Source organism: Rousettus aegyptiacus, unplaced genomic scaffold (assembly GCF_014176215.1).
Source record: "Rousettus aegyptiacus isolate mRouAeg1 unplaced genomic scaffold, mRouAeg1.p scaffold_m13_p_1, whole genome shotgun sequence".
NCBI classification, from domain to species: domain Eukaryota; kingdom Metazoa; phylum Chordata; class Mammalia; order Chiroptera; family Pteropodidae; genus Rousettus; species Rousettus aegyptiacus.
In genome coordinates, this window is record NW_023416284.1 from 65,510,836 (window position 1) to 65,799,193 (window position 288,358).

General features: G+C 42.5%; 3 protein-coding genes, 3 long non-coding RNA genes and 1 other non-coding gene across 15 annotated transcripts; 4 read left to right on the plus strand and 3 right to left on the minus strand.

The window, feature by feature from the left end:
- Positions 1-9,518: 9,518 nt before the first annotated feature.
- On the minus strand, positions 9,519-193,590 carry BCAR3 (BCAR3 adaptor protein, NSP family member). Of its 8 annotated transcripts, none has more exons than XM_036236555.1 (13): positions 193,379-193,590; positions 115,106-115,174; positions 102,218-102,545; positions 83,609-83,648; positions 38,454-38,582; positions 35,660-36,102; positions 32,403-32,506; positions 30,532-31,187; positions 25,468-25,583; positions 20,915-21,086; positions 17,815-17,926; positions 12,669-12,881; positions 9,519-10,146 (listed from the first exon to the last, which is right to left on the minus strand). In XM_036236555.1, the coding sequence occupies exons 2-13, from the start codon at positions 115,113-115,115 to the stop codon at positions 9,968-9,970; spliced, it is 2,502 nt and encodes an 833-aa protein (XP_036092448.1). In that variant the 5' UTR covers positions 115,116-115,174; positions 193,379-193,590; the 3' UTR covers positions 9,519-9,967. The 8 variants fall into 8 exon arrangements, with proteins under 8 accessions (XP_036092448.1, XP_036092455.1, XP_015989715.2 ...); XM_036236562.1 differs by lacking the exon at positions 115,106-115,174 and adding an exon at positions 132,039-132,089; XM_016134229.2 differs by lacking the exon at positions 115,106-115,174.
- Positions 43,523-50,199, plus strand: LOC107504764. Its single transcript, XR_001595531.2, has 3 exons — positions 43,523-43,908; positions 44,706-44,939; positions 47,919-50,199. It is a non-coding gene; the product is annotated as an uncharacterized LOC107504764 (long non-coding RNA).
- A 6,052-nt stretch (positions 193,591-199,642) lies between the features above and the next one.
- Positions 199,643-205,518, plus strand: LOC118602964. Its single transcript, XR_004951054.1, has 4 exons — positions 199,643-199,735; positions 200,170-200,225; positions 202,561-202,677; positions 204,996-205,518. It is a non-coding gene; the product is annotated as an uncharacterized LOC118602964 (long non-coding RNA).
- Positions 205,519-235,966: 30,448 nt separating this feature from the next.
- Positions 235,967-237,592, plus strand: LOC118613660. Its single transcript, XR_004955631.1, has 2 exons — positions 235,967-236,368; positions 236,528-237,592. It is a non-coding gene; the product is annotated as an uncharacterized LOC118613660 (long non-coding RNA).
- On the plus strand, positions 236,709-236,793 carry TRNAR-UCU. The gene is given in 2 exon segments: positions 236,709-236,745; positions 236,758-236,793. It is a non-coding gene; the product is annotated as a tRNA-Arg (tRNA).
- An 8,993-nt stretch (positions 237,593-246,585) lies between the features above and the next one.
- On the minus strand, positions 246,586-261,062 carry DNTTIP2 (deoxynucleotidyltransferase terminal interacting protein 2). 2 transcript variants are annotated; one of them, XM_036236592.1, is made up of 7 exons: positions 260,943-261,062; positions 258,278-259,914; positions 256,746-256,902; positions 253,979-254,074; positions 252,588-252,752; positions 250,908-251,017; positions 246,586-248,173 (listed from the first exon to the last, which is right to left on the minus strand). In XM_036236592.1, the coding sequence occupies exons 1-7, from the start codon at positions 261,012-261,014 to the stop codon at positions 248,080-248,082; spliced, it is 2,331 nt and encodes a 776-aa protein (XP_036092485.1). In that variant the 5' UTR covers positions 261,015-261,062; the 3' UTR covers positions 246,586-248,079. The 2 variants fall into 2 exon arrangements, with proteins under 2 accessions (XP_036092485.1, XP_015989711.2); XM_016134225.2 differs by having other exon boundaries at positions 247,764-248,173; positions 256,746-256,884.
- Positions 261,063-265,782: 4,720 nt separating this feature from the next.
- Positions 265,783-284,132, minus strand: GCLM (glutamate-cysteine ligase modifier subunit). The gene is made up of 7 exons (XM_016134223.2): positions 283,566-284,132; positions 279,626-279,691; positions 278,261-278,345; positions 276,391-276,450; positions 275,121-275,323; positions 273,853-273,967; positions 265,783-269,569 (listed from the first exon to the last, which is right to left on the minus strand). Exons 1-7 carry the CDS (start codon positions 283,689-283,691, stop codon positions 269,400-269,402), a joined length of 825 nt encoding a protein of 274 aa, XP_015989709.1. The 5' UTR covers positions 283,692-284,132; the 3' UTR covers positions 265,783-269,399.
- Between the last annotated feature and the right edge of the window lie 4,226 nt (positions 284,133-288,358).

The window sequence follows — 288,358 nt, forward strand, 5'->3', positions numbered from 1 at the left end:
AATGTCAACCCTGAGGAGAACTTACTGTGTTAAGAACAATAATAAAATAAACAAATGTATCACCTAACTTAAGAAATAGAAAATTACCATCTCCTCTTTCAAGGATAACCACTAACCTGGATTTTATCTTTATTTTCCTTTTCTTAGTTTTATCATGTGAGTATTTTTTCCTAAACCTGATTAACATTACGTGTTAAATATTTGAGCTCTGTAAAGATGGTCTTACACTCTGTATGAGCAGGGCTTGTATTCTGACATAGCCATAGTTTATGCTAAATATTAGAAATATTTCCACAGTGGTTGTTAAAAAGAAATACTGAAAAGTCGTAAACTGGTCAGTTGTATAAGTTCAGGTAAAAATGGTTTATCTCAGAAACCATACATGACACCCTGTTTCTTGTTTGAGCACTGTGGACAAAGATGAAGATTTATTATTACAGGTGTCAGAGAATCTTCTCTGGTTTCCTAAGTTCTTGAGTGGGAGAGGGACATGAGCAACCAAGCTGAGGAAAACCTCTGTTTATCCTCCAAAGAAATGCCTCATCCTGCTCAGACACGTCTAAGCTCTGATAACAGTTGGGAAACTGGAAGGGAGTGTGGGCTAGTGTTTGGGGACACAGCTCCTTGCAGCATAGTAATGGCCCTTTAGCTGTTTTTTTTTTAATGTTTGTTTAGCAAACATTGGTGAAGGTGGGCTGTCTTGTGCATTAAAGAGGTGTGAGGAGAGGGACTCTATCAGGATCCAGAAGAGTGTGCTTTCTAGAAAGTAATGGGATGACAACTGCTTTGTTGTATCCCATCTTCCCTTGGCTGGTCTCCAGATGAGAGTATCTGATTTGTCCTCTCCACCTCCACAAGTCCATCTGTCCCCTCACTTGCCTGGGCAAACCAGGGTGCTCTTTCTCAGGACCAGCAGAAGCTCTGGTAGACTTGACCAGTTCTTATTCTTCTCACTTTCCCATTCTGTCTTTGTCCTACATCATAACTGGCATTCAGCTAGTCATTGGTTGTTTCCTGGTTGGCTGATGTGGGGGGACACAGTCTTGGATGTGGAATAAGAAAGATTTAAAGCACAAGCTTCCAGTTCCCAATTTGCTACCCCCGCCCCACCCCCTTTATACACTTTTTCTTTTAGCTGGAAGCTTCCACCACTGGCTCTGGACTTATAGCCAACACCCAGATATCCTGTTTAGTGAGGTGAGATGGAGATGAGATGCATGTGTCCTCTTTTCAGGTGCCAGACAGCATATTAGTAAATTAACGACCATCAGCGGAATGGGGGTAAGTCACTGGAAGACTGTACAGTCCTATGTCAAATCATGATGCCATCATTTAACTGGTGACAGCCATATCAAAAAATTGTGCCAAACCCAACTATTTAAACAAATGGTTTGGAAGTTGTATTTGATGAATTATTTGTGCTACTTTCATCACTTGATAGTTCTATGTAGTTTATTTAAAAGGGTTTTTTTGATTTGTAAATTTACCTATTAATAGTTCATATGTGATTTATATATTAACATTAATGTTCCACTTGTTAAAAATTTTTGATATTACGTGGTGTCTTCTGAGACTCACTTTTTCACTCAACATTGTTCTAAGATTTATCCATGTTTATGCATAATTTATTTTACTGTGTTTAGTATCCATTATATAAATACATACAATTTCTCCTCCTATTGGACATTTTAGTTATTTCCTGAATTTTGCTAGCATAGTTGATTCTTGAACAATGGGCTTTAACTGCCTGGATCTATTTATACTTGGATTATTTTCATTAACTATACTGGAAAATATCTGGAGATGTGCTACAATTTGAAAAACTTGCAGATAAACTGCATAGTCTAGAACTATCAAAAGTTAAGAAAAATGTGGGTCATGAATACATAAAATATATGTAGATACTAGTCTATTTTATCATTTACTACCATAAAATGTACACAAATCTATTATGAAAAGTTAAAATTTATCAAAACATACGCATGCAAATACTGACTGCATGTCACTATGTGCAGTCAAGAGTAATGAAACAAATGTAAAGATGTATTAAACCGTAACTACATAAAGTTAACTACAATATATATTATATACTACTGTAATAATTTCATAGCCACCTCTTGCTTTTGTGGTGAGCTCACATATATCTGCTTAGGATGCCATGAGACACTAATCCATCTCCACATGAGCAGTTCATCTCCAGGAAATTTTGTTTCTCAGTAAAAAATGATCTCACAGTTCTCGTGTGTGTATTTCATGTTTAATGCACTAATTGTGTGTGTGTGTGTGTGTGTGTGTGTGTATTTCATCATGTTTAATGCAATAATGTAAACCTTGACTAACAGCTCCATGGGACTTATATAAAGTGCTACTAGTGATACTGGAAGTCCTCCCAAGAAGCAGAGAAAAGTCATGACATTACAAGAAAAAGTTGAGTTGCTTGATATGTACTGTTGATTGAGGTTTGCAGCCATGGTTGCCTGCCATTTCAGGATAGAAGAGTCCAGCATTAGGACTATCATAAAGAGAAGGAAATCCATAAAGTCATCACTGCAGCTTTACCATCAGAAGTGAAAGCCTTGCACTTTTTACAAAATAGTTTATGTTATATTGAAAATGCAGCTTTTATGTGGGTACAGGATTACTAAAAGGCATACCTATAGACACTAATATATATTAGGAAAAAAATGGTCACAAAAGACAACTTGAAGCTTAAGGAAGGTGATGGATCTAAGACTGAAGAATTTAATGCCAGCAAAGGATGGTTTGATCATTTTGGAAAGAGGTTTGGCCTTAAAAATGTCAAGATAACAGGAGAAACAACTTTTGTTGGTGAAGAGGCAGCAAAGTTCCCAGATGCCATTAAGAAAATTATTAAGGACAAAGGATATCTGCCTGAACAGATTTTTAATGCCGATGAAAGTGCCATATTCAGGGGGAAAAGACCACAAAGGACATTTATTAGTAAGTAAGAGAAGCAAGCACCAGGATTTAAGAGCAGGAAGGGTTAGGCTAACTGGTTTTGTGCAAATGCAGTTGGTTTATGATCAGGACTACCCTTATCTATAAAGCTGGTAAACCCTGAACTTGGAAGGGAAAAGTTAAGTACCGGCTGCCAATCTTTTGATTGGGCAACAAGAAGGCCTGGACGAGAACCCTTTTTCTGAATTGGTTCCATCAATGCTTTGTCCCTTCCTATCAAGGGACTGCCTTTTAAAGTTCTCTTGATGTTGGACAGTGCACCTGCCAATCAGAACTCCATGAATTCAACACCAAAGGTGTCAAAATGGTATATTGGCCCCTAAACACAAAGTCTCTGTTCAGCCTACAGATCAGGGAGTCAGAAGGACCTTTAAGGTTCATTATACATGGTACTCTATGGAAAGGATTGTCAATGTTATGGAAGAGAACCCTGATAGAACATGAAAGTGTGGAAAGATTACACCTTTGACAATGTCATCAGTTACAGAGAAAGCTGTGAAAGCCATCAAGCCCAAAATAAATCCCTGCTGGAGAAAACTCCAGATGTGCATGACCACAGGATTTACGACAGAGCCAATTAAGGAAACCATGAAGGAGATTGTAGATATGCCCTCCTCCCCCCAAAAAGTGTGTGTGGATAGGAGTTCAAGATAAGGATCTTGGCAAAATTCAAGAACTAATAGATACCACGACAGAGAAATTAACAGAAGACAACTTGACGGAGATGAGTGCTTCCTGTTCAGTGCTGATGATGAGGAAGAAGACATAGAAGCAGCAGCGCCAGAAAACAAAGTGACATTGGACAATCTGGCAAAGGGTTTCTTCCAATTATCCAAGACTACTTTTGACTTCTCTTATGACATGGACCCTTCCATGACATGGGCACTGAAACTAAAACAAATGGTGGAAAAAGGATTGGTACCGTACAGAAACGTTGCTGGAGAAATAAAAAAGCAAAAAGTAAATTACAATGTATTTCCATAAAGCTACACCGAGTGGGCTTCCCCTTCCATCTCCTCCACCTTTTCCCTTTGTACCGCTGAGACAGCAAGATCAACCCTTCCTCTTTTCTTCAGCCTACTCAGTGTGAAGATGAGGATGAAGATCTTTATGATGACCCACTTCCACTTAATGAATAGTAGATAATCATGCAGTACATTAATAAACTTTGTTGGGTGTGTTCTTGTGAAAATCTAATAACTACTGCAAGAAATGTATGTTTTTGTGTCATCATCATTGCCCAAGTATTCCTTGTGTAGAACATCATGTGCAATACATTTATGGAAATGGGTATCTTATCCTTAAGCATAAGGTGAGTGATATTTAATATAGAATGAATAATTTATTATATTTCTTGCTGTTTTATGAGTTTGCTTTTAAAGAATTACCGTATGCTTCTCTCATAATTGGAGATACTGCCTATCATCACAGGTAAGTGTTTTTAAAATAAAGTAATGGTGTTTCTAATACTGTATTATGAATATGACTGTAATACTATATACCATGAAAATTTTATAATGACTTGTTCATTAGTGTATAGGCTAGTGCTGCTCTGTACAACCATGTTCATGTTTATAGATACAGAGTTTCTCTAGATCTCTATACAGGAATGGGATTGCTAGGTTGTGGGGTATGTTCATTTTCAATCTAAAAAGATAATGCCACATTTTCCCTTCAAAGTGATTGTAACATTTTTCCATACCTACAAGTCAAGTAAGGGTTACTTAGGCTCCATATCTTGGCCAACATTTAAGATGAGATCTTTCAGGTTTTGTCAATTCAGTGGATATAAAATAGCATTTCACCGTGGTCTTATTTGCTTTTCCCTGATTGATGAAATTGAACATCTTTTCATGTATACCATTTGTGATTCCTCTTCTGTAAAAAGCCTGTATCTTTTGCCCATGTTTTCCCTTTGGTTGGTTTTTCCAGTTTACTTATGAAAGTTCTTTATTTATTGGGGATGCTAATTGTATCCATTACCTCTTGCTGTGTAACATAGCTGGTGACTCTGACTCGGAGTTTCTTCGGAGGTTGTAATCAAGATGTTGGCCAAGGTTTCAGTTGTCTCAAGGCTTTGACTAGAGCTGTAGAGTCCCCTTTCAAGATCATTCACATGATTGTTGGAAAGCCTGTTTCTTGTCATATGTACTTCTTCATTGGGATACTCTCACAACGTTTTAGGGAAAGCTTATCGAGCTAGCTTGAAAAATCCCATTGGATTTTGATTTGAACTGCACTGAGCTTATATATCATTTTAAAAACTAACATCTCTGATACTGAATTTCTAATCATTGAATATGGTGCCTACTTTTGTTTCCTTTTCTCCAGTGTTTTTCAGACAGATTTTTAAAGTTTAAAAATTTCTTCAAGTTCTTGTACATCTTTTGTTAGGGATATTTTGTAGAATCACATTTAAAAAAATGTTTTAGCATGTTATTATAAAATATACATTCAAAATGCATAAAAGTAATGTACAGGTTATTAAAAATTCCACATTTTCTAGTCAGGAAATAAAGCATTACCAGTATCCCAGTAATCTACCACATCCTCCTTACATAGTATACACTGTACCCTCTTACATAATTATTCTGACCTTTTTAATGGATGTTCTATTTTTATGCGACTTTATGCTTTGTTTCTTATAAACAGCAAAGGATTTTATTTTAAACCTAGTTGTCCATCTCTTTTAACTGGCAGGTTCAGTCATTTTACATTTATAATGATTATTGCTAAATTTCGACTAATTTCTGCCATCTTTGTGCCTGCTATTCATCTTAATTTTCTGTCTCTTTATATTTAATAATTACATAATTTTACATTTATATATATTTTTAAAACTATAGTTGGCATATGATATTAGTTTCAGGTGTACAATATAGTGATTAGACATTTCTATAACAAAGTGATCACACTGATAAATCTAGTATCCATCTGACACCGTACATAGTTATTACAGTATTACTGGCTACATTCCCTATGCTGTACTTTACATACCCATCACTATTTTGTAACTACCAATTTGTATGTCTTAATCCATTCCCCTTTTTCACCCACTCCTTTTACTCCCCTCCCTTCTGGCAACCATCAGAATGATCTTTGTATCTATGAGTTTCTGTTTTGTTTATTTTGTTCTTTAGATTCTACCTGTAAATGAAATCATATGACATTTGTTTTTCTCTGCCTGACTTTACTCAGTACAATATGCTCTAGGTTAATCCATGGTTTTGCAGATGGCAAGATTTCATTCTTTTCTATGGCCCAGTAATATTCCACTATGTACATACCACCTCTTCTTTATCCATATGTCCAGTAATGGACATCCAGGTAGCCTCCATATCTTGACTATTGTAAATAATGCTGTAATGAACATATGGATGCACATGTTCCTTTGAAGTAGTTTTTTTGGTTTCTTTGAATAAATACCTAGGAGAGGGATAACTGAGCCCCTCTTTGACTATCGTTATAGCCTTTATTTTAAAGTCTATTTTGTCTGGTATAAGCATTGCTACCTCAGCTTTTTGTTTGTTTCCAAATCAAAAAAGATGAAAAATCTTTTTCTATTCCTTTACTTTAAGTCTCTCTTTCAATCTGAAGTGAGTCTCTTGTCGGCAGCATATGTAAGGGTCTTGTTTTCTTATCCATTCAGCCACCCTATCTTTTGACTGGAACATTTAACCCATTTACATTTAAAATAATAGGTAGATATGTAATTAATTGCCATTTGATTATTCATATTTTTAATATTTTCTTAAAGAAGTTGCTGCAATGTTTCCTATAATGCTGATTTGGTGTTGATTACTTTTTTAAAGCTTTTTCTTGTCTGGGAAGATCTTTATTTTTCCTTCAATTCTAGATTTAGCTTTGCTGGGTAGAGTAATCTTGGTCGTTGGTCCTTGTTTTCATCGTTTAAATATTTCATGCCAACCCCTTCGGGCCTGCAAAGTTTCTGTTGAGAAATCGGCTGACACTCTTATGGGAGCTCTCTTGTAGGTAACTAATTGCTTTTCTCTTGCTGCTTTTAAGATTCTCTTTGCCTTTAACCTTTGACATTTTAATTATGATATATCTTTGTATGGACCTGTTTAGGTTCATCTTGTTTGGAACTCTGTGCTTCCTGGGCTCATGTGTCTATTTCTTTAACCAGGTTAGGAGAAAGTTTTCTGACATTATTTCTTGAAATAGGTTTTCAATTCATTGCTCTTTCTTTTTTTCTGGTATCCCTATATTGTGAATGTTGGTACACTTGATGTTGTCCTAGAATATCCTTAAACTATTCTCATTGTTTTTAATCCATTTATCTTGTTGCTGGTCTGATTGGATGTTTTCTGCTACCTTATCTTCCAAGTCACTGATTCAATCCTTTCCTTCATCTAATCTATTGATTCCTCCTAAGGTATTCTTCATTCGTTATTGTAGTCTTCATTTCTGAGTGGTTCTTTGTTTACTCTCCATTTTCATGTTTTTCATCCCTTTCTTAAGTTCTCACAGAGGTCATCTGCTCTTCCCTTAAATTCATTGAGTATCCCTGTAACCAGTGTTTTGAACCCTGTATTTGGTAGATTGCTTGTCTCCATTTTGTTCTTTTTCTGGAGCTTTGTTCTGTTTTTTTTTTTTTTTTTCATTTGGGACTTGTTTCTTTGACTCCCCACTTTGGCTGACTCCCTATGTTTGTTTCTATATATTAAGTAGAGTTGCTATGTCTCCCCATCTTAGTGCAGTGGCCTTATATAGTAAGTTTATTAAAGCTTCAGGTGGATCTAATTTTCTGTTTAATGTTAGCATCTATTGAGGTTTTAGTTTCATTATACATTTCTAAAGGTTCTATTTAGTTGCTTTTAAAACATAATTATTTTTTAATATTCATTTCCTGTTTATTTTTTTCTTTATATATATCCGTATATGATTTCTTTGCATTCATAATAGAATTCCAGTATCTAAAGGTATTTGGGTTCTAAATTTTTCCCCAGCATTTATAATGGCATTGCCTCTGCTTGTGTTTATGTGTGTGTGTGTGTGTGTGTGTGTGTGTGTGTGTGTGTATTATATGTATATATGTATGTATATACACATACACATATATACTATATATTGAATTGAATATGTATGTGTGTGGGAATACTGGATGCTTTCCTTCTGAGAGAATGGGTTTATGTCTGCCAGGTCCAAGGGATGCTACCACCCTGGACCATTGTAAATCAATTTCTTGATTTTGGGTTTTTTAAATTTTACTCTAGACCTATTTGAAGACAGGCTTGTAGTTGCTAATCTTTACCAAAGACCATCATTACAATTATTTTTCTTCTTGTAGTTATGTGTTAAAGAGAAGTCTGGTTCCTGGTAACCTCTCTTTGCTGGCAGTTGGATATTTTTCCAGCTTATTAACAGGGACCCTGTAAAGATCTCTACTAATGGAGGCAGTTCATGTTTAGCTCCTCCAAGACACTTTCTCCCATTTGCTGAGTTGATGTTAGATTTACTTCTAAGGCCACTCAGGTTTTTAAGTTCTCTTACAGAGTTGATTTAAATTTGCTGTTTCTCTTGGTGGGTGAAGTAGGAGGGAAGAATTGTTCTTTGGAGATTTCCCTTTCATTCTGTCAAGATTAACAGAGCATTCAAAGATATGTTTAGTAAAACTTATTGATTTAATTAGAGAGGGCTTTCTAAAGGCATCTAAACCCCATATTGCCAGAAGTAGAAGTGTGCTTCCCCCACGCCCCCAGCAAATAAACAGTGTGATTGTTGCCTTCTTTTTAAAAAATGGGAGAGGGGCTTCATGATTTTAGACCACATGAATGAAAACAGTCTAGGATTTCAAACTAATATTTCCATTGACTATAATGAGAGGCTCATACTTAGATCTAGTAGGTAATTTAAGATGACCATTAACAGGGTAATGATTAAGTTATAGTGTAACTTCTGTAACAAATTAACTATATTTTTCAAAGGCTATTTAGCATAATGGAGAAGTCCACAACTTGTTTAAGAAAAGTTGGATATAAAGCTATTTTCTATGGTCCCAAAATTTTGAAGAGAGAAAACGCAAATTGGTAAGTGTTTGACAATTGGTGGCAGAATGATGTAAAATTTATTTTATTTTAAAATCTTGTATTCCAAAATTTCTACAATAGAAAATACCAAGAGGGCTACTGATAAACTAGAAAGTATCCTCTTAGTAAAGTCAAAAACTCATACTCATTGGCTAAAGGAAAAGACAGAAGTTGATTATTTTGAAACATGTGATGTCATGAACTATACTAATATCTGGGTGCTCACTTTGCACCATGCACGAGACTTGATGAGATTAACTTGTCCCAAGTCACACAGCTTGACTTGAACCTAACTATTCTAGAGCCAGCTCTACTTTGTATCACTATTCACTCAGTCTCTTAAGACAGAAACCTTAAATTTTCCATTCCACTCTTCTTAATTTTTGTTTATCATCAGGATATAGCAGCTATGATAGAGGGAGCCCCAGAAATGTAGGAGGTAGAATTTATTGCACTATCATAGTTGTTCAATAGTAAAGAGACTGGATGCAATTGTTTCACAAAAAGATGTATTTTCATATGACTATTTACATTTTTCATTTATAAAGAATATCATACAACTGATACCTTCTGAGATGTTTCATGCTTTTAAGCTCTTTTCTATTTACACTTTTCTGACATGGAATTAAAACTAAAATGGTCAAATACCTTGGTAATAGAAAGCAACGGGTCAACAGAGCTAGGTCTTTTCTTAAATCTGCTGATCAATATTAGCAACAGTTACCTTAATAATAAATTATTCATTTAAAAATCAGTAGTAATTTTAAACAATTCATAAATACATGTGCTCTGTGCAATTTACATGTTTAATATCCTATGGATACTAAAAGTTTGTATGTTATCAGATTCACACATTATTACTTTATCAAATGATAAGCTTTCCCAAAGAAGAAACTGAAGAAGCTTGAAATAATACCCTAAGGACCTCTGGAGAGAGATCAAAGCTCTGCCTGCTTCACAGGAGGAGGTTCCAATTTACGTGAGAGCGCAGTAAGAATCTGGTTGAATTTCTCATATCTCTCTGTCTGATTGACTTGTGCACCTTTGCTGCCCCACAGCAACCGCATTTGAAATTCGGTCTTGAAGATTTCACTCATTTCTTCATCTGGTTGAAAACCTAATAGAAACAAAACAAAAACATTATTTCAGTTCTGCTTAAAACATAGTGTTGGAAAGAGACTAAAAACTTGCTTGTTTCAAGTAGGATCCAAATAAAATTCATTTCTATCAGTACTTAAAAAAAAAATGCCCCTGAGGAAAAATGTAGGATCTGCTCTATATAAGGAAGGGCAGAGTTCCACTCTCAAGGACCCGAGCACCTTCAGAAAAGGAATAACAAGCTCACCAAAACATGATAGAATAAAATTTATGAGCATAAGCCACTGTGGGTTGTGGTGCTGTAAGGAGTGTTCAAAGTACGTTGGTTTTTTTTTTTTACACAACTTTACTGATATATGACTTACATGCCATGATTCACCCAGTTTAGCCACACAACTTGATTTATAATAGCAAATTTATAGCTGCACAACATTCACCAGCAGTTTTAGAACACTTCCGTCACCCTAGAAAGTTCTCTAGTATCCCTTTGTAGTCAATCCTTTTCCTACCCCAGCCAACCACTTATCTGCTGTTGCTGTTTTGCCTTTTCTAGAAATTCAAAATAAATGGAATTACATATGGACTTTTTTGTGTTGGGCTTCTTTCACTTAGCATGATGTTTTATAGATTATTCCATATTGTTGCATGTTGTCAATAATTCCTTTTTATTGCTGAGTAGAATTCAGTTAGATGGACATTTGTGTTTTTCTAATTTCTGGCTAGTATGAATGTTGTGAACATTTGTGTATATACATCTTTGTGTGGACACACATTTTCATTTCTTTAGGAGTGGAATTACTGGACTGGACCATTAATTGTATGTTTAATTTTAAAGAAACTATCAAACTTTTCTGAAATGGCTCAACCATTTTATATTCTTATCAATAACATGAAGATTCTATTTTTTTCACATGTTGCTAACTCAGTATCGTCATTCTAGGTAGTGTGTGGTAGTATGTCGTAGCTTAAATTTACATTTTCATAATGACTAATATTTGAACATCTTTCCACATAGTTATTTGTCATTACTATGTCTTCACTTGTGTGGTGTCTATTCAAATCTCACTGAGTTCTAACAGTTCTTTATACATTCAAGATAGAAGTCCTTCATCAGATATATATTTGCAAATATTTACTTTTAGTCTGTGCCTTGCCTTTTCACTTTCTTAGTGGTGGTGTTTGAAGAGCAAAATTTCACCAATGTTTTCTGTTATGATTCATGCTTTTTGTTCTAAGAAATCTTCGCCTAAACCCAGGGCACAAATCTCTCCTATGTTTTCTTATAGTAGCTTTATATTTATTCTTTTCTTTTGGTTCTGTGATCCACTTTGCATTATTGTGTATGGTATAAGATTATTTTTTGCATATGATATTCAGTAGTTCCAGCACCATTTGCTGAAAGGGAGAGTATACTTCATCCAATGAATTACCTTGACACTTTTGTCAAAAATCAACTGATGGCCCTTTGTGTGGGCCTGCTTCTCAACGCTTGTATAAGAGAATATCTGGTCTACTTAAGGCCAAGGATGCTCTTTCAAACTCTATTAAAAAGGGGAGAACCTCTAGACAGAGTCATACAGGCATGTGGTTCTAATCTACAAGCAGGCACTCTAATATCTGATGAATTAACTGCTTTTATTGTTTGAGTTCTACATTGCTAACCTTGGAGAACTTTCTGAAAGGAAAAAAAATGAAGCAGGTATGTGATGCTTACACCTGCAGGAGATGCAGTGCCAACTGTTAGGTCCTAAATTCTGGTTCTGAAGCAACAGCTTTGCTTTGGGAGGAAATAATAGGCCTCTCCTGCTCCATATAGTTCTTAACCTTGTGGATCAAACGGTGTGCCCTTGAAGAATTTTAAAAATTGTTTTGTGAGGAAAACATTCATTCCTGATAACTGCCTTGGTAAAGAAAGTCCTCATTCTTTCACTTGCTTCCTAACTGGTCTTTCTGCCTACAAACCTTCACCCATCCACCCTTTCTCCACAGAGATGCCAGATTTAAAATATAAATCTGACCATGTGATGACACCCACTCATGTTTAAAACCCTTCACTGGCTCTCAGCCACAGTCCTACGTGGCAAGGCCTTCCCATGTATATCCACCTCCTTCGGCTAGTTGGCTATTCCTTAAGACATACTGATCCAAAGTACTTGTGGTTTGTAATTTCCTCCAAGCTCTTTCAGTGCCTTTGCTTGTGTTGGACCCTCTGATGCTAAGAGCAGGAGAGCTCATTTCTCAGAGTGACTGGGAATAGGAATGCTGATCAAGTCAAATAGTACTCCAACTCCTCATGTTGGCCCATAATGTTTTCTAATAGCGACTGTTAGAAGTACTAATGCAAGACATCCATACCAATGACACAACAGAGCGAAACAGGATACTTGAGTCATTCAGGAATTAAGAGGAAGTAATGACAATTATAAGAAATTCCCATTGATCTTTCCTATTGGTCTTTTTCTAATTGAGAACAGCCATGCTATTTCATTCCTTCATTCCAATTACTATGTAGACAGCAGCTTACAAAAAAACAGCTCTTACCTTCCAGGATCCTCTCAGCGTTCATCCGGTAACTGTCTGCAGATTCTGCCATGAGTCGGGCTTTTACCAAATGGTTCATCATAATCTCACAGCTTTCATCATTTTTTTCCCACATGTCAGTTCCTTCAAAAGTGACAGCCTGGCGCTCCATTAAGGTTACAAGAGGCATCAGCAGTGGGACTGATACGTTGTTTGGGGGAACACACGTGGACTCTGAAAAACAAGGAGTAAAGTTTTCCATATGTTTTTTCAAAGTTAAGCACAAGGAGTTCCAGTTCGAGATGGCAATGTAGCAACATCCTAGGCTCACCTCTTCCCGTGGGCACACTGAATCTGCAGCTAAATATGGAACAAATTCCTCTGAAAAACCTGAAAGCTGTCTCAGCAACTGCTATGCATTGGGCCAATGACAGAAGGTTCACATCAAAGCAGGTAGGCGAGGCTGAGATACAGTTTCACCATAAACTCCAGTCCCAGTGCAGCAACCGACAGTCTGGATGGAACTCAAAATCAAGAGCTGCTCCCTGAGGAGAAAAGGGTTTGAACTCCAACTGCTGAGACCTGTGCCCAAGAGACAAGCCCCCAAAGCAACTAGCTTTAAAAAACCAACGAGGCTCAAGTCCACAAGATCTTCAAGGCTATAATGATTAAGAAACAGCTCAAAGGGTTCACATGCTTGGATTCACCTGCCCCAGAACTCAGTGAAGATTGATATGTTCCCATACTTCATGTGAATGAGGCTAAGATGCTAATCTTAAAGTATTGGCCTGCGGGGTAGTTATCTAGTTTAGCACACATCTAGGAGCATGCTAACTAGCTGGCACCGTTCTCTCTCTCTCTCTCTCTCTCTCTCTCTCTCTCTCTCTCTCTCTCTCTCTCTCACACACACACACACACACACACACACACACACACACACACACACACACACACTCTTACTTTAGCTGGTGGGTGCTCTCTTTCTGTTTGATGCTAGGCTTCCCTGCCATTTATTCTTTTTTTCTGTGGGCACCACCTATATACTCTCCCTCTGCCTTTCTCCAGCTCACTGGTATCTTCTAGAAAGGAGCTTAAGCCGTTGTGTGGTAACCCCAATTTTTGTGGCTGCTGACAGAGGACACTTCTACATTGCCTGATGCTGGTGGCCAGTAGGGCTTATTATGCCCATGGGCCCCACAGGACTATAACCAATAGAGAAAGAGCTTAAATGGCTACCCCCGCCCCCCCGGCCCCCGGCCAGGACACAGCAAGAGGCAAATAGTTGCCTTTATTAGCTTATCATAACTGCAGCCTGAGAGGTAGGTTTCTAATTAAATATACATCTAAGGGTTTACTATAATCCTTTGCAGAGACTTCAGAGGGGGGGCACTACCTTTGTTCTCTCCCCCAGCTGTGGTCCAGAGGAAAGGATCAAGGAACCTGAGGACTGGGCAATGGAACTCACATAATAAGAGCAGCAAGAAGAAAGAAAAAAAGAGAAGAGTTTAAGGGACTTACGGGACAACACCAAGCAACTAACATTTGCATTATAGGGGTCCCAGAAGAAAAAGAGCAGAAAAATTTTTGAAGAAATAATGGGCAAAAACTTCCATAACTTGGGCAAAGAAACATACATCCAGATACAGGAAGCCTAGATACTTCCAAAAAAGGTGAATCCAAAAAGACCACCAAGACACATAATTGAAATGTCATAAGTTAAAGACAGGAAAGAATCTTAAAAGCAGCAAGAGAAAAACGACATATCTGTATTTCAACTAAAATAATATTGTATGTCAGCTGTAATTGAAAAATAAAAAAATATAAGGTGGTAAAATGCAGAATAAATAAATCTAACATTCTGAAAAAGAAAAGCTTATAGCATACATGGGAACCCCCATAAGACTATCAGTAGATTCTTAGCAGAAATTTTGCAGGCCAGAGGGAGTGGCATGATATATTCAAAGTGCTAAAGCTTCCAACCAAGAAAACTCTATCCATCCAAGTTATTCAGAATTGGAGAGCCAGTTTTCTAGACAGACAAAAGCTAAAAAAGTTCACCACTAAACTGATCTTACAATAAATGTTATGGGAGTTCTTTAAGCTGAAAAGAAAGGGCACTAATTAGTAATAAGAAAACATAAAAGTATAAATCTCACTGATAAAGGTAAATATAAAGGCAGTTGGTTAATTGCTTTTATAATGTGATTAACGAAGAAATAGAAAATCTGAACAGACCAGTTACAAGTAAGGAGATTGAATCTGTAATCAAAAACAGTCTAGGAACACATGGTTTCACTGGTGAATTCTATCAACCATTCAAAGAAAAATTAATACCAATCCTTTTCAAACTCTTCTAAAAAAAAATAAGAGGGAACACTTTCAAATACATTTTATGAGGCCAGGATTACCCTGATACCAAAGCCAGACGGATGCCTCAAGAAAAGAAAATTACAAGCTAATATCCCTGATGAACACAGATGCAAAAATCCTCAAAATACTAGCAATCAACATAATACGTTAAAAAGATCCTCTGCCACGATGAAGTGGGATTTATTCCAGGGGCGCAAGGATGGTTTAGCACCTGCAAATCAATTGATATGATATCCCACCTTAACAAAATGAAGAATAAAATGATTATCTCAATAAATGTAAAAAAGGCATTTGACAAAATTCAACATTTATTTATGATAAAAACGCTCAACAATGTGGGCATAGAGGGAAAGTACCTCAACATAATAAATGCCATATACAAGCCCACAACTTAATGGCGAAAAATTGAAAGTTTTTCCTTTAAGATAAGGAAAGATAAGGAAAAGGACAAGATGCCTACTCTTGCCACTTTTATTCAACATAATATTGGAAGTTGTAGCCAGAACAATTAGCCAGAAAAAGAAACAAAATGTACCCAAATAGGAAAGGATGAAGTAAAACTGACTATTTGCAGATGACAGATTACTACATATAGTAAATCCTAGACACTCCACCAGAAAACTATTGAAACAAATAAATGAATTCAGTAAAGTTGCAGGATATAAAATTAACATTCAGAAATTGGTTGCATTTTTATACATTAATAATGAAGTGTCAGAGAAATTAAGTAAGTGATCCCATTTATAATTGCCTCAAAAATAGTAAAATGCCTAGGAATAAATTTAACCAAAGAGGTGAAAGACATATACTCTGAAAACTATATGACATTGATGCAAGAAACTGAAGACACAAATAAATGGAAAAGATTACATGCTTATAGATTAGAAGAATTAATATTGCTAAAATGTCCCTACTACCCAAAGTAAACTACATATTCAATGTAATCCTTATAAAATTCCCAATTGTACTTTTTACAGAAATAGAACAAACAATCCTAAAATTTGTATGAAACCACAAAAAAACCCCAAAGAGCCAAAGTAAAGATGGAAGCATCACACTCCCTGATTTCAAACTATATTACAAAGCTATAGTAGTCATAATAATAATAAAAGTATGGCATTGGCATTCAAAACAGGCACATAGATTAATGGAACAGAAAGAGAGCCCAGAAATTAAGGCATATATGATCAATCAATTTATGACAAATGAGCCAATATATATGAAATAGGAAAAGGGCAGTCTTCGATAACAGTGTTAGGAAAACTGGACAGTGACATATAAAAGAACGGAATGGAACCTATACCATACCACTCATACCATACACGAATTAATTCAAACTGGATTAAAGACTTGAATATAAGACCTGAAACCATAAAACTCCTAGAAAAAAACACAGGTGATAAGTAAGCTCCTTGACATTGGTCTTGGTGATGATTTTTTTTGAATATGACACCAAAAGCACAAGCGACGAAAGCAAAAATAAACGGGACTATAGCAAACTAAAAAGGTTCTGCACAGCAAAGAAAACTATCAATGCAATGAAAAGTCAAAGTACTGAATGAGAGGAAGTATTTGCAAATCATATTTGATGAGGGGTTAATATCCAAAAAATACAACTCATAGAACTCAATAGCAAAGAAAAACAATCTGATTAAAAAATGGGCAGAGGATATGAATAGACATTTTTCCACAGAAGACATACAGATGACCATCAGGTACATGAAAAGATGCTTAAAATCAGTAGTCTTCATGGAAATGCTAGTTAAAACCACAAGAGATATCACCTCACACCTGTTAAAATGGTTCTTATCGAAAAGATAAATAACATGTGTCAGTGAAGATGTGGAGAAAATGGAACCTTTGTGCACTGTTGGTAGGAATGTAAATTGGTGCAGCCACTATGGAAAACAATATGGGGGTTTCTTGAAAAACTAAAAACAAAACTACCACATGATCTAGCAATTCCACTCCTGGGTATTTATCCAAAGAAAACAAAAACACTAGCTCGAAAAGATATATGCACCTCCATGTTCACGGCAGCCAAAACATGGAAACAACCTAAATGTCTATCAGTAGATGAATGGATAAAGATGTATGTATACACAATGGAAAATTATTTAACTATAAGAAAGAATGATATCTGCCATTTGTGATAACGTGGATGGACCTTGAGGGCATTATGCTAAGTGAAACAAGTCAGACAGTCATGTACGCTTTCACTTACATGTGGAATCCAGATAAAAACAAAACAAAACCCCTGAACTCATTGACACAGAGAAGAAGATTGGTTGTTGTCTGAGGTGGGGGTGAAGGGGGATCAAAAGGTACAAAATTCCAGTGATAAAATGAATAAATCATGGGATGTAATATACAGCATGGTGACTATAATTAATATTTCTGCATATTTGAAAGTAGCTAGGGGAGTGGATCTTGAAAGTCTCATAATTTTTTTTGTAACTATGCATGGTGACTGATGTTAACTAGACTTACTGTAGTGATATTTGCAATACATACAATTATCAAATTGTACACTGTACACCTGAAACTAATATAATATCAATTATACCTCGATTAAAAAAAAAAGTTAACCACAGAATGAGGTGGCTGGCAGCTTGTGTCTTTTAGCGACTTCAGACCTCCTACAAGCGATGGTGTCGTCTGATAAAAACCTTGATTGACCCATCAACAATCCTGCAGATAACTCAGGGCCTCATAATATGCCCTGCTAAATGCTTTAATCAAACCAGCAGATACAACAGGGCAACCACCAGGCTGGCTTTGCTGACCCTGCACTCACCTCTGCCTTCATGCAAGATTTTGCTGAATGGCTTTAGCTGTTTCTCGTAGAGGATGGCCGTTTGGGTGTACTGGTGCCGCAGGGCAGTCCACGTTTTTTCTAACCTTGAAATCTGGAAGAAAGAAAGGTGTTGTCATTTTGGAAAAGGCTTGTGTTAAAATTACTTTTGCTTAAGTTTTGAAATAGATGTTAGATGCACGTGGTGAAAAAGTCAAAGCAATTGAAAGGAGCGTACAGAGAAAAGGCAATCCGTCACCTGCACTTTATTCGACACTGCTGTACTGGCCTATCCAGGAACACACACACACACACAGACACACTCCCCTTGTAATAAATGCATGTCATATGACACGTGTTTTTCTATTTCTTGCTTGGAAATCATTCTTAAATAGATACTTATAAAACAGGATAGAACAGCCTTATTTTATTAAACGTCTGAATAATATTCCACTTTAAAGATAAACCATACTTTAGCCAGTCTTCTATATATAAGAATGTTAGTCTATGGCCATGCTACCCTGAATAAGCCTGATCCCATCTGCTCTCGGAAGCTAAGTACCTGGTTAGTACTTGAAAATGGGAGCCCACCTAGGAAAAACAGGTGCCGTAGGTGTAAAAAAGAAAATAAGGGAATGTAAGCTGACAAGGTTCTTGCAATCTGTAAGGTCAACCAAGGGTTGCCTTGCCTAAAAAATAAAAATAAAATAAAATAGATAAGACTATTAAATATACTTTTTTATTCCAAAATTAGCTTGTAAAGATTTTGCAAATGTGTACATGTGTGAAAATATCTGGAGAATAAATTTCCTCAGAAGTGGAACAAATGAGTCAAAGAGTACATATGTTTTAAGTTTTGAGAGGAGTTGCCAGCTGTCCTCCATGGAGGTTATTCTGATGAAAGGATGTAGGAGTATGAGGTATAACTTTTTATCTTACTCGTAAGTAGTAATGTCTGAGACACACGGAAGATTGCCCAGGTCGTATGATGCCACAACTCATTTCTTTCTTTCTTTTGGAATACTTTAGTCAACATATGCCACTGACTCTGCCCTAAGATAAATAGTCTCCCACTCACACCATAAAACCAGCAAGCCTAATTATCGGAGGTTTTCTACATGAAACAAAGAAGGGAGGAAGGGCACTAAACGAGAGCCAACTCTGTGTCAGGGATTTGAAGAATTTCATTTAATCCTCATGGTGCCCTAGGAGGTAGGTATTGGCCTCGTTTTACAGACTAGGAAACAGAAGTGATGAGGTAACTTGCTCAAGGTTTCACAGCTGGTAAATGGCAGAGCTGAGATCCATTTCACTGGCCTCCAGGAGCTCTCTGTGTATCCCATGTGAAAGGTGAGAAGGGATCAGCACCAACAGGTTCACTGGGAAGGAAAGGCTGTGGGCTCGGCTCCCTCTGGCCACCCACCGTGCCGCCCTCTCTTCTCACATTCCTCCTCCTTTTCTTCCCCCTCCTTGAAGCACCCACTTTTCTGAAAGAAGCCCTTTCTCTTGGTTAAACCCATCTCCTGGATGCTCTCTCGATACGAGAGATGAGAGGCTGAGAAGAGAAAGCGGTATGTGTGGCTGTAGTATACAGGCAGGTTTGGGTGGCGACACACAGAAATGACGTGACTCCTCAGGGGTTTTCCCTGGGTCTGCCACTTCCTTCCCTAAACAGTCCCCTGGCTCACCCCAGGGCTCTGAACACCCTGGAGGACTGTGTCCTCTCATTGCTGAGGCGCTCTAGAAGGGAAGAGTCTGACGGTGCCGGAGGGGAGAGAGCTGCCTACAAGGACATGTTAGCATATTTTGGGGTAAATCCCCAACCGCTGAGTTTGATGTCATGGACCATAACCACAGAATGCCAGAAAACATCCCCTTTACCACTCTCAGAGGAAGCTCTGGGCTGAAGGCCTACACCCGCAGCCCAGCTGCTTGACTCAGCCCTCAAAATTACAGGCAGTTTTGGATAAGAGGAAATAAATCTAATGCAAATTAAAAACACTTGAGTGAAAAATGTACAGAAGGCAGTACATCATGAAAATATGGCCGAATTCACTTATTTCAAGTATTGGTCCTACTCAATTCCAGTGCATCTAAAGAATTTTGAAAACTCTTGGAATGTTGTAATTAGAATTGACCACCTCCCACCCCAAATGTTCCTGGTGAAGGAATTAAGGTGTTCGACCTCTTGTTTTTAAGGTGACCTTACTTTAATGCAAGAAAATTATGTTCCTAACATACCCTGACTTGCAGGACATGTGACTGTAGCTCTCTTTCCCAGTGGCAAGGTTGGATTTTCAGTGAGCACTCGGCAGGATTTCCGAGACAGTCTCTGGCTACGAAAAAGCCAAACTTGATGACGGGTGGTTCTGATATTACTGGTTACAGATCAGGTTTGCAGAACTGTAATGAAAACCAGCACCTGGGGGCCAGCAGAACAGAAGTGGGAAAACTGCATCCGAGCAATGAAGCAAACAGGGCCACTTTCCTCTATGAGGTCCATCTGATCTCAAGTACAGGTTTTCAGTGTTGACATTGAAAGTGGGAAAACAGCCTGTCGAAGCAGATATATTCAAAGTGCCCGATTTCAGAAACTCTAATTGGGGGTTATATGGCTGATGCTTCAGGAATCTGAATTATCTGAATTTTTTAAATAGGAGGGGTTGTTTTAGGTGACCCGAGGAACATTCTTTGAGATAAACCACTCTAGGAATTCTCAGAAGTGAGCTCTACAAATGGCTTAGTTTCCCAGGCAATACCCCAAACTGCCCGTACACCTCAAACGGAAGCAGTGTCTTATACCACATGTATATCATCCTTACTGGTTCTTTGGGAACATTGTTTTGAGGATGACCCTTATTGTACATCAAAGAGAAAGTGCAGGCTGTCAGCAATGACCTATTGTTTTTTAAAACAGCCAAAATACGTTGTATACTTCTCTTGGTTGCCCACTAAGGTCAACGCAGCTTTCGCTAAGATTCAATGTACCTTTAGAGATTGACTAAGACAGTCCATGACTTGCTAAGCATAGGTGTGCAGACCACTTTGAGAGCATAAAGTACACACAGGCCCACACCACCGCACAGAGCAAGTGGAGGTTTACCTGTGGCATTTCCAGGGCTTTCATGATGGCTGAGAACGCATAGAGGTCCCCCATGGAGTCTTTCAGTTCTACTGCCACCTGGATGATCCTATTGAGGGTGGCCGCTCGGTCCTCCAAAGTGCCCGTGCAGCCCAGAATGTCCACTGCAATGCCGATGGCCATTGTGCTGTGTCTGAGAGAGAAGAGATCAGTGGTCAGGCCCAGGGCCAACAGGACTAGGAGGAAATGAAACCAAACAGGCCAGGGAAAGGACTGGCTTTGCCCCATTTGCTGCTCTTGCCCTGAGATGTGCTGGTAGATCAGTTTGGTTGCCCTGTGAACAGAGAGAATACTCCGACCAGGCTGAGTACAGCAGGGCCTGGGCAAGGCCTCAGTGAGTGCACTATGCAGAGTAAAAAGTAACGGATGTCCCAGGGCCGTGTGCAGCCCTAGGCCTGGGGGCGTGAAGAGGACCTCCTCAGAAGTGCATGTGGCTCTTTGCACCTTCCTTCCACCATGAGATGTCCAAGCAGACACTAGGTCCCCCTAACACACTGGGGAATCCCTTCCTTGGGGAAGCCCTGGGCTGCCTTCACTGAGCCCCCTGCACTGGGAATGGAAGGGACAGAAAAATGAAAGAATATGTTTGATCCAGGAAGACGACCGGGGTATCGGAACAAAGCAGGGAATGAGGAGCTAAGAATGGCGCGTCTGCAGCTTGGTCAAGAGGCCAGAAAGTGAATGGAGACGTAGACAAAGACTGAATAGCCGACTGGCAGGATGTCCCTGTAAGGTCAGACTCTAACAAAATGGAAACCTTGTGTCTGCCAACAATCCTCCTTTTTCTCGTCCTAAACTACATGGGTCAACCTCACAGACCCAGGACAGGAAACAGAGTGATCTTTTCTCCGCATGACAATGGGACTGATATGAATGAGGTCGCAGAGCAGCCTCCTTCACCGGCGGCAGGCAGCACGCACGGCCATCCCTCCCCTTCCCTCGGAATATCGGGACTGTGGAGTTGGCTGCTTTGGGCCAGAGTGGCCTGAACTGCATTCCTTCCAGGCTGGGGTACAAGTGCTGGAAGTGAAGCCCTGATTCATAGTAACAGCGACTAAAATACATGTCTTTGAAACTCTGGGGCCACCTTGTCCTGAAAGTTCTCAGCAAAAGATGTCACTCTGTGGCCACGCTTTTCTGTGTGCCCACATGTCAGTCTCCCTCTCCCTCCCGTGGCCAAAGCGTGGCAGGATTCGTCCAGCGCCTAGCAATACCAGTTTCTCTTGTTGTGGAAGAATATCCGGCCTAAGAAAAAGTCTTATAAGAGTTTGAGCCAAACTGACAACAATTGCTGGGAAGCAAAATCTCAACAGATTGAGAAAATGCTGTCGAGAATGGCAGTTCTGCAGCTTATGTTATACACTGGAATCAAAGGGGGGGTGGGTGGGTTACATGAAATTCATTAGTGGTAGATTAGGGAGGCGTGCGAAAGCAAAGTGGACAAATTGCCGAGATTGGATAAAAAGCAAAACAGAGAGATGTGTACTTTTATGTCGACGGGTACAGGACAGTAAACATCACGGCACATGGGGTGGTACGTGGGCAACAAGACAGCAGTGTGGTCTTGTGCTCTGGTGCCAGCAGTTGCGCCTTGGAGGGGACAAGTAATTTTCAATTACTCTGACATTTCCGAGGTATGTTATCTCAGATGCAGGCACGAAACAACAGACAAGTTCAAAGGTAAAGACTTTGTCGAGGAAGCTGCAGGCCTAGAACGTGACTACCCACCATGACCTGCTTTTAGTTAGGAATGTTTATGTTCAGACCACCCTGTGTGGTTACTTTCGGTCTCTGGGTTTGTAAGGCCCACCATGTGGGCCTCCCCTGAGATTAGCAGGTGTAATATGTGGCCCCTTTTCAGTCCACACTCTAATGTTTGTTAAATAAGTAATGAGCTCTGCTGTCTCTGAGTGTGTTTGTACATATCTGCATGTAAGATCTTAGGTGTTATCTGGCTGCTCTACTCCTCGATTTCTTCATCTGTAAAATGGGAACAAGGGTAGTTGTGAGAAACAGAGACTGTGGTGCGTATAAAGATGATAATGTGCCGGGCACTGGCAGACACCTAGCAAATAGCGGTTATTACTAAAATTGTCTCTATGTACACGCCTCTCCCTCTGTATCTTGGTTGTTTCCGCCTCTTTGTCTATTTATCCCCTTTTTCCGATTTCTTATCTTTCTTAATGGATCCTAAGATAAACTTAAAGTCTATTTTTATCATCTGTTGTTTTTTGAAGAGCTCTGTTACCCATTGGCAAAGTGTTAGCTAAGGTTGAGCTGAACATGTAGGTGTTTAATAGTAGACTAACTTCTCGTGTTGCATTCAATCTAATTTTTTTTTGGCCAAAGAAATGCCACATATTTTATTATAATCCTTCTTCCTAGATAACTTATATTTTTTGCTATTTTACATTGCATTACTGAAACTTAAGAGACATTAATTTATCTCGTGTTATAATTTATAAAAATGAATACGGTTTTAATGGCCCTTAATAAAAGACATAGTTTCTATTTCTTTACAACTTTGCATTATATCAGCCATTAATTGGGCAATTCTAACCATTCGTTCAACCAGCATTTGCCTAAAACCCCCTGCGTATACCAAGTGGGACAGACAAACAGACAACTAGGCCTGGCATCCGTAGCAGAAGCTGCAGTGGTTGGCAGCAGGAGGCACTAACTATTATATGAAGGACATCTCTATTCAGTAGGCCTGGAATGGGTGAGGTGGTAAATTAAAATATAAAGGGTAGTTTTGTATTTGATTCTCAAACACAAGACAATGGTGTCTTTTGGCCCTTCAGGACCTCTATACCCTTGACCTTTCTTTAATGAAAACCACTCCCGAAGCTCTGACAGGTAGACCCGCAGGTCAGTCCTGGACAGGAAGCAAGACAAGGAGAGAGATCCCAGGCAAATGGCAATCAGGAAAAAGAGGAAATACATGTAGTCAAGAGTGGAAGTCGGAACATAGCCTAGACAGAATCCCTGAGCCTGCCGACCTCAGCCTGTGTCACGTGCCCAACGCACCTGACAACACTGGTAAAACGTGATCTGGAACTTGGGGAGTTTTCGGGCTCACGTGTAGAACATGAGAAATGGGGAAGCTGGTGGTACAGCTCATCTCTGTTGACACGGTGACCACTGGGCCCAGACGACAAAAGAGGGGAAGTTAGTGGAACTGAGAAGCCAGGTCCCTGGGTCTTGGAGAGGGAAGAGGAAACCTGGAGACAGGCTAGAATCTAGAAAAGGCTGATCAGGAAGAGTAGGAAAAGTCAGAAGTTGGACCTATAATTGCTCAAAGGCTTTAAACAATCAGGATGCCTGACCATGGTCAGCTCGGACTACATCCTAACCTCATGCCCCCAGACGTTTTCCACTCAGCATTCTGGCATTTTACGTGCGACGCAACAGTGTGGCATTGGAGCCGTTTTATCTACTTTATAGCCAAGTAACCTTGAAAGCAGTGATGTCGATCCCCAGGCTACCTGAAAGGCAGGTTTACTTTCTAGGGGCTGAAATCCTAGGACGACACTGTCCACTGGGCATCCAGTGTGGCTGTTAAAATAGTAAACAGTAAAATAAAACATTTCATCCCTCGACAGCCATGTGTGGCTAGTGGGTTCCATTACTTTCAGCCATCATGGAAAGTCGCACTGGACGGTGCTATGACCTAGAACATCTTGGAAAGACACGGGCAGGGGAAGACTCGGGACCCTGGACGCTGAAGCATCACGGCCCTCTTCTCATGACAAGCCAGGGCCCTTGGCTGTCCATTCAAACCCACATGTGTGTCATGGCGACTGGGAAATTGGTTGGAAAAACAGAAAACTTAACAAGATAGTGTTGCCCAAATTAATTGTCTTTTCTGTGTGTGTCAGAGAGGCCAACTTCTACGGTAATGAGAGAATCAAGTCTAGCGATTTCTTAAAAATGTGCCTTGCTATTATTTCTGTCTTTCTAATTTCTGAACATCCAGTGTTCATGAGTATGGGTTTTAATAGACAGCTAGGGCGAGTGCCATCATCCTCTGACCTCTGATCCTCCATCTGTCCACCCCTCAAAGAAAATGTTCAGACTCTGTTCTTTCTAAACTTTCCCACAAACTCCCACTTAATTCCTAAAGCAATCTTGAACTCCAAAAGACAAAGGAGCCACAGCGCGATGAGGCAAGGTTTTCTGTGGCAAGATGCTCGAATGCTCTGCCTGCCTACAGCAACGCCCCCTGCTCTGACCCCAGGTGGGCAAGATGGGCGACTTCTGCTCACACAGGCCAATCATCTGTTCTTCCCTCCAGCCCCTTCCTGGAGCAGAGGCAGGACCGTGTTCTTTGTTCCCTGACTTCCTCTGTGCTGTCTCTCTGTGCATCTCCACAAATTCTCTGGCTAAGCCTTTTGGGGCAAGTTGGCCCAGGGCCACACACCCTTGGGGCGGTTGGTGCTGTGCCTCTCTCTGCTCTGAAACCTGCTGTTCTGACAGCCCAGGAGGAGTTGAAAGGGCTGGAAACTGCTCACCTTTCGATTATGTCCAGGCGCAGCTGGTGGCCATAAGGCAAGGTAATGAGTTCCAGGCCTGAGCTCACGCCCATGTTCCTCCTCATCTCTTCGGAGACTTCAAGTATCCTGGCGACCTGTCAAGAACACAAGTTGAAGTACACTGGATCCGGAAGTGGGCTTGCTGTGAACATGAATTTAGCATGTGAAAGGAAATACCCCGAACTGGGACAGTGTGGATGGACTTTACTTGCTGCAGTTCTTTTTGAGCAGCAGCATCCAAAGAAAAAAAATAATAATAATACAGTTTTTATATGATATTTGGAGGATTTTAATATACACACTGGAAAATTAAACCTGGGAGGAAAGCAGCGAAACTGGTCTGCAGAATCTGCAGATTTGGTGTTCCCGCCCAGCCAGAGAACTACAGCTCCTCGAGCTTCTGTCTAACACGGGCTGGATCCTGCTGCCAGCAGCAGGGCCGTGGGAGCGCGGAGCCCACCGATTGCCTGCAGCGGAAAAGCCAAATTGCGTTCAAGAGCTCCTCTGCTGCGTGCTTCGCCATTCAAGTGCTCGCTTCATGGCAGGGCTGGCTGCTGTCTCCTCTAATTAGGCCTCTCTGGGGCTCAGTAAATGCACCATACGTCTGGAAACCATTAGAAACGTGAACAGCGATGTGAAACCCCAGGTCTCAAACACACCCACTTCTCCCCCAGAGGGCTTTCCCTTAAAGAAAATCTTTGTCCTCGCCAGCTCTCCTTCTGGTGTGTAATCGCAGTTTATTAGTTGACCATTTATAGTTATTACACGTTACCTCGAAATGTTACAATGGCGTCAGTGCATATTTAAAACGGGGCTAATGATGCCTCACAGCTCACTGATGCACTGACAGTGCTACCAGCGAATACGACGGGTCTCGCCAAGCCTGGACACGTGGCAGGCACGGGCCAATTCTTCTCCTCGATCTGTGGAGCTGTCCTCGACTACAATTATTCTGGGCATAGGAACTGTCCAGATGTCTTCATAACAGGCCTCCAAAACATCTGGAGGCTGATATCATTAACCCTGACCCTTAACTTCTGTGGTTGAGGAAAGACCTGCTCTCAGCCCTGGGGAAACGAGCCTGTGGAAATGAGCCATCCAGGGGCCAGACCCCAGAATAGGATGCAGAATCCACACTGTGCCCTCTGGCCCTCAGTTTCCCCTTCGGTAACACAACTGCTAAGTTCACCTTTCTTTAGGACTTTGCAAAGGATCGAAGGACCTTAAAATTCCAAAAAGCTATTTGAAAATACAAGTTGTGAATCAATGGCCAAGTACAAGGGGGAAGAATTCTGACCTGATCTCTGGAAAGAGATTTATACCTGGCCCATGGTGAGGCAGCCCAGATGTGCACCACAGCCACACACACTTTGCTTGCTTGTTTAGACAGCTGCCCTGTCAGAGGCTCCAAACCCAGCACAGCTGTGGAGCACCCTCCAGTCCACACACACTGTGTGTAACAAGACTCAAAGTCTTATCATGGATTCAGTTTTGTTCTGGAAGATCTAGCATCCAGAGTGAGCTCTGCTTTGAGAGAAAAGCCTCCAGTATGTTTTCCTTCAGTGTAAATGGGGTTTCACACAAAGACGCTGATGCCTACTTGCCCTAAGGCTGAGCTAAGGGACCAGGTGGTCCTAAGCTCACCTGCAGGCCTGGGCTGGGTCCTCTGGGAACACCCAGGGCTGCACAGCTCACAGATACAGAGGAGGGATGAACACTCCCTGAGCATTTACTGTGAGCTGTGCCTGGCAGAACACGGTGACATTAGTGCCTCATGATGAGGCATTCTAGCCTCCCTCTGCTCTTCTAATCTTAGCTGTCCTGGCCCTGCAGGATCTCTAAACTCTGCCTGCTCCTCATCCCACTGTTTCCGGAGCTGCTGCAGTGATGCGGGGGAGCCCTCACGGGGGGCCTGGCCTGGCGCTCCTCTAGCTGCCAAGGGACTTTCTAAACTGTGATGAGTTTCCCGGGATCCGCTCGCCGTCTCCGTTGCTCTCAGTGGAGGATTCTGATCTGCACTATGTCCTTGTCTTCCTCACTGAGCTGCAAACTGCTTTGAAGGCAGCAACCTAGCATGAGCCCGGAGACAGAGACTAAAAAATATCGGAGACCTGCAGGCCCTCCCCCACCCCACCCTCACTGCCCACACAGAGTGAATCTTCCATAAGCCAACCCCTCCCCTCCACGGTTTTTGACATCTGAGTCTCTGCGTGTGTGTGCTTTCTGCCACCGAAAAGATGCTTTTTGCATTCTTCATCTGGCCAACTCCTATTCAGCCTTCAAAACTCATCTCAGATGTCCCCACCCAGATTGCCTAGCTGCCCCAGATTCCAGACCCTGCTTCAGAGGCCCCACAGCTCCTGTGCCTAACCCTACAGAGCATTTCCCACCCGGGTTGTGGTCTAAATTCCTGTGTCACTGTCCTTCCCTGCCTCCTCCACCATGAACTGGCCTGGCTGGGCTCTCAGTAGGTGCTCAATCAAGGCTGAATACCTAATACTAATAAACATTTACTTAGCCTCACCCTGGGCCAGGCAATGGTATAGAGGGTAGTTGGTATTATTTTCCTCCTTTTATAGGGAGAGAAAGACCAGGGGAGGCAAGTAGAGGTGGGGTTCGACTTAGGTGGGTCATCAACAGAGGCTGCACTCTTAACTACCAGCCCTTACTTCTAGCCACTGTGAAGACAAGTGGGTGGGAGGGAGAGTGGCCGCACTCTGGGTGAGTGAGGACAGGGTGGTGCCCATTTGCAGGATGGGAATGCTTCAGTGGATGTCCGCCTCAGCCCTGGCCCCGGGACTAGAGCCAGGCACTGCTGGGCAGGTAACCTTGAGACAGATGCTCGGGATCACCCACTGTTCTGATGGCCTTCTGGGTGTCAGCCCTGGGCTCAGTGTACGGGGTGGCAGATGCTGCCCAGTGCCCATTCTTAACTTTGGGGTGGCTCTGTCTGGCTGCCACTGTATTTCGAGTGGGTAACAACAGCCCTTGTTTTATTTCCCTCTCAGACTCACTGGTTGGGCCTGGTCTGTTGGCAAAGACCTGAAGTCAGTGGTTCCAGGAAGATAAGGAAATGGCAGTGGACTTGGGAGGGAGGAAGAATAACAGCTCTGCCCTTCGGGCCTGGGGGCAGGCAGAGGCCGGCTGGTTCCTGCTCCAGTCTTTGCCCTGGGGCCTCTGTCCAGCCCCTCTTCCAGGGGTGCCTAAAACCAAATGGGAGTGGGGCCCCACCAGGAGGACAAAATGCAGAGAGAAAGAGAACGAGAAAGAGGGCAGGCTGCATGCTCCTTCTGCTGAGAACAGACTCGGTCGGGCTCTAGTATCAAGGCTGCCAAGGCAGTGTGCGAAGGTTCCAGATCCTCCTGCGAAGAGTGCTCAGGCATCTCACCTCCTACACTACCACCAAGCCCGGCCAGAGGCCACAAGGAAGAAGGGTTCATGGCCCCTGGGGAACTAGGCTGTTCTGTGAATCCAGAGCCATGTTCCCACAAGGAGCTTCCTCTACGGAGAACCCAGACAGGCTCATGCCAGGCTCCGGGCCCGGAGGCATGGTTCTGCTCTCAGATCTAGCGCCGGGCATGAGTTACTTACTAGAAGAGGAATCCTAAATCCTCATACTGCCCAAACCAGTTTACCTGGAGGTAAAGTGAGTTAGAGTTTAACACGACAAATTGTCTGACCACTTGGGAGCACTGCCCAAAGACACTCAGCCGGCCACGGGAACAGCCCTGCTCTTCCGGGGCAGCCCCCTTCCTGGCTGTCTTCTCGGGGCCGACCCAGTGTCCCTCCCTGCCTCCCCCCACACCCAAGGACCACTTTCTGCTCTATCAATGAGGTCATCTGCGTGACCCCTCAGTCGTGTTTTCAGGAAGGTTCCCTCCCCCTCAGAACAGTCAACAATGACTAATGTTCCTTAGGACTGTCTGGGAGGCTTCCTGCCCCTACGTGAGCCCTTGATCAACTGGAGAACTCCCTGCGGGGTGCTCAGAGACTAGATTTCCTACCATGATTCATGACCCAGGAAATTCATTTAGGAAAACTCAGTTCCTAAGTAAGCCCTGACCTTTGAAGCTAATTGACTTCACAGAGCTACCAATGAAAAAGAGCTTTAAACCTCACAACGGCCTCAGCTGTGGCTAAACGCAGGGCTCTGCCTCTAATGCTGAGGAGTGGGCTGGGCTCGCCCCAGCCTGAGGCACCTGCCTTTTAGAAATCTCTTTCTGAAGAATGAGGCTGCCTATGAACAGAAGAAGCCACCCCTAACTAAAGGAAACACTTCCTATCAGAAATGATGATGATATAAACATATATTTAGTCACATGACTAGTCATGATATGTTGTTTGATGACAGATTCAGGGTTTGGAATAGTGTGTGCAGATGGTGCCATTTTCGTGTTAAACAGATCTGCATGCAATCATTTACATGCCTCTATATGCAGAGGAAATGTTAGCAATGGTGATTACCAGGAAACCCGATTTTGTGTGATCTAAATTTTTTTCTCTTAATCTGTATTTTACAATTTTTCTAAATTGAGCCAGTAGTATAAGAAATCAAGTTAATTTTTAACATGTTTATCTTAAATACCATTCAATAATAATAATAAATATATACTGTGTATATGTGTGTGTGTGCATGTCATATACACATGCACACATTACCAAGGCTCTGCTACTCCAGAAACTACATTTTCATCTACAATCTACTTTCCTTTCAACTTGACTTTACCGGTTCTGACAGAGTTGAGGCCAGGGGAGAATTTTAAAATCAGCGGGAGTGGGGTGGTGGGGAGGGCGGCATGGCCCTCGGGGCAGCAGCCTGCCATCCCTCTGTTCAAGGTGAACTTTACAAGCTTCCTCCCTAGGCAAAGGTTGTCCCGGCCTAGGGTTCCCACCCCTTAAATCAATCCCCAAGCTCGGGTTAACTTCTGACTTTTCCTATGAGCAAAGCACTCAAAGGGCAAGGCACAGTGAGGTGCAGCCTGATCCCTCTCTCCCAAACTTCCGAAAGCCACAGCACAAAGCCCCGCCCACCCAGGCACCTACCTTGCAGTCCACGCTCAGCATGTGCTGGGCGATGACCTTGGGGTCGTTGCTGGTGAAGAGTTCTTTGGCACGCTTTAGCATTGCTGTTTCCAGGGGCTTGTTCTCAGGAGGAAGGAGCTTCGACTCGAAGTCGTTGGGCCTGAACGAGGAGGTCGTCTCCAGAAGGGGCATCACAAATTTGACCTCGTCCTCCTGCCCCTTGTCCACCTGCGCTGCGCCCGGTGGCTCCCAAGGCCTTGCCCTGTCATCATCTTCAAGAATCAAATAGTTGGTGCCAGAGTTCCGGGGGCCCGGCGCCCTGTTCTGCTTGGCTGTCAGCAGCTCCACGTAGCTGTCCTGAGCACAGAAGGGCAGCCTTGCTCCCCTGTCACAGCCTGTGGCAAAGGCTGGGTTCAGTTCGCAGTAGTTGGCCTCCGAGTTGAGACAGGTGGGTGGATATGGTGGAGCCTTGAGGAGGGGTGCCTTGCAGGGCTTGGGGGGTGGCTTGGGGCACAACTGGCTGTCGGAGCCCCGAAGTGCCTCCCCTGCCCTAGTGTCTGAGGAGACTCTCCGAACCACCGCTGGGCTCAGGGTGGGCTCACTGCCCGTCCTGAAAACGGGTGAGTTTGGGCAGGGGCCTATGTCTGCACCCGGGGATTGTGGGGCCAGTTTACAGCCTGTGGAGAATGAGAAAGTCAGAAAAAGCTCAGCTGAGTGGAGACCACAAAACAAGAAAAACTAGGTGACAGCACCCTACCCCTTAACTCATGCCCTTGGATTTCAATTTTTACCCTCAAAAGATAATTTAGTGTGTCTGCCCCATGCCCAATCTAAAAAAGAATAGAGCATTTTGAAGGCTAAATTGGCCCCACCCCACAGTTCTGGGGGAATTTAAATCCCAGGAACTTCTGACGGCTGGGCTGCAATGTCATTTTATGGCCACAGAAGGTGAGGACAGTCAGAACGGAGGAATACACTAAATGTAGAGGGCAGTGAGTGACCTAATCTTGCCCTAAGAAACAGAAATCTTTAGCCACATCACATAAAGGTCCCCGAGTCACTCTCTAAGCCAGGGTGGATCCCAGCCAGCTTTAAGGAAGAGCTAGAGACACATTAGGGAGGGAGAGAAAGATGCTGAGATAGCCCTTAGCAGTGAGTGACCTAATCTTGCCCTAAGAAACAGAAATCTTTAGCCACATCACATAAAGGTCCCCGAGTCACTCTCTAAGCCAGGGTGGATCCCAGCCAGCTTTAAGGAAGAGCTAGAGACACATTAGGGAGGGAGAGAAAGATGCTGAGATAGCCCTTAGAGAAGTAGTTTAAGGGGCATCAGGAAAATCACATTGTAGTGCCGAGGAGGGTCAGCTGTAAACAATAATAAATAACATTCCCACGGGAACCAATGGAATCGCCTACTTGGTTTCTCTATATCCCACAGGAGAATGGAGAGGAAGAGGGGTCTCTGGACAGCTGTTTCACCGGGAGCTCAAGGATCCCCCTACCCACCTTCTGCCTTGGGAGCGGACTACGGGGGTACATTCATTTGTCATGAAGACCACTAGTTAGCAAATGGGCTTAGAATCAGAAAACCTGAGTTCAAATGCTGGCTTAGCCGCTTACCTGATAGATGACTCTGGACAAGTTACTTAACCTCTGTGCCTCAGTTTCCTCAGCCTCGAAAAGAGAATAATCATGCCCATCTTGAAAGCTCGTTAAGAGGCTTAAATCTAGCATAAAGTGCCCAGCTCAGAGGTTCGCATCTGGGTATAGTCCTACAAACCTGCACACATGGAGCATTATGTCGTTCCCAAATTAGGTGACCAGGACAAACAGCCTGAAGGAAATCAGGGTCATGCCATCCCCCTTGTCCCTGAGAACTCCCAATGACCTACCAATCGGCAGGTAGCTCTCCGACTGGTGGGCTTTCAGGGATAAGGCTCTTCTGTCCTGCATGTGATCCAGGCAGGCAGGCTGGCTGCCACTCTTCTCTTTATTTCTGATGCAAAAGACAAATGGGGTAGAAATGTGTCATTAAATCATAAAATCTTTAGGTAGCGTCATGGAAAGTTTCTTTAAAAAAAAAAAAAAGATTGCTCAGAATAAGAGTGCTACGGCATAACCAAACAGTTCAGGAATTTCTGCTAAAGGAAGAAATTGCTGATGGGGGCGATTAGTACATAATTGTGCCATGGGCTCTATCCCCACATCCCCGTGACCAATCCAGTTAGGTCCTAGGACGCCTCCTCTGAGCCTTTCCATCCCATTGAGCAAAGCAAGGTAAAGGTTTCATAATACTCTCAGGAAAAGCTGATGAACGCTAGTGTGTACTTTTAACACAGCCTGAAATTACTTACACACCCGGGAGGAATAACTCATTTAACTAACATGCGATTGATTCCATCATGACATAACAGTATCACAGTTAGGAAGGAAGCTGTAGGGCAGTTTCTACTTCAGTTAAACTCCCCAGTGTCCCAAATAATCCACATGATCACCTAGGGAGGCTGTCCTACCCATCCTTCTGGATGCGTGGGAGGTGGGAGGGGACACCACAGCCAGCCTCGCTCCCGCTGAGTTGGGAAAAGGGAGGAGCCTGGTCACCTGGGGTCAGGGTCTGGCAGCTGGAAGGCACAGAGCACAGCCACACAGCAAAAAGGTGGAACATAACTTTCGACACAATTAGCTAGCGTTCCTCTGTCCCTTGCCAATTCAGACTGGGGATTTTTCTAATTAGCACTGAGGAACAAAATCTCTTTTGCTAGAAGAGAAAGCACCACCGTACCAGCCAAGTTGTAACGAACTTTAATCGGCCCTCCCACAAGCTTATGTCACCGAAATCACAAAGTTCTTTCCTACCTTTGCAAGCACCAAAGACAAAAACCAAACACTGTATCCCCCTCAAAAACGAACAAACAAACAACAACAAAAAACCAAACTCCCAGCAACAGAGAAATTCCAGCAACCCCTCAGAGATAAGGCAGGGCAGAGGTCAAATTCCAAAAGGCATTGGCTTCTGCGGAGAGAGATTTAAGCAATGATCACCGGGAGCAGTCAGACTCCACTGGCCAGAATGTGGACTTGGAATGCAACCTGGCTGAGAGCTCACACCTTTGCCTGGGTGGCTGCCTGCCAGCCAACCAGCGGGCCCCACGTCAGTGAAGGTGCAAGAGCTGCTGAAGGGGTGGGGGCAGGGCGTTGAGCCATCTCTCCCCTTGATCCCACCCCACCCCCACGGTGAGACATTTCTGGGCCTGCTGCCTGTGCCCGGAGGTGACAAAGCTTAGGGAGCTCTGCTTTCAAAGGGCAATCAGGAGAGTGGCTCTGTTAGGCCTATTTCCTTAACTTAGAGATGTTCTCAGCCTTTCTTTCATTACATATCTTAAAAAAAATAGTTATATTTTAAATTCAAGTCTCTGAGGGCAGACCAGGACGCCTTCCTCCCAGTACCGTACTACTGGGCAGGGGTTCTCTGTGAGGACAACTACACTGGCTCTGTTCATGACACTGAATCCCTGTTCATCGGTTGAGAAGCCAACCCCAACTCCCAAAAGAAACAGAAGGAAAGGATACCCCTTTAATATTTTAAGGGATTTCAAGCCCAATGTTATTACTATGTAAAGGATAATTTCTAAATATCTTAGATAAAAGTTCTTCCTCCCTCCCTGCACTGCCCTAAGTCTTACATTCTACTGCCCCCTAGAAAATAATAATTGTTATGATTAATAACACTTAGCTAGCACTTATTATGTGCTGGCACTATTCTAAGCACTTTGCATATTTAAATCATTTAACCCTCACAAGGCTGCTTTTTCCAGATGAAGAAAGGCCTGGAGCAGCCAAGTAGCTTGCCCAGGGCTGACCAGGTGAACAGTGGGCCAGCACTTGTGCCCAGGTGGGTGGGGTCCATAGCCAGACACTGATAAGCATCTCCCGGAATTTCCTAGTAGTGTGGCCTTAATTTGTGTGATTCAGAGTCCTGTATTTACGGCCTAGAAATTACAGTTTATGACATTTCTTCCTGGTCCAGAAAGAAAACCAGTAAGTGGAATAAAACACGTTGGCTTAAGTGTGTAAGCTTGAGGAGCTGGGGGCTGGTCTTCGCCCACCATGCCTACCTCTTCCCTACTTGCCTTTCCTAGCACAGTTTCGATAATATGCACAATGTGCACGTGGACTCTTAGCTGCACAAGAGACAGGTCCTACGTAAATACAGGCACGTCACTGCCAGTTGACAAGTAGGGTCTTGCCTTGATTCCCAGTTCTCTGAACTCTCCCCTATTCCCCAAGGTCCAGATTGCAGACCCAGGCTCTTGTCTTCTTGTCTGAGAAATCTCTTTTCTTCTGAGTCGACCACCCTTTCCACATGGACCAAACCCTAATCTAAGCCTTCAGGCCTAACTCTCCCACTGAACCCCAGAACTGTTGCTGAGCACTGGGACTCAGCAAGCGCACAATCATATCTCAGATGGAGCAACCAGTTTTTCCTCCAAAGTCTACCTAATCTGGTCCCTCCTGTGGTATTCGGCTGCCCTTCTCCACTGTCCCCAAATGCAGAAGAGCCCTGGAACCTCCACAACTCACTAAATTGGTCTTGTGGCTCCTCTCTCTCTCCTTGCCCCTCTTGCATATCACTGTCTAGTTCTATTCCTAGGACACCCCATTCGCCATGTTGAGTCTTTGAGGGTCCCCTGAACTCCGTAGCCTGGCATCAAGGCCTCTGAGATCTGGCTGGGGTCACCCTTAAGCCTACTCCTGCCAGCCCCACTGTTTACTCACTCCAAGCCACTCTTGCCCTTTTCTATCTCTACCCGCATGCTCAGGCTGAACCCCACCTGGAATACCCTCTTGTGCAGCATCTATCCAAATTTCCCCTTGTCTTCAGACCAGCCAGAATCCTACCTCTTCACAAAATCTCTCCTGGCTAACCCACCTTCCGCAGCAACTACGCCATATATTTTTGGCAGCAACTCGATTGGGATCAAATCATGCACAGCCTTGTGACAGCTATCCCAGTAACACCTGGCATCTCATTAACATCTTTTATTGTTCCTCTCTTCCAGAGTGAGCTCCTCATCTGCCTGACTAAGCACGGGTGCATCCAGAGTGCCCCCTCACGGTCCCGACGCCACCTGAGGCGGCCCTGACCTACCTGAGGAGGTTTCCTCTGGTCAGGCTCGGCTCTCGGGCCTGGACGCTGCCCATGGTGAGGCTCAGCCTCTTGGCCACATCTGGCCTTCCCTCACCAAGGCTGCCCTCCTGGGCCCGGCCCGGAGAGGTGCCATAGCGCTCCTCCAGACACCGCAGGGGCACCGTCCTGTTGATGGGCTGGAAGATGATGGCTCCGCTCTGCTGGGAGATGGGCCGGCGGTTGCCCACGTAGCAGCGCACCAGGCCGGGGATGGAGTCGAAGCTCTCCATCTCAAACTGGTACTGCACGCGGCTGTAAGCCTCGCTGAGCCGCAGGACCGTCCGGCGAATCTTGAAGTGCTGAGCGAGGTTCTTCCACTGACAGGTCAGGACAAAATTTCCAGGGCTGGACAGAGAGTCTCTAACTAGGAAGTCGCCATCTCGCTGCACAAGTTTTTCTGACACCTTGGGGACAAAATGGTGAGTGATGAGTAGCAAAGGCAAGTGAACATTCCTTCTAAAAGCCGCATTTCTCCCCCACTTCTTTGGGCCAACAGAAGACAATGCCATTATGTCTCTTCTTCCTCAGTTGGCTCTGGATTTTTTTCAAATGTCAAGTTCTTAGAAGACCCATTCATTCATTTAAGAACTACTTGCTGACCACTTACTATGTGCCAAGCACTTCTGTAGGCACCGGGTTTATAGCAGTGAATGAAGCAGACTCCCCATTGTCCCCACTGTCCTGGAGCTTCGATTTTGAGTAGAGAGATTCTATTTTAGTGAGGATAAATAAGCAACAGGTATGATAGAGGAGATGTTGTAAGTTAAGGAAAAAGTAAACTGCGAAGGGAGAAGTGCTTGGGAGGGACTCAGAGCTGTTCTTGTAAACAGGTTGGGCAGGAGGGTGTCATGAGAAGCTGACATACTTGAAGGATATAAAGCGACAGGAAATAAGAAAATTAGTGTCTAGTGGGTCTGATCTTCCCTGCCAACAAATCTGAACATACTGATACTGGAGGGCCTGGTCCCTCATCTCATAGAGTTAGTGGAAGGATTATACATTTGCATACATAATATATGTAAAGCACTAGGACAGTGCCTGGAACACAGTAGCTGCTCAAAAATTGCTAACTAGAGGATGCTGACATTTATAGCAAAAGGTGCAATGTGCTCATTCCTGCAGCCAGACTGCCTGGGTTTGCACTCTGACTCTGCTGTGTATCTATGGACAAGTTACATACTCTCTCTGTGGTTCAGTTATGTGATCTGTAAAACAGGGATGATGTTATCTATAGAACAGCTATAACGATTTAAAAGCGTAAAATGTTAGCTACCATATTATTTTGTTACCATGTTCACTGATGATCTGGAATAATGTATAGCTGACCATTTACACCCATGGCAAGTGGAAAACAGATTTTATGATCACAATAAGGAGAAAAATGGTGGGGACAGTCATTGGTTCTACAAACTCTGACAATTTTCCCAGGCCATTCCAACATTTGATCAGTAAGCTTAGAATAGCATGCTACCATGGTTACTTTAAAATTGCATCTTTGCCTTAAAAATATTTTTCCACATGGAAATTCCATTTCTTGAAATTGAGCCTGAAGAAATAATTATAGTTATGAACATAGTAGTTATCTTAAAGGATGTTTGTCAGAGTGCCCAATAAATAATGGTGCATGTGTACGATGGACATACATACAATGTAGAATGGTGTAGAAGAAATTTTATAGCTGGAGAAAATTCCCAGGATATATCATTAAGTGGAGAAAGTGGGCTACCAAAAACTATATGCAGTATGATCTCATCCTTGATTTAGACAAGTCTGGGAGGGTTTATGTAAACTGTTCACAGTGGCTCTCTCCAGGAGGGGGAATTATGGGTGAGAGTTTAATTTTCTTCTTTTTTTGTTCCCTGTGTTTTCTGCAATCAATTTTAAACTTAAAAGAGAGAGAGAAAAAAGAAGTTAGAATAAAGATTATTTCTTTTATAGTGCTAAGAAATCTGCTACATTAAAAAAATAATTCGCAACATGATGCCCTTCCTCCTACCCACCCCTTTCCTGTCATGTTATCCTGGGTGAATGACCGGCCAGAACAGGTTACAATAAAAACCCAAAGAAAATTCTGTACCTCAATTCTGTACTTATTTTATTTTTCAATTTCTATACTATTAAATGAAATAACATTATTCATGGCTATCACTCAAACGACAATCACACGAAGTACATTCTAGCCCATGAGTCTGTGGTCACTGGTATAATTATTATTCTTCCCCATCTCTGGGCCAGGGGGTGGAGTGGGGGAGGGATGGAGAGTGAAGAATTGCCGGCCACTCTAGGGCACAGGAGGCCTTGTTGCTCGGTGCCACCGGCCCCCGGGATACCCTTCTTTTCCCCTGAAATTAAGCCATTGCCTTAGAAAGGACACACACTCCAAAGGGTGTGAGGCCGCCGGCGGCTGGCCGAGAGTTCAATCATCTGAACCACAGCCTGGCCTTGCACTTCTTAGGTACCGCACTGTGACTGCTGCCTCCTGCCCACTCTGTGCTTACCGCCCACAGAGATACCTGCTTTTGCGTCACTCGCTCGCTGGGTGTGTGGGATGCCCTTTGCTTTTCTGATCTTAGCTCTTCCTAAGGCGTCCTTAGAGATAGGCCTCAGTTAGTCAATCGGGCCACTTTGTAGTATTTGTTTTTGGCCAAACTGGGGCTCACTCCCACGTGGCCTTGATGCGTGACCCTACAGGGTCATCGATCTGGGCGTCGTCTGAGAACAGCCGCGCATGCGCCGGCGGGGAGCTGGCCGGTACCTGTCGGGGGATGCGGCCGTGGTACCAGGCGTGGCTGCGCAGGTCCTCACTGCTCAGCAGCAGCTCCTCCTCTAGCTCCTTCCTCAGCCTCTCCGGGGTTCCGTCCATGACGTGCCTCTCCTTGGAGAACTGCAACACAGGGTGGACAGAGACTTCCCACCATGTCCAGGCCAGCCAGGCCAGCTGAAGATGACCACCCGCCTTGCGGTTGGCCGCTTCGCCAATCACACCGGTGTGTGCCCAAAGCCCAGTTCAGGTAGGGGAGCCTGGATAATGATTACAATTAGCTGTGACCTTTCATTTCTCTGGCTGTAAGTGTGTGGTAAAACTTTCACCTGCCCAGGGGACTGTGATAAGAGAGTCAGCCAGGCCGTTCCTTTTATTGGTCTACTCAGGTAGCAGTTAAAAACATAGGGAGCTGGAGAGGGGTGCCAGAGAGAAAGACATATGTGGATAGGAGGCACGGGGAGGCCACAGAGGAGCTTCCTCACTCTCCGTCAGAACTGCTCTGGGAACTGAACACGGAGCCGGGAAAGACAGCGGTCCCCAACTGGCCCACGGTCCTGGGCCTGTAGTACAGTCCTGCCCAGAGTGTGGCCCTGGGCCCATAGTGGTGGCTTGATGTCTCTGCAAATTCCAGTTCAGGAACTGAATCAGGCTTTGGGAACTTTTAGAGCAATTGGATAGAATAATTTTGTGGCTCTTGAACCCATTAACAGAAGTCTACATTTATATTTTGTACGTCTTCAATTTCATTTTTCTAGTATTTCATTTTTATGACAGATTGGAAATCGAAACTTTAAATCCAAACAAACAACTGGTCTTTCACCTCAGATAGTTTGGGAATCACTGATCTAGGTCATCGCACAGCAGCCAGGACAGCAGGTCTGGGTGGGCAACACTGGCTCTCGGTTCGGTTTCAAACCCACGCTCACTTACAGCATGTGAACTTGGACACCTGCCCAGCTCCCAGCACAACCAGGCTCAGGGACAGCTGACTGAAGGTCATGGAAGCAGAAAAAGGCCATGTCCTTGTGTTTTCCCAAGTTCCCCAGCCTGTCCTCAAAAGCCCTTCGGAACCACAAAACTACCCTCACCACACTGCTCAGCACCTTAGCAGGGAAAGAACCTCAAATCCCTCTTCGCCAAAGAAAAGGAAAACAGATTTGGGATTTTACAGGAGGATTCTTATCCTTGAGTCTTTCTGGGCATGTTGGCCCATGAAAGCGCTGGCAGCAGAATAACTCAGGGGCCACTTTCAAGGCGAGGCTCTGGCTTACTAATTGTTTGCTTTCCCCTGCTGCTCTTCCCCACCATTGTTCTTCTCAGTGCAGGCAGGAGTGTCTGATAAGCTGACTTCGTGTCAGAGAGGCTGGTGTCAGCTGCCCAAGATGCCTGCAGGCAGTGATGTCTGACACTGCTTTGATCATTAATTACATACAGGTGCTTCTGAACACAGCTCACTGGAAAGACTTGAGTGTAGAATGTAGACTGTCAACCGGGCCACATTTACTGATAGTTTACTGTCTGTCTTGCCTCCCACTCAATTATAAGTTTCCCAAGAGCAGAAACCCATTTGCCTTCTTCCCAGCAGCCCTCAAGCAGTGCCTAAATATATTAGGCACTCTATTCACTGAATGAACAAAAATACCCCAAGATGAGGAACATCTATGGTTTTTTCTTAGTTATTGAGATTCGCCTCTTTACTGTCAAATTATTTGAACCCCTATTTTATCTAAGCATGTTCCCACACAGCTAAAGCAGACCTCCCTGTCTCATGTGGCCACGTGACAAAGTTCTGGCCAATGAGGGGTAAACCACAGTGCTGGTGAAACTCTGAGATGTGATGCCAGGAGCTGCAACACTGTCCCGGACCATGGGGAGGAAGCCACACCCTAGGAGTGGGGAGCAGAAGGCAAGAACCGGACCCGGTCCCTCACAGCTGCGGGGTCAACACGCCAGCCCCAGACTGCCTGCCTGCAGTTCTTCCACGTGATAGTCTGTCTTGTTTAAGCCTGTTATTTTGAGTGTTCCTGTCAGTGGCAGCTGAACCAAATCCCAAGGATACTGTGACCCTGGCCCCTTTTTAGGTACTCTGATGGTCCGTATGCCCAGCCTAAATCCTCGTGCTATGTCCTGGGCCCACCTCTTCTTGGTCTGAGCTCTGAAAATGTAGAGATCCGCAGGACCTATCCTCTGTGAGCCTCCTCTGAAAGTGTACCCTCTTGCATGTCTCTCTGGATTCTTCTTTCTCTCCAATGGCTACTGCCCCCCACCCCCACCCACTCTCTCTTTCTCAGCATCTCTCAAAAACATCAGATGTTTTACCATTTTATACGCAACAATCTTTCACTCCGGCTTTTAAGATATACTGTTTTATACTTGTTAACAAAAAAATAAAATCAGCTGTCTTGTTACTTCTGTCCTAACTCCTTAGAGGAAAGTCCATAACTATAGTTCTCCCGCTGGAGACTCTGGAGATAGGGCATTCTAGGGAAGTATCTAGAGAGGAGAGAAAAGAAGCTTAGTAAGACTGACCCAAATATTTGGGACGGAAGACCAAACGTCAAAAAATATGCCCTTAAGCTCTCGAATAAATTGTGAGAAGTTAGGAGGTTATGCAATTGCCTAAACCTGTATTTTAAAGGGGGAGGAGAAAAGAGACAGGGAGGGAGATGAAAAGGGACAGGGGGTAGAGGATGGAGTTGTAAGGAGGGAGGGAGGGAAGGAGATCCAGAGCAAGCGAGCAATTGCAGAGAACTCTTCATTTCGAGCCAGTGAGGGCTGGTTCTACTACACTAAAACTAGGGTTGGCTGCTGGGAGCTGCTGCCTCAGAAGACGATGCATGCCATGTCTCTCAAACAAATGAAGAAGGTAATTCAAAACTCACCCACATACGGTCACCCTCATCATTGAAGAGTGGTTATTTTGGGGGTGGATGCCTTCTAGAACTTTCACTTACTGTTTTAAGCACATATATAAATGCAACTTTGATTATTCTTTCCAAGTTCCTATATTTTGAGACCTTGACCTTGGCGACTATGATTTTGCTGCTATAGATAAGTACTTTGCTGGGCTGTCAACCCCGTGGTTGATGGATGACCGTATAAGAAAATTTGACAAAATGTACCCATTTGTATTTCTGAGAGCATTGTGATTGACATTAGAGCTCCCTGGGGATCAGGGATGCGACTCCTGCTTCATGGGACAGGTCACAAATGTCTGTGACCAAACTTCTGCTAACAGTGCCCCCTTCCACTTACTCATTGCCTTCTGGGAGGAATTTTAATTCTTCCCATTTCGGTCATGGCCTAGGCTAGTTGTAGGGTATTTTGAGTCTATAAAGTAACTTAGAGCGATTTAAGGTAACACAATAGTACTTCTGCCCTTGACAATGATTTTATCCCATCTGTGTGGTAATCTGCATCCTCCGAAAGTCTAGTTCTACTCTTGCCCTTCTTTAGACTACATTCCAAGGAAAGCATAGGAGAGAAGTTTTTACTGACGCTATGTCCACATGCATTATTTCACACATAGCCCAGAATTAAGCATGCGAGGGGACAGAAGAAGGGGCAGGTCTCAGCACTCCAACAGCTTCCAATCTTGGGGAACTAAAGAGGACACGAGCATATTATGCAAATCATGTCCCGTTCTTACAGCCTTTTTCTTCTGGTTCGTATTTTCCCACTCTTTCACACTGGTATCTGCAGCCACCTTCTGAACTCGACGTGTCCCAGAGAAAGCATAGCACAGCTGTGCTCCCCCAGAAAGTGTACACTGAATAGACATGCGGCACCCACTGGCCCTTTGGATTTTGAATTTTTCAACTGCCAGAGAGAGACGGACAGACAGCAAGAAAACTCACAAATTATCAATCTTTCACAGAAATGCTACACGTGTTACTAATGGCCATATTATAATAATACTTTTTCTTCAAGGTCAAATTCTCTAACTTATTTGCCCCTGAATTTGAACATCATTCCTAGAAGGCAAGTCAGACTCCTTGTTTCGGAGCTTCGTATCTTGAGGGAGATGGTGGCAGTGAGGGGGAGGCCAGGGACAGAGGGGACTTGCTGCCCAGGCCCAGGCCCTGGCCATCCTGAGCTCTGCCCCACACGGCAGCTGGGGTGCAACTTCCGGGGGAAGGGAAGTTGCTGGGCCTTTGATCAAGGACATTCTGCCCACGGGTCTCAACAGGTCCACTCCAGGGACCGAATGCACCCACAGCCACCATGAGAGAGAGAGATGCAGGTAAGACCCACATCTTCAACTCTAAGGCTTGCCCTGACTTTGATCCGCCAGAAATTTGGGAGCAGTTCTTTTGGGGTGGGGTGTAAGAAAAGGTGCTATGTACATAAATTAAGTAATAAGCATACCTTGATCAGGAAAGAAAAACAAAGGAAGAATGGGGGAGGGGAAGAGGGAGGGTGAGTAACTACTACATCATAGTTACGCACTTAACTGGTTCCCACTAACTTCGGGGTCTGAGATGAGAGGTAGGTAAACTGATAACTAGGGCAAATGCGAGCGTAGATGAAGCCCACACTTGCCACATCGAAATGAAGGTCAGTTAGGAAATTCATAAGTTACTACCATTGTTGCTTTCCACGGAAATCTGAGTTTGGCTACATCTTTCCTATCACCAGCGTTTTAACAACCCTCATGGCAGCAGACGTCACGGCACGGTGTTTAAGAGTATGGCCAGCCTGTCCTCTCCATCCACAGGCTACTGTGCCACTGGCCGGCTGAGTGACTTTGGACAGGTGGCTTTACCTTTCTATAGAGCATCACGCTCCTGGTCTGCAAAATGGGGATAATATGTGCTGAGATGTTAATAAGGACGAAATGGACCACTATCTGCAAAGCACTTAGGCCATACGCTGGCACACAGTCAGCGTTAACTGTTAACTGTTAACCAGGCTGCTACTCATCTGGTCATATAAACAAACAGTTCATGTTTGAGGTGGTTAAGGTCTGATGCGTGGTGGCATAGAGAGTCCTGTTTGGGAGGAAGCAGTTAAGGAAAGCAGCCTGGCATTTGTCTCAGTGCCTGCTGGCTGCCTCAGTCCTCTCGCCTGCCCCAGCACCTCTGGTCCGGTTACAGGGCCAGGACTGGTCCTAGCTTGCTCAGGCCGGCTCAGAAAATCATGCATATCACTCTGAAAATGGAATGAACATCTCTGCAGCCCCGCACGGCCCCCGGCAAGTCTGGTCTTGACAGGCTGAAATAGCCAGAGCCCAGGAGATGGCTGGGAAACACATTCTGGAGGCTCAGAGCCAGCTCCACGAACGTGCCGGGAACTTCGATTAACGCGGAAGCCCACATTTCGACAGTTCTCCCGGGAAGGAAAAGCTATTTCTGCTGGGGAGGAATGGAGAGCGAGGTCTCATCTTGCAAGGGCTGCATGACATTAGAGCCTGCATTTGAAATCCGGCACAACAATGGGACCCGAGGTTTGTGTTCCTCAGTGCTGGGATAAGGGAGGGTGTGCACACCAGCGTCTGTGGGAAAGCCCCAGAGGAGGCTTCTGACACTCATTTGCATGTGGGAGACAGTTGAGAGGATTAAAAAAAGATGGCATCTGCATTATAATTAATATTGATTTTACTCTGTCCCTTCAGTAAGAAAAGCTGCCCAGTTCCCACAGAATTTTAAATTGTGCAAATCACCAGCAAAGACCCAGTCCCCCGGCCAGGGAGCTGAGGGCGGAAAGAGAAAAGTCTGCAGAGGCGCCATTTCAGGGCCATCAAGAATCATGATTAAGCAATCTGCCAACCATCCGGCTGCCCTGGTCCCTATCCTCACGAAGGACAGTCTGGGGAGACCACACACGGAGAAACAGTTTAATAGTCCATGAGCACTGGAAACACGCTGCCTGGATCTTACCCCTGCCCCTCCTGCTCTGTGTCCTGAGCAAGTCACTCCACCTCTTTGCCCTTTCGTTTTCTCCTGTGTCAGAATGAGAAAAGTCACCTTGGCCCCATGTGGGGTGAGGAGGAGGAAGGAGGGGACGGGGAATCAGGGTTGGCCCCTGAGGATAAAACTTGAAAACAGGAGGGGTATTTTGGGGCATTTGAGCTAAGAGTAGTTGGGCTTAGGTGGATGGAGGTTGTAGCTGGGGAGGAGAGGGGTCGAAGCACACAGAAGTACCCCAGCAGGAGCGTAATATGTGTGTGTGTGTGTGCGTGTGCGTGTGTGTGTGTGTGTGTGTGTGTGTGTGGCATATGTGTATCACCCTTCTTCCTGCCAGGGGAGCTCCGTTTTTTTCTCCAAGCCTGTGGTTCAGACTGTACCTTCCTGGCCATCGCTGGTTGACCCGGGTAAGGGCCCCTGGCCCCAGCTGGCCCGATCAGAGTTCTTTCTGGGATTTTTCGAAGTGGAGCTAAGTAACGAAGATGCTCTACCCACTCTGCTGACAACATCATGCATGATACTCTGAAGTATGGAGGTTGCTTCACCTCATGTTTCCTGCCAGGTGGATCAGGTGAGTGCACTGAGAATGAAACCAACACACAGAGGGACGGAAGGTGTCCAGTGGCACCCACAGCCCCAAGCCCCAGCTGATTACACTGACCCGTAAATTCCCCCTGTGACCTAAGTCCTGATCCAGGAAAACAAGGATTGAATGAAGGGGAGCCTGGCACTGCAGGCTGAGGAGTCACATGTTCACACTCCAGATACTGAAGGGTATTGAAAATCTCTGCCCAGTTAGTGGGGTCATCACTTCCTAAGTTATATAGACATCTAATCACTGTGTTGTACACCTGAAACGCATATCGTATGTCAACCGTAATGGAAAAAAAATTAAAATTAAAAATTTAAGAAAAGGAAAGAAAATCTCTGTCCAGGAAGGCCGCAGGCAAAACAACAACAACAAGAACAACACTCCCCGCCCCCCCCCTCCCCCGCCTACTTTTAGCGAGATCAATCTGGCTACAGTGAGAACAGAATAGAGGGGGCTGGAGGCACAAGGCTAGTCTCGTTCGAAATGAGCTGCTGGTGAAATTTCCATCTCTAGCCCTTAAGGTTGGTGCCAAGGTAGGATTTAGCAGAATCTACTTCAGAGCTCAGATGTCATCAATACCGATGGATGGGACTCATCTTTTCTGCAAAGCACGGTCCTCCCCCTTTCCTGCTTATTGACACCACCTCTGCCCTCATTACCCAAACTAGAACCCTCAGAATGGCTTCCACTGGTCAAGAAATTCCTCATTCTACCTCTTACCAATGCTCATTCTAATGTCCACTGAGGTTACTCTGTTCTAGTATCCCTGAACTTCTGTAATAGCACCCTGACAATTTTCCTCCCCTGTCTCTGGTCATATAACCTACCTACAATGTCACAGACTTGGCCTATCACTCCTGGCTAAGAGACTTTAGTCAAGGGGTGCCCCAGCTAGGGCTGACAAGAGATCCAGAGTCTCTTCTAGACTCCGCACACACACACAAAAAAAAAAAAAAAAAAAAAAAGATGGGCTTCTTATGCTTAGTTTCCACTCACCCAGGGCTCGGACCTGGTCCATGGGGGACACACACCCCCATCCTGCCCTATCCTCCCAGATCTCCGAGCTTTGAACATATTCCTTGCAGCCCGGTGAGCTGAACCACCACCACTGCTATATATTGACATACATACAGGAATCTAGGTCTGAATTTGCTAAGAGGCCCAGATCAGGAGAAAGCTGTGGAAGCCTAAGTGAAGCATCCTTGTGGACCCCCAGAAATAACTGGGAGATGCTTGATTGGTAGGGAAGACAGGCAAGGGTACTGTCATTACGCAGTGGGGCCCATGAGTCATCAGATAGAGGGCTTTAAAGTTTTTAGATCTTTATTTGAGTCCATGGGTTGCTGAACCCTGGGGAAATATTTGTTATGTTCTGAAGGGCTCATAGTCACATACAAATGAAACCCAAAGCCTTCATAAGGCAGGTGATACCCTCCTCCATCTGGCCCTGAGCCCTCTTCCTTACACGCACTGATACAGGCGTGCTGGTGGCAGGGACCTTCCATGGCTCTCTGAATAGATTGTCCCTTATTTTCCTCTTCCTTGCTTCTGTCACATGTCCAGCAGACACACACGCCTGTAGAAGTGCCAACTGTGCAGCTTCGTTGGAGCTCAGGCTGGGGATTGGGGAGAGGATAGAGGGGAGGATGAGGTGGGTAGGGGCCTTGAAGGCCGCACTAAATTAGTCTGATTTTATCTATGGGGGCAGGGAATACACCAACAGACCCTACACAGTGGGGCAATGCTGTCTGCTGGGCACATGCTCTTTGGGGACAGAGGCCATGTCTTATTTGCCTTTGGCTCCCAGAGCCTAGCCTGGTGCCTGTCACACAGCAGGTAACCAGTAAACACTAAATGACCAGACTAAGCTTGGCTTCTTGCCCTCCTTGTGACAGCTTCCTTGTCACTGGGTGGGGAGGAAAGGAGAGAGTTTGGAGGTTGGTCAAAGATAGGCAACAATGGCCACCCTTCTAGACTTCTCATTTCTTTATGCACCTTTATGTCACAGGACTATCTGACCGAATGCACAAGCTGGTTCTGTGCCCGATGCACAGTAGGTGCTCACTTGGAACAATGTAGAACTTGAACCTCCTTTCTAATTCTAGCCATAAGAATTAACTTCACTAAAGATTTTTTTTTTTAAGATTATAAAATCCATCAAAAGGTTTTAGAGATATCTTGCCCTAGAGAATTTAGTTCTAATGAAATAAAAAAGCTACAAGTTGGAACAACCAATTTCTACTTAGGCATAGGTTTGTTTACTGTTCATTTGAGTTCAAAGTCAATAGTTCTTGGGATTCTGAGTAGTGTTAAAATGTTCCATCTGTGCAGAGTGACGCTGACCACCTGTGAGAAGGCACTTTCTCTTGGTGGCAAGCACTTTGCATGCATACATCTCAAAATTAACAAGTACGTGAAGTTATTGATGGCTCCGGCTGGCTCCCAGGTCTGCAGAACACAGGTGTGGGAGTGGCAGTGTGCGAGTGCAAGAAGGTTTCGTGTTTTGCACAAGGCTGAGACGGCCTGGTACCTGGAGTATATATCCGTCGGGGCCTTGGATGCTCAGTTGGTAAATTTTTTTTGTTGAATTTTCAAAATGAAAAAAAAAAAAGAGGAAGAGAATGTGTGCATGAAAACAGGAGAAGGAGGGGAGGGGAGGGGAGGGAAGAGAGAATGAAGAAGGGGAGAGCAAGCTCCTGGGCTGTTCTCTCCTAGTTAGGAGTGTCAGGTCACAACACCCAGAATGCCACCAGCTTTCAAACAAAAGCTTCTTTCTTCTGCCCTGAGCCAGCTTATCAGTTGAGGGGGAGGTCAACAACAGTCAGGCCTCTCATCAAGTTGTACCAAACAACAAACACCACAGGTCAGGTTTCTAGAATCTCATCCAGAAATTATGATCACAAAGTTATAAGTCTGACTTGCATTCTGGGTCATCATGTAAAATTGGTCTAATTTCAGAGGGAAGACTCTGCCCTCCGATGAGCTGGTGGGAAACCCCTCAGGGTCGTGCTGTGAACCATCACCAGGTGGCCCAAACTCAGGCGATGCAAGAATCCAGAAAGACAGACACGCATCTCAACTCACTGAACTCTGACAAGACCTGAGATGACACAACGCCCGAGTCATTGCAGCCCCTAATAATTGTTGTAAACATATGAGGAGATTAAGCTCTCCCCTCTGAGAAAAGCACTCTCTCAAAAACCAGTACACAAAGCATTCTGAAGTCTCGCTAAGGTTGCCACATCTAGGCTTGTCTTGCAAGTAAATCTGCCTAAAAATGAGATTCTTTGGAGATTTCAGAAACTCGGCCCCTTTGAAGCCCTGCCTTCTGTTGAATTTCAAGCAGTGGACCAGTTCATAACCAAATTCCAAAGTATATCAAAAGCTTTTAGAGATCCGATTGGTATTTTTACCATTGAAAACCTGCATACATTGATCATGAACCCACAGAACGAATAAATTTCAACTGCGTCTTAACCCTGCCACTGGCCAAAAAAAATAAAAATCCAGTTCTTCATGAGTTTCAAGTACAGCAACTTCAAGTACAAGCTCTTGAATGTTTTAATCTGAAGTAGAAGGAAAGGAAAGGGGATGGCATTTTTGGCAATCCTAAGGCCTTGAAATGAAACAATTCATATATTGGATTCTGTTTCACCTTTTGGATTATGACTTGCCTAAAAGTATTTTATTACAATCCAAAGATAAATGAAGAAATGCTTGAATTTACTAATTCAACTTTTCCCACTGTGGTGCGAGGCTAGAAATACAGTTTCTCATGCTAAGAACTGTGATTAAAGTCAAAGCCTTAACTTAAGCAAACAATTAACTTTGTAAATAAATGTCCAAAGAGGAAAAAATATCAAATTCACATCTTCCATCTCCTGTTTGGTAGGCAAAAGCCGAGGGTGGCATGAGCAATTGGGCATTTCGGCCTGGCCCTGCCTAGTATGTTAACATGTCGTGACTTGGCCACTGGCTCCGGGATATGTACAGCATAGTGGCACTAACTCTAAGGGGGTGTTTTTCATACATATAATCAATATACAAATTTTTGATGGCTAACAGTTGCCTGGCAGATGACAATAAAGTGTCTTGAGGAAAGGGTGCCTTATTCAAATTCACACAAAGACGCTCTATGGGCTAGCAGGGACAGGCTCGGAGGGTGTCCCTTGCCTTTTAGATGTTTGTCCCTTGACAAATGGAGACCTCTGTCTTCTGTGGGCCTCTTGCCTCTGAGCCTGCTCCTTCCAGTCCTTGCCATGAAGCAGGCTTTGCAGACAGCTTCCTAACCCACGCTTACTGCACCCTGTTGGCCAAAGTTCTGCAGAAACGATCAGGAGGTCAATTTTAATCAAGAGATTTAGAGTCATGGGAACGCTGTGCTTCCGATTAAACTCAAGGACTTACCAGGAACCCGCTGTGCCATTCTGAGGGGTGACACAGATGTGGGTAAGACAGACTCATGGCCTGACAGGGTGAAAGCCTCTTTGAGGAGACAAGACATCTGAAGAGAACGTGCAGCAATCAACCACGAGTGGTGCTGCTGGTGTTCTCGGCGCTCTTTCTCTCCCTTATCTGAGGTCCGAGAGGGATTCTGGCCCCTTTGGAGAAAGGAATCAGTAGCAAAGAGATTTCACAAAATCTCAATAAGTTTCAGCTTTCTGAACCACTTTGATTAATTTGCTATTAATGTTTAAGCACCTTAACGATATGAATTTCTCTTTTCTAAATCCTAGAAAGAAGCTGTCTTCAGCGAAGATTCTGCAGATGGTTTCCTATGTCATTTTACCACATGTTAATTAAACCTGTGTAATTTATCACACTTTACACCAGATTCTCACTTCAGTGCCACTAAAAACTGATTTGCAATTTGCTGTTAAGATGCTTCATTTTCCTACTACATGTGATTTTTCTCTTCATAGACAAATAATGATACAGGGGCCATTACACACCGGCACACACAGGGCAATGCCTTCAAAATCACGGAGAGCCCAAATCCGAGACATTTCATTTTATTCATTATCAAGCCTTATCAAAGGCTTATCAAAAGAGTCGCAGAACCTTTGAATAGGAACTGTGAAGAGGATATTTGTGAAACACCTACTTATCAAGGTTCTGAGAAATTCCCATTAAAATTCTGTTTTCCGTGTTTGAAAATGAAAAAGTCCAATTTAATTTTGATTTGTGCAGACTGGAGTCTGAAAGAGTACACCCTCTAAGCAGGCAGCAGTAACTTAACTCTCCATCCCAAACTAATTACATTAGAATCACTCTGACCATTCCCACGGCTCCCTTTGATGTTAAACTCCCGTTGCCTTTTATCCCCAGTCATTCTCCAGGCAAGGTCTCCTCCACGCCTTCCCATCCTGTAGCATCTTGAAGCTATTGCCTTTGAAGCTTGGTTTTATTTTAATGGAACACCAAGGGACTGAAAATTATTTTTCACTGGAGGAGACTGATTTCAGTCCGAAAACTACAGGAGGAATTGTAAGTTTGACAGGATGCAGCACACCGAGCACCAAAATGGCTTCTTTCCTTCACAAAGGTTTCCTACACGTGAGGGCCTTCCTTGCTCAGTGCACCGGTGACGCCAGATCTCCTTCCTCAACCAGTAGGCTTGCCCATCGTGTTTCTTACCATCTTGACAAAGTATTAGTTATCCATGGGCTTACTCATTGATTGGCTCTAAGGGGGTCTCTCACCTTTCCCTGGTAATGGATAAGCTAAAACACGATGACGTTTCCAACAGGCCGTTTGTTAACATTGTGCCATGCTGAGAGCTGAGGCAGGTGCCTTCCCCTCTAGATCAAATTTAGATGATGACTTTTCAGGAGCAGCCCTCAGAGGAGCAGACATCCAAATCACCCCCATGAGGCAGCCCTGTATCCTGATTCCTCCCAGCAAGAAATCGGATGTGCCACAGTTCAGACGAAGGCTGCAGGTCACTGGTCACACTGAAAGGTTTATTGGGCCGGCGAAACAAAGGGCTCCAAGTGAAAGCTAAGTACAAGTCTGACCTATGAAAACCCCTTCTGAACTGTTTTTCTCCCTTTACCCCTACCCTCAAGCGACTTCCAATAATACCTCTCCCTCGCGCAGGGTTGGCACACAGGCTAAATGAGACAATGCAAGTGAAATATTAATCGCCGGGTCTGGCAATAAGATTCTATTTAGCAATAGTCGTGCTTTGTTAACATCTATAGTGGATGAGAAAACACAGACTGCCATGAGTAAGGCAGAGCCCAACACGGGTTAGAACACCCACTGACCAAAGTTTACAAAACAAGGAGAACCAAACTAGAAGTCTTTACCATGGGTAATTTAACCTTGTTAATTCTACATCTTAATTCAAATTATGAGTGATTTGATACTCAGCTGTTCACCAAAATAGATGCCCTAGTTCCTCTTCAATAGGAATATCGGGAAATCAAAATCAACTTAATTCATCCTTTTTGTAATTCGCCTCGTACAAATGAGGCACTTCTGAATAAACAAAATGCATGTGGTCGAAAGACAGGAGATGCAACTGGAAGGAAAATTGAGACATGCCGAACATAGAGAAAAATCCAAAGATTCAGAAGGCCTTCCAGCGTGGGGTGTGGAATAAATGACTTTCCAAATTCTCTCTCTCCAAAATAGTACTGTGACTAACAACTGTCTCAGAAATCTGCTCTGGGACAAAGTGCATCATACGTCAGGGATAAGAACATAGTAGGTTCTCAGTAAAAAAAAAAAAAAAAAAAGATTCATCGGAAGATGGGTTTCAACCAAGCATCAACTCCACCACTTCCAATATACAACTCACACGTCACTTTAAAGGTATATTTCTCCCAGAGGAGTTCAAAGCTTTTGCATTCACGTATCTCATTCAACAAGCTTTTTTAAAACCACAAATACCATGCTAGATGTCATAGGCAGAAACACAGAAAAAGCAACCGGACAAGACACCCGACATAATACAACTCACACGTCATGGATTCATACGCTAACCCTGGAGTTAAACAGGTAGCAAGAATATTCATATCTCAAGAGAAAACATGACCAAGGCGCTGAATTTTCATGATTTTTCAGACTTATGGAGTAAAGGATTGACTGAAATCTAGAATCTGTCTCCCAAATTATAGAAAAACTGGAAATGTTTACTTGGTACAGAAAAGACTTGAGGGGAATATGAGGACTGTGTTAAGATATCTGAAGGCTTGGGCTGTTATTGTCCCAAGACGACGGGTCAGGTATTCCTGGTTCAGCTCCCTAGGGAAACAAATACAGAATTCCCACTGGTCTTATTTGTAGGTACCCACTCATATCGACTAATTTGGTATGCTGAAAATAGACATGCTCACAATAGAGAGGGGGGAAATATGCATCTGAAGGGCTGTCACATCCTTTTAACTGCAGGATAAGGTGGACATTGCAGGTGCATAGATTTTGACTCAGTACAAGGAGGGACCTTCTAGCAATTAGAGTTGTTTAAATGTGGAAATGTATTGCCATAAGGGCACAGTAGAAATAGAAAAGTAATAAAATGACCTTTATCAAAGGGTGAAGGCAGGATAACTAATTAGGAAGCCACTAAAGAATTCCAAGCAAAAGTAGGTGAGGCTAGAACTAGTATAGTACTTGTGGTAGAGATAAGGAGAAAGAGGCAGATGAGAGAAATGTTTAGGACTAACATCATGAAGACTTGGTAACTGATTAGACATGGAAAATGAGTAAGGTGAAGATGCATAGGAGCTCCTGGAAGATGACTGAGCCACCAACACTTGATACAGAAGCACAAGGGGAAAGCAGGTTTGTGGAGGAAGACGTAGGGCCCAAGGTGCTTGTGGGCCACCTGCATGGAGTATCTTGCCAGGCTATAGGATCCAGGTGCCATGGAGAAGGGTTGGACAGGAGACACAGCTTGAGAATCCTCAGTGTAGAGGGGATATCCTATGTCAACGGTCACCTAGAAGGTGGGTATAAAGGGTATAGGAGAAGAGGGCTAAGGTCTGCTGGGTTTTAAGAGGTAGGCTAGAAAGAGAAACTGAAGAAGACAGGCATTCTTAATCCAGGGGTTTCCAACCCCCAAGGCATGGCCACTACCTATCAGTGGCCTGTTAGGAATTGGGTCACACAGTGGGAGATGAGTGGCGGGTGAGCAAGGGAAGCTTCATCTGTATTTGTATTTGCAGTTGCTCCCCAGTGCTAGCATCATCGCCTCAGCTCTACCTCAGATCATCAGGCATTAGATTCTCATAGGAGCACCAGTCCCTGGTGCCCAAAAGGTTGGGGACTGCTGTCTTAGTCCATTCAGGCTGCAATAACAAAAATATCATAGACTGGGTGGCTTAAACAACAATCATTTCTCACCATTCCAGAGGCTGGGGCTTTTAAGATCAAGGTGCTGGTGGATTCAGTGTCAGGTGAGAGCCTGCTTCCATGTTCATAGATAGATCTCTTCTTCTTGTGTCCTTACAGAGCAGAAAGGGCCAGAGAGCATTCTGGGGTCTCATTTATGAGGACACTAATTCCATTCGCGAGGGCTGCACCCTCATGACCTAATCACCTCCCAAAGGGCCCATCTCCTAATACCATCACATTTGGAGGTTAGGGCTTCAACAGGAATTTTGGGAGGACACAAACATTCTGTCCCTAACAGCAGCACAGGACTGGCCAGGAAAGATTCTAGAGAATAGAGTGTGATGTCCTAGAGGATGAGCGAACAGACTCTCAGGAAGGAATAGACAACAACGTCAAGTGCAGTACAGTTCCAATACAATTGGAATTGGACAGCACCCACTGGGCTTGGCAAGGTCACTGGTGGGGTAAAGGAGGCTGAATGTACAATGGGAAGTCAGTAAGCAGAGGCTGTGTTAACCAGCTTCAGGGGGAGGCAGCCAGGGACCAGGAAGGAAGACATGGAAATGGGGATTATTTTTAGAATGGGAAAGATTGGAGCATGTTTATAAGTTAAGAGGAAGTGTTACTGGAGAGGAACAGACTGAAGATCCCTGAGGAATCTTTGAGGAGGGCTGGTCATGGGCACCGGTGGCAGGACTGGCCTTGCTGAGGGAGAGGGACACTCCATCCTCGGAGGCTGGAGGAAGGAAGTGAGGATTATGGATAAGAATATGGATATACTGTGGCTCGTGGGGCAGGGATGGGGATAGAAAAATATGCCTGATGGTCTTAACTGCTGCTGTGAAGTAAGAAACATGATCTTATTTATGAGTGTTAAAAAAAGGCTTCAAGAGAAGGTGGAGGGAGCAAAACAGGAGTGAGCTGAGCAAGGACAGGCGGAGCTGATGGGAGGCTTAAAGGACATGGCATAAGCTAGGGGACATGCTGTTTATGCTCCTCAAACTCATCCCACACACAAAAGGACCAACGCTCGAACCCTCACCCCATGTCCCATCCGAACTGTTCTCTGTCCAGCGCACAGCCCTGCACACCCCTGAAACCCCTCTCTGGTTCCATCTCCTTCCACTCCTCAACTTCGGCCCGAGTCCTTTTCTCTCCCCCTTACCTCTCCTACCTACGTCTCTTTTAGGTGTTGCTCAGTGTTACTTCCTCCAGGAAGTTCCCTGGCCCAGGGCTGGGGTAAATACCTCTGCCCAGGGTCTCGCAACATGCTGTGTATTCTTCCTGCCTTTGCCTTGGAGATTGCTGGTTGCTTGTCCATCACACCCGCTGGACACGGAATTGCTCCTTCAGGGCAGGAATTTTCACTCTGTTTCCCCAGCACCCAGTAGGCCCTCAACATACATGCTGGGAGTGGGGTGGGGGTGGAGAATGAGCAGATGAATTCTGAGTGGGAGACTGGCTCAGTGGTCCCTCCATTCTCATCTTACTTAGAATCTAGGATTCTAGCTTATTGATTCTTTGTGCATAACTGCTTTTGTAAAAGCACTCATGTTTTAGAGTGGACACTGGGGAGAGTTGTTCTCTGCACAAACCGAAAGATTGATCATAGCTCTTTCATAAGCCAGAAAAATAAGCCGTGACATTCTCATGGCCAGAGCCAGATTCCAACAGTCGCTCCCAGGGCTATGGACATGCACTGGAAATGCAGATGAGGACAGAGATGCCACAGTGGTGTCCAACCCCACGGGGCACTCCTCTCCCCTCCTCCCCAACCAGGACAGCCTGCATCTCTGCAGTCCTGGGGACATCCGGAAGATGCATCAGCTGTCTGTCCTTCACAACATCTTTAAACCCAGAGATAGAGGCCCGGGCCCTGCGTCCTGCTGACCTCTCACATGGCAGTGCAGGAAGACCTCCACAGCCTGAGCGCCCCTATTCTCCAGTGTCCTCACTAGTGTTTGGCACGGGCCTACCTCTCTGCAGTCCTGGAGGTGCTGATCCCTCTAACAGAATTTTCCCAGGATCCCAGCCTCGTCTCTGCTTCCCACCCACATCTCTCCAACAAAAACAGGGTCTCGGCCGGGGTCCAAACTCCTGGGTGTGTGGGGAGGGGGCGCTGGGACACAGCCCCAGTCCCTCCCCTGATGCTGAAACCAGATCTCCGAGGCTCCCCGATGCCAATGGAATGCATTTAGGTCTCTAAAAAAAATCTGTGCTGGGCTTTTGTTTAGAGGGCAGGACAGATAAATGAGCAACTAGCGGCCACCAAGGGGAGGGGCTGAGTCACTTGGAAAGACATTTCCCAAGAGGTTTTTTCCTACCTTGCATAGCTTGTGATGATGGTGCATCAGCCCTACTGACAAAGACAACTTAGGCCGCTGTGTCACTAGGACCCAAGCTGTCACAATAGCAGAGGGACCAGCCACAGGGAAGTGGGACCTTTGCTCCACCACATTCGCTCCAACACAGAAAGACAGTTTCCAATAAAAATAAGTTTCAGGGACCCAACCCTCTGGAGAGGGGCAGATGGGACACCTCGGGCTGACATCATATCCAAATATTTGGGGGGTTGGGGCGGGGCAAGGAAAACGATTCAAGGCTAAACAAAACACAACAGCAATAGCATGATTTAAGTAAGCTCTTCCCACTATACAGCATTTCATGGCTGCAAAGGACAGTCAAATCTACGTATATATAGGATAGCAGATGCTGCAAATCCGCAGCCGCCAATCTGTGACTTCTTGTTGACAAGACCACTACCACTGGACTTAATGACTGGTTAGTCAAGACTCACTGATTCATTTATCCACAGACTCCACACTCCAACCTCTCTGCTTATGTTCTTTCAGAAAAGTGGCTACTCTGCACTTGCCAGATAATGCATGTCTCTGAGGTTCCCCTGAATTTCCTGACATAATCACACTGACTTTTCTCAGGAGCAGCCATTGATAAGGAGGCAAATTTCAGCTCCTTTTCCCCTCACCCACAGAAGAAACATCAGAGACATGAGGAACCAGAAGAAGTGGGGGTTTTTCCCATCGCCGGGTCCAGAAATGTCATCTGTTGTGCCTCTCACCAAATTCCTTCCGTAGGTTACTAGGGAGCTGACGGCGGTCCTGCCACGGCTTGGAGGATTACCCAGCCTGAGAAAACCCGAGTCCAGCAGCTGTCCCCAAGCCTCACCTGGAAAAAGGTCCACACTATCCTTTCGTGATGGAATTGCAAGCCAAAGTATTAATCTATCATCTCATTTCAGGTTTCTATGGTCTTAATATGGTATCGTCGGGAGAACACTGGGCATGAAGCCAGAAAACCTAATTTCTACTCCTGGTTCCCCACTAATTGATCCTGGCCAGGTAGTTCCTTGAAAGCTCAGTTTCTCTTCTGTGGAAAGGGGTAAACGATTGCCCTGCCCAACCCGGAGAGCTTGTTTTGAGGCTCCCGTGAGACAACTTGGGAAGAGACTCAGACATTGGAAAGCCTTTTGCAAATGTAACGACATGGCACTAGGACCAACTGCTCTAGTGGTTAAGTCCTTTAAAAGCAGGAACCACATTCAATTGTCTTTTATCACCCCCCACCCAACAGAGTCCTTACACATGGATGGAGCCACTACATTCGACATTCTGGGACTTTTGGACTTGAACGTGCTCTGCTAACGCTATGGATCTAGAACATCTTCGTTCCAAACTCTTTTCCATTGGGCACAAGCACTATATCTTTCCCTTTCTCACCCAAGATCCAGTAGTCTTTTGTGAAATGACTGCCTCCCACGAACCCCTCCTGGGGTGCTAATGTCACACCCCTTGATGTGGCTGGAGCATCTCATCTCTGGCTCGACTCCCTGAGGGCCAGTGACCATTGCATGTGATGACCCTCCTCTCCATCCTTGGCCTCCCATTTAATTCCTTTCTAGGGCCTTTGTACACACGTCCACATGAGGCTAAATCTCTGCAAATAAGATCTTGTTGCTGAAAGTGCCAGAGTGACTGGTCTCCTATGTAGCAAAGCAGCTTTTATATTTTTAGTTTTCTTCCCATACAACAAACACTATTAATAACATTCGACTTTCTCCAGAGATGATATGGATTAGACCAAATGGAAAGTTACCATGGCGACTGCAGCGTTATTTTTGGTATGAGAAATTCATGCCAAGGGAAGCAGCATACATGGTCAAGAATTGGAGCTTTATTTCCGCTTTGCTGTCAGGCAATCGATCCCAATTTAGTTTTGAAATCCTAATTGCAACAGAAACTAATTATGAGTGGCAAGACCTGAAACCCCCAATACAGAGATGCAGTGCTGTCCTTGGGGCAACACTGGGATGCAGTGTGAGAGATTTAAGCAAGATGGATTTTCTTTCCCAGGTAACTACTCATGCAAAACAAGATGGGGAGAACTATCTTGAGGGTCAGTGGAAGACCCTAGGTGGGGTCTGAAGGCTTTAGTTTCTGGTGATGAAGCAGGTCAGGCCCTCTCTCTATGCTATGAAGATGCAACAGACTAGGGGTCAACTAGGAACCCCAGGTGGAAAGGAGGGTGTTTCTGCCAACAGTCAGCCACTGAGACTGGCCATGGTGGGAGGCTGGGAAGAGCCCAAACTGAAGGAGGCTTGTCCAGACTCACCCCATATGTTCACTGTGCCTTTCTGTGCAGGCCCTGGGGGACATAACCCCAAAGGAGCTGGGGTATCTAAACAGAATCTCATCACTAAGATCCAGATATTTATGGACTGTTTCCACACATACCAGATGCTGAGTCTCACTCTTCTGAATTAGCAGAAGTGGGTTTATGAAAGGACTTCTATTAGAATGAAAACCTACTGCCAACCCCTGAAGTGCATGCTACCCTCTGGGACCTTCTGGTCTATCTTTGACAGCTTTAAAACACTGCTCATGTCATGACTTCATCTGTCCCACACTAGAACGATCCATATTTAGCCCAGAAACCTCATGGTCCTTACATCACCCACACTGGGCTCCAAGAGAGAAAGGGGCTCTTAAATCATGGAGGGAACACTTTTAACCAGTGATGAATTATCCTCTTCCAAACTCCTTGACAAAGAGGCACAAGTGAACTTTACTAAATAGTTAGAAAACTGCTCTGAACAATACAACAGGGCGGTAAAACCAGAAGAAGCCTATTTTCTTCTCATTCAGTATGCATTTTTCCACAAAGGGGTCTTTCTCCTTTTGATGAGCTTTCCTTTTTTTTTTTTTTTTTTAAAGCATTATTGAGAAGAAAGAAGCATCATAACCCTGCTGCAGTTTTTTCAATGGCACTCAAAAAGTCCCTCAGGAGAGAGAACCCTGCTGTCGGGGTGGAAAGAATTCCTTGAGAGCTTTCAGACTCTTATTTCTCATGAATAAATGAGGTCTGCTGTTATGCTGGGACCGACAGGATTTTTCCAAGGCAGACAAATTCCAGATCAACAAGAGCCTGTATCAATCTTAATTCTTCGTGTTGTCACAGGCGGGTGACACAGAACACAGGCCTCGTCTTGGGTTACTCAAATAAGGTTCTCTGAATATTTTCATCAAAATACATAATGTATTGACATACGCAAAACCTTCGACATTGGTCTTGTAACAAAGGTTAAAAAATGAGAGCGGCGGAAAAAAAAAAAAAGGCAGTTCTTAATACTGAAATGTTTAGGAACCTGGCTGTGATCGGAAAGGAGAGATAGTTGGTGGTTTCTGTACATATGTATGTTATTGGCATAATGGACCAGCAGGTTAAGTGGAGAGAGGGGCTCAGCCACCTCACATTCATTATGAATGAGGGAAGAGAGAAAGAGGAGAGAGAGAGAGAGAGAGAGGGAAAGAAGAATAGCTCTGTCTTATTGAGCTATTTTGGTATAAAATTTCAGCCCAAGGGGACTGAAAATGACCTGAGAAAAACAGAGCTTCATCCCAAAACAGAGATAAGGAGCCCCAGTCTGTGGGGCTGGATTCTGCCCCCAGGGGAGACACTACCGACTTACAAAGGTCCATCAGTCAAAGCAAGTGCCTCTGTTTTTACAGGCAGCAGACCGCAAACTTTGTCTAGTGCCTTTTAGAAAACTAATGCTTGCAAGGCCCCCCCCCCCAAAGAATTTTACATGTACCTTATCTCAAAACCACACCTACCTTGACTCCGAGGAAAGACTTGCGGTGATAGAAGCAGCACAGAGCTGCCGACATGGTGTGGAAAGCATTGCATTCCTTGGGCATATTTCAGTCTTCAATTCCTGGACACTTTCTTTAGGGTTCAAAGAAAGGGGGTTCGGGGCACTAGAGCCCCAGTCCCTCCGCAGCAGCTGCGCTGCCCCCGCCCGCAGTCCAGTGGCCCAGGGAGTGAGCCGGCTCCTTCTCCCAGGCCAGGCTGGGACTTTTCCCCTCCGCTGAAGCCAATACGATCCACTCGCTCAATTCTGGTAGGCTGGTGTCCAGCCTGCCATGCACACAGTGCCAGAAATTCTCATGTGACCGGACTTGCTCTCTGATGAAATTCTAACCTCTCCTAGAAGAGGCTTTGGGCTTTAGCTGTCCCCTCAACTTAGAGACCCTGTAGAGATCGTTATCCTCTCAGGCAGCCTTTCTTTCCCAGGGCTGAAGGCACCAGGCATTCTGTTCCTAGAGGCTTTGTCTGTCTGCTTGTCGACCTAGAACCTAGGGGTTGAGGGAAGCACAAATCACACCACCTTGTGTTGAGACAGAGGCTCCTCTGAGAAAAGGACCTAATGGTGACCAGGGTGTGATTTTCCCCTAGAAGTCCTAAGGAACCCAGGCAGGATCCCTGTCCCCGCCCTCTCAAACCATCCTGGAACTGTTTATTTTTAATTAGGATGCTCCTGGCAGCCAGCTTACAGCTGATAGCATTGGCACAGCCATCACTACTGGGAAAGCAATATTGCCTTTTGGTGTTTAATTAGCAAGTCTGTCAGCAAACACCCTGAGTGCCCCATGCCCACCCCACCTGGCTGTGCAGTCTGTTTGGAGGATGGGGGCCAGGCTGTGTCGCCTCCTCTGACCCTACTGTTTGTCTCACTCCCCTCCTTCGCCTTAAATACTTCACTCTAATTCCCATCTTCACTTTAATTATCCACTCTGCCTAACCCAGATCCAGCACACAAACCTTGCATCTGATGTAGCCAAGTGATTCTTCTGCACTCAGAGGCCTTCACCCCTACCAAGAGCCTCCTAAAGCCTTTAGGGGAAAATAATTGCTTTTCTTCTTTCATTCCAGTGAGAGTAGATGCTCAATGATTCGGGGGGGTGGGGTGTGTGTGTGTGTGTGTGTGTGTGTGTGTGTGCATGCGCGTGCATGTTTTAATCAAACCCAGGTTTCTGCCTGTAGCTCTTCCTTTCCTACTGTTCCAAATATTAGCTTTCCGTGGCTCTGGCCACTCAAAAATGGAATGCGTCCTGAAACTTTCTAAAACTTCACACAGGCAGAAACTTGCAACAAGGAAGAACAGAACCTATTCAGTCCAGGAAGGAACAACACTGGATGAGGCATGAGGGAAGTATGAGAAATATCCAATGGGATTAGTGTCGATCCTCAGGAGGCCTTGGCCTTTGGACTAGGTCAAGTCAGGCTGTAAAAATGGGAAATTGTTTGTTCAATGCCTAGTAAGCAGCTTCAGTGCTTGAGTGAGGGCTGTGGGGACAGACGGGGCAGAGGCTCAGCCGAATAAACACATCCAGCGAGGGGCTAGACACACAAAGGCTCTGTCGCCACAGGACCCGGGGTGCTGACTTCCTTTCTGCTCCATCAACTGGCTTCCTCCCTTACTCTTTCTCCTTCATGGTTCTGGAGATCAGATGCGCAGTTCTGGGAACTCCTGGGTCCTGGGAAGCCCACCTGAGAACTGGAAGCAAGCACCAAAGGTGGTAGAACTCAGGGATTTGGGATTTGGGTTTTTTTTTTTTTGAGATAGAGGGGCCCTTGGAGATAGTCTAGTTGATGGGTCAATACTGTCCTCCACCTTCCATGTATCGTACCCAGGAGGAAGTGTTTCTCTGTTTGCCTTCATTTCTATTAGATGGGGTTCAAAGGGTAAGTCTCCATGAGCAGCTGGGGCTCATGGCCCCAGCAGTGTTGTGGGGATGACTCATCCATCAGGCCAACAGCTACCAGGTAAGGGGGGGCGGTCAGTTGTCATTGGCTATCCTCTTCTCCTCAGGCTAAGAACCTACCCCCCGCCCCCCAAAAGGCTAAAAAAGCACCATCCCAGCCTCTGAAGAGAGAGAGAAGCAGCTCCTTAAATCCTGCACAGAGATTCAGTGAGATTAGTCAGCCAAAGCCTCTGCATTCAGATACCCTACCCCTGAAAGCATGAGTAAAGTGCATTCCTGAAAGAAAACATACAAATAACTCAGACATATAAACTACGTAGAATTATGCAGTCCAGGGTGAGGGTAAAAGCAAAACCTAAGACACTCAGGTTACAGTAGAACCCTAACTATTGTCACCTGAGGCTTTCCCTGTTTACTCTAAGAATTATCTCCAAAATGCCCCCCAAATTGGTCCCATTAGAATTAAAGAATTAATGGGCTAATCTTATTAGGTAACTGTTTCCTAAACACTTTTTTTTTTTTTTGTTCTACACCAAAACCAATTTCTGAAGTAGTGCTCAAAGGTTTTAATCAATATTCTGCCAAAATGGTCAAGGAGAGAGACTAAAATAAAGTGTTGTTATTTTAACTAAAGATGTTATTGCAACTAATTGCATGAATTTGCAAAGTGCTCTTCACTGACTTGTTATGCTGTTAAATGTCTCCCATCCACACTGATCAATCTTACCGCATTCTCCCACAATGATTATTCTATTCTAGTTACAAAGAAACAGGACCAGAATTGCATGTCACTCTGCAGAGAACAGACAAAGGACCAGGGACTCCAGCCTATGATTGCAGAACTGGGTATCTGATCGCATGGAAACACAAGTAAGAGATTTTTTAAGGTCTTATAATGAAACCTCTTATTTGCACAGCCCCATGAAAAGGCCGTGATCCGGTGCACTAAGACAGCGGGTCACTCTCTGATAATTTGGTACAGATGATTTAGGATCAGTCAAATTTGAATTCAGGGTTTTCTAAATACCATTTCCTTCTGGGGGCAGGGTTCAGTGTCACTAATATAACCCCAGGGACTGAGGGACAGAAGGGCTGGCCCACAGCAGAGGGCTCTGAGAGCTCCGTGCTCTCCAGCACCCTGCTCTGGACACCTGGGAGGCTTGCTTCTCTGCACCAAGGAAAACACCTGTGCAAATAGCCAGGTCTGGGCAGCCAGGTGGACTCTGGAAGGAAATCCCCATCATCTCAGGTCAAATGTTGCCCACCCCATCTGGAAAGAGGGTTAAAGTAGGCCAGAAGAAATCCCCTGTGCAAACGTTGCCCTTGATGTCATTTCTTCCTTGGGTAGCCCTAATACTAACCTGCCCTAGTCACCATGGAAACAGGAGCTGCCTGCCAGCCATATTTCACAGATGCATGCTTCCCCTTGGCAGCATGAGAGAGAGGCTTGAAAGCCTTTCGCAAAGTGCCACAGTCCCTACCAGAAAATCACTCTCTCAGTGAGACCCGCTTCTGACATAACATCAGGGGAGAGGTCTATGGGGAGAAAGATGTGTCAACCAGGTATCTGCTTTTCCATGTTTCAGGGCAACCAGAAAAACAGTGCTGCCCATGTCCCCCATTCCCCTTCCCAAAGCCAGCCTGGAATTAAGGCATTATACCTTACATGTATACTGAGGTGCTCTTGGTCATTATCAAGCAGCCCTGTGGACAGTGAAACTGTCCATGGTGGGTGTCGGGCTGTGATTGGAGGATGCTGTTTCAAGGCTGCAAGGCCTGGCTTGTCCTTGGAACTCACTCAGACCACTAGTTATTCAGTCATTGTGGTCAAACAGCTCAATTTCCTGTGGCGACCACTGAGATGCTTCACCTCTCCAGAAAGATCGATCCTTCTTGGCTTTCTGTCTTCACTAAACTCCAGTGATCAGGCTCTCAGGGGACAAAGACAACTTTAATGAAATAGGAAGCAGAGAAGATTCACCTGGACGGGCCCAGTCCTGAATCTCTGAGGATGCCTTCTGCAGGATTGGCACCTACTGGGGAAGCCCTGGCCTAGAGAAAGAGCATGTTTATCAGCAACCCTGTTTCCCAAAGCTTCCCAGGTGTGACTCTGCACATAGTAAAACCAGGAGGTGAGGTGGTAGGGGATGAGCTCATGTATCTCAGAACACACAACATCAAATAACAAGCTAGAGGAACAGGGCTGGAAACCAAGAGAATGAGGAGAGGCTGTTAGGGAAGAAGCCACCTCCTCCTCATGCCAAGCTCAGCAGCCACATAAGCTGTCAGACAGCTCAACACATTTTCCTATATGCAAGTGTGATTTATTTCTTGCTCCAAACTGGATTGAGGGGGGAAGGTGGGAAATGCTGGCCCAGCTCTCTGGGCCACTGCTTGCATTACTGTGGACAAGACGATCACCGGCACTGACGAACACAGAGGGTGCATTTATAAGCCTTTGCTGTACACATCTCAGTCCCACAGCTCCCCCAGATTCCTCAAGGGGAGGAAAGAGTATGGCTGTTAAATGGTCTCTGTCTGGAAGCGGTATTGATCTGCTGAGCACATACACAAAGAGACTGAGGACAGTAGTTCCCAGATTTCTCTCTACTGAGCCTTATGTCCTCCCACAAATTTCTGTCTCTCCAACTGGCTATTAAAATTGCATAACTGATAATGTGAAGCAAAATGAGGTGAGCACCCAGTCCTGACTCCGTTCTCTTGCACCATCACATACAATTCCATCCCATACATCCCTCCACCACTATTTCCTGGTATCACCTCAGAAATCTTACATTATACCAGCTCGATTTTCTGTTTTTAGCATTAAGGTGAAATGAAAAGAACATGCATGGGGCATAATTCCAAACTCTCACAACAGTAGACAGACTTTCTGGCAGTCTCAGCCTTCTTTGAGAGTCTATGAAAAGCATGGACCCTCCTCCCAGAATGAAAGGCACACACTTGTAACGTTTTACCTATAATATCCAGGAATCCTCTGTCTCCTAAAGCCAATCCAAACACCCCTGGGAGTCTTACCCTCCCAAGATGATCTGCCACCCACTTCCCAACTTCCTTCCATTCTAAACTCACTCTGCAGGCATGACCTTAAGCAGCCATTTGTTCCTCTTGTCATTGTAGTTCCTACATTTTCTTTGCTTACATGTGTTTCTCTTTTCCCTTTCTTCCACTTTTAGTAAGTGTGAGCTGTATAAGGAACTAATAACAGTGACCAAACGAGCCCCTCAGAGGCCGCTCTCGTGCAGAGTGCTGCGGAAATGGTCTGAGGGACACCTGCAAGGCAAGAATGACAAAGGCTCGCCAGCCAGAACCAGCCGTGCTGTCTCCCACCTCCACTGCCACTAGCTCTCTCATCTCACAAGCACTTCTGCAAAATGACATCTTCCAAAACTGAGCCGCAAGACACATATTTGCTTATCTCAAAAGTGGTGCTGGGAGGTAGCAGGGTAGAGGGAGAACCAGGGTGGGTTTGAGTCTTCATTGCACCACTAGCAAGCTGGGTGACCCTGGGAAATTTTTAACCCTCTCTGAGCCGTGGTTTCCTCCTCTAACTTACTAGGTTTTTATAAGAATCAAGTGAGATAACATGTAAAGAAACTGGTACCCAACACGTCCGAGGCACTTAGCAAATGTGAGCTTCTCTTCCCTTTCAAAGGAATGGACAAGCCCCATCTCCCGTCTTCCTTCTGCAGGACACGCACTCAACTGTACCCTAAATTTCACCCAAATGCCAGGCTACAGGAGCCACAACCCAAAAGAAGAGTATAGACAGCCCCATCCTGAGCCACTGACCGACCCCAGCTGGTACTATAGTGACTCTTGAACTTTGAAAGCCAGAGAACAAAGAAAGAATAGAAGTTTAAGAGTGTTTTTAGCCTAAAAATATTTTACAGGCTTTACATTTTAAGATCACATATTAAAATTGCACATATGGGTTTAATCACACTTGCTCAGATGTTTCAGATGATTTTCTCCTCCAGAATCTTTGTCATTTGGGGAGCTGTTTGTTTTAACAGGCAGCATGTGTATCCACAGCATCCGCGCGCATGGCCCACGCCCAGGAGTCTTCTGGGTGATTTGGTACACTGGGACAGCAGGTACCATTCATAACTACCTGGGTCCATTCACAACTACAGAGCTCTCAATGTCCCGCCCCTGTCCCAGCCGGTCTGACTGGGGATCCTGTGCCCCACCCCCGGATCTGGGTCGCACCCCTCCCTTATCACTGCTCCCACACCAAGTTGGCTGCAGAGCTGGGCTTCCGCCCATGTCCTGCCTGATGGTCCTGCCACCTCACCCCTGTCCCCTGCCTAGCCTTCCAGTTTCTTGCCCCAAAACTAGATCTTCTACGTGCATCTAGAGTCCCCAGAAGACCACCTCCCGTGTGCCTGACTCCTTCATACTTCACTGGCCCATGTTATGGATACCGACATCAATCATTCCTAGAATTAGAATGGGGCCTCGTATGGCCCCTTGGATGCCACACTGTCTCTGCCCAGCTCCCCTCTCTAGACTTTCCATGTCCTCCTAGATTCTGCCTTCCGCCTGCACCTCCTCCTCTCTAGTCCCTAGGGGCTGGAATTGCCAGAGTTACAGTGCATTCTTCCAATGCCACTCCATGCCTATCACCCACCTAGAAAGGCTACCAAATGTCTGAGTGGATGAAGCAGGCACCAAGGAATGCCTAAGAGAAGCAGGAATCCTGGGGCACGGGACAGGACTGGCACCAGGGGAGAGGTGGAGTCAGGACTAACTCCACTTGTTTACTTAGGCAAGGCTTGAAAGCTTGCCTAAGAACAACAGAAAATGATCGTATCAATCCCTTCTTCTTTGTTTTCAAGCAAATTCCAGCCATCTGAGTGAGATATTTCAGTAGGAAAATATCCTTCTTTCATGGTCATGAATCAATCACGAGCGTTAACATCTGAGTGACATACCAGTTAATTCTTCATCCCGTCCAAATGGCTATGAGACTCAGTCCAGACGAAGAGTTTTTAACATGGGCATGTGGCAGGGCATTCATGAGCCACTGGAAATTACATATAAACTGTTGGATGAGGGGTCCATGGGTTTTGTGCAGTTCTCAAAGAGTCATCAGACCTAAAAATCCCCACTGATGTAGAAAAACTTCCAGTGGCTCTTAAAGATGTAGCTTCTGACAGTTTTGCTAAATCTTCCTTCTAGCAGAGAGGGGAAGTGAATATCCTGGTTATCATGGACATGAGCCAAGGCAGATAAAGCTTCCTGGCTGCCTTGGACATAGTCAGGTTAGCAGGGCTGTGGTTAGTAAAAGGAGATTGGGAGACAGACCCTGAAGACAGCAGTGTCACTTTCTTTCCGTCTGTTGGAGTAGCTTTAAACACCTGTGAGAGGAAGGGACCCCCCCCCACCTTTACCTAGGTGGTAGAAGGGCCCTGTTTGCACACAATACCTAATATTACCACCAACTGCGAACAGCTACAAATTCGACTCAGCAACCTCTCCCCGGCACATTCCCAGAAGACTGTGACAGTCACAGACACCTCTCCATCCTTCAGCTGGGGCTCCTCAAAGGAGCCCTCACTCACCCCACATGAAAGGGCCCCCAAGAGCCTGCATTTATACAGAGAGCTTTTACCGTAGTGCCTTACTTAATGCTCACATTAGGAGATAAGTATTATTATCTACATTTCACATGTGAGATCAAGCACTTCTTAAGAGTTAATAATTAAAACAACTATGACTCAGAATGGCTGGATCTATCGATTGTGATAATGGAAGCGTGGACTCCACCTGGTTGCCTGGAGTACCTTATCTTGTGCAAATCCAGAAGGGAGGACTGTGGCTGCTGCAAAACCCCCTCTCTCCAATCAAACGATGGATACTCTTGGCAACACAGACAGCAGGTCTCATCTGAAACATCCGCAGTCAGAGATCCTAGCAGCAAAGCCCCATAGCACAGGTGATGGTCGGAGGGCAAAGGGATCATCTTTTTGTATATAGAGACATCAACTGGACTCATTTCTCCACTGGAAAAGGCAGAGGGTATGTCACATGGGAATAATCATATTGATTACCAGTCAGCTGCCAAGTACAATGCCACCTACAAAAGTGACGTCGGGATGGTCAACACTCCTGGTGTTGGCACAGACAATGGGTTCCTTTTGTCAGTGGTTCAAAGGACAATGCGATCCCTCACAGTGTGTGCCCAGAGGAGTGGGAGGGCAGGGTAGAGGAAGGGAGAGTTACCGGCAAGTGCAGCAGCAACTCACCTGGACTAATCTCTAGGCACACCACACCAGCCTCAGGGTTGGGCTACTCAGGACAGACAGCAGATGTGGGAATTTTTCCAAGGCCAAACTATAAGAGGAACTCACAGCCTCTCTGCCCTGCCACCCTACAACTTCTCTGGAACAATGTGGATCTGACAAACTGGGAGGCAATGGGAATCCGGCACATAAATAAACCAAGAGAGAGATATACTAGAGGAAGATGAGTCTAGGACTTGAAAAGTTCAAAAACATCTCTGCAAAAATGAGTATTCATATGCCAAACATTTTACAAATGTTCACTAAGTAGACAGAGACGATTAGAAAATATAGCCTAATATACTTCTGATTCCAAGAATTTGGAGGGGATATAATTATAATAGCAGATAATGGTTATTACATTTAAGAGCTTTATCCCAATGTATGAGTATTCATATTTGCAGCGGATGTGTGAGCCAATTAGAATCTGAACAAGAATGATCCAAGAGTAGACATGTGACCTAAGTGAGACCAGAGTAATTCCCTGGGATTTTTCAACCCAGAGCAGAGGAAAAGATCCCTTTTTTCTCTTGGACAATAAGCTTCAAGATTAACTAGAATAGCCTATGGCCATATGTTCCCCATACATGGAGAAGTTGATCTGAGAGAATGCAGCCAGTGTGCTGAGAGAGGAAGACGCAAAGATTGAGTCCAGAGATGTTTTCCTTCCTCAGAACAGTCATCCACCCAGGACGCTCCACCCTCTTCCCTTCCCAGTCATAAATTTCCTCACTCACATCAGTTTGAGAGTTTATAGGTTCACCTTACCATTGTGAGATTAAGTAAAACTTGAGATCAAGATGTAATTCATTGTTTGGGGCTCTACCGGGGTTCACATGTATGTGATCCCTATATCTAAAACGCTAAAAAGGTGACATAAACTGAGGTTATATGAAAACATGTATAACATATACCTATTAATAATAGGGTTGTATATTCCTGTTTCAGTGATGGGTGGAAATTAATGATGTTTCACAGCCTGCTCCAAGGACATTTCATTAAAGAACTGCATTGTCTTGAGTTTTCAAGGATAAAGCAGACATGAATATGCCTCTAGAAAAAGGGAGGATTCATGGAGTTGGAATGTTCTGTGCCACTGAATGTAGGTGTGAGTTTTGCTCCCACACCCAGTGCCCCTCCCAGGCTGGGGGAAGCCAGTGACGAATGACTCCCTCGGTCCTGCTCATGCAGGCAACAGCAACATCTTAAGTTCCTGGAGGGCAGGCTATTCTGTTTTGCAGAAAGACAGAAGGAAAACCCGATTCAGAGGTACTGACTGAGACATTCCCTTACAAGGCCAGGTGGATTTTACCAGGCCCAATTAATAACCTGGGAGGGCAACTCTCATGACTTTTTTCTAGGTCAAAGAAAACGAAATTTGTATCATCCCCAAATTACATTTGGATCTTCCCAAATTTGCTCCGATGTAGGTGGACACGGCCTGGAAGTAGCCTCAGAGCCCTGATTCTCAGTCTGCACGGCCCGATGGGGCTTTCTTTGCCCATCTCTATTGCTCTATTTACCGGCCCCCCACCCCCCCGTAAGGAGCCCTAGCTCTAGGCGTCTTCCAGCATCCAGCCATTGAAGCGCTCATCGAAGTGAGCTCTGTCCTAGCTTGTTGGCCTCAGGACCTATGTCTTATTCATCGTCATCACTCCAATGGCCAGAATGATGCCTGAACAGGACAGGGGCCAGTGAACGTTTGGAGACAGCACAGGGATTCTCAACAAACACTTGGAAGTAAGACACACAGCAAGTGTGCTTACATATTTCTAGACAAAGTATTCTTATTCACCACATTTGCAAAAGGACAGCTCCACCCCGCCCCCCCCCACCCCCGCCCAATCCCCACCTCAAAAAAAGCCACAGAGGCATAAGACATGACTTGCCACACGAGGGTCATGGTCCTCATCAGGTGAACTAGCCTTGCCATCCCGGTGGCTGGATTAGGGCTGGCTCCCCATCCAGCCCTCAGAAGCACATCACTTTCTTGACTACGAACTATCTGTATTCCCAAATGGGAAGAGGATTCCAGAACACAGCGATTCCTAGCCCCTACCACCTGTGCTCTGCACAAGCAATCCTTGAATGCTCTGCAAACCAGGGGATGTGAGGACACAACCCTGTTCTGCTGAGGCTCCTTCCAGTAAAAACCAGTGGAGGACAGAGGAGAGGAGGAGGATGGGCCATAATGGACTCATCTGGACCACTCAGACCCTTTGAAAAATACCCACCTGGGCCTGGGAAAAAATAAGAATGCAATTGGAGACTGGTGGTCACAGGAAACAGTCCTCCAGCTCTATCGTTGCTTCTGTACAAAAAGCTCTTTTGAGAGTGTGAATGGGGGCTTTATGCAGTAAGTTCTTATCCACAGGCTAATAAATGTGTGAAATGGCCTCTCAGACCAGGTTCCTGTGGCCTGGACACTGAGGTCATTCAAGAAACAATTAGATGCCATCTGGTGAGAGCTGGGACTCAAAAAGGAAATTGCCTCGAAGGGCCAAACAGCATGTTCTCCTTGTTCCCAGGGTCTGACACATCCTTATCTTCACTGACATAAAAGACGGGTGGAGCTCAGCCAGCTAATCCACTCTGGGAGTATGAACTGTGCAAATGCGGTGGCAATTAATAAAAGCTTAAGGATCGGGAGAATGTTCATTTTCAGCCTGGCCCAAATAAATTCATCCCTCGCCTGCACTTTCGCATCCAAGCAGAGCATCCTTGCCATACACCAGGCCTTGGCCTCACCAAGCTCTGGGTTTTCATGGTTTTAATAGAAAGCAATTAGAAAAGAACAGTAACTGCTCTGGCCCAGCTCTTCACAGCATATAGTGAGCAAAGACTGGATCGTATGAAACAGTACTTACCGAGGCTTCACAACCCTATCGATTATAAAGAGCAGGTCCAGAACTGAGGACTCTTATTTCTAGGATAGAGTCTCGATTTTTTTTCTTATATTTAAATGAAAATTTAATGTCTCTTCTCTATTTATAATCAGTATCTTTAGATGCAAACACAATTGTTTAAGCCAGGTTAAAAAAAAACTTAGCTAGAGGAAAAAAATATGGATTTAGATAAACAGGAGGTGATGATTTGTGTTCTGTTTCTGCAGCTTTGTGACAGCTCTTAAGTGTCAGGAGACCCTCTAGGATGGCAGTGCTCAGAGTGGGTTGGTGGGCCCGAGGGGGCCTTTCAGGGAGTCTATGAGTTCAATCCTGTTTTCATAATAATACTCAGCCATTTTTTTGCCTTTTTCACTGGGTTGACATTTATGCTGATAGGGCAAAAGCGACGATGGGCGAAACTGCTGGGAGCCGACCACCGAGCAAGGGAGAGGCACCGAAATGCATAAGTAGTCATCGCATCTCTTGACCACCAATTTTTAAAATTAACTTTTTAAATATTAAGAAAATTAAAAAACACGTTTCTTTAGAAAGTAGCTGGTTCCACTTCAGAAGTCCTTGGTGAAGCAGTAAGAATTATTACGTCCTGGCCCCTGAGTCCATGGCTCTTTAATCTTCTGTGTGATGAGACAGGAAGCACACGCAGCCCTTCTCCCGCATACCCAGGCACATGCTTTTCTTGAGGAAAAGCAACTGCACCACTAAATCATGAGCTAACTAGCTGCCTTTTCACGGAGCACCATTTTTACTTCAAAGAACGTCTGACAGACTACGGTTATTCAGTCGTAGGTATTTATTTGGCAGACATTTCCTAAACAATGAACAAAGTGAACTTGTCAGTTTAAGCGAAACAACTGACAGCATTGATTGTCAACGATAAACCTTGTGCTTAAAACTGAAAATTAGAATTTTGGGAAACGTATTCACTACCATGAGTTTGACAGCTTCTCAATAATGATTTTTCTCATAAATGGTGATATTAATAAATGTGAATCTTGGATATTGTATAGTGAAATGTTAACATCTGAAAGATCTGTATAACTCAGTAAACCAGTATTTTTCAAATGACCAATGCACAATGGCACAAAATCATGCATGGGTAAAGATCCTTTCAAATTAGCAGACAGACCAAGGGGTTTTAAAGAAACAGAGTTAAAAAAAAGTTCATTGATATGGTTTTAGATTCAACATTACAATTAACCTTTATGAAACTACAACTTTTTAGCATAACATTAAAAAAGAAAATCTCTATCTGAATAGGCTATTAAAATCCTGTGGGTCGGTGAAATGGGTGAAGGAGGTCGAAAGGTATAAATTTCCAGTTATAAAACAAATACATCATGGGGATGTAATGTGTAGCATGATGACTATAGTTCATCATATTGTATTGCATATTCAAAAGTAGGTAGGAAAGCAGATCTTGAAAGTTCTCGTCACAAGAAAAAAGTTTATGTAACTATATATGGTGACGGATGTTAACTGGACTTACTGTGGCGATCATTTTGCAATATATCAGATATTGGATCATTATATTGTACACCTGAGACAAATATCATGTTCTGCCAATTATACCTCAATAAAAAAATACTCTTCTCTTCTTGAACTATATATCTGTGCAAAGCCAGATTTTTTTCAGACTTCAAATAAAACAACAAAGCCGACAGACTGAAGGCTGAAGCGGATGTGAGAATCAAACTATGTTCGATTAGACCAGACGCTAAAGAGAGTTACAAAAATGTACAACAATGCCATTCTTCTCACTAAATTTTGTTTTGTAAAATTACAAGTTTTTATAAAATATGCTATTTATATTCATATAATAAGTTATTTTAAAATGAATTATGTAAACCCTTAAAAATTCCTATATTTCCATTTCTAATGCAATAAACCAATAGCTAAAACTCAAATAACAAAAGCTCTTTGAGGCCCTTAATAATTTTTAAGAGTGCAAAGAAATCTCAAGACCAAAGAATTTGAGAACTTTTGCTCTAATTCATCTAATCTACTTGTTTTACAAAATTTCGATTGAGCCACAGTTCTTATCAGCATATCTATGGAGCAGACTAAGGTGTATAAATAGAAGAGTGTTTTTATTTTTATAAGTAACTGTATAAAAGTATTAATGCTTATTAGAGAAAATTTGGAAACAGAAATGTGAAAAACAAAATAAAAACTCCTTAGTTGCCAGGAAGTTAATTTCAACCCATTACCCAACACTCAATTATTCTACTCATAGGTTTTTATCCTACGGTAATTCCCACATAAAGGCACACCAAGCTATCTTAGTTGATAGCAACACCATCTTTTTAGTATTGCGCTTCTTTCTTTTCTTTTACCTCACATCCACTCCATCGGAAAATCCTGATGACTCTGTCTTTTTCACCACCTCTTCTGCTATCACAGGCCCAAATTATGGTCATCTCATTTGCACAGCCAGGATGGCCTCCCTACCGGTCTCTCAGCTCCTGCCAAAGTGATCCTTAGATGGCTCTACATCTCGTTCTGTAAAAGTTAACTCGATTCAGACATACAGATCCCTTGCAATCTGCCCTGGCCCCCTTCATCATTTTTACACTGGCTTTCCTCTCTCTTGCTGGAGTTGACCTCCTCTAGCCCCTTTTCCACTGTTCCTCAGTGGACAAGGTGAGCTCTGGCTTCACGGCCTTGCCCCTGCTGTGTCCTCTTCTCTTTAGATACCACGCTTGACTTGCTTCTCCACTCGAATGTCATCTTCTGGAAAGGCCTTCCCTTGGCCACCCTATTTAAAATTTAATGCTTCCTTCCCCCAACATTTTATAGCTCCTTTCTCTGATGAATCTTTCCTGCTTAGCACTCATCGCCACCTGACGTGGTTTACCTGGTTGTCTTCCTTGTCTTCTTCCTCACTCCTCCACCCCCTACACATAAGCTCCCTAGAGGGAGGGACATTGTTTTGTTCACTGCTGTGTGCTCAGCCCCTAGAACAGTGACCGGCAGATGGCAGATCCTCAATAAATATTTGTTAAATTACTATGACACATAAAACAAATACAACTATATTTGTTAAATAACTGCAAAACTGTTTATAACAAGAAAACAGTAAAAAGAATCCATATGTCAGTAGAGAATTGGTTCAATATAATTGTATTTTATACCAGGGAATTCTGGATAGCCATTCAAAAGAGGAGGCAGACCCATTCATTCAACATGGAATGATGTCCAATGAAAAAAATCAATTGCAGAGGAACATGTAGTTAGATACTACTTTGTGCATTGAATAATCAATACAATTTCCCCCCAACTCAGCCTTATTGATCACTTAACAGTTTGACCATCTCAGATTTCCCAAGAACACTTGAAGCTTCCACACTCTCTTCCCATTCAAGAAATATGAGAATACGTACGTACTCTTTCCAGAAGACTCCTCCTGCTACTCTGCCCCACCCCAGTCAGCCGGGTGAACACTGTCCTACAGGCATGGGTTCTTCCCTATCAATCTCTAACATGCTGATATCTGTCTTCTGCCTCACCTAATACCAGTTTCCTTCCTGACAAGCTACCATTTTTTTTCAGCTGTCAAAGTACAACTGAAATACAATTTTTTTCCAAGGAAACTTCTTGGTTACCAGAAGAAACACTTCAGATCAACGTCAATCTCCCTACAAAATATTCATACAGTGTTGCAGCATTGTAGAATTTTTTGTCCAAGAATGTTAGATAATTCCACTAATAAAGTAGCTTGACAATTATACTGTCTTATATGAAGCCAATGGAAACCGCTTGCCTTTTTATATACTTTAAACACAGCCCTTAGTTCTGAAGTTGTAAATATAATGTACTTATATTTACAAAAATGTAAAACACACTATTACGTTTTATATTAAAAGCTCTCAGAATGTTTAGAAACTGGTTAAATGCTGCACTGTTGTGACACTTGATTACCACTAGAGGGCAGAGCTTAACAGCATATGATTCCAGGGCTAAAAGGCGGGGCTTCCCATTTGGAAAAGTTACTGGGACCTCATGACAAAATGATGACAAGATCTCCGGAGGAATTCATAGGTCTGAGACATAGAGGTTGCCATAACTACACTTTTAAAAAGTGCATATCTCTACCTAAATATGTGTGTATTTACGGTGACAACAGGGACCCTACAGTTTTTATCCTATACTAGGTTGGCAAGAGAAGGCAGATTGAGGTTAGGTGTGGGAATCTCCTTGCTATCATGAAATAACTGAAGAATTTCTGGAAAACTTTTAGAGATGTAATACTTTCTCTTCTCTCAATTTAAGTACCCTTCACACCTGGTCGTACATGGTCATCAGTTGGCCAGTCCATCACTAAATATTTATTAGTTGGACAAGAAAAGGTCCTTGCCCTCAGAACTCACATTCTAATGAGTTTTTTTTTTTAAGTAAACAAATAGAATTTGGGGCAAGTGCTATAATGATAATATACAGAGTAATGAGATAGTGAGTTGGGAGGCTGTTTTTAGCAGGGGGTAAGGAGTGTGGGGCTGGGAAGGTCTCTCTGAGGCAATAATATCTTATACTCTCTGAGTATAAGAGTATGTATGGGTGTATGAGTCAAGGTGGACCAGCCACATAGAGAACTAGAGTGATAATTACTAAACTAGTATTTATGGAGTGTTACCGACATGCCAGGCTCTGTGCTAACAAGTGTATGTGCGTTAACGCATTTAATCCCTACATTCTACCATTTACTGTGAAGGAAGAAATCAAGCTCCAGAGAATTTCAGAAACTTGCTCAATGTCACACAACCAAGAAATGGCTAAGATGGGGCTTTACATCTGTATTAGTTTCCAAGGGCTGCTGTAACGAATTACCACAACTTGGTGGCTTTAAAATAGAAGTTCATTCTCTCATAGCTCTAAAGGTTAGGAGTCCAAAATCAAGGTGTCGGCAGGGTTATGCTCGCTCTGAAGGCTCCAGGGGAGGACACATCCTTGCCTCTTCCTAGCTGGTGGTGATCACTGGCAATCTGCACCATTCCTTGGTTTGTGTATGCATCAACCCTAATATCTGCCTCCTTTGTCACATGGCATTCTCTCTGTGTGTCTGTGTCTCTGTGTCCCAATTCTTCTCTTTTTAAAAGGACACTAGTCCTTATTAGGCCCACCCTAATCCACTAGGACCTCATCTTAATTCCATCATATCTGCGAAGACCTTATTTCCAAATAAAATCACATGCACAGGTATTGAGGGGTTTAGGACTTCAATATATCTTTTTGAGGGGACACAATTCAACCCACAACATCTCAGCACCCCCTTCAAACCACTCAGCTGTTCCACCTCCAAAGAACCTTCCAGGCTGAGGGAAAGGCAAAGACCCAGGGGCAACAGGAAAAGTCAGCATGCAGGAGTATAGTGACTAAGGTAGTTGGCAAGAGATGAGGTTTTATGGGTAGACAGGCTACATTTTTCAGGGGATGAGGGGCTCTGAAGTCCAATTATAAAGCTGATTCTGGTCAGAAGCCATAGATTCAATTCTTGCTTGCATTGTAGTTTTCCAGTCTCTTCACCACCTTTCATTCTGTTTGGGACCTCAGAAGAATCCTCTTCCTTCAGCCAACAATGAAGACTACAGCACAGATTACAAATGTGAATCTAGCCTCATTCCACTCATAGGGCAGAGCAGGCTCCATTGAGCACCCCCAGAGGGCAGCTGCAGGGTCTGACCTTGATTCAAACCATCAAGTTCAAGAGGTCCAGGGAGAATTCACTTTTGACACCAAGAAAACTCATCTCTGACTGTATAAGCAGAACAATATCTGGCCTGAGGGGTTATCCAGACAAGCCCCAGGCAAGAGCAGTCAGGATTCAAACACCTGTGCTGGCTCTAAACACTTGTTCAACCAGCAGAGCTGAAGATGCTAGATATGATGGGTACTACAGAGAGATGCTACTCAGAGCAGACAGGTCTACTTCACGAGACACTGAGATACGTCTAGATGTGTTTAAACAGCATTGCCTCTGTAACTGTGCAAGATCTCACAGCTCGCACAAGGACTCACTGCTGTGTCATCAGGCAAGATAAAGGTGATATCAGTGATGCAAGGTTGTGTCATGGAAATTTCAGCATGAAAAGATGACATTTTTGTGGAAAGCCTACTTCGCCTCATTGGGAGGCAAAGCAGGGACAGTGTATATGCATGCTGTCCAGAGCAGGGTTTAGTAAACCTTTCCTACAGTAAATATTTCAGGCTTGGCCACCCATTCTGTTGCACCTACTCAACTCTACCATTATAAAGGTGATATGTAAATGAATGGGTGTGAGTGCATTTCAATCAAACTTTAGGTACAATGAAATGTGAATTTTATCATTTGAATTTTTATAATTTTCACAATTTTCTTTTGATTTAAAAACATAAAATCCATTTTTGGCTTGTAGGCCATACAATAATAGGCAGCAGGCCAGATCTGGTCTTGGGCCACTGTTTGCTGACGATTCCTCGACCCCAGTCTAATAATATCCCCCAAATGCTCATGAAGTAACTTAATGTCATTGTGGTAACAAGGTCTACAATTGGAAATCTCTTTTCCTCCCCTGAAATTGTTTACTGGCTTCTGGCAAGACGCCAGACACTCATGTGAACTCTGGAATTGCCCCGGCTTCCTCTCCCTCACCTCCTGCATTTAAGCCCAGGCAGAAACTGCCAACTCGTCTAATAAAAGGGCTCTTAATTCTGTCTCTACAAGGCCTCCAGCACCTGCCCTGACTTTCCATTCCTGCTGCCACTATCTTAGGTTAGGCTCCCGATCATCCTCTCCTACCTGCCTGCCTGACCGCGCTGACCAAGCACTGACACACAGCATGGGCAGAGAACTCTGTTGGGTAAAGTGTCCACAAACACAGTGCCTTCTCTGTCTCGCCAGCAGTCTGATGTGGCCCATCTCGAAATCAAAAATTTCCCTTACTGAGGAGGCAACACTTAAGGACTAAAATATATAAGAAGTCAGGCTCACTAAGGTATAATTTGCATATAGCAAGATTCACTCTTTTTAGCACAGCTCTATAAACTTTGAAACAACTACAATCAAGATATTTCTATCATCGCCAAAAGTTCCCCATTTCCTTTTGCAGTCGACCTCTCTCCTTCCCTCTTTTTAACTACTGATCTGTCACTATAGGTTGTTGTTTGTACCCAATAGTCCATTCCTTTTCGTGGCTGAATAGTATGTCATTGTATACTATTGGATGTACTACAGTTTACCCATTCACCGGTTGAGGACATTTGAGTTATTCACAGTTTTTGTCAATTATAAATAATGTCACTATAAACATTCACATATGGATTTTTAAATGGGCAGGTGTTTTTAGGATAAGGTTTTACTTTTTATAAATAGCCACAGATTCATAGACCCGTAAGATAAGTTTCCACCGATTCAGGGTCTCATTCAGTGAATGTCCTCCACCCAATTCCGTCTTCCCATCCTGCCTCAGCAATTTTTTAAAAATTGTAGTACTATTAAACCTTCCAAGAACATTTGCAGAGAATGTTTTTGGGGTGAAGTTCGTTCCTCTGAATGCAGGCCCCAGAGCAGGCCAGGGCTGTTTCATATCCTCCGCTGGCAGCATTTGATCTGGTCCCACAGGGGACGATGCTGGCTCTGTGGATGTGCACACTCAGGCAAAAACCTGCAGAGCCAGCCAACTGGGCCATTATTTGGTTCATATAACTTGTTTAAATCTCACGGAATGTACAGCGTGCTATTGTTTTTGTAAGTCCCTTTCATGACTTTGTTAGCTGGCTAATTCAGAGCAGACCGGCTGGCCTGTTTTCCCTGCTGGAAGAAAAGGCTTTCCTCAAAGACAGCTATTTAACCGTGACCATGGCTGCGGCCATCTTGCGCACAAAGGGGGAGCTGAAGTCATGCCGCCCCCCTCTCCCACGGAGGTCTCCCACAACCAGGGCACTTATTCTTGGCACTGGAATTCGCATAATTACTCCTCTTTTAACGTGCAGGGTGACCTAATGCAGCCCCAGCCAAATGCAGGAAGCGGCCTTGCTGAGATCTGAGCCCTGAGAAGTCTGTCACGTCGTCTATAAGACCCTCTTGGAAAGAACATTTGCAGAGTGTTAACCCCATAAAGCACTGATTTCTAAGTGGCCCTGGGCTCCTGAGCTGCTAGGGCACACTCTGGAGGAAGGAGGTGTCGAAGGGTGCTGATCCCCACTGAGGATACTGGCTCCAGTCTTGTCCCTTCCCCTAATCTGAAAAGTAGCTCGGAAACTGCAAATCATTTTATAAAAGCTCACAAGTGGTTCTAGCAAGAACCCACCAAGGCTGACTACAAAAGAAAGGATATTCGTTCCCTAGGAAGCCAGCCAGGAACAAAAGGCTGGATTCCATCTCACACTTGCTAACTGCAGTCCCCTAGAGAGCAGGCCCTTGTCCACAGGTGGGCATTGTGCTGTTGACAGCCAGGCCAAGAAAATGGGCTTGTCTACATCTTGGCTAATTTGAAAGAAGAATCATTCCAGTTTCCTTTTCTATTTTGCAACATCTTCCAATTTATCTTTCTAAAAGGACGTTTTAAAATTAAAAAAAAAAAATCTATAATAAACATTTCTTCTAGAAGAAAATCATCCAGTCAATCACCCTAGCTCTGCCATAGTCAATCACCTCCTCCTCCAAAACATGTACCTTTAAACCACTCCCAGAAAAGAGACTCTGTTAAAAGGACTATAAGGCTTGCGTGTGAAGAAGCTATAAAGAATTAGAATCTTCAGTCTAAAAGGAAGATAGCTATAAAGGTGAAGAAGACAGAAAATAACATAAATATATAAAATTTAGTGTGGGGGTGAGTGGGAGGGTGATTCCTGAAGCTTAAAGAAGTAGTCCCAGGAAAACAGTAAAAAGAATGATAACCAGCGGAAATGAAAGTAGCTTTCATAGGTTCAGAAAGGGATTACGGAAGTGAAAAGCATGATGATCGCAATAGCAAATGGAGGCATGTTGGGATAAACCTCCAAGCTTTTGAGGTAATATAATGGGTGGGCAATTATCTGTCACATCTTTGGTCTTAATGTCTGAGACATAACATGAAATGCCGCCCTTGTTCCACTCAATATGGCACTTTTATGATCAAGAGTGACGGATTAGGAATCCTGCTCACTTGCTAAAGAGCCTTCCTCTCCAGCCTTTCACAGGCAGAGAAGATCTGAAAAATGTTAAACCAATAGGAACATTGGCCCACCGCCTTGTTTCTAGCTGTGGGGAAGATGGAAGTCATAGAGAGAAGGTGGTTGGTCCCAGGTCACACTGCTATTAGAATAGAGTGTGGACTGGGCTCCCCTCCCTGTGGATTCTTAGGGGTGGTACAACTTGGAGTCTCCTACTGAAATGCCATCTGGAAGGTTAACACACTGAGCTAGTACCATTTATTCACATTTTAGGACAATTATTTTAGCAAGTGTTCTAAGAAGTTACCTGACATAGGTTTAAGAAACTGGACACTGAATAAATACATTTTTATGAGGGTAAAAATATGGCAAAAACCTAATTACGGGGGAGGGCAATAAGCAGGTAAAGCAGGCCAGAAGATAAACTCTACTAGTTTAAAAAAAAAAAAAAAAGGTTGGTTTAAAAAAAAAGAAGGTTGGTTTTATCTAGGATAAGGTATGCTAGGTACGCAGAGGAAAATTCCAGAGCTGCATGCTGCTAACCAGTCACTAACAACTAAAAGAGCAGGAAGAGGTGGAATCACTGTGGAGATTTCTGCATTCCAATCTGGAAGAAGTAGTTTCTTTCAGATACAGGAAAAGAGAATCAATTATATTTGGTTACAGAGAAGGACCTCATGATTATACAAAACTGCTAAAATCAGACCTTTGAGATGATCGTGTTTTCAGCTACTCTGATTTTAAAAACGTGGAAAAAGAAGGCGAGGAAAACAAAAAAGTAGGTGAAGAACAAACAAAACTCCCTCTAACGATCGGAATTAAAGAGACAGAAATAGTGAAGAATGTGATTTTTAAATCTCCAGCTACAGTGGACTGACTCTAATTTTCTTATCATATCCAAACATGTAATTCAGCCAGGAGGGTCTCTAAGTGCTGTTGTGAGGCCCCGGCTGTAGGTGAACCTGCCAGCTGAGGTGAAAAAACCTCCAAACAGCGCTAGGGCTTCCTAGCCATGCACATTTCCCTCCATTCCACCCACACAGGGGAGCTACTTGTAGCCTAGTTCGTAGCCTAGCAACCAGAGACGGGTCCTTTCACGCGGTATTATGTGCTACAATACAAACTGCGCTGAGCGCTGGGAGGACACAGAATACAAACTGCACGGAATTGAATTTTGGATTCATTCCCTACCCAGCTTTCTCCTGCCACAACCTGTGGCCCCATCGCCCAAGTTGTCACTCTTTGGAATCAGCGCTTCTGGCTCTCCCAGACCCAAGGAGGTGGAGGCACTCCCAGGCCTCTCTCTTTCTCTCTCTCTCTCATGTCTGGGGCACTAGGAAAACAAGGTGAAGATGGTTTGCAAGTCTCTGATGGAAAGGAGAGGGGCACCTAAAGACACAGAGAGCCAACCTACCCTCGATGGGAGCAACCAACAGGAGGGGAACTACTATATGTTGGCTACACCTGGGTGCTTCATTGTAGAGAGGGGACTCACAATCAGACCATCCACCATCCTGAGGTCACAATGAGTCTCTAAAACTTTAGTATCTTGACCCTTGTCCATTCAGCTGATAAATTTGACTCCAACAGGTGGGCCCTACACAACATAACATATTTTACATGGAATCTCTACTTCTCTCCATGCCCAGGAGGCATTAAGAGCACAAGGGGATTGCAGGGAAGAAAGAGCTCAGTCAGGAAGGCCAAACTGCATCCCATTGTACCTACAACTCTCTCGCTGCACTCCATCATCTTCAGCCACCCTCCGGTCACTAGGCACCAGCAGGCACATCTTACGAGGTCTTCACATCATGGACTCCCAGCCGCTAGGTTCAAGAGGGCAGCTCAGCCTGAGAAATGGTAAGATGGGCGTGTGCTGGCCCAAGAAGACTGACACGCGGATCCACTCAGGCCTTGAGGTCAAAGGCCTCTATGAAGGTGCTCGCAGAGCTTTAGTGCCCATAGAGGCAAATGGAAATACCCCACACTCGCCCGACACATCCCTGAGCCACCCCTCCAGCCAAGGGCAAAGTTAGAAAGAAAGAAAGAAGCCTGTGCTGCATCCTGGAAGGACACAGACTTCATTTATCTGACCAGACTCGGACATGGTTAGGAGTGAAGAACAATCTTCAGAACATCTCAGCAAATCCTGAAGAGGAGTGCCCCTTAAGCCACCAAGAGCAGATCCATCACATCTCACTGCTGGGGAAGGCAGGAAGAGCCCAGCTAGACAGAAGCCACCGGCAACCCCAATATCTCCTTAGTCAGCACGACTCAATTTACAAAGACCAACATTCATGAATGAGAGGCAGCAGCTTCAGTCATACTAAAACGGGTCACTCTAAAAATCTACATTTCGCTTTAGCATTCATCATTGGACTGTCTTAAAAGATTTGGACTTTTGAGAAAGAAAAAACTGAGTTACTGGAATAAGGGAGGGGCAGTGGGAGACAGCCAATTCTTAAAACATGGCAGGGAGTGAGTTTTAAAGGGCTGCTGTGCACACTGCCTAATTCTAGGGCATAGTTTTCATGTTACGATCAAGTCAAATCATAGTCTATCTGAATAGTGTTTCCTAAGGCTTTGCCGTGCACAACCTGCACAGAAACACACGTGATGCATCCAGGATGCAGACACACCATTTGCAGAGCTCTGGCCAGATTCTGACAGGGCGGCCCTGCTGGTCTAGGATTACACATTTGCTCCAGTGAAACTAGAGTTCAGACATAGCCGGGGTATGAGAGAGGGGAAAAAAAAAAAATGCCTACCTCCATCTCAGCAAACTTTATGATAACTGCTTGAAGTAACTGAGTGGGCCTACCAGAGCTTTCTCCTACACCTACCATCCTCTGGTCTAAAGGAAAGACAGGCGGAAACCCTGGGGCAGGTGCGGCCACACACAGAAGCAGCAGGCCCGGACGCTGCCCCAGGAACAACGAACACGGCATGTGGCTCCTCAGAAGCAAGCACCTTACATCCTAACCCAGGCCATGGGTTCTCCTGAAAATTAACAATATGTGTTGTCATAAATTCAAGAACCTAGGTGTGACCAGTCATGATTCTCTTTCCTATGGTAGGTACCAGATTTATAGTTTAAAAAAATATTAAAATAAAGCCAACACACACCCCCGAAAAATGGTGTGCGTGGGGGGGAGGGGGGGCGGAGCGGCAGAGGGAAGAAGTGAAAAGCATCTTTTCTTTCTGTTCAGAAGGAAAACATTGTTTAGAAGTGTTGACTATTCAGGACTTTTCAGCCCCACTGGAAAGTAAGGTGCCACCACAGCACATGGTTCCAGATTAGCCACTGAACAAGGGGTGGTTGTTGGAAAGAAAAGGATGGCTCAGAAAACCTCAGGGAGTCTTCTTCAGTCCTCTGCTGAAGATAAACACAGGTTCACAATTCCTCACCCGCCATTCCAAAATCCAAAACACTCTGAAAATTGGCATTTTTAAAATGACTCATTTGTCTGCAAAATAAACCCGATCTCATTTGGTGGCAAAACATGACTTGAACTACATAAAATCATTTTTGGTCTATTTATCCTATTTAGGATGAATATTCTTACATGTCACTGCTGAAATAATGAGCTTAATTATGGGATGCTAACCCAACGCCCCTTTGGAAGACACACACACACACATTACGTTTTTAAATAATTCTGAATTTTAAAACACATCTGGCACAAGGGTTTCAGATAAGGGAAAAAGACTGTAGAGCTATATACTAGGTAGGATCCCTACAAAGTTTACTGAAGCCTAAAGCAGTCGAATCACCTCCTGGTTGTTTCAATATGTCCAGCTTCCTACACAAGCCAGACTATAGCATTATTTGGCAACATCGTGTTAAAATGGGAAATCCATTACATAGGGTCCTGATTACATGTTAAATTCTGGTTTCCTACCTTCACATATTCCAGAGTTGGGTCCAGAAGATGCTGATCCCTGAAAAGAGAAAATATAAAAATATGAGAACATTCTCGCAATGAGTAAAATGTATCCAACATTATTTCGCCCAACTCATTCAAATTATTAAGATGGGCCTACCTCCCAGACAGCACTCACAGCAGACAGATGAGGAAGTAAGAACAGACAGATTCCTTTGAGGGTATGTGTTGCAAGGGGGGTGGGGGGGGGGGCGGAGGGATATCACCATGACCTCAGTCTAGAAGCGCCACATGCTTTCCTGTCACGTTCGGGCTCCAAAAATTAAGACTATTTACATGTGGTAATTCTAGATTCACTCGAGCATAAAAATTGCCCTAAAAGTCTGAAGCAAAGAGCTGTGAGGAGGACAGAGGTGGGGGTAAAGGAGGACTAGGTACTCAAACTTGCAGCACTTTGGCCCACGCAGCTGTGTTACATCCACTTTGACAGAAGTAAATGGAGGCTCAGGTGGGCAGAGCAGCTGCCCAAGGTCACCCAGCGGAGTGAGAGAAAGGAGTCGTGTTATCCGCCCACTCCTGGTGTCAAGCTGAGCAATTCATCCTAATTTTCTTTGGGGCCTAAGTATTGTTTCTCTCCCTATCTAGTGTCTGCTCATGTCTATCATAATGATACCCTAGATTAACCAGACAATTAAAAGTAAACAGCAGCAGAGGCATTTAGGATGCTGACTTATTATGGAGAATGGAGGAGGATCTGATTAAGGCAAAGGAGGGGAGGGGGAGACACGAGAGCTGATGTTTTCAGTGCTTGCTGAGTTAGTTATAGTAAGGTGGCCCCCTCGGTAGAGGATGTGAAAAGACAGCTGCCTTCAGAGACTTAAACCAAAAAAACCAACTCATCCCTGCACAGATGTGATCATTTTGAAAGGACAGAATGGCTTTGAAGCCTGAGACTAGTCTTCTTGAGGGGAAGTCTTAGTGTATCTACAGCAAGAATGTGTCCATCAGAAGGCAGGGGACTCCCACAACAAGCAGCCACCTGTGGAAGGGTGACTCGACCCCGAAACCTGGGGTTTTGGGCTGTGCAGAGATCCCAGGAGACTGCAGCACTGCTTCCCTGAATAGGAGCAGCTTAGGGACACGATGATCTTCTGGTGGAAGCGGATCCAACCCCAAAAGCCATTCCTGGCCGGGTCTGACCGTCCAGTTAGGGCTGCGCACATGGCACGCACGCGGAGGCAGGCTGTCCCTGGAGATGCTCCTCTCCATGCAGACAGATCCGGCTCTGAAAGGAGGCTCTTCGTAGAACCAAAGGATCTGAGAAGAGCTTAAACTCACGGTCCTTGGGTGCATTCCCATTAACAAGGGCTATAAGTCAGTCTTTCAGAGGCTTACAACCGGGTGCATTCTTTGCCTTCAAGCTGGTATTCCTTTATTAGGCATCTCTCCCCAAAGCAGCCGAGTCTGTCTGCTGTGCCTGGCCACCACCTCCCTGCTGCACGTTCGACATCGCTTCGATGTCATCAGGCCTCACATCTGTGACACCACCGTCTAGTGACTAAAGCCTTGCTTAGCACTTTGGCTATGGTGCTCCCCTTCAATTCCTGAAACCCTGGTTTTCTACTGAATTAACATTTTAGGCTTATAGGCATTCAGTCTTATGCTCATTATCTGGCCCTGTGTGTGCAAAAAGACATTAGGACCACTGAAAAGCTGTTTTTCATCTTCAATTTCTATTTTTATGTATCTTAAAAAATGTACATTGCATACATTCACACATGCCTGTCCTAATGCATAGATAAGTGTATAGGTGGGTGCTGCTTAAGTCAAGGGTTCTCCTTTGGACCTCAGAATCTTTTCACATTCTAAATTACTGAGGACCCCAAGGAGCTTTTGGTCAGGTGAATTATATCTACTGATTATTGATAATAGAAATTAAAATGGAACTTTTCAACTTTTAATTTATCAATTCATATTTTAATAAACTCATTATTTTATACTAAATATTTAAATAAAAATTTAAAAATAGGTATGTTTTTCAAAACAAATTCAGTAATGAGAATGATACTCTTACATTTTTGCAAATCTTTTTAATGTCTGGCTTAGTAGACGACAGCTGAGTTCTCATATCTACTTCTACATTCAATATGTTGTGCTGTTGTATTTGAAATAAATGAAGAAAATCCATCCTTACGCAGATACATAATTGGAAAATGGAGGAGCATTATAATAGACTTTTTCAGATAATTATGAATATTCTTCGATACCATAATAAAACACGACAAGTGGCAGTTTCTTAAAGGTGAGTGGCAATGTGGGATCTGAAACCATCTCTCTGACTCTTTTGCATTGTCTTGCACTTTGAACGGATCTTTTATCCATATGTGATTCTGTAACCACTATTCTAGCAAATACTGGTTCACCGAGTTATGTAGAGCTTCTAAATTTTGACCCATTTCATTATAACATAAAAAAGGGATCACGTTTGTTAACATCTTCACTGATCTCACCAGAGTAATTAAGTATTGGTAAGTGCCGAGCTCATGGCAGAAGATCGAAGTTTTTCAAAATTCTAATTTTCACTTAGCTTGAGTTTTTCATTGGCAGCTAACACTGTTGAATATTTCCCTTGAGCTTCATTTTACTCAGTTTGGGAAAAAATATCTGCCAAATACCAAGACCACATAGTCATAATTAGCAATTTCAACTCATTTTAGGTGCTCAAATGTCATTCTTTCAGTAAATAAAATTTTTAGAATTTTGTTCAGGGTCTTTTCTTCTCACCAGATTTAGCTGTAAAATCCTTTTTCTTTCACACTTGAAAGCTGAAACATTCTTCTCTCCCCTTCTCTAGAGATGTACCTGAAAACTCTATGAGCTAGTTCTCTCAGACAAAACCCCTCAACCTCTCTTGGGAAGGGGCTGGGATAACCAACATGGCCCAGGCCGGGCGCTGTACCTGGGTGGTTCCTGAGGCAGTACCTGCTGTTAGCAGGGTCCTCACTCAGAGATGGGATCTCCTCAAGGCAGGGTGGCCTGTGCTCTCCCCACTACCTTGCTCTCCTGTCCAGAGACCCCAGTGCACCCAGGAGCCTGGTGTTCTCCCAAATGCACCCGCCCTTGGATGAATTACCATGATCCTGTTTGATCCTCCACCCCACACTTCTCTTGGCAGAAAAGAAGGAAACCAGGAGGTGCTGGTTAGGGATAAAACTGAATTCCCCTCTTGACCCCTCCCCAAATGAACTCTGCTAAGGAAACCTTGTTCATTATTTTGGGGGCAGAGGGCAATCCAAGTGTTTTAAAGCTCTATCTAATTCAGGACTCCAAAAGTACCCTAGTGGATCTTCATATTCTTCACCTCGTCCTTTTTAGAGATGCAAGGGAGGGAATATAAGGAGAGTCAATAAAACCGAGTGACTATATTACAATTCCTGAGGCTTTGTAAATCATTGCCTTGAACCAAATTAAAATTATATTTAAATACAGAAGTGCTGTGTCTCCTTTCTCAGCCAGCCGCCCAAACCCAGCTAACCAGAAATACATGAGCTAGAAAACATAGCAGTTGGCCCTGTAGCCCCAGCTTCTAATTTGAAATAGAATCTCCAATTATTCATACAAGACTGTGTAGCAAACACTCCTTGAACCACAGATTTACATTCTCCAACAGAAATCACTGGAAAACAAACAGAGGAACTTGGCAACATAAATGAAAAGCGTTTGTGTGTGTGCATGTGTGTGTGTGTGTATGAATCTCCACCCCTGTGAACCTATGATGTTGTGTGCATCTCTCTTTACAACTGGAGTCTAGAAGGCGCCTGCAGCCTCAATGTCAGGCTGCTGCCCCTCAGCACACAGTCCACAGACTGCAGGAAGGCAGCAGAGTGAAACCGGACTCTCCTGTTATTTTGTTCTTAAGTTTATTAAGTTTTAAATAACATCACTGTGTTTACCCCAGTTATATCATTCTTTCCAGTACCCTACTTTCTTAAGTTACTGAAGGATGTCTAGCTGGAAGTCACGGAAATGACATATTTACTATTTTAGTTTGTTTCTCATAAGTAATCAGTTTAATAATTTCCTCCCTCTTAAAAGGACACTTGATCTATAAGAATTTGCTGTTTCGAGCTAAGAGGTTCTCTACCTTGAATACATGAGCAAAATTTCACTAACACAGATCTTCTCTTGCAAATAGTTGGAATACAGCTGGGGAAGGACGTGCCCTGTCTGTCTTAAATTACAGAATGTTTTGAATAAATGAATGTTTACTTCTTTAAATAGTATACAATAAATTAATGGCTAATAGTGTTGCCAAACAAATGTTCTTTTGGATAAAACATAAAAAGGGATCACTTGTAATAATATGATTATTTCATGCAATGGAGGAATGTGAGAAAAGAGATCCAACTATTCCAGACTGAGTAGGATAAAAGATCTCCCTAAAACCCACACACACTAGGAATTCAGAGTTGGCACACCTCCTTTGTGCACAGGGCATAGTGTCTGCATTCCAGTTCATTGTATTGTGCATTTATTTATATATAGGTTCTCCCTTCACAAGGTGAACTCCCCAAGAGTACTGACGTGTCTACTTCATGCCCAGTATCCCCCACAGTTCTTACATTCATCCCAAAAACATCTACAGTAAGCCATACACTAAGCCAGACAATGGAAACACAGGAACCCAAGACAAGAGCTCTGCTCCCAGAGAGGGTGCAGGCCAGTGGGGAAGACAGAGCAAAAGATCTAAACAACTCAAGTTGGTGGAAGAGTGTCAGTGGAAGGGAAGCACCAGGGAGGGGCCTAACATCTGAGCTAAATTTTGAGGGCTGAGTAGAGACTTGTCCAGGTGAAGATGCTGTGGGGTAGGTGGTAATGATGACATATCACACAATGAGTGAAGCATGTGAAAACACACAGGGCATGAGACAATATGGTATATTTGGGGAACCGCAAGCATTCAGGAGTTAACTCTGCTTTAGTCCAGGCCACCATCATCTCTCACTTGGACCCCTGCAATACCTTCCCTAGCTCCACTCCTGCTCCACAATCTCCATGCAGCAGTCAGACTGATCCTTGCTCAGATCATCTCCCCACTCAAAATACTCTAATTGCTCACATTTATCTAGAACAAAACCCTGAAGCCCTTGCCACAGCCTTTGACGCCCTGACTGGTGTGACCCCAGCCAGTTTGCCAACCTCATTTTTTAGGCAGAATTCTTAAAATGCCCCCTTCCAAGATTTCCATTCCCTGAAAAATCAAACATTAATATAAGTACTGCTGTGAGGGGATTTTGCAGATATCGTCAAAGTCCAAAGACAGCTGGCATTAAGATATAGCAATTATGCAGTGAACCTGAAGAGTGAGGGAGAATTCGACATAAGAGATTCTGTTGTTGGTGTGATGTTATGAGAGGATCTGTGACAAGGCCCATGGCATGAAACTTTAAGAGGCTGTCAGGAAACGAGGACTTCAGTCCTACAACCAAAAGGAATTCAATTTTGCCAACAACTTGAATGAGCCTGGAAGTAGATTCTTCCTCAGGGCCTCAGAAATGAAAAAGGGGCATAATCGTAGATGCAAGAGAGCAATATGCTGATATGAACATCGGTGTGCAAATATCTTTTCGAATATAAGTTTTCAAATCTTTGGGGTAAATACCCAGTAGAAGGATTGCTGGATCATATGGTAGACCAATTTAGTTTTTTTGAGGAACCTCCATACTGTTTTCCATAATGGCTGTACCAATCTGCAGTCCCACCAGCAGTGTATGAGGGTTCCTATTCCTCCACATCCTCTCCAACATTTGTTATTGCTTGTCTTGTTGATTATAGCCATTCTAACAGGTGTGAGGTGGTATCTCATTGTGGTTTTGACTTGCATTTCCCTAACAGCTAGCAATGTTGAGCATCTTTTCATATATTTGTTGGCCATTTGTATGTCCTCCGAAGAGAAGTGTCTGTTCAGGTCCTCTGCCCATTTTTTGATAGGATCGTTTGTTTTTTTGTTGTTATTGAGTCGTACGAGTTCTTTGTATATTTTGGATGTTGGGCCTTTATCACACCGATGTTCATAGCAGCATTATTCACTGTGGCCAGGACATGGAAGCAACTGAAGTGTCCTACAATAGATGATTGTATAAAGAAGCTATGGTACATATATACAATGGAATATTACTCAGCCATGAGAAGAGATGAAATATTGCCATTTGCAACAACATGGATGTATCTTGAGATAATTATGCTAAGCAAAATAAGCCAGACAGAAATAGTAGAAAATCACATGATATCACTTATATGTGGGATATAAACCTAAAAGCAACAAATGAACAGGACAAACAGAGACTCATGAACATGGACTATAGACTAGTGGTTTCCAGAGGGAAGGGGGGATAGGGGCGGAAGATAGGGTAAAAGAGGTAAAATATGTGGTGACAGAAAGAAATCTAACTATGGGAGGTGAACACACAGTGTAAATATACTTGCCTTACTGTTAAAATGTACAGCTGAAACTTACTGAATTTCATTAACCAATGTCATCATAAAAAAATAAATTAAAAAAAAAAAAAAGGCAAGATGAGTGTGACCAGTCGCCTCAGGGTCTACTGATTTACCATTCTTAACCAACCCATGCCCCAGGGCATGTCACACAATCAGGAAAGGAGAACCCAACAACCAGGAGAAAGTTTGCTCTCCATCAACAACCTTGTGGCTGCAGCCCTTTGTGCATGTGGATAGGCCTCCGAATCTACAGCCTTCATCCTTTGCTCTCCAGCATGAAGCTCCAACATCTCAAAATATTAGCTACAGAGAAGTGGGGATGGAGGGATGGGGGAAGGAAGAGACAGTGATAGGCTTTAAGTCTACTAGGAGTTTGTGTCTACTGGACTATATTCCCTTCGAGACTGTGTATTTTATAGGTAAGAGCAACATGAGGGACAGTCTGACAGTCAGTTTATATTTTATTGGATGATATTTATGATTCCAAGGCCTTGCCCATCACATCAGCTCCTTATCTCACCTTGTTCTTTACACTCCAACAAATGCAAACTATTTGAAATTCCCTGAACCAAGAAACCTGGAATCCCTGTCCCCTCATTCATTCCTACCTTCTCTGACCATAATTTCCTCTGCATTGCCTCCCAACTTACAGAAGGAATAACATCTCAGCACTTCTATTTATTATAAAACTTTATAACAAATAATTATAATTCAATACTATTTGTAAACTCCTGTCTATCTCCCATGCTGGACTATTAGCTCCTTGAGAAAAGAGACCATATTTTATTTTATTCACCTTTGTATCCCCAGGGCGCAGTTCAATAAATGTTGATTTGAATGAATGAATGTATGTTTGTGTGTGTCCTCTCCACTGTGCAGATGACCTAGACCCCAAACCTTCCCTCCTACCACACTCCATGGATTCACCGAAAGAATAACGGAGGGAGAGAAGGAACCAGAGAGAAGTGTACTTCTTAAACTGATAGATTCTTTACTAAGGAGATAGTTCAGCCACAGGTCTGTGACTGAACCGTGATAGCCTCAGACAGAACTCCCTTAGCAACGGCGCATCACTGCTGTCAGGGCAGTGCCTGGCTCCCCATGGAGACCAGATGTTTTCAAAGTGGCATCGGAAGCTGGCTTCTCTTGCTGAAAATGACTCTGGATATATTTGAAATGCCAGGGAGGAGGTTAATCATGGAGATAAGCAGGAGAATAGAGAGAGTGTACCGCAAGGCCATGTCCACGTGTTTATGAGAAGATGAGAAAAAATAGATGCTTAAAATAGATCTGGCCTGGTGAGCAGAGAGATGACATCTCTTGGAAAAGTTATCAGCTAGTGTGTGATTAGACGAACAGGTTCTTTACAGATATTTCTTGTCCTAGGTGGGGGCGTATTATGTGGATAGACTTTGCTAATTTAAAAAGGAATGTAGCTTTACAAACAAAACTGTAACACTTCTAGATGTACGCTTAAAATATATTTTGTTTCATCACCTGCAAAATAGGTGAGAAGAGATTCACTCTCCCATCTCTCACAACATATTTACTGACCCTATTTGTTAAAGCAGGCTTTTCTCGCAGTTGGAATAGTTGATTGGTGCTTATTATACATACATTCCCCTTCCAGTGTTAACACATGACATGAGAAGTTTCTTTTCACTAATACAATGAACTTTAGGGATGTTTCTTAATGATTAAACCGACAAATCTGTTTTAGAGCAGAGGAGTGGTCTAGACAGAAGCTCACTGCTCTGTGGTGGGAGAATTCATCCATTTCTGGTGTCTAGAGCTGAAAACAATTCACCAGATGTGATCTGGGCAGCCAAGTGTGACCACTTCCCTTGGTCTCATTATTAAACTTCAATTAATGCTCCTACAATCACATTAGCTTTTTCAACAACCATAGCATACTGCTGACTCATTCTGAGGCTGCAGTGATCCAAATTCTGGGATATTTTTCACATGTTGCCATTAAGACAAACCCCATACTCTCATTCTTTTTGAGCTCTAGAGAAAGTCTTTTGTCTCTCCTTATCCCAGTTAGATTTCGTCTGTTGGTTCACAACGTCAAGATCTTTTTTGGATCTCCTATCTGTCATTTGGACACATTAGTTATTCCTCCAAGATTCATGTCCTCCACCAATTGATCTGTATGTCAATATCATTGTCTAAATAATTTTTTAAATTGGCTAGAATGGGGGTGAAGACAGCCTCCAGCATTCTTATCATTGTGTAGATTAATTGCATCTCCCTATTTCTTTTTTGAAAATTGAAACATTTCTCCGCCTCTTTCCTGTAGCTCTCGGTATGACAATATTTCTCCAGTGTCACACTGCTGGTTTGATGGTCTCAATCAAACCAGCAGTGTGAAGGTCTCTCAGTCTTCTTGGACCTTAGGGCTTCACCTCATTTGTCATGGCCTCTTCTCTTCCTTCACCTTTACCCTACCCTTTCCAATCAGAGAAGTCATTTCCTTAACCCTCTCCCCTCCCCCGCCCCCAAAAAAAGCTGAACAGAAGCTCAGCAGTTTGGTTTCTCTCACATCCCCCCTCTCTTTGGTCTTATTGTTCCAAACATAATTTCTGAAAGCACTTTTTGTTACCCTTAGCATTTTTCACAATCCTCTGCTCACTCTGCATTCTGTTTCTCATACAACCAGTGCCACCCTCCGATGTGCAAGCACGGCACAGAGGAAGTGGCGGCACTAGGAGGCGGGCCCCAAGGGAAGGGTTATCCAGAGTGGCCAACGTGCAATCGCCTGGTCAGTGAGGAAAAGTAACGTGATACCTGGAAAGATGTTAAGGGCAGAGGTCGAAAAAGCAGAATCCTTATCAAACTAGCGGAGTGATACAAACGGCTGCTCTGCAGACGGGACGTTAGGTCAGCAGCAAAGCTGGAGAGGACAGGTGTTAGTGAGTTTGGATGGTTCAGAACAAGCATGTCCTTATCCGAGGGGCACGGACTCCTCAAATGGACAAAGCCCCAAGCCCCAGGCTTGTCTTTAAATCACTAGCACCTCACACAAAGCCTGGCACACAGAAGTTCAACGAACTCATAAATAAAGTCATCAGAATGCGCCTGGCTCATCACACCACACTGGGGGGCCCTGCACACAAGTCAGTTCAGGCTGGAGACGGTCCTTCATGCACATCCTTAAAACACGGGGCGACTTGGATGGTGACTTACCTCTTCCTCCTTTGAACTGGTCAGCATGTTGTTTTTCTTCGTCCTGAACTGCGTTTCCCTCAAAGAGCCTCAGGCCTTGAGATCATCTTTATCATTTATCTCAACTTGAGGACTCTTTCTTCCTACAGCCCAGGAGACTGTAGGTGAAGGCACATTTCCCTCCCTGGTTGTCAGAGATTCTGAGTCCTGGTTGCTTCTTAAACTCCTGCTTCTTTCACTTCAACGGCCAATTCCTGCTTCTATGAGTCAGTTTCTATCTCATCTGAAAATACGGCAGTGCCTGATTAATGTGTTCATGACATATATTAAAAGAATGGCAATTAAACTGCCTCCTCAGGCAGATTCCCTAATCATGTTAAAACAGGGCCATTTAAATATCCTGTGGATTACACCATGGTGAGTCTATATAGGAATCCAAGACTAATATAAAGTAGTACTGGTCGATAAAAACTTGATGTAGTCAGGGGTTAACCTGCGCTCAGCAGAATTCTAGTGGCAGCATTAAGCTAAACACCACTGTTGAAATCTTAACTTGGCAGCAGTCAGTCAAACTGAATAGAGTAAGAACAAGAAAAACCGTATCAAGGCCAGTATGTCTTTTGGCAGGCACAGAGGGTCTGGCATCAGTGAATCATCAGGCTTCAGGCTAAGCCCAAACACAGCACTTTCGATAAAAGCAGATGCTTTGTTTGGCTGGTATCTCTGCCCTTCCTCCACTCCCACTAGTTCCATCCACTTCACCCCTACCCATTCCCCATCCCCTTCTAAAGGAGTCTGTCTGTAAAGGTCTCTTCTCAACTAATTCAAAGGCGGAACAAAAGTGCTATGGTTTTGAGATAATGTCCTCAAGGCCTCTATAGGAAAGATTTCGACCAGCCAAACAGATACAGGCACCCCTCTCCAAGGTAGCTGCACACCATAACCTTGGGAAAGCAGCTGTCACCCCATTCAGGCAAAAACCTGAATGCCGGCCACAGTTGCCCATAACCTCTTCTGTCCATAGTGTCATCAGGAACGTGTGGGAAGAAACCGCAGGAGCATAATCAACATGCTGCTAACAGGCCCAAAGGGAAGGTGGCCCTGGGGATGTGTCTGTTTTAATTAAATCAAAGACGTTTTATAAAAAGAACTAAGTGATGAAAAAAAATGTGCTTGATTACATGCTTAAAAGATTAGATCTTTTCCTTTTGAATTTTGTCTCTCATCTAAGGAAAAAAACAAAATCCTTCCTTTGAACACCAACCATACGCAGCTCCTGCCTCTTTTTCTGCTCCCCACCAAACCAAACGCTCAGCCTCTTCTGCCGACTCCCTGAAACAGGAGTGCCAGGGTTCTCAGGGCTGGGTGCTAGGATTCCTTCTCTCTGTGCTTTCTACAGATCTCTTCCATGGTGACAGCTTCAATTGAACTTCGATGTAGACTCCTAACTTTATATCATTCAGCCCAGAGCTCCAGGCTTATAATACCTGGTTGGTTAACGCCTCCACTTAAACCTGCAGCGTCTCAAACTCAGCACACCCAAAACGGAAACCTTGATTCTCTGTGATCTACCATAACCCCCTATCCCAGGAAAGCATCTCAGTAAACAGCCCCACCCCATACACCCAGCTGCCTGAGCCAAGCTTGACTGTCCCTACCCTCATCCCACCACGTCCAGCCCTCAGTAAGTCCAGTAGACTCTACCTGCAAAACAGATCTTGAACCCACCCACTTTCACCTCCTCCGCCACCATCCCGAAGCACGCCCCCACCCATTCCCCATACTTTTGCCCTCCCTCCAGCTCCTCTTCTCCCACCAATCACTTCTCCACAGATAGACTAAGTAATCTTCTAAAAAATGCATCAGATCAGGCTATTCCCTTACAATACCTTTAAATATTTCCCTTTGTCAGAGGGAGAAAACCTAAACTCCTTACCGAGGTTTAGACCAGTGCTGTCTGATAGAAATACAATGTGAAAAACAGATAGAATTTTAAATCTTCTAGTAGGCAACAGAAATAGGTGGAATGAACTTTAATAATATTTAACCTAATATATCAAAAATATTATTTCAATACATAGAAAAAAAAATTAATGGACTATTCTTCCTTAGCTTTTTATATTAAATCTTCAAATGTTCCCTCCTCCAGAGGGTCTTCTCCTCCATGAATCCAAGGCACTCAGGGCTCTCTGATGCCTTCCACTGTACCCCCCTCATTTTGTAGTTGAGTATTTGTTGATGTGTTTGTCTGTGCGCCCCCTAAACTGGGCACTCCCTAAGAACATGGCCCACACCTATTTCATTCTCCATGGGTACTTGGTACCCAGAACAATGCCTGACTCAAAATAAGATCAATAAACATTCAAGAATAAACAGTGAAGATACTGACATTAAGTACAAGGACAAGCGCGCAAGGGCTGGGCTGGTCCACTAAAGACAGGCTCTGCTTTGTGTCTTAGCACAATGGTGTGTTTAACTTTCAGTGCGGTGCAAGGTAACGTTATACCTGTAACTGTGAGCGGTGGCCAAGACTTGGTGCTATAGGGCAGCTTAGGAAAAGCCCAGATAGAGCATTCCTGCCAGACTCTGTCAACACGTGGGAAACTCTCTCCCACGGGAGCCACAGGCATTGAACGTGATCTCAGTTTACACACGAGGATTAGGATCCTCACAGTTTCAACTTTCCAAGAGGAAGGAAGGATGAAAATCAACACCTGAGCCCCTTTCTCCATGTGCTAGGAGCCCTAACATGGGATGGTATTTGACCTTATAGCCACCCTTTGAGGATGTGGAGATTCAGAAAGGTGTAACAACTTATGCAAGGTCACCAAGCTACCAGGACTGGTTGCTGGAATCAGTGTCAAGGTCACTAGCAGCTTTCTTTGATAGCTGTGGCCACATCAATGTCCCAGCAAAGGTAACAGTGGCCTCCAGAGTCAGGTGCCCACAGCAGGATTGGGGCAGGAGAAGCACGAACTTCCGGGGATCGGGTGGGAGCTGAGCACAGGGACATGACCTGCCCCACTCAGACTGCCCTACACAGAAGGCCAAGTGTGACAGTCAGAGCTCTGGCATTATTAGGTAGATCTTCATATTCAGTATCCAGTGAAACCTTCGCAGCACTGCTCGGGGTGGGGGAGGGGCGTATTTTCATCTGTATTTCATAATTTAGAACAAGCCCTAGTTGGCACATCTAGTAAGTGAGAAAATAGAGACCTGAACTGAGGCCTCTGGGTTGCATGTCTCGCGTTTTCTCCTCCTCTCGGCAGCAGGAGTTATCCTACCTTTGGATACTACGTTTGCAGGTGAATCTGGAGCCTTAAAACAAGAGGACCAGAAATGCTTATCTTTGGGGCCTTTAAGAAGAGTTTGAAATTCTGCACCCAATCCAATAGCTAGTCTTTTGGTGACAGCATTACAAAGCTGTGAACAAAAGGGTGGCCGTGGCCTGAGGGCTTATCAGCCCTGTGGCTCCAGTCCAGGTCCCATGAAGGCCAGGTCTCCTTGCAATCGACAATAGCAACTCCGGCTTCTCCAGCTTGCATCTTCTGGCCAGGCCTGGATGGCTCCCAAATCCACATGTGATAAGAGTACAAATAATTTGTAACTGCACAGCACCTTCTGTTTACATTTTAACATACCCTGAGGAGTGCAAAAACTCTCAGTTTCTGACTCTCGGAAGATTAAACAACCTGACCATTACCAAACAGCATGTAGGAAGCCTGAAAAAACATGATTTAAAGCAGGTCTGCCCAGGGTAGAGGGAGCAGAGAAGATGTAGAGCAGTTCCATTCAGCAAGAACTTCATTGTGTAATTCTCTGATCATTTCCTTGGTTGCGGTTTGCAATCAGTTAAAAAAAATTCTTTCATTTTCCCCAGAAAAACAGCTGAGAATGCACAGATCCCAGGCTTTTCAAACCATCCCTGTCAGTAATGGATTTAGAACTACTGTCAGGCAGCTGGTGGAACTACAGGCATTTCTCATTTTCTGGGCCTCCTCCACCCCAGGGCAAGCAAGATGCCCAGCAGGGGCCACGCTCACCTCTGACCCAGCTGCTCCTGGCCTCAACACAGCAGGGCCCACTGGAGCCTGGTCATGCCCCATTCCTCAGAACTCACTCACCCATCCACAGCAGCTGCATTCAAACATTAAGGAGCGTTTCAAATGCTAGTAGAACTCAACTCGAAATTTTAAAAATAAAAATTCAATGCATGGACTATTAATTCGTAGAGACAGTCTTGGCTGTTAAGCCATTATCATTCTGCTAACTCATAGTTGACCTATTAAATAGGATCTACTAATCTATTAAAATAGATCTTTTTCAACTCGAAACGCAACATTTCCTCTGTGCACAAAAAGCTGCCAATTTGCAGACAGCAGATGTGCCCACATGTAAGTAAAATGTAGATGTTTACATGTGGACCTTCACATTTATTATATCTTTCTGATAAACTCTGAGCTAAAGACTGATTTATTTGCATGTCTGGGGTAGCATCTTGCTTTATTAAGAAGAAAGCAGTAGTTATAGAACTTGATGGTTCTAAAGAGGATCAAATGAAATAATTTTTCAGATGAGGGCACTGATAGACTTGAGTGAGGTCTTCAAATCAGTGTTTAGAGAAAAGTCTATATGGATGCAGTAGCCTTGCATTTTTGCTTCAGCTCAGAAGAGCTGACACCGTGACATGGTAGGTTACTTACAGCCTGGGAAAGTATACCAAATTTTAACTTGGGGGTAATTTTGCAGACTTTCTGGCCCCTGTCAGTTAAAACACTTGTGACTAGTCAGTCAGCTCCACTCATGCAAACTGATGAAACATCACATTGTCTCACCACATGCTCCCACGGCACCAGGGGCAGAAAGAATTAGGCACTCAGCAGCTGGTCCCAGGAATGTGTGCCTCCACGTGCCCGCAGGAAGGAAAAGGACCCGGAACGTCTCCGGGCATTGATCTTCAGCTATCCCAACAACACAGACATCCAACGACAGGAACTGGTCCCCTCTCAGCCCAAAGAAGGTCCCAGAGTTAAATAAAAATTTATTCTTGAAGATAAGCGAATCAAAGGGACACCAGCCAAACAACGTGAATATAAAGAGGAAATCCTGTCTGCAGACCTGTCAGAGAAGGCCTGGCCTGCCTGCGGAAACAAAGGCTCCTTCTGTGACATCAAGCAGCGGATTTAAGAGCACCCTGGCTTTTCTCTTTGGCCACCTTTCAAAACCACAAGAACATCCAAGGGCAGCCAAGATGACAACAAAGCCAAGAGATACTGTCTCCAAATGAGGAGACCAATTTCCCCTTCCAGGCCTGCCTGCTGCCTGGCTCTTGGTGACCAAGGCTCCATTCTCCCCCATGGTGAGGGTGGAGGGTGGGGGCTGGAGGAGTGTGGGGCGTGGGTGTCTGAGGTGCGAGATTCAGACTATATGGACTGAAGCTTTCCATGCAAGAAGATAGCTCAGAGGATGCCCACAGCTGGCGCCAACACTTTTGGGAGGCCGTGGAGCACCGTGTCTGGGGACGGCCCCACAGTACTCGGGTTTCTAATCTCAGTCACCCACTACAGTCTGATTTTAGGTGCCTCGACACCTCTAAACCATTTTAACCATAAATGATGACGACAACGATGATGATGCGCACGGTGAAATCTGCTGAGTATCTCACGCAGGATTATGATGTTCAAACAAGATAATTTATGAACATATTTTTAAAAAGACTTTAAAACTGTAAAACATAAGGGATAATAATTCATGTAGATATGTTTATGACAGCTTAATGCAAACTTTTAGGTCAAAGGGGAGATTTCCTCTGCTTCATCCAACGTCTTCCACAGGGTATTTGATTAATATTCAATGATAATACAAGTGATTTTTTAATGATTAATAAGGTAAACATATTTGTTGGGAAAACAGCAAGACTGCAACTTATCAGAGCACATCACAAGACAAGGAGGTGCTGTCTAGAATTTCCTGCCACTGTCATGCCAGCACCAAACATGATGAAATGGAAGGTTTTCAGATTGGACATCCAGGCAAGTCACAAAATTAACCCCTGAATTCACTATGGAAGCGACTGAATAAGGCCCAAAAAGTTTCCTGAAACAAGACCCATGAAATATAAACAATCTTGTTAAAGGCAGACCTAACTAGTCTCAGGTCCCTGGAGACAAAGATCCAAAATTCTAACTTCAGACATGGCTCCCAGGTTCGAGGGGTGGGTGAGGGGGAGTGGTGTGTGGCTGGTGTTTCGCAGCCCCTGTTAGGCTGTGAGCCGTGACTTAGGAATAGGACACTATTTCTCTCACGGTAGTCCCTTGTAGCACCTCCCGGGAACCTCAGGTTCCTATTCATTCTACTTGTCGCCAGCTTTTCACATGCACAAAATTTATTTTTTGTTCTTAAAAGGAACTGATGCAGCTAGTTAATACTCTTATTAGGACTACTTGAAAGGATTAAAAAAAAGAATATAAGGTACTTTGAGCTCCTCAAAATTGGGAACACTTCAGGAAATTTAAAAAAATGCGTCAGGTAAATAAGACTAAAGAGTGGGGAAGAGGACTTTATGATTCTTCGACATACAACCATGTGCCTTTTCACTCAGCGTTATTTTAAAAGATATGCGTTTGTTACTTCCTGTATTCGCCCTTAATAAGAAGATATTTTAAATAAAGGAAAAAAGATGTGACTTTGGATGAATACAGTTCTGAATCATAAACTAAAAGCAGCAGTGCCTGTTAAGTCTTCCGCCACTTGGACTTCAAACTTAGGACCTGAGCCCTCCCCCTATTAAGATCTTTTACAGAGAACTAAGCTCTGTTCATGTCAGCTTTCAAATAAAAAAGCTTTGAACTCCTGGCCAGTTAAACGCTTGGACTTTGCGTGTTTATCAAGAACTTCCTCAAGATAGGAAGGGTGCCTCCATTACTACCCCAGGCACCTGGAGTTTCCCCCTTGTTAGAGCTGGCACACAGCCAGAACCTTAGAACTTCAAAAAAAGTTTTTGAATTTTCTGCATGTGGTACATAGTAGATATCTTGTTCAATACAGTTTAAATAAAAATTAAAAAAATGGCCACAAGAAGCCGGGCAGCAGTTGGTTCTGACCCCACGTCATGCAGCCTGGCATTAGTGCTTATTTATGGTTGACTAGAAGTTATTTTTCTTTGCTGCCTTATAGCCTTCATGAGAAGGAGCAATGATTGCTGCTCTCTGCATCTCTCCAGTTAAGTATCAGTGATGCAATATGAACAATACGGTACATAGGTACACGCCTCCACATTTACCTGTTTCATCAGCCAGCTACTTGCTAGCTCTCTGAGCTGAGAGTTCACCCATCTAGATTTTTGGGAGCAGGTCCACGGCCTTCTAATGGACCTGATTCACCCTGGGGAAACTTTTGGTCTGATGTGAGAAACATTTCAGAGCTCTCTAACGCTTTCTACAGAGACTATCTGGGCCTCCACTTATTTTCTTCTTTCACTACTGTAATACTAAAACTCATTCTGAACTCTTGCTTGCCCGGCTCTCTCCCAAAATCTATACCATTCTCCTCTCAACTTGCTGCACCCCCAGCCACAGGCACACGAGCTTCATCTTGGGTTTTTCAAACATGCCAAACTTGTTCCCACTCACCAGTTCTTTGCACTTGCTCTCCCTAAGCCTAGAAAAGCCTTCTACTGGTTCTTCCATGGCTATCTTTGCTCATTATGCAGGTCTTAGCTTACATGTCATCTCCTCAGAGACTTGCCCACCACACAGAAAAGATACGATCCAAATAAATCTCCAGCATATCATTCTATTTCTTCTATAACACTTATTGTAATCTGCAATTATCCTCTTTATTTACTTGTATTTATTATCTGGGTCCTTTGCTAGAATATTAGCTCTGGGAGGACACTGTTTCAGATGTTCCATAGCTATCCTGTTAGTTCACATATTTCCCCACCCTGTAAAAGGGCAAGAGCAGATTACTGGAATGATTTGGCTGCTAGAATGCCTTCAATGTCAGACCAGACCTTCAGTTAAGATACCCAGAGAAAAAGGACAGAATTTTTCAGCCAAAGCACTAATGCTTATAAAATCAGTGTACTCTAAATAATGTATGTGCTCAATATATAGATATTAAACAAATAAATGAGCCAGAATCAAAGTGGCTTTCTTTGCTGCAGGGTTGGGCAAAGAGAGAGGTACAAGGAGATACACGAAAAGAAACCACCCCTGTGTTTGCCTGATAGCATCACAGGTTGCTGATCTTCCCCAACAGGAAAAGGAGTAAAGAGTTTCTAAACCAGCTCTAACAAGCACAGCCAGGCCATTACGAACCCAGAGAAGAAACCTTTACAACCATGAAGCTTATTTACCCAGATCCCTGGTAGATATAGGAGAAATCTGTTTTTATTATATTCTGAAACTGACCTGATGATACAACCACACGATTTATTTCAGCACGTTACAACCAAATATAAGGATACAGGTCCTAGTTTACAGATTTCTCTATAGAATTGGATGTGTGGAGAATCTGAGGTTATGGGGAAAAAACACCTGTGCTTCTTCTCGAGGGACTTAATGATATAGGAAGTTGGCTTTAATAATACTCTCGAATATTAGATAGTAAAAATGATTCATTCTTTTAGGTGCTATAATTTTTTATATTATGGTCATATATATTTTAAATAAGAGTCCTTATCTTTGAGAGACACATTCCAAAATATTTACAGATAACATAAAATGAGGTTGGAGATTTGCTTCAACATAATTCCAGAGAAAGGAAAGTGGGTGGGAAAGTGGACAAAGTAGAACTGGCCATGAGTTCATAACTATTAAGGCTGGGTGATGAGTCCTTGGAAGTTAAACTCTTTGCTCTACTTTGTACATGTTTGATATTTTCCCTACTAAAACAATTTTTTTTAAAAAACCCTGCGAAACAAGTCATTTTCCCTCATGAAATTAAAAAGTTTACCTGAAGGTGAAGGTTTCTCTTTCCCAGTCTTGCAGTGGGTGCTCCTGGATGACGTCCTGCGTCAGAGGTGAGTTCCGTAGTGGGGATTTGGAATGGGGAAGGGTACCCATGTGACTGAAGTTATCGCAGGACCTGATGGGAGGAGGGCCCTTCTTCTTCCGTGGAAGGGTGCCGTGTATAGACACGTCTTGATAGGCATCTGCGCGATGATCGACGAGAGGTGACTTGCTGCTCAGAAGGTCCATGGACGAGGCCAGGGGGAACTGGTGATTCACTGGCATGTTTCTGGGAAGGCTTGCAAATTTTCCTGCAGCCATGATTCTCGACTCTAAAGGGGAACGAAAAGAGTGAAGGTAAAAAATCTAAGATAATCTCAAGGACTTCCTACTTACAAAAGGAAATGTTCACGGAGCATTAAAAATCAAATATTGAATGGCATCACTAGTGAAATTTAGTACAAACAAGAAGTTTACTCCTCTCCCTTTTCTGATATCACCAAGGAATTCTCCTGGGTTGGCAACAGATCTGCCAGAGGAAAAGGAGCACATTTTAGAGGCTTTAGAGGCACGTGAGCTATTTTATTATTTCAGGTGACTGAAGCAGATGGAAAAGCATGACTAACAAAAAAGATTACTGAGGAAGGACTCAAGTTTTCAGTAACAAGTGCATTAGAGAAAATGTTATAAATATGTTAGATAATTAGCTCACGTACTTCTACCACCCTGTAAATGATAAGAACAGGCGGAGATTATTAGAATTCCTGAGCTGCTAGAACGCCTCAGTGCCAGACCAGCCTGTCACTTGTGCTACTCAGAGCAACGGGGCAGTTTTTCTGGCAAAGACCTGGTGCTTATAAATAAATCAATGTGCTCTAATTAACGAAGACAGGCCAGGGTCAGGGGTCGGGAGGTGGGTCACTTCCCTATACATCAGTGGGCTCAGCTGCAGAGGAAGGCCACTGAGGTGGGGGCTCTGTGTATGCTGTGCCCCAGAGGGTCAGAAACTTGCCTGGGTTAAGCAATGTGCATGCTGCCTGTACAGTCGGGGAAGAGAAAAAAAGGAAAGAAAAAGAGGGGTGTGTGTGTGTGTGTGTGTGTGTGTGTGTGTGTGTGTGTGTGTGTGTGGTGGGGGAGTATGGGAAGAAAAGGAAAATAGTCACTGAGGTTATGTGCAAAAGCAGTCCCAACAACTGTTCCCAGCTTTGACCACTGGTAGAAATGTTCACCCTGAGAAGAGCCAGCCCCCTCCCCCAAGCCCCACTACAGACTACGGTTTTGACGTAAGCCAAATTATCTGACATTTTAAAGGCTAACATATGGAGGAAAAGAAATACAATCCTGGGTAAAAATCGGGGCTAGTCTCTGGAGACATAAGGATCCAGAATGTGTCCCACTAGTTCTGGTATCGGCATGGTCTGGACAACACAGCAGCATAGCTAAGCCCAGTGCACTGGCCTTCCCCAAGGCGAGTGAGGGGAACATCCCTCTTTGCTCTGTGTAGTTTGCTCTCAAATCCTGCAGCCTCATTCCGCGCAGACCACCCTTTCCACCGCCAAGAGGACAGCTCTAAGTGAAAATCCACACTTAATAGCACGGCTGCAGAGTCGGTTCCGAAATCGGGGACTTGGGACACGGCTTGAAGACAACAGAGAAGAACACAGCCTTCAGACGCTTGTAGTGCAAGAGGCAGAACCAGGATAAAGACAGCATAGTGTGCCAAGGAAATAACTGACAATAAAAACGCCCAGGACCCACTGCCTCCGCGTTCAACAGAGAGAACTATACAACGGCTGGGGTCTGGCAGGAAGGAGACCCTTCACTCAAGGTATGTAACCCTAACCCTGTCCTCGGTTCTTTGCCAAGCCTGGCCATTCTGGGGCTTATCTGCTCCATGTCTAATTGGGACCACACAGAAGGCCTGGCTCACAGCGGGTACAGAACAATAGGACTCTGCTGGCCTTTCCCATGTGGGCCCCACCCGGGTCTGACCAGTACCTGGCACACTGTCAGCACTTGCTCAACGTTAATCATCGTTATTAAAAAAGAAACCAAACTCCCTAGCCCTCCCTGCCTGACCACCGGTGACGTAAGCTGACTAGGATTCCTGACCCTACACACACACACCACAGCTGTGAACTCTCACCTGTTCCAGTTATCAGCACCTCCTTTCTTCATCGACAGGCCTGGATCATTTCAAAAAATCTCATAGGGAGGCCCAGAACACTACACAGGGGTTCTTTGTGTGCAAGAGGCCTTATGGTTGATCAACTCTATTTCTAGGCTAGTGTGTGATGAACAAAAGTTATTTTGGCTCCAGTGTCTCCAGCAGCCTATTTCCTCTCTGCTTATCTAAGATCTATCTAGATTTGAAGATTGAGCCAAAGCGTTTGCCCTAGAATGCCTTTCATCAAGTTACCCACACTTCGGTTTATTCTGATATTGAGGGATGTTAATACCTGCCCTTTTTACCTTCAGTGCAACAAATTTTTAAGTGTATACTCCATATAAAATACACAGGGAAACAAAGATTCCTAAGCCCCAATCCCTGACTATGCATTCCGAGAGAATAATATGGGGACCATTAATAAAGACTCATCAAGATGGGCCCTTAACATGGTGAAGAAAAGAACAATTGATTTTGACAAAAAGATTCAAAGGAGATCTCAAAGAGAACATCACTGGAAAGGAAAGATTTTGAAAGGTCGAAAATTGTTAGAAAAAGTCTTCAAAGAGGGTGTTCTAACAACAGACGCGCACAGGCAGAAAGGTGCCCCCATAGACGCAGGAAACTGTCAGGTTGTGTGGTGTGGCTGGAGAGGTGAGGTAGAGATGCATTTTTTGGAATTAGCACAGCTTAGGACTGGATCATAAAGTCTTAAAGGCTGTGTCAAGGTGTCTAGACTTGACTGTAAGTGCTGGGGAAGATCTGGCAGGGAGGGACAGATTCCAGTCTGCGCTCAGGTAGGTAACTCTGGTAATTCTGGAGGAGAGAGAAGGGAGGCAAAGAGGCCAGTCAGGCTGACAGCAACATGCCAGCTAAAACGATGAAGATCTTGACCTAGGGCACTGGCTGCAGAAAGGGAAAGGAGGGACAGTGAAGAGCTAGGATCTCGAGCCTCTGTCTGACAGGACAGAGGCCACAGTCACGAGAGGATGGTGCGATGCTATAACACACCAAGTAGTATAAAAAGGGGCCCCCTGCAGGAAGGTGGGTAACAAGCTCATCACAGGAGCTACTGTGTGTGAGGTACCTCATACAGTTTGCTGTATGAGGTTAGATACTGACATGCACAGTTAGGAGCCAGGACATGATGTAGATTTTTAAGAGTCATCAACATAAAGGGAATATTTAAACCAGAGAGTAGATCTCTTAGCTTGTTATTATCAGATGTGATAACAGGTGTGAAAGTACCTCTTAAACTGTCAGGAACCATACAATATCCATGAATTATATTCCTACTCTCTCTCACTGTGGCCGCTTCAAACCTATAAGGACGAAAGCAAGGAATGAGTTCTGAAAACTTAACACTGGTGGTTCTCGGCCTGGCTACACATCAAGAAGCCTCTGGAAAGTTTTAAAGTCCCAACATCCAAGCCACCATCCAGACCAACGAAATCAGAATCTCAGTGGGTAGAACCCTGGCAGGAGTCTTTTTAAAGTTCCCCAGCATTGCCCAACATGGAAGCAGGGTTGAGAACTCCTGGATAAGTGAGTCTCTTTGGTACAGAGCAACTTACACTCAGATTTGTCTACCTGGGTAACAGAATAGAATGACAATGAATACCATTTAGTCCATAGAAGCATTCATTCATTCTTCTATTCAATACTCATTTAAGGAGGGCTTCCTATGTGGCGGGCACTGTGCTGGGTGTGGGGACAGTGTCAAACAACTGTCCTCACGAGGTTACTATTCTATGAAGGAAGTAGTAAGTAATTACCATACTGTGGGTGATTCTCACAGAGTGGAGACCAGGGTCTAGATTAATCTAGTGGCCAAGAATGGCTCCTCTGAGGAAGGGATGCTGACCTGAAGGATGTGAAGTAGAGTTTAATAACTAGAGGGAGAAGATCATCCAAGTTGAAGTTTTTAAAGAGTTCTGAGCTGCAGACAAATTGGAAATATACAAGCCAGGCTCTCTCTACAACTGGCTGCCTCTAAATTGGAACTCTTCCCCTATTAAAATACAACTTTGTCCTGTGCCTAGTACTTGGAAAGACTGGCTCAATGCTGGGCCCTGTGTCAAGCTTGAATCAGTCCAATGATGAGGGAGGTGGGCCCAGACTGGAGACATAACTTAAAAAAAAATAAAACAAACTAAAAGTGGGGCAAGGCATGAGAGGGGGAACTAGAGATGGGAAGAGCTCATTTATAAGCTTTCGGATAGCTCTATTTCCTACTTGAGCTTTATTTACTTTTGATTTTTCCAGATTCAAGGAGTCTGGAGGAAATCCAAGGGATAGAAGTGCATGGTATGTAGCTGGAATCTAGGTTCAAGGTAAGTCCTTTCCATTTTGACAGAAAAGCCATTTACCACACGTGACCACTAGGCAGAATCTCAGCATGTTATATGTAGATGGGGTCTCAGAGAATCAAGCCCCTTCATTTTTCCAGATAAGGAGAATGTTCATTCATTCAATATATATTCTCTGAGGTTTACGATGTGCCAGGGCTGAGGGTATAATAAACTAGACAAGGTCCTGCTCTCATAGAATCGACACTATGGTGGGAGAGTCCAACCAACGCAGACAAGGAAACAGACTAGGTCATATCCCAGTGGTAAGGATGCTAAAGAACACAAAACAGGATGAAAAGATAGAACATACTCACTGGAGATGGAGGACTATTTTAGTGGTCTTGGAAGGCCTCTTTGAAGAAGTTATAATGACAATATGAAAACAACAAAAAAGAAGGAATCAATGAAGAAAAGATCAATATGGAGTTTCAGGCAGGGGATTCTACAAATGCAAAGGGCTTGGGGTGGGAACACATGGTTAGAAGTGCACTGTGGAGACTAAATCCAAGTCTCCAGTCTCTGGCTCCCATGTTCTCTCCACTTAGAGGTGTTTCTGTCTTGATGTTCCTAGTATTTATGTATTGTTCCTTTATGTACTTATGTACTGTTTGATTTTTTTTTTTTTTTTTAAATCAAATTGGTTTGACTGAGCTTTGGCTTTGGAGTCAAAAACTTAGAGGTTCAAATTCCTACACTGCCATTGACTTACTAGTTGTATGGCCTGGAACAAGATACTCAACCTTTCTGGCAGTCAGTTTCTCATTTGTAAAACTGAAGTAATAATACATATTGCATGGGTGTGCTGTGAAAAGTAAATTTGATCATGTTTGGAAAGCCCTTGACATAGAGCAAGAACTCAATAAATAGCAGGTCTCCTCTAAGCAGGGCAGGGACCATGTCTGTCTGGCTTGTCATTATATCTCAATTACAGTGAGAGTTCCCAAATGAAGTCACTGCTTCTGGGGAAGGCTGCAGCAAGGAAAGAGTAGGGAAATGTTTTAACCTAAAGCAGTAGATGTAAACACACCACACCAAGTAGGATGTAGAGACACACACACAGCACACCAAGTGAGCATGTATGTAGTCTTTAAAAGAAAAGCCCAGGTGAGACTTTGGCTACCAGATTTCACCTCCCTCCACTGTGCAGGTAAACAGACAGTGTCCTGACTCAGTCTAGTGCCAGATCTTGAAATATAGTCATGAGCTGCATAATGACATTTGGGTCAACGATGGACCATATATGCAACAGTGATACTGTAAGATTATAATAGAGCTGATAAATTCCTATCACCTAGTGATGTCATAACCCTAACACAAAGTGTTTACCTAGTGATGTCACAGCTATTATAACCCAAAGTGTTATGTGTTTGTGGTGGTGCTGGTGTAAACAAACCTACTGTGCTGCCAGTCATATGAAAGCATAGCATACAATTATGTACAGTACATAGTACTTGACAATAATAAAAATGACTACGTTACTGGTTTGTATATTTACTATAGTTTTTATCCTTAGAGTGCACTCTATTAAAAAAAAAAGATTCGCTGTAAGACAGTATGCTGTTATACCAGCAGCAGACTATACATCTTGTGTTTACTCCATCTCTTGGTTGCGTTATTTTTTCATGTGCTTGATTTAATCTTGTGTTGTTTTACAAGTTTAGTGTAGCCTAACTATGGTTTTTTTTAAGGTCTACAGTAGTGAACAGTAACATCCTAGCCCTTCACATTTCCTCACCACTCACTCAATGACTCACCCAGAGAAACTTCTAGCCCTATAAGCTTCCATTCATGGTAAGTGCCCCCTATGTGGGTGTACCATTTTATTTTCTTTTATACTGTATTTTTGCTGTACCTTTTCTGTGTTTAGATATGTTTAGATACATAAATACTTACCATTGTTAAAATTGCCTATAATATTCAGTACAGTAACATGCTGTACGGGTTTGTAGCCTGGGAACAATAGGCTGTATCACATAGCCTAAGTGTATAGTGGACTATACCATCTAGGTTTGTGTGACTGCTCTATATGATGTCCACACAATGACGAACTCACCTAATGAAGCATATCCCAAAATGCATCCCTGTGGGTAATTGGGGTATGACTGTATAAAGGTCAAAGACTCTATATCTTGATATGAAAATGAGACCCATGTGAACATTCAAAAAGCTGAAATCTCAGTAGGATCAAGAGCAATCCTAACAAGTTCCCCAAGCCAACTTCCTGACTCTGGTCAGTGGCTCTGCTTTGAAATAATTGTGAATAGCATCCGGACTCATTTGCTTTACCAAAACGTCTCAAACACATGGAAGGCAAGGCAGAGAAAAACAGCGCACTTGCTTGAATTTTTCCGTTTTACATCTTAAGTGAGATATGTTCAAGTCAAACTCATACATGGTCATATGTTGTGGGCTTTACGAACTTTCTATAACATTTTAACTCTAGAAACATAACTGCCTCTACTGCCCCATTATGATCACAACAGAGAATTTACAATTTGGATATGTACTTTCAAATCTTCTCTTCAGAGTCAGCAAGAGGAGATGGCACACATAAAATTGGCTTATCCACTTAGAATGAAGTTTTGCTTGGGCTTAAAAATTAAGAGTATCGCTTTATTTTTGAAGTAACCGTATGAAGTCTAGCCAAATGATTGAAGTATGAATAATTCTTCCATAGATTGTATTTTGAGCAACGCAGCACAGGATTTACATGATAAGGTTCTTAAGATTAGCATCCATTCAACAAGCTGTCCTTTCTATATGAATAGAGAGCCATGGAGATCTTGGTTAGTCATCCTAGAAATGCCAGGCTTCTCAGCAGCAGTTTAGAGAAAGGTGGAGTGGGGGTGGTGGTGAGCTGTTCACGTTATACTCCATTCGCCCCCTTGCACATCCGCATCCAACCATTTGGCGTGTGGCTTTCGCATTAACTCCGCAGCCCCTTCCTCTCTGGATCTCTCTACTGAGCCCCGCCCCCAGCCCCAAGACCTCCCCCCTCTTCCTGCATCTCTCCCCCGTCCTTGGCAACACACAGGGAGATTATCCGCTCTCAAACTGACCTTCCCTCCTCCAAAGTATTTTCCTTGGAGAGATCTGCGGAGCCTTGGGAGATAAGAGTCAAGGTTTAAAAGAATCTCTGAATGCCTGGCTCTATTTTCTACCTCAGTTGGCTTCAGGCGAAAGCACACACGAAGTTAAGCAACCGGTCTTTCCCCTCCGCACCAGGCTTCGAGCGAATTAACACCAAAAACAGAGTTTTCCACCACCACCCCATCCCCACCACCGCAAGATCCCAGCCACTACCCAACGTGTTCCGCATGGAACACGCCGCCTCGCCAGCTGCTGGGGAGCCCGTTGAACCTCTCCCCGACGAGTGTCTACACCTGATCAAACCTTTAAAGTCCTGGCAGCCTCAGCTGGTAAGGAAAGACGGTCTGAGATCGGAACCTCCTTCCCGTCGCGCCCACCGTCAGGCCCTCCCTCCCTCCTTCCCTTCCCTGCCTTCACCTCCCTTTCCCTCCCCTCTCCGACGCAGAGGGAGCGACACAACCAACTATTCATTCCCAACAAAGGAAGAGAGGGAGGGAGATGTTGTCAACAGTTACACGGCAGGCTCCTTCGCTTTCTTTGCAAACTTTCCAAGAGATTAGTGAAGAAACTCTCCTCCCCCAAGCCGAGGGCTTCCAGCGGAGCCCCTTGGCCCTCGCCGTCTCCTGACCCCCTCCAGCCTCCGGGCTGAGAGGAGAGGGATGGGGACGGGCGACCGGACGAGCAACCTGGACCTGCAGGGGTTCAGGAGAGGGCAGGAAAATGCCAATCAGGAGCAAAGAGCAGAGATGCTCGCCCCAAGTCGCTGGGCGCCTCCCGCCGCGGGCCAGGTTTGGGAAATCTCAGCCAGTTCAGAGGCCCCCGAGGGCACAAGTCTGGTCGCCACTTGAGCCACTCCCGTCCCCAAACACCGACTCTGCTGGGGGTTGGGGGAGGGCGCCGGCTCTGCTTTCCCTGTAGCCCAACTTTCTCCAAAACAACTTCCCAGTCGGTCCTCCATGGCAAGGGACGCCGGGTGCCCCGGGAGGAGCAGCACCCCCGCGGGAGGCGCAGCGCGCGGTGGAGACTCACCTCCCCGCGCAGCGCTCGGCGCCGGGTCTCGGGCTGGGGCTCAGAGGCTCCGCACTGCGGGCGCGGTGCTGAGGCTGCTGCGGGAGCAGGGACCGCTCATGGTCGGCGCGGCTCGCCTGTGCGCAGGGCGGCTCTGGCTGCGGCCGCGGTAGCTGCAGGCGCGGCTCTGAGCCGGCCGCGCGCGCTCAGGCCCTCAACTGGTGATTTGAGGCTTGGCGGCCCCACCCCAGCGAGCCGATTCGCGCAGCCTGGCGGAACCCACCCCCCCCGCGACATTTACATGCGCTGACCTCGCATTTCACGCTTCTTCTCAGATCTTAGAGTTTGGTTCTCCTCGTATCTCTCCGAGAAGACAGTCCTCAAATGTAAATCGACCACTTCCTCACTGTACCCCTCTGGAGAGACAACCCCTCCTAAGCCACTCCTCCCGCTTCCCTGTGTTATTTGATTATCCAGCAGATCTGCTTTGCTCAACTGCTGACACCTGGCTAGCTTTCCGTTTAAAAGGCTTTGGTCGGACAAAGATGCAGGTAACCACAAATTACTAAGCCATGAGAACAGGCAAATCCATCACACCCACCTGGACATATGAAAGCAAAGTGGGAAGTAAAAGTGGCAGGCACTTCAGTACTAGATGGCTTGATGGTATGAAAAATTGGAGCCAACTGAGGACTTCATACCGTCAGATATCAGCACCTATTATAAAGCTATAGAAATAGTAACTGGCAACAAGGATAGACAAACTGACCAATAGAATAGAGTTCAGAAACAGATCTACATTATACGGTCCTTGATTTATGTCAAAGATGCTACTGTGATGCATTGGGAAAGGATGATCTGTCGTTTCAGTAAACAATGCTGGATCAGCTGAACACCCACATGGAGAGAAAAGAACCTTTATCCCTACCTCATATCATACCAAAAAATCAGTCTAGACAGATTTTTAAATCTACGTGTAAAAGGTTAAACAATAAAACTATCCAAAGTGAATATCAAGAAATATCTTCATGGCCTTGAGGTAGGCAAAGTCTTCTTAAATACATATAGTACTATCTATGAAGGAAAAAAGTGATCATTGGACAACATTAAAATTAAGAACTCCAGTTCATCAAGACACTATTAGTGAAATGGCAAGCCACAGAGAAAAGATAATTGCAACACATATATTCCAAAAAGAACTTATATACAGAATGTATAAAGAACACTTACGAATCAGCAAGAAAAAGGCAGAAAATCCCATTGAAAATAGGCAGATTATTTCAACAGGTATTTCTCAAAAAAGCCCCCTTACCCCCACAAAAATCACATGAAAAAGTTCTCAATTACTAGCCACCTCAGAAATGCAAATCGAAGTTGCAATGTGATCATATTTTATATCCACCAGAATGGCTAAAGTTAGAGAACTTGTGTGACACTTTAGAAACCTGTTTAGCATTATTTCCTAAAGCTAAATTAGCAGGTAGCCTGTGACCTAGTGATTTCATCCCTGGGTATATACCCAACAGAGATGTATGCACATATTCACCAAAAGACATGTTCAAAAATATTTATAGCATCTCTCTTTATAACAGCCCCCCAGGACACAACCCAAATGTCCATCAATGAAAGAGAAATAAACTGTGTGGAATACAATCCATTACTAAGAATGAATGAACTACATCTGTACTCAACAAGATGCAAGACTTACACAATATGATGTTGAATGAAAGAAGCTGGACGCGTATCATATCAACGATGTTAAAGGTGAAGGTAGTGGTTATCTTGAGGGTTGGGTAGAGGTGGAAAGGGAGACCAGAGAAGGCCCTAGTCACTGGGACTACAAGTGTATCTCGGAGATATTGACAATTCAGTTCCAGATCACTGCAATAAAGTGAGTATCGAAATAAAGTGGGCATAATTTTTTTGCTGGTGGAGGGTCTTACTTTCAATTTGTAAAAACCGCAACATCTGTGAAGGACAACAAAGCAAAGTGCAATAAAACGAGGTATGCCTGTGTTCTATTTCTTGATCCAGGTGCTGCTCACATAGATGTGTATGATTTTATAAAAATTAACTGTCTCTCACTTTATCATTATTGTTTGTGCACTGCTCTTCATGTAAGTTTTACTCCAACAAAATGTTTTTAAAATCATGCCATGTTGGGTATATTTTATAACCTTTTCATCCTTCTAAGAAAGAGCTGTTGACAAATCTGCAAGATTATAAGTGCAGGATTCTTAAGATTGAGTTTTTATATTTTCCTTATGGCTGTTTTTGTGGGTTGGTTTTTATCTTTGCTACCTCGTTAAGCATAAACTTTTGACTTTTGTTGGATTTTCCTACAGTGTTTAGGGCAGTGAATGTCAAACAGACCAGCTGTTATATTTCCAAACTGAATGATCAGAAATGCATTCACTGACTTTCTGCTGCTCTCGAGTGTCACTGAGAACAGTGATAAAACTTACACTGGTTTTCCTTGATTTTCAAAATTCCCTAAGCACCTGCTATATGTGTTTCCTATTGTGTGGTGCATCATTGGGAGGTAGGAATAAAGAAAGACCAGAAGATAACTCACAGAGAGGCCTTGGGCAAGTCACTGTTCCTCTTAGTTTTTCCATTTCCTCAGAAGTGAATGAGTGAATAAATGTGAGAAATCAAGGAAATAATGAATGTGAAAGTGCCTACCATATATAGTAGTTATCATTAATTATTACTAGAATTGATGACAGATTCTATCATTTGTCTTCACAATGCCTCTGTGAGATAAGAAGTATCGTTATGCCCATATATACAGGAGGAAACAGACTTAGAAAGGTTCGGTAACTTGAACCACAAAATCATTTAACAAATATTTGTTGTATGCTGATTATGTGCCAAGAGTCATAGCTAGTGTGAAGCAATGTCAGAATTTGAATCAGGTATTTTAATCAAAGTTCAGTGAACTTCCCGTCACACCACAACTACTTTCACATTTATATCCCCAGTGTACATAGTAGGTGCTCGATACATTAATGGATGAGTAACAGGAGTATTTTAATATAATCTTTTGATTAGGGAATATTTGCATGGTTCACAAATCGAAATATAAATAAATATAATGGTATACAGTGAAAGGCCTCCCTCTTAACTCTGCCTCCTATCTGCCTAGTCCCCCTCCCACCGCAGGTATCTACTGCTATTAATATTGTGTATGCCTACCAGAGTTTAAGTATATGTGTTATCCCCACCCCCACACAAAAAAGTAACACACTATACCTACAGTTCTACACTTTGCTTTTTTCCACTTAATATATCTTGGAGAATTTCCCATGTCAGTGTCTGGTATTCTCTGAAGAGGTGTACCATGATTTATTCAATCAGTGCCCTATTGATGGACATTTAGGTTGTTTCCAGTCCTTTCCTACTACAAACAATACTGCAATGAATAATGTTGTACATACGTCATTGGTATGTGCCAGTATATCTGCTGGATAAATTTCCAGAATAAAGTTGCTGAGTCAAAGGATATATACTTTTGTAATTTTGATAAGTAATGGCGAATTGCCATCTATAGGGATTGCACTAATTCATACTCCCCAACAATATAAGAAAATGCCTATTTCCCCACATCCTGGCCAGAATGTGTTATTAAATTTTTGAATTTGTTCAACCTGACAAGTAAAATATGAATTTAGTGTGATCTTAATTCACATTTCTTATAATAAGTGAGGCTGCTTATCTTTTCGTGTTTAGTAACCATTCGTTTTTTCCTTTTTGGAATGTGTACTTCTACTTTTCTATCCACTTGTAGGTTGTTTTATTATAAATTTTCAAAGAAATGTTTCCATATTAGCAAGCTCAGATCTTTGTGGTATGAGCTGCAAATATTTTTTTCAATGACAACATCAAAAAACAAAAAAGAGGAAATATATGCAAAGCACTGTGTTTTAGGAAGCTCATTCTAGAAGCTGTGTAGCATGAACTAGAGACAGGAGAGCCGAAGTGGGACACTGATTAGGAGACGATGGCAATCATCACATGACAAGGGCTTTGACTAGCTGGTGACAGTGGGGATGGAAGGACCAAAAAGACCAAAGTTATTACCAAGGACTAATTGGTAAGAGTTAATAATTAGCAATGATAACAATGACAATAACAGTAGCTACACTGGTTTAGGAGTAAGGACGAGCCACACACTATGCTAAGTGCTTTACAAGATTGAAGCCATGAGCGGATAACATTATTGCTCCCCACTGCACAAATGAGAAAAGTGAGTTTTGGCAGTTAAGGAACTTACCCAAATTCATGCTAGATGTTAGTAGCAGAGCCAAGGCTAACCCCAGTTCTATCTGGCGGGTCCAGCTGCCTGGCAAGGAGAAGGAAAATGATCAAAGGTCCGGTCTGCAGTTTACGTGCCTGAGTAATGCCGGGCTTGATGACAGATGTAGAAGCCAGGGAACAGCTGCCTCTGGCTGGAGAGCAGCACATTCACTTTCAGGTACACTGAGCATTTTTCAGAACCTTTCATGTACATAATCACTCTTCCCACAATGTCTCTGTGCGTCTAAAGGAATGGTATTATCCCCATTTTACCAATGAGAAAACTGAGGCACCATGAAAGTAAATAACCAATCCCGGCTCAGAAGTCCTATTCTCTGGGAAACCTTCCCTGAAACCCAACACAGGTCAGACATCTCAGTCACATGTGCCTTATAGCTTCTTTTCTTTCACAGTTTATAATTTGTCACAGTTTATAATTACACATTTATTTCTGTTTAACATCTGTTGCTCTGTAGCCTCTAAGATCCATGCCTGGTTTTGCTTTTGTTTTGTTCTTATTTTAGGGTCTGGCACCTTATTGACAGTCAATACATATTTATTGAATGAATGAGTGAATGAATGAATGAATGAATGAAGGCTTTCAGACCCTTTGAACTTTCTTCTAATAAATAAATATAATGCCATGGATGTGGGCTGTGCTATAAACAATTTTAGGATTCAGATTTCCTCAAATCTATAGACAGCTTCCACATGAATGTTTGAACAGCCAAACTCTGGGCCACTTCAGCCAAAGGGATCTATGAAAGGACAACATAACCAGCGACATGGAACTGATGACTTTTAGGCAGTGCAAGAGGCTTTGTTAATGAGCGCTCGACCTCAAGTTGATCCCCTCCTGACACAAAGTAATTTGTTTAGTCTCTATAACATCACTAGTTATCAGGAAGCTGGACAAAACACACTTTTAAGAAGAATAACTTTTAAAATTCCAGCTTTGCTCAGACCTAAATGGTAACAAGTAAGGAACACAGATGTCTAAGCTATAATCAATGAAGACCAAACAGAAAATCTGAACTTGAACAATTGTAGACAGAGAATTCCCTGAAGTTAATATGTGACACACCACTGATACAAAGGCCTGGCAGCTCTGACATGGACCACAGCAGCAAATGTTGCCGTTATTTTCAGGATTCTCACCTTTTAGGTGCCTGCCCTGTGAAGAGCTAGCCATGGACTTGCTCATGAGAATCCCCAGTCCGCCAAGCAGAGAAGTCAGCTTCCAAAAGGCCTATATGATGGCTGAAAACTCACTGTCCGATCTGCTAGAGAAGTCATTACAAGGCTACACCTGGGTAGATCCTCAATAAATACCTACTAAGTCAATGAATGAAAAAGCGATGGAGCTCTTGACAGCACAGGCTCACTTTCTATACAAGGTGCTCCTCAACCTTATGGTCTATATTTGAACTACCCGCTTCAGGACTTGCTCCCCTCACCAAACTCTGGACCCTTATTCCCCAGTTATTTTCTTAATCTGATGACCAGCTATGCATAATTAGCTTCTTTATTCAGCAATTGGAAGCAAATGCTCCAAAATGTCTCTGGATAATTATGGAATTCAGATGATTTTAGTTTTCCTTATTTACACAGTTCTTTTTATTTACTTTTTTTCAGTAAGCATGTATTATTTTATTATTAAAAATGTCACTTAAGAAACAAATTCGTGGAAGCCCTATTGTGGAAAGCATTGCTACCCTGAGGATATACGAAGATGAGTACATCATCTGGACCTTACATTCTTGTGGAGAACATAGCACAGATACAGAAGGACTGGCTGTAGCAGAGGTGCCCTGTGCTGTGAAAATGCAAAAGGAGGGATTAAAAGTATTGGGAAACAGACTGTTGATGCTGGTGAAAATAAAAGAGAGGGAGGAGTCTTGAAAAAAAAATGCTTTACTATGGAAATAAAGAGAGTAAACAAATGTATGCGAAACTAGTACAATGGCCACCCGGCTACAGTCTTGAGTTTTGACAGGAAAGGGCTCAATATAGATACTGCAGGCTGCCAGGGTGGGCAGGTGGAGGTGAGCCATGCCAGCGCTGTTCTAGCATGGAAGAAGGAACCTGGGTAGTTGGAGGAAATGAAGGGAACATGAAGCCTACCAACTCCCTTACACAGGAGGAGCCAGGCCAACAGAAAACCCAGCTTGCGTGGAAGTCCTCATTCAATCTTTGAGAGCTGCCTTCCAGACAAGTAGACTTGAGCCTAATATAATGGTTTGTGAGATGTGGCCAGGACTCACCCATTATCTTAAAATCTTCTTAGCAATGTTATCACTTAAATTGTCATCATTAACTAGTTATTCCTATTCCTTTATGTTAGGCATTGACCTCTCTCTATAATCTTTTTTTTTCTTTCTGGTAAAACAATGTTAATCCTTAATGGACAACCTAATAGAACACTAGCTCTAAATGCGCTCTTTACCCAGTAACCCTGCTTCGAGGAATTTGTCCCACAGAAAAGCTCACTCACCTGTACACACTAAGATATTTGTGACAGCATTGCTTACATTGTTGATGTGCGGAGGAGTGACTGAATTATAGCACATCTAGTCTATGGCACACAGCACACAGCTGATAAGAATGAGGTAATTCTCTTGGTCATGACACAGAAAGGTACCTGTGAAATATTATTAAGTGAAGAAAGCAAGTGAAAAAAAGCATGTTGCCCCATTGATGTAAAAATAACAAATATATATATTTGTGTGGGATTATGTGTCTACATGCACAAAATGTCTGAAACAATTTCCTCCATTAAAACTGTTTGAGAGGTGAAACTGACAGGTGAGCATGAGAGGACTTTGCTTTTTTCTTCATGTTATTCTAAAATTTTTCCCAATAAGCGCCGATTGCTTTCATAATTAAGGATAATTTACATAGTGCTTACTATGAGCTTTATGTATATTAATTCACTTAATTCCAACAGTAATCTTATGAGGTGGCACTATTCTTATCCCCTTTCGTAGATGAGGATACGGTCTCTGCCCAGGTTACACAATGATATGTAAAGGTGCTGAGCTTTGAACCCAGGCCATCTGGCTCAGACTTTGTGCTCTTCTTAATCAGTCAGTTACAGTGCCTCAAAAAAGATTACATAAATAAACAATAGTACTGCTTTTAGAATTGGACAGATCTGCCTTTGAATTCCAGTTTTTGCTAATTAGCTGTCTGACTCTTAACAAGCATCTTACTTGTAGGTCAGTTGCCCCATCTGTGAGATAGGGGATGATAGTAACATACCTCATAATGTCATTGTGAGAACTACGCAAAATATGTTTGGTGCCAGACACTTAGTGAGCACTTGATACATAGAGACTGTTTCCTCTTTTGAGATTAAATTACTAGCCCTTTAGTGCGTACTAATCTAATTGGTTGTTTTCTTGGTCAGCTGCCTGGCAGCGTCTGGAGCTTCAATGGTAAGTGGAGAAGGGGGACTCGGGAATAAGAGGGAATTAATTGGCTTGGACCGAGAAAATGGAAAATGCTGAACTAACTTTACCTTATTCACAGTTTTGCCTAAAGCCAGTCCAATTAAGAAAATAAAACCTATAGTATTTATATGAGCTTTAAAATAATTCTAGGGTAAAATATCATCATCTCATTTCTAGAATGAGGGTACTGAGTTTCAGGGATTTGCCTAAGGTCACTGAGCTCATTAAATAACAGCTAAGATTAAAATTTAGATTTTCTAATTCCACATCCCACTCTTCCCATAACACCCTCTGCTTGAGTTGGGGTCAGGATATCCTTGTTGGGAAGTGGTGACTGCAGCCTCTCAGAAGGAATGCGACTCAGAAGTGATAACAGTATGGTAGTAATAGTGCTACTAGGAGAAATGCTCCATCAATTCATATGCTGTTTCTGAGTCCGAAAAAAAAAAGGCCTCCTCCAAACTTCAGAGCTAAACTAATTCACAGACAAGTGTGACTGCCCCACCCTGCCCCCACCCAGCGGGACCCATACAGCCCAAGAACAATTACTCTGTCCCTTTATCTCTAGCTGTTTGTGGTATCTATCTTTACAGTGGTCATCATTCTACAAAACAGGACATGGTCATCCTGGAGGAGACAGGTGACTTGAGCAGGCAGGTGGCCGCGGGCAGGTGGTGGGAGGGTCCAGAGTGGAGCCTTGCTCACTGCTCCCAGCTCAGCAGCTGCCTACTTCTGTCTGATCTTTCCTCATTTTCAACTCAAGAACACAGTGGGTCAAGCTGGAGCCAAGAAAGGATTGTCCATTTGTGTGGCTCTGACTTTGCCACCTACTTTTCAGGCTCAGTCAACCCCTGCCAAGCAGGGGTCATTACCATTCTGTAGAGAGAAGAGATATCAATAAGAAATGGATCAGAAAGAACTAGAGTTCTCAGCTTTTTTTCCAACAAGACATCAGTGTTGTATAGCTTACTCCCATGTGAGTGCCAGGGCATGAGATGTGATCCCACAACTTTTTATTTCAGTCAAACAGCTTTTGATTGCTAAACTATAGATAATTGTTAAAGCTGGGGTTTGTTACACTATTATGTCTACTTTGCTATAGTCTTGAAAAATGTCATAAGTTAAAATAAAATTTTAAATATCTTTTTGGAGTGCAGATGCGTGAAAGTGGTATTATAATAGACAATCTTGTGTCTGTTTAGTTTAAACTACTTAAACTAAACAAATTAGTTTTTTTTTTAAAAGAATTTATTTACAATCTGCGATATCGTGTTATCAGTCATGAAGTACTTGCCACACACCTCAAACTCCAGTGCAAGGGCAGCCGGGACAGCAAGTCAGAAGTCTGGGCAAGGTCATCTGGGCAAGCCCTTTCCTCCCTCCCCAACACACACACATACGCACGCACACTCATGGTTGGTGTGGGGCATTTCTCTTGGGTGGTGACCCTGTTGACAGTACTGAGATTACCAGGTAGTAAGAACACAGTCAATTGCTCTTAGAATTGGTACAGGTGTCGACAATGAGGGGCAGAGCACCAGAGATTCTGGGGGAGGAAAGAGCCTAAATTTGAAAAATAGCTATGTTTACCAGCACTGGACCAAGAGCTTTACACATAGCATCTCAGTTAATTTTCTCATAACCCAGAGAGGTGGAGGTTATTAAGCCTGTTTTATAGATGAAAAAAACAGAGGCTACTGTAACCAGCTGAATTCACATAGCTACAATCTGGAGGCCCCTTGACTGAACTCCCTGATTCTACTACCTACATCACCCCCCAGTGTGAATCCTATTTCTGAGTGAGCAGGAAAGTTTGGGTTGAATTGCTTGAGCATGACATATAATAGCAAAATGACTTAAAAGAAGCAAGCTGGCTGAGTTAACTCTGTGCCCGGCATTCAACAGATATTTGTGACCTGAATGAAGTTTTAGACTTGGGACGGAGGTGGGTAGGAGTCTCCAATGGGTTAAGGACTACAGTCTGGGCCACCAAATACACTTGTATTTCCCCCATGGCAGGAAACCACACAGACAGGTGCACAGGTGTGAACCTCAATTCCGAGCTCCCTATCCCTCGAGTTCTCCCTATCAAGAGTGGTCTGGGAGTGGCAGCCTGGCCATCCTTGGGAGTTTATCAGAAATGCCAAACCTGTTTCACCCCAAACTAACTGACTCAAAAACCCACATTTTAACTAGCCTCCCAAGTGACTCATGTGAGAGGCCCTGCCCTAACTCTGCAACCCTCCTGCAGGGGGATGTGCCAGTATCAACCCCATCATCCCTGGCCAGCCAGTGGGGAAAGAAAGCCCCTTTCCCTGTTCTAGGCTTAGGAGGGCTAAAACCACGTGCTGCCCCAACTTCCTGCTCAAAGGACCGAAGGACCATCTGAATGGGAGTGGGAGGCAGACTGCTTAGTTGTCAGCATTTCCAGGAAGTTCAAACCCTTGCGTACTCCCCATGTGACCCTCTTATGAACTTGAGGGTGTTAGAGGAGCTTTTCCTTACAGCGTGACCAGGTGGTGACAAACACACCATATGGAAGGAAATTAGTGAATAATCCTTGAATATTCTGAAGTGAGTCATAGTGGCCTTCCTTGGAGACTGCTACAGATGATTAGACTTGTGGTTTCTGTTTCTTAATTCGTAGTATACAGTTAATGAACACCTAGAGCGTCCCTCGACGTGGAAGGTGCTGGGCCAGCAGATCCTGACCTTGAGGCACTTTATACAGAAATAATATTTTACTGCTACCACCTTTGGTAACGAAGGTAAAATAAAGGTCAGGTAAAGGGCTTCTGTAAACATGGACTCTGGTGATTTGTTAAGTGTTGGGGATAGAAACTAGTCAACAGTAGCTCTAGAGACCTCACCGCCTGTTCTCTCCCTCCCCACTCCTTTGCTGTCCCTCTTCCATTCGCTATGGGCTTTCAGTACGGAGTGCTGATAGTGACCGATGGTGACAGGCCCTGCCTGTTGTTCTAGCACCTACTATGGACACTCTGTGTGCTTTACCTGTTTAATCCTCACATCATCACCCTGAGGCATTCTGCTTTACAGATGAAGAAATTGAGGCTCCGTTAAGTTAAGTTGTCCAGGGTCACATGCCTTGAAAGTATCAGAGGACTGCAATACAGTTCTGACAGGGATTCTAAACTCAGGTCTTTCCCTCTACACCTGGCTGCTTCAAACTCATTTGGCTCCTTGTGGAATTTCGGGTGAAAGACGTACTCAGGTGTTGGGGAAGGGGGTGTTCTTGATGTTTCTAAGTCACATCACATTGGTGGCTGTCAGCTCCTTACGTGCTCGTCTGGTGCCAGCTCCAGGATCCTGAGATGGTCTGTGTGAATCACCAAGGGGCGAAAATATAGTCCTGGGAGGATTATCTAAGCCCATAAAGTTTGGGGGATGGTGTAAACTACTTCCCGTCAGCTCTCTACTGGCCGTGTTTGGAAACAGAGATAAGGTAACGCGATAAAGCACCTCTACGTTTGAAACTGAGACAAGTACTAGGCATTTGCTCTTGGGACCCACCAGGATGACAGCCAGACAATGAGGGCATAAAAAGATGGACAGGAAAAGAAAAGCTAGTCAAAGGAAAGAGAGTCGATCCAAGTTTCAACCATCCTACTATTTATAGGCCAGACTCTCCTCAGAGGAGAGAGGATCCAAACCCAGATCCACAAATGATTCAACACTGAGTTGTTCCAGGGCACCAGAAATTGAGTCTCCTACAATTCTTTCATAGTAGATTCTCCGGGGTTAAATCTTTTCTTACTAACCCAAATGTTCGCAATCTGGGCATGGAGTCTCACCTTTACCCCTCTCCACAGCTCTCTCCTTACTTGGTCCAACTCTCCCTGCTTCCTTCTCAGGCTGTTTTGCAAAACTTTCCTGTATCCATTCTTCTCTAAAGCTCCCTTCTCCACGCTTGGAGACTTACCCCTTCCTGATACCAATGTTCTCAAACTTGCCCGAGCATAAGAATCGCCTGACGAACTTGCTAGTGCAGATTCCGAGGCTCCTCTCCTATATGCTTAAATTGCAGAGATCCAGGTGCAGCCTGGAGACCCAGTGACTACCAAGATCCCATGTGTCCTTATGATAAAACACATTTGGGAAACCCTGGACTGTACCCACCCTCCCATTGTTAGACACTCCTAATTCATCCTGCTTGCTACAGTCCTCAAAGCCACATACTTCTATCCTGTGACAACACTGCTAATGGTCCAGGCTCAAAGTCCACTGACCTCCCAAGTCCAGTGACTTGCACCTGTGCTCCATATCACCTGCCTGCTCTCTGGCCCTGCAGGGAACTGAGCTTTCCCTGACATAGTACACGACAGTAGCCTTTTTCTGCCTACATCCCCCTTACCTCCCTGGCTCCTGGCCCCTGAGCACAGCCCTTTCATGCATCCACATCTTCCTGAGCTATCAGCCCTTCCTGAGCTTCCTTCTTCTTTCCCTGTTCTTCTGGAACCATGGTTGATTACATGAGCTAGTTCTTTGCCAGTTTGAACCCATATCCTTCTCCTGTACTTACTCAGCACCCATCTTCTCCTTTCTCACACTCAGGGAGCTGGAATCTGAGATCTTTGGAGAAACCCCCACAACCCTGCAAGCTCACCCCACAATAATCCACGATCTTCAACTTCGGCTGAGCTCAACTTCAACTAGAAGCAAGGCCATCAGACTTCAGCTCCCCACCCTCTTTCCCTACAGTAGACTCGATATCACAGTCTTCCTCTCCACCTGTCCCCACTCCACCACAGAGGATCAGGTCTTACTCCTGTTGCTCACCATGAGCCCACTCTGTATGTTCTTGACTCCATCTGTCCCGTTCCCTCCATCACTCTATTGGTCTTTCTCTTCTCTGTGTCTGTAACATCTCCCTCCCAGCTGGCGGTTCCAGCTCAGCCTATTAAGCTGCTCCAGTTTCCCTCATCTGAAGCATCTTGCTTGACTTTCTGCTCCCCTCTACCATCTGATCTCTCCTCCTTCTCCAGAGTGGCTACAGTTCTTTCTAGATGCTCCTGCCCCGGCCCCTCCACTGACATTGCTCTCCTTGAGGTTGATAATGACTTACACAGTGTACATCCAGTGGACACAATTCAGACTTCGAGTTTTTAACCTTTCTGCTATATTTGACATTGGTGACCACTCCCTCCTTCTTAAATTTTTCTATTTGTTTGACCTCTGAGACACCATTTTCCCCTGACCCTCCTCTTACCTCTCCAAAAGTTTCTAGTCCATCCTCCTTGTGGGCCCTCTTTCTCCAACATCCTTGAGACTATATAGATCCAGGTCCTGAACTCATCCCCTTCTGCCTGGTTATCACACACTTCCACAGTTTTAATGCAACCTGCTTCTTGAGCTTGAGCTTTTATATTCAAATGGTTTGCTAAGTGTTCATTTTGGCAGAGACAGTTCAAAATTAGCCCATCCCAAACCTAACTCACCCCAAAACCAGTTCCATCTTCTCTTGTATCATGTAACAGATGGCACCTCCATCCTGGGTCCCAGTCCTCTCCATCACTGCCCCCAGGGGCCATTTGCCTAAATAGTGCTCCTCAGTTCCTCCCCCCACCTTTCCGGTAGAGATCCTTGTCCTCTCTCATCTGGACTCTTCGTAGCCTCCCAGCTGGCCTGCCCTCTCCCACCCTGCCCTACTCCAATCAGTCTTCCACTAAACCACCTGAGTGATCTTTCTAAAACACAAGTCTCATTACATCTCTTTATCACTTAAAGCCCCTCAAGAGCTTCTTGACACCCACAAGTTGAAATCCAAACTCCTCAGGATGGCCCCTAAACTCATCACTTTGTTCCATGCCTCCTTGCCACTGCTCATAGTTTCTTCCCTCCTTTCTCTAAACAACTCCCTCCTCTTCCTCCCTCCTTTTCCTCCTCCCTTGGCCCGGGCATCACCTCCCCACAACTTCTTTCCTTGCTCTACACGACTGGGGTAGTGCCCCTTGAAAGTGTTCCTATAACACCCTACACTTACCGGGTTATAGTAGCAGCTGTCAACTGCGGAAAGAGAAAGCTTGAGGATTGTTTTACAGGTTTACAGCCTCTTCCCACCCATAGGTGTTACCACAGTGACGGACAGTTGGCTCTTCCTTACACCTAAGAATGTATCTGAAGCCAACTCTCCCCTCCCTCTGCCTCTCAGGGTGAAGTATGAGGACCACCCAGGGATCAACCCACCTCTATCTCTGCTCTTCAAAGGGAGTGGCCTCTCCTGGCAACTGGCAAAGCTACTAGAAACTTGGCTTTGAACCATGCGTGTCTAACAGGTGGTCCAGGTATTCCAGGAGAAACTGTGAGTTTAAAAAGGAGTGGATATGGAATCATAAAATGCCATGTTTTGGACCACTCCAACCCCCAAAATCCAGGTAACTGGCAAGGGAATACTGTATTTGTGGATGTCCCAGTGGGAGAGAGGACACTAATCCCCATTCCTTCCCCCTCAGGAATCCTGAGGTGTCAGAGCAGGCCTTTAGGAGAGTTGTTTACCAAGCAACCTGCCAGCCCTTCTGGGAGGAAAAGTGAAGAGGTTGAGACTAACACCAGAACCCAAGACTCCAGGGCCTACTCTCTTGCACACAGTAGAGGGGTACACTGCCCTCAGCCTCTGTAAGAGCTCCTTGGATGAGCAGGGGATTCGCACTATTGTAGGAGATGGGATAACCTGGGCCCAGAGTGCTGAATAATGTCAGAAAGGATACTGTTGAATTGGACTCTAAGGAGACCTTCAATGTCCTCTGACCCAGGCCTGGTGGGAATGTCACAAGCTCTTTCGAAGGTGGGGTTGGAAAGACTGGCAGTGCCAGGCTGTCTTTTGTAACCTCTTAAAAGCTGGCCTTGCTATGGGAAGGGCTATAGTGGAGGCAGGAGCAGCAAGTTCAGGGGAGACAGCAGCAAAAGCAACATGGCCAATCCAGACCAATAAAGCAGAGAATGAGAAAGAGGGCTACTGTGTACAGTTGTGTAGGTTGTTCACTGCACAAAGTTGCTCAGCTGAGGGAGGAAATGGGGGCTGAAATCCAGCCTGGGCATCCATTTGCTAAGCCGTATGTCCTGGCACAGAACTACATTTTCTGAGGAATGAGGTTCCTGTGTCTAATTTGTAAAAAGGCACCATTTGGGATTATCATGACCTTGAGAGAGAACACAGCAGCAGCAATGAGGAAGCTCAGGAGAATGCAAAAGAAACCCAGTATCTGGCAGAAGATGGCAAGGGTTTTGGGAGCCCCAGGTCCCCTGGGTGTGGGCACAGAATATCAGTCTACAGAGCTGCTGCCCAGGCCCATGACTGGGCACTGCTCCTCTCTGTCACCCCTTCGCCATCATCCCAATCTCTCTTAGCCCACCTCTAGCCAACCAAGGCTTCCATCACCAGAGGAAAGAAGGCTACTATACTCGTGACTGTGGCCCCAGTTACCTAACCCCTGAAGACCCATTCCTGAATAAGGTGGGGGACACCTGATAAAGAGAGGCAGTCTCCCCAACCTGTGACTACCACTGTGCCCAGCTGTTAGCAGGGACCTTGGCTGGAGAGCTAGGTCACCAGTCTGTGGCTAAATGCCATATGAGAAGGGGCTGTTGAGTTTCCCCCTTTACTCTTTTCCTATTTATAGCTCCACTTTAACAGCAACCAGTCCTGGTGACAGCTCACAGGTTCTAACCTGCAAGGGAACTTCTAGGAAGATTATAGCCTTTTCTGAAAGCTAACAGCACACAATGTAAGGGAGCATGGGGAGCGCCTCCTGCCCTTTTGGCTGGAGACAGAAGGTGGACAGGCAAGTGGAAGACCCCCCTAGGCACGGATATGGAGGGGAGGCCAGGGCAGGGAAAATTAGCTTTTCTGAGCCCCTATTTTGTGCTGTATATACATGATCACGTTTAATTCTTCAACAACCCTTGATATTTAATGATAATATCGTTACCTTCATTTTACAGATGAAGAAACAACCTCAGAGAGGAGAAATAACCCTGTCCAGCTAGTAAACTATAAAGATCTGAATTGAATTTCCTGGTATGTATGGCTCTGACACATGGTTTTCTTTTTTCTTTTTCTTTCTTTTTTTTTTTTAACAAGAATTTGTCACCTGCAAAACATCTCCCTTAGGGAAAAAGAAATTTAAAATAGTGAAAAGGAACAGAAAAAGCTTGAGGAGTTTTGCTTTAGCAACTGAAGTTAATCTCTCTACAATCTTCTCCCTTCCAGGACACTCCCCTGGGAAAATTGTACTGCCTGCCTCCCTCAAGGATTTCTATACAGGTAAAATCATTGCATTAAAGTGAGGGGTAGGAGGGGTGGGTGGAAGAAATTCATGAGTTGACTATATATGATCCAGCAAGGAAGAATCTCCTTTTTCTCCAGCCAGCTCCTCAACCCACTGCTCAACCGAGACATTATCTCTTAGGGGGTGATTGCCAAGATGCACAGTTTAACTAATAAAATGCGAGAGCAGGAAGGGGCTGTAAACAATAATGGTGATGTTTATTGAGTGCTTGTTATGTAAGAGCAAAGCACTATTCCAGGGATATTACATAGAGACCAGTTTAATCCTCACACGTATGCACACAAAGTACAAATGAGGAAACTAAATCCAGGGAGGTGACCGAACTTGTCCAAAGTCTCCACTCTCTTATGAAGTGGACTTGGAATCAAACCCACTCAGTCTGGCTTCTGGATGCTACCTGGCCTCTTTAAAATCACCTCTCCTCGCTGCCCCCTGCCTCATTTTACAAGCCCAGGGAGGCAGGGGACCTGCCCGCCAGCCAAGGGAAGGGCCAGGCCCGATGTCAGGTTTTCAGATTGGCACCTGGGGCTCTGGCTCCACCCCAGGCACTCAGCACACCCATGATTCCAGAAGTGTACTAATGGCACTTCGATCAGCTCAGATTTCAGATCCCACTTAATGCTCTGAACTAGAAAATTCTTAAATACCTATTGCTATGTCCAACTCTGTACTGTGCTTGAGCATCCCTGATGGGCTCATGGAAGGCTAAATATTGCTTCCATTACATTCTTCACCTCCTCCCTCCTCAGCAGACGGGTCCAAACAGAAGCCAGGAGGAACGTGGCACCTCACACATCCAGCAGAGCTTGGCACGACTCTAAGTACTCCCTGCAAGGCCGGCAAATATTTTGATAATCTTTCCCCTACAGGAATCTCCTGCGGAGAACAAATGGACACAAGAATGATCTTTCAGCAGATTCCACAGGAAAAAACATTACATCAGTGGAAGGGATTTTGACTCTCAGACCTTTTGGGAAGGAAAGCAGATCTTGAGGCAGGGCTGCCTAGACGGCTGCGGCGCCCCTGGCCCCCGGGTGTGGGTCAGGGCTGTGGGGAGGCCATGGTGGGAGGGAGACAGATGGTGGCTTAAAGCGTAGCCTCCCTAGTCAGCCAAACCTGGGCTTGAGGACCAGCTCTGCTGCTTGAGGCTGTGACCTCGGGCAAACTCATTTGCATCTCTCCGGTCTTCAGTTTCCCCACCACAAAATGGGGATAAAAACAGTACTCATCTCTTGGCCTGGCCCTTGAGACTTAGACGTAAGAACATCAGGGAAGCACCGAGCAGGGCCTGGCACATGCAGCTGCTCAAAAACCACAAACACAACTATCAGGGTGAGACCCTTCGCTTTCCGTGAAATGAGCTCATGGGGTATGTTCTCTGCTGTCACTGGACCTCTTTATTGAGCTTTTTTTAGGGAACCCGAGGCCCTTCACCTGACCCAAAATGTGACTTTGGGAGAGGAGGAAGAGCCCTAAGTCATAGGGTGCCCCATGGTCACAAGCTCCCCATCCTGGAGTAGAAGTCAGGGGGCCAACCCCATGGATAACCATTTCTCCACGCATGCCAGGTAGGCTGGGTGATGAGAAAAGCCCCACAGATTCCTAGCATGGGTTGTTTGTTTCTTCACAAAGTCATAATATTTTGAAAAAGAGGAAGCAAAATTTATATATATATAAAGAAACAATATGAGGGCATCGGGTCCAAAAAGATGTGGTAACGACAGAGCAGCATAGACGAGATTGTAGTGGGCCGGGCTACGGGAGGCCTGTTCGACATGGTGGCCTTTTGTGCCCCCACCTCAAACACACTTTTGGTCCCGCCCCCAGAGCTTCTTTCAAAAGATGAATTGCTTCTATTTTCAGCATCTACAGGCTCCACAGGACACAAGGATTGCCCTGGGGCCCAACATTCTCTGGGCCACTCACCAGTCAGGTAGTGGGTGCCTGAGGCTGAAGAGCCACTTTCTGTGTCCCTGAGTGACCAGTCATCCAAATGATACCTGTCCTACTGAGAGCACTTGAGTCACCTTCAGGCACAGGGTGAGACCTGGCCCAGGGAAAGGGCTAGGTGAATGTTGCTGAAGAACCCAGGGCATGCATGAACCTATGGTTTGGGGTGGGATGAGGAGTGGACACACTGCTTTCTCTACAACCTGCACTCTAGGAGAGATATTTTCATGGTGGAAAGTCTTGGGGCCAAGACACGTGGCACCACCCCCTCCCCCGCCTCCACCCCGTGCATATCCACACACTGAAGCAGATCCCTTCCTGAAGCAACACCCCCCGCTAATATTTCCTTTGCATGGTCCAAGAATCCTGTTCGAGGTTATGTATGGGAAGAAAATGCAGGTCTAGGTGTAGGTGAGTGTGTGTGTATAGAAGTGGGAGTTTGCATGTAGGGAGGGAGAATATTAACCAATCCGAGCACATGGGCCAGGAAGGAGTGTTAAAAACAACCATAGACCAGCTGTCTCCTTTCTGTGTCCCCAACTTATCAGCTCAGGCTCAGGGTCAGGGAAGGTCCATGGCCAGCTTTGTACAGCAAGCTGACCTGGTTCCCAGACCCGGCACCCGGCATTGAGCAATAGAACGGGCTATCGCGGCCACCAGGCCCTGGAGTCCCCTGGGCTTAGGCTCGATGGGGCAACAACACGCCCTGTCCCTGATCTGACTCTGCCGCTCCAGTCACCGAGCTCTCTCAGAGGCAGACTCAGGCCAAAACACTTCTTTAAGACTGGAGGTCCGATAACAGCCCCTCCTTGGAAACCAGACACTAGCCGGTGGCACTGAACCACTGAACTGACCGGGTCCCAGCCCTCCCAGGAGCCCTGGAGCATCGAATTTCAGCACACTTCTGCTTCAGCTACTCCCACAGGAAGGAGAGGGCTTGCTCCCACCTTGTTTTTAATTTCAAGAATTTGGCAATCCCCTTAGGAATACTCTTGTTTTCGTGACAGTCAGAGCGACGGCTACCCAAGTACTTCAGAGGCTTCAGACCTGATCCCAGTCAAGCCCAGAGCTGCGGTCTCTGGAAAGCAGACAAACAGGCCTGGAGACCAGTGCAGGGATCCTGCTCTCCGTGGTCCAGGGCTAGCTGCAAGGGCCAGCGCCAGGCGGAAGCACTCCTGGGCTTGCCATAGAGCAGAGAGGGCTGCTCCCGAGTTACAGGATGTGGAATTTTGGTCAGGCCAAGCCCTCCTTTTGTTGCCAGAGGGGAGGTAGACGATAATATATAATCGCGCCATGAGGAATATTATTTGGAGAAATGAAGAATGCATTTCTAAGATAGGAAAATTACATTTTAAAATTGCTCGTTTTTAGAGATGGGCTTTGTGTATGTGTGCATGCATGCACACATGCCCTAGGGATTTTCAGAAAGCGAAACAGCTAAGCAGGCTTTCCAATTATATATGTACGTAATGATAATATATATTACATTTCGATAATGCATTATGGTTTACAAAGTACCTTGATATGCTCACTCATTCGTTCCTTCAACAAATCTTCATGAGCCCCTACAAAGATCCAGGCGCGTGGGGACACAGTGGTGAACAAGGCGGGTTAGACTCCCCGCTTCCATTAAGTTCACACACTCAAGTTGGGGAAAGTCATCATAAACAGCAGATAATTAATCAGCAAGATAAATTCAGGGAGGAATAAGTGCTTCGGAGATGATGAAGGCAAATAAGGGGCTAGGGTTACGCTGTCCAATATGCAGCCATTGCCACACGCGGTGATTTTAAGTCTAAATTTAAGTCTACATTAATTTTAAAATTACATAAAATTAAACGTTCAGTTCTTCAGTTCACACTAGCCGCGTGTGGCTAGTGGCTAGTGGTATAGACATAGGACATTTCAATGAGCTAGAGAGTGACTTGGGGCTCATTTAGACTGGGTGGTCAGGGAGGGCCTCTCTGAGGAGGTGGCTTGAGTTGAAACCCCCAAATGAGAAGAAACCAACAACTCACAGACCTGGGTGGGGCTTGGAGGAGTGGGCAGAGAGTTCCAGGAACCCTAGAGCAAAGGTTCGAATGTAGGCATAAGTTTGGCAGTTTTGAGGAACAGAAAAGAGGTCGGTGTGACTGGAGTGTAATGAGCTGGAGGATGCGGAGAACGGAACGGCGAAGTCAAAAGTAAAAATAAAAATAGCCGGTGGCTATTGAGGGCTGGCTCTGGGCCAGGCATCTATGGGGTGGGCACTACTATCCTCCTTTTACAGATGAGAACACTGAGACACAGAGAAGTAACACACAGAGCCAAAGTCACACTGAGGAGAATGAGCCAGGATTTCACCTGGATGGTGTGGTGGGCAGCGCTCGGCCACCGTGCTGCACTGATGTTGGATGTGGTGTCTGTGTGTTCCAGGTTCCTCTGTAAAAGACAGAATACAGGCAAACTGATAGACCTCCCGGAGAGGGACGCATGAATGTCATTTCATATGAACCTTCTCTGAGCTCCTGCAAACAGTTGCCTCTATAAAATACGACGTGTAACTGTCTCCACCATCAGATTCCATAAAAAATCTCCCTCAGCAAATTCCTATTGTTTCTTCAGACCTTCACCTCCTAGAAGTGATGGGACAAGGGAAGTAAGGTGGCTCAACTAATGTTTCCTTTCCAGCCGCCTTCTGAGGCCCAGAGTGTGGTGGCCCGTTTTGAGGCACAGGTTCCAGTCGAGGTCCCAGTCTTGTGGTATTCCCCACACCTGACACCCTTTCCCCTATGTCAGGTTATTTAACCTCGCTATGGCTCCCTTTCTTCATCACTAGAATAAGGATAATTATTAACTATTGTTCTACCTCATTGTGCTGTTGTGAGAATTAAATAAGTTAGAATTAAATAAGTAAAACAACAATTATCATCATTAGCTATGACATCATATTATGATTACTGAGAAGGGAAGAATAGAAAAGGAGTGGGCCAAACCCAAAACCCAGTCTCAAGGCTACGATGAGTAAGGATCCAGGATCACCCAGAAACAACCGCCCTGGAGCCTCCGCAGGTTAGTCAGGGGATTTTCCTAAGCTCCAGTGTCCCGAAAGTCACTTCATAGGCTGGATCGACATCACCCCGCAGCGCTAGCTGCAGTTTCCGCTGGCTCAGACTTGCCTGTGCTCTGGGGTACAATAGCAGTGGACCAGGACGCTTCCTACCTTGCCTGTCCCCCGCCTCCCAAGGCTGGCTTAGGTCAGATGCAGCAGCTCCTACAGAATGCAAAGGAAAGGCTTTCTCAGTTTGGTGTGAGGATCAAGGTAGCTCAGGGCAGGCTGGGCAGCTTTCCGTGGTTCTGCTAAAGGGTGAGTAACCCAGGCCTCAGCCAGGTTGGACCTGGGGTCTGTGGCCTCTCCTGAGATTGCCTTCCTGGGGCTGTGAGGCTACCACCACCCATCCCGCCCAGGTGCTTCTTTGCCAGTTGTTTCAAGGCTGAATACTTAATTCTAAATAACAATGACTTACAGGATAGCAGTTCCCTTTTTGGCCAGAGCAGTCTTCTGTAGATTAAGCCTTCCTCCCAGGTAAAGGAAGGTCTTTACTTGTCCGCAGAGACGGAGGGAGGCCAGCAAAGCGTGGGTGATTAGGAGCACAGACCTGGAGCCAAACTCTCTGTGTTTGAATCTGGCTCTACCACTTACAGAATGGTGTGACCTTGGACAAGTTATTTAACCTCTCCTTACCTCGTCTGCAAATTGGAATAGTAATAGTATTTACTGCATATGTTATTATGAAGGTTAAATGAGTTAGTATCTATACAGAACTTAGGGCTATGCCTGGCATATATTAAGTGCTTATGTGTTTGATAAAAAATTTTCAGTAATGAGGAAGTGGTTTTATAAAACCTATATAATAGAATACTACACAGCCATTAAAATCTCTATTACAGAAGAAGAGAAATATGAAATATTTTCACGATCATTACTAAGTGAAACAATAGACTCTAAAACAAATTACAATATATCATTATTATTGAAAGAAAGAAAATAAATCTATATACATTGTAAAATATGATAAAAGTGTATACACCAAGAGGGTGTTTTTCTGTCTTCCAAATTTTATGTTCTGTGAGTTATTTTAATAATAAAAATTTTTATTGTAAGAAAACAATAAAAATTATTCAGTAATAAAAAACTATAACAATTATTCAATTGTTATTGATCATGATTAAATGATCACTTTAAAATGATGATGATGATAATGATAATAATAGTGGTTCTGAGCCCAGACCATTCGAAGTTGAGGCTGAGAGGTGACCACACCACATATTTTAATGATAAGTCAAATGTTATGAACAAAAAGAAAAAAATATGACATGTTTATATGGATATGACATACTATTTTCCTTCTGTGAATAATCAAAAGCTAGCCACACCAACTCAGCCAGATTTAAATCTTACCTAAGCAACAAGTGACCCAGATATGTAAAATAAACAAAGAAGCCAATGGCAGTGTGTAAAAGCAACGTGTGCTTTGCTCAGGGGCGAGTGAAAGGGGAGTCATGAAAGCTGCATGCATAGTCGGGATGGGATGGGGTGGAGGAGCATTCCTCTAGCCATTGAGTCAGAGGTTTCAAGAAGGAAACGGAACTTCACGGGCTGCTAAAATAAAGGAAGGAGATAAGCATCTTTTTTTTTTTTTTTTTTTTTTTTTTACGGCTCACTTGTGTAGAACTTGAATGGAAAAAAAGAAAAGGCAATTGTCCCCTGAACCACAACCTTCAGTAACGGGCAGACTTCTCTATGTTGTTAGTAAGCCACTTCTCACCTTGCTCCGGGATCTTTCAAACTCTAAACATACTGTGTCTGGGCTTGGATGGATGGGAACGATGTTAAATTAAACCCGCTGTGTGTCAAAGAACAGGCAGCGGGATGAATCCAAAAACCCTCTTAATTTCACTTCCAAGGTGCTTCCTCTGGCTTTTTCTGGGTTTACTGTTAGCACACATAGTTTCACATAGCCCTTTCCCGAATGCGGCCAACAGTGGTCCTTTGCAAGCTGTCAGGATCTTGTTCATCTCCACATTCTTAGTTTATAAATTCCCCAGCATCCTGTCACCCTCAGAAGATGTGAAGAGCTTCGAAAGAAAAAAAAATACTAGTTGCAAATTTTGAAAATGTGCTGGCTGAATGAAAATTTTGACTGACAGAAACTGGTTTCAGTTCCTCCTTTAATCTTTTCAAATGCTACCACCATAAAGCCCCTGGAATAACTTACCCTATTCACAAACCACATTGGTATTCACATGGTAACAATCATTGCAATAATTTCCTAAACACCCGGACTAGCTAGAACTGCTTCTTTCTTTCCAAAGAACCATGGGGTCCTCGGGCTGCCTCGGCCCTTCCCACCAGCACCCAGGCAGTAGGAGGCTGGCGGGCTATTTTGCTTTTCGGCAAGAACTGGCAGTGATTAGAGTGCTCAGATCCTTTCTGTCGGTGCTCATGGAGGATAAGATTAGAAGCTTCGGGCTTGTAAAAACAGGGGTCACAAATTTAGTACCAGGAGAAGAACTGATTCCACATTTAAAGGTAATGAAAAGAATCACCGGAAGTGCCATAATAACCTAAAAAAAATCCTCATTGTGTTTAGAGGAGGGAGGACTAGGGAGCCCAGACGAAATAAGAGGTTCTTCCCTTCCAAGAGCGTCTGTTCAAAGCCATGGAGGAGAAATGAACAAGAGGGTGTCCGCAGCTTCGTGAGTGGGGAGCAGCTAACTGCTCAGGCACATGTGACACCTAGCCTTCCTTGTGGTGGGAAGTTCTCCCTCACCCTTTCAGCAGGACCCATTGTCTGACCTCAAGAGTTAGAGAAGCTACACTGATTTACAGCTGCATTTCTTTTCCCATCTTTCTGATCCTCCCAGTCTGTGGTCTGTTCAAAGCACACTCAGGGGAAAGAGAGGCCACTGAACCCGCCTAACTGGAAAGTGGTTTTGAACACGCACCAACATTCTGACACACGCTTTGTCTGAAAATGGATCTCTTGTGCTCCAGCGGAGCAGGGCTAGGGTCTGTGCAAGTGTTTGCAGTGGCGCCTAGAACAGAGAGCCTTCTCTCTTAGTGTAGGAGACCCTTTATAAGCATGTCTTCAACTACTGGCATCAGATTAGGATCGGCAGTGGTGAGGGCTCAACAGGCAACCCTCCTCTCTATTCTCCTTTGGAACAGCAAGAAGGAGGGAGGGGAATATCTCCTGGACTAGAGATGGAAAGAGAAAAGAAGAATGCCGTTTAGAGAGAAAAGTTGTTATGCTTTTTAAAAATTCTATTTATCATTTATGGGTTTTAGATTGTTAGAAAAAATTCTTTACCTGCCCCCTCCCCAACCCCCGGGTAAGGACTGGAGTTTTTCTCCTATAACATTATTTCAGTGGAATCTATTTCCTTGATGGAACGTCAGGTAAGGCATTCACATTGCTCTCTCAAATATATACATGTGTGTTTTTTTTTTAAATAAGAAAAAGGGTTATCTTTCTATAATCAAGTCATGCGATGAATAGATGGGTTTTTCGTTTTGTTTTGTTTTCCCTCAGCACAGCTCTTTTGGGGACTACCCACATCGTTAGACTCCTTTTCACTGGAGAAAAATGGTTAGGCCAGCCTGACCAAATCCACACCGGAATGAAATAAGAGTCCAGGTGCCCCAGTATTTTTTGAATCAGCATAAATACATTCCTGTGGGGCGGGAGGTAGAAGGGTGACAGGTTGAAAACCAACAAAAGCTGGCCAAGAAGTGGCCTCCTTCCCCGCACCTGCGCCCCTTGCTTCTCCTTTTGCACCTGCTGGAGGGGCCGGCCCTTAAAGTCCGTGAAGCATAGTTCCGCTCTGCCTGGTATAGCTGGGGCAGAAGAAGCCTTTCCTCTGCTGGGCCAGGTGTTTGCCACCTCTTCCTTTGCCTCTCGAAGGGTATTTTTGAGTAGGGAGAACTAAAACCCCAAAGCCACAGTTTGAAGAGATCTTAATCTCGCAGGGCTAATTAGAGAACTTGGTGCAGAACCTATGTTGCCCACGGAACTCTGCCCCGTGGGTAAGCACATCTCTTGCATTCAAACTGCGAACCTCACCACATCTTTCTGAAGGATGGCTGTTATGATTAAGAAGAATTTCCCAAAGTTGGCAGCCCTTCCACAAGTCACGGGCAACCCCGAGTGAAGGCTTGTGATTTACAGCCCAGCACCTGGTGGTCAATTCAAATCCCTGAGCCATGACTGCTTTCTAGCTCAGCCTTAGCTAATCTCCTAACCCACTTATCTCCTTCTACTCTCAATCTGTTTATTTTCCACCGAAGTGACCACCCCATTCCTTGAACCCTTAACATACACTCTTTCAGGTCCAAGTTTTCAGGCTTTCTGAGCAGCATCTCTAAGAGCCTCTTACTCCCTCTTGTCACATCCAACTCTCTTTAGGCAGCCGCTTTGCAAAGTCCCCAGGCTTTTCCTTGGCATCCACTCCCTCTTCCCTTCTCTTTTCTTGTTCCTCCTTTGCCTCCTGACACTGCACTTCTTTCTTTAGCCATCTTCCTTTTCCTTTGCTGCCTCCTCCTTCCGCCGCTTTTCTCTTTTCCATGCTTTCTTTGTTTTCTTCCTCCTCCGCTGCCCGCCCATCATCCCCATATCACTGACCCCCACGGTATCTGGATAGGCGTCCCAGGGAGATGAGGAGCAGCTCCCACTGAGGACAGCCAACTTGGTATCTAAAAGTTTTCCCAAATCTAGTAGTTACGATTTGTGAGTAAAGCCAAAGAAGGACAATACACCTTGGAATTGTGTTGTCCTTGTCTTCTTACTAGATGAAGAATCTGGGCTTCCTTGGAGCCCCCAACGCCAGCCCCCTAATAATGTAGTTTCTTCTTGCTCCTACAGGCACATTTCTTAGTAAGACCCACAAAGCCTCATCCATGGCTCTGGTCCCCACTGACCTTCCGGCCTCACGTGGTGCCATGCCTGCTCTCTGAACTCCTGCCACATTGCTCTTTCTTCAGTTCTCAAATGTGCTATATTTTCTTCTACTTTGGGACCTTTCGTCATGCTAGTTCCTCTCTCTGGGACATCCCACCTCCTCCCCCTGATTTATCTAGTTAAATCCTTTGGTTAGTAATCTGTTGCCAAGTAACAAATTACTCCAAAAACTACCAGCTTAAAACAACAAAATTTGTTATCTCCCAGTTTCTTTGGATCAGGAATTTGGGAGCAGCATGGTCAAATGGTTCTGGGTCAGAGTCTCTCAAGGGGTTACATTCAAGCTGACATCCTGTGTTTCAGGCATCCCAAGCCTGAGGATCCCCTTCCCAGCTCATTCACTCAGCGGCTGGTAGACCTCAATGCCTCTTGGGCTGTTGGTGGAGACCTGAGTTCCTAGCCACACGGCCTCCCCATGGGCTGCCTGAGCCTCCTTAGGACATGGAAGGTGGTTCTCCCTGACTGAATGGTCAGAAAGAGAGAAAAGAGCTCATAACAGAAGCTGCAAGTCTTTTGTAATCTAATCTGCGAAGCGACACAGCATCCCGTCTGTCATATGCTATTTGGTCAGGCAGACCAACGCTGGTACAGTGAGGGAGGAGACTACACATGGTGTGAACACCAGGAGGTGGATGTCACTGGAGACCATCAGTGGCTCAGTTACCATTTCCTTTCTCTTAATATGTATTTGTGGAGTTTTGTGATTAAAGTTTGTCTTTTCCATTGGACTACAAGCCTCTTGAGAACAGGTATCTGTTTTGCTCATGTATCAATTAGCTTAAGCTGTGAAACAAACCAACTGAAAACTTGGTGGCTTAAAAAAGTATTCATTTATTATTTTTCATGTGTCTATGAGTCAGCCAGAGTTCTGCTGAACTGGATCGCGCTCGACTGATGTGGGCTTGCTCATATCTGGCATCAGATACTGGTTTAGCGGAGGCCAATGGGTCTAAAATGGCCTCATTTACCTGTCTGCCAGGTGGCTGACCATCGGCTGGGCAATGAAAGTGAATGGACTACGTGTCTCTCATCACTCAGGAAGCCAGGCAGGGTGTATTTGCCTAGCAGCTGTGGGCTTTCAAGACCAAGACTGGAAAGGTGTGAGGCTTCTTGAAAGATCTGGAAAAGATACAGCATCACTTCCATTTCTTTCTATTGGCCAAAACAGCACACAGCCAGTCCAGACTCAAAATGTGGAGAAACAGATGACATAACCTCTTAATAGGAGAAGCTGCAAAGTCACACTGCAAAAGAGTATGGATAACAGGAGGGGGGGAATGCAACCATTTTTGTAAACAATTAACCACAGCACACCATAGCATCCCCAGAGTCTAGCACAGTGCCTGGCATATAGTAGATACTCAATAAAAAGAATATTTTTCAAATGAGTGAATTCGAACATTTTACCTATAGTTGATCTTATTTTGTTGTTGGCTTGTCTCCCTCACTGCTCTGCAAATCACCTTGAAAGCGGGAGCCTGTCTTATCCATATCTGTAACGCCGTCACATTAACATGGCATTGCACTCCAACAGTGATGAGTACATGTGATCCCAACTCTTTTCAAACTCTCTCTGTGCATCTCTACCGCTTTGACCTCCTCAGAGTGTAAAGGCTTCCACAACAGACTTGAGTAGGCTTTGCAATCTGACAGACCAGGGCTGGAATCCTGGATCTGTTGTTTGCCAGCCATGTGACCCTGGGTAGGTTCCTTTATTCAAGTTTTTTTTTTTTTTTTCCTGAGCCACAGTTTCTTTTTCCACAAAATGGGGATGCCGCCCTCAGAACTGTTATAGGGTTTAAGGGAAAGGTGCTGAGCACAGTGACAGTTGCTGAAGGATAGGTTGGCTTCCCGAGTGATGAGAGACACGTAGTCCATTCACTTTCATTGCCCAGCCGATGGTCAGCCACCTGGCAGACAGGTAAATGAGGCCATTTACCCTACTACCTGCCATCACCTTGACATCTGGTCCCTCCAGCCTCAGCCCTGCTCATCTGCCTGTCCCAGGAAAGCCTCATCTGTTCCTCTCTCTGGGTCCCCTGAACACAATCATTGGCACAAACATGAGTATAGTTGAACTTCAATTAGCAGTTCAATTTCTGCTGCCACAGATAATTCCATCACAGGTAATTTTTGCTACCGCCTGGCTGGTCTGCTCTAATCCTGAGACCAGAGGATCTTCCTCTTGTTCCGCTCGGTATTCTGGAGGTCCTGCGGCCTTCTGTTGCTTTGTCCTACTGACTGTTTGACCTTTAGCCAACATAAAATACTCACTTCCCAGGCTCATTTTTTACTCCTCTAGACATTTCTTCTTCCCAGATCAGCTGTCTTATTTCTATGTTCCCCCTTCTCCTTCTTTACACCCCCTTCTCCCCTCTCTCCCTCCTCACACACCCCAACCTATCCTTTTCCATATGTCAGGCAGCATGCTAAGCACTTTACGTTAATTATCTTATCGATTCTTACATCACCCCTATTACTACCACCATTTCCCTGACGAGAAGACTGAGGCTCAGAGAGTTCCCATAACTTGCTCATGGCTACACACTTGTTGGATGGTAGAACTAAGGTGAAACCCAGGTTCTGGTTCCAAAGCTGTACCCTCTTCCCCACTTTAAAACCCACTTCTTCTTGTTGACTAGTCGTCTATCCTGTGGCAACTTCCTGCTAGAATGTTCTCCTCTCCATATGGCTGGTCTAGATATTATTGGTGTTTTCTTCAGAATTACCACCTTCTCCCTCAGCTCTTCACTTTCCTTTTCCCCAGGACGGCACAGTTTAATAGAACTTTCTATAATGACAGTAATGTTCTCTGTGTTGTCCATTATGGTAGCTACCAGATGCTTGTGGCTTTTGAACACTGGAGGGAGGTTGGGGAGTCAGGATGGGAAAGGGAGATGGGAAAAGAGGCAACCTGAGGAAGCCACAGAACTATTTTTTCATGAATACTGACCTAAGACTAAGCTTCAAATAAGGAAAAATCATTTAATAGTGTCCAGATTCCAGATCCAGGATTCCTTCCTGGGTCTCTGCCTTCCAGTCACCAAATTCTTGGTGAAGTCATCGAAAATGCCAGGCCTTACAAATTATGTTGAGGCTCTCCAGTGGGACAGCCCTCTTGAGCAATATGCAGATTGAACTGTACTCTTTCTAGTAGGGAGAGTGAGAAGTCACCAAAGTAAGAGTTCCTCCTTCAGTGTATGCTGCCGAAATCAACAGTCAGTCAATATGACCTTTGGCTTGCAGTTTGCCATTCTATAGCGCTTCCCACTCTATAGAATTCCTAGAAATGCAAATGAAAAAACTCATAAACAATGGCCCCAGAGACCAAAATGCGCCCCCTCTTTTTTTTTTTTTGAATTAAAACAGTTTCCAGGGACTTCCACACAAGATTTCAGAAATGGTTACTTGACGAATTTGATTATCATGAACCTTCAAAGATTAACAAATTTCTATTAGAAAAATCTGCCCAGTTCTAGAAGCAAAAAAATCCATTCTTTTACTCATTTATTCATCCAATTATGTATCCATCCACTCACCCATCTACCCAGAAACATTTTCTGAATTTATAGGAAGTTCTAAAATGCAGGAAGGAAGATTTTAAAAAATGAGAGAGACATAACTTTTATAGATTCGACTTCTTTTTAATTCCAAGAGTAAGTAAGCAGGGTTCATGCTAGTAACTCCAAGGACATACAGCACTGAGTTCCTGCTTTTAGTATCTCTTACCAGGTATCTTTCATCATTTATTTATCGAATATTGTCAAGTCCTTTTAACGCACAAACTGTCCAGTTAGTTATTGTCACAAGAATCTTGAGGTCATAAAGCACTTTGATCATAGTTTTAATATGTAACTGACCTCAACAAACGGCAATTTATCTCTTCACCTATCTGCTTCTGTCTATAGACTGGGGTCCTTGAGGGCTAGGACCTCATATTGACTACCTTGTCCTCACCCCCTGGAATACTGCCTAGCACAGAATGGGTGCTTACTAAACGATCCTTGAAGGAACATAAAACCACGAAAATGCAATACTTGGTTGGATCCGCGATCCACCCAACCAGCAGTCTGTCTCCAGCATGGGAGTCAAAATCCCAAAGGAATCTGATTCAATCTGTGCTAAGATTACCCTCCTGTGAATTCACTGGATCCCTTCCTGCCTTAGTTATATTTTCAGCCTCCAGTGTCTTAAGGCAGTAGTCCCCAACCTTTTTTACACCAGGGACCGATGCTCCTATGAGAATCTAATGCCTGATGATCTCAGGTGGCGCTGAGGCGGTGATGCTAGTGCTGGGAGTGGCTGCAAATACAGATGAAGCTTCGCTCACTCACCTTTTGCTGTGTGATCTGGTTCCTAACACGCTATGGACCGGCCAGTACTGGTCCGCAGCCCAAGAGTTGGGAACCCTTGTCTTAAGGGATAAGAAATTCTCTAAGTGTACTGATCACAAATAAGACCTCATTTCTTTTTCTTTCCTTCTTTTTGTGCATATGCCCTAAAACCTCATCAAATTCAACAGTTGTCCTCTATCTACTTCCAGCAACACAATATTTGGTCAATAAATATCAATAGTCTTTTCCATGACTTCTACAGTTTTATAAACTTCCGTCACATCAATTTTTTGACTTGTGTCTTTACAGATCAGAATCTGTTCTTGAAAAAAAGCCTTTTTTGAATATGAAAGCCATCTCTTCTGCAGGTTTGTCATCTCTATATACCCTTCTCTGGGTGCCTTTCATGTGTCCAGTGACAAAAACTGTACAGACTGATCATTTATTTGAACACTCATTTGACAAATACTTATTATATGCCCGCTCTGTGCCAGGCACTGCAATTCTGTATTCGGTTAAGACTAAACGAAATTACAAACCGGAAATACCTTCTTGTTCTTCCCTCCCTGCTAGTGTCCCCTGGTTAATTTCTACAGCAAACATTATGCCTGGTGTTATGGGCTCATTTGGGTTCCCCCCAAATTCAGATGTTGAGGCCCTAACTGCCCACACCTCAGAATGTGACTATATTTGGAGACAGGGCCTTTAAAGACACAACTAAGGTCCTTATGGAAGACCTTAACGAAGTCATATGGGTGAGCCCAAATCCAGTATGACCGATGTCCTTATAAGAGGAGATTAGGACACAATACAGAGGGAAGACCATGTGAAGACACAGGAGGAAGAAAGCCATGTATAAAAATAAGGAGAGAGGCTTCAGAAGAAATCAACCTTGCTAACATCTGGATGTTGGACTTCCAGCCTATAAAACTGTGAGGAAAATAAATTTCTATTGTTTAAACCACTCAGTCTGAGGTACTTTGTTATAGCAGCCCTAAGCTGCCTTTGATAATTCATCACCCTTTGTATATATCTTCTTCTCTTTTCTCTTCCTTTTGTTTTGTTTTGTTTTAAACTATTGATTATCTCTTACAGATTTTTTTTTTTTTAACTTTTCATATGCGTGTCTTCTTTCCTTCACTAGGTTGTAAGTTCCTCAAAGGGAAAATGAAGGAAACAAAGCACTTTTTTTGGGATTTTCATCTACCCCTGTGCAATATGCAGGACCATTATAAAGAAGAAGAAACAGAGGCTCTAAAGAGATAACTAAGTTGCCCAAGATCTCTCAGTTGGCCAGTGGGGCTGAAATTCTCAATACACTTGCCTGGTTCCAAAGCCATCAGACCCGTGACCTCACCGGTCTACCTCCTTGAGTGCCTGACCTGGTGGCTCACAATTACTTGAACACCCAAAAGAGCTGAGCTTGAGATGGCCCATAGGAGATAATCCAAAACTATTTTTAGATTTGACTTGATTTAAATAAATGTGTGTGGCTTGGCTGATCCAGAGCAATCAACCTGACAGCACTTCTTCTCTCACATTATAGACAGAGGGCAGCTCTTTGGGAGAAATTTAAAGACTTGGAGTGTTATGAGTCATTATCTCTTCCTCTCCCCAACTAACAGATAAAAGCTGCAGGCTTGGCCTTCACCATGTACTTCTCGGATTTCTGTCAGAACAAGCCGCAAATCTTAATGCATTTGGGCAGCACTCAACCAACTTGCAATTATATGTGGTGACAAAGGGTGAAGATGGCATCTGCCAAGGATGTTGACACCTGCCAACACTGCCAAGTTTCCTTGGGACCAAGAATGTCAGTGTCTTTCTCCAGCGAGAGGACAACCGTTTCACCTCCAGCAGAGAAACCTGCAGGCAGTGAGGGCCGTAGGAGCCCCAGGACAGGCTGCAGGAGTGGGAAGGGCAAGAAGCAGGTCAGGGGTGGTCTTAAGGAGTCAAGAGCTAGCTCTACTGTGGTTTAATACAATCTAGAAACAATGGCTATTTAAATACCCCAATGGCTAGTTAAAAATAGATCTGACCTTGGTGCTTTTCTAATTTTGTACCATACATATTTATCTCTTGAAAATAAATGACTTAAGAAAAAAAGAGGTCTACCTATTCAGACATCCAAACCCTGAACCAGTGTGGAAATGACTTAAGAGCTCTCACTGGCCTGGAAGTCAGTGGCACTGGGTATTATTAGTTCTTAAGCTGCCATTAATTTTGTTTCTAAAACAAAAGCAGGAGAAAACAAATTTCTCCCACTTTAAACCCTCAGAAGCTCAATCACCTACAGAATAAATTCAAACTTGTTAGCTTGGCCTAGATCAGGGGTGATCTAACTCCTGCCTACCTGTCTTAGTGTAGGTTTCCCCAGAACCAGACAATCCTTAGATAAGGACGTGGGTACAAATAGTGCAAGATGGTTTGAGGGAGGTGATCCCCAGAGGACTGTAGGGGAGGGGATGTGAGGGACAGAGAGGGGAGGGATGCCCATAAGGGGTGCATTATGAGCTGCCGACTACTGTGGGAAACTGGGATCAAGCTTCTAGGGCCCCTCCCAGACACTGTGCAGACACCCCTTAGAATTATCTGACTAAGGGCAAGGAAGCCTGTGGATTTGTCCATTGGCTCCACTCCTTACTGGTGGAGCGGTGACCTGAGAGCATTAGCTCCTCCACCCTTCTGGTCTACCCCATGCAAGGGCTGAGCAAAGAATGAAAACTTCCTATCTGCCTCCCCGCACCACCCCCCCAATTAAAAGATATCAGGGTCACTTTTATTAAAACAAATGAATGATGACACAAGGGGAAAAAAGAAGAGGACATTCTGAGGAGCAAAAGGAACACATCTCACCCAGTACCGCGCACACTGAGTCTGAGAGCCTGTCCTTTTGCTTTCCTTTGATTGTTTTCTCCCTTAGGAAAAGAAAAGAATGGAAAAATATGCTGGAACCCCAATGTTCTGTGCCTTTCTCTGTGCTCTTGAGGTGCCCCCTGCCCTGCCCATGTGCCTGCTGTTGGGGAAGCAGGGAGCTGGGTGGGGCAGGGGTAGCTGAGTGAACTCCATGGGTGTTGTTGGCTGAGGCGATGCCTTCCCCTGGTAGTGGTGTGTGGACAGTGACCACTAGCAGTGGCTGACTTGGCAGCTCTGGATATCTTAGAAGTTCAGGGATACTTCAGGCTGGAAAAATTTCATACGCATTTAGGTGGGGCAGGAAGGAAGGGTAGGGAAGGCTCCTCTGAAGTCAGCACAGTAGGGGCCAGCAGTAAGGGGGAGAGGAATGGTTACTCAGTTCCTGCCATATCCTGAAGACTAGAGCTCAAGGCCAGTGCCTCAAAAGCCTCAGGAACATCTTGAGCCTGGTGGACTACAGCAAGAGTTTGCCCATGTTGTCCTCTCTGCCTAGAATATCTAGATCCACTTTGTCTTCCTAGGAGAGTGCCAACATTTTTTAAGATCTGATTTGAATGTCTCCTTCCCTGGGAAGCCCTCCTTGACTGCACACAAGAAAGCATTCCTCGATAAGAGCAGACATGACCTTGTATTGTGTTTCTCTCTCTTTAATGACACTGAACTTTTCAAAGAGTTCCAGGGCCCAGTGTCCCAGAGACCTCAGGAACGGAGTGAACCCTCAATAAATGTTGATCTGAGTAAATAGAGAATACCTACAGCAAGTCCTCTATATGTACTTCAAGAAACAGAAACACCACTCACCAGGCCCATTCTTCTAGTGGCCTCCACTGATCAAATGAATACATCCCCCCGCAGATTCCAGTAAGAGCTATTCTTTTTCTATTCTTTTCAGCCTTTAAGTACTGCGACCACTCATCTCCTGAGAGGCTGTGTGGCAGAGTAAAGAGAGGGCAACCCTGAAGCAAGGATTCCTTGGGTTCGAATTCTACCTCCACCACCTACTGGCTGTGTGACTCTGGGCAGGTTAGAGGACGGCAAAAGTACCTACCGAGAGGACTTGAAGTGAGGACTGGAGGTATTGCATGCACGAGCACTTGAAAACAGTGTCTGGCATGTGACAAGGACTCAGTAGTATCAGTTGTTATTATTATTATTATTATTATTATTATTATTATTATTATTAGCTCTGTCTTCCCTGGCTCACAGAAGCACAACTTCAAACTATCTCAGGGACTCTCATGAATGTGCCCAGGGACAAAGAGTGTGCTGAGGATTGGCCATCACTGCTGTTCCCACAGGCTCAGGCCAGGTCCTGTGGGGGAGGGAGTAGCCGCAGGCCAGTCTGTGTGGAAGGAAAGGCCTCTATAAGGGATGGGGGGTGAGGGGTGACCCGAGCTCCCAGTGCCTCATCTCATGCACTCGTGAACCTCCTCAAAACTCTGCACCCTGGTTTGGGGCTCCAAATGAGGGCCTGCTTGCATCTTGGGCCTGCCTTTCTGTTTTTTGGCCTCCTGGCCTTTGCTGCTGTCCTTGGGGACAGGCTATTTTAGGTAGCAGTCAAAATAAAACTGAGAATAACCCAGAATTCTTGGCAGTCAAACAATACCATAATTATGTGCTTTTTAACCTCAGAAATCAGGCAGCTGAAGCTGACCCGCTGGGGTCTGCGGGGTGCTTTGAGGCTAATAAGGCCTCCATCCTGTGCCCGTCACCTTCGCACACCCTTCATGGCGAGCAGCCACCACAGAACCGTCAGGCTCTTGGGGTTGCTATCTCTCCTCCAGGAAGGGGCGTCGTGTCGTGTGTCTGAACAACAATACAACTTGCTTTCGCACTAGACGCTGGCAGGTTGGAAGGGTGACGTTACTTTCTATATCATAAATCCTCACAGAAGTCCTGGTCCCTGCGGCTGGTGGCCATGAGGGAACAGAGGAGGCTTGTGTTCCAGGGCTGGATTTTCAAGGCAGGAAATCACCCAGAGGAATGTGTTTGTGCTTTGATTGCCGACAAGGGACGCAGACCCTTTAGTTGGGCAAACAGGCCTGTTCCTCTTTGCTGGGAGCTGAGGAGGAGGGGAGGGGAAGGAATTAGTCACACATAAGAGCGACGGGATTAGGACCCCAAGAGTAAAACCCTTCACTCCAACCCAGAAAGGGTAAAAAGAATGGGGGATTCAAGTAAATGGGTGGGGGGAGGGGGTGTTGAGATGATGTCAATAAAGGTCACTGCCGAAGAACAAAGAGGCAGCGTGACAAAGTGGAGGCTTGGGCAGATCTGTAAGACCTCAGAATGCCTGCCTGGGAGAGAGAAAGGAACCAGCAGACCTCAGCTCCAGGGGCAGCCCCAGAGGTGTGGCTGGGAAAACACAATGTCCCCCCAAACACTGACTTGGCCCTGGGAACAATGAACTTCTAGAAACATGATGCTCCCAGCAGAGTGCTAGGTATTAGCCAGGAAAGTTGACCTTGCGAGGAGATTAAAAACAGAAAAACACACCTTGCTGCCCTCTGGCTGAGCTCCCCTGTGGATAGGGAGCCTAAGAGACGCCTTGAATAGCCTTGAATGGTAACAGGCCTCCATTCCTTTAGGGCAAGGCCACCGGGGTGTGGGGACCCTGCACCGCATGGCGCTGACCTATGGAACAGTCCCTCACTCCACCAGGAATGCAAATGGCTCCACTGTTGACCGTAGTTGAGAGTTTTGGCCCTTTCAAGCCTTCGGGAGCCCTTCTTTTCCCCTCTCCCGGGGTCCTGAGATCCAGTCTTCCTGGCAGCTCTCCTGGGAGGTGCCCAGGGAGGCTTGCATATTTTTAAGGACAGATACCAACTTCCTGCTTGGTTTAACTTTGTTTGATTTTTATTTTTTTGTCTCAAAAGTCTGAACTGTCTTTCGCTGCCACACGAACCACATGAACAACAAACCTTGGGTGGTTGACACTGGGGACTGGACATACCCAGAAAAATGAACCTTGTCTCAGAGACAGGACCTTGAGTTTGATCTAGTGGGGCAGGCAAAGGAAAAAGAGGCTGAGTGATAACCAGTGAAAGCAGCCAGGAGTTTTAAACACGTGGGACTGAATCTAAGTCCCTCAGTCACTCTGTCTGGTAAAGGATAATGAATTTCCACATTACGAAGGCTCCCCTGCTTGTATTTTCCTATGGTCTCTACCAGCAAAGCGAAGTTGCATTCCAGTGTGAAAGAGAAGCCTCTGGGGGCTTCATGGCAGTACCTTTGTCTCCCTAGACCTGGAAGAAATGGACTGACACTCTGTCCAGGACAGAAGGGGCTGTAGATGAACAGGTTTGGGTGTCTATAAAGCGATTAATAAGAGCTGGGAACTGATCCCACTGAGCCTTAGCCAGTGCTTGGGGAGCTCTGCCAAAGCGAAAAAAAGGGCCTCCTAGAGTGAAGCGGAGACCGGTGTGAAGACGCCGGCTGCAGGTGGCTGGCGCTCCCATCCCGCCTCCTGGGCTGGGGACGTTTGTAAAGAAGGGGCAACACTCGTACCTGTCCCATTGTAAGTGGACTTTCCGAGGGCCGTGTCCCTCACTGGCCAGCGGTGCCTTGCAGGCTGCCCCTATCTGGGCAGCACTATTTCAGACCAACCTACAAACAGGAGCCTCTGTTGTTGGGTCGCCTAGAAACTCCCAGGAGATAGACCACCACCCAATCCATATACGTAAGCAGAACCTGCGGAGTACAGATGACTGCTTTAAATGCTTTCTCGTGCAAAGGGGGTGCATCAAGCTATCACATGCCAGAAAATGCTTGTTTCCCACCAGCACGGCGAGGCTGTGTCTACAAGTGTCACTGGTTATCCAGTCTGAGCAACTCCAGGTACTTTCCTGCCACCCAACCTGGGTATCAGAGAATTTTCTCCACTGAAAGTCCTTCCTAGTGGGTCTTTTGAGAGGTGGGCCCCTTCTCTGGGATGGGCCATAGAAGAGGATGGCAGGAGGGTGATAAAATGTCCTCTGGTACCTCACCGCAGTACCTCTCTTACTCCTGACCTGCCGTCTGCGTCCGAACATGATGGAGCTGGGGAGGGGCCCTCAAGAATTCCTCCCCGTGTCCACCCGCCTGCAACTATCTCTGAGAGCAGCGTGCCCTCTAAATTGATACCCCAGGAAGCAACCTCCTGAAGGGGCTGAGGGAACCAATGAGCAAGAAAGACACTCTCAGTCACACTGTGTTTAAACGCCTCCCTCAGACAGAGCCTTCTGTCCTGCAACGCACTTCTTACCCTTCTCTCCCTTTCCTCTTTGTCCCACGGTGCTCACCGCTTTCTGTCACACTGCTCTGCAGTTACCTTCCTATACGACGTCTCACCAAATGTAAGCTACCAAGGGCAGAGACCTTGTCTCTTTCGGTACATTCCATGCACATAGAACATTTCCTGGCACCTGGTAGGTACTCACAAATATGTGTAGAATGAATAAATTTAATGTGGATATGAATGCATTATGATATGTGAAATATTATAAAATGAAGCTTCCAAATATAAGCACAGGGAAGGCCTGCAATGGTCTTAAAATGGCCCAGCCAGACTGGTACTTTCTTTGCTGATAAGACTGAGAATGTTTCCACATGTTTACCAGACATCTGTGCCCCTTCCTTCCTTCCTTCCTTCCTTCCTTCCTTCCTTCCTTCCTTCCTTCCTTTTCTTTTTCTTCCTTTTCCTTTCTTTTTTTTCCTATGAAATGCCTGTTCATATTTCTTACTTATTTTCCCTCTTGGATTATCTTTTGCTTTTTGATTTGTAGAAATCCTTTATATAGTCTGGAAATCTATCCTGTATTGATTTTTTTGTGTCTCTCCCAGATTGGGACTTGTCTTTTTTCTTTATGGCATATTAATTTTAATGTAGTTTCATTTATCAATCTTTTCTTTGAAGATTAATGCTGTATCTTATTTAAAGATTTTTTCTATCCAGGGGTATAAATACACCCACTACTATTTTTTCTAAAAGTTTTAAAGTTTTGACTTTCACATTTAATTTTTTAATCCATTAGGAATTGGTTTTGGGGTATGAGGCAAGTAGGGATCCAGTTGTTTTCCTTATTAATCACTAAGTATCTTACCATCACTTGTTGGCCAGTCCTTCTTATCCCCAGAGATATGCAACATCACTTCTATTTTATTTCAAAGCTCCATATATTGGCAAGTCTGTTTCTGGACTTTCTATTCTGTTCCAATGGCCAGTTTTTCCATTCTGGCATCAATATATTTTGTCTTAATTATTACAGGATTATAAAAAGTCTCGATATTTCATAGGGCAATTCCTTATTCCTTATTCTCCTTTAAAAGTTCTTGGCTGTTTTTGACACTGTATTCCATCTAAATTTTAGTATTATCTTGTAAAGTACCTGTCATAGCTGGTGGGATTATGATGGGAATTGCATTGACTAATTAATCAATTTAGGAAAAATGAATATCTTTATAATATTGAATTTTCATTTCCATGAATACAGATTATCTCTTGTTTTTTGAGGGGTCTTCTTTAGTATCTTTCTAAAAAGTTATAATTTTCTCCACATAGTTCTCTTACTTTTGAACATCATCTGGGTTGTGTCTTATAATTGATGACATCTTGCTATTATAATTGGCAGTCCTTGATCTTTCTTAGGATGCATAAAGTAATGGTGCATCTTATCATGGCATCTTAGATTCTATGGAATATAGTACTTTTGTTGTTTTGCAAATGGTATCTTTAAAAAAACCCCACTAAATTGTAACTATCTGTATATGGTGACTAGAAATACAACTGATTTTTATATAATGGTTTTGTATTCAGTAACCTTCCCAAACTCTTATTTTTCTAATAATTTATAATCTATTGTTTGTCCCTTCTACTAACTCTTGTACATGGTGGTTTTGTTTCCTTTTGTGTTTGGTAACCTTCAACTGTGAGATCATATTTGCTCAAACTTAATCCGTGGGACTCCCATGGCCTAAACCAGGGGTGCTTTTCTTTGGAGATAATTTGCATTTGCTTCTGTCTAGATTCAGAATGATGCTCTTACTCTGGGACCACTTAAGCTCCTGAAGAGGTCTCTGGGTTTAATGTGGCAACCTTACCTTGCAAAGCTCAAGGCTTATGCTCTCTGACTGGTTCATACATTGGCATTTATCCTCAGGTCACATTTCACTCTTGGTTGTTACTGTTATATCTATCTTTGGTTTGATTTTCCATATTTTGGGAAGAAAAGAGTAGAAAAGAACTTAAGAGATTCCCCATGCTTCTTGTAAGCCCATAAATGTATTAAAAATTATACTTTGTTCAATAATTTGTAATGGGAAAGTTCTTTAGCATACCTATGGTCACCACCATTTGCCCTTCACTCAGAGGCAAGTACATTTCAATCCAGACTGCACATGCTTGGTAAAATTACCAACTTAAAAAATTACTTACAATACATATTTACTGTACAAAATTTGGAATAAATGAAAAAGTATAAAGAAGAAAATTTAAATCACATATAAATCCTATCCCTACTATGGGACATAATCTTTTTAATATTTTAGTGTATGTAGTGGCTTGAGTAGTGGGCTCCCAAGAGATATGTCCACCTTACTTGGGAAAAATGTCTTCATAGATATAATTAAGTTAAGGATCTCAAGATGAGATCATCCTGGATAAGTGTGGACCCTAAATCCAATCACAAGTCATTGTAAGAGATGAGCAAGTTAAACAGACATGGGAAGAAAGCCCTTTGACGAATGAGGCAGAGACTGAAATGATGTTTGCCACAAACCAAGGAACATATGGAGCCCCCAGAAATGGAAGAGGCAAGAAAGGATTCTCTTCTAGAGAGTTAGGAGGGGCTCTGGCCCTACTGACACTTAAATTTTGGACTTTTGGCCTCCAGAACTGAGAAAGAATAAATTTCTACTGTTTTAAGCCACCTAGCAGCCCTCAGAAACCAATACAGAGTATATCTGCTATAGATAGTCAAGTTCCCCAGAAAATAGATTCTAAGACAGAGATTTGCATTCAGGTAGTTCATTGGAGAGTGATCTTGGAAATGATACCTGTAAGGCTGTGAGAGAAGTGGGATTGGGTAGAGGGGGAAGTTAAACTGTGATGCATTTGTAACAGAGACCTCAGGCTATCCAGGAGCCTTGACACAGGAATGACCCTTCGAAGTGCTCTCAGGGAGCCAGGCCTCGGTACCTCTGCATCAACCAATCATCGGACGTGGGCAGCCCCATGAGAGGGTGTATAACCTTTGGTGGGACAGCTCTCTTTAGAGAAGAGCAATGCCAAGTCTCGCAGTGAGCCCTCAGCAGCCACCATGTCCAGCATCTGGGGAAATGAGAGGCTTGGTCTTGAAATGGGGAACTGGGGACACATCAGCACGCACTGACATATCCTTCCAGTCATTTCTAAACTTCTAACGCACATTTTCAGTTTTAGCATTTAATTTCTGAAACACTTAAACTTTAAGTATGTTTGTACATAAATCTGGCACAATATTTAAAGCATGAATGAATACATTGTTCAAATATTACTGAGTTTTATGCGTTAAAGTCTACAGAACAAGCTCATTTTAAGGAAGTAGAACTATTCCATATGACTAAAATGTCATGTGATTTTTCCAGGAAACAGAGTTTTCTTTCTATATATACCTTTCTCAGTTCCAGACATACTGGCATTCTTTCAGTTCTTCCAGATGTCTTTCTTGACACTAGTTTGTTTTGGACACAAACTGTTATCTCTGCCTGGTAAGCTGTTCCCCCTTCAGTCCTACCCCTGTCCCCCCCATACACCCAGGTCACATCCTTCACCTCTCAGCTGAAACCCCACTCACAGAGAGCCCTTCACTGGTGCCCCCCAACAGCACCTTGAACTCTCCTTTTTATTCCTATCACTTTTGCAATTGCTGCTTCAACAGTTCCTAACACTGGGCTGACAGTGGGAGTGCAGAGATGTTTCTTGGCTTGCATGTAACCGTCCCCTGTAATTCCTGGAGTCTAAATTGTCTCATTTACCGCTCTATGCCTTCAGCACCCAGAAGAGTGTGGCGCACTCGCGGTTGCTTGCTAAACGTTTTTGAATGACTCTGGTTTTACATGGTGTTTTTATATATATCGATATCCATACCTATATCTATCTATCTATCTCCCACACTCTGCATGTCCAAACTGCTTCCTTAATACCCAGGAACTGAAGACTCCCAGAGTATGGCCCCATGAGATGCTTTCCTTGGGGTCTGTGACATCAGCCCTGCAAAATGTGTGTATCTAGCACTTCTAATAAGCGTTGCAGAAAATTACCAGCTTGCTTCAGAAACACCTTTGAGATCTTTCCTACAGAAGTTTCTTAATAATATATGTGATATTCTTTTCCTCCAGGAGGTGGAATGTAACTTCTTCCTCCAACACCCTTGAATGTGGGTCTGCTTCCTAAGAGTACAGCATAGAATGAGGGTGGGGGCTCGGGGAAAGTTACCTTAAACAGAGAAACACAATCACTCAGTCAAGTAATCTAGGTTAACATTCATGTTAAGTTGTACTGATAACATGGACTTTCGATATATTGTGATGAGAATGGTACTTCGCCTCTGTGATCTTCTTCCCCAAAACTCATAATCTTAGTCTAACCACCCATGAGAAAAACATCAGACAAATGCAAATCATGAGACTTTCTACAAAATACCTGATTAGTACTCCTCAAAACTGCTAAGGTCATCTAAACAAGGAAAATCAGAAATTGTCACAGGACAAAGGAGACCAACGACAAGTAAATGCAATGTGCTATTCTGGAAGGGATCCTGAAACAGAAATGGACATTGGGGAAAAACTAGTGAAATCTGCATAAAAGGTGGAGTTTCATTAATAGTAATGTAGCATTGCTGGTGTCTTAGCGTGACAAATGATCCATGGTAATGTAAGATGTTAACAATAGGGGGAACCAGGAGGGGTCTTGGGGAATTTTGTACTGTCTTTGCAACTTTTCCATAAAGATAAATCAATTTTACTTTTGAAAAAAGCTTGGAGAATTACACCAGTTCTATGCCAGGGGAAAGCCACTGGGCCTGCTCGGCACTCTGATGGGCCTGTTTTATTGTGAAGATGGTAGGTGGGGGGTAGGTTGGAAAGGAAGGAGGTGCAAGGTCAGGGGCTCAGCTAGAAAAACATGTCCTAAATGGGACGAAAACATCAGTAGGAAGCCTGCGTCTTATATAAATAAATAATAGATATTAAAATCAAAAAGTATATATTTCAAGTGCACCTGAATCCAAGCAATTTTCTCTTCCTTTGTCGTAATGCATGATTGAAAGATTCCAAAAGGAGGTTCGAAAGTCCACACTTCATTCCTTCTCTGCCTCAGGTCAAGTGTGGATAGTATTAACATCCAGCACCTCCTCACATACAGTCCTATTCAGGAGTGAGTAATACCCCTGGCCCCAGGGGAGTAGAGGGTGGAGGCACCAGGCTGTGTGTTTTGAGAGGCCTTAACCTTGACTGCCCCACCTCATCTGGGCAAAGAAGGCAGCGAGGGCCCTGACACCGGAGGCTCCCCAGAGCGAGGCTCAGAAGTGGGCCTGGCAGGCAAAGTTGTGAAACAACACTGGGATTGCAAGCCTCCTGAGCAGGTGATGTCTTCCTAGTGTAGCTGGTCAGGGAGTGATGCTACTCTCTAGGGAAAGTGAGAAAGAAAAAAGAAAGAAAATGAATTAGCATATGTAGGGAAAAGAAAGAATTTCACAGGACCAGCTTCACAGTGTAGAGCCCAAATTAGCAGGTCTGGTGACATAAGACTCGGCTAGACAACAAGCTCAATGCCAGAGGAAGCTTTATAAGGCCAACAAAGCCAGGGGGACAGAAAACACAGCACTAAGAGGTGGGAGTGGGCAGAGCATGAAAGAGATTGAAAAGGAAAATCTAATTGGAAAGACCTGAGCTTTGAAAAATGACTTCAGTGGTTGCCATGGAGTTCAAACAGTGTTTCCTAAGCTGGGCCCTTGTGCTGGCAAGGCGGCTCCTTTCACCCTCTGGGATCTTGACCAGTGGCTCCCCATTGCCTTCTCCTGCCCCTGCGGGAGCCGCCACTGTCATTCAGCCCCATCACCTGCTCCAAAACCTCAAACCCCAGAAAATAAAGAGGTCTGCCTTCCAATCCCGTCTGACTTCTCCCTGGGCAGCAACTCCAGAATCCTCCATGCCGACTGGACCCTGCCAAATGGGGCCCCTCCCCTTCACCACTTCCAGCAACAATCATTTCTAGACAAATACCAGCTACACGCAGAGAACAGCTAAAGAAGTATTTGCCCTGCACCCTGAACCCTCTGTTAGTGGGCTTAGTATCTGAGATCCCTACAAAGCAGCAACACGAAATACAAAATTGAGACCAATGCAGCATTTTACCAGGTCTTTGATGGGAAAAGAATTTGGGGATGTGGATCCTCATTAGACTCTTAAGTTCCAGGCTGTTTTTAAAAAAGTTTCTGAAAAACAGGCAGAGCACAGAGGATTTTTAGGGTGGTGAAAAACTACTCTGTATGATATTACGGTGGCTGCATGTCATTATACATTTATCTAAATCCATACATAGATTTCACAACAACAAAAGTGAACCCTAATGTAAACTATGAACTTTGGGCGATCATGATGTGTCCATGTATGTTCATCCATGGTTAAAAAAAAAAAAAAAAAGTACTATTCTAGTGAGTGATGTTGATAATGAGGGAGGCTATGCTTGTGTAGGAGCAGAGGAAATCTCTATAACTTCCTCTCATTTTTGTTATGAAGAGAAAAAGTTCCTAAGCAACACTGAAAACTCCAAATATTTCTTTTTTGACCCCTCCCCCACAGTAGTGGGGGCCCCTCCTCTGGCAGTTACAGGTGTTAAAACACACCCTGTTGGGACAGAAACAGGAGTCTGTTGGCTTGGGGAAAAAGCAGAGCTTAAAGCAGATCCTCTCCCAGGATCCCACAGGGTAGCAGTCTTACAGGGTGTGGTGAGGACCCATAAACCCCGCCCTCCTTGCAAGGGGCTTTGAGCTGCTCGCAGAACGGCACAATGTAACAGATCAGCAATGCCCAAAGTCTTCAGCACAGTAGTGTGTGCCCGTGCGTGCGTGCGAGCATTTGCTCCTTTCTAGATCTCATGTGCTCGGAAACCTTGGCCCATTGGGTACTAGTGTAGTTTAAATATTACTTAAAATTTTTTTCTTTCAAGTATTAAGGCAACATAGGCAGTAGACAAGTTAATCTGAAAAGTAGAACCTAAACCCCAAATCCAGTCCCTGAGGAGTAGAAACCAGTGGCTTTTCTCTTGAAAATTTGGCCTTCTGTCATTTCTACAAGAAGTGAAACTGGGTCTTTGTTGGAGGAGAAAGTTTGAGGACACTTAGGGGAACAGGCTGGCTTTCTCTGTCAGCTAGCAGACAGGATGAAGACAAATAACAAGACACATTTGTAATCACGTGGCATCTTCAGGGGGTGTTTTACAGACCTCACCTCATTAATATTCACGGCATTTGGAAGGTATGTAACAAGTGGGAGATATAAACCCATTTCTGAGCTGGGAAAGCTTGAGGCCCAGAAAGGTGAGGTGTTCTCTATACTCGAAGTCTACTTGTATAAAAGACGGCTCTGCAAACCCCTGAGGGGTCCAATGAAGTGTTCTAGGGTTAACCATGAGTAAGAATTATTAATTTTTTATTCAAGTTGATTCTAATCTAAAAAAAAATACATATTTTACAACATATGGCTGACCACCTGACGACTGAGTACTGACATGGTTTCAAGGTACACATTCGTGTTTGTGTTTACAATCATGTCATCTAGAAGTGCCTGCATTTATCTTTTCACGTAGCATTCCTCAAACTGGGATGCATGGATACTGCTCTGTAACACATAGTATTCCTGTAGAATCTGCCACATGGTGTGGCTGAACCTTAGGAATGAGCCTGAGGGAAATGGTGGGACTGCAATAGGGCAGTCACAGAGGCCAAAGGGGGTGGCGATTTGGCCTGGGCTGACCTCTGAGAGGTTGGAAGGTGTGGGTGAGGGTGTGGTGGGCCTGGGCAGTAAACGGGTGACGGCTGCCTTACAACTTTGCTGGGCCACACAGGGGCCAGCCATCATGGCCAGAGACTGGGACACCCAATCAGGGCAGAATCCCAGCAAAATAAGCAGAGCAAGCTGTAGTTCCAACAAAAGTCAGGGCAAATCAGGAAAATAAGGCAGGGATTCTGGGTGACAGTGGGCCACTCTGGAGTGGCTTCAGAATAGTGGGAACACAGAAGACCATCTTGCGTTTTGGCAAGCTCAAGAAGGTTCTCATGCAGATAATTCCATAGAGCCCACTCTGAGGAATGCTGAGAGGATAAAATCCAAAATCCTAACATTTAAGAATTCTCCCAATAGGAACCCTCATACACTGCTGGTGGGATTGCAAATTGGTACAGCCACTATGGAAAAGAGTATGGAGTTTCCTCAAAAAACTAAGAATTGATCTACCATATGATCCAGCAATCCTTCTATTGGGTATTTTCCCCAAAGACTTAAAAACTCATATCTATAAAGATATTTTCACACTAATGTTCATAGCAGCATTATTCACAGTGGCCAGGACATGGAAGCAACTGAAGTGTCCTACGATAGATGATTGGCTAAAGAAGCTGTGGTACATATATACAATGCAATATTACTCAGCCATAAGAAAAGATGAAATACTGCCATTTGTGACAATATAGATGGATCTCGAGATAAACATGCTAAGCGAAATAAGCCAGACAGAAAATGTTGAAAATCACATGATATCACTTATATGTCTGATATAAACATAAAAGCAACAAATGAGCAGGACAAACAGAAACTCATGGACATGGACTATAGACTAGTGGTTACCAGAGGACTACAGCATAGTGGTTACTAGTGGGGTGGGGGAGGAGGAGGGAGGTAGACGGGGTAAAAGGGGTCAAATATAGGGGGTAGGGGAGAGTGAAGTGAGAAAAGAGGGTCAAATATATGGGAGCTGAAGGAAATTGGACTTTGGGATGGCGAACACACAATAGAATATACAGATGTTAAATGATAATGTACACCTGAAAATTATGTGACTGTATTAACCAATGTTACCCCAATAAACTTAATTAAAAAGAAAAAAGAAAAAAGAATTCTCCCAACCTGCCCAGTCAATCCTTAGTCTCCTGATATCAGGTTTAAGGAGCACAGGGGCTTCCTTTGTGAAATGCTTTCTACCTGGTAAACTCATATCCACCCTTTTGTCACCATACTAAATGCCAGTTCCTCTGGGAAGTCCTTCCTGACCTCCAGACTAGATGGGCCTCTCTGCCAAACCCTGGCAGCACCCTGCACTTTCCTGTGGCCCTCCTTCCACTGGTGATTAGCCTCTAGAGGTTCATTTTTATAACTGGACTATAAGCTCCCTGAGGGCAAGAGCTATGCCTGTCCTGTTCACTGCTCTATTCCTCAACACTAGCACAATGTTAGCCACATGGTAGGGCTTGGTATATATTTGTTGATGGAATAAAAACAGTTTGAATTCCAGGCCCTCCATACTGAGCCTCTGGTGCAGCCTCTGGCTTGGTCAGAAGTAGGCTGGACCTGGTCGCCCTGAGCCTGAGGCTGCAGTGTCTGGTGCCAAAAGCTGACAAGCAACCTTCTATAGAAACATTCTTGTGCTGAACCTCATGCCAGAAGCCTGAACTGTAGCATAATTTTGCTGTCATCCCATGTGACTTCTCCTGATCTGACTATACAGATAAGGACTCTCTTCTCTCACTCAAGTGCATGCCACTCAAAGCCGTGAGCTCTGTCAGATAATATGGGATCCTTTTGAGATTTTCATAAGTGTCAGGAGCTTTTGCTTTTGGAGAGCACATCCTACATCCCTAAAATGTTCTCTCACCCCACATGAAATATAACTTATTTAACCGTGTAAGAGGTGAGTTCAGATGCAGTTGGCTAGCTGGAGTCATTTAATTAAACACTTATCAATAGTTTCCTTTTCTTATTTTGGAAGGTTTGTAGTGTCTCAAATTTTTTTAGGCCCATGGGAAGTTCATTTATTCATATTAAATGGTCTTGGGTCCAAGGTAGCTATGTTCCACAGCCTGTACCACCAACCAAGCTGCTGTCATCAGCTAGTAGCCAAACTTCCCCATGAGACTCAGACACATCCATTTGAAACACAGCATTTAACAGCCTCACTATGGATTCTGTAGGCAGAACAGAGAAAGAATAGTCCTCCTACCAGAATCCTAAATAAGGCATTTGGAATGCAAAACAGCCAGGCTAGTCATTGCACACTGACCGCAGTGATAAAACTTGGAGAATTTGGGAGAGAGAAAACAGGTAATCATCGGATTGATTATAGTATCAAATAAAGGTTTTTATAGGATACTGGAAATCTGTGCCTCCCTTTAGAAACAGAAGAGAAAGAGTACATGTAGGAGTTAGTGAGGTACCCATAAATTACAGAAAGGACTCCTGCTTGCCAGAGAAATGAAGGAAGGGAGGCAAACACTCAGTGTTGGTTCCAGTTAGATGACCTCCCAAGCTCCCATGATTCCTTGAGTCTGTGTAAAGCAAAAGACTGATGAATCTGATGATGGTGAAAAAACTGGAGAAAACTGAGCAAGCAGAATCCCAGCGGGTTAACAGCTAGGTGGAAGGACTGCCTTCTAAGAGTAGCAAACTTGTCTTCTGAAGCACAAGCCAAGAAAAAAGAGAGAATGGAAAGCTGGGATGAAGGGGAGTGTGCACATGATAGAAAGGTATATCTGATGGTGTACAGTTTTCTTAACAAGAAAATCATAGTCATACCTCATGAGATGTGGGAATTGCACTGGGATTTGGGTGAGAGGTCCTGGGGAATGAGAATAGAGCTATGACAGGACCTCATTGCCCTTTGAGCCAATGGTCAGTGAACTGCAGTCACTTCCTGGGGACCCCGATTATTTAATACTAAAGATTCAGTTCATGCCTTGTGTTGTGACCACCCGAATTGGTGTATCTGCTCTCTGAATGGGCAGTAGCAAAATTCTCCTGGTGTCCTTGGGACCCCAAACCAATAGTAGCCTCAACTATTTCCTGCTGTATAAGACCACAGTGAAAACTAAAACCCAGGAGACTTAAGTGACTTGTCCAGGGACATAGTGAGTTTTCATCATAGTCAAGAACAGAAATATATCTTCCGTTTTATTTCCTTGTGCCCTCCGCTTTAATTCATTGTGCACAGGGGATCAATAAGACAGTGTAGTCTGAAGAATAAAGCCATGGACTTGTCTAACTTTAGCCTTAGCCTTGGCTCTGCCACTGACTTTACGATGACTCATTATTTCTAGGGCTTAGATTCCTTACTGGTAAAAATTTTCCAGTTTGATATCCTAGGTCTGAAAGAATGTGCAGCAGTTTCAAGGACCAACTGAAATTAAGTACCAAAGGCCCTGCCTATCTGAGATTTCATTAACTGGCTTTTATAATTAGAGGGTTATAAAAGGAAGAAACATTCATGTCCCAAGAAACGAATTAACCACTTAAAAGATTAATGGCCTCTCAAATATTCTTCCCTCCTTGTCATTAGCGCCTTCTTCACGAATCTAGTGAGATGAAAGAAGAGAGTCAAAGCAACACAAGTCAGTTACAAAATGAAACTGTACATGATGCACACAATATGCAAGATTTTATGAGGTTAATGAAAGTGATGTTGGAGCTCTGCTCAGAACATATCAAAGACATTGCTGAAGGAGGAGTTGGCAGACCATTTAACAATTCAAAAAGAGAAAGTCAACAAGGATGGTGACATGATAGGTACTTCAAAAAGAAAGACATGAATTTCAAAGAATTGTGAGGGACCCTTGGGAAAATGCTGAAGCCTTCAAATGTTCTTGCATCTTTCATAAATTTGCCCTATACTATACCACTCATTTGTGAAGATAATTATATAACCTTCCCAATCAACACTTTATTTTTAGTTTGTTCTAAGAATTAGAACATAGTTGCAATTATAACTATGCAATCATAAAATATTTGATTAAATAGAAGATAAAATAAGTTCATTTTTCTGAATTTTATCTTATTTCTCAAAATAAGTCTTGATTGACCCTTAAAAAAAAAAACGGGGAGTGTAGTAAGAAGAGTTGGGAAGAAAGAAGAGCTAATTTAATAGTGCAATTACTGAATTTAATTAAGAAAAAAGCTCCCAAACTTTGATTTTAAAATAATAGATTAAACAACCAATTTTATGGAATGAGGAGTGGTGATGAGTAGTTAAACTACGAAATATGTCAGGCATTTTATTAAGTCCTACAGAAAGGCAGGTGCCCTCAGGCAGTTCATGTATGTAGACAGAATATGTGGGATTACCTAGTAATATAATAGTGTGGAAAAAGAACACAAAGCAATAATTATGGGAAATAGATCAGGAAGCAGTAATTAATGGGACCTGAAGGAGCCCAGGAAGATCTCACAGAGACTATGAAGGATGAAAGGAATTTTTCCAGGTGATTATAGGGGGAAACAAAATCCCAGGCAGAGGAGACAAAATGAGCAAAGCTATATCAATAAAAAACAATAATGGTTAACTTTTCATTGAGTGCTTTCTAAGTGCCAGGTTCTGCTTTACACACTTGACAGTAATTCTCCTCATAACACTCTTGTGATAAGGATGTTGTTCTACTTTATTTATGGCTGAAGAACTTAAGGCATGAGGGGTACAGCGTTTTAAGTAATTGTGCAGTTAGGCTCCAGAGCCCTGATCTTCATCTTCCTGGCAGTGATTCATGCAGGTAATGGGAGGACAGGGGAGAGGGGGGAGGCGAGGAGAGGAAGAGTCCACTTGACTGGATACAGGCCTCTTGGCCAGGGCTGGGGAGTTGATGATGAGACTGAAAATAGAAATTGGACCAGAAATTGGAGGATTATTAAATGCCAGGTTAGGATTTTGGATTTTATCCTATAGACCTTTCTCAGAGTGGAGTCTATGGATCATCTGCATGAGAACCATCCTGAGCATATGAAAATACAGATCCCTGGGCCTGGCCCTATACTGAAGCAGAAGAGCTGGTAATGTGCATTTTAAAAGCTCTCCAGGTGGTTCTTTTGCATATTCAAGTTTGAGAACCACACTATAGGCCATGTAGATATAAGACCATATAAGTTGGGGAGTAAGTGGTCAGATTCACTTTCCAGAAAGCAGTTTTGACCAGTAGATGCATTGGAGAGGGGAAAGTCCAAAGCAGAAGATCAACCAAGAGATTCCTGTCCTCTCTAACCATGATGAGAGCCCGGACTAGAGAAATAGCAGTAGTGAGAGGTATGTCAGTGGTGGAATGATAAAGAGCTGGAGATAAGACTGGAGAGAGATTATGTACAATTAATTAATTATTCAAATGTTTCTGTTTGGGTGGCCAATGATGAAGCTGGGCAGTCACATGGAGCACAGACTGGGATTTAGAAGACTTGAGTTTGAATTCAAGCTCTGGCATATGTCAATAGTAACACAATGATAGCTCGGTTTCTCGTCCTCAAAATAGGGATAATATTACCTACCTCATAGTATTGTTGTGAGGATTAAATGACATCCTACAAAGAAAGTCCTGGCACTCAGTACTTTTCACACTCATTTCCAAAAAGGAAAATTAAAAGTGAAATTAAATTGAGAGGAACCTGTCTAACGAGTATCCCCAGGCCATAGTCATAGTAGGAACCCACACCGAGCCCATCCTGCAGGTTGGTGATGAAACTGCTTAGGCCTTCCCTGCTGCAGGTCTCAGAGCCAAGGATGAGCTGAGCAGGGAAGGAATGCGCTGAGGTTGAGCAGAGTTGGCCGTAGGTCAGCGGTGAGTCTCCGCCTGGCACCACCTTTCACAGTGGGTAACGGCTCTTCTGATAGCACATCTGTGAAGTCCATCACCCTCAGAAGGCTGGACAGGCTGGGGGGACCAGCAGCCAAGTCCAAGAAAGCCCTCTGGAAGGTGCCGGTGGAGAAAGCAACGGGTCTGGGAGCATTAATAGCTGTGAAGAGGCCATTCTGAGTCGGGCGAAGGGTATCCAGGGTTAGGACTAGGGTTGCTAGACAGAATACAGGACACTCAGTTAAATTTGAATTTCAGATCAACAATGAGTAATGTTAGCATAAGTATATCCTATGTAATACTCATACTAAAATATATTCATTGTTCACTTGAAATTCAAATTTAACTGGATGTCCTGTATTTTTATTTGCTAAATCTGGCAATCTCGGTTAAGGCCCTTCAGGTCTACACAGGTTAACCTTGGAGCCAGAACAAAAGAATAGGAACCACAGGAAGACTGGTGTGTGTGTGCATGTGTGCGTGTGTGTGCGCACGCGTGCGCATGCACACACATGTGGCCTTTCCTTCAGTTCTTCAAGGATGACACAGTTCCCTGACCCCATTCAGGATACTGTTGCGTCTGGCCGCGACATTGCCTCTAACCTGGAATCCCAAACTTGACTTGCCCATCAAATTCTGAACTTCTTTCTTCCTCCTTATTGTATGTGTTCGACCTGGTCCCTGGGTTTCCAGTTGCACAACTGTGAGATTCCCTTCCCTTCCCCTGGGAATGGGTCCCTTCTGATCAGCATGGCTATGTGTCACCTGGAAGCCTGCTCATTATGACACACAACACTGACAACAGCTGCCAGTTTGGTATGTCAGGCCTAGGAAAGTCAGCATGTTCAATAAGATGCTCCTTCCCACAGACACAGGTATAAATGGCACAATCCCAAGGGGCTGGCTCGGGGAGGGTGCCTTCCTGCCTTAACCACAAACTGGCCCATCCATTTTAATCCCACAGAGCACAGCCTCTAAATCCTCAGCCAGAATCCTCCTTATTCCCCATCTGCCCATCAGGGTTGGCACTGGCCCTCATCCAATGGACCAGGTCAGTGAGCCCTGGGTGGGCCTCAGACTTCCAATGAGGTTAGGGGGACCAAAAACCAGAGGGAGTGCTTGGGCTTGTCCCCTCTGCTCACTCAGCATTCTTTTCCTTCTTTTGTCTTCCTCTCACCTCCCAACCCCCATCCCTTGTCCCCTTCCAGCCCGGAAAACCCTGATGCATCTGGATTCCCACAGGGTCAGTTGCTCTAAGTAGCAGAGGTCAGGGAGAGGATGGCCTTTCCCATCCTTTTTGTTCTAGTCCAGTGGCCCGGCCTAATTAATATCTTTACTATCTTCAGTGATAGCATTAGGGACGGGTTGCCAAGCCGAGAAGCCAAAACTTCTACTGGGAAATTCAGCAGAGCAAACTTTTTGTTTATTTCTAATAGGAAGTTAGGAATTACCCGCGAGCACAGGCTGTGTTTCCAGCTGACAAACCCTTGAATTCAGCCTCGGATAAAAGTGCTCCCGCTGACTTCCACATCCTCTGCCACCAGCTTTATTGATAACAGCTGCAGATGACCCAGGGTAGAGCTTGGCTCTCTGCCTGCCTGTCTCTGCTCTAGAGTCCTTGCTTGGCTGACATCAAGTGACCAGCACCCAAATCAGCCAGATGGCTTCAGATGCTGGTACTTAGAGGAAGTTCTAAGACCATCGGTTAGGGGTGGAGGTTTGTGGTAGGGCCCCATATCCCTAAGACATCCCAGTGACAACAATGGAAGCAAAGCCCAGATGACGATAGCCGTTTACAACTTGGGAAGAAAATGCCAAGTAAGTATAGCTGCTATTATTATTAATGCCTGATACCTCTATGGTATCATGACAGTGTGGTATCTCTTTGGGAGAACACTTAGCCAACCATAAGATTGTAGCAACAGAAGGAATTACGGTGAGGGACGTCAGACTTGCTCCATTCACCCTTCCTGCTATCATCCAGTGAGCTCTGTAGAGTGACGTTTTAGCAAGCAGAGTTGTTCCATTATAACTACCAAAACCTGGTCTTTCATAGTCACAGGAAAAAACGTAAAAGGCTACAGTTGAGGTTTAAAGCAAAAGGCATTCTTGATATCTGTGGTTGACAAGGTGCTAATGGTTTTTAGTAATCTCCCAAATTTTCATTGTTTGTCTCATGGGCTGTGATGAAAAGCCGTGTTCCCAGAGGACCCTGGCAAGCTTCTCTCCATCTGCCAGGTTCCATTTTCTCTAATTGGCTTGAGCACCTGGGCCTGCTTAAATGAAATTTACACCTATTAGAAGCAGTTTCCTATATACATGGATTCCATCCTTGTCATCTACTTCTGGTGAAAGAAATTCTTCCCCAAACTGAATTAGGCGGAGAATTAAAATCCTTGATACAAAAATCTCCTGTGTTTAAAAACACTGACAAAACCATCCAAGTTTTCTTGTGAAGTACATTATTTTACAAATTGAAACAGGGAGCTGCTTTTTTCTTCTTTTTTTATAAACCTACTATTTAGAAAATAAACAAACAGAGGAACCCACATACAACTATTTCAGAAATGCTACCACATAGAAAAGAAATCCTCTTGCCAAAATGTCACCATATAAAGAAGGCAATTGAAGAAAAGGCCACTTGTTGAAATGCCACCAACATCATATTGACTAGAATTGGAAAAAAATATGAATATTCTGTTTAACTCCATAAATCTTTTTTCAAATCACTCCTTAATTTAAAAAATGCAACCTATGATATTAAATCATCTTTACCAAATAGTAGAATGTCAACTTTATTTATATAAGGATTATAAAAATTACCTGATCAGTTTTTAGTACGGAAAAAAATTTGGGTGCTAAATTAAAAACAGCCAAGAGATTACTGGGTTGGGTAACAGAAGATCTGTATTCTAAACACAGGTGCTATGTTCCTTATTTATTGTTTAATAACAAATTACCCCAAAACTTAGTGGCTTAAAACAACAACAATCACTTACTGTCTCTCACGATTTCCATGAGTCAGGATTTGGTGCTGGTTTAGAGATTCTCATGAGACTGTGGCCATGTCCACCATGGCACATTATCTGAAGCCTTGACTGGGGCTGCAAGACAAGTTCGCAAGGTGCCTCACTCACCTGTCTGGGACAAGCTGGTGTTGGCTGTTGACAGGAGGCCTCAGTTCTTCTTCGTATGGACTTCTCTGAGAATTTATTGGGTGTCCTCATGCATGGGGGATACCTTCCCCCAGAGTGATACGAGAGATTAGATAAAACCCATGGAACCATTTGTGACCTGCACGCCTTCCATCAGGCTCTGTTGTTCACACAGGCTGGTCATGATGCAGTGTGGAGGAAGACTAAGCAGGAACATGAATACAGGAAAAATCACGGAGGGCCACCTTCGGACTGGCTATCACAGGTGTCTCTAACACTAACCAGTTCCAAGAAGCCCTCTGTGATCTTCCAGCTGGTGCCAAGTATTCCTTTATTATTTTCCTAGAACACTCAATTTCATTCATTATCCAACTAAAGGCCTACAGTTATAGATGCATAGAAATTTAGAGCTGAATAGCACTGTAGTAATCACTAATTTCAATTCCAAATGCCTCTTGAGATCACTTATTAAAATATATTTATCCATTCCTGTCCTTTACCAGACTGTAAGTTCCTTATGGACTGGGACCATGTCTTATTTTCATGGATTCCCAGTGCCCAGCATAAAGCCTGTAATAGAGAGGTGTCCTCATGAATGCCAACTAAGTGTTTTATTTGCCTTGGGTGAACCATATTTGTTCCCTGGACCTCAGTTTTCTTGTTTGTATTAGACTAAGTGATTTTCAAGCCACTTGCCCTTTATCATGTGAAGAGACTTTTTTCCTAGTGGAATGTGGTCATGTGGCATGACAGCTGTTTACCACTTCCTGGAAGAATCTCTTTTTGGTTTGGGGTAGAGAGTTCACTGGCTATTGCACTGTGGAAGCAGACACCCTTGAAAGACAGTGGTGGAATAAATTGTCATCTAAGGGTTCAGTTTTTGAGCCAAGATTAGTTCAAGAATACCTCCCAGCTACGTTGTGGGAAGGGGAAAAGGGGATGAAAATTCCAGACAAAGAGACTCCCTTACTCTGTGAATTCATCTGATCATTACTCCCCTGTCTGAAAACTCCTTTGGTTCCCTTCCTCCAACAAAGCAAAACTCAAATTCCTTAGTCTGCATCCAGGGCTGCAAATCCTCTTCCCCTTTGCAGACCTCTTGCTGTAGGCATGCTGCATGCTGGCTGTAGCCTGTCCAGAACTAAGTTGTCTTTATCCATGGTAACCCTCTATGTGTCTTCTGCCAAGCCAACTCTAGGAAGACCATGCCAAATAATAATATCCGATATTATTATCAATCCCTGATATCTCTATGGAGACATTACAGTGTGGTAATTAGCACCTTGTAGACCACAGATATCAAGAATGCCTTTTGCTTTAAACCTCAGCCTTCCACCTTTTTCCTGAGACTCAAAGATCCCTCAAATTGAGTGTAAGTTGTTTTGGAAGTTGTATTCCCAAGAGACACTTGAAATTAAAGCTATACCAAGATGCATTTTTAAAAAAATTATGCTGTATAATTTTTCTTAAGACATTTCATCCAGTACAAATAGAAAGTAGGCTATTAATTAATTATTTGTGCCTTTGCAGGGTTTTATTTGATGTACCAAATCATGCTGGAGAGAAAATTAAACCCAGGAAAAAGAAAGACCTGGAAGTGACCCTTTTGTATCAGTGGGCTAGCAACCCACGCGGAGACAAGCAGTGCTGTCAACAGCACCAACTACTCCATAAATCTTACGTATCACAGTTTCCGCTGCTCTGGAACACACAGCCTCTGCAGTAGGAGCCTCATAAAAGATAAATTCACTTAAATTTATCCAGTAAGCCTTTTTCACTGTAAGAGATGGCCTGTATGATACGGCTTTTCCTTGAGGCTCTTGTCTAATGTGGTTTTAAGCAGGTGGTGTTTTCCCGGGTCCACTCCTCTGTTTGGAAAATGTAAGGACTTTGCTGAGAGCAGTCAATCACCCAGGAAGTACAGACAAGCCCATTCTTACCAGGTTACTCCTAAGTACACTGACCTCATTATTTGCCCATAATGTGAATAGGTATTTATTTAATGTGTCTCTTTGTATAGAGATCGTCAGTTGGTCTGTGTACCTGTCATCTCTCTGTCTACATTATTGTCTTTTTGTTAAAAAGGAGGGTTACTGTTTAATGGTGGCAACAGCACAATATCACATAAAAGGGTGCTGGGGAAGGGCATGAAGATGTAGAGTGAAGGTGGCTGAAGGTGCAGGAAAAGTCTGTGGACCTAAGCTAGCCAGGCCCAATTACCCAAGCTCCCGACAGGCAGCAGGCTGGATGCAACAGCGGCCCCCGCCATCCACACCATATGTTACAGTTACCCAGAACTTTCACTTCTATGATCTCACTTGGCCTTTGCACGGGCCCTGTTAGGCAGGCTTCGAGTGTGATGAGGGCCTTAGTCACATTAGAACTTAGTGGCAAAATCATTTATTCCCCATGGAGCTCGACTGCAGAGCCAGCTCTAGGTAAAGCAGGAAGTTGGTGAAGTTGTCCCATCTGTCCCAGTCTTCTCCCTCAGGACACATTTTAACAAGGCTAAATTTCTGTGAAAACTAGCCGACCTCAGGGGGACGAACACTGAGAAGCCCACAGTTCTTCTCCAATAATGGCACTAGACATGAGCAACAGATGAATATAGGAGAGAATGTGGGACCCTTCCTTGAATCTCTCAAACCGTGGCACACAGGCCACCCACCTGCAGTGCACACCAGAGAGGCTGGTCCTTCTGCACATAGGGAACCGGGGTTTGAAAAGACCCCCCACGAGAAAAGAAGACACGCACTGAGGTTTCCCTCTAGGCTTGCTCTTGGGCACCTGCCATGAAACCTTTGTTTTCCTGCTTATACTGTTAATCATAAAGGGGGCCGAGCCTGAGGCAGATGGCTGCCCTCCTGTTCCTACCTACACCTTTGTCCCGCCTTCCCCGGCCCGGCTCTCCCAGACCTCCCTCACTGACATGATTTATTGCTTTCATTAAACAGGATGCTCAGGCAAATTCAATGGATTTCATGTCTTCCCCACAAGGAAATCCCCTTAGGAAGTAAGCGGACATGGTGTCTGAAAGAAGAAAAGAACTGCGAATGAAAACCAGTCGCCCAAACCATACAGTTTCTCTTTCCCCTTCCAGGCCTTTTTTAACTTGACTTTGAGCTGAGCCAAGATCCAAAAGCATTTCTTTTTAACTCAATTATCTCCAAGGAACCATAGCTAGAAATCAGGCACACACGTGTCTATTCTACATGGCAGGTACACCCTTGTTGGGAGGCTGGGTGTATTTCTGAGGGTATATATAATAATTTAACTGAAAGTGCTAAGAACGCTTCAGAAGATAGGAATTTTTATTCCCTCATACATAATATTTGTAGAGTCTAGAGCTTAGTTTGAGGTCTTTGAATGACAGAAAAGGGCAACTTTAATGAATAATTCAACAGAAGCCTGATGCTTTCCTTTAGCTAACTCCCTGGGGAGAGGCAGCTGACTATAGATCGGCTTTTGGATTTTTAAGCATGTGAGGTAGGAGGATGTTGAGAGTATCCAACTTGCTGTCTCCCAGGACAGGCACAGAAGGACGTGGTCAACAGTGGCCACCAGCCCAGGTGCCAAAGAAGCCTGGGCTGGGTGCCATTCCTATCCAGGCTGAGAGGCTACAAGGTTGTGCTCAATTTCAGTCTCCCCTCTCAACCCACATACCTACCCCCCTCCACCCTTTCAGGATGCCTTTTGCAGTGAACATTTGCAAACACTAAATGTAAAATTGAGACTTTGTATGTTCTTAATCTCTAAAGAAAGAGAGCTTCATGGGTAGTTTAGAATCGTAAAAAGAACATTAATGCTGTTTGAACAGAGCAACTTTCTCAAAGAAGCAGAAAGGGAGAGGCCATTACCAAATGGGTTGTCCCCATAGCCCATGGGCATCTTCAGGGAACACAGTGTGGGCCCAGCACGTACACCTATAAACATATACAAGGCGCTCCCAGCCCCCAAACCCAAGTCCACACCCTCTTGCTTTGTGCCACTCCTTAGTTTCAGGCCACCCTTTGCTTGTTCTTCCCTTCCCAACCAAAATTCTTGAAAGAGTAGTCTATAGATTCTCTGTCATCACTAACATAACTCACACTCCTGAGCCCCTTATACTCTGGCTTTCAGTGCAACTTGCCCCTGAAAATGCTCTCCCTCAGGCTACTGGCCACCTCTTAATTGTCCAGTCCAATGGATGTTCAGTCCATCTCAAAGGCCTCTGTTCCTGAAGCTTCGGCAACACTGCACCTGCTTGCTTTTCTGAATCTCCTTTTAGCTTCTGGTTCTTCCTGCTTGACCTCTTCACTGACTATCCCTTAAAGATTGGCTTTCCCTGTGGTTCTGGTCTTGGTCTTTTTTGTTTTCCACATTCATCATATTTTTAGAGGACATTTGTTATTCTTCATGGCTGACCAGCCCCTCTGAACAGCCTTTTTTTAGACCTTAAGAGTTTAGGTGGGAAGCAGAGATAGTCTTGATACTCAATTTTCCCAGCTTCCCTTGCAGCTAGGGTGCAGGCATGTGACCTGGGCTCTGGAAAATAGATACACCCAAAACCCACCTCTAAATGGAGAACCAGGCTCAAAAAACATGCACTGGAGGGTTCCACTCTGGTGAAGACAGATCCTGCTATGTCCAGGCTCTAGAAGTATCATCCAGTGTCCAGTGGTACAAGCTGTGATGTCTGTACCCATTATTGCTCTGGTCAGTATAGGGACCACCATTTTCTTTCCATGAAGATCCTTCTCTTGAATCACAGCATCACATCATCACATTTGCAGGCCTTGCTGTCATCTTCACCCCATGTCAGTGATTAACTCTCTTAAATATCTCTCGATTTTGTCTCCTCCCATGTGCCAGCACCGATACATTAGTTTAGGATCTCATTAGCCCTTGTCTGCATTATTGAAACAGCTTCCTAATAATTTTCCCTGCCTCTTGCTTCATCCCTTTCAATCTAATTTGCACTGCTTCCAGAGTTATCTTTCCCAAACGTAAATTTGATCGTGTTGTTCCCATGCTTAAAATCTTCCAGTAGCTCCCCATTACTTTCAGGATAACATCTGAACCCTTTAACATGGCGCTCAGGTTTCACCTCCCATCACTGCCCCATATACACCATGCTTCAGCCACACCTAACTGCTTGTGCTTCCTACGTTCACACCAATTTACACCTCTGGGCCTTTGCTTACTATGATTTTGGAGATCTCAGCCTGCTCCAGTCTCATCCACCTGCCAGCAGTAATGACTTATCAAGTATTTGATAAGTAGTGCTGACCGAGAGCCAAACTAGGCGGTTCATTGAAAGGTCTTCACCTTTAGAGAATAGAAATGCCTGCTTCCTCAAGTCCTATATCCAGTGTCCCTTGAATAAGCCTTAGGTGTCTCCTTTCTTTCCTTTCTTCCCAGCTCATTCATTTATTTCTTCAGCACACATTCATTGAATTCTCACTGAATGTTAGGTACCGAGGTAGGTGTTAGGATTGAGCAGTAGACAGATAGCATTGCCATCTCAATGGAGTGCAGAGCCAACTGAACTCTCACTGTTTGAGGCTAGCCATCTTGCCTGGTTTCTGCACTGTCTTCAAATTCCATTCCAGTTTCCAGCTTGCACCCCACCCCCACCCCCCAGCCAGCTCCCACCTCCTTCTTTACTCTTTTCTCACAGAGTGTGGCATCCTATTTGCCATGTTATTTCTTCCATCTGTCTTGATTTCCTTGATCTCCAACTCTGTCATCTACCCATCCCCAAGAATAATTTTCTCCTAGAAGCCCTTAGTACTGTACCTGACTCTATCCCTTCGGTCAGATGCCTTGATCATTAATGCCAGTCCAGGCTGGATATGAGTTGGCCACACTCAATGATCGTTCGAATTTAACTTTAAGCTCTTCTGTAGAGGTAAGTAACCCCTTTGATCACAACCTCTCTCAGCCCCTCATCCATACACCACCATTCACTTCTCCTTCTCTCCTTTCCCCATTGGGTCACACTGCAAGTCTCACTATTTATGATACCTCTCTCTTCCCCCATGATTTTCCATGTGTAGCAAATGTTTACCAGATTGGGCAAAGGTCATCTCCTCTGGGAAGTCCCCATCCCATTTTTTCCACACATTTTCTTTGAGATATGCTTATATCTTTACTGGCATTTATCCAATTCTATTGTAAGTCTGTCTTCCCAACTCAACTGTACTGAGGCTGGGTCTGTGTCTTAAGGCATTATTGTATCTCTTGTGCCTGGCCCAATATATGACAGAGTAGACTATAATAGAAAGGGAAATATAGTAAACACCAGGAGAAAATCCAAATTTCACATTGAATTCATTACCCTAATATTAGACCATTTTTCCAATGTTCACATTTCTATTAAATGACTTATACGTATTTATGCAAGGGATGAGATAAACAAACAATACTATTCATCTAGACCTAGATTCCAAACCCAACCCATATCCCATCCCTTCTTCCCTTTACTCAGTAGCACATGATTGGCTCTCTGGGAGAAAAGCCCTGTTTTGTAGAGTTCGCCAGTTTTTGTGGTGTAAATATTTTCACCATGGTTGACTTCAAGCTACCAACATGATGGTGCTGAATATAGAGTTGGGAAAAGATGGACACAGTGAATCGTGGGAGCCAACAGGACCCAGCTCCAGTGCACCACTGCCTTCACGCTTCACAGTCAGGTCCAGGTCCAGCTAATCCTCCCTAATTCTCAATATGCAGCTCTTCTTTATCACTTCATGCCTCACCACATCTACCCTTCCTTCCATACCACACTTTTCCTCCAGAGGAATCTTTTCGATGTTATAGTTTTTCACTGCATTAGTTTCCTGTGGCTGCCCCAGACTTGGTGGCTTATCACAACACAAATGTACTATTCTCTTATGTTCCAGAGGCCTGAGGTCTGAAATCATTTTCACAGATCCAAAATCAAGGCATTGGCAGGGCTGTGTTCCTCTGGATCTGTTCCTTGCCTCCTTTAGCTTTTGGTGGTTGCTGGCATTCCTTAGCTTATGGCTATATCACTACAATCACGCCCCTGAGGTCACACTGTCTTCTCTTCTTTTGTGTATGCCAAATCTCCCTCTGCCTTTCATATGGACACTGTGATTCCATTTAAAGCCCTCCCCTATTGCCCATCTCATGATCCTTAAAGATTGCCAAGACCCTTTTCCTATAAGTAACATGGACAAGTTCCAGAGATCTTTTGGGGGCTATTATTCAGTCTACTGCATTCATTATTTTTAAAATGCTTGTGTCTTCCCCAATTAGTATTGCCCATAACACTGACTGAGCAAGAATGAAGAGTAATCATCATCTTTTTCTTTTAAATTAAATTTAATGGGTAACATTGGGTAATAAAATTATATAATTTTCAGGTGTACATTATAATTTAACATCTGTATATTCTGTTATATGTTTACTATCCAAAGTCATTTCTTTCAGATACCATATATTTGATCCCCTTTACTCACTTCATTCTCCCCCTACCCCCTATATTTGACTCCCTTTACCCCATCTACCTCCTCCCTCCTCCCCCATCCCCTACCCTCTGGTAACCACTAGTCTATAGTCCATGTTCATGAGTCTCTGTTTGTCCTGTTCATTTGTTGCTTTTAGGTTTACATCCCCCATATAAGTGATATCATGTGATTTTCAATTTTTTGTGTATGGCTTATTTCACTTAGCATGATTATCTCGAGATCTGTCCATGTTGTCGCAAATGACCATATTTCATATCTTCTTATGGCTGAGTAATATTCCATTGTACATATATACCATGGCTTCTTTAGCCAGTCATCTATTGTAGGACACTTTGGTTGCCTCCATGTCCTGGCCACTGTGAATAATGCTGCTATGAACATCAGTGTGAAAATATCTTTTTGGATATGGGTTTTCAAGTCTTTGGGGTAAATACCCAGTAGAGGGATTGCTGGATCATATGGTAGATCAATTCTTAGTTTTTTGAGGAACTCCATACTGTTTTCCATAATGACTATACCAATTTGCAGTCTCATCAGCAGTGTATGAGGGTTCCTTTTTCTCCGCATTCTCTCCAGCATTTGTTATTACTTGTTTTGTTGATTATAGCTATTCTAACATGTGTGAGATGGTATCTCATTGTGGTTTTGATTTGCATTTCGCTAATAGCTAGCAATGTTGAGCATCTTTTCATGTTTGTTGGCCATCGTAATCACCATCTTTTGCTCCCGCAAGTATGCCTGGTGCATTATTTTGTGCTTTCCTCTGCTTGCCTGGCCTTTTCCAGTCTCTCTAGTTTACTTCTGGTGATTGCTCAGCCATTAATAATACTAATCTCCTGATAATAATCTTTGGACTCATAGTAAATAGCAGGTTCGTTTCCAAACTAAAACAAATATGGAGTTATTTCAATTGTTACATAACACATTGGCTATTAACTTATAAGAGTGCTATGCTTTAAATTGTGTGTGTGTGTGTGTGTGTGTGTGTGTCCTGACTATCAGAATAATTATATAGAATGTGTAGAGGATAAAGACATAGCCAATCAGTCCCAAGGGAAGTTGATCGTTGGTAATAAATTACATCAGGAACATATCTCCTTGGGGACTAGCTGTAATGGTCCCCCAGGATGCTCACATACATCTACTTGTCCAGAAAATATTTCTGCCCCAAAATGTAGAAAAGTAGGGAAGAAAAGAAATAAAATTAAAACAAACCTAACATAGCCTAACGTAACCTAACATGACCACTACTGACTGGCACATTGGTGTTGATAAAGCTTTGATGACCATCTTGGTACAATTTGTTTTATCATACCAAATGTTATTTTTGTATATCCATGAACTCCCAAAATGACTGAGTCCAACTAAATATTGTTAAAAATACTTCATATCACTTTTGGGCTTCAATGACTTTGTACCATTTTCGGCTCAGAGATCAAGCCCTCTTGTAATCAGTCTACCTCTACCTAGTCAACCTTCTACCATATTATTTCCCCATAAAAAGCATCCACTACAGCCCAGCTGTTTTTTTCCTGTCACCTGCATGATGTGTGTCAGTCCTTTGGCTCTAGTCTAGCTTCTTAGGTTCTTCTAATGCCCATTCTTGGCAGACCGCCCATCCCCTGCCGTTCCTCAAGACCCAATTCAAAACTCTTCTTGGGAAAACTTTCCCTTTAAAAGGCTGTCACATTTGGGGTCAGTGGCATGCAGGGTAAAGAGTGTCTGACATGGAGTCAGAATTTCTGTGTTTATGTCCATGAGATGCCTGAGATAAAAGTCAGTCATCCTCCTTGGGCCTCAATTTCCTCATTCATAAAACAAGAATTATGATCCTGGCTCAAGGTACTGCCGAGATATTGTCGGGAATAAATAAAATAAATTTGAAATGTTTTAAAAGCTTTGTAAATGTATGAAATTAACATTAATTCTTCTTTCACCAATTCTCCTTTTGCCTTTATTGCCTGTGCTATATAATTAATAGCACTTGTATGACCTCTTAATTTTTCAATAGTGTCACAAGCCTGAAACTATAATCTTGCTTGATATAATGTCGTGTAGGAAGCTGGCTTGTTCACTGTGGCACATGTGTGTGTGTCAGCCCTCCAGCTAGATTGGGATATACCAGAGTAAGAATGGTGCCTTATTTTCTTTTGTTCCCATGATACTCACCACAATGTTGGATACAATGAAAGTACTGAATAAACACTTAACTGGGTACTCGTGTGGCTATACCATCATACCATGCCAGCTTAACTTTCTTCTTAAAAAGTTTAAATTACCATTAAGTTTAGAATTAAAGATGATCTGCATTAGCTGCAGAGCATTGTGTACATCGCAAAGATGTGTTACTATGCCTTCAACAACAACAACAAAATGGTGGGGATGGTGGTGAGGATTTGTACTAACATCTCATTATGGCTTTTGAAGCCCTGGAGAAGAACATGCATGGATTTAAATTTTGATCAATGTTCCTTCATGGTTCTCTTGTTTATCATCCTTTACCAAGTATTTTTTTAAAGTATAAATCACGAATAAAGTAAAAAGAAATAAACTAGGTCAATGCAATATTTAAAGTGGACATTTGCATAGATAGAAGACTAATTAATATTTTCTAAAATCAGACTCTAACATTAACTACTTTAACTACACTTTAAGAAAAGCTAATTTCTAAAAATCCAAATTTATAAAATTGAAATTAGGAAGTAAATTTTTACAGTTGTCTTTTATAAGGAAATTCTTCATTCTTGTATCACTCTGAAGTCAATTAAAACAGACTTAGCATTAAAGTGTTTAATTTGGACTCACCAAATTAGGAACACAAGTATTGAGTAAAGTGAATTCCTCTGCCCAAATTTAGTTATGGTATACTCATAAAAATCTTTATTCTTGGTATTTATTTGCTCAGTGAGTCATTTGCTTAAAAGTGATCTTGATTTTTTGCTTTGGTTGAAATGTTTCAGCATAAAGATATGTGATAAATGAGGATTTCCTTATTTTAAGATGAGGCACCAGAATTAGTCTCGTTGAAGGAATTTGTACTCCAATTGAGCGAAGATTATTCTTTCAACTCTCCTTTAATAGTTGGCATTGAACCAAGGAATTCAGAATCCAGGTGTGGGCTAAGTGGAAGCAATTTAGTTTGCCCCAGGAAGTCACGAAAATTGTTGAAACAGTAGAGGTCTGGTCAAACTGCTCCCTTCACTAAAGCCAACATTTCAGGACTTCCTCCTTTTGGAAGGAATAGAAAACCACTGTGTTTTGGAGCTGAAGGGGACCAGAGAGGGCATTTTGTATAAATTCTTCATCCTGCAGTTCAGAGGAATGAAGAATTCCTTCCTGAGCCTGTATCCGCATCTGCAAAATGGGGTTAGTTTACTTGCCTGCCTATCTCTCAAAGGTACTGTGAGGATTACGGAGGTTTTGAATCAGGTGTATACATTCCTTAACACTCTTCCCATTCAGAAATGCCTTTCCTTTGAATAGGCAGCCAACTTTAGAGACTTGCGTGTAATCAAGAGAATGTAGCCAACTTCTGAGGCCAGGTCAGAAAAGGCAATTCAGCTCCCACCTGGTTCTCTTGGGATATTCACTCTGCAAGGAGCTTGGTACCATGTTAGAAGTTCAACTACCCAGAGACCACGTGTAGAGAAGCCACGTGGAGAGACTACGTGTAGGCCCTCTGCTTGGCAGTCCTAACCTTCAAGTCCCTCTAAGGCCAGTCACCAGAATGTGAGTGAACGAGCCTTCAGAAGACCCCAGATTTTAAACCATCAAAATACCCCATATTTTGAACCTTCCCAGTCGATGTTCCAGATGTCAAGGAACAGAGACAAGCCATCCCTGCTGTGCCCTTTCCGATTTTCTGACCCACATAATCCATGAGCACAATAAAAGGGTTGTTTCTTTGCAACTAAATTTGTACTGTGTTACGTAGCGATGGTATAAAAAACAGTCACACTGGGTAACGATGATCACAGTGACCATAGGAACAACACCAAGCACTGTACTTGTTCTGTGTTCTGTGCCAGGTACAACAGCAAACACTGCACATATTTACCTTACTTTTCCCTTACCAGAAAGAACCCAGTGAGGAAGTCATGACCTTCCCATAACACAGCGAGGAAATTGATGATCAGAGGGACTAATGATTTACTTGCGTCCCAGGTGGACTAAGTGGCAGGACCCCAGACTGACACCTGGTTTGGCCAGATTGCGAAGCCCACCCCTAAACTAAAGCTGAGTCCTCCCTCAGGTAGTGGGTGACAGCCTAGCTGTCAACACACACCTTTGGACTTGCAGTCCAAGGGCCTTTCCTGCATGCTAAGACTATTTGGTTTTCTAGCTCCTCTCTTTCTCCATTCACCACTTCCAGTGCCCTTCTTTCGACAGATTAAATGAAACCTCTTCTTTTTTCTAACCTGGTCTCTTCAAGCTGTCCTGGTGTCACCAGGGAGGTTTCAGGCCCTGCGGCCCTTTCGACTCTCCCTAAGGCTGAGCAGCCATGCAGCTTCGTCTCAGAAGCTCAGCTTTGCCTCAGAGGCCAAACCCATCAGATCTAGCTTTTTTCCTGAGCTGCAGGGAGAAAATAACAAATCATTCACAGAGTAACTCATTCAAACATCTTAAACTCAAAAACATACTGTGTGACCTATTTGTTCTTGGCCCCCAGAGCCAATAGTACACCCGTGACAAATTATTGAGAAGGTTCTCCACATACAGGTGCTCTCAGCCAGCTCTTGTGGGCTGCCAGCCTCCTGCCTGCTCCTACACAGGATGTGTGGCTCAGGCTGCTGTCCTGGGAAGGAGTTCCCCACCTAGGAATGAAAATCCATGCCAGCTTTGGCCCTGGTACCCAGACTCTTCCTGAATCTGTAGCTCTATGCAAAGGATCCAGATGTCTTTGAATGTCTTTAGGAACAATGCTCAAAATGCACCTTTTTGCCATGCACTTAAGATCTACTTTGGCTTTTCACAGTTAGTTTTCTCTGAGCTGTACCACCTGCTCATTTGTCCAGTCCTCACCAAGCCCAAACCTTTTGCTAGCAAGAAGCCACCCTCTTTAAAGGCAGACATGAAGGAAAGCAGGCACGAACTCTTCCACTTAAAACTGTCACTATGACAGAGTGTGAAGAGAGTTTGCTCATCTGTCCAAAAGGAGTGAAATCTTCCACAGAGTACACAGCTCGTCCTCTGTCACGAGCTGGTAATGCTTCTCAAAGGGTCACGACTAACCAACTAGCACTCTTGGGCTTTGAAGGACCCCAGGGCTCAATTATAGAGATGTGGAAGGATTCTCCTCAGGCTACAGCCACCAATTCAAGTCAGCATTGATCTTCTACCATGTGCCGGGCACTGGATATAGAGAAACATAGACAAATTCCTGCCCTCACTTGCAGATAAAGATATGTGTTCTCAGTACTTTCAGGTATACCATTAGGTGTCAATTGGTTGTGAGGTGTGTCACAAGTAATTTGATATCAATAATAGGAAGTGCCAAAGATTTGAAATAAGAGAGGATTCATGGTCATATGCACAATACTGTTCTCACTTGTTCTAACACAGGGAAAAGAGTTGGGAGGGGCAGTCTGAGCTTTGTGAATGGCATGTGGTGTTACACTCTTGAGCGTCTTCTGTCTTGTGCCTCAGGGGGGAAAGGCTGAGAACTGCTTGTGAGTCCAGAGAGGGCAGGATGGGAACCTACTATACACAGAACCCTATACTCCACTTAACTAACAAAGGAGCCTCCTCTACCCTTTCATCTAGAAGAGGGACTACGTGGCAGTAGACTGACTGCCTTTAAAAAAGGAACAAAGCCGAGGGACTCTTGTCTTTTGACTCTTGCAAGGTTTTGTCCACTTGTTGTTAGTTTAGGAAAAGAAAGGGGTGCCAGCTATAGCTGTGGCCATACATTTATCACTATGAACTTCACCTCTCTAGCTGACATCTTAAAGATGATACATGAATCACATCGTGCCCTATATTAAGTTGATCTCTTCAGTAATAACGCTATTTATTTGTATAACGCTTTAAACTTAGAGAACTGGCTGGCATTTGGGTTCTTTTGCATGTAGACATAAGGGAACTTTACTGTGACTTAAATCACAGGGGAGAGGGGTAAAAAAATGCTTCCACAACTTTGCTCCTTCCTCCCAATGCACGCGCACGCACACACACACACATACACGTGGGTGCACACACGCCCCTACTCTACACACCTAGATCAGGCATTGGCTGAGTGACTAAGATGCTCCATCCAAGGAGTCACTTTTGGCAGGTGAGAATGTGGTGCCCCAACTGTGACATCGGCTACTATTCATTACGTGCCATTTAAAGCCAAGGACTTTTGATCTCTTAGTAAAAGTGTTTCTCAATTAAAGTGCTTATTGAATGGCCATTTAAAGGATGATTGTAGCACTCCCACAGCCAAATAAATGAAACTTTAGGCTTTGTTAATGCTGAATCTTGGCCTGAGGTTTGAAGGCTGGGTGGAATTCTGCCCTGTACTTGCAAACATTTGAAGAACTGCTCAGTCAGCCTTCCAGGAAAAACATGCCTGCATCCTACTGTATTCCTTCAGCTTTGGTCTTATCAACGCAGTGATCATTGAGAGCCTAACTCTAAAGTTCAGCCTTCCTTTGTTCTCTGAACATGAAGGGCAAGATGCAGAGTAACCAGATCAACACAAATGATGAAATTATGGTCATCGGGATGCCTTCCATTTATATAGCACTTTATCTTTGCAGAGGGCTCACATGATATCATTCGACCCACATGACACATCTCAGAGGTAAAACTGAGTCAGAATTCTTATCACCATTATGTGGATGAAGTGTCAGAAGTTTATAAATATAAAAAGAGATTTGGGGTGAAAGAGTGTGTGTATATTGCTCAAAAAGAAGGAAACAGTTAATTGTTTCATATGGAATACGAAACAAACATTTACAATTATCCTACATGACATCTGATGATGGGGATTTTGTATCATTTTAATTTTTTGTTTCATATTCCATATCACAGCTATCTGGAGTCAGACATTGACTCCAGGGTTCAGACAGAACAGAATGGGACTGCCCACAGCCAGGAGCCAGCCTGCAGCTGAGGTTCAACGGCTCCGACACATGAGAGAGGGGAGAACATGCCCTCTGTCATGTGGGCTCCATGGCTCTCCTATCTAGAGACTCTACCAGTTTGAGTGGATTGTAGAGAACAGAATACATGGAACTGATAATCAGAATTTTAGAATTTTATGCAACCTTAAAGGACCAAATTAAGCTGCGTGTCCAGAATTGCTCCCCTCTCTTTGTGTGTTAGTGCCCTTGGTAGCATGAATTATCTCTCTTCTAGAAAACAATTGCTGGCCAAGAGTCACCCAGAGCTGTTCTTGGAGTACACACTCAAAACTGCCTTCCCTCTACTCTGTCTCTGCAACACCAACTGCTGGTCTAATAATCAACCCTACTACCTCCAACTAGTACAGAGCCCTCCTTCACTACATGCTAGAAACCTGCCCAGCAACCATCCTGGAGAGTCCATTACCCACCCTATGTTATACGAGTCATCGTAAACTTTGTGTTTCACTTTTCTTACTCTCTGGGGGGCTCTGGAGGTTGGGTAAAGAACCTAATGAAGCAAGTTAGCATCTTGAGCTTATTTTCCAACATCAATCGAAATTCTTATACATTTTTTTAAAAAAAAACATTTTTAAACAAAAACGTTAACAGAAACTAAAAGCTCCTCAGTTAATTCCGAGGGAACTAAGAGGGTGTGTATCATTCGGACAGAAGTATGTCTGTGCCCATCGTCCCTCCACCATAAAGCATACCTTGGAGAATCCCAGGTGTGGCTTCTGGAAAGGACCGGAATGACTTTGGGCACCAACAGCACTCAGAGAGTCCCATGGCTTTTATAACAATTCCCTTGCATTCCCGTGGCTGCTGTGCCAGGAGCTAGGTCTAAGTTACCCCTCAACGCTGGGGTGCATAGCCTAAATATTTACACTCTAAGCTTCTAGAGCTGCCTGAAATGGGTAAGGGAGAGCTGCTGAGCTGTACTGGCTCTCTGGGGCTGGGTAAGGGAGGCAGGACTTGAAGATCTCCTGACACTAGCTGTGGTTCCAACTTAGCCCACAGGTAAGCAAGTCATTGAGGTTGGTGTCTGTTCTGAATCTGACAGGCAGGTGAGTGTGTCTGCCTCTGGGTTCTGGGGAAACGGTGCCTTTGAGTTCCTTGTGGGGTGCAAAAAGGAAGACTCTCACTCCTATTCCTGTCACAGGCAGGGGATTTGCATTCAGACTGAGGCTATCTAGCAATCTTTCCAAAGGAGCACAAATTGTGGGGCCCCAGGATGAAGCCAGGCCAAAGATGTGGGCCAGATCTCCCTTCCAGCCCCTCCTCCCCCCAAGAGGAGGGGGCCATACAGAAACTTCTGCCAGTTTCTCTTTTCTCTCATCCCTACTTTTGCACTTGCCTCTCACTCTACTGAGACAGCCAGTGGTAGGTCTAACTGCATAATTTCCCAGGCTGACTTTCGATGGAAGGAAATAATAACTTTGTGAGGTAAGTCTGTCCAGGCAACAAGGAATAAAATTGTGCTGCATCATGTGCCCGGACAACTGTTGGACAAAAAGCTGACCCTCTCCAGAAAGCATCACGACTCTTCTGCACTTCTCTCCTTTTCCTTCAACAGGGAGCAAACAATCCCTTACAGGCCACAGAGAGCAAGGCATGTGTCCTTCAGAGGTAACTCCTGCTCCCCTGGGGCATTCCTTCACTGATCTCCCAACTTCTTGGACATAGAATCCCCTAACATTGCTAATCCCACCACCCAGCCTTCCTGCTGGTATGAAGTGCAGCCCACTGACTGCTTTTGCTGGGAACTCAGCTGAAAGCCCTCCTATCCACTATCTTTAAGTGCTATGGGTTGGTTCCAGAGAACAGACTTTGAAATGGAGATTTACATGCAAGTGGTTTACTGGGGAGTGCTCTTGGGAACTACACTTGCAAGGCAGTGAGAGAGGAAGGCTTGGACTCAAGGCTGAGAAATGTAGAGTTGTAACAGAGGCCTTGGCTGGTCCCATGGGGAGCTCTGAAGCTGAGTTGGCACTTCAGAGAGATCCCGAATGAAAGCAAAGGGCCTAGAGCTTGGTACCTCTGCATTGTTCAGTCACTGGATGCAATCGTCCCTGGGGTGGTGGCATAACCTTTGGCTGAGGGCAATCCCTAGAGAGGGACCCAGCTGCCTCCCATCAGCAGACAACACTTTTGGCAGCCAGGAGAATGAGTGTCTCGGTTCTGAGTGGAGAACTGGGCAGCACATGCCTACTAGGGACTAGAGAAAGAGGAGGATGCAGCTGTGGCCTCCAGTTCCTACTGCTCCACATAACCCCTTGGTCTGTTCTGTTAGGAGACAGGGCCAGGGGAGAAGAGAAGGAGAGTTACCAGGGAGCTGCACCAGTGATTGGAAAAGAACGAGCATGAGCATGAGCATGAGCATGGCCTGCAGAAGACAAACTGACGGCCATCTTGGGGATGGAGTCCAAAAGATCTGCCTTAAGTTTAAGTGGAGAGTCCAACATGGCCAAATAATTTGTCTAGGAGAAATGCATAACTGGGAGCTAGTTCTAGGATGGTCTAAACCTATGCTACTTCACTAGATTCTCAAAGGTTATTGTAACCCTACTCTGCTTTGAGCTTCCTGGTGTATGTCATTTTTAAAGCATGAGGATCCCAGGAAAATATCTGGGAAGTGTTCTGAGAAATGCTGACCAGAGCTAGGAGCAATGTCTGCTTATCTTTTTACCTTATGTGTGTTCATCTTTTCTCTACGAACAACTTGGGTCTCTGAGTCATTTAATCAGGTCTAATTCAGTTCTCTGCTCTCTGCTCATCATTGCCACATCTTTATTTTTCCATTATTTGGAAATTGGGGCAGTGGGTGGTGGCCAAGGAGAGGCCGTGTGAGGAAAAAAATGAGAAAAAAGTCCTGCTCTCTGCCACGGCCAATACTTCTGCAGGCTGAATGAGAGAGTGATTGGTTGGTTGAGTGGTAGAATGTTCTGGGCCTACATGTCCCAGCCAAGAGTACTCATCAATATATGTATGCTACACAGCCCACCATACTCTCCCCTTCGTAGCTATGCAGAATTAGAGATAACACCAGCTTGTCATTATCTCCGAAAATAACCTCACAGAGTATAGGCTGATGCAACCCGTGGCCTGTGACACAGCCAGCAACAGCTCCTGAAGTGTGGCAAGGGTGAAATGTTGCCCCCCAGTCAAAAATGGTTTTTGCCACCAACAAAGAACCATTATAACAACAGGAAGGCACTAAAAGCCAGGAACAATGCAGGCAGGAATGTCTCTCTCATCCCCTCGCCCCCACCTTTATGAAAAAGAAAGAGAGATTTTAACCCTTCAGTGTTTGGCTAATATCCTTGGCAACGCTGGCCAGAGGCAATTGCAGCTCCATCCCCATCTGGGCACCCAGGAGGGCTGGGGCAGCTTGGGGTTGGAAAGCAGCCTGCTGGGTCAGGTCAGGGATAGTGCCTGACTGTGCCACCCAGTGGCCTCTGTAGGTGCTAGAAGAGCAGCATGCGGAGCCCCAAATGGCACAGGAGCTTTATGAGTAATTTTTGCTTGTTCAAGCCTATTGGTTTCTCTTCACTTTTCATTCCAGCTCTGTCAGTTAAAAATTTAAATAATCAAATAACAAATGTTTATTGAAAACCCACTAATCCCGACACTCTGAAAAACCCTCGTTCTCTTCCTACACAGCTTCCACTACTCAGAAAGTGTTCCTCCTCCTGCTCTGCAGAGATATACCTTGAAGACCCAGCCTGAGGTTCACTTCTTTCTTGAAGCATTTCCTGGTCACTTCTGCCTGCTGCAGTCTTCCCTTCATCTCTCCTTACCTCCCGCATCACATTCCTGGCCTTCTCCATTCCTCCTCAGGATCTCTCAGATCTATTGCCCTCCCTCAATCCTACAGCAGGCTCCCACCACCCCTCGTCTAATCACTGCTCCATTCCTGCTCTTTCTGCCTTTTGTTTTGCCCTCTTTCGTCTGTTCTCCATGCTGCAGTGTTCATTCTAAAAGACAAATATGATCATCTCATTTAACTGTCCAAACGTTTTTATAATAGCTAACACTTACTGAATGTTTACTGCATGCCAGGCTCCATTCTAAGTGCTCTACATGTAAAATTCATTTAAATCTCACAATAACTCTATGAAATGGTTATTTCTCTCATTTCACATATCAGGAAACCGAAACCCAGAGAGGTTAAGTAAACTGTCCAAGGTCACATAGCCAATAAGTGGCAGAGCCAGAGTTTGAACCCAGGCAAACAGGCTTCAAATACCACCCTCTCAAGCAATGCACTATAATTATACTACTTCTCAATAGCTCTCTGTAGCTCTTAGGATAAAGTCAAAACTCCTTAACACTCAAGATCCCTCATTTTAGATTCATCCTTATTCACTTTGCCGACATAACTGTGATTTCATTTCTTTTTTACTGCTGAGTAATATTCCATTGTGTATATATACCACATCTTCTTTACGTATTTATCATTTATCAATGGGTACCTCAGTTACTCCCATAGCTTAGCTATCATAAATAATGCTGCAGTGAACACGAAGGTGCATATATCTTTCCAAGATAGTGTTTGTTTTCTTTGGCTTCATATCCAGAAATGGAATTACTGGGTCATACAGCAGTTTTATTTTTAATTTTGGGGGGAATCTTCATACTGTTTTCCACAGTGGCTGCGCCAGTTTACAATGTAACCAACAGCGCATAAAGGATTCCTTTTTTTCCATACCCTTGTCAGCACTTGTTTGTCGATTCATTGCGATTAGCCGTTTTGACAAGTGTGAGGTGATATCTCGTTGTGGTTTTGATTTGTATTTCTCTGATGATTAGTGACCTTGAACATCTTTTCATATGTCTGTTGGCCATCTGTATTTTTATTTTTTGAGATATGTCTGTTCATGTCCTCTACTCATATTCTAACTGGATTATTTGGTTTTTCAGAGTTAGGTGATATGAATTCTTTATATATCTCTGATACTGACCCTTTATTGGACACATCATTTGTAAATATCTTCCTCTATTCAATAGGTTATTTGTTTTGTTGATGGTTTCCTTGGCTATGCAAAGCCTTTTTAGTTTGATATAGTCCTATTTGTTTATTTTTGTTTTTTTTCGAGAATTTTTATAAGAGTTTTTTAGCCAAACTGACGACACATGTGCTGGGGAGCAAGATCTCAAATGCTCCTTGTTTATTTTTATTTTTGTTTCCCATGCCCAAGGAGACGTATCCAAAAATATATTGCTAAGACCACCCAGTCGGCATCTTTAAATGCAGTGCCAGGTCACAGAGATATGTGGGGCAGCAGGCCAAACACAGAGAAACCTCTGGGGAGGTTCTGGCTTTATAGCTGAGCCATCAAACAGCACTGGTGACCCCTCCGGACCTATCCAGAACCACATGAGTCAGTGAATTAAAAGCACTTCAGAGGAGTGAAGATTTGGAACAAAAGTATTCGGTGGCACTAAAAGCATGTGCATGTGTCTGTGTGTGTGTGTGTGTGTGTGTGTGTGTGTGTAGGGTGGTGACTGCCCTGGGCAGTCTCAGAGATGGTGCTGATAACGATCAAGCTGCCAGCTGCCTCTCCATGCATGCTAAGAGGCGAGAAAGCCCAGGAAGTAGGCAGCAGGACTCTCTAAACGTTCATCCACTCAGATGAATTTTCTTTCTGACTAGGAATGTCGGTCACTCCTGCTACCTGGTCCACTGACCTCAGTCCAGAGAAAGTCCTGGCTTCAGGGCATACCCAGCCTGAGGTTGAGCATGTGTGCCTGACCACACTTTAGTCCTGACTCCTTCTTAGAGTCTTCTTCGGGCTATTTAGAAAACCATAGGGTCTCCTCCATTTTGATGGTATCAGCTGTAACCTTGTCTTGGTAAATCGATTGTGCTGGATCTTTTAAAGTACATCTGTTGAAGGTTTCCAGGGAATTTTTCTAGAGCTTATCTGATTAACTGGGGCCAATTTGCTAAGCTCCCGAGTAATGGAATCTGCTTTAAGCTTCAAGACATTGTAACAAAGACACTTAAACGAAGATGGCTGAGATTAAAATTTATAGTCCAACAAAGGTTATATTATAGACAGAGAAAGAAAAGGACCTTGGGATAGAATTTATATAGGCACAAGGTGGGGGAGCAGCAGGTACCTTAATCCTAAAAGGCAAACATGTGACAGAGTGAAGGAGGCCTCCCTTCATATTTAATGAGCCTGCATGTAGTCATTGTTTTTAAAGCAATTGAATCATTTAGAATCTGGTACAAGACTATGAAGATCCCAAAAGAACTAAGAAAGATCTACAAGAAATTAAGCACAAAGCCTACCCAGGCAGAGTAGTAACTGGGCAGAAGAGGGACAAAGCTGGTAGAAAGAATTTTTGCTGCACAAGAGTTGATAGTTTCTGGGTTTCGAACCATGTGACTGTGTTACTCTTTTCAAAAAATTAAATGAAAACAATGAAAAATGAAAAAAAAACATATAAAGTTTGATTTACCATGCTATTTCGAAAAATAAATATAACATGCAATACATTTCAATTAGGCAGAACTTCCGGAATTAGGGATTATAAAAGTACATATTTCTAGGTGTGGAGAACACCTTTCATCTAGGAGCTCTGAGCCCCTTTGTTTATGTCCTGCCTTAGTCTAGGCCCCTCAGGGACAGGGACATCATGGGGCCAGAGCCCTTCCGGCTTCCCTGAGGTATGCTCAGTGAAAATCAGTGTGACATGTAGGACTAAGTGGCAAGCAAGTGGCTACATGCAAGGTTGTAGTATTAGAGTCAACATCTGGGGCAGCGACTATTAACCTTGTTTGCAGAGGGGAGCCCTCCTGAAGAAGCTAAGTCTCAAGGAGGGAGGCTGGCCCTGCCCAAAAGACTCAGTGAGGCGGAAGAGATGTGAACAGCTGCCCAAATGCAGGTGTGCAGACAGGAGGAAACCAACAGTGGAATCCATGCCAAGGGATGAGATAAGAAAGAAAATTGTACCCTGGTGGTTTTCAGCTGAAAAATGTGGTATAGAAAAATACACAGGCCATATGAGCAAATCAGAGAGAGGTGCTGGCCGCTGAGAGCTGAGCTGGCAAAGTTATCTGTGGGAGGACATTTGGAAAACCACCATCACCCACCCATTTAAAGAGGGGGATATGCGGAACCTTGGCAAAGTGGAAAAGTTACAACTAGAGCTGAAAGTATGTTCTGGTCACTCAGAACGAGAACACATAAACAAAATAAGAAGGGACTGTGTAGCAGAGGAAAGTTTAAATTAAAAAGTCAGCAGCAATGACAGATTTGATTTCAGCCATGCAGTCATCCCATGGCCCTGGGGGAGGTAGAGAGAGGGTGTCCTTGAAGGAAGAAAGTCTGGAAGAGCTCTTTGGGGCCTCTCTTTTCATGAGGATAAGGACTCTGGGAGCCTCCAGAACAAGGGCTCTTTATGAGAGAGATGCAGGCTCCCCCTGAACCATAAAATCCCTCCTCTGGTCCCCTGTGGGCACTTATTCTGAGTAGGTTGCCCAAGGGGACTGAGCATCATAGATGAAGGCAATCCCTTTTAGCTCAAAGGCCATCTGCTACGGCCCTACTCAAGAACAGCAGGCTGTCAGATCCGAGTGTCACCACACTGGCCCCCAAGGGCCTTTGAGCGCTGGCTCAGAAAGGCCCTGGAGTGTCCCAGGCTCTGTGGGGTAAAGGTAGTGCACATACTCCCAAGACAAGCAAAGAGAGCCAGCTCTGTAATTTCCTAACACTGAGGGAGGAGGCAGAACAAGCATAGACCATATAACTTCCCAAAAAGCACAGCTGGCAAGCATACCCACACTGTGAGGTTGCAACTCCCTGAACTAATTAAAAGGCAGAGCAATGAGAATGTCTGGATTGCTGCATAAGCATCTCTTAGGGAAAATATATTTATGGTATCGCATACCCAGGGCTTCCTCTTCACTTCTGAGAGCCAAGTCAGACACAGGTGATTACTGTTTAGAACTAAATATGTGTGTAGGGATGTGTGAGTGTGTGTGTGATGGGGGTGAATAAGAAGTCAGGCAGAGAAAGTTACACTGCTATCAGCCAAGGCAGGCTACCATCTTCCCTCTGGTAAGGACAGAACAATAGGCAAAGGGCTCAAACTGCACCATGAAGGAATTGGTGTGGCCATCGGGGAAAATAAAAAACCACCTCCAACTCCAGTGATGGGGTGTTTCAACATTTTGGCTTCTGGGAGGTGTTGCTTTCTAAGTTTAAATGATTATTGTTTGAGTTTAACCCTGCTTGGAGCCAGAATGGGCCAAATCATCATTAAGATTTTTTTCTGCTTTATGAATCTATAAAGAGGAAACTTTTTTCTAATTCTCTCATGTTTGGAGAATTCCCCTGGTGCAGGAATTCTGAAACACTTCCATATCTATAGATTGGGGGTCCTTCGGGGAGCCCAGTGGGCAGAGTTTCCTCGAGAAATCTGCTTACCTCAAGGGCCACCAGGAGAGTTATCTGAGAAGGGTATTGGGAATGTAACTGAGCTGCCGGATGCCAGATAAATTCCAGCACCAAGAAAGAAGACAGAGGCAGTACGCCTCTCACCTCTTCCCTGGGGAGGGCCCTGGTGGAGCCTAGCCTTCATCCTGAGACAGTGATGAATTGCACTGTTCAGGCCTGTAAAAAGGAAGGAAAAGGTTTTTGAGTCAAATAGCGGGAAAGGGGGAAAGGGAGTGTCTCAACTGTCCCTTGGCCCAGACTCCACTGGGAATCAATCCCAATCTTGACAAAAGTTCTAAGTTGAAACAGCAAGAGAACCCTGTGAGGCATCTAACAGAAGAGCTGTGAGCGTGGTAGGGGAGAGCCTGCCCTGTTCCCAGTGGGGAGAGGCCGAGGGCAATGGCAACATCAGCAATGGCAGAGGCAGTGACGGCCGATGCAGGTCACCTGGAGACAGAGTAGAGTGTGGCTCTGACTCCAACCTGAGGAAAACCTGAATGCTTGCTAAAAACTGTGTGAGGGCCCTGGGCCTCTGTCAGGCAGAAGCTGGGCAGTGCCTTCCGGGAGCTTGGAGTTCCAGCGACTCTATTGGGTGAGAGCTGAGAGTCAAAGACATGTTGCCCTTTCTGACTGTGTCCCTTGGGCAGAAATCAGGTGGGGGAGGTGTTACACGTAAAGGATGGCATGTAACCTGACGACATCCCTGTGAACACATCAGAGGGTGAGAATTACCTGTCTTGAGAAGAAAAAGAAACTAATGATTCAACAGGTTATCAACAATTTAGCCAAATTCCATTTGGTGTGAAGATTATCCATAAGCAGGGAATTATGGGGGAGTGGGGAAGGACATGGGGCTATGGGTGCAACCTCCATCCCACTCTCAGTTTTCTGGGGAACTAACAACTTGTTTCAGCACCACCACAGCAGCACATGAGCCCCATCTGGGTGCACACACCCCATCTCGTTCTTCTATGCCAATGGTTGTCATCTTGCATTCCTTACAACCAGCCTAGGCTCTCAATGGAAGCTCTCAAGAACTTCTGAGGCTGTGCAGAGAACTGTTGAAGACCACTGCACCACACCTTTAGCACTGGAATGAGAAATCAGTTTTCTTTATTCCCAAGTCCTGTCCTCATCCAGTACAGTGCTAATAACACTAGGTACTATAAAGTACTTAATATATCCAGGTACTGTGTTTGCATTTTATCCTTACAACCCTATAAGGTTAATTCTATTATTACATTCATTTTATAGATGAGAAAAATGAGTTAGTCACAGAAAGATTAAGCTCCTTGTCTGAGGTCACACAGCAATCTAGTTCCAGAGCCCATCCCCATAGCCACCCTGTCATGATTGTGCTCTTGAACTTCAGATGTGGAACGAAGGCAAAGTGGTTAGAAACATGACACTTCAAAGGACAACTTGGCTCCCCCATAAGAGACTGGAAAATCCATCTGCTTTAATGCCTTACACTTGAGAGTTGTTTCCTATTATGATTCTGCCTTGTATTATTACTGTGAACACTAGTAAAAATGATATAACTTCTCCATGATACTATTTCCTTTCTCAATGGAATGATTAAGTGGACCAGGCATCCCGGGTGGATCTGGAATAGGTAAAATACTCTCAAGCAACTGGGAAGAGAAGTCAGAAATGAGAATGTCTGTTCAATTTTCTGAATTGTGTTGCATTATGGCATAGATGAGAGAGTCACAGATTTTTAATGCTGTCAGGGACCTGTGGATCTTAGTAATCCATGTCCTTCAGGAGTTTCAATATTTTGGGGGCAAAAACCTTACCCAACACATAAAATCCTTCAAACCACATTCCTGGGATGGGGCTGGGGCCTACAGGGTCAGGGAGCTCTTTAGGTCCCCAGGAAGCCATCCCTTCCACCAAAGGCATTCTCCTTCCACCAAATGTTCCTAAACACATGTCATAGTGTTCTCTAAAGTTGATTCTTAGATTGCACCATGTCCTTCTTGCTCCCACCAGAGTCTAATTCTGACCTCAGGAGAGGCTAGAGAAAATAATGTTCTACTCTCCTGTGGCAACCCTTACCGTGAAGGTGACTTACCGTGTCTGTCCTGATGCTCTCTTATCCAGGCTAAACTGTTTAGGCTTCTTCAGTTATTTGTCATTCAACCTTATTTCCATAGCCATCACCATCCTTAATCACTCTTCCCTGAATGTACTTAGGCTTGTCAATTGTTCCTCTAGCCTTCTGTTGATTCTACAGCTATTTACTGAGTGCCTACCAGGAAGATAGCAGATACTAAGAATGTACAAAAAACAAAACAAAAACAATTCTCTGTCTTGAGAGGCTCACTGTCTTGGGATGGGAGTGGTGGGGAGTACTCTCAAGCAATTGCAACATGGTGTGGGAAGTGCTACGATAGGGGCAAGCCCAGGAAGGCTCTGAAAACCCAGAGGATGGGGAAGCTGACAGGTGTGTGTGTGTGTGTGTGTGTGTGTGTGTGTGTGTGTGTGTGTGTGTTGGAAATGCACTCTAGAGGGCAGAGAGAAAAGAACCAGCTCTGGGAACTGCTTGTGTTTTGGAACTACTAAGTCAGGGTTGTGGGTCAGTGGAGGACAAGAGATAGGCTGGAGAGGTCAACAGGGGCCAGATCGTGAGGTACAAAGTATGAGACTGTTCTGAGAGCAATAGGGAGCTATCAAAGGCTCATAAGCAGAAGAATGACACAATCAAATTTCAATTTTAAAAACAATCACTATGACTGCAAGTTGGAGAGAGGACAGGAGGCAGATGTGAGACTGGAGGCAGGAGATGCCATAGCCAGACGCGAGAAGAGCAAAGTTGGACTCTAACCTTCTTTATTCTGGAAGCTGAGCATCTATTGATGCTGCCTGCAGTTTTGAGCCACAGCTCATTCTTAATTCATGTTCAGGGCAAGTGAACCTTTTCTATAGGAATAGAAATGATAGCTCTCTCCCAGTTACATTTGTTTTAACTTTAATTGTTTTCATTTTAATCTTGTTTTAAATTTAATCATGGCAATTTCAGCCCCTCCTTTCATGTTATTGAAATCTTTGTGCATCTTGATTCAACCCCTTCAGTTTTACTTAAGGGGAAACAGTGAAGGAGTTGTCCAAGGGCCCATGGGTAATCAGCGTGGAAGCAACGCCAAACCAGGCTTTCTGGCTCCTAAACCAGGCACTTTGTTATTCTGCCTCTTTGGGAAACTGGTCTGTTTAAAAAGACTAGAATCGAGATTGACTAGAAGCAGCTTACTTGGAAGAACAGGTCTTAGCTTACAGACCTCAAAGGCGGGAAAGGAGGACCCGACACCCCTTTCTAGTATTTCCTCCTGTTAACTGAAAAGACCCCTGAGTTTGAATCTACAATGAACAGGGATGGCATTACACATCCTCAGGCAGCTGAAGGTCACAGTTGTTCCAACCCAATCACTGAGACACTTGACAATGTCAGAAGGCTTTAGAGAATTTTCTAGGGTGAAAAAAATCTTACAGGCTAATGAATGCTTAACAAAAGCTTCTCTATGGAACAGAACTAGTTCGGAATGTAAAAGCTGTTCAGGGAGACTGGACAGGTGATGGGAAACGGGACACCCCTGCAGGTGGGGCAGGGGAGAGGAACGGGAGGGGGCCAGCAAACAGAAATCTTCCTTGGATAAATGCCTAGAGAATCAGGGTCTTTCTCAGTTGGGATCTAATCCCCTTGGTCTCTGGACAAAATTTTATTCCACAGCTCCATGAAACCTGGTGACTAGTCTGCCCTGGACCCTGCTCATGAAAGTCTCTGACCCTTGGTCCTGACAATCAGCACTAAACTGTGTCTAGAGTCCTGTGCCCAGGTTGACCAGCACTTCCTATGTCAGTCCATTCACCCACCACAGTGCAACATGTCTCTAGTAGCTCTTTTCTTCTTTTCTCATTTTCCCTTGATGTTAATTTTTTTCTTTGGCAGAACAGCCCTCTACTTCTAACTAGCCCCTCTTGCATCTCCTCTGGTGAACTCATAGGAGCTCCACCCTTTCCCAAAATTCAACCCTTTCCCCACTACCCTCCAACCTCACTCCTCACTCGAATCCCCACCTCAAGTCCTTCTAGCGCAATGCCTTTTTGGGACCCTCTGTTCTAAAACCAAATGCCATATGGAAACATCAGGCTAGTCCGTTGAATTAATTTCTTCAAAATAAGCACATGCCTGTCTTCTAACAATTGTTGACTCCCCAAATTTCACAAAGGGAGTTAGAGCAATAGGGGGCACTCCAAAATATTCTTTTCAGTAAGAGACTATGCAAATAAACCTCTATCTACTTTTGAAATAACAGGCACCCTAAGCATTTTTTAAAAGAGGAGAAACAAGTCATGTGCATTTTGCTCTGAACCCTGATATTCACTGCCCAACCTGGAAAGAAAGCCCCACACAGCCTAGCCTAGGACGCCGACCATCTCCCGCACTCTTTCCCTGTGGTCTAACAAAACTGCCTTTAGTGAGCCTCTGCCTGAACTTATTCAGTTCAGGAGATTGGGTGGCAAAAGCTTCACTAAAGCCGTCAACTGGAGAATACTTTTTTAAAGAGCATTTTCTATAGTTTTCTATCTGCGTTCTCACACATCTTCAATGACACCTGAAAAGCTTTGTGAAACAAAATGTATTTGTCCCGGTTACTCAAATTGCCTCTCTTCCTTGCCAGGAAATTCCCATTTCTGGCAAGAGATGCCTACATAAAGTCCCACACGGCAGAAAAGAAGAGCCTCGCTGACACAGAGGACTTCCAGGGAATTAAACAAACCACTTACAAAAAAGAAAGAGACAGAGAGACTGAGAGACAGAGAGAGAGAAAAAAGAAGAAAAAGAAATCAGAACGAACGAAATAAATAATAAAGAAGAAAGGAAGGAAGGAAGTACGGAAGGAAGGAAGAATGAAGGAAGTCCGGCAGTCCGGCCGTAGGAAAGCACAAGAAGAAAGAGAAATAAAGAACTCAATAACGAACTAACGAACTAAAGAAAGGAGTAAGAAAGAAAAGACATAAATTAAAAGAAAAAAAGAAAAAAGAAACTAAAATAAAAGCTTACTCTGCTTACCCACTCAGCATGTCGCCTTTCAGAGTCAACACTAGGCCCCCAGCAGCTATTGGCCAACACAGGCATTAACCCACATGAGCATCTTAGTGTCTTTACTTTAAACAAACCTCCAACTGAACAATTGCTGCATCCAGGTGAATCTAATTGAGTTTAACATCCTTCAGCCTCAGATTCCTTCAAAGCCAGAGAACTTACCTAATGACTTGATGACGACCCTTTACCTCTCACGGGGTGGGGTCATACACGAAGGATCCGGGGGCGCACCCGCCACCCTCAGCCCGGGGCAGCTGTCCGCTGGAGCCTCAGAGCTGCGTGCCCGGCGTCTCCGCACCTCCTCCGAGCTGCTGGTACGTTCCTGACCGCCCAGCCTCTGGCTGCCAGCGGCAGGCGAATTACTGTGGTCAGATCCAGGCCTTTTGCTCTGTGATTGCTTCATTCCCCAGTGCGCTTCCTGCCCTGAGCTACAAGAATGCAGGAGGGGTTTTCTTAAGAGATACAGATTTTCGACAAAATTCCTTTTCTATGTGTGTACAAGAAGGTGCATTGCAACATTATCTGAAAGAGGAAATAACTAGGGAAAAATTGCTTGCCAATTGGGGACTGAAATAAATCATGTTATTTTCATAGAGTGAAATAAAAAGGAGAAAGGATCTGTATTTGCTGCTATGAAAGGTCTCTACCATATACTGCTGGGCAAAAAAACACAAAAAACAGAAAACAAAAAACAACAAAAACAAAAAATAAGTAGCAGATAGTATTTGCAGTAAAGTCCAAATCATGTTTATTTTTCTATATGCTTTGAAAAATGTCTAGAGTGATTCACACACACTTGGAACAGTGGACTTTGGGGAGGAAAACTGGGGTGGGAGGAGGGCCTTACTTTTTTGGCAGATTTTGGATTTTCTTTTTACCCTGTGTATGTAGATAGTACTTTTATAATAAAAGGCATTTTAAAAATTCCTTTCTTGCCTAATGAAAAATATTTCTGTCGGCTAGCCAGGAGCTTCCAACAAACAAAATTTCTCCATCAGCAATCAGGCTGCAGTGAATACTTTTGAAAAGAGAAACTCAATATCCTACAAAAGTATATCCAATGGTAGATCTCAGGGAGTCTGGGGAGTGAGATGTCTTCAGAAGACAGATTCTGTTACTGTCCCAAGTTGAGAAATATTCAATTAACATACTGCATTTTTGCTTTTATAATTTTATATACTAGAAATTTTCAGCATGTAGAGAAGATAGTATAATGAACCCCCCATGATCTCAACACCAAGCTGCATTAATTGACAAGGCTAATCCTGTTTCACACCTAACCCATCCCCCACTCTCCTCCCACCTTCCCAACATCAAGTCATTTTATCTGAGGACAAGTTAAAAAATCTCTTTTTAAAACACTACCACCACACCAAGATATGTTTTAAAATATTATCAATAATCCTTTTATAACATTAAATAGCTAGTAAGTATTCAAATTTCTGAATAAGATCTATCCATTGGATTTGGTTGCTGAGTCTATTACATCCATTTTAATTTATAGGCTTCTCTCTCTCTGCTTTTCCCTTGTAAACAAGTTCTTTGTTGAAGAAACCAAGTCATTTGTCCTGCAGAATATTCCGCAATCTGGACTTTGCAGTTACATGTCTGTTTTGTTTTTAGCATGTTCTTCCGTCTCTTCTGTTTCCTGTAAATTGTAGTTAGATCTAAACTTAGTCTGATTTGGGTCTACTTCTTTGGCAATACTATGCAATGTCCTGTGCCCTCCTGTGATACTAGCTGCCCTTGATGATTATCAGTGGTTGAATTGTGTTCCCCCAAAAGATTCGTTGAAGTCCTAACACCCACACTAGTGAATAGAATCAGGTTTAAATGATGCCCACCCTAATTCGGCCCTGTATAAGAGGAGGACTATTGGAACACAGACTCAGAAAGAAGATGATCATGTGACCGCAGAGGCGGAGATTGGAGTGTTGCATCTATAAGTCCAGGAATGTCAAGGATTGCCAGCAAACGCCAGAAGCTAGAAGGAAGGATCCCCTACTAGAGCTTCAGGGGTACCATGGCCCTGCCAATACCTTGTGGTGCTTTGTTATGGCAACCCCAGAAAACTTAATACCATGATCATTGCCTAGAACCATTGTTTTTTTAAAGGCTTTCGAAATTATGTTATTCCTTCTTAATTACTGGCTGGAATACTCCTATAAAAAGAAACATCCTCTATTTGGTTACCCTAAAGTTCAATTCATATAGCAAAGGTAGATCCTTTCTCTTGTCTGTTTTGAGAAAAATGAGTTGGTTCCCCAGTATCATCCAAAGGTGAATGACAGTATTTCTTTTTTCTTTTTTGAGCATCATTATGAAGTTGTGAATTTTCCACATGATTCATGTGTCTCAATCCCTCTCAGTTAATCTTTTTTATATTTAAATTGTCCCATTTGTGGCCAGTGAGCCGGAGCCTTGACAAGTTAACTTTTGAGTCCTTTTGACATGAACCCAAGAATTTCGGGTACCCTGTGATGTTTCAGATTCATTATGTATATTTCCTTTCTCAGACAAGAAGCATCCACTTCCCCAAGGAGCCCTGGTTCCATTTAATGGAAAACAGTATGCAGAGGCTACCAACTAGTGCTAGTGGCATTCATAGCATTTGATTGGTCACTATTTCTAGGCCTTTTTGGTGGACAGAGCTGAAAAATAAATTTTTCAAAATAAGAAAATGTATCATCAATTTCTACTAATATTTTTTTATTCAAATGTGAGATTATAGAATGTTTATTAACTTTTTAAATCTATATTTGCATCTCTGTCTCATGGTAAAATTCTTGGTTTCTATTGACATTAATATAATTACTTATTTGCTTTATCCTATAATATATAGGTAACTGTTTCAGAATAATAATGCCAATATTATTACTCACGACATGACTATCGAAAAGTTTAAAAAATTGTTTGGAGTTCTTTTTGCCTTAGGACTGCTTCCTCTAGGATGCACTGCAACTTCCTCTGTTAAAAGTCTCTTAAAGCAATTCCTCTCTATGTGGTTGGCCACAAACTCACTACATAGTTAGAAACATCTTTTTGCTTCATCTTGTTTTGATTTTGATTTTAGGGAATTGCCTTGTTTTTTAATTTTGATTTAATTTAGTCTATATATTTATGTAAATTATTCTCATGAGTCCAAAATCAAACCTACAAAACAAGGTATACTCAAAGAATTGTAGCTTTTAACTTTGTCTCTTTCCAGTTTTCTCCATCTCTCTATAGATAGCCGCTAAAAATATAATTTATGCTTTTATTGTTTTTTTTTTTGAAATGAGACAAAAACCACTGTTTTTATTGTTTAATGTCAATGAGTGTTTTATTGGGGTGACTTTATATGTAAGTGTATAGCTTGGTAAATTTTGACAAATATATACACCTATGTAACCATATCAAGATAAAATATATTTCTACCACACCCAGAAAGTTACCTTGTCCCCACTCTGAGGCAACTTCCATCCCAGAAGAAGCTACTCTTCTGATTTCTGCACCAGAGATTAGTTAGTTTGGTTCATCCTGGACTTTTACAGAAATGGAAACATACAGAGTATGCACCTTTATATCTGGTTCAATTAATGTAATGTCTTTGAGAGTTATCCATGCTGTTGTATTAGTAGTTCATTATTTTTTATTGCTGAGTAGTATTCCATTGTATCAATATACTATAATTTGTTTTTCTTTTCACCTGTTAATAGACTTCTGGTGAAGAGTTGGGTGGCAGAGAACGGCTACTTTTAGGAGCCTACAATTAATTCACGTCTGTTGGACACCAACATGAGCTGGGCACTGTGCTACTATAGTTAGTACAAGGGTACAACATACAATGAGTGTCTACTCTGTGGCAGGCACTTTGCTAAGCATTTTGCCTGTATTGCCTCCTAAAGCTACCCTAGATGCTACTCTCTTGCACAAGAAGGAAACTGATCCTCAAACAGGCTAATTAACTTGCTCTAGCTGGACCCACTACTCTTACCTCCTGTTCAGGTTCCAGCCAGATCCTCCAACAGGCCCCACTCCTCTAGTCCTGGTGACTTTTCCTGATCCATATTTTTAACCAGCCCTTTTTTGCAGAGCTAAATCCTACCCATCTTTCAGCTTAATACTCAGCTATCATTCCTCAAGGGAAGTCTTTCTGTTCTTGTCCTCATCATACAATTATATAATCATATGTTTAATTATATGTTTAATTATCAATCCTCCCCAAACCTCTGGGCTCTCGGGGAAAGGAGAGCATCTGACTGTCTCAGTTACTGAAACTCTCAAGCCTTGGTATGAGATCATAGGAGGGTCCCAATTTTCTGACCCTACTCTCAGGTTCTGATACCTTGGCCGACATTAGAAAAAGCAGTTAAGGAGGAAGGGCAATATTGGGGGAGGGAGGGGTCAAAGCAAGCAGCTGAGTTCCTAGCAATCAGATATAATTGTATAAAACTCTGAGAGAGTGTGTGAGCATTGAATTTTAGGAAATTCACTTGTGTAATAGGAAGTATGGTGAAGACAGACTACCCAAGGGGTAAAAAAATCATTAACAGAGCAACAACTTCTATCTAGGGTGATATCCCAGGGCCCTATGAATGGCCCAAAGGCAGGTCTGCCCTGCTTGTCATCCCCACCCGCCCATCCATTAATTCATTTGCTCACAAATACTTACTGAGGTCTGTCGGCTCTCTGCTGGGTACTGTTCTAGGCACTGCTGGGGCAGAAGGTAGAGAGCCAAAGGAGATCCCTGACTTCACAGGGCTTACGTTCTAGTGAGGCTGACGGTTAACTAACAAACAAATAAATACAGAATGTGTCAGGTAGACATAGAAGAATAAGGGAAAATAATCAGGGTGAGATGATAGCAAGTGATGTTTTAAGTACAGGAGTAAGAGAAGGCCCATCTTTGATAGAAACCTGGGTGAAGAAGAAAGTGAGCCCCACAGATACCTGGGGAAGGGCATTCCAGGGCAGCATTCGTCATGTTGACAGAATGTCATTAGAAACTTGAGCCTCTTCCTTCAGTGTTTTTAAGTAACTGCTTAGTATTTAAGCTGTCTGGGAAATGAGAACAACTGGCCAATGCATGTACTCCTGGGGCCAGGCACTTCGCTAAAGCATTTTACACCAAGGGAATGGCTTGTGGCAGCCACAGTATCCACGCCCCACCCTCACAGTGGCATCAGGCTTCTCACACCCATCCCCACTTCCTCCTCCTCTGCCCCCAGGACAGGAACAGCCCTACCCCAGTATTTCATTTAGAATTTGGGGCCAGCTAATTCTAGGGTGACTCAGGTTCCTGTTGCCCTTGGACTCCACCTGCAATGCAACTCCCTCAGGAAACGTCTCCTTACCCTCACCCCTGAATTGTTCTCATCATCCTCTCACTAACCTCACACCCCTCCCTCCTGGAATTCCCTACCACCCTCTCCAATACGTCCACTGGGGCCCCACCTAAGGTAAACAACACCCCAAACCTCATCCTTTTCTCCCAAGTGCTTCTCCACTCCTCTATGAGGGCCCGCCCCCTGCCCAGCAGCCTTCCTTTACCACCCTCCCCAGGGAAGGCTGCTCATTCTCCCACATCTTGTGAGGACTCCGAGGAGACAAGCATTGTCCTCATTGCCTGGAGCTTTGCTTGTCCCCCTTTTTATAAAAACATCCTTTGATTCTATTCCCCATCTCTTCTCCCCTCTGCTTTTCCTCACTGATGCACCTGATCAAATGCTGGGTCTCCTGTAACAGTTTTTGAGGAACTGGCTCATAGTGTTCCTTCTACTCCAGCACTTAACATCACACCTTGGGAAATGTCAAAATCTGGCTGATGATTCTCTTAAAACCCTGGCCTCACAATTCCTTGGCTTCTTTGAACACAATGACCTTTATCTGATCTCTACTCAGCCGCCCACAGCAATCAAGTGGTCCGAAGCATGAGCGCAGAGACCAGAAAAGAAAATGGAGATGGGTGAACAGAAAACTAAAAGGAAGCACACACAAAAAATGGTGGGAGCCAAGATTTTTCTCTAGAAACAGGACTGGAAAGCTCAAAGCTCCATTTTGAACATTTGGTTTAAAAACTTACTTGATCTGGTCAGAAATGAGAGCATTCTGGTTAATAAAACATTTTTGTTTAAAGAAAATGACTATACACACATTACTAATCAGAAAAAAAAAAGCATACGTGGAAACTTTACTAAGTATCATTGACCCACTCTTTGCTGAATAATAATATCCGTCGCATTTATAGAGCACTTCTGCACATTTCATTTCATTTAAATCTCCAAATAGTCCTGCCCTGGCTCCCTTATATAATTCCACCATGACTCAGCCTCCTTGTTTGGAAATCTAGACATAAATCATTGGTTCAGAGGAGGCTGACTTGACCAAAAGGTATTCCAGGGCCCCGGGGTGGGTTGGGAGGTGACAGTCAGAGAAAGGCGGCCAGCATGCATAGAGCTATGGGGTGGAGGAGATAATCCAGTTCTGCAAGGTTCTGACTAAGGCATTTGCCCCTAGTCTTCTGGATCTATGCCACAGGTCAGTAAACTTTCTATAAAGAGATAGGAAGTAAGACAATATAAAAGAAATAGCATGACTATATTCTAGTAAAACTTTATTTAAAAGTAAAACTGAAATTTAAATTTTATTTCATTTTCACATATCATGAAATATTGCTTTTCCTTTGTTTTTTTTTGTCGACTATTTACAACTGTAAAAACCATTCTTAGCTCATGGGCCATACAAAAACAGCCAGTGAGCTGGATTTCGCCCAAGGCCGCAGTTTGCTAACCCCTGGTCTGTGCCAATACACTGACACAGGAACTTGGCAGCCGGCATTCTGTTCGTGGACTGAAGGTGATAACAGCTGCCATTGCACTTACTCTGTGCCAAATACTACAAAAACACTTTATATATTTATTATCATTTAATCTTCATTTAATCATGTAAGTTATGCCATCTCCATTTTACAGATGATGAAAACAGGACCCTGGGAGGATAATCTGTCAGAGATCACACAACCAGGAAGGTTAAGAGAATCCTCATCTAAGACCGTGGCCTTAAATAGTGGGCTAGAATGTTCCCCATGCTCTCCACTGTATACACTTCTGGGTCTTAAGTCCCTTCACTGTACCTATCCATCCTCCTGTATTTTCCTGCTCTTTTACTGTTTTGACTATTGCTTTCACCTTCTCTTTGTTCCCCACCTTAAGATTTATCTTCTCCCTGGCCTGACAATTGTTTAGGCTGGACACCAGGAAACCTCTATCTTTAACTTTATCTAAATCCATGGATTTGGGTCGGGGGAGCACAAGCCAGGATAAGGTGCCTTTCCTAGGGCAAACCAGAGCTGTTGGAGCCCAAGGCCCTTAAAGGTGCTGAGTGTCAAACCAGTGTGAAGTCTGAGGGTGGGTGGGCCCAGAAGGAAGGGGCACCACAGTTTGGGACATGGGCAGGGATAGAAGGGAAGGGAAGGGAAGGGAAGGGAAGGGAAGGGAAGGGAAGGGAAGGGAAGGGAAAGGAAGGGAAGGGAAGGGAAGCAAACTTAAGTCTGGGTTGGTTGCCCGGGTCGAGCAGAGAGTTCCAAGGCTGTCTTTCAACTGTGGTCAGCTCTGAGGGGTAATGGGCAGGCAGGCCTGTACTGAAGGTGCATGGTTAAAGCAAATAGGTTCATTTTGGGGCTCCCCTCTTGTGAGCAACAATATTCCTGGGCACCCCTTGGCATCTTCAGTTCTACCCCATTATTGATCTTGGTGCTAGGAGAGAGTGTCTCAGATGGGTCCAGATGAAACTATCCCAATAGTGTAGAAAACTGGTGCTCGGTCCTGGCAAGACTGATATCTAAGGGGTATTTTCAGCAGTGCTGACACTGTGGGTGGGACACTGTGGTTCCAGAGAAGCCAGTTCATTTTAAGGCCAGTACCCAGATAACAGAGTCCAGTGCTGGGTGGAGAGGGATAGAGAGGTCATGGAAAGAGGCCAGTCTCATCAGAGAAAGTGCAGTCCATCAGGAAATCAAGGCTGATGGCCAGTACTCACAAGGACCAAGCAATCATGGCAGAAGAGGAAGAGGAGCAGCCACCTCTGGGGTCAGCAAGAGAAATGCCAGGTCTCATCAACGAAAAAAGATGAGAGTCCAATAAGCTGCCAGGCTTGGGATACAGTGAGAACCTCAGGGCTGGACAGGTTTTCTTTAATAATGCCCCCTTTCCTCCAAATCACAAGCTGTAAGTTAGGCTGGTATAAGATTGATGAGCTTAGCTATATAAAACTTAAGAACTTCTATTCATTAAAAGAACTATGAAGAAGTGAGAAGACAAACCACCAAATGGGGAGGGATATTTGCAACACATACAACCAACAAAGGATTCGTATCCAGAATATATTTAAAAAACTCCTAAAAATCAATTCAATAAAAGGGGGGGGGGCAAAATGCATGAATATGCATTCAGAGAGAAGAAAACATGAATTAGCAAAAGTGAAGAAGACTGACAATATCAAAGGATGTGGAGCACTCCACCCTGGAGGAGAATAAGTTGGTTTGAGCACTTGAGGAACTATTTAGCATCATGTAGTAAACCTGAAACTATAAATACCCTATCACTTAGGAATTCTACTCTTACATGTATGTCTTAAGCTAAGGTTTCTCAATCTCAGTGTGATTGACATCTTGGATGAGATAATTCCTTGTTGTCGGGGGCTGTCCTGTGCATTGTAGGATGTTTAGCAACATCCCTGGCCTCTACCCATCAGGCGCCAGTATTCCCTTACCCCAGTCATGAAAACCAAAAATGTCTAGGACATTTGCTGAATGTTCCTGTCATTGTAAAAAGGATCAATGAGAACCAGTGCCCTAGCAGAGCTCTATAAGAATGTTTGTAGCAGCACTGTACAAAATAGCAAAAAGCATAAACACACAACGACAACAACAAAAAAAGGCTAAAAAACAACATAAGTACCCAACAAAAGAATGGACAACTATATTGTGGTAAATGATTGCAATAAAACATCACATGATTCTAGAAACAAATTAACTTCTTCCAACAATATGATTCTCATAAATGTAGGGGGAAAAACATATTTAGCATCAGTGGTTCCATAAAGTTTAAGACATACAAAATTAAATAGCATTATTATCTAGGGGTAACTACATAGGTGGTGTGGTAGATTGTATTTCCCAAAAAATGACTACAATGATATTTCTAGTCCCACCTGCTCTTTCAGATCTCGTCACTCCCCTATCAAGAGGTGGAGTCAGTGTCTCCTCCCTTTGAGCCTAGGTGACTGCTTCAACTAATAGACACTACAGTGACTTCTAAGGCTAAGTCACAAAGACGATACAGTATCCTCCTGGCTTTCTCTAGAAGGATGCTCACCCTTGGAACTTGGCCACCACGTTGTGAGCAAGCCTAGGCCACATGGAGAGGCCAAGTGGAAAGAACCGAGGCCCCAAGCCTCAGCCCAGCTCCAACAGCCACCAGGTAAGTAAGTCATCTCGAGAGGTGGATCCAATAGCTCTCAGTTGAGCTACCCCCTCCCTATGATGCTATATGAAGCAGAGATAAATTTTCTTTACAGAATCCTGCACTAACTGCCAACTTGTGAGGAGAAAGATTGCTATTGTTTTTCACCACTCTTTTGGGGTGGTTTGTTAAACGGCAATAGAAATGTTGAATAGATGGTAAAAACAAACTATAATAAACACCAAGGGGATGATAACATAAAATTTAGAATCACAGCTACTGATGAGGAATTATTCACTGGTGGGGAATGTGATTGATTAGGGGCAGGTGGGAAACCACCTGCCATAGAACATTCTAGCCAGGGACTGAGCCTACTCTGGTAGATGAATGAAACCACAGACCTTTTTCTACTTCTAAGCATCTGATGTGCTGAGGATGAGCAGTTCTTTTCAGTGTTAGAGAACCAAAGAAAAACGCAAGCCCCAGGGGGAAAGGAAGTGCCCTGATCACATGGCACAGCCAGGCCCCACCTGCCTGCTGCCCCTTCAGCGCAGGCCCAAGCTTTTCTGAAGGGCTAGACACAGATTGTGCAGTGAATGCTCTCCTTGGGCAATGCTCTTCTGCCTGTCCAATCAACACTCACAGTTATCTGTTGACATTTTGGAAACAAAACCAAGAACCCTTGTAAGGACAAAGTGAGCATTGTGCCTCTGAGCCATTAAGAATGTTCAAAACTGGTCCTGAACAGTGGCATGAACACTGGGCATTTGTCTTCCAGTGAGGTCTTTGTGTGCAGACGTGGCTCTTAGTGAGACCGTGGTGTTGGAAAACTCTGACATTGGTGCTCTCTGCATGAACTTCGCTTACTCCTGTTGGAAATGTCATGTTATGTGGATCCAGCATTCAGCAGGCAGTGAAGATGGTGAACACAGGACCTCAAGGAGAATCCCACTCAGTCATGGGGACTCCAGAAGAGCCAGTCTGAGAGGGGTGGGGTTTGAACAAGGCAGTGGAACTGAACAGATGGAACCTATCACTCACTTCTGTTCTGCAAATGAGTGGAGGGTTGCCCTTCAAACAAGAGATGGCGACCGGAGGGTTTCTACCACAGAGAGAGCAGATCTAATAAGAAAGAAACCCCCAGAGGTAGCTTTCTATAGAAAGTGCTTTGAAAACTCCCTCAAAAGTGTATTATTGTTATTTATTATTTTTCTATAGTAGAATCTGGGTCTATTTTTTCTAAAGCAGAAAGCCTCAAAGTCAAATGCTTGGAAGACGTAAAATATAAGTGAATAGGGAGTGGTGGGGACTGTGGCAAAGGGACTGAAGACAGGCCTTTACTAAGGGGGCCACCACTACCCAGCTCCAGCCCATTGCTGAGATGAGGAAAGCCTGGCCTCGATGTATGCAATCTTCTGATTGTGAAGAGAAGCCAGAAATTCAGATACTTATGTAAAAATTCACAATTTAAAAAATAATATGCCAGCTAAACAGAGCATGTAAAATGAGTAGCTTTTGGATGTGTAAAAGATAAAACTATCTCCAAGTGTTGTGAAGAGGATGAAATGCGATAGAATAGAACCTACAATAATTAGAGAGTATATATCAGAAAAATCTATAAACATAATACAAAATAGGTCAGAGTCTATTACTGACTACATTTTCCAAAGATGGCTGTTGTAATATTTCCCATCCCACATGCTGTTTTTATCACGTAACCTTGACAGTTCAAGTGATGGAGTTACTTTTCCTATCCTTGAACCAGTAAAGAACTTTATGACTTCCTGAAGTAATAGTTATGGCAGAAATGACATCATGTGACTCCTGAAGCGAGGTCATAAAAACGCCATGCATTCCTGCCTTGCTCTCTGGAAGGGCTCACTTCTGCATTCCAGCTAGGGGGAAGCCCAAGACCCTGCAGAGAGGCCCGTGCTGAGAGAACATGAAGCAACCCATGCACACACCCAGCTGGGTGCCTAGCAAATGACTAGCTCCAACTTGCCAGCGATGTGAGCAAGCCATTTCGAAAGTGGGTCTTCCAGGGACCGTGTGAGCAGCCCCAGTTGAGACCATGCAGAGCAAAGACAAAGTGTCCCTGCTTAGGCCTGCCCAAACTGCAGATTCATAACCAAAATAAATTCGTATTGCTTTAAGTCACTAAGCTTTGGTAGTTTTTACACAGCAATAGATAACCAGAAAAGGGTCAAAAATCAAACTTTGAGTTAGAGACACTCCTAGAAGTGTAAAGAAAGAGATCTAAGGTCAGTTCAAGACTTTTTACAGCACAGAAGTGAAGCCTTTTAGGTTAAAGGAAAATATATATTTTTTTCTTCCAGATTTCCAAGTGGGACAGAAGCCACTGAGACAAGAGGGCAATGCATGATCTGAGTCCTACTTTGATCTCTGAATCTAGCTGAGCAAGGCCTTGTAACCCTTCCATACTGAGTGTGGTATCCACCCAAGTACTTCTCAAGTTTGAAGACTACGCATTTTTAGTTGTCATCCAGCCAGTATTCCTCAAAGTGGGATTCTTACACTACTTCCTACAACCAGCTTTCTTAGAATGGGGCCTAGGAAGCTGCATTTTCAACCACTTTCCAGATAATTCTTTTATACCAATTTAGAAACATATGCCACCCGCCACTCATGTAATCCTTTCAGACATTTTCTTGGAGTTTATTTCTTAGAAAAATGATCATGGTTTACCATTTAAGCAGCCCATGGCTTTGTTAAGGGGAGAAGCTGGTGTTTTTGTTCCTTGGCCAGCAGAAGCCCTACATCCATGGCAACTGGATTTGCTGGGCTTGGTATCAACGTGAAGAGGTGGGGAAAGGGGCATCCAAGACAGATGGTAGGTGAAAACCTTACGTGAAATAAAGTCCGAGATGGCTGTGCAGACTGGAGCCTCTTCTGGCTGGCAGAGTCCTTTCCTATTCCCCTCACAAGCCCTTCTAGAGACTCGTTCTCTGGCCATACACCATCCTTGATCTACGCCAAGTCACTTGCTCAGCGCCAACCCCGCCCAAGACTCCACTGAGGCATGCCTCCCCTTCAGCAATTAAAAGAATTTAGGCTACAAGAACTTAGGACAAAAGTTAGAAAGTGTGTGATTTTAGTAAAAATGATAACCGAAAATGTTGTTAAAATAGTTTTACTTGACGCAAGAGGAAATGCTCACCAGCAAATGAAGACACTGAATCTAACATGTAAAAACCTAGTATGTGCAGGGCAGTTTGTTAGGCACTCACTGTAGGAGAAAGTAATTGGACACTTTGGATCAGACAAAAGCCATAAAATGTTAATTTCAAGAACATATAAATAGTATTATCCTGTTTCTACAAAAATTGTACATGTAGATATGTATTGGTATATTTATTAGATAATCTGGAAGAATAAACACCAAACTGATCATTGTGGTTGTAACTTGGAGGGGAGGTAGTGTAAAATTATGGTGAAATTCCACTTTTTAAAATAAATTTCTCTGAAAAGTATCTTTTTTCTTTTTTTGGCAATGACAATGTATTAAGGAAATGTAATAAAAATAATAATAAGAAATATAATAAGAAAAAAGTGTAAGGATTATTTCAAAATGCACACAATATTTTTACTTTAAAAACTATCTTTATGGAAATGTAATTTGCATATGAAAATGTACCTACTTAAGTGTATATTTTCATTTGGTGAGTTTTGATAAAAATGTACAGCCTTACAGTCACCATTTCTATCAGGACATAGAACATTTACATCATCCAAAAAATACTTCTTGCCGCTCACCCCTGCAACCATTAATCTGCTATCACTATAGATTATTTTTACCTATTCTAGATTTCACATAAATTAGAATAATACATTATATTTGTTTGTGTCTAGTTTCTTTCAGCATGTTTCTGAGATTCATTCATGTTGTTATGGTATCAGTAGTTTGTTCTCTTTTATTTATAAATAGTATTCTATTGTTAAATATGTAACATTTGTTGATGGACATTTGGGTCATTTCCAGTTTTGAATAAAGTTGTTGTGAACATCAGTGTACACGTCTTTGTGTGGGAATACGTTTTCATTTCTCTTGGGTAAATAAATACCAAGGAGGGGAATTCCTGGACTCTCAGGTAAATGTATGTTTAATTTTATTTTAAAAATAGGTTCTTCCATTTTGATGCAGCAATTCTTCTCACAATTTAGTCCAATAAATAATCTTGGATGTATGTAAAGATTTAGCTACCTAGATTTTTATCCCAATATTGTTTATACATTTGCTACAATATAAGTGCAGTCATGTTATGGAGTATCATGTGGCAATTGAAATGGCTATTTCAGGCTTCTAGCTCAGGTTAAGGATTTAGCATAGATATTTTTCTTGTGAGACACTGCCATTAAAATAACAATAAAGGGATTTAAATGGCATAAACCCAAAATAATGAAGAAAACTGAAAAGGGCCAACAGCAGACAGAGATTTCAACAAATTTCGTGGAAACAAAAAAAGTTGGGTGACTACTGATAAAGACAACAGGTGAACTAGGCTGCAGCCAATGAGGGCTCAATTCTGTTGATGGATAGACTAAGAGATGCCTCAGCCCGGAAATGAAAAGGATCCCAGATAGCAGGCATGCAAACGGTGCTGAAAACCATTGAAGTTCTATACATGCAGCAGCTGATACCTTTGTTTGCCCAGATTAGAGAGGGGCCAATCACTTCCTCTAGGTCAAACAGTGGAAGGCTCATTTCTAAAGAAATCGTATAGGCTGCCTGGGGAGAATTAGGGTGGCCAATATGGAGTCTGGAAGCCTAGAGTAGAGCACTCTGCATTCCTGACTTTAGGGACCTTTAAGAACAAAACAAAATGAAAGAAAAGAAAAGAAAGAAAAGAGAAGAGACGAGACGAGAAGAGAAGAGAAGAGAGAGAAAAGAAAAGAAAAAAAAAAGGAAAGAAACAAAATGAAAAGAAACAAAATGAAAAGAAAAAGAAAAGGAAAGAGGGAGGAAAGGAGGGAGGGAGGGAGGAAGGAAGAAAAAGAAAGAAAGAAAGGAGAGGAGAGGAGAGGAGAGGAGAGGAGAGGAGAGGAGAGGAGAGGAGAGGAGAGGAGAGAAAGAAAAGAAAAGAAAGAGAGAGAAAATGTAGCTTCCCACCAACTTTTCCTAGGGAGAAGCCTGAGAGTGGACAAGCTCTGCCTGTGCTCTTTAAAATTCCCATCAGTCTCCTTTCTGCCTCAATCTTAAATTGAAATGAAAAACCAGAGCAAACAGATTGAAAGTCAGCAATAAGAAAAAGTAAGAAAAGATAAACCAATAGGCAAATGTGATTCTAGAGGAAATAGAGATAATTCATGGAACAGAAGAGGATAAACAAATGAACAAAAACTTTGAAAAACCTCAGAGACAACTGGGAAAACATATCACCGTAGTAAACAAAAAAAGGGATGCTATGAAAAAGAACCAATCAGAGACCAAGAAAGAGCTCTTTAAAATAAAATGTTTGTCAAAATAATAATAATAATGATAGGATTAGATGATCAAGTTTAAGAAATTGCCCTAATACAAATTTTAAAAGATTTTGAAACAAATGCAAAATATGATAGAAAGACAAAAAATATAAAGGGATGATCTAGAGGTTTGAGATCCAAATAATAGAAGTTCTAAAAAGCGAAAAAGTTAAATCAAAAGGAAGTTATAAAAGAAAAATAGTAACTAATTTTCCGAAATGAAAAAGGGCATACGTCTTTAATTGCTAGGGCCCAATGAATGCCCAGCACAATGAACAACGACAACAAAATATCCATACCTAGACATAATCACAGAAAACTTTCAGAACACCAAGAATAAAGAGTGAACACTAAAGGATTCCAGAGGGAAAAAAACATGTTCTACTTTGAGTGATTTGATGTTTAACCTAGAATTTTATACACCACCAATATATCAGTCAAGTGAAAAGAAAAATAAAAGCATTTGTGATATAAAAGTACTCTAAGTTTTACCTCTTATATAGTTTATCCTAGGGAGTTACCTGAGAATATACTCCAGCCAAATGAGAGTGTAAACTATACAAAGGAAACTGTTGGGGTCTCGAGTGACTCTAATCATTGAAAGCAGAGAAAGGAAATTGCAGTATGGCAATCATGCTGCAGACCCAGAAGAAAACAAGAGCGGAAAGATAGATAACTACAGAAGAGTTTCTTATTTTGTCTTGTTTATGGAAAGGAGATGAAAAAAAGTAAAAAAGAATCAATAGAAAAATAGCGTGATTAAAAGCTTGGGAAACTTGATATGAGAATAAGATAAAGAAAATTGTTGAAATATTTTAAAAAATGTTAAATTTGTTCCAGAAATATTCTCTATTGAGTAGGTACATTGGTCCCATAAAGAAATGTGATATGTAATCTTAAGTTCACAATTTTGACCTGCTATGAACTATATTCACATAGCCAGAATAAAATAAACATTATTTTCTGGCCTCCAACTCTTAGAATTAACCTTAGACAAACATAAACAAACAATGGTGATTTTAGCATGAAATGTAAAAGCACCTACAGAAGTTGGGAGGTGGAAGGGAGAAATGGAAGAGGGAAAGGTGGGAGGGCCTTGTCCTTCCCCTACAAAGTGAGGAGTAAAGAGATACTATCTACAGTTGCTGGAACGGGAAATGGAGGTTTAATTGTATTCTTTGAAGTTGAAGAGGAGACTGAGAAAGCCCTGAGAATAGTGATTTAACTAACACATTTAGAAGAGTTCAGAGAGAAGTTAGGGGTGAAATAGAAATGAACTGACTCTATCACAGTAGGCAGTTGATAGAAGGTACTAAAGTTGCTAAATTAATAAATAGCATCTTATTTAGAAATACAGGCATAAGCACCAAATAAATTCTAAACAGAAATGCTTAAAATTTGTCTCATGGGAACAGAACTATGGGCAGAGAGGGGTGGGGCAGGTGACTTGTTTTTCATTATAAGATCTTTGGTATTATTTGTTCTTAAATCATTTGCATACATTACTAATTAAAATCTTTCACGAGAAATTTCTGAGATAAGACCGTGAAATATAATGCAAAAAATTAGAGGGATATAAATCAAATTGGTGTTAGAAGTCATCTCTGGGTCTTTGGCTGACAGATCTTTTCATTTCTTCTTTATAATTTTTACATATTCCACAGCAATTCATTTTTACTTTTATAATTAAAAAAAAAAAAAAAACTCTTAAAGAGTAATCTCTTAAGTTTCTCCTGAGCACAGGCAAACTGTTTTAAGGGGGAATGCTCGAGGTGGTTATGCCCGATTTGAAGTGCCCACCTCATTCCATATCCACCTCTGAAAGATTTAGACAAGCAACTGGCCCAGGACAGCCCCAAGTGATGTCAGGTTCAGGATCCCTAGGACTTCGGCACAGCTTCAAAAAAATTTATAAAAATCTCACCTACCTACAGTAACAGCCTTCCCCACACCAGTGCCAGTGGTCAGTTGTCCCCCACAATCCTTCACAGGTGCCAGGACCCTCTACGACATATGATCTGAGCCAGAAGAGCGCACCCATCTCCTGGGCCCAGAGAGGATCAGCTAGGGAGTTACTTGGCTCCATCCAAACACGAAAGTCTCTGGTCTTCAAAGCAAATTCATCTGTAACTAATGAAATACAGTGGGCATTTCACTACAACTTACTCCATATTAGGATAAAGATACATAGAATAGAGCTGTACATTAGAGCTAAAATTCTCTTACATTCATTTCGTTCATTTGCTCATTTCATACATGAGAAACCAAGACCCAGAGAGGCTAAATCACTTGTCCAATTTGGGAATCGAAACCCACATTTCCAGTCTTTTGTCTATACCAGAATTTTAAAAGGAAGATAATTAGGCAGTCTCAGATAATTAGGTACTTTGGGTAACAGGTAACGATCTCAATTTTAAGCCAAAGGAAAAAATTATCAGAAAATTACCAGAATCCAAGGGCAGGAAGTGCAGCTGGTGTGGGACCAAAGCAGGGTAAAGAAAGCCGACGGGAGCACAGGTGGCTTCTCTCCCTTGGCCTCTCTCTCTGCAGCTGACTGGCAGACATGGCTCCCAGAGTCGACCTCTGAGTGTATGGGACAGTCCTCAGAGATGGGAGGATGGGTCCTGATGGACAGATAGATACAGAGCCTGGGCCAGCATAAACCCAAGGTTAGGCGGGGTGATATTCAGAAAGCATGAGCAAAGGCGGAGCAAGAAAGGGAAGGGTGGGTGAAGTTCTGACCAGTGCAGAGTGCTTCTGGGCTATGCGTCCTGCCTACAGTAACATCCTGCTGGGGTCAGGGTTAGTAGTGTCCTCATGTTAAAGGCAAAGGACTGAGGCTCAGAGCAGTTAAGCAGCAGAGTTCATAACTGGGTCTCCTTCCTCTTAGTGTAGGATTCTTTCCTTTATGCCTCTCCTCTATTATGTGAAATCATCCTCTTGGCATCAGGGGCTCTGGAACAAACCTCCCCTTTTTCGTTTGCCATTTTTTTGAGAAGAGCTACCGTTATGTGATGTTCAGTCCTTGCTGCTCAAAGCTATTAGGTCCATGGGCTTCTATCTGGGTCTTTGGATCAGCTGTGAAGTGACTTCTTGCCTTAGTGGCTCCATCCATTTCCTGGTATTTGGTCTCCATTGAGGAGTGTGCTAGAGCCAGCTCATACTGCCTCCCAAGGGCCAATAGTATATTTTTTGGAATTGTGCAAGCTGGTTGACCTCAAGTTGGTAGCTTGGAATCAGTGATTGTGGGAGATTTTTAAAGCATGGGAAATGACAAATGCTACCAATCAGGGCTCTCCTCCACTCCCCGCCTGTTGTTAAATATTTACCAGCACATCACTGTCTCCATCTGCCCACTTCCTGCCTGGAAGACTCTTGAAGATGTTCATATGAAAGCTCACACTTAATTTTTAGTTCCACACATCCTTTAAACATATTTACTAGATTGGTTTTTGTAAATAACTTTGCAAACTTGAATGCTTCATATCAATTTCAGTGGTAACTCTAGGCGAAAAGCCTAAGAGAACAAAGGGATTCTTTGTGTAATTCAACCCCCCACTTAACTACAATGCTTAAACTCCCTTATTTTTCATACTCACTGTTATGCCCTTACCCGAGACCCTTATCTTCCATGGAGTCTACAGATGGGGCCTCCTATCTGGTTTCCCTACCTCTTAGCTTCCTACTGTTCACCCTCCGTATCTCTGTCTTGTCAATCTTTGGAAAACCCTGCCTCTGGTCATATCCCTCATCAGAGGCTCCACACTGTCTCTCAACACAGTTCAAATTTCTGACCTGACTATCAGGCCCCCACTTGCAATTCTGTTATTAGGTAAGATTTGTGTGCAACCACTCTGGCCAGCCCAGGGCAGAGGTCAGGGCTCCACAGTGGCTGAAGCCACTTTCACTAAGAGGCCTCTCCATGCCACCCACCACCCTGAGGGAGCTCTGTCAGCCTAGAATCAAGTGTGGCTACCACACGGTCCAACACCCGGAGAACTAAGACAGCTTCTTTTTAAATGGTGGGCCAGGGGGGCGGGGAGAATATTTTCTTATTTGGATATGATTCTAAAATTACAGAAAATTTGCAAGTGTAGTATAAAGAAATCCCATTACCTTTACTCAGATTCACTCATCTTTTACATTTTGCTCCATCTCTTTCACTATGTGCATTATTCTGTTATTATTCTGGATCATTTAAAAGCAAATTAGAGACACTGTGCCCCTTTACACCTAACTATTTCTAAGAAAATGGATGTTCTCTTATATAAACACTGCATAATTATCAACTTTAGTACAAACTTCATATTGCTAGAATACTATTTTCTAAACTACAGTTTAACCTTGTTTCATCAATTGTCCCAATAACGTATCTTACATCTATTTTTTTCCCCAGCCCAGAATCCAATCAAATATTAGTCATGTATTGCATTTAGTTGGCATGTCCCTCAGTCTCCTTTAATTTGGAACGGTTCCTTGGCCTTTCTCTAACTTTTTGACCTTGATATTTTTGACCAGTTATTTGGTAGAGTGTCCCTGAACTTAAGTTCACCTGGTGTTGCAGGATTAGATTTAGGTAGGCATTTTGAACGGTCAAGAAAATCACGGGAGATGATGTTATATTCTTCTCAGTGTATCTTACCAGAGGCAGAGGGTCCATGACGCCAGTCTGTCCCAGCAGCAGTAACCTAAGCGCTGAGCGCTGTAAGGTCAGTAAACAGCCTCTTTATGAAAGGCTGCCCTCTACTGGCTGTTGCCAACATTGCCGTTGTTATGCCTCTGCTCATATGGGTGACGATGGGCCAGAAGCCCAGAAATACAGATGCTGATAATTTACTGGTTGTGAAAATTTGAGAAAGTTACTCAGTCTTATTGAACCACAATTTCTTCATCTGTAAGATGACCATGGCAGTCTTTGCCCTGCTTCCCTCACAGAGAAGGTTGAGTGTGAAAGGGTCCTACAAAGGTGGTCAGATGGTGTTATTTTAAACTAATGTCTGTACCAGCTACTATGACTCTTCAGTAGGCCCAGCCCTGGAGGTTGTTGAATGCCAAAGCTGCTCCTCAGGACTAATGTCCACCAGTGGGTCCCATCTGTGGCCACCGTGACAGAGTTGCCCCTTTACCTGAGACTTCTGTGAACAACAGGTTCCTGTGAGTCGTGTCCTGAAGGAACTCGGGAAGTAGGCAGCCTGGCCTTTAGTATTTCTGCCCTATGGGTCCATCTGGGGGGTTAGCACATTCTGTGCATCAGCCATTACACCCGCATCTCCTGGAGTTGCTTCCACACTGCTGCTCCCAGGCTGGGGACACTGAACATGCCCCTTTCGCAGAAGCTGAGCATGCCCTTGGGCCCTCGGGCGCACACCAAACCTGAGCAAACCTGTGCTTTCAGCTATTTAGGCCCTGGGCTTTCACCTACGCTAATCCCCAGGGAATGGGGTCAACTCTATTCTTATCCAGACCTAGTCCCTCTCCTCGTTTTCTCTGCATCCTTTCCAGAAACTACCTGCCTGCCTGCCTTCTTTCTGACTTCCAATAAATATTTATTGAGCACCAACAAAATGAGAGGTTCTGTTTTGTGAGATCAGGATGCACACTTGCCCCACAGAGCTTATAGCGTTTTGGGTGATGGAAACAAGCAGAGCAACAATTACATTACAAATGAGATTCCCATGCCTCCTGAAGCAGTCTTTTCATGTCCCCCCTGACTCAGCCACACTTATTACCTCCCACCTGGCCCAGAGCCTCCTCATTATGGCTTCAGATTTATTGAGTGCTCTTCTAGGATGCCACAAAGATAGACTTTTGTAGGCCCCAAGGCAAAGCTCAGAGAATTATGAGAAATAAGTAGATCAAGAAAGATAGGAAAGAAATATTTTTCAGAATAAAATTAGATATTTCTTTTCTTACATTTATTTTTCTGAGCAGAGACATCTTTAGTAGTGAACTTGCGCCATTCTCTAGAGCATCTCTAGATGCTTTATGTTTGGGGAATCTTGGTCTGGAGAACCGGTAACTCAATGAACAGAATTCTGAGTCTGTTCAGAGGAAGGAGTATCACACAGACAAGTGCCCAGCACAGGCTGACTTAGAAGTGCTGTTCACTTTGTAAAGCTAGTGCCCAGATTAGGCTGTGGGAAGTCAGGCCAGAAGGCATTAGAAGGGTGAGGGAGAAGCCCTGGCCCTCGGTGAATGGCTAGCCTGCCCAGCTTCCTCTCATCTACATGACTAGAGCAAAGTGACTTCTCACCTACGTGAGAGATACAATTGCCTAATTCACTGCTCTTGCAGGCTGCTTCTGAATGGAAAATGAAATAATATATGGAAAGGGCCCATACCATTTGTGTAGAGAGGCCCTATAAACCAACAAATGTATAGGAAACATGTTTTGGCCAGAAACATGAATAAGGAGTCATTTTATAATGTAATTTTACAGTAGTTTACTAGGGAGCAACCATGGTTTTCTCCAACTGCTTAGGTGCAGGTTAGAACACAGTGCAGATTGACAGCCATAGTCAAGGCCTGGTTTGGGTTTACATCAGTTCAATTCACACCTCTCCTGATTCCTCATTCATGTGTACATTTCACCCATAAAGGATACTGGGGACTAATGTGAGTGGGGCATTTACAAATTCATCATCACTTCTCAGAGAGCAAGTGGATGAATAATCAGGTTATCTTGCTATGCAAAGGGTTGAATGCTATTTGGGAAAGGAGAATAGAAAATTCCATGAGGATAATAAGGACCATGCTGTCTTTTCAAAGGGCTATACTGTCTTTACACCACTTTACACCGAGTACCTAGTGCCACATAAAAAATTAGCTATAGCGGAAACCCACCATGACATAGTTTATTCTGTTATTGTAGCATAACTTCTGCTTGGGAATTGACAGGAAAATAGAGTTTACATTTTGTGTGACCACATCCCCCAAGCAATATTTTGAAATTATGCTGCAATTTCTAGCTTTACTTTAATTGGTGTGTAATTCATAAAATCCTTTAGAAATTAAAACTCTATTTAAACGAGCAATTAATGGTAAGTAACATTGAAAGTATGTAAGCTGTTGCCCATTGAATTTTTGATTGACAATATCAAAACAACCATCACAGCTAAATCCAAGATATTCAGGAATGCAACAAAAATAAAGACAGAACAAAATGAAATCCCCTAAACTATCTTAGCTATAATTATAAAAACAGGTGCTAACTTGTATTTTGCTGAAGTCCTGAAACTGCCTTCAGGGGCAAGAGAGCCAACAGTACATTAAGGAATCAAAAAAAAAAAAAAAAAAAAAAAAAAAGGAAAAAAAAATAAAGAAAAGAAAGAAAGAAAGCAGCTATAATAATAGAACTAGTTTGTCCTGAGTCTAGGAGGACAATACCTTCCTGGATTGTTCCACAACATTTACTCTTTGGCCATCTGTTTCCCTAGTCCCTCCACATCCTGTTAAACCAACATGGTCCTGGTAACAGGAATCCCTGCTGCGACTTTATGATATTGCTTCAGCTTCCTGCCCTGTTTCTGCAAGAGTTTTATTTAGCCGTATATGTGAATGTGTACTTGTGTATATGAGGGAAAGAATGAGTTCCAGGGCATCAAAGTAGGGGAAGAGAAAGGTGACCACCAAGGGAAGCCAGCATGGTCTGGACTTACTTTCTGGTTCTTGGGGCAGAGAGTCAAGCATTCCTAGAGTGTCTATTTCATGGTTTTTTTAAAAAATTTTAATTACAGTTGACATACAATATTATATTATATAGTGATTAGAGATTTAGATAACTTACAAAGTGATCATGCCCATAATGAGTTAACACCCAAAATATATAAGGCACTCATACAACCTAATTCCAAAAAAACCCCCCAAACAATCCAATTGAAAAATGGGCAGAGGACCTGAATAGATATTTCTCCAAAGAGGATGTACAGATGACCAATGGAAATATGAAAAGATGCTCAACATCATGAATCGCCAGGGAAATGCAAATTAAAACCATGATGAGATACAATCTCACAACTGTCGGAATGGCTATCATTAATAAATCAATAAACAAGTGTTGGTGAGGATGTGGAAAAGAGAGAACCCTTGTGCACTGTTGGTGGGATTAAAAATTGGTACAGCCACATAGAAAGTATAGTATGGAGTCTCCTCAAAAAATTATAAGTAGAACTACCAAATACCGAGCAATTCCACTTTGAAGTATTTATCCAAAAAAATCTAAAGCACTATTTTAAAAAGATACAGTCACATCTATGTTCATTGCAGCATTATTTACAATAGCCAAGATATGAAAGCACTCTAAACATCCATAGATAGGCGAATAGATAAAGAAGATGTGGCACATATATACAAAGGAATATTACTCGGACATAAGAAACGAATGAAATCTTGCCATTTGTAACAACATGGATGGAACTAAAGCATATTATGCTAAGTGAAATAAGTCAGACATAGAAAGACAAGTACCATATGATTTCACTTATATGTGGAATCCAAAAAAAAAAAAAAGAAACAAATAACAAAACAGAAACAAACTCATACAGAGAACAAGCTGATGATGGCTGCCAAATTGGGGTGGGGGGAGCGGGGAAGGTTGGGGAGGATGGGTGAGAAAGGTGAAGGGATTAAGAAATACAAATTGCCAGGTATAAAAAACAGTCACAGAGGTATAAAGTACAGCATAGGGAATATAGTCAATAATATTACATAGTTTTTTTTAAACTACCATTCATTGAGCACTGTGCTAAATGCTTTATATACATTATCATGTTATCTCACTAGATTAACCTCACAGCTGCCTAGTGAAATGGGTTTTTCTTTGTATTTCTTTATCATTTTACAGGTGAGGAAATAAGTCTCAAAAAAGGTTGAGTGGCTTGGGCTTTCACGTGATTCAGAAGTGGCAGAGGTGGAATTTGAACTCAGGCACACTCTAAAGCCTATGTCCTTAGTCATTATGTTCTTTAGCCTTTCCTTGGTCCCCTACATCCTCTCTGGCAGCATTACCATTTTTATTCCTCTTTTATTTTCCTTCCCTGTCTCTGGGTTGCTTGCTAGTTCAAGGTAGACATCTGTCCATAAATTCCATATTATATTCTTCATTCTGGCTTTTAAAGCCCTCTATATCTTGAACCTATTTCACTCTTAAGCTCCATCCTCCAGCACCCTTAAGCCCAGGTGCTCTTCTGTAGCCAACCAGTTCTGTTTTCCCTCCACACCCCAGCCCAGCACCTCTACAGTGCTTGGTTTTGCAGCACTTTCTGGCCAAGGAGTTCTCCTGTCCCACCCTCCTCCCATTTCATCACCCTGCCTGCTTACCTTCTCCTAAACCTCCCTAGCCCTCTTGCTCTGTCAGAACTAGTGCAGTCTTGCTTCCTCTGGGAAGCTGCCCAGTCCACCTCAGGCCTGAGACTCCTCCCTCCTTTAGGGTAAAGCACTGTTTCTCTGAGCTCCTGGTCTGACCATTAACCATGTACCCCTTTTGGACACCCTTAATACTACTGACTCTACTATTTAATTCATGTGCTACTGCTTTGTCTCCACAATTATATTATAGGCTCTTTGATTACCAAGTGTCTCTTTTTAAACTTTGTAATATTTCTCTTAACTCCTACTTTAGTGCTTTGTATACAAAAGGGATTCGATAAATATCTGTTGGTTTCTGTGTGATTATATTCATACCAGGTTGATACCAAAACTCTTAGCTAGGGTCGAACTAAAGCACAAATGTCAAAAAGCTGATGTTAAATCTTCAGTGCCTACCAGCTCCTCTCCTGCCTACGAGCTGAAGACCATGATCTACCCCTGTCACACAAGACTCCGAGTTCAGGCCTGATCTTGAGGAGTCATGCCTGGGCTAACGGTCTACTGTTGTACTTACATGTCTCCAGAGCCAGATTGCCTGGGTTTGTATCCCAGTTCTGCTTCTTCCTGGCTCTGATCTGAGCAAGCTACTCAACCATTTGGGGCCCCAGTTTCCTCATCTGTAAAATGGGGATAATAGGACTATCAATCATTTATCAACTATTTATTGAAGGCCTGTTATATGTCAGGCATTGTTCAAGGTGCTGGGCATAAAATAAATCTTCACCATCAAGAAGCTTGGATTCTAGTGGAGTGACACAGACAAGTAGTTAAATAAATGTATAGGATATCCGAGTGAGAAGTGCTGTGCAGGGGGGAAAAAGGGTGGATGAGAAACTGTGGTTTTAAATAACATGGTAAGGTGACATTGGAACACAAACCCATAAGACTCTATGATGATTAAATGATCAAATGAATGTAAGCACTTAAAATGGTATTTGACACATAATAAGTGCTGAATAATTGCTAGATGTTAGATATTATCAATGTATGTAAGATTTCTTTTCTAAACAGAAAAATACTAATGTCTGTTATAATAATCTTTAAACAAAAAAGCACTAGTCAAATTACTGTTGCAATTATATGCTCCCTGAGTTGTCTATATTGGATGACTTTGGTAACCGATTCATATTTTGGGAACTGGCAACAGATTTTGAATTAAGACCAACATGTTGACCCTAAGGTTGACTCTCTAATGGACAAAAGCTCAAGTCTGAGAGGAAGGTAGTTTGGGGCAGGAAGCACCTCCCAGCCTGCTATGGTCCAGCCTGCTTTTAATTATTAAAATATTTGGACATACAGTAATTTGCTCCCTACTCTTAGTTCTTCTCTGCATCTTTTTTGGTAGGAATAAGCTTACTACTCAAGGGTGGATGAAAACCCTAATCCTAAAATATAACCTGCATTTAAAAAAAAAATGGACATTTGCAACTTATAAAGGAAATTCAGGGAGAAGCTGAGCAGTTAGTCCTTTGAAACTATTTCCTGATGCTGGGTGTATCTTTTCACCCACCACAAACACTGTGATTTCACCAAGTCTTTAAAGAGTCAACACACTCACACAAATACAACTAAAGATGATACTAAAGTACCCAGAGCCTCTTCAGAAATCTGTGAGAGTACTGCCGGGCCTGACTGAACCTCCAAGTCATCATTGGCCTCTGGGAGGTTCTTCTCCAACACTGAGGAGCCTGAACTGGGTGATTCTGCCATCCTTCCCTGAGACTCCCTCAGTGACCTTCCTAAGTTGGAATCCTTTGCAGTTCAGAGATGAGAGGTGGGGATCTCCTGGAGGGGGCCGGGAACAGAGCCCCACCTGATCTCATCTAGGAGATGACTGATAAGGGCAGGACCAGGAGAGAGCTCTGTGAAATTGTGGGTGGGTGCCTTCAGTTTCTCTTGAGAGACAGCCCTCAGGATGCAGAGTGTCAGAGAATGCTGGTAAAGGACCACGTCTGCAGTACATACCAATCTGTCTGTCTGCACTGAAGACCACCACCTCAGACTACAGGGCCTAGCTTTCGAGATGTAGATACTGGGTGGTGAAATGTTAAGGCCTTCTAAAAAGTGTTCGAATATTTCAGAATCACATCCCGGCACATCTGGCAGACAGATGCCCCTCCTCAAGAGCTCTAATAATAATCACCACCAAATAACAAGAATTAGCGTTTACTGAGCACTTGTGATGTGCCACGTATTATGCTAAGCACTTCACATATCTTATAATTCCCATCACAACCCAAAGAGTTACATACTATTATTTGACCCTTTTTTAAATTTTATTTTATTTTATTTTTTACCAGTTTTATGCCTACTTACAGAAGAAGAACCAGTCAGATCCCTCAGAGAGTTTAAATATCTCACCTGGGCTCTCCTAGCTAGTGTCAGAGCTGGGGTTTAAACTTAGGAGGTCTGCTTTCAGAACAATGTGTGTCTAACTATTGTTGTCTGCAAAGAAACAGCTTCTAAACTCAAATTAGAGGTGGGAAAGAGGGAGACTTTTGGAAATGCATGTGCTTGAGCAGAGTGGTAATGGAGGAAGAGTTGGCTGGGAGAACAAGCGGGTAAGGGCCAGGACATCATGGCCAAAGGCGCTGAGACTTTAGAGAACAAAGAGGATTCATATCCTTGCAATGCTCTGGTATGGCTGGAGAAAGGCAGATGTGTGCCGTTGACAAAGATGAGGCCAAAGGAACAGGTAGGGACCCGCTCATGAAGGGCTTTTGACGTCCTGCCACAGAGTTTGAGTTTTTTCCTAAAAGCGAGAGGAAGTCATCAGTAAAAGACACCTGTGATTGCCTGCCCATCAACCAGTCACCACTCACGCCTGCCTCCTTGACTAACAGAACCCCCTTCTTTGTCATATTAAATGTAATGGGCTGATATTGGTTAATAACATTATATAAATTTCAGGTGTACAACTTTAAATTACGACATCTGTATACTCTGTTGTGTCCTCATTACCCAAAGTCTATCTCCTCTGTCATCATATATTTGGCCCCTTTTACCTTCTTCGTCCTCCCCTCCCCCTCCCCCCCTCTGATAACCACCATGCTGTTGCCTACATCTAGGGGTTTGTTGCTTTTTGTTTTATATCCCACATATGAGTGAAATCATATGGTTCTTATCCTTTTCCATTTGTCTTATTTCACTTAGCATGATACTCTTAAGATTCATTCATGTTGTCACAAATGGCAGTATTTCATCTTTTTATAGTTGTGTAGTATTCCATTGCTTATACACCACATATTCTTTATCCAATCACCTATTGAGGGACACTTGGATGTTTCCATGTCTTGGTTATTATGAGTAATAAGTATTTTCAAAATTTTCAGGTAAATATCCAGAAAGGAGATTGCTGGGTTATATGATAGCTCTATTCTTAATTTTTCGAGAAGCCTCCGTACTGTCTTCCTCAGTGGCTGCACCAATTTACAGTCCCACCAGAAGTGTGTGAGGCAGAGCTTTGTTAATGAGGAAATCTACCCTCCACATGGTCTTGTGCTTCTCAAAGAAAACCATGGATATGCCATTCCTTGCCAGTAGTTTAGGAAGAGGCACCCACGAGTCCTAAGGACAAGTCTTCTGGCACCCAGGGAAAGCGCTCCTCCCTGATAAAGATACGCAGGAGAAAGTGTCTCATTTGGTGCTGGGTGCTGTGGTATCCGGATGGAGTAGCCATCATGCATCCCGGGAAGGATCCGCCCTGGGAATGAATGGCAGAGCAGAAGGAAGTAAGAACTTAGGCTCCTGGTCCTGGAACCACTGAGCTCACCCACTGGGCTCCTCTCCGCCAGGTTACTCATTGGGTGAGATGATACCTGTCTTTTTGGCTATGCCACCTGCATCAGGGCTATTTCTTAAGTGTCAAAAGCATCCTAACCAATTTATCATCAAAACTTTTAAAGCAGGGCATCGCATATGAGATTAGCATGTTATAAAGATTCCTCTAAGAGTGCAGGAAGGTGGCTTAGGGGAAGATGCTGGTGGAATGCCAGTTAAGACACCATTGCCTCATCTTTGGAGGTGTCTACCCCTTTCCCTTTCACCCTGAAAGGATTACTAAGTTTCTTGAAAATGTTAAAAGAAAAAAAAATGCATAAAATGTGAAAAATCAAGTTGGTGTTGTTACTCAAAAGTATTGATTGTGTTTCTGCTCTGTATTGTTGCCATCAGCATTGAGAAGGCCTGGTCCCAAGCAGCCTCATATAGATGCGCAGTGATGATGACCAATAAAAAAAAAAAAAAAAAAAACAAGGAGTTTGTTTAACATATCTACAAAAGTGTCTTGTTCTTCACTCGTCCAGCACTCCTATCTAGAATGTAAAGTAGAATCCGAGAGATAGAGACTTTGTCTTATTTACTCTACTCTAGCAGCCATTTAACAAATGTTTGTTGAATGAACAAATGAACCCTGGGCCATCACCCCAGGCTCTACTCACATGGCCTGGCCCACTCCACTCTCTCCCTCCTACATACATTCCACCTAAGATGCCCATGTACTAGTCTTGTGAACTGTCCCTGACGGTATGTTTAGTGCTCCCAAAGATTAAAACTGTATGGACACAAACGACTTTTCTCTCCACATTTTTCCTCAGAATTCCCATTGCTGCAGCCTCTCTGTGAAGTGATGCTGGGCAGCAGTATGTGCAGGTGAGTAGTACGACCAGGAGTAGGAGCTCATCCACGGCCAGCTGGCGGGTGGAGGCTGACTCTAACTACAGGGGCCAGATGGATGTGCAGGGCCCATCTGAGAGAGCTGAGCCACGCTGGACATCTTCCAACATGGAGGCCAAGGGGTGTTATACTCTCCAGGCCTCTGATGACAGCCCTTACTGTCAGGAGAAACACTGACCAGGAGCCTGGCTGCTCTTCTTCCCCCTGTTCTTAGCTACACCGCCCCCTGCCCTTTGGTCCTCCACCTCCTCCCGGCAAAGGTCCTCTTCCTTTCTTTGTGGCCCTTCTTCCCTCCTACTCTGTTTCCTGGCTTTATCCTACCCCCTGCCCCAGGCTTCCTGTCACACTAACCTCTTTGTCTCCTCTCCTCATTCCTCAAATGACATTTCGATGTTTGTGTGTGGGTGTGCATGTGTGTGCATGCGTGTGTGTGTGCATGTGTGTGCGTGTCCTCTGCAAGTCCAAAGCTGCCTGCTTTCCTCCTCCTCACTTCTTCATTCTCATCAAAAAATGCACTTAATCCGGATTTGAAGTTTCCTTCTGGGCACTTCGTCTGTGTGCCCAGGTGTCCTGAGGGGCAATCCCTCCCCATTGGAGGACTCAGTCGTATTGAGGAAGATTCTATGACTGAGGCAGTTTTGTCAGAGTTGGCTGCAAGCCGCACGCCTGGGTTTTGTTCCATGCGATACCTTTCCTCTGCCCTCCAGCAATCCATCAAAACTCACATATACCGACTAAGACTCCTCTGTGGGTTTAGTCAGCTCTGAAATGGATTCCCTGGGTGACATATAAGTGGATGACATTTTCTCAAGTTACACATATACAAAACCCCAATCAATAATACAAAATAAAATCCTTGAGTGATAAACCAAGTCAATTTCAGGGCTATTGTCTCATTTTCAGGGCTGTCAACTCTGAGCCTCCACCTTAGCCAGTGGCTTTCCCAGCACACACATCGGCCTGCATTGTACTTACCACGGGCAGCCTGGCCTTCAGAACTCATCCTGCCCCACTCTGCTTTGCTTTTAGGAGCTAGGTAGCAGCCTCCCTTGGCATATTTTCCCTCCTACCTAGAGGGAGTTAGTGCATTTTGCAGATTTTAGCTCTTCCCTGGTCGAGAAGAGTAACCAAGGCATTTGAAAGTTAAAGTCTCTTCAGAGAGAGAACCAGAGGTCCCTTGAGCAGAAGACAGTAATATTTCTTCTGTGGAAAGCAAACAAGTCATGCTCCCTGCCTTTCTGCATTCTCTGCCTGCCCCTTCTGGTAGGGATTAAAGATGTCCCTTCACCCCAAGCTCGGCCTCCTTTCCTTCCCAAAGCCAAAGTTTTCTAGTCAGCAACCACTGGATGAGGATTTCTGACAGCCATCAGGCCATGGGGAGCAGAGGAAAGAGCATTATTTAAAGGGCATGCAACACGAGAGTGACTTGTCCTGTTCTTTCCTTGCCCCATTTCTGTTCTGGGCAATTCAGCTAATCTGACCCCCCTAAATCTGTGCCTACTTCGGGATCCAGCCAGAGCCTGTTTCTGCCCTTGTTTGCCCACATGCCAGCCTTCCTCTGCTGCCCCACCATAGTCCCAGTGCAGAGAAAACTTCTCTAGTGCTTGGTTGGTTTTATCTTCAAATGCCTCAAAAAGAATGTGAAGGAAATTCTTTCTCCAATTCTTGACACAGAGAAGGTGCCCAGTAAATATGAGTTGAACTTGGAGAAGAATGAAAAGAATGAAAGGAGAGAGAGAGAGGGAAGGAAAATTCTGCTCTCTGAAATGACCTGACATCTGAGGACTCCAGACCCAGAGCATCTGAAAGGTTTTAAGCAAGGTGCCTGGGGTGGTTGGAGGGTAGGTGGGGAGAAGCAGAGCAGAAGTTGGGAGTTGACAGGTACTCCAGTGAGAAGCAGGCCAAGGGCTGGGGCTCACAGCTGCTCCTGCCAGCCCTGGACACTCCATGTCGGCCCCTCCGAGCTTCTCCCCAGGCCCTGGGAATGCCGGAAGGCCCCGCTGCTTGTCTTCACTCATGCTGTTTCTTCCACCAGAGCTGCTCTTTCCCCTCCTCTGTACTTTTCTCATTGCTATTCCTTTACGACCAGGTACCCTTTTCCTGCCAGGCCTTCCCACCTATCCCACCCCTATCCTAGCAGCCAGGGGCTCTTTCTACTCTACCAGCCTTTGCTCACATTCCTGGTCTAGCACTTGACAGACTATATTTGTTTATATGTCTCTCCCTCTGACAGTTTCATTCACCCATGCTTTATTCATGCTTCATTTGTTGAGGGCCTTCTATGTGCCAGGAAGTGATCTGGCAGGGGTTGAGAGAGGCCTGGTTCTTTGGTGCTGCCAGGTAGTTCACAGTCCTGAGGGAGAAGAAGACTTAAGGAGTAGTTACAAGATGGTGAATGTTTTGAAAAGTAGTTAGGGTGCTATGGGAGTATATGAGGGAGGCATGCTTTAATCTGGGGTTGGGGGTGAGACACTCAGGGAAGGTTTCCCTAAAGCTGGAATATTTAAGCTGAAATCCAAAGAACGAGGAAGTAATGGCCAGAGAGAGGTAGGGGTGTGTGTGTGGGGGGCGGGGTTTGAGTGAGTGTGTGAGTATTGAGGCAGGGGGGGTGGAAGGCAGGGTAAGGGTCCCAGTTCAGGCTGAACATGTGCATATGCAAAACCTCCGCAGCAAAAGAGACATTGTGCCAGGTGAGAGGAACCCAAGCAGAGACAAGTAGCCAGACGAGACCATGGAACACCAGGAAGGCCATGTTCAGTGCCAGCTCCAGGAAGGGAGGGTCTGTGACTTATTTGTTTTTGTATTCCTGAGGTTCTGCAGAGTAACAGGTGCTCAAGAAATGTTTATTGAACAAATAAAGAAATGAAAACACATTAACCAGAGAAACGGAATCTAAACAGGACACGAGAATCTGAAAAATGAAACAAAACTGCCTCTCAAGGCCAGCTGTGCCACCACGGGGAGTATTTCAACTTTAGCTGGGAGCCCAGGAAGCACCACATCCATCTGGCTGGCACAAGAATAGGTTCGAAATGAGCACATATGCCTTGATTTGAGTTGGTCAGATTTAGCAAGACAAGCATGCCATTTATCCAAAGCAGGCTTATCTGGAGCCAATGGAGGGGAATCTAAGTGACATCTGCCAGGCTGGGACTTTATAAGGCAGGGGAGTCTGGCAGACAGAGACCCAGCCAGGGCCTGTCTTGATGCTCCACATCAAAGAGGGCCTTTTTCTGTTATTCCCGCTGTTCTGCGGACTTCAGAGAATCGATGCATTTTAGAGCTAGGGAGGACCCTAGGGATCATGTGGCCAGCCCCTAGTTTTACAAATGAAGACAATGAATCCAGAGAAGTCAGATGACTTACCCTAAGTTAGTGGCAGGATAGGCCAGGTGTCAGGTCTCTTGATTCGATGTTCCTGTGCAATCCTTTTATAAGCACATCTAAAGGAAGAAAGGAGGGAGAGGAGAAAAGAAGAAAAGGGAGGGAGGAAGGGGAGAAACTACACTGGGGCCATTTCACAGGAACTAAGACAGAGGAGAACTCCATAGCTAAGGGTGATCAAGAAACACCGTGCCTTGTAAAATACTAACTTGAATTAAGGCAACAGCTGAAAGGCAATGGTGCAAACACAATGTTCATCTTTCTCAGCTGAGGGCTCAGTCTCTGGGAGAAAAGTTTCCATCTCATAGCTCCAAGGTGCCATTGACTGTAGTTGGGACCACACGTTTTCCCACTTAAGGCTGTTCTATTCTTAATCAGTAGCTAGGAGCTGGGATCAGGGACAAAATAGCCAATGTCTGAGTCCTTGCTCTTGCATTTTCTCCCAACATCACTTCTCACCTTCTTTTCAGTAATAAAACTCCTGATTTTTAGCTGGCACATGGCTGCCTGGAATAAAGATTACATTTCCCAGCTCCTTGTGGCTAAGAGTTGCCTCTGTGACTAAATTCTGATCAATGGCATATAGGGAGAGGGATCAAGTGCAGCCTCAGGAAGTCGACTAAAAGCAGTGGTTCTCCATCTGTGGAGATTTGGCCCCCTAGTGACATCTGGCAACATTTGGGGATATTTTTATTTGTCGTACCTGGAAAGGAGGAAGTTACACTGGCACCTAGTACGTAGAGGCCAAGGATACTGCCAAATATCTACAATGCACAGGACAGCCCCTACGACGATGAATTATCTGACCCAAAATGCTGAAAGCACCAAAACTGAGAAGCCCTGCCTTAAAGGGTGGGGGCATGCTTATTTTGCTCCTTCCTCTATACCAAGAGTCCCCAACCTCCAGGCTACAGATCACTATAGGTCTGTGGCCTGCTAGGAACCAGGACGCATAGCAGGAGGTGAGCAGCAGGTGGTCCAGCAAGTGAAGCTTCATCCGTATTTGCAGCTGCTCCCCAGCACGAACATCACCGCTTCAGCTCCACCTCAGATCATCAGGCATTGGATTCTCATAGGAGCACCAGTCCCTGCTACTCTATACAACTGCCTGGAGTGTGGACATGAAGGCCAGAATCTCAGCTGTCACCTTTGACCTTTGACCTTTGACCATGAGGTGGAAGCCACATGTTGAGGACAGTAAAGCAGCAACACAGAAGAAGTTTGGATCCTTGATGATTGTGAAGCTGCCATATCAGCTGCAGACAACTCACTTCCAGACTTTGTTACCCAAAACAAAATGAAGTTCTAGCTCATTTCAGCTTTTGTTGCTTTGGGTTTGCTGTCATTTACAGCTGAACCTAACGATACACCTTCTACCCTCTTGCTCCTTCTCCATTTCCTTCAACTCCAGTGAGCCTCTGCCTTCTGCTCTTGCTCCTGGTCTCTTCTCCCTTTCTACCCCTTTGTTGTTCTCAGGCTTCACCTCCAGATTTACTCAAGAGCTATATTCACCCATTCTCAGTGTGATCTACTTTGAATTCTGATACTGATCCAAGATCCATTTGTTGCAGCCCTGAGACTACCAGGTCCCATGCCTCCAGATTCCCAGCCGATCAGGCTCTAATTAGTCCTAAGAAGAAGCCATATCAATTGGGTTCTGAACATTTCTTTGTAACCAAGTTTGCAACATGGAGCCATGTTCTGCCAGACCAGGTTTTTTTTTTTTTTTTTTTGACTTTTATACTGTTTAATGCAATATGTATAGCATCATGACAAAGAAAATCCTTTTAAAACATTAGCTTAAAAAATGATGAACTCTTGATTATCGACTGAAATGAACTAGTCCATAAATTACCAATACAAAGGGGATTTACTTAGGCCGAATCTGCCCCATCTGGTCCTCAGATAAAATGTCTTTCATGCGATTCCCCTGAAATTTCTTTGCTGACCCTGAGTCACTGAAGATGAATGATTTGTCCAGGTTGTCCCAATAGAGTCAATAGCAGCCTTAAAAGCCTTCAGAATGGATCCTTTGGGACTCTAATCCTTGAAAATAAAGATGTACTTTGCATTGTTGAGTCACTGGTTCTTTTGGGAGGCACTAAGGAACACAGTTTTCTCATCAGTTTTCATCTTCTGGAGACTGTCCACATTACTTGGCTCAGACACACATTTAGTCTCTAAAGTCAACCATGGCCAACAATGGCCTGCAGGTGTTATCTATACACTGGTACTATGTGGGTGCCAGTTCAGCAGAGTGGAGACTTGACCAATGGAAATGGACTCTGGCCCTTACTCCATACAGGTTCTATCAGCTTGGTATCAGCCCTGGTCCTATTGTAGCTGAAGAATTAATCCATCTATCCATATATCTCTGCATTCATTCAGCACATGCATGAGTCACGTTCAGGGCTCTGCTATGACAATCCCCTGGAGGTCTTTCCATTTATCTTTATTGTTTACTAAAGACTTAAAAATGACCAAACCTTTTCTACCAAGCAGAATTTCCCAGAGAAACAGAGGGGAAGGGCTCTCTTTATCTTTCTATGCTTTCCCATTGCTAGTGATAGAGAATTTGATATTAACTAGCCCTTTTCTTTCCGGGATTTTAAAGTCTGCTACTGGGAGCCAAGAAAAAAGTCACAGAGACCCCACCACCACACACAAATGACTTCATAGTTATACAATCACATTATCAGGGATCTAAAAGTAAATCATTTGTACTCAAGGGCAGATATTCCAGAACTATGAGGGGAATTTCAGCCGGCATATTTGCTACTACTTGAGATTGTCTATCTGACTTCTTGAAGATATAACAAAGATAGATCACTTCAAGGGGAAAGTTGGCAAGGGCCAAAGAATAGTAAAACAAGAAGCATCCCAGTCAACTTCCATGTCCTTCAGATGCACTGGGGTACATTCTGAATCTAGTCCCAATTTCTGGGTCATGATGTGAGGATGGAAGCTTCCAACTCAAGCAAAGTAAGTGTGAGAACAAAGTTGAATCCTTTCCATTGTCTTTCTCTCAAAGGACTTGTTGATTGAAGTGGAGGGGGAAGAGTATGACTACCATATGAAGAGCGGGTAGGAACTAACGTTATAGATTCTGTGGACGCCAGCCTCCAAATAAACCCCAACATTTCTCATCTTCTGGTATTTACACCCTTGTGTAGTCCCCTCCCACACTGTATTACAGTTGGTTTGTGTGACCAATAGAATACAGTAGAAGTGATGGTATGGGACTTCCAAAGCTAGGCCGTAAAAGACATGTGGCTTCTGCCTTGCTCTCTCTCTTAGATCATTGACTCTGGGGATGAACTGCTGTCCTGCAGTCTTGTGGCAAGGAACTTGAGGCCTCCTGCCAAAAGCCAGATGAGTAGGTGATCTTGGAAGCACATCCTTCGGCCCCAGTCAAACCCTCAAATAACTACACCCCCAAACAACCTCATGAGAGACCCTGAGTATGAACCACTCAGCTGGGCTGCTTCTCAACCAAAAGAAACTACGAGATAATAAATTTTTATTGTTTTAAGCTGCTAAGGTCTACAGTAATTTGTTTGGTAACACAGCAATAACTATTATATCCCTTCCTGTCATGTCAGTGTATGTCAGCAGCTCAGTTAATCCTCATGACAATCGTGTGAAATAGAAATTATTTTCTCCTTCTTAGGGGTCTGAAAATAGGTTCAGAGGATAAAGTAATTTCCCACGGTCATATGACTGCCTCCAAAACTCATTAGACCACTCTGGCCCGCTCAGTCATGCCTCTCTGAGACCTCCCTCCTCCTCCCAGTGATGCACAGAGATGAGCCAGGCTGTCTTACAGTGGTTTCAGGTTTAATGACAAGATTATGTGGTCCTAGGGTGGAGAGTGAATGAGGGTTTGAAATTACCACTGCCTACAAAAATTTTATTCTTACACACCCTGTAAAGCAGCTTTGAGAACTTGGTGGAGTAGATGTAAAATAAATGGCATTTAAAGCAATGGCAAATAAATGGAAGAATTAAAAAATAGTCAATGTTTCTAGTCAGAGTCAGAAAGCTGATGACAAATAACAAGACTTCCATTGAGACGATGGGTTGTTCAGGTCATTTGTGGGTCTATAACAGACACACCCTGAGGAAACAGCTTGGAGGCCAGGTACGGTCAGCACCTGAGATTTTATGTCCCTTAGTCTGATTCAGAAGGTGGAAGGCAGCCTGGAGGGATTCTTCTGCCTGCTCTGGAATGAACCTAGGTTCTGTTGGACATCATTTGCAATATAACTTTTCTTTCCCAGCTCTTCGCACGGTGGGAAGTAAAAGGGCATAGTTTATTCTGAGGTCATTTTTTTGGACCAATAAACTGGACTAATTCTGAGCTATTTGATGGAGTTTTAAGATATACTTCTTAAGGACTTAAATTAATGCTAATAATAGAAGCCCAAGTGGACTAATGAGTCTGGATACTTAAGCCCTAAATCAGTGCTTCTCAAACTTTAATGCAAACGAATGACCTGGGGGGATCTCATTAAAGTGTAGATTCTGATTCAGCAGGTCTGGGGTGGGGACTGAGATCCTGCATTTTTAACCAGCTCCCAGGTGCTGTTAATACTCCTAGGGCATGGTCAGTACTTGAGTAAGAAAGGCAGGAAGCACTGATTCTCAAACTTTGCTGCTTCTGAGAATCACCTGGGGAGTTCAAAATTACTGATGACAGGGCTTCACTCCCAGAGATTCTGATTTAAGTGGCCTTGAGGGCACCTTGGGCATCAGGATCCTGGTACCTAGCAGAGTGTGAGGACCACTGGTCTAGCAAGTCTGTTCCCAGTTCCTCACTGGTTCTCTCCTGGTCTCTTTCCTGAAGAGAGGCAGCTGCAGTGCAGGGTAATATGAACTTGGGGATGGGAACCTGAAACAGTTGTACTGCTCTCCTCATGATTTGTCTTCCCATCTGGGGACAGGGGAAATGGCTTTGCCTCCTTTATTAGAGCATTATTATGAGGTTGAAATGAGTTCACATGTACTACATAAAGAACTTAGAATAGTGCCTAGCATAATGCATTATTACTTCCTTATTATTATTCTCAACTATTAATGAATTAAGATTGGTTAAGCTTTACTAGATGGTTGTCCATTATGGGGCCCAGGAATGGGGGAACGCCTTTGTTTGGTGAGAACCTGGAAGGAAGAGATGTCTGTCTAGTGGATGGAATACAAGACCCACTCCTTGTCACTACATCACTGAAATCAGAATTAGGACACTGAAGATCAACTTCAACTTCCATAAAGCCATTAAGGCAACTTCTATGGAGTGGTCACTGTATACAGGGCATTATGCTAAGCCTTGGAAAGAGCTGACTAGAACTAGAAAGCAAGGATGTTTAGCTTCTAAGAGCATCTGGTCTAATGCAGAAGATAAGCTATGAAGTAGCTTCCTTATTGCCTACAGGACTAAATTAATATCTAAAGGAGCTTGCGGTGAGCTAGGCAGAAGAAGGCAAGGTTCCTTCTTCCCATAATGCTTATAGTCTGGGGGAGGAAACAGAAACCCAAATAAAAAATTATAAACCTTCCAAGGTGCTTTGGAAAACCCAGAAGAAGAGCCCCTCTCTACCAGCAGACTAGGCTGGAGAAGAATGTCTTGGAAAATTCTTGGAGGAGGTGGGAAGGGGTGATCAATTCCAGGCCCCATAGCCTTGCATTCAAAGTGCTTGGGATCTTTGCTCCATTGACTCCCTCGGCTGTATCTCTTGACAAGTTGAACCCATTTCCTATATCCATCCATGTTCTCCTGTCTTTGCCCAAGGCTACAAAGTACAGGGGACCAAGGAAAGTGTCTGTCTTCTTTACCACAGAGAACTAGGGGAAAGCCCGACATTTAATGTGCTTGATGCTTAAATGAGTGAATGTGCTTCCTTCAAGCTGAAAGCCTGTTCTGTTTTGAAGACCTATGTCTGGCTCAGCCTTGGTACAGCCATCTTGACAGCAGATGGTGACTGCCACCGATCGGATGATTCTACATCCTTCCTAAGTTCAATGAGACTTAGAAGCCTGGTCAGTAGCCCCAGTCCGCCAGCCACGAGGTCTCAAATTGTTGGTGCTACCTGCCTCAGACATGATATACCTGCTTCTGCTTCAGTTTCCCTTTGTGGCTAGACCCCTTCTCTGAACACCAGCCTACTAGCCTGAGATTTCAACCAGTTCATGCCAAACCTTTCCATTTGGGGGCTGGATCATGTGTTCTGTGTATCCTCAGCTATGACTTTTGTCCTCTTGTGAATAAGCTGATGGCACAGAACCATGGAACTGATCCAAGCCTGACTTTGTCACCAGCGCCCAAGTGATCTTCTCCACAGCACCACTGCAACCAAGGTGAAGGTAGCTGGACCCTTTCAGAAACTGTGCATTGGACTGCTCAGCCTTTATCATTATCCCAGCCCCTCCTATTTTCTTCATATCCCCTAGTCTGTGCACTAAACTTTAATGGCATTCCTTTTGTGCGAGTTGGCTCTAGGTCCGAGAGCCCTTTCCGAATGTGGCCTTCCTCCTTAATTACCCATTTCAGGATGTGATCTCTCTCTCTCTCTCCTTGGAAGTTCCACACCACTGCACCTACCTCACTTGGAGACCTTTTTACCTTGACAGTTATATACCTGTCATCATTTCTATTAGGCTGTACCAGGCACATGTCTTTTTCCTTTGTATGTCAACTAGACCCTTGATCATTGCTTGCTGAAGAGATGAAAGCATAGGAAAAAACCAAGTTAAAATTAAACGGGGTGTAGAGTCTCTCTGACTTTGGCCCCCATTCCATTCAGCCTGTATGCCTTCCCCTAAATTAATCGTTCTCAAGCACGACCTTTCTCATTCCAAAAGAAACTAGGAGCTCTCCATTACCTATTGCATTAAATCCATTTTCCTCATCCTGAATCCAGCCTGCCCCCACTCCCTCTGCCACATCTGGCCTCAATCTTTCCTGCCCAACCTTATCTCCCTCATCCCCAGCTATACTTCTATAAGGGCCCATCTGTCCCTCTTTTCTATCTTAATTTTTAAATTTCTTGATCCTAAAAGTTTTCTTTCCCTTTCCCTATTCTCATATTGCTACCTAGTGTAGTTTGGTTATTGGCTTAGGTAAAACTCAGTGCTAAGATTTTTTAAAATGAAAAAGGCCATTATTTAAATACTGTGAGTAGATTTTGTCTGGCAAGAGATGGGTTTTCATAAGTCCTTTAGGTATGGACTACACCTTTGTTTTGGGGAACTATGTGGTTAGAGGTAGATGAAAGTAAGTATCCATCCAAGGTTCTCGGGGAGTGAACTATGAGGAAATCAGGAAGTTGAAAGTAGATGTTTTCAGTCTGAAAAGCCGTGTGTTCTGTTTGGTAGCAGATATGATGTCTATAATCCAGTAGGATTGGGTGGGGAGGTGGAGAATGTTTCTTGGGTTGCAACAAATTTAGCCAATGCTGTAGCTGAATTTTAATTTGTTCCTGCAGGACGTGGGATTTCTTTATTAAGAAATGCTTGCTTGCAAAAAGTTGTTATACACCATATGCCAGGACTGAGATAAAATTTTGCAAAGATTAATTTCTGTAATCCACACAACAATTTTAGGATTTTTCAGATGAGGAAAAGAAGACTTTGAGAATTAAGGATCGTGTCTTACAAATAAAAGACAAAGCCAAGGTGTGAACACCAGGAGTTGACTCCACAGCCTGTACTCCTGACCTCTACTACCAGAGTCTGTTTTTTAAAAAAAATCTCATCCTTTTAAAATTTCTTTTGGGAGCCTGTTTTATGATTAGTATGATAGTAAGTGCTTATTATTTGAAAGTGCAAATTCAAAAACATTTTACTGGTAGGGTTATCCAATCCTAGCACTTTTTCACATACTAGTTTGCATTATTTGCTTATTGCTTCATATTCACAGGTCATATTTCTCCCAAGGAATTTGAAGTTTCCTTGAATTGTGTCTTAAATTTCCACTCTATCTCTCACAGTAGGCTCAACTGTATCTTCCCTAAATACTCACTGAATTGATTTAAACTGGTACTCCAACTACCTTCTCCCTCTGGAACAAAGCAAAGCTAGTGAAAATATATAACAATACGATAGATTTCTAGACTTTCATATGGGGAAAGCTGAAGCTGCTTCCAAGAACAGCAAATAGAAAAACACAATAACTTAAAAGCTAATTCCACTATACAAACATGAAAAGTATTATTGCAACTTCTAGAGGTGTATAATGGATTTGAACTTTTACAACGCCAAAACAAAGTAGTGTTTAATTTAGGGTTTTGCTGTCCAGGGAACTCAAATTGCAGCTGAGTGGAGATCAGCTGGCTCATGGGTGGTTATAGTCAATGCTTTGGCTCCCTCTTTTGTCAGGAAGTTGTAATTTTTTTACTTGCAGGAATTCTTGGTTCATGTTGTATAATGGCTGCTGTTTACTGTATGTACTGCCTGAGAAAATTTAGCTCTCAGATTTAACAAAGGCAAAGACAAAACCTACTAGCTCTTTCTCCTCAGGTGGAAACTAAATGCACGTGTTCATTCCTTTTACATGCTAACATTGCTGCCTCTGAAGCCAGACTCACTATAAGCTGCTTATTAACTGTCGGAGAACATATGAGGTCCTTGTTCTTGTGTGGCTTTCCCAATCTTCTAATTGTAGGGCATGAAAAGTACAACCTTGATTGCTCACAGAGTTTGTCACACAAGGCTGGTTTTCCCACACTGTCTGCTGACCCTGTCTTAGTAATGTTTTCAATGACAGAGGCAAGTGGTTTGGTCTAAACAAGTGACAGAAATTAAAAATTCTTGGATTCATTAAGTGGAATTAAGGGCACACACATCTTTCCTTAGCACAAGGTTTCTTTCCCAATTCCCTTTCCCAAAGCTTTTATGAGTTTGAATTGTTACTTATGTCAGTGATTCATCACTGGTGAGTTGGCTCTAATGGCCCTAGGCAAATTTCTCTTTATGGTGTTCCTACAGGGGCATTGAGCATCTCTCTTTCCCTAGTCTGCCATGTGTAATTTCCAAGACCGTTGAAGACTCTAAGATGCCACCAGTGCCTGGCACATTGCAGAGTTCAATAGAAATTTGTTTAAATAAATATGATTCAAAGTCATAGCCTATTTTAAGAGCTGATTTTGTATATGTGAGCATTCTGCCATGCATGTGAAGACATGAGTTTTATTTTCTTAATCTTAAAGGGAGCATAACAATGTTAAACGTAACATGCATGCTGTCAAGGAATTTTATATTATGGTGGAATGAAACACAGTGCTGGCAGCAGTCAAGACTCTGCCACTTACTGTTTGGAGAGGCAATCCTCCAAGGGCCCCTCCCATCCTTGCGCATTCTTGCAGTGAACAACCTTGACAGATGAGGGAATGGCTCCCTATGGGACAAAGAACAGGCTTGCTTACTGCTTGTTGTAAAACGGTGAGTTCCTCAGGCTTAGCATTTCTCACCTGTTATGTAACCCATTTTATGTGCAAGCATATATCTGGACCCATCTGCTTTATTTCTGTGAGAACTGGGGTTCATGGAACCAACACAAACATGTTGACACTCTGGCTACTGCTTTTGTTGCAATAGTCTTTTATCTCTGATCCAGTAGTCTTGCGTGTTCTTTCAGCAATCTTGAAACTGAAAAGCGCACATGTTAGCCTGCAAGGAGAGTAAAATCTCAGATTTTTCACAGTTCTTGACACTAGCTAGTCTCTACACGATGCATTTAACCTCTTTCAGCGGCAGTTACCCTTCCTTATAAAGGGGACAATAGTAGCTGCTCACAGCATTGTAGTGGGGTTAAATTAAGTAACAATGTAAAGATACCTACCACACTAGAATCTTCCTGGAAGCTCCCTTTCGCTCTTTAGAACACTGACAGACTACTCTGCTTTGATGCCTGATGATGCTGGGCAGGGAGGAACGGCGTAGCCCACAGGGTGGGCTGTGGCTGATCTTGGTTGGGTGCGAAACGCTGCAGACCCGCCTGAAGAATGCGCACAGCGACAGCACTGCAATTTCTAGGCTGGCGGGGCTCGAAAAGTGGAGCCGGAAGTCAGGGTTTTTGTGTTGCGGCAGTAGTTGCATATCAACGACGCTGTTTTTTTAATTTAGATTTTCTATTTCAATTGGCCTCGGGGTCGGGCGGATGAGGATTACTGGGGCAATGAAGCGCCCCCACATCCAACACTCCCCTGATTTGTGGCGACCTCACCATTCCGAGCAGCCTCTGGCTCCGCTGCCCGCCACTCGCGGGAAACCCCGCGGCAGCGCTCGGGCGCGCGCCCTCCGCCCACACCCGCCCACGCATGCTCCCGGCGCCCCCACGCTCGCGGTCACCGTCCCCGCCGCCGCCCACGCAGTCGCGTGCTTCGGGAACGCGGGCTCGGGGCGGCTGCGCGGCGCCCGCGGAGGCCGCTCCCGGCGCTTGGACGAGCTCTCGGAGGATGCTGCGGCGCGGGGCGCGTCGCCCCCCTCAGTCCACCAGAGCCCGGATGCCTCAGAAATTCGGCTCTGGGTCTGTGGGGAGCGAAATGCAACCCAAACCCCGTTTTACCGAACCCCGCGCAAATAAACACGCATAAGCACGCACACAGACATCGCCGCGGCCCGCGCTCGCAGCGGCGGCGGGTCTTGGCCGCGGGCGGTCAGGGAAGAGCCCGGGACCCACGAGGGGCCGCCGCTCGGCATCGGCCGCTAAAAGGTGCGACGTAAGTGCCCGGCGTTACCGTCCCGGCGCAACGGCGCAACGGCGCAACGGCCAGCCTGGGCCCTGCATCGCCGGGGCCGGAGAGACCCGGTAGGCGGGGTGCTCGGGCAGGAAGGGAGCCGGGGAGGAAGGGCTGGGGCGTGATCTGTCCTGCGCGGCCGGGTACGGCGGCTTGGGCGGGTTGGAGACCGGGCTGCGGCTGTCCTCTGACGGACCAGCTGGAACGCACGGCCTTCCTTCTTTTGCCAGGCTCGTCGACCTGGTTGAGATGCAGTCGTCGGGGAAAGACAGGTACCTGCGGCCCATGTTTGGTGTCAGCTGCTTTGACACTGCCCTGGCCGCCGCGATGCAGATGGCTGAAGGGGTTGGGAAGGGCGCGGGGCTATTGCCTCTGGCTTAATATAGCAGATGCGCAGGGACTCCAACAGGTGGCTCCGTGGCGCAATGGATAGCGCATTGGACTTCTAGAGGCTGAAGGCATTCAAAGGTTCCGGGTTCGAGTCCCGGCGGAGTCGCGGTTTTTTCCTTACGTAATTTAATTCCTGTCCAACTTTTTCCCTCTTGCTTTCCTTTTCCTAAATGGTGTTAACACGCTTCCCAATCCCTCTCTCTCTTTCCGCCGCTCTCGGCTTCTGCGGCCCTTTCGCCTGTAGATAAAGCCCCTGTCGTCTCCCCGCCCCGCTGCTCCATCACCAGTTGTCCCGGTTCGGTGGGCCAGAGCCTGGGCCAACACGACTAGGAACTTGATCCGGGAACTGGGAAGAGCGGCCTCGGGCGACCGCAGAGCGAAGCCTCGCGCCTTTGGCGTAAAGGAGAGCGCGGTGAGGCCCGGGCCCGTGCGCACCAGGAGAGCTGCCCGCACGCCCGGGGAGTAACACCCGCTCGCCCCGAGCGCGACAGTGGCTGCCAGGAACCGGCGAGGGAAGGACAACAAACGCCTCTACACCCAGTGCTGCGCTGTGCCGGCCGACTGTCTGGCCTGCCCAGAAGGCTTCGAAATTGTCACTAGAACACCCAATGGGATCCCGACAGAAATGCAGATTTCTGGGCGTCACCAGGACTCTAATTCAATCAGGCTGCGGCCCAAGAATCTATATTTTGATAAGAATGCCCTCTCCTCTTCCCCAAGATTCCAGTGCAGAGGTCCGAGGACCACCCTGCTTGTCAGCTCTTCCAGGCAGAGATGACCATCTTGTAACTCTTCTGAGACCTCATCGCTTTGCACAAGATTAAGGTTCCACCTCATTAAACACGAGTAAATTAATGAATGAATGGCATTTTAAAAATTCATTGTAATCTTAATTCGTGCAAAAAGAAATACAAAATACAAAATTGCCAAAAAAAAAAAAAAAAAAGAATAGGGAAAAGTAAACCATCCTTGTTGTTCCTATGTCTCAGCCTTGCAATTCTCTCCGTAAGCCATTAGTGAAAATCATATCTTGGAAACATTTTCAGATTTTATGCACACATGTAAGCATTTTTATATCTTGTCACGCAGTATATATGTTTATTGATGTTAGTGACATAGATACACAATTGGTAATATGCTACGCTTTCTCTTTCACGTAAGGCAAGTGGAGCTGCCTTGTTCCATTGTACATCTGTATCATAATTTAATAGCACCCAATAGTTGGACATTACAAACAATGCTCCAGTGAACATCCTTGTTCTTACATTATCGTACACAAATGCAAGTGTATTTGTAGGATAGATTCCTAGGAAGTTGAATTGCGGGGTCAAAGGTTTGTGCATTCTTCAGTAGATATTGCCAATTGCTCTCATGGAGATTCTACCCATTTTACTCTCACCAGCAATGTGTGAGAGTGCCCATTTCCCCAATGTGTGAGAGTGCCCATTTCCCCATAGTTATCAAACAGGTGAAGAAAGATTTCTAGTTGTAGTTTCAATTCATGTATTTTATTAGGAGTGAAGGTGAGCATCGTTTCATATATAGAATAATTTGTACTTTCTTATTGTAATTTATTCTTGAGTTTTGCTTATTTTTCTGTCGCATCATTGGTCATTTTCTTACTGGTTTGAATGAAATCCCTAAATATTAAGGAAACCAGCCCTTTAGGATATTGTTATAATTCTTTTCTGGGTTATTTGTCTTCTGATTTTGTTTATGGTGTGTGTGTGTGTGTGTGTGTGTGTGTGTGTGTGTGTGTATTTGTCTTACAGAAATTCATATATTTGGATTTATCAATCTTTTATGGCTTCTAGGGTTGGGGTTATACTGCACTCAGATTGTTAAATAATTTCATCATGTTTTATTTTAGTGCTTTTATGATTTTATTTTTAGACCTAAATCTTTACTTCATCTGGAATGTATATTTATATGAGTGAAGTGGGAGGTTTATTCAAAAATACTGATAATGAACAGTGCTCCTTTTCTACACTAATTTGAAATACCTTCTTAATCATTTTATAAATTCTCATATGTTTTTGGGTTTCTGGATCCTCTCCTATTCCGTTGATCTATGTGTCTTAATTCTGATCACCAGAATATCTAGTAGGGCCAGTCCTCCCTATAACTCTTTGTAAAAGATTTTTTTTTACCACCTATTCTTGAATTATTTGTCCCATGTAATGTTAATAATTAGAACTTATTTAACATTTGTTATATACTAGGCACTATTCTAAGTGTTTTATGTATTTTAATGCATTTAATCCTCCAACAGCCCTACCAGGTAGATATTATCCTTTCAAAAAGAGTTATCTGAGATACAGACAATTAAGTAATTTGTCCAAGCTAATAATAAGCAGCGTACCAGGATGGAAACCCAGAAAAGCTGGGTCTGTGGGTAGAACCATTTTCTATATTGTCTTTTCACATGAGCTTTCATTTCAGCTAGGCTGGCTCTAATCTTAGGTATTTGTGTTGTAGTCATATTATTTATATGGTAGTATAGGAAGAATTGGACTAATTATGATGTCAAGTCTTCCTATTTAAGAGTAGCAGGGGAAAATTTATTTTTTTACAGTACACCATCTCCTTTCTATTTGCTCATCCCTTCTTCTGTGCTCTTCAGGAGTATGTTAAAGTTCTCTCGATAGATAGATAGATGATAGATAGATAGATAGATAGATAGATAGATAGATAGATAGATATAAACAAACTTTATTACTAGTTTGTTTTTTTTAATTTGGTTCTTTTGTTCCACTTTATTTTCTAAGTTGTTATGGTTTGTGTATATGAAGCTTTTGATATTTTAAATAATTTTATATTCAGCCATCTTATTGAACTAACCATTTAAAATAGTTTTTGAATTCAAAATCACAATGATATTCTAATTCACACATTAGGATAGCTATAATAATAATAATAAAAAGACAGACAATAACAGGTGTTGGCAATGATGTGGAGATGTTAGAATCCTCACACATTGCCAATGGGAATGTAAAATGGTACAGTTTCTTTGGAAAACAGTTTAGCAGTTCCTTAAAAAGTTAAAAATAGAGTACTGTATGACCCAGCAATTCCATTTCTAGGTGTGTGTGTGTGTGTGTGTGTGTGTGTGTGTACACACATATATATACATACATATATATATATATATCCAAGAGAACTGAAAACTTATGTCCACATTTATACGTGATTGTTCATAGTAGTATTATTATTAACAGCGAAAAAGTAGAAAGAATCCAAATATCTACCAATTGATGAATGGATAAACAAAACGCGAGATAATCAAATAACAGAACATTATTGTGTTAATTCAGCAATAAAAAGGAATGAAGTGCTATTCATGTCGCCACATGAATAAACATTGAAAACGTTATGCCAGTGTTCTTCTGAACGGAACCAGTCACAAAAGACCACATATTGTATGATTCTGTTCACATTTGACCCTTGAACAGTGCAGGGGTTAAGAGCACAGTTGAAAATCTGTGTATAACTTTTGACTACCGCAAAATTTAAGGCGATCCCAACCAGGACCAAAATTTGTGGATGCCCAAGTCTCCTATTTTAGTATAGATCAATGCATACAGTCAGCCCTCCACATCAATAGAGTCCCAACGGTACAGGTATAAATTGAAAAAAAAAAATCCACATATAAGTGGACCTGCGTAGTTTAAACCTGTGTTGCTCAAGTTCAACTGTAAATTAAATATCCAAAACAAGCAAATACGTAGACAAAGTAAATTAGTGGTTGCTGGCTGCTGGGGATAAGGGGAATGTGAAGTGACGGCTAGTGGGTGTGGGTTTTTTCTGGGAGGTGACGAAAATATTCTGGAATTAGCAGTGATAACTGCATAACTCTGAATACTTAAAATTACCCACTGAATTGTATACTTTTTAAAAGGGTGATATGTGTGATATGTGAATTATATCTCAATTTTTAAAAAGGAAATGTAGCTTTTCAGTTCTTTGTTGTGTTTTTTGAAAATATATCTTCAAGGGAGGCTGAATGATCATTTTACCTTCTCCTTTCTAATTTTTATGCCTTGTATTATTTCTCTTGTAGTAGCATCAGCTAGTACCTCCAGAAAATGTTTTTTATGAAAATGGTGATAGGGAACTAACTTCTCCTATTCCTCACCATTAGGGGAATGCTTCTTCACTAAGCATCACAGTAACTTTGGGGGTGGGCAAGTGCACATGTGCACACATACACGTATTTATCCATTAAGAAAATATCGCTGTTTGTCAGTAATCTACGGAGATTTTTCTCCTTTGATCCATTAATACTGTGCAAAATGTTAATGTGTTTGCTAATATCGAGCCTTTCTTATATTCTTAAAGTGAATCCCACTTGTTTATGATGTACATTTATTTTAATATTCTAACATTTTACAAGTTTTGAAAGCTTGATATTATTTACCATAAATGCAGCATTGTTTAGAATGGCCCCAAACTGGAAATAACTTAGACATCTATCAATATGAATCTGTTTGCAGATGTGGCAGAGTCATATAATTAAGGATAATGTACGCCTTTAAAAAATGAGGAAAATTTATATATACTACTATAGAAAATGTCTAAGATTAATGAAAAAGCTAATATGCAAATAAAATAATGATTCCAATTGTGTTACATAATGCTAATGATAATAGTAATAACATGTATTACTATGATTGTGCATTGAAAATTTCTGGAAAGGTATACAGTTAAGAGTTTTGGGGCAAGAGGGGCAGTTGTATGAAGGGTGGGGGCCTCCTGTTTTACTGTATACCTCTTTAAAATGTTTGAGTCTTTTCATAATAAGCCTACCTATCCTTGTAATAAAAAAAGTTAATTTTTAGAAAGTAAAGGAAAAACCCCTAATGCTAATGAAGAAGGAAAAACAACATTTCGTGGCTTTTCTTTAGTCACTTGCACATAGGCAGCCCTGATATTGCTTATCCATTAAAGATTTTCCTAACTTGATTTAACAAACGTTTATTGGCCCTTTACACTTTACTATATGCTGGATCTCAGCCATAAATATACCCTTTAGTAGCTCCTCCTTCTAAGAGTGCAGAAGCATGTTAACAAGGTATCTCTTTACAGAGTGATTCCAGCTGGCACTGTGTCCTAAAGGTCTTGTACATCTTCTTAAGGAGTGTGGACTTTACCCTAAAGGCAACGGAAAACCACCGAGTAGTTTTTAGGCGGAAAACAGTTTGATTAGATGTGTCTTGTAATTATCCCTCTGGCTGCAGTGTGGATCCCCAGCTGGAAAAGCGCAAGACTGGCAGCCAGAGTACCAGTTCAGGATAGTTGGAGTCATTTAGGTAAGAAAATGATGAGGCTGGAACTAGGGAGGTGGTTTGGAGAGACGGATTATTGTACAAACTGGAGACATATCAAGGGAGGATGAATTGATGAGACTTGATAAATTAAGGGACATATAAAGGAGAGGGAAGGGACAGTCAGAAAAGCTTCCCATTTCTAATTAGGACAGTTGTGTGGATGCTAAAATAGTCACTGAGACAATGAAGGAGAGAGAAGTGAGTTTGGGGGAAAACTACAGATTGCATGTAAGTTTAAAGTGTCTGGAATATCTGGAGAAGATGTGCAGTTGGCAGTTGGATATGTAGTGCCAAACACATAGCAAACTCTCAATAACTATTGAATATAAGAATTGAAAGTAGGCATGTAGAAAGGGAAGGAAAAGAGGAGGAGGTCTGGAGCTTGGGAGACCAATCTAGGCTTGAGATTTGAAATTCATTATTCTACAGATGGGATTTAAAACTCTGGACATAGATCATGCAGGGAGAGTGTAGACAGAGGAGAGACGATGGTTGAGGAAAGAAACTCAGAGCACAGACATTTGAAGGACTGGCAAAGAATGTCTTCAGAGAGACCAAGAGGATGGCTAGAAAGGTAGGAAGAAAACAGGAAGTGTTACCTCCGGAAACCAATGGAGCAGGTTTCTTCTAGAGAAGGGAGTCAAGGAAAAGGGAAACATCTCACATTTTTCCAAACACCTGCTTTATGCCAACTTTAACAGTTGCCATCTAATTATCTTCCAAATTCTGAGAAGTATGAATTACCCTCATTTTATAGATGAGAAAATTATGATGCAAAGATGCTGTGGGGAGAGAGTAAGGTGAAAGGATTAGTTTAGCAATGATGGAAAAATAACCTGCTTTTTTGAAGCAGGTAGGAAGAGGGCAGAGATAAAAGCATGAAGGTGAAGAGAAAATTGAAGGTGCTCTTTTACAGCTCTGCCTTATATACCCAGGATTCCAGGAAGGTATTGACAAAGTGGGAGCTTCTTCAAGAGGTGGAGATGTTCCTGTCTTATCGCTGTTTATGGCCAATACAGACTCTAAAGAACAGTGTCCAGGAGCGGTTTCATTCCAGCTTCCTCCTGCTCTGAGGTTTTCAATGTTTATCAGCATTTAGAAATATTTTATAACCTCATTCACCTTCAATTTGACAGCTGCTTTTTGAGTACTGGCTTTGTGCCAGGAACCATGATAGAAGCAAATACAAAGATGAGTGAGATCAATTGCATTTTCTTAAAGAGTTCATCCTAGTGAAAGACAGCCATGGATTGGTGGTTCCGTAAATTAGGGTTAGTTTAGTCATGAGTGACAGGAAACCCAAAATAACAGCAGATTTGACATATAGAGGTTTCTTTTCTCATGTGGACGTCCAGGAAATGGCAGCTACTTGATCATAAGAGATTCAGGCTCCTTATTCTTTCTTCCTTATAATGCAGCTCCCACCTCATGTTCCAAGATGATTGCTTCTGTCTCTGCCATCAGGTCATTGGAGTTGGGCATGGGGATAAAGGGATAGAGCTCCATTCCAAGCTCACCCTACTTTGAAGGACACCTTGCAGAAGTTGCATATACCACTTTCATGCATATCCTATGGAAAGGTGGAACTCGTAGCTTTCCACCCCCACCCCCACTCCAGGTGGCCACATTGATTTGTAAAAAAGTTCAGCAATTCCTGCTGGTGATGCTGAAACAGGCATGCACATACCTAGAACGCAAGGCTAAAATAAAAGTGTGACAAAAAGAATATTTACTAGCTTTGTGACCATAGGCAGGTTACTTAACCTCTTTGTGCCTCAGTTTCTTCAATTATTAAATGAAGATAGTAGTAACACCTACTTCATAGGTTTACCTAGTTACCTAAATTATTAATTTTGTGTGTATGTGTATATATATATATGTATTTCATGTGCACATACATAAATTATGTAAAAAGAGTTACTTGTAAGGTCTTAGAACAGTGCCTGGCATTTAGTAAGTGATATAGGTGTTTGTTAAATACAAATAAAATAAAAACAAGCACAGTTAAATGAGAATTTCGAGGGTATACAAATCAGTGGAGAAAATCCCCAAAAAAGATTTCATTAAGAAATGTAGACTGTCAGCTCTGTAATGCCCAGGGACAGCCTTATTCCTTCCCTAGGCACCCCCAGCACCTAGCACAGTGCCTCACACAAAATAGGTGCTCAAAATACTGATTTCTGAATAGGCTTGAAAGGTCAGTAGTAGTTTGTTAGGTGGGATGGAGGCAAGGAAAATAGGTGGAGTAAACCATATGGACAAAGACATAAATGGTGAAAACTCACTATCTGGCACAGTAGCTGGTGTGCATAGAATTTGGTATATGTTGACTGACCCAATACTCAAAGTCAACTAGTTTAGTTTCACTGAAATGTATCAGTTCGGTCCAAGCAGAAAACACATCACTCTAGAGAATTTAACTGAGAGAATTTTTTTACAGGTGATGGAAATGCTGAAAGTATGGGCAACTCAGAGGTTGCAACAGATCTTGAATGTAGGGGTTTTTGCATGTTTTGTTAGGCAGAGGTGGACCATAGAAGGTAAAAATGCAGAGCTTCATTAAAACTGTTTTTGGAAAGACTTCCCCAATGCAGGGAGGATGGAAAACAGGGAAATAGTAGCTTTTCTTTCAGTACTTATTATGTGCCAGGTATAGTGCTAAGCACCTATTTTAACTATCTCAGTAAGATAATGTGTCTGTTTCTGAGAATGTTGAGTGTGAGATGACTTCATGACACTTGGATGGGCATGTTGTATAGTTAATTGGAAATGTGCATCTGGAGCAGAGATGTAGGGATGGAGACTGGGTCTTTGTAGAGAGGTGAGAGAAAAACCTGAAGGAGAGGGAGGAAAAAATACTCAGAAGATAAGAGGGCAGGCATTGTGGGAAATCCAAGTGTGGTCAGAGTAAGAAAATCAGTGAAGGAAAAAAAAAAAAAAAGAGTAGATAGAGAAACAGAAAAGTTTATCTTCCTGCAGAAGCCATGAGAAGCTGGTGCTTCAGGAAGGAAAGGTCAGCAGTGTCTAATATTTCCTAGTTAAAAAAACAAAAACAGAAACTAAAAAACAAAAAAAGAGCTATTGAATATAGCAGTTGGGATGCATGTAGGAATAGTTTCTCTAGACATTTGGAGTCACAGAGTTAAGAGCAGCCTTAGTCAGATGGCCTACAGTGGTTGAGTGAAGTAGGAGACAGTATCTGTTGAAGGTAAGAGTGAGTGTTAGGGGACCTCTGGGAGAATGAGCATGCCATTTATCTCCTGTGAGCTTTTTGGGTGAAGGGGCTATGTCTTCTTTACTGGTGTACAGTGGCGTACCCTGGTGCTTAAATAATGTATAGGACTCAATTTTGTGGTGACTGGCTGACTGGTAGAATGAATGAACTTGTTGGGAAGTAATCACAATTGAATAATTGTGTAGTAGCAGTAAAAGCCCAGCGGTGTCAGTAGCTTCATGGTACTTTCCCAAAACTCAGTAATCTGGACTGATGAGGAATAATGGGTGTTCCATTTGCTGGGATTGACAGGTGAGAGTAACAGAGGAAAAAAGAGAATGAGAGATTGGGAGGGAGAGAGGGAATTTTTGAAATGTCAGACCAGTTGGGTCCAGATTGTTTTGTGAGGAAAATGAATCCTGATGAGGATGGAGGATTGGAAGAGTAAGTAAGGGTGGCTGAAATGTTTGAGATCTTTGAGTTCACAGTCTTTGGGGATGGGGTGGGCCCAGGCATCAGTGGGAAAGTACCACTCACATGTACCAGGCTGCAGGACTTCTCAGGTAAGCTGTGATGGAACAACCCATCTCCCCTATCCATCATCCCCTGCCTATAATAGAAAAAGCCTGGCTCAGGAAAGCCCCAAGTCCAATTTCCCACCTTGTTTGGGTGAGAGGATGACAGGCCTGACCTCTAAGGCAAGTGTGACTGCACATGGTTTCTGACCTATTTTATACAGCAACCTTGTTCATTTGTAAAAAATGCAGCCCCATCACTATCTTGGGCTCACTTCAATCAGGTAACCTGTTTACTTTAGGAGGGGTAACTAGGAAAGAGGCAGGTGGGGAGGACTTCCTAAATACTAATGTGTTGAGCCCATTTAACTAGGCTAGAGCTTTCAGTGCCATACAGTGTGTGGGGGTCATGATTTTATAGCAATTTTTATGCTATACTGTTAAACTAAAGAAAAATTTCAATTGTCATCATACTTTTAAAAGAGAACATTATCAGGTGCCAGGAATATTAGGGAAGTGTCTTAGACCTTCCAGATTGGCTTAGCTGCCAGCTGAATACCACCAAATGACCTTATTTGATATTGTGAAGAGCACAAATCACTCAGCCAAGCCTTGACCCATTGAATCATGAGTTAGTTATAATAAAATGGTGGTGGTTTTGAGTCAGGGTTTTGGGGTAATTTGCTATGGCAGTTATAATTGGAATGAACATATGTACCAACCCATAACCTGGGCCTAAAAATTGTTTTTGTCTTTTCTCACAGTTGGTGTACAGTGAGTACTTATGGATCACCCTTTCCATTTCAGAACCTCTCTCCATTGTTACCTAATTTCACATTTCATAGTTTTGCGATGTTTCTTTTATAAAACAGTGATCTGCTTATGACAGTTACAGGTCATGCTTTTGACCCTGCTTCTTGGAAGCTTTTAAAACTGGAAACATTTCTTCACTTTTAAATGGTGTAACAATGAGAAGATGAATTTTACATTTTAGTCAGATGCTTGAGGAATTAGTTAACTATAAAGCATTATTTTGTTTTAACCTTTACTGAAAACTTTCAATAAATTGTACTTTATTCCAAATAGTTGTCACTGCTTGAGAGACTAAACTGAACGAATACCTGCACATATCCCAGAAATAGTATTAAAATGTTTTATATGTTTTCTTCTAATTTGCTCTTTCTAAGAGTGGGATCCCATGAATTTATCCCAGTTACTAAAGGATTTTTAAACTTTTCTATACAGACTTCCTCACCCCTTTTTCCTTTTCTTTAAAACCCTGCCATTTATCCTCTGGACAGTCAAGTATAGCCTCCCATCTTACATCCTTGTTATGGGGACCCATGATCTCAGGTATTATAAGGATAATGGTGTTTCTCTCAAGTAGTTGTTTTTATCTTAAGGCAGACAACACTGAACACAGAACTGATTTTTGTATTGGATGTTAGAAATTATGCTAGGCACAGTTTCATAGAATTGTTTAACTTCAGTCTGGCTTCAACTAATTTCTTCTATCCTGACTTTTTTCTTTCTCCAACTTCCTCACTTAAAACAAAAAAACACTAGCTGTGTTGTAGGCTTTTTTTTTTTTTTTTTTAATGTGTCTTAAAAACATTCTGGAACAAGATGGACTATTTTAGAAATCTTTCAAGATCTTAAGGTATTTTGAAGGCCTGTTATAATCAGCTTTAACCCGAAAATTTTCTAGGTAGTCTTCATTATCTTTTAAGTCCTTTTTATACCTTTATTTAGCTCTCTGGTCACGTACTAACATACGTTTGCTCTCTAAGAACACTTGTACCATTCTTTTAGTTTCAACCATGACTTTTATATTGGCCGCAAGCAGATCCCTGTATCTGTATTTTCTGGACTTACGTTTACAGCTCGTAAAAGGGCATTTCTTGTCTATCATCTTCCCCCTACACACATACCTCTACATCTTAATTGAAATACTGTTAATTACAATATTGTTACATATATCTTTAAACATTATTTTAAAGATTTTTAAATGTCAACAAACTTTATACTTTCTACTAATGTCTTTTAATTCAATTTTCTTTAAATAACCAAGCACTGAAAACTTTATAAAAATGTTAATTATCTTAAATTGGTTTAGGTTCTTTTCCTTTCTTCTCTCAAAGGGTCTAAGCATGGGTGGGTCTTTTATAAACACAATTATTTTTATTCCAAGGGGCACATGATTCTCAAATCAACTTTTTCCAAAAAGAGATCCCTATTTACAAATAGGGCTGGTCTATTTTATGTTAGTTTTCAAAAACATCTTTAGTAAATAAATAAAGGGAAGATGTAAAATACTGTGGTTTGCTTTGTGAAACTTAATTGCGAAATTTCTTCTTCTTTCGAAACTTCTTTCCTGCTGCATTTGCTGCTTTTTCAGCCATGATCTCTGAGTACTTCCTTCGGTTATATCTAAAAAGAAAAACCAAACTTTTAAATTCTAAAGTATGACATAACAGACATTAGAAGTTAATGTAACCTTTTGGTGAGGGGGAAGCCACTTCTAAATCTTTTTTTTCTTTTTTTTTTTTGCATTTTAACCATCTATTCATCACGTTTGTACTAAGTTCCACTGTGTGTAAGGAGCCACACTAGGAGTTGGAGACCGGAGTGAACCAGAGCCAAAATCCCTGCCCTCATAGAGCTTAGTCTATTAAGAAAAAATGGCAACTGTAGAGGGAAGCTCTTGAAAATGCTTCACTTTCACTAGAGACCCATGCCCTACATCCAGCTACCAGAGAATATCAAATGCTTTAAATACTTTTGTGGAATAGAAATGTAAAATAAGGACTAATCAGAACAAAAAGTTTACACTTATCTGAAAAATACACAATATATTTCTTAGAACCTTAAGAAATACACCACAGACCAATGGTTTTCAAAGTATAGTCTGGGAATGAGATCTTTCCAAGGGGTTCATTAGGTGAAAACTATTTCACAATACTACTTAAGACATTGTTGCCTTTTTCATGCTCATTCTCTCATGAGTGTATAGCGTTCACTGAAGATTTCCAGGGGCTTCATAATGTGTGTTATCATAGCAGACTGATGCAGAAGCAGATATGAGGCTCCAACTGTCTTTAAGCTAGACGTTAAAGAGATTTGTACTAAATTATTTTTGTTTTGTTCATGAAACTATGTTAATATGTGATGGGTTTATTATTTTTAAATGAATTAATAAATATATCAAAGTTTCTTAATTTTAATTTCCACCATGGTAAATACTGATAAATGTAACCCACAAAAGTTCTTTGGGTCTTCAATAATTTTTAAGTTTAAAGGCATCCTCAGACCAGAGAACTGCTGCTATAGGCTATAATTCCCTGGGCTTTGAGCTTTAGAAACATAGAAGTACAATTTACTGCAGAAAAATAATGGTGTAGTAGCTAGAAGCTTCAATAAAGGGCTGTCAGTACAATTATGGAAAGTTAAAAAATTCTCTAAAGCATACAAAATCTCCTTTGTTCTAAAGCATGTTCACTGTGTTACATAAATGATATCACATTACCAAGTGAAGATAAGCTAAAAGTCTCTTTAAAACAAACTATTTAAGCCATTTACAACTTTACGGCTCACTCAAAACCTAAAACCACAACTTATACACTTTCTAAGAAACCCAAAGTTAGATTAAAAATAAAAAACAAAATTAAAAACCACACACAACACAAAAGCATATTTTCTTCTGTCAGGATATTACTACTAATGAACACCCGATGCATTAAATATATTTGGTTAAATTCCCTATCCCAAAGTGGTCAAAAGACAGAAAACCTCTTGAGATGGTTGTAGAGAGGATTAAAACTTTCATGGAGAGATGGACTAGTAGAGCGTTTCATATAATGTGGCATATAAATTTAGGTGATTAACAATATTCATTTAAAGTAATGTTTAATGTACATAGAAAAATAACACCCACTTACAATATCTATAAAGTCTCCTTTTAAAGCAAGCAGTTTACAGATGATGAAAACACTGGGAAAATTGTATTCAATGACTGAAGTATGGAAAACAATGAACTGATAAGACAACCTCTAACCTGTAATTTTATGACTTTCATTCTAAATTTCTAGTTTACTGTCTCAACTTTCTTATTCTAAGATGTTTTTAGTGTTTCAACACTTACCATATATGGATAAAAACTGACCTACTGTAACCTTGATGACAATCTCAAAATCACGGCAATGTAGACAGTGCTTATTTCTAAAATTTTTACCATTACCAAGACTCATTAAATAAATAGCTTACATAACGCTCTGAGGAAAATGTGTTTTCCTTGCCTATTATCTACATTATTTTTAAAACCCCTGATAAATATTTTCACTTTGGCTATTAAACCAATCTGGAGCCTCAGCAAGAGGTTTCTGTATGAGACATGCTTTTAAATCTCCTATAATGTAGCTGCTTCAAGGACATTTGAACATACTCAGATTGCTCCCATTTTTAAAGAATCCTCTAATTCCATATTTACTAGCCCTGCCTCTCCCTCCCTCTTCACAACTGAACTTCTTCAGTTATGTTCTTCATTTTCAACTCATTTTCCAGTCTGATTTCCTCCCCATCACTCCCTTAAAACTCCTGCGAAATTTACTGTGACTTCGATGTAACTAAACCCAAAGGAAGTTTTTAGTTCTTGTTTCATTTGATGTTTCAGCAGCATTTACCCAGTTAACCACTCCGTCTGGCTTATATCTGCTTAAAACGTTCTCTTTCCTTGACTTCTATGACACTGTGCCCTCTTGGTTTTCTTAATATCCCTTGGCTATTCTTTCCCAGTCTTCTTTGCAGGCTCATTCTTCTCTAGCCAGTCAAATATTTTCAAGCTTCCCTCTAAAGCAGTGGTTCTAAACTGGGAATGGTGGTGCCTTGCAGGGGACATTGGAAATTTCTGAAGACATTTCGGATTGTCTTGAATGGGGTGAGGGAGAGGGTGCTAGTGCCATATAATGGGTAGAGGCCAAAGATGCTATTAAACATCCTACAATGCACTTGGAAGTCCACCCAAAAAGAATTATCCCATCCACAATGTAAATAGTGCTGCTGTTGAGAAACTATGCAATAAAGCATTTAAAAATTATCTGAAATTTAAAGTTTATGCATATTCTAAAGGAAAGCATACAATTATAAAGTGAAACATAAACTTCTTTACCTTCTGAACTCAGAATCAGCCAACAGTTCTTCCACAATAGTTTTCTTCCTTTGTTTCTTAGGAATTCGTGAATGGTAGAAGTCAGCTGGATTGTCAACAATGGTTCCAATCTAGGAACAAATGATTGAAATGAGTCATGCGATACCTGAATACCACATGGCTTTCAAATTTCAGAGTATCTAATAAAGTAGACGGATATATTAACAAAGTATATTTATAGAAAGGAATGAAAAACACAAGCTTACATTAGACCAGTATCAAAGTTAATTTTGCCATTTTTTAAAAGCAAAAATATATCACATTCAATTTGCATTAAATCATACTAATGATATTTCTTTACTAGAATTTGTAATAAATCCAAAATTCCTGTTATACATTTAATGCTAGACAGTACATAAATTCTTGAACAGTGTAACTAGAGGGAAAAAGTGGGACAGATATTACAAACTTGTTTCAGCTTCCCAATTTAATGAAACTGACACAACAATTCTACTACATACCTCCTAGGTTATCATCAATACTGCCAGCTTAGAACCTTCTTATTGACCACTCTGCATTAGTTCGTATATTCACCTGAATAAAATTTACCAAGCATCTACTATGTGTCAAGCACTGTCCTAGGTAGTAAGGAAACAAAGAATATCTGATCCCTGGCAGTGAGGAGCCCATAGTCTTAAGGAAGGTCCATTAGGTAACTGAAAAATTAAAGCACAACAGTATTATGCTGAACAAAACACTAAAAAGGCTCTGAAGACTAAGTGACCAATCCTAATAGAGGTAAAGACGGTTTCATAAAGAGTGACATTTAAGGTTGAATTTAAATGGGTAAAATTTCACCAAGCAAACTGCAGAGCCAAGCACAGGCAAAGTCAGGCCAAGACCAGTCTGTGCATATTCTGAGGGACTGAATAGTTGAATGTGTTCACATTTAAGAGGCTACGTGACTAAGGAAGGGTTGGTGAACTGGTTTGAGTGTACACTGTGAAGGGCTACATTAAGGGATATAGATTCTACAGGTCACAAAGACTCACTGCATCTAACACTGAATGACACCTGTGATAGTGATCTGAGGTGTATCATAAACAGACTGCCTTTTTGTTGTTGTTGTTGTTGTTTTAAAAAAAAAGATGACTGGCTACAATGTGGAGGAGAGACTAGAGACCTAGGGGGTGGTGGGGGGGGGAGAACTATTATAATAATGCAGATGAGTAACACGAAAGGTAGTCAAGAACAACAAAATGAACTTCAAAAAGCTACCAGGGGATGGCTCTACTGGACTTTCATCTGAAAACACTTTGAAAACCAACTTTTAACTTATTTTCAGAACTTGCCTTGAAAAGAAGAGGAGCTTGGTGCAAATGATTCCCCTTTCCCCTAGATCCTGCAAGGATTCTTGCTCTTAGGCTAGTAGTGTTCATATATGGAATAGCCGTCTTACAGGTTCTATAACTTTTAGAGAGCTGACCTAGGAACCCAGTTACCTTCTGCAACACTGTCTCTATACAGAAAGTCATTACTAGCTGGTGGCTGTCTGAATTGAGTTCTGGCCATTATTATATGCCCTGAGCATATGCGCATTGTAAATATTTGTCTATTTTAGTAAAGAGAAAGATCGCAGTATAGTACTTTCCAAACTAAAATCCATAGATCATCAGTAGTAATATTGTGTTTGCTTTTTACCTGGAAGTACTTAGGGAAGCCATCCCTATCATTTTTCTTGTAAAACCTTTTTGGGTCCATGCTGGCCCTCATCTTCAGTGCTTTGAGATCATTTTTTAGTTCATCCGTCAATTCTGGAGCTTTCATACCAAACCAGCCATCACCTGCTGTTTTCTGTCGCTCTTTCTGAAATTGATTTCAAAAACAAACAAAATTCTAATTTTAACAGTGTATAAATTATACCTCATTTCCCCCAAAATTCTACATACAGAAAATTTCATTAATTAAAAACAAATAAGGTTACTTCACAGAATGTATTACTCTCCAGATTCATCTTTCATAAAAGGAATTAAATCAGAAAAAAGTGATATCTCTATGCTTTATGTAAATTACATAACGCATTATCAGTTTCATAAATGAAGGCTCCTTAAAATTTAATTTTGTCTTTTAGTAAGAACTGCTGATTTGGTGGGAGAATAACCCACAGCTTTAATTTTTCTTATCTAAAACAGCCTACATGAGATAATATGCAAAAACATTTTCACTTCTGGAGCTTAAACATAAACATTAACACTTTTATTCAGTCACCTGTGTATCTCTAAGTCACTCAGTCCAACAGTCAAGAAATTTCTATTTCTTTGAGAAGAAAAGCATTTTTTTGAAAACTAGCAAGTGATATGCTTAATTTTATTTTTTGTTACATTCGTACAACAAATATGAAATGTCTACCGCATACCAATGTGCTTCATAATAGTGACAAGCTATTACTGGAGCACCTTCTTCGAATTTCTTCCAAGTTCTCTTTATAATTTCTTTATGCTTATTAGTTGAAATGCCAAATGGATGCAATCCCCTATGTTCTACTAAAGAAAATAGCAGGTTAAGTAGACCAGGGTTTTTAGCTGGCTACATTAAGTTCCCTACAATAGCCTGTAACAGAGTTCCTATCCTTTAATGAACAGTACCCAGAAGCCAAGAGGTTTGGACAGTGACCTTGCATGGTGGCTGTCACTGTTTTTTAGGAAGAAAAAAAGCTGCATCTATGTGTAACACTTGGTGCGCTTTTACTTTGTGAAAATCCATATAAAAGGTGTTTACAGGCCCTTTGATATCCATGACAATTTTTTTTGGATATACATACATACGTGTGTGTGTATTTTTCACACTTTACCCAACATCAAATTTGCTTCATTTTAAAAAGGGATACCGGACAGGCAGCAACAGCATGCACAACACTGTGGTGATCTGGTGATACATAACACAATTTCCAGTGTCCCAGTCACTCCATCCTTAGAACATGAGTGATCACACTAGATGAGACTGGATTGGCACAGACTACAATGATGCTTTATGAGCTTAACACATATTGCTGAACACATCTAAACAGTCTAAGTAATGAGAGTCATACTTACTCTGCGTTTTTTTTGAAGTTGATACTTTGATTCACGGTATGGTGGAACACAGTCTTTTTTTTCAAAATCAGGAGTAATGACAGCTTTCTGCAGAAACTATAAAAATATTAAATTGGTTTTAAAAGATTTAAAAGATTGTCAGAATGTCATTTAACTTCAACATTTTTTTCTCTTATAAAGGAAATACCTCTCGGACTGAAGACTACTTCAAATATATTAATTTTCTTTATGCATATACTACTGCAAAGTTGTTCCTGTCCTTAAATTTATAAATTGTATCATAATAAAACTATTTTAGGAGGCAAACTGCAGGATTATTTTAGGAAATCTGCACACATGAGATTTACATAAATGTGTCCATTTGTATTTGTTGGTTCACAACCACCTACCTGCACCAAACAAGTGGAATATAGACAATAGGAACAATGCCACAAGAGCTCTTGAAACCTCTGAAAAAAACGTGACTAGTTTTTAGTAAGTTCTTTAATAATGTTGGTGAAACAGCTTCTTGTGATCTGAAGAAATTGGCTACACTATTAAGTACAGCGATACATGTTTCAATTAAAAAACACTCTATGCTATACCACCTATCTAGACAAATCTGCTTTTTGCAACTCAATGTATCTTGGATCTTTCAATGTCAATTCATACACAAATCAAATACATCACAATTTTTCTTCTGACATTTAGTTTAAGTCTCTATTAAACACTTTTTTTTCCATTAAACATTGTAATCACTTCTGCATATTTGTGATTATTTCTATAAATAGATTCCAAAAATGGGTTGTTTAAATTTTGATATACTGCTAAATTGTCTTGCATTAAAACAATATAAACAGATAATCAATGTGCCTTTCTTTACAGTGCCACCAACAGTAGTGGTAATCTTTTTGTATATTATCAGTGATGCCTCTTGGCTATTTTCATTTGCTGATCACCTTTTTGTGTATTTATTAGCCATGGTCACATAAACAGTGTGACACTATTTAGTCATCCTAGGCAAGTAACAAAAAAACGTTGCAGTAGTCATTCATTAAAAGGTTAACAGATCTGACCACATAAAATTTTAAAACTTATGCAATTAAAAACACCTTTAAAAAGACAAGTAAAAGACCATAGGTTAATACCGCTAAAATACAAAATACATTTCTACAAATTAATAAGAACACCTTATTTAAAAATGAAAACCCAAAAGAGTACAGGCATTCCCACAGAAGAGGACTTATACGGGTAATTAGTCATGTCAGTGCAAAAGCTAAAGATGACTACTCCTTAACCCTCAAAATAGCTCACAGAAATACAGCAAATATTAATTTAGTCAATAACATTTGACATTATCAACTCAGAAATTCAGATAGGCCTAATTCAGGTTCAGGCCTAGAAGTTTTGGGGCATAGAGCAGCAGCCTAGATTTTCCTACCATTCAGAAAAGAGAGTATGACATTTATTTAACAATTAAGAGCTCATTGTGTGTCAAGTAGCATACTAGGCATTAGGAAAGTAGTCCTCAGTCAGGAGAAACTGGCAACATCCGAAGATATTTTTGGTGTGTTTAGGGGGTATGGATGCTACTCGCATCTAGTGGGTTAGAGGCCAGGGCTGCTGCTAAACATCCAAGAATGCAGACATCCTCCCACAACAAAGAATTAGCCAGCCCAAAACAACAGTATTGCTGAGGTTTGGAAATCCTGATTTAGGAATACAAAGATAAAAGACAGTAAAATAACAATTAAATCATGATTAATAATGAATCTACCAGGTACTGCAGCACAGAGGAGGTTTGGGGAAGGACGAGTTTCAAAGAATGTTTCCCAAAGGCAATGATCTATGATCTCTGCATTGGACTGGGAAAGAGCAGGGTATGTTCAGGGAACTATAGTAGTTTTCCATGGTGAGAACACAGTAGTCAGAGTTGGAGAAACACAAGTACGTTGAAAACCGAGGAATCACTCAAGAACTTAAGAGAATATCATGGTCAGATTTGTTTTTAGAAAGAGAAATATAGCAAGAATATGGAGAGGAGCTTGAAGAACAAAGAGTAAGGTTGTTACTGCAGTAGTCTAGTTGAAGAACAAAGGCCTGGATGAGTCAGTGACAGTGGAGTGAAAAGGAGGAAACAGAGTAGAAACAATGTAAGAAGCATCTAGCCCAGGCTTAGTGACTGACTACAAAAGGGAAAGAGATTTAGGCAGTCATTAACCAGGATAGAGAAGACAAGCTGGTTTAGGTAGGGAACAGAAATAGGGCAATTAGTGAAGTCCAGTGCCTGAGCACAAATGAACAGGTAACAGCCACCAGAATTTAAAGATATGAAGAAAGACCTGAGAGGCACCACGGCTGAAAAATACAGAGGTGGGAAGAAGCTGTGCAAAGCGGCAGCTAAAGCCAAGGGTTTAGATGAGGTTACTTATTCTATAATTTCCTTCCAAAATTAAATGTACAATTTTATGTCTATATGCACATGTGCACTTCTTTCTGGAGGGTGAGGGAGGCACGCACAGCTTTCAGATTTTCAACAGGGTTCAGAACAGTTAAGAAAAGTACAGCAAGAAAACAGAAAATGCAGCCCCTGGGCATCATAAGCGGTGAGTGTAGGAAGAGGAACATTGATCCTGTGTTACTTTATTTTTCAAGTGTAGTCACCTTTTACCGCTAAAACTTTATAAAAAGAAAAAAAAAATGAGTCTCTTGCCAAGGAGACTCTAACCATTTCTACAAGTAACTGGCTAGTTCTACAAAAACCTACGAGACACTTCATGTAACTTACCTCATTTTTCTTTTTCTCCTGGATCTGTGTTAGGGTTTTCTTGTTCGAATGTAGTTTGTCTGCATTAAAATTAATATACAAACCACCCAATTGCTTGATACTGAGACCAGGGTCTATGCTGCTGCTTGTCAATTTTAGACTGAAAGAAAAATGATCACTTAAAGATCAATTAATTAAAATGGAAACAATTGAGACTATTTTTTAAAATCATTTTTTTCCTTTCTCCCATTTAACTGTCAACAAAAAAAATTTTTACAATGGAGTTCTGAAAAAGATGAACAAATACATATTTTAAATCTGATAAAGTCATTAAGAAAAGAATTCTGGGATGAATAATGAAACAAAAAATCTTTTGGGGATCATATCCAAGTTTATTCTCCAGATTTTCTTTAAGAGGAGTAAGACCACATAATATGCCAACAGATTTCATAAAAGGATTTTTATAAAGAAAAGAAGAGATAATCTGGCAATTCAGCTCAACTTCATATATAGGTAGTGAGTTACTAAATGTACTTACCTCCATTTCTAAAACCAATGAGAAAGACAGGTTCTTCTACTGTGAGTGAACTTTCAAGTTATCCAAACTTAGAATATTTTTCTGGGTAACCAAAGGCATTTGGTAATGCCTCTAAATCAAGTGAGTTTTAAACAGTAATGAGCATCCATATTTCCCATTGGAGCTTTTTAAAAATGTCATATCCGAGACCTCTACTAAACTAGAATCTTCTGCAGTTGACCTGGACTCCTGCTATATTTATGAGAATTTTTACTTCATATTACTGAAAGGCCTTCTTATAAGTACACTTGGATGTACAGTCACTTTCTTTCCTAATTATTCATGTAAACTAAGCAGCTGAAAGTTTTGATAATCAACCTCTACTGGAAAGTGAAATCATTCTATTGTAGTACCCTGGCAGTGATTATGAATGTAAATTACAATTATTAGGTAGGAGTGTGACCTTTAAAAAGTAAGCATGCTGGAGTCTAGCCTTAGAGATAGATTTCATTGGTTTAAAGTGAAGACTGGGCATCTGTTAATGCATAGTTCCTTACCAAGATGCCTGTATTTTCAGTAGATACACTGTTACCAAGGTCTTGAGCTTAGGAAAAACAAATTTATAAAGGAAAAAGTAACTAAAGAAATAACCCCAAACATTAACACTTTTCAAAGTGGGATAAATAGGATTATCGGTGATTATTTTTCTCAGGCTTCTATTTTTCAACTTCTCTACAATCAACATGTAGTACTAAAATAAGTTATTTTCCTTCCCTTTTATACTGCTCTTGACAATCATGCAGGAAAATTCCAACAAACGATTTCTAATACATCACCAAAAGGAACATTTTTAGCTATCACTGGTGGGAAAAATGACTTAAAAAAGCATCCAGAGACAAGGAAAATGCTGAAAACAAGAGCTTTCCCATAAAGAACCTGAGGTAAAAATTTTAATTCCCAAGCTATTATATTTTATGGTAAATTAGCCACTTGAAAAATGTTATCAAAAACTTTTTTAAATAAAGGTAAAACTTACAGTTTAGACTTTGTGCTATTAAGTAAGTCATCTTCATCACTAAACTCATCATCTTCATTTTTGTCATGGTCTGATGGTTCTTCTTCACTTTTTTCATCCTCTTCCTCCTTTTCTTCCTCAATGGCAACCTCACTGGCTTTGTCTTCCTCATCCAAGTAAAAATTTTTATCAGCGTTCAATCCAGGAGTTGTGTCAATTACAAACAACGCATTATCACTTAACATATTTTCTGAATCTCCATTTAATGACTCATTTTGACCACTATTTTCAACAAAACACAGAGTGTCCTCTTCAATCTCACTGTTTTCGGACTGCTGGCTTTCATCACTGCTGCTAAGTAATAAAATAGAATCGCCTGCATCCTGAGATTTGGTGAGCTCAGACTTGTATATTTTGGCATCACACTCAAAATCTACATTCTTTTCTTTGTTCATGTTGTCACTGACGGCTATAACAGTGCACTCTTCATCACTACCACCACCATCACTAGATTTCAAGTAACTCGTTTTCATAGTGCTTTTTCTCTCTTCAGTCCATCTGTCTATTTCCACAACTGCAAATGTTTGAGCTAATGATTTCATTATAGCCTCACAGTTCATATTTGAGGGCTTTGATGTGGTTTTGTTACTTTGGGGGGTTGAATGCCTTTGAGAAACTAACTGCTGAAGGCTAGTGTCCTGATGTTCAGAAAGACTTGTCAACTCAGAATTTTTCTCATTAATTTCTTTTCCCTCATCTATCACTCCTTCAGCTTCTTCAGTTAAACTTTTATGATTCTGCTTTATTTCTTTGAGAGGTGCAACACTGACCTGTTTTTCCTCTTGGATATTAAAATGTTGGCCTTTTTGCACTATTAGTTTTTTTTCTGAATTTCCATGGAAAGAATCATCATCAAAATCATTACAGATTTCGTTATTAGAGAAATCTGGCTCATTTATCTGAGAAAGAAATCTTGCTTGTATATAAGGTGAAGTTTGTCTGGTATCTGAATTCATAGGTATATTTATCATCGGCTTTTCATTTTCTGGTATAATCTTAGTATCTTTCTCCTCTGTTACTGCTTGTAATTTCCTCTGCATACTCCTTGTTGTTCTCCTAGTTACAAATCCAGAAAACGTAGAAATATCTGAGCATGATGACTCAGCATCGGAAACAGCTTCTGCATGTGATTCTTGGCTTGGATCTGTTAGGGATTTAGCCTTAGCCTTAATTCTTCTGGTTCTTGTAGTTACTACTGTAGAAGGCACAATTCTAGAAATACCTGAAACATGTGATTCTGCTTCGGAGACTTCTTCTTCAGTATGAGACTCATTTATTGGAGTTATTTTTAGTTTTTTCCTAACACTGGACACTGGGGTGCATGCAACTAAGATTTTCCTTCTCCTAGTTACTCTTAAAATGGGATCTTGGAGCTCAGATACAGAACTACTGGACTCTGCCTCAGAGGTCTCTCCATCAGTAGATAGTTTATTCATTTTTGGTAATGAGCCTGTAGTTCTGCTCTTCCTCTTTCCAGTTTTAGGAGTTCTAGGGATTGGACTTTGTTTCTTAGTGCTTTGTGATTCAGCAATCCTGGAGTCATCAGATGGAGATTCCTTCCTGCCTTTTAGACATGCCTGAATTCTTTTAGCAGAATTCTGTAAGCCAGAAAAAACACACTATTAATTTAGGTAGGGCTGGGACAGGAGCAAAGTGAATGAGACACTCCCCTCAGGAGCAAATTTTAACAGAGCACTAAAAAACTCAGTCAACGAGATGAACACAACCCCCCCCCCCCACCACCCATGACTTTTAAAAAAAATCAAAATTTAAAATACTGGATCTGACCCTGTACTTTCAGGGTCCTGCCTCATCACTACTGCCACTACCACCAGCCATGACTGGATTTGCCCCAGCATTTCCAGGGCCTTGCTTCACTTGCCTTACCCAAGTCTTGGTTATGACTTTAGCGAGAAAAAAAATTTTTTAAATTAGAAAATCGTAATTGAAAAGAAAAAAATTTATTCACTTAAAAAAGTCAAATATGCTAGGTGGACCTACATCATTACTACACACGCATGGGGAAGAGTGAAGGAGAATATTAACTGAGCAAAGATGTGGTTAGGCACACACACTGACAGAATCGGTCGCTCCCGTTACCTTCACATACATTAAGTGAATTAACGTTCCACTCCCTTCATCAAAGAAATCAGAAGCAGTGGACGACCGGCGCCACCGAGAGCCACCAGAAGGCATCACCGCACACCCTCCCAGGCCAAAAGGAGGTGCTATGGGGCCACCGCCAGTCTCACCACCTGAAAACGGTGTCCTTCTATCCAAACCAGCTAAATTAGGCTCACACACTTGGTGGCCGAAATTAGTCCTTAATACGGTGTGAACAGTAAAGGTAAAAGGCTCGAGCTGGGTATCTGCATTACGGAGCTGAACTACCCAAAGCAAGTTACTTAACCTCTCTGTTCCGCACTAAGGTCTGCCTTAAAAGACTAGTGAGGACTGAAGAGCATGCGACAGGCTTACGGCTGGACCTGGTACTCAGCAGCACGCGCAAGCGCGGGCTCTTCGCCGCTCCTCACGCTCCGCGGAACCTTCGCACCGCCCTATAACCTCCCAGAGCACCGATCCGAGAAGCGTCGAGGAGGAATGAGGGAACCTTGCTATTTCCTACCTTCTGCCCAGAGTTTTCAGCCGACGTAGCTTGAATACTGGCCTGAGGCCGCGCCGACCGGGTGACCACCATCTCGTCGGCTTGCGGCCACCGCACGCTGCCTCAGTTCCGGCGCCCAGGAAGTGCGTCAGAGAACTGCCTCCGTCGCGCTTTCCGCGAGGACGTCGGAATTCGCGAGAATTTCTTACGTGCTTCTGCCTCTCTTATGTAGGCGGCGGCGGCCATCAGACTCGGTTATCGCCAAGCATAGGCTTTTAGCATCCAACTCCAGTGCGGTAGGAGACGCAGACCAACCTTTTGTAGGGAAGGACGTTAGTGGAGGTGACAAAACTCGTAGGAACGGAGGGCCCTCGCCCCGTTTCACACAAATTGGAAGTTGCATCGCAACCCTATTCCATCTTTGGCAATTCTAAAAGTCTTGATGTATATCCAGGGATGTGGTGGAAGGAGACGTTTGTATAATTTTTTTTTTTAAAACATGTGTTACTTGGAAAGTTAAATATAAACAAAATAAAATTTAAAGACTTAGAGTATTATGTTAAATGCCCCAGGAACTCAGGGACTAGTTAGGAAACTATATAAATCTCAAGGTAAGGTGGCGGCTAAGAATTGGGAGTAAGCAGAAAAGAAGACATGTTAAATTATGAAGGAAAGAGATAATTATTTTATTTTATTATTATTATTTTTTTGCAGTGAGAAAGAATGATGAATCAAGATAAGCTTTTGGTTTAAGGTGAAGGGTAGAGAGAATGTTTGAGGGGAATGGAAAGGGATTGAAAAAGTAGGTAGCATAAAGATGTTCATAACAGCATTATTCACAGTGGCCAGGACATGGAAGCAACCAAAGTGCCCTACGATAGATGATAGGCTAAAGAAGCTGTGGTACATATATACAATGAAATATTACTTAGCCATAAAAAGTGATGAAATTCTGCCATTTGCGACAACATGGAGGGAACTCGAGATAATCGTGCTAAGTGAAATAAGCCAGACAGAAGTTGAAAATCACATGATATCACTTATATGTGGGATATAAACCTAAAAGCAACAAAGGAACAGGGCTAACAAACAGAGACTCATGGACATGGACTATAGACTAGTGGTTACCAGAAGGTAGGGGGTTGGGGAGGAGGGGGGAGGTAAATAGGGTAAAGGGGGTCAAATATAGGGAGTTAAGGGGAGGGCGTAGTGGGTAAAGGGGATCAAATATATGGTAGCTGAAGGAAACGACTTTGGGTGGTAAACACAATAGAATATACAGATGTCAAATGATAATGTACGCCTGAAAATTATGTATTGTATTAACCAATAAACAATTTTTAAAGAAGAAAAAGTAGGTGGATATTGCTGGAGGTGAGAAAGGATGACTGCCTCACTACGTGTATTATTTTCTTTATCGCAGAAAACCAAATTTTTTAGTCACAAAGCACAGATTTTTTTTTTCTTTTTTTTTTTTTTGGTATGCACACTGCCACCCAACTGAATAGCTTCTTTCATTGTTTCCCTGCAGCCAAATGACGCTAAATTTTGGCCAATTAGATATAAATTGAATGTTCTATAGTTATTTAGGAGACATCGTCAAGGAAAGGAGGTCCTCCCTACCTTCTTTAACTTCATTTTACTCTCTGGAAAGTTGCGCTCTCTGGCTTCATGAGGACGAGGGCCACACTTCAGGGATGGCAGAGGAGTGAGAAAGAGAGAAAAGTGGGGGTGGTCCAAGACAATTGATGGAACTGCCTTATCAGTCCTAAATAGCCTACTTTTAGATTTGTTTCACCTGAGAAAAACACCTGTCTTTTTTTAAGCCACTATTATTTGGAGATTTTATTTTCTGCCAAACCTAATCCCAGTTGAAAATAATAATAAAAAAAAATAGAGATGGAGGGTTTAGCCACAGAAGAATGCTCCTTCATTTGAGGCTGGAGGGAAGAGGTGATATTTGAAGCAAAGAGGGGAATGTGAATGCAGGGATGTGAAAGTGGAGAAAAGGACAGACGGGATTTTGGATAGGCAGCCTCAATTTTTGTAAGTAGAGTGGTGAGGGGCAAAAACAAGAAATTCTGGTAGAGCTAAGTAGCAGTGAGACTATTTAAGAGGAAGAACAGAGAGAAAACAGGCTAGATTTGAAGACAGGGCACAATGATAAAGAGAAGGAGTCCTCAACCCCTGGGTTGCAGATTGATACCAGTCTATAACCTGTTAGGAACCTGCCACATAGCAGGAGCTGAGTGGCGAATAAGCAAATGAGTGAAGCTTCATCTGTATTTGCAGCCGCTCTCCAGCGCTCACATTACCGCCTCAGCTCCACCTCAGATCATCAGGCATTAGATTTTCATAGGAGCACCTGTCCCTGGTGCTGAAAAGGTTGGGGACTGCTGGTATAAAGGGAAGAGAACCTATTGGAGGTCAAAGCAGCAGAGGATATCAGTATCTATCATAGTAATAATACTGAGCACTTACCATATGCTTTACATGTGTCATTAAGTGCTTTATACATATGTTATCTAATCTCTACAAAAGCTTTAACATGAGCAAATGCATGAAAATAGAAATTAAGATCACAGAAGTGGGTTTAGTAAATTGGGTTTAGTAAATTGTGTATTATTCACTTGCAAGCATGGGCCTTTTAAAGTAAAACAAACAAAAATCACAGTCTAAAAAGGTCAAGATACCAAAACTGAAATGTCAGTGCATATTCATAATCTGAGAAGACTGAGCTGTTCTATGAACAGGTCTGCTAATTGTAGGCAAACCTGCAGTATTTTTGTTTTATGTGGGCTTACCAGTTCTGTCCTGTTTCCCTATTTCTCCCTTCTTTGTCTATCCTCTTTACCTAAAGTGGACTTAGAGCAAATACAGTATGCCCACTTTTAGATAAGTAGAGTGTAAAAATAGTTATTACTCAAGTCTAAAGGGAGACTCTCAATAGTCTATATTTTACTAATTAAAATCTTAAACTGATGGGTTGAATTTCTCTCTGGAATTTTAGGCATTAACTAAAAGATGAGAGTTTAATGCATGAGCTTTTAGTGCACTCTACATTATTACATATAAAGCATTACTTTTAAATTAAGTGACCTGTGAGAAGGTCCCCAATAATCGCGTCTCCTGGTTTCAAACCCTTGAGTAGAGCTGTATGTAGTGAATTATAATGAAAAAAATCACAAAAGCGATTTCACTGTAAGATGAGGTTACAAAAAAGGCTGGCTTCAATCTTGCACTCTCTCACTTGTTCATCCCATGGGAAGCTACCTGCATGTTATGAGCTGCCCTATGGAGGCCATGTGGCAACAAAGTGAGAAAGGCCTCTGGCCTATAGCTAGTGAGGAACTAAATCCAGCCAACAACCACATAAGGGAGCATAGCAGACCAACCTCAAGCACACAGGGCAGACTAATCTCAGTTGACACTTTGAATCCAATCTTTTGAAGAGATTCGAGGCACCCAAACAGCAAAGATAAGTCACTATCAAATAATTTTGTTTTTTAAAATTTTATGTAAAGATAGTACAATATGTACTTTTTCATGTCTAGCTTCTCTCAGCATGTTTCTGAGATTCATCTGTTACTGTATATACCATTGTTCATTCTTTTTAATTGCTGAGTAGTATTCCACTGTGTGATTATAATACAACTCATTTATCTATTCAACTATTGATAGCATTTGGGTTGTTTCTAGTTTTCAGTTACTGTGAATAAAGTGCTATAAACATTCATATATGTCCTTTTTGGAAATGTTATTTATTTCTCTTGAGTAAATAGGAATAAAATTGCTGGTCATGTGGTAAGTGCACATTTAATTTTATGAGAAATACAAAGTTATTTTCTATAGTGATCATACCATTTTACATTCCCACCAGCTATATGTGGGAGTTCTGCTTGCCCCATATCCTCACCAACATTTAGTATTGTCAATCTGTTAAAAATGTTAGCTATTTTAGTGGTAATTCATTGTAGTTTTAAATTGCATTTCCTTGATGACTGATAATGTTAAGCATCTTTTAATATTCTTATTGCCTATTCGTTTATTATCTTTGGAGAAAAATCTGTTCTAACCTTTTGCTATTTTTTTATTGGGTTTATTACTAAGTTGTAAGAGTCTTTTACACATTCTGGAGAAAAGATTCTTATTGGATATATGATTTATAAATATTTTCTTTCATTCTGTGAATTGTCTTTTCACTTTCTGATGATGTCCTTTGAACTGCAATCTAAAAAAATTTTGATCATGGCCTGTTTATTTTTCGTCGGAAATATGGATTAGAAATATTTCCTCCCAGTTGATGGCTTGCAATTTTATTTTGTCTTTTGAAGAACAGATTTAAAATTTAAATCCAGTTATCAATGTTTTTTTTTATGATTAAGTTTTCTGTTATTACAAAACTTTGCTGCCAGTTTTAATTTTCCTACTTCTAATTCTATACATAGCAAAATAAGTTGAAATTTTCAACTAAAAATGAAACAGAGAAAAAGACATTTCTAGTGAAAGTAATTCAGATTTTCATTAGCAAAAGTATATATGCTCTAAGTCAATGGAATATTATCTTCAAATTGCTGATGGAAAGTATTTGGAAACTTAGAATATTATAATGTCCAATGATCATTTAAGATTGAGAACAAAATAAAAATATTTTCAGACAAACGAGACCTAAAAGTTTACTGCCCAAAGGCCTTCAGTAATCACTAGACATACTTAAGCAAGAAAAAAAGCGAACATAAATGGAGTATGTTGCAAGAATCAAAAGTGAGTAAAGAAATGGGGGAAAACAGCTGAGTCAAAATAAGTTACACACATTATAAAATATGAACCTTCTTAAAATAACAGGCCAACACACCCATGGAAATGTATGACATTTTATACATTTATTTATTGCTGAGGGATACATATTAAGGTTTTGTTTGAACTTTTCTGGGAGTAAAACTACATAAAGTTATATCCTGATTTATTTAGATTTGGGCAAGTTTTAGTCTTTTATAAAACATGTCTTTTCCAACCTTACCTACTCCTGTCTCAGCAGAAGTCATTCCTCTCTAATAAAAGTTTCTTAAAGTGTTTTCACTGAATTTCTAAAGTTATATTTAAACTGTTCATCATTCAATAACAGCATATTTACAAATGAGGCGAACAAGGACCTTTGGACAGAATGCCCATCCAGACCTCCTCTTCTGATCCTACTCTAAGGTACATTTCTTCAGGAGTTTTCTAAAATTAGTTAATTCCCAGCCCCTTCCACATGTCCACAATCCCTTTTCACCACTGCTGTCATTCATAGATGCAGCCTTTTATTGCTCTGGTTCATGTAGAGATCTCTCCCTCAACCTCCAAATATACTATATGCTTCTTGAAGATAGGTTTTATTTCATTTCTGTGTCCATCTTGCACAGTGCCTGTTACATAGTAGGCATTTGATAAATTTGTTGAATGAATGCATAAATAGCTTTATGGCTTGGATATTTAAAATTCATAATTTATTTTCAAATCATATTTAGTTTGAGTTAAATAGTTCAAAATTGATATACTGTTTCAGAATGTTTCCAACCATTGAAACAACTCAAATAAAAATAATACAAGTTACACTTTAAATTCATAATGTAGAATTAAGAACTATTTTAACTATTAATAATGCTTTATATTGTGCTGTATTTTACAGACCATTACAGATACATAAAGGTAGAATTATGTGGTAGGGAAAAGTTATGTTACATATTTTTTCAGAAAAAAATCCTGACATATCCCATCACCAACTTTATGGGAAAACAATAGGTACAACAAGTTCTGGTACAGTAGAGAGTTAACTATAAAAAAATAGTTTTGGAATCCTAAGTTGATACATTTGAGTATAAAAACACAAATGGTTTAAATCTCATTAAAACAACTTCAAATTTCTCTAAATGTACAATTGGCAGAAAGATGAACTGTCAGTCAACTTGTAAGAAATATGTCACTTATATTCCTAAATATTGAAAATGCTGGGTGGAAAAATTAGAAGTAAATCTTTTCTGAAACGAGATGTAATTAAATGAGCCTTAGACCTTTTATCACTGAAAAAAATTGAGATTCTAATTTTGGTTACTAGTAGAAAAAAGTCTAATCCATTCATTCAAAATAGAAAAACTTTATTTTCCATTTCACATGTAGTGGTCTAAGTGATCTTTTTTGAGAATGGAAAAATTATTAGCTATATTTGTGATTCAAGTTCTAGCATGGGTCCTCCCTAAATGAATGCTAGCCTACTGGCACAATTGGTCTTCAGAATTTACACCATGTGAACATATTTTATAAGACAACTTGGTTCTTCTGGTGACCACAGTTTTTTGGACGGGAATTCAAGATAGACTTATCAAAGAACAAACTCCAAGTTACAGTACATCGCTTTAAAGTAAGGCTCCAGTGTAGTTTGGAAATGTAATAATACGCTGCAGTTTCTTTTCATGTTTACCGAAAAAAAAAAATCATAAAAATTCTTTCTGTCTTGGGTCACTGGATATACAACTCCCCAGAAAACCTATCTGTTATAAACACTATTGATAACTTAGCTTTCAGCCTTAAGCAATTATTTGGTACTATCACTGTTCTTTATTTTATGGCTTTTAAAACATTAAGTCCTTAAATATTTGAAAAGTATTTACTGTTTTCTGATGGGTCACAAAAAAGATGTGAACATCAGCTTGGAAAATTATAAAGTTTTAAAAAATCACTTTTTTTAAAAAAAAGGAACAGAAATTAAAGGTACAGAAGTGAAACAAATAAAACACTCATTAAAAAATTCCATACATTATCCCCTTCGCAAAATCAATCTATGATCTTTGTCAGGAGTGGGGGGAAGGAACGCCTTGAAGTCTGGGTACATTAGCAACCTAAGTTTTTTTTTCCATTTTCAAAATAACCCTTCAATCTGGTTTTGTAAGTCCAGGGTTTGAAAAACAGTAACTGTGATACTAAAATTCTCTCTTAAAATGTCTTGACCAACCCACTGGATAGGCCTGAAGAAAAATGAGCATTTGTTTAAAGACATGAAAAATGTTGTATATTTTCAAATTAAAGTTAACTATATACATTTAATAGTATTACATCCAGTTAATACATAGACTACATAAAGCTCAAAATCTAAAGTTTTAGCAGGTAAATCAGCTGTTTCACATTATAATTCTAATGATCAAATTATCCAATCACTAAACTACAAAACCTTATTCATGATAGTTTATTTACTTTGAATATATGTATTAGTTTATATATGTAGTTTAGTTTTATAAACCATATATTCAAATACATAGTTTAAAAGTATTGGTTGAGATACAAGAGATTTTTGAAGAACTTTTCAAAATAGAATTAAGGAGATCTATAGTGTATATCAAAGGTCACAACTTATTTGCTTGTTATCTGGTTCTTAAACAAATGAGGAATTATATCAAATAATTTGTAGTCTCTTCTAGCTCTAAAGTTTTATTATATCATTTTGCTTTTAAATAATTAAGACCATATTTCAAATAAAGTTGTCTAAATAGACACACTGGCCCTAAATTAAAGACTTTTTTCACCCCTCTTCTGGCTTTTAGTCCCTTTCAGTTAGTTATTAGTGGGGAACAAATATCACATACTTAACTGATTCCTAATCCCTGTGCCCCCTCCTCTCTCCAGTGCCCAGCACATGGTAAGTGCTCCATGGTCACTGGGTATTCTTGAATGAGTAGCAAAATATTAAGGATGGATCAAGAATTTAAAAGAATCTGAAGGTGATAATAGTCGTAAAACCCCCAAACAATAATTTCAAAGCTTCTAATCTCTTTTTTAGATTTACTTTGGTTTGTCTTTGTAAAGAATAGCAAGAGAAAATATGGCACAAGAATATAAAGTTATATCATTATAGGTAAATTACAAACAAGGTTATTAAGCAAACATAAAGAAAAAAATTTGTTTCTATTCATGTATTGAAGAAATGAATTTTATTTACCCTTCTAAGTAGATTCCAGATACTCCATTACTCTGAGATATAATCATCTTATCAACAGGAAAAATATCTTCCAGTATTTCAGTTCTAACAATTGTCACTAAGTTGCTTAGTTATACTATAGAGTAAGAAGCAATTAATGAATTTTTTGGAAATAAAAAATATGTATATACATTACCCTGATGCCTAGGCCAAAATATATCTAACAACAAAATTTCTTGATTTCTATCAGTCATAAAAATAAAGGAAAAATATATTGCAAGTATTTTCTTTATAGACAATTTCAATTAGAAAACAATAGTTTAATGAAAACAATACAGTGGTTCATGTGAGTGAGCTGATATGGAGGCAAGAAAAGTATTCAAAACTTGACAGATAACATATTGTGAAATATAACTAGAGAATATCTGCCTCAATGACACTGTGGTGATTAGATTTTTACACATCTCAATTTTTAATCTTATATTCAAGGAAAATACAATTCAGTAGGTTGTGATCCTAAATCATAGTTAAGAACCCCTTCTTTTAGCTTGTAGGATGTAGCCTTTTGATTTGATAATTCCTCTGCTTTTAACAATGACCGAGTATCGTAGTAGCCACAGTGGCACCCACTCATGTGCTTGAATATCAGGGATGCTTTCCTGAAGAGCTTCTTGGAAACTTGCTTCAGAAAGCAGTTCTTAAAACAAACAAACAAACAAACAATAAGAACCCAGGGTTAAATTTGAAAACAAAATCATTTTACTATTTAAGAAAGCATGTAAACATAACAAAAGAAACACCTCCAAACAATATATAAAATATGCTTATCCTTAATGTGAAACTGAACCAGAATATCAGAACCACCCAGGCAGTGCTTCAGAAAGTATCGATACCTGTAGCCCAGCCTATTTAATTCATAACATTTGGTGCATGGAGACTGGATATTTGTATTTTTTTTTGAAGATCTCCAGGTGATTCTTATGTACTGCTAGAGAAAATACAGAAAAGTACAAAGAAGAAAAAAAGTCACCCATTTATCCTATTGACCAGAGACAGACCATTTCCATTGCCATGTATTTCCTTCCAACTTTTTTTTTCAATATTTCAAAAATAGGAATCATACTGTAGTTACAGCCTAATTTACTTACTTTTCCCACTTAGATTATGAATATTTCCCATGTAAGTATTCTGTGAAAGCATCACTTTTAATAATTTTCCCAATATTACATTATATAGATATCATAATTTATGTTTATTTTTGGCTAAAAAAATCAGGTTTTTCCTAACATTTTACTAATAAAAATAATGCTATGATAGATATCCTTAAAATGCATGCTTGTCTATGGAATGACAAGGTCAAATTACAAGTACATTTTGAACACGATACATAGTATATTGACAGTATCTTTACAGAAAGGCTATCCTTTTATGCTTCCACCAGCAGTTGATGTTACAGTGCCAATTTTACCATATCCTCAGGAACACTACCAAGCATTTAAAGAATCTTTGTCCATGGTTATCTTTTAATTTGCATATCTTTGATTCAATCATTATTTTCTAATTTCACATTCACATCTCAGCCCTCTGCTACTGCTCTGATGTACTACTCCCCTCAACACACTTGTCTCTAGCCACATTAGCCTCATAGCTGCATCTTGAAATCTTCAAGCACATTCACACCTTGGGGGCTGTGCGTCAGCTGCTCTCTCTTCCCTGAACACCCACATGGCTCTCTTCTTCTTGCAGGTCTCTGATTAGTGTCACCTTAGCAAAGAGGCCTCCCACACCTAGAAACCCTAGATAAAACACAATCCCTAACCTGGGCATTCTTCCCCTCGGCCAACTTTTCTCCATGGCATATACCACCATTTATCACATGTAATGTTTATATATTATTGTTTGTCTTCTCCTATTAGAATATAAGTTCCGTGAGGGTTGGGATTTGTCTGATTTGGTCCTGTATCTCTAGTATTTAGAAGCAATGCCTGGCACATAGTAGGTGTCTGTTGACTAAATCACACAATATGGAAAGATTTCACTGGGGTCAGAATCAACCACACAGATAAAGTGATCATCTATACAGTGTGATTTGGGAGCACTAAAGGGCCCATTTGCCCCAGATGAACTGTTGTGATATTTAAATAGCATCAGTAGTAAACTCTTAGTAAATGTTAGCTATTATCATGTGCTAGGCACTTTTCTCAGTACTTTACATGTACTTACTCATTGAATCCACATGTTAACTCTATGAGATTGGTAATCTCACTTACAGGGGGACACTGAGGCAGAAAGGTTAGATAACTTGCCACAGGTAGTAAATGGTAGTTTTCATACACAGAATGCAAATGTCTCTTTGGAAAGGTAACATTAACATGGATTTGTTCATTAGATTGAACACAAAAGACCTTAAGGGAATAAGGCATAAAACAGATGAGATTTAATGAGGGTGGGGAAAGGGATAAAGCAAACAAAAAGGGGAAAGTTCTAAATCAGGATAACCTTCACAATTTTATCCTGACTGTAGTTAACTGTTGCCGCAACTTCTAGGGCAAAGAATAATGGAAAATAAACACTTTCTGAGGAATAATGGTAGTTTTAGAACAGAGTTAGGGCTTTAGGGGACTTATAAACAAATTCTATTTTAGATGAAAAACAGAGTTAAATATTTTATAACTTGATCGATTTTTAAAAACGTTGGCACTGTGGTTGAAAAAGAGGTGTTGTAATAAATTTAACTGAAAGTAACCTCACTGGGTGATTTGATCATAAATTACCAACTGGGTAGGTCAATCCTAACTGGGAAGTCACATCCCAGGTATAAAACCTCTTCAGAAGTTTTATCTTTGCTTTAAGCAAGCCCTGTCCATTGTTTTTGTGCATCTAGAGTAATACATCTTTAAACACCTCTTTTTCAGATCCCTCAGAAACCTAGCCATCCTCAACAGAGCACATAATCTTGTCAACTATCATGTAATCCAATCCCTGCCCTGTTTTATACTTCTTTCATGTACTTTTCCTTACATTCCCTCAGCGTAGAATAAAAGACCCACAAAACTGTCTTTCTCCAGAGCATTTGAAATCTTGCTTTTTGGCTCTGTTGTCAGTTCGGCTCATATAAACTCATAAAAATTCTCTATAGCTTTGGATGTTTCTTATGACAACAGCATAAAATCAGCAAACTATGCTATTTATTAACTACATACTGTTAATTCAACTGTTAATTCCTTAGAATCAGTAAACACAACAAATCTTTTAAGAAAAGAATTGTTTCATTTATAGATCAGAGTGTATGAAGATTCATTAATGGTATATACAGGATCAGCCTATAATTTCTAATCAAAGGGTTTTGAATTAAAATTTAAAAACTTCCAAGTGTCAAATTATGTCAGTAAAACAAAAACATGCAAAAAGGATTAAATTTCTCTTCTCACATACATATCCAATATATTTTGCCATAACAATGATATTTTAGCACATAATCCACATACCAACATTTGATAAGATAAAACAAAATACTAGACACCTTAGTCTTTTCCTATTTCCTTTCCTACTGGAAAAAGGATAGAGTATTTTTCAAGTGGAGCTAGAACGGGATACAGGCCCAGCTACTGATAACAACTGCTGCTGGTAATAATTACTGTTGGAAGAGTCCCTGATACAAAGTAAACATAAATTGACATAATATCTGCCAAAGTAAACATAAACTGATAGTAAGATAAAATTTAAAAGGTTAATATTACAGAATAAATCAGCAATAGCAATTCTTTGTTCAAACTCTGCCCTATGCCAGCTGGGTGACTTTGACTAGTTTCTTAAACTCTGAGGCTCTATTTTCCTCATCAATAAAATGCCTAGTTTTGGCAATTGTTAGGATTACAGATAATCCCTCTGAGACATTTAGCATGATGCTTGGCATTTGATGAACAATAACTACTAAAACTCCTCCTCTTCCTAAAAAACAGTGAAAAATTAGAATAGGGCAGACAGCTAATATAAATAGTATAAAGTCTTAAGAGGTTATCCATAAGCATCTTGAAAATAAACTGAATCAAACCACCAACAAAATGCTATGGAAGTAAAAGCTGAATGTTTTTTCTCCTGGAATCATCTACAGAATATAATTTCCTCCAATATTTATTAACTAGAACTTCAATAAGAATGTCATGGAGAAGGGAGATCTTGGCCAAGTGGGGAAGGAAACAAACTGGCACGTGAGGGAACAGCAGTGCAGTTCAAAATGTCACAGAGATTTACAATTTTCACAAGATATTTATCACTTATAACTATACCAAAACATTGTTTTATAGAGGCTATAGATTTACTAAGTAAAATGCCTCCTCTGCTTCCTATGAAACAGTGAAAAAATGAGAATGGAGTAGACTGCTAATAAAGAGTATGAAGTGTAAAACATTCTCTTCTCAGCTTTCCTAGTTCTCTTGTAAAAGGTTGACAAAATTTATTCTACAGAAGGCAGACAAACCATTCTCCTTAATCAAGTAATGTTTCTGATTAGCACCCAACAAATGTCTTGATAGTAATGATTAATAAAATACCTAATCAATCACCTATTCTAAGATGCTTAAGTGTCAAGTTAAATTTTATCTGCCTCTTTTTCCAGATATTTATCCTCTTAAATTAAGTGGCTCTTTGGTACAATCTTTGCTGTACTAGACAAGATTATATACACTATTTAGAATATCTTAAAAGATGTTTTCTGTGTAGCTTAGTATTTATAAACCTCAACAGACTGATGTTTGGGAAATGATCCTTTCACTTTTTTTCCTATTGGTACAAAAACAAAACTGAAGCTTTCTGAAACCAAAATAAAGACATATATGTTTTGAACTAACAATTAAGAACAGCTCTAGGTAACGGCACTGTACATTTATCATTTTACACAATTAGAAATTAAATTTTAACAAGTAGCACTTGTAAGATTAAAGCTCATGATCAAACCCTGTAAATGAAAATCTGTCTCACCTTTTGGATCATTATGAGTCAATAGCTGTATGTCAAATTGTTTAGCAAATGCAGTCAAATCGGGTGGCATCACACAGCAGGAAGCAAGATTGACTTGATTACTATTTGGTTTTACCTAGAATAGAATTGAAAAAAAATCATGACATCTCCACTAAATTAAGTGCTACAAAAAGTTGAAAGCAATAGGACTCAATTTTAGAAAATATGAAATATCACTTTCTAGAGTGCTTAAAATTTATAAAATACTTTTACATGACTATGTTTTTTAATGTATGCTTCTCTAACTCATGTAAGTGGTAATGGGGAAAGGAAAAGAACTCTAGGAGAGGAGAAAGCCATACAATACTATACTATTAAAAAGTCTCCTCCTAGAACCTGGATTCGACTACATCTGCTTTGGAAACAAACCTGATTCTAAGTTTGATGGTTCTGGATACAGAGGGACTATGTCTTAAAGGTAGAGGATCAAATACAAATAATAAACATTTAATATTAAAGTATAAAATATGGTAATCAGACACTATTTGAAAAAGAGAAGAATTAGATAATTTTTAATAGCTCCTTTGGTTAAATTATAGGTACATTTGGATCACCCAAGTATCTTCAGCGGGATCTTAGCCACATTCTGGCTACCACCCAGTCAAAGGGAGAAAGGACAACACTTTCTCTATCTATGGTCTTCCTGTCTGTATGAAAATGAAAGCTCTAAGAAGGACAAGGCTGGGGATGAAGAAAAAGGAATAAAGAAAAATATGGAGTAAGGGTAAAATACTAGTGAGCTACTTCCCTAACAATTTGTAAGTTATTAGGCCAGACAGTGGTGGTGATTAATTTATGGTATCCATTCCATATCAAGTTGTATGAACTAAGTCTTACATATCTTTAAATAAGTTAGCAAAATATGTTATATATGATATTCCCTTACTTAGAAAATTAGAACCATGGCCTAATAATACCTAAAGAAAAATGTAGTATTTTAATCACCTAAATAAAATGGAAGGAAACAGCCTTAATTCGTGTTTAATTCATGTTTGAACACACATATTCTAGTATTTTTGTCACTCATTTTAAATGAGATTAAGTTCAATCAGACATATTTGAGAAAAAAAAAAATCCAATGTTGTATATAAAGCCTGCCTAAAAACTCCCACATTTGGAACAGTCACCCCACAGTGAGTGTCCACCACGGGCATGATGCTCAACACTACACAGCAAAGACTGTAAAAGACAGGCCTCTCTGGAGTGCTCGTGATCAAGCTGTCCTTTACCTGGGCCCACTGATAGAGCTGTTCCAACTGTGTTTTGTCTAGATCAGAGGTACCTATAGCAACAATCTTTTTACTCTGAACTAAGTTTTCTAATTCCTCCCAGTAAGGCTGTAAATGCTCCAAGGAGAGATTAACTCCATCTTCAATAGGTGGTGAAGCAATGATCACAGAATCCAGCTGTGCAACTCCAAGGACTGAACAGGCTGATGTGAAGGAAAACACAAAGAGGATAAATGTTTGTTACATAATAAAGTATTTCTAATGTCTTTCAAGCATCCCGCTGAATTCTATCCATATAGTTTACTAGTTTTCTATATAACAGATTATTTCATTCCGTTTCGTAATTTACCTATCATTTAGAATATTTACATTTTTTAATAAAGTATAAGTGGCCATTCATTTACTTGGTCTGTGTGGGTTTCTTTGACCTGTCTCTTGGGAACTCACAGCTACTACAGGCTCCTCTTTCTGGGGAAATAGGCCTCCCTGTTTCTTAGGCCCAAGGATTTTTTGGTAGCTTATCTTTGTAATATTTTCTTCTCTAATTCTACATATCTTATGGATGATCACAAGAATTCTGACCTAGTATTCTATAATTAGTAGACATAGCAAAGAATAAGCTTGAGACTCTGAAAAACTGAATTTATAGTCTTAATTTATAGAGGTAGATAATTTAATTTCTATAAAAATAATTTAAAAGCTTATTTTTAATGATTATTGCTCACTCCACATTTATAGTAAAGAGCTAATTATTTAACTGTTCAAGATATATAAATACTGGAAAAATGTTTTCAAAGAAAAAATACTGAATAACTGTAACCTCACAATAACCTAAACCAGGTACTGAAAATAGATAAAAAATGCTTTGCTTGCTTGTTGTTGTTTTGGTACTTCATTTATAGTATCAAAAAGACAAAGAATGTGATTAAGGAGTATTTCTAATTCCAAACATAGAGTTAACATTTAATTATGTTATATTTTTTACATTCCTCGTATATATCAAAATATGACCCTATATAAGTTGATATGATTCTATAGAAATTGTAAGAAGTTAGGCTAGAACTTTAAAAGGTAAAGATAAAATGAATCCATTTTCTTTATTATATGGACCTAAACATAAAATATAATTGATATACCTACACTAATTTAAAGTCCACTATGAAGGAGGGAGGTAGATGAGGTAAAAGGGATCAAATATGTGGTAACATTAAAGAATTTAAAAATAAATAAATAATTCCACTATGAAGATAAAAAATTAAATTTTGCTTACCCATGTCAACTGCATTTCTAGTTGATGATGAAGAGTTTGACCCTACAATGAACAGTTTCGCTGGGTAACAAAAAGAAGAAAACTGATTTTGGCATTCTACTATATAGTATTAACAATGGTAACAATACTAAGATGACAGTTAATCCTGAATAAATTATATTTTCTTTCCTACTTGCATAATTTTACGGTTTTCATTTTAAGACGTAAAAGAATATTTCCATTGTAATTTTTAAATTATATGATAGTTGCCAATAAATGTTTGTCCAAACAAAAAAATCAAATATTAATTTCCCATTTGTTAGAAGGCAGATCAGATAAATATAGAAATGAATTATGCAAAATGTACATTTTTTACGAATTAAACATTAATGGAACATATTACTTTCTCCAATCAACAAAAATCTATATATAGGTTAAATTAAAATTGCTTGTAATGAGAATAGAAAAAAAAATCCACAATCCCACCTTCCTAAAATAGTAATTAAAAAAATTTTTTTAGATACTACCTTCTAGTTCTTGGTCATATGAAAGAGGGTATAACATTTTTTCTACTTCTATTTGGCTTACCTTTATGTAATAAATATTTTTTTACATCTCTATGCAGTACTTAGTTATCTTAAATTTTTTTTATCATAGTAGCAATGTATTCACTCTAGAAATAAGGACAACTTGTAAGAGCTCTAAGATGGATCTAAATCATGATGATCTACATACAATCAACCGTGTTGCTTTTACTTCCTTTTCAACACAAACAGCATTGTGAAATTAACAGAAAGAAATGAGTTTCGGAGTCAGGTACATCTAGATGGTTCAAACACTTACTAGCTGTATAACAACTTTCAAGTTATTTAATGTCACTTGTACAATGAGGATAATTAACCTACCTTGTAGAAGTGTTTTGACAATCATAAGAAATATAACCAAGAAGTGCCAAGTACAGTGCCTGGGACAAAGCAAGACTCAACAAATGGTAGTTGTAGTTGTTGCTGTTGCTGTTGTTATTGTTGTTATTGTTGTTGTTGTTATTACAGTCAAAAGACAATGCTCTATCTCATCTTTCATGTCCATCCCAATAAAAATGACAGCCACAACACAACCACAAATGGTAATAAATAGCTACCTAGCACTTTGTGTCAAGCACTGTAAATGCTTCTTTTGTTGTTATTTCATCTAACTTACAAAGAAGCCTGTGAAACAGATGCATCCTCATTTTTATAGATGAGAAAACTGAGGCTCGGAGAGGCTAAATCACTTGTTAGCCCAAGATTATAACAGTCTGCCCACCCAGGAATTTCAATCTATTCAAGCTTTTAATGACCGTGCTATGCTGACTATAAGTTGAGAGCAAGAGCAAGAACACTACGTCTTTTCATTTCTTGAGCTTAGCATAGTCTCTGGAAACTTGTCACTTGATACACTGTTGAATGAATATAATATGTATTCTACTTCTCTTCATGCAACTTGTTGTCCAGACCTTCTATACTCCCAGGTAATCTCAGTGTTTCACCAGAAAAGGAGGACTTATGCCTGTTTTGGGAAGACATTGTTCTTAAGATTTCCCTTTATTCTTTCCATTTCCTCCACCTTACTCTCCCTATGCTCTGAAGTCTGACACATAAATTAACAAAACCATTGTGAAGAACAGCAAGGTGAAGTTCTATTCTGATTCCACTGAAGTATTCAACGCTGACTTCTTATAACTCTAAGAGTTGACATTAAAATTACATTACAAAATAATCTTTATGTTCCCCACACTTAGTGACTGAGTTGCTCATTACCAGAAGCAAAGAAAGGCTTACTCCTGTGCCTCACAAAACCTCACTGTCACTTCCACTGTATAACATAATGAATTGTAAAGGCTGGACTTTACCAGAAACTTTCATTTCTTCTCTTTCATCAGGATTTATCTTTTCTACTGCGTGAGATACAGTACATTCCAAGACATCTGGAAACTCCTATAATAAACACATAATGTTTACAATAAATATAAAATTAATGTTTCTGATTAGCTATATATTCTCTATTGTCCGAAATGCCCTTTAGAAGCAGAGAACTCATGAGATAACAGAGTTCTTTACTTGAGGTCTGAATGGGCTTTATAAGGTTTGTAAAGTCCTGAAATAAAGGTAAAACACATGTGTGTGTGTCCATTTTCTGGGACAAAGTATCTCATTTTGATCAGTTCCTAGAGAGATGCATGATCAAAAAACTCAACAAATGGGGGGTGAGAGGCATGTAAGGAGTGAGAACTATCAGTACAGTAGATAATTTTATTTAGAAAAGAAACCAGTAAAAAATAATATTATCCATTCTGGATACTGACATGATAAAAACTTTCTCATTAATCACAAATATTTTAAACTAAAACATTTTTTTTTCTGAGTGCAATAAAAAGATCATTCCAATGCATAATGAATTATTTATGAGGAAAATGATAAAGTGTTAGCACATACATATCAGAAACACATTAACGCATATTTACAAGATTAAAACAAAGTAAACAGTGAGGTCCTTCTCACAATTCTCGAGCATATTACAATGTCTGGCTCATATAAAGGGTTCAGTAAGTGTTACTAAGTCATGCATAAATAGAGTAAGAGAGAGACTGATAGTAGATGTTAATAAATGTCTACATAGTAGCTATCAAGTTATAAACTTACAGTATGGCCAAGAATGTCAAGTACATGACTTCTTCTATACTTTTAACATAGTCTATATAATTTGTTATGCGCCTTAGGCTGAGTTAGATCTCAAAGAGTGTTTTACAGACAGGCGTTCTGTATATTGACATTTATGATAACAGACATCTATTGACATTTAATGAAACACACAGTTCCTTACTGTTTCACCAGAAACTGACATTTAAAAAATTATTTCTAGTGACTGTATTATTGGGGTGATATTCTACTAAAGTGATCTATCAACCCAAACTGTCTAATAGATCTTTCTTCATTAGACCAAATATAAAATGGAACAAAATACATTCTGAGGAAACTGGTGGGAATTAGGCAAAGAGAATCCTAGTACCTTGTCTAGTTGAAGAGCTGACTACACAGTCCAGATTTTCTATTTTATGCTTAAGCCTACTGAGTCAGACTGCCATCTCAGCATATCGGCCACAGGGAGTTTTATGCGAATTGCCTATCTGATTTCCCTATCAAAACTAAGGAAATTACCTTCCTGCTTCCTTCTCTTCCTTTGTGGACCATGTAACTTCCTCACACACTTTACTCACCCTGACCAGATCAGGGCTGATCTGGGAGCTCCACTCATTCAAGGTCTTCTGGATACAATCTCGAAGCTGCAAAAGAAATGCAGTTTGAAACTATTAATCAAACTCTGTATATTTTTCTGTACTTCTAAGATAAGAATGTATTATCTTAAGCTGGAAAAAGATGTCAATAGGAAATACCACACAAACCAAAATTTATTCTACAAGATTTTTGTTTTCTTCAACAAAGATCAATTTAGATCTCTTTTTTACCCTACTCTTAATTCTCAAATGTTGATGACCTACAGCAGTAATCTACTTACTTTTAAAGTATTTTTGTACCAATAAAAATTTAACTTTTGAGATATAAAAGCATTCATAAAGAAACAACAACAACAAAATATCAAGAAGAAAGCTTATAAGTAGAGAAACATGGCATCGAACCCAGACAGCCTGACTAGAATTCATACTAACTCCAATGCCATATTCCTCAAAGACAAATGGTTCTCTAAACAAGGGAGAGGAACTCCTACATCAGATTCACCTATGGTGTTTATTAAATATTTAAATTCCTGAGCCCCATCCTAGACCTGCTTATTCATTCTACAAGGAAGAATTTCTATTTTAACAAGCATCCCAAGTAATCAATATGTACTCTAAAATCTGAGAACCACCAAAGTCACATCTTACAGAAGTCGACTTGTATAATGTCAGTCCATTATGTCATTTCCCAACACTTAGGTTCACCTCCAACCTGTCTTCAGTGTTCTCTTATGTAAACAAACAAAAAATTTTACACTAATTATAGTATGTTGTAAATTCATTAAAGTGTTTACTCATCTTTCATCTCTTCTGTCAGTATATTTCAAAGTTATTTATGACAGTGGTCCAAAGTAAGACAGACATTCATACAGTGAGGGAGGATCTACATACATGTAACAAAAAATTTACAAAATGATATTTATGTTCACTAAAGCCAGGCACTCCAATGGCTTCTATTCTATTAATCAGAAAAAAATATATCGCTCCATGACTCACTAAACTGATTCAGGACTACTAATGGGCACTACTAGGAGTTTGAAATCACTGCCTTATAAATATCCAAGGGCAGGCACAGTGCTTTGCATTCTTTGGAATAAATAAAAGCGAGCAACTAGAAGCAAGTCCCTGAATTGCAAAAGTACTTTCCTAATAGCAACGACAGAGACTAAACTTCTGAACTATCTAATCTATGACTGTGTATGATAAAAACTGAAACAAGCACTTTAGTGCTTAATTCTTAGTACAGATAATTACAAGAGACAATTGGTTTATCAATTTAAGAGCTCAGAGTCACCTATGTTAAGATATATAATCCATACAATAATTTATGTGCTATCCACAATAACCCACGTGAATTCAATTTACAAGGTCTACATCTTTATGAAAAATATATTTATAATGAAATTTAAGATAAAAATTAGTTGATAATGATTCCAGACAGAATAACAAGTGAATATTCATTTAAAAATTAGTAAAAGTTGAGGCAGCAGGACCAACTGGAAATTAACAATTTTATCAGGAGTGCTTTGACTCAAATCATGAGAGAATGTGAAGAAATCTGGAAAGATGACTCATTTGTATACTTAAGGCTTTCCTGGTAAATTCCTCAGTTTAGGAAAATAAATATGTTTTCAGAGTAGTTGCTCCCTTCTAGAAATCATTTCTTTATCTCAGATTCTGCAAAATGTCAGGACAAATCATAGAGCGGTCCAATGCTACGATATGAGAAATTCATTGACTATATCACAAACCTATTAAAAAAAAAAAACTTTTATATGTTATCTGTGTTGAGTGAACACTAACCTTGTACTTTGTTCTTGGTACTTTTCACTCCTATCACATACACATAATATCACTGAAGGTAAGTATCATAATATAGTGCATTATTAAATCTGGAATTGTAAAAGAGTTTTAAAAATACTACATGATTCCATTGGTCCAATACCCATACAACAAAGAACTGGGCAAAACAGTCCTATAATGGCCCATAAAAAAAAAAAAAAAGATTTGATTTCATAAAATTCTAGTGAAACAACATATATGGACAGAAATCATAGAATAAAGGTAAACAAACACTAGAAGTAGAAGAGTCCTTTTAGAAAATTGAATTCAACTCTCTACTAAATGTGTAAATTTTCTCAATGAGTGATTTATTCAGTTTCTTTATTCATAATGGGGTTAAACTGTTTCAAGTAGTATATCCCTATTTGAAGCCCTGGTTGTTACAAAGTTCTTTTTTACATGGAAACAAAGCATGCCCCTCCTATTCTAACTAAGAGGTCACATTTTCCCTATAATATGTTGCCATATCTTCCAGTGTTCCTCAAATGTTTTCTAATTTCTTTAGTTTTGTCCCTCTTATGCTGCACCCAACATAAAACACACATAACAAAATTAGTCTTTTGAACAAAGTTTTTCAAACTGTGGGGTGTGACTTATTCCTGCATTAAGAAATCAAGTTTCAAAAAAATTTAAAATAGGATAGGTAAAGTCAGAAAATACAGTATATAGCAAGGGTTAATATCCTTTCATGAAACCTTTGAAATATATAAAACTATGAACTGGATTGCAAGGTAAATGCATTTCTCTGCAGTAAAAAATTTTAACTTTGGACACCACAACTTTAGAGTGTGTTGTAGTGAGATAAAGAGAGAAAATTTCACCCAATATCAATATACATGCAAGATGGTGTACTGAACCAGTAGCACTGGAGAAATTTAAGATTTAGAACCACAGAAATATTTATCTTTGGGAGAAACAATCCCAGTGGAGTGGCTTGAACAAAATAAGACAAACAGATTAAGCTAGAACAGGGACATAGAATATACTATAGATTCTGATTCCTATTAAAATTACAACCAAGAGTTCTATCTCCTGTTGGGTGGTCACGCCCAACACCAGACCTGGGCACAGGTCCAGCACAACTCAGAGGGATGCCATGTACTGCTGCTCAGTATGTCACCATTTTACATAAAAAAGTAGAACCTGCCTAGAAACACAGCTGACAAAATCACATTATGACACAGTTTAGGACATTTTTTTCTTTTAATCAAGATTTGTTTTATCTTTCTGATTGAACTAGAAAAATAGGTGAGATAAAATGCTTGTATGGTGAGCGTTTTCAATATTATCTTTTATTGCTCACTTTAAAGTTACAGACTCAAGGAGAGTAACTTTCTGAAAGTCACAGAACTCCTAAACTCAAGGTTTGTTTTATTTATTCATTCATTTACTTACTTACTTATTATTTTTAATACTAAAATTGTCCCACACTACCAATATGCCTCAGCAATTAATTGTGCAGAGTCAATGACTGACTACTGCTCAGGGATGACCAGCTACGTCGTAACAGATATTTAACAAGAGTATGATTCCAGATTCACCTCTGCCACTTCAAACTACTGATTAGTCTTTAGGCAAATAAACTAAGACAGATGAAATCTTCGGCAAGAGAAATATACACTTTATTCCACAGCAATAAACTATTGTCAACATCCTAAAAGCTAAGTGGATCATTACTACTCCATCTGAATCCTCGAAAAACAAGTGTCTGAACTATTTTGCACCTGGACACGTGGGGGGAAGGGACCGGGACCGAGAGATGCACTGGGCCCCTCGGACTTCTAGCCAGGGAGACCGATCCGAAACGTCCGAGAGTTTGGATAGCAGCCATAAGCACGGATACAGGCGTTACTCGTCGTGAAGTTGCACCTGCCAAGTTTTTTAAAGGCCCGGTGACCCCAACAGCAGCTTTGGGTGTGATGCAGCGCCGACAACAACCCAGCTTCCTCCCGCCAGCGGAGCCCAGGTGCGCGCCGGGCCCGACCACCCGCCCTGGCCTCTCGCAGCCGCCCGGCCGGGTTCGCGGCCTGGCCCGGCAGCCCCGCGTCTCGGCGGGCAACGCTCGCCCGCCCGTCCTCACCTCCTCGCTGTGCGTGGACGGGCACTTCTTCTGCAGCCGGCCCCAATTCAGCAGGTTCCCCGTCTGCAGGTGCAGGGTGCGGGCCCGCGCCAGGAGCGCCCCGGCCGCGCGGCTGTCGGTGTCCATGGCAGCGGCCGCCGGCGGGGACCAGGCGGCGACGCGGCCGCAGGCAGGGAAGGAGGCCGCCGGCCCCGCAGACGAGCTGCCCGGCGCCGGAGAGCCGAGCGCGAGGCTGCCCGCCCCGCGCGGCGGGACCTCGGCCTGCGCTCGGGCCCGAGGGAGGCCGAGGGGCGGCGAGGCGGTGGCCCGGGAAGGACGCGCTGGCGGCTGCGGCTCCTGCTACTGCGGCCGCCGCAGGAGAGTCAACTGGCTTTCAACTGAGGGGGAGCCGTTTCCTGGAAGACAATGACTAAGCAGAAATCGCGGCGGAGAAAGTGCTTCGTAACCGTTAGTCGTCCCGCGGCGGAGCCGGGCGGGGCGGGGCACGGCGGGGCGGGGCGGCGAAGGACTGCGGGTCGCCGGCCCGCGGGTGACTGGCCCTCGGCCTGCCGCGGGCGTGGCGCAGGGAGGCGGGCGGGCGCGCGGGGCGCGCAGGAGGGGGCGGGGCGGGCGGGCGGAGGGGGCGGGGCCGACGCTCGGCGCGCACTGCGCGCGGGGCCGCGCCACCTCCACCGAGTGCCTCCGACTGCGCTCGATCTCGCTTCCCAGCCAATGCGCGATCACGCTGGTGGTTTCCGTACTGACCTCTTTAAAAAAAAACAAATATTTACCAAGGCTTTGAAATGCCAGCTGGTTTCCTTTCTCTGAAGCAGGTGTTAATGCATAAGCTCCCCTTCTTCTTTGTTATCTTAGTTTCTTTTCCTTCTCAAGGGCTTTCCCCTCAAACTGCTCATATTTCTTCGTGTCCATTAATTAAAGGCCTATTGATTTATACGACTTGCTTACTGGGTGGTGTGTGAAGTTAAAGAATAAGAATTCATCTTTGCCCTCGAGAAGCTTAAACTGTAGTTCCAGAGACAAGGCGTATGCATATGAAACAGTGAGTAATAATACAAGAGTTTCGCGGGACAGTTTCCAGATGAGTTTAGATTAAAGAGAACACTTAAACCAGAGAGATCAGAGGTTTTATCATCCTTCCCTTAGAGGTGGTTGTGATTTTTTACTCCTATTAAATTTATGGTGGACTTGGTATGCACCTCAAAATGAACATTTGTTGAGCTTCAGGAAACTTTTATTGAAAGTAATCAGATATATTAAAAGGCAAACTGCTATTAAAAAGGGAGATGAAGTGCAGTTGGTAAGGACTAGGAATGAAGTGGAAAAGAAGCTCCTTCTGGGAGGTTAGATTTTGAGCCTGATCTTCAGTAAATATTTGTTGGCCGAATGAAGGTGAGGAAGAATTCATTGAGGAGAAGGGTAATCCCAGAAGCAGGGACAAACATGGGCTATTTTAATTAATGTAAACATTTGATTGTCGAATTTGCTGAATCTGCTGTGGCATCAGTTCTTGTCTTTTTGTATATTCTCTGATACCATGCACGAATTCATGCAAATACTTCCTTGCTAGGCATTTATATAGCATGTTAGTCACTGACTTACCAGGTACCTGGTGTTTTAACTTAGGTCACTTAGTCTCTCTGTGTTTTACTTTCTCCAGTCTGGGCGGACAATAGTTTAAACCATATGACATTACTGATAACTGATCATTTCTGAAATACAGAAATGGCTAGTTCCTATGATTTTACCTAATATAGTATCTACCACATTGGATATGTGTGTGGAGTTAATGAGAGAACTTAAGTCCTTAGTACAGTCCTTGGTCCATAGTAAATGCTCAATAAATGAGTGCTTCTGTTAGAAATGCCTCTGCTCTTTCCCCTTACAATACAATCCAGTTCTCACGATATTGGCATATTTATAATGAATTCACAGCAACATTGTATGATGTTTTTAAAATTTACATTAGTAAACTCATCTACTCTTCAAAGCACCTCAGATAAATAAATTTCCAAATTTTGTTGAAAATCTCACTATTAATAAGTTTGGGGGCCCCAATCAAAAACCTAGATCCTTCATCTTCAAATGTCTTACTCTTCCATACTACAACTTACACTATGACACAAAAAGTGTATTTATTGCGGTGATTTGAATTCTTGAATGTGTGTGTGCATGATTTATATGCTTTTCATGCCTGTACAGTTTTATTTTACTATATATTATAATTAATGATACCCTTGCCATGGCACCACAGTTTTGGGAGAGGGAAACTTAATCTAGATTTATTTGGCAACAAAAACAGGAAAGGCAAAATTAGAACTTTATTATGTACAGTTAGTTTGAGTGAGTCTTTTTTCTCCTGTCTATGGAAGAGGAGTAATATTGCTGACATTTCCATCTTGGAACAGTGTAAAATTTGATTTTGGATGCTTTAAAATTCTTCCGTAAATGTTTATGAATAAGAAGAGTCACTAACATTGACTGCTCTTTTTTTTTTTTTTTCATTCTCCTTAATCTTTCTAGGATCTGATACTACTGTTCATACTTCCTTTTAAAAACCACTCTCCTCACTTGGCTTGTAATGCACTACATCAGAGTTAGCTCAAAATATTTGTCCACAGAACACTTAAAAATTATAATTTACTGTTAGAAGCCCAAAGAGGCGAATGAGCTATAAGTTTAGATTAAAGCAGACAGCTAAAATGGTCTCATGGATGAATTAATCATTACAAGAAGTGATCATATTTTCATTCATAGTCTGTTTTTACTTTATACAAGAACAAACAAAATTTGAGAATTAAAAGTCATTTTACTTTATTAAGGGGCCATCAAGTGCATTTTATTCTTAAGGTAAAATGGATTTAAATTCTCAAATTTTGGTTTAATGTAATTGCTATGTTTGTGTCACCATATTTAGAAGCCACTGAATTAGGTCATGGCTATCTAAAATCCAAATTCTTTGGAAATCATACAGTTGTCACTGTATTTGTCGTATGATTTGGAGGAACAGAACTTGATTCAGAATATAACATGGGCAAATCCAGAGGAGTGGAAATAACCACAACATTTTCTAAAGACAGGAAAGGAGGCCACCTTCCTTGAATGGGAGTACTCCCTGAAAGTGAAGAGAATGAGGATGTGATTAATGAAGGACCATTATCATCAAGCTGAGGCTTTTGGGTTTGGTTTAAGAAGCCTCTTGATTTTGAGTAAAGCAGAGCAGAGTATTGACTCTGAGCAATAAATAAGAAAAATCTATATTTAAAAATAACATTTCTATATTGAGTAGACATTTCACATGTGTCTAATATTTGTCAGGTGCTGGACTAGGCACCATAAATTCACAAGGAGCAAAGTAAAACTTTATTTCTATTTTCATGTAATTTATAGTCCAGTGGAGGAGGCCAATTTTAATTATGTAATTACAAGTAAGTGTAAAATTCTATTGTAGTTGACACTATGAAAAAAGGGTACAAATATAATAAGCCTGCAGGTGGTACGTGAAATTGCTGAGAGACCAGTGAGAAGACTGGTAGTCACCCAGATGTAGGTTAGTGAGAACCTGGTGACTTAAGGTTGTGAAGATGCATCAGAACAGACACATGTGCCTTCATTTTGCCTTAGTTAGTAGAAAAGGGAAAAATCAGGTTACCATGGTGGGGTTAGGAGAACTGATAAGATTTACTCAGAGCAAACAAAATAGAAAATAGCACACAGAGAAAAAGTCGGGGAGCTAAAATATAGCAAGTAACCTTTTCATGTTATTTTTCCATCCTGGTAAGAGCACAGCAAAACTGATAAAATCCTAGCACATTCTGCCCCTCATTTATCATATCCAGTTTTTAGGTGTGTGCAGTGTGCTGAAGGCACTTTATGAAAATTATCTATTACTTAGCAGATTGACAATTACAGGATGTATCCAAAGGAATGATCTATATAGGGATGAATGTTTATATAGACAGTATTCCTGGTAACACAAATCAAGTGGCGAGCGCTCAATACATATTTGTTGAATGAACGAATGAATGAGTGCTATTTCTGGTAGTTTGTTTCAGAGCAGGAATGAGTGTCTCTTCATTATTCTCTGAGGTCACAATCAGCCAGATTAATCATCTTCACTCAGCCACTGCTAAACTATTGCTACAGCTGGAGCCTAGGGGGAGAAAGGGGCTTCAAGCAATGTTCTCTTCCCCATCCTCCAACCATTGGCCTCACCTCCTGCTGCCCCTTTGCATTGTGGAGTCTAGTCAGAGGAGGGGAAGCGAGAATACCCTTTCTAAGAAAGCAGGCAGTATGGACAATCCCAAATGGGTTACGCCTGCTAGAAAAAGGGAAGCGAAATTAACCATTCACAGGCCTTATCACACACAGGACCACAAAATCCCCGGAAAATAAATGATATGAGTAGCATTTATTTAATCATTCAGGAAGTCTCATTGATATCTAACGTATCATCTAAGGACTGTTCTAAGAAATTTGAACTGGCTCTTAAAGACAGAGATATTTCTTTTAGTATGGGAGACATACAATAAATAAAACTTAAAAATGATTTTAGTGAATATTTAAGGTTGTGAAGAAAATAAAAGAATAATGTGATGAAGTGTTTGAGAGCTTGGCAAGTTTGATAACAATGCCTATAATCTGTTTATCACTATGACCAGACATTTGTGCACTTGAGTTTCACCATTAACAGCCTCAACTCTTATGCTTTTCCATTACTGGGAAGAGAAGATCTAGCAGAGTCACTTCTACCAAAGAAAGTGAGCAGATTTTAAATGAGGCTGTGTAGAGTTCTT

Bases quoted from the DNA above. Each gene is read 5' to 3' on its own strand.
- DNTTIP2 (XM_036236592.1), bottom strand. From the start codon at position 261,014: ATGGTGGTCACCCGGTCGGCGCGGCCTCAGGCCAGTATTCAAGCTACG. The intron at 256,903-258,277 runs GTAAGTTTTACC...TTGATCTTTAAG, and splicing joins AATAGCACAAAGTCTAAACT to TGATCATTTTTCTTTCAGTC. The intron at 248,174-250,907 runs GTAAAGAAGTTT...TTTTCTTTTTAG, and splicing joins GCTGATTCTGAGTTCAGAAG to ATATAACCGAAGGAAGTACT.
- BCAR3 (XM_036236555.1), bottom strand. The intron at 38,583-83,608 runs GTAGGAAACCAG...CCTGTGTTGCAG, and splicing joins CAACTCTGGAATATGTGAAG to TTCTCCAAGGAGAGGCACGT. The intron at 10,147-12,668 runs GTAAGAGCTGTT...TGTTTCTATTAG, and splicing joins CGCTGAGAGGATCCTGGAAG to GTTTTCAACCAGATGAAGAA.
- GCLM (XM_016134223.2), bottom strand. From the start codon at position 283,691: ATGGACACCGACAGCCGCGCGGCCGGGGCGCTCCTGGCGCGGGCCCGC. The intron at 279,692-283,565 runs GTGAGGACGGGC...TTTCTTTTGCAG, and splicing joins CGTCCACGCACAGCGAGGAG to CTTCGAGATTGTATCCAGAA. The intron at 276,451-278,260 runs GTAAAGTCCAGC...TTTGTTACCCAG, and splicing joins AGAAGAAATGAAAGTTTCTG to CGAAACTGTTCATTGTAGGG.